The sequence below is a fragment of the Pongo pygmaeus genome, chromosome 6 (genome assembly GCF_028885625.2).
Source record: "Pongo pygmaeus isolate AG05252 chromosome 6, NHGRI_mPonPyg2-v2.0_pri, whole genome shotgun sequence".
Taxonomy (NCBI): domain Eukaryota; kingdom Metazoa; phylum Chordata; class Mammalia; order Primates; family Hominidae; genus Pongo; species Pongo pygmaeus.
In genome coordinates this window covers 116,895,755-117,146,584 of record NC_072379.2, presented here as the reverse complement: position 1 = coordinate 117,146,584, position 250,830 = coordinate 116,895,755, and the positions used below count along the sequence as shown (strand labels likewise).

Sequence of the window (250,830 nt, the reverse complement as noted above, 5' to 3'; positions counted from 1 at the left end):
AACTGTTGTCCAAAGTAACAGAATTGCTACAGAATAAACAAGGAAAACAAATTAATCTAAAGTATTTAGTGCCAACTCTAGTTTGCAATTTACCAGCACAATATTTTGAGACATCTTTATTTTGTCTGGTTTTCTTTTGTTTCCAGTAAATCATAAGCAACTTCTGGAAGTTTGATTAAGAATTATACTTTATCATTATTATAGAAGAAATGTTAGTTTAAAATAATTTACATCTTAATCAGTTTGTGTACTTAATTTAAAACCTCATCAGATGATTTTATTCCTTAAAAAAAAACACAAATTCCTTTTTCCTCTCTCTTAAAAAAACAATTATTTAAATGAGTCTAAAGATTGTTGTTTAAAATTCTGAAGGAGAGTTAAATTGAGGAACTAATCTTAATTTTCTCAAAAAATTAATTTTCTCAAAAAAAGATTATATTTTTTATCACTTCTCTTTTAAACTTTCCAGGTTCCACTCTTGTGAAAATAGTTGCATCTTCTCATAGGAACATATGATGTCTTGTACAATATTTTAAATAAGTTGTCCCACTAAATTATGACTATTTTGTTACCTAAACTGCATCATATACACTATTATTGGTGCCATGTGGGCAAGCATATTGTCTTTTTTCATATTTCTATATCTAATGATTAAGCTATGCCTGAAGTGTAGGCAATGCTCCATATATGTTGTTCAATTAACTGCATTATTAATAGTGCATTTGAGTAACAGCATAGCTTAAAGATTACTTTTGAATGGATCCATGTAAAGTTGGGCTGCATATTCTGATAATAATACACACTTGAAACTGCTCACTTTTGGAGAAGAAACTCAGGTTAAATTTTCAAAATAAACTGTCTTTTGCCAACAGTTCTTTCATTTATTCTCTCTGTATTTGACATACACTCTACCACAACAAATATTTCTACTAGACTAGATCTCCAAAGTATTTTGCTGCTTCTCATCCTAATACCCTCATTTTCCATATTTCTCCCATTTTCTCTACTCCATTTTTATGTACACAATAATTATCTAGTGAAATGTTTCCTTGATAACATACTATTATATCACTAAAGCTGGTCAATCATTTATCTTTAATTGATGTAAAGGGATGCCCAGGGAAAGGATGATGAAGCCATGAACTTTAGGTTTCTAAACTTTTTTCCCTCCACTCAAGATAAGCGTCACAACAATAGTTAATCATCAGGGTATGCTTTCTACATAATAATGCATTACGATTAATCTCAATCTTCACAATAACCGTATTAATAAAACAAGAACTATTTCTTGCAATATCTTGGAAATTAGAAGGAAGAGGTGGAAGGAAACCAAAAGTGAAGTTCCCTTGCCTGCTCTCAATTTTTTTGTGAAACCTGAGTGAAAGGGTCAAAAAAAGACTTTCCTTTCGTAGTGCTGGAGATAGTTTTCTTTAGTGGATAATTCAGAAATGGAGAAATGCAAGATGCAAACAAGGATAATGGACATAAATGGGACATCAGATACAAATCCTCTCTCCAATTCTTATTCAAAGAAGACAATTAATTGGTAAGGATTTTCATCCTTAAAAGCTAACTCTTGCCTTAATATCAGACCAGTTTTTATTAACTTCACCAAATTGGGAATAATCATGTTTTACTTTGTTTAGTTACTCTTGTGTGAATTATCTTGTTTGTGTCTGTGCATGAAGAGAAACAGAGGTAAGAACCAGTATGATAAATGATATGGAGGTAAAAAAAAATTGTTAGTAATTTTGAATCTTTATAGTTTATATTATAAAGAATGTTCAGCTAACAATCCAGAGTCTCAAAGACTATTCCAAGAATTGTCTAGTCCCACAGTCAAGTACTCCATTCCAGGAATATAAATTATATTTATATCTGACTTGCAGACTCCACTCACTCCTCAAGACACATGCTAACACTTCCATGGGGCATTCTAACCATCTCTTCCATTGACAACATTATTCTCTCCACTTTCTAAATCCCATTTAAATTTGCCTCTACCTCTATTATACCTATTAACAAAAATTCTTATAAAGATTTTATTTCATATATACCTTTTCACACTAGCACCTTTTTGAGGGCAAAGTTTATTTCTTAGTTATGGTGGTTTCACTGGTATTTAGTAGCGTATCTGGCACACAGTATTCTCTCAATAATTGACTCAGACTTAATATATTTTTAGCTTTGTTTATTGAAGCAGCTATTTTTACCTAATACTCCACTCTTAAAAAATGGTCTATAATGTCTGAAGTTGACGAGGATTGCTTTTTTTAGGAGTGGAAATGTGTCTGTGCATCCATTTTTAAATTCATCATTTTATAACGTTTGTTATGGTTGTACCTACATGTGACTGATCTTCCCAACTAGTTCATTAGCTTCTGAATGCAACACAAACATACAATAACAAACCCTTGTTCAATGGGGGAAAAGTGACCACATAGTATGATTAGGCACGTGTCTTACATCACTTAGTTTAAACAATACATTGCTACTAGAAACTTGAGATTACAAGCACAGTAAACCTGTGGCTGATTAAAACTTTAACATGTTTTGTTCTGTTTCCAGTAAGGTATCAATTATTCAGAAAGTAAAATTATTTAACTGTCTTGTGCAGAACACACTTTTAGTTAGCGTATTTTTTTATAGAAAAGCTTTCGATGGATGATTTTGTTTTCATAATTCCTAGTGAATACTTAATTGATATTTTAATCTGTACACCATTTTTAGACAAGAGATGGTTGTCAAATGACTTTGGATAACTACCTCAGCAGGTATGACTGTTCTATGTTGACAATTCATATGTTGTGTTTTGGCTCAGTGACTTCATTACTTTTTATTAAAATTGTTTGGACAAAAATTACACCTTTTTAAAAGTATTATAATCTATGCCCAAAAATAATTATTGATAATCATTAAGGGAAGCTAATTAAAGGAAGGTTAATGGGAGGAGGAGAAAGACAGAAGGGAAACAAAAAGAACTCCCCTATAACAATGGTTCCCAATGTGTAGGGTTCAGATGCCAAGGGAGCCATGAGTTTATTTCAACTGGCCTGTTAATACAAGTGATTATCAAGCATTGTCTGTATACTGGTATAACATTTTACATATATGTATAAATGTTAAGTATATCTATGTTTTTATTAATGATGTGCAAGTTATTTTTAACATATTGCAATGCTTCAATTTGTTCTTTTTCATGATATGTTTTCCCGGTATGCAAATGCTAAAAAGCAAAACCACATTTTTATGCATTTTCAGTATGTTTCCTCATACTTAGATATATTAGAAACTCCTGCTTTAAAACAATGATATCAAAAAATGCAGCATATTTGTAAGGGTTTATTTTTCTAGATAAAATCTATGCATCACATTTAATGTTAGATTGGGGATTACAAGTAATGAATTTTATCTCAGTTCTTAAACACCTACTCATAATCTCATACTATGTTGTCCTAGAAAAAAAATATTTTAAAGGAAGATTAAAGCATGAACACCTTCCATTTTCTACATAATGCATTTTTGCAGCTCACTTTGGTTGCTCAAATATTAGGCATTATTTACACTGAGAGGAGGAATTAAGTAACATTTACACCTATGAGGGAAAATAGACTTTTAGAGATCAGGAATCAAACTAGAAAATAAAAATGAGGAAGAAAGTTTGCAACAATATTGATAAAACCAGATTATACCCCTTTATCTGCTATTGTTCACCTTTTGTTTTGCACCCAGACATCAAAGATAAAGTCAATATTTTTCTCTGACCCAGTGTGCTAGTATTTCTATTATCCCAAGAGAGTATTTTAACCATACCCAGAAAGTCTAGAGTTCTGGGGCTATAGCCACTTAGCAAATAAACGAAGTGTCTCATGCAGTTTGTAATTTCAGCTTGTAAGATTGTCAAATGCTTCTGAAGGTAATTACAATGCACACAGTTGCAGTTATTTTAATCACAGTTCAATGACTTTTAACAGGTATGGCTCTTAAAATGCTATAAATACAATTAAATAATCTAAAAAATAGAAGTATCACATTTCTCAGAAATAAAGACCTTATTCTTGAAGTAAAAAGAAGATGCTGAGAAACCCTCTGCCTTGGGGATCTTGATATCCCGTCAGCAAATGACCAGACCCGTATATCCAAGAGTTAAAGCCTAAAGAGTGATTCATCTCTTTCCAAGTTGAGTTTTCCATTGCTTTCTCTCCTTGCAAAAGTCAATTAAGTAATTGTAGTTAGCAAAATCTAAAAGATCAAATATGTTTTGCCATCTCCTTTTATAACTATTTTTAGAAATTTCCAGCTATGATTCATGAATTCTCTATGAATTTTTTTAACTTAGTTCCTTCAGTTAATATTGTTTCAAATGTATCTGTCTTATAGTTGAGATTCCAAGTAAGATTCACACATAAAAGCAATTCTTAATTTCTCAAATTAATCTACGAGTTCAGTGCATTTCTGAATAAAACCCTACCAAGATTTTCCATAGGATTGTAAAAGACATTACAAATTTTAGAACAGAAATTCTAAAATTCATGTGAAAGAGTAAATATAAAAGGACAGCCAAAGACTTAGCGAAAAAGAACAAATAAACATTTACACATGTATAGATCATCAACAGGTGATACATATGCCATTTTAAATAAGTGAGGAAGGACAGTCTATTCAATACATCATGCAGACACTATTTGATGGACTATTTGGAAAAACTAAAATTGGAAAGATATCCAATTTATACTGTCATGTAAAATGAAAAAAAGTTTTATTGCCAAAACAGAAGCACTATAATAGAGAAGGATTTGTCTAGAAGGTTAGAATTGGAAAGATCTTTTCAAAATAAATTTCCAAAAGAAACATGGATGAATGGATGGATAGAAAGATAGATTTACCTACATTAATATTTATGACTTTTATACAATAAAAACTACCTAAGGGAAGTTAAAATGTAAGCAAAAAACAGGAGAATATATTGTAATGTATGTAATAGGCAATAATTTAGTATCTAGAATTTATGACAAATATTTTAAAAATAAAATTCAAGACAAAATGGGCAAAAGTTTTGAAGAAGAAATTAACAGAAGAGAATGTGCAAACACCCAACAGATACATGAAAAATATTTAAACTCACTATTAATCAAGTTAAATCAACAGCAAGTCACAATATTTCATCCATCTGGTAGTATATTAGGCATGCATCTAGACGAGTTCAAATTCCTTCTACTATTTTATTCTTAGTGTCTGATAAACCAATGGCTATTGAGAATTTACACAAAGAAGCTTTTACCATTCAACCACTAGGATCCACAACTACAGACACGCCTGCTGTTTGCTTTCTTCATTGCTTAGCTACAGGTCTTTCCTCTTCCAGATCCACATTAAATGCTTCACTCTATGGCATAGGATGCTGCTTTCTCAGTGGCCACAAAAGGCCAGATGATGGACCTCTAAGTACAAGAGAATTGCCTTCCTGCAGGGTGAATCTTGATGAGTTAAAAAAAAGGAAGTAAGAGAGAAACTTGTAGGTAAAATTTCCCTCCTTTGTCCCATTTGATATGATACTTAAATCCACATGATATTTAAAAGAGTACACCTAGGGTAAGGAAATACCACAATACCTAAAGAGCTAAAACCAACAGCCCTAGGCTTTCATAGTAAGCACAGGCATAAATGTCATCCAAAAAATAAATTGTCAAAAATCAAGCTGCTTAGACCATGAGAAACTCTAATTGAAGTAATAGCGGAGGAGAGTGTTCAAATTATTTCCAGAGCATCCTCATAAAAGGCCCAGGCCGGGGATTGTAAACACAAACACAAACATACAAAACTGAACGTTAATTGTTTTGCTTCATTGCCATGCTTTCCTTCTAAACTCTCACAGTGTTACTAAAAGTACTCTTTGATGTTTTAAGTGATCGATTTCAGTGATTTCAACATTTTGTGACACATCTCAGCAAGATTAATAAATAATCCTAATGAAGGCAGAAGTTCTTTTCTTATAATGATCTGCATTGAAAATAAAATACAATGTTTGTCCATCCAAAATTATTCTTCTTCCTATGGACAATTTCTAGCTATGGCTCAGACTATTTTAATTTATACTAAGGGTGGTGCACCCACGCGTATCTATGATAGTTTCACCCATCTGTCTGTTAAATACACATTTTTTCCTACAGGAATTATCTCATGATCTTTTCTAATTTTTCAGGAGTCAAAAAGCTATAAAAATTCATAATTATATATAAGATACATAATTATATATATGTGTATGTACAAACATATCAAATATATATAATTATATGTATATATAAGTATATACACACATATATAAATTATTATATATATAAATTATTATATATATAAAGTTGTTACTGTTTGATTTTGGTTCTCACCCTATGACAAATTCCTGGTTAAAAATAAAATGTTCAGAGTTGTAAGCATTTGAAAGGTTTTCTGTTACTGCAAGTCAAGTTCATGTTTATCATAAAGTTGTTAATTGGAATAAAGATTTCATCCCTATATCACTTAGCAAACATTTTCATTTACTAACACTTTCATTAAATCCTGAATAAATACCCTTAAGAACAGAAGTCATTATTAGAATATGGCCAATTTACTTGGCTGTTATGGATATAACACTAATTTGTACTTTCATCCCCAAAAAGTTTATGAAAGATTCTTGTAATTGCATTGTTGCAACAGGGATTAAAGGAGTTTGCAGCTTATGTGGGGGCCAGGGCACCGGAATACAGGGAACACAGTAAAGCAATAAGTGATAGTGATTGACTCAGGTAAGCGGTGTGTGTGTGTATGTGTGTGTGTGTGTGTGTGTGTCCTTATCCAATGACCAATATGTTTTCATGAATATTTGCTAGACTACTTTGATATAAAATTTAATGTAAACTAAATCTACTTGGCAAACAGTATCTAGGTTTCTATTTCCACATGTATCTTACCACTCATGGTAGTCTAATGCTCCTTCATCAAAGAAAAGGTCAAAATGAGATCATTTTATCAAGCGTAAAACACTCAAATTTCTTTAGAATTTCCTTAGAACAAATGCAACCACATTTCCAGATAAAGACATAGATGATGATTTTCTCTTTGCATTACATTTTTCTCAGAAAGTTTTTTTTCAGGATTTCAGTAATAAAGGGCCTGCAAATTAGGGGGAAAAAAACAACTTTATGTTATAATCATACACTCTATCCAGATGTGAGTTTCAGTAATTATTAAATATTTAGTCTCCTGGCATTTGTATATATAAAAATAATGTAATATGTGAGACAGTTATGCATAATAACTAAAGTGACCTGTTGAATATCATTAAATTCATTTTCATATAATTATTATTCCAATTTTATCACTGAATTTAGCTAGAGTGAATTAATAGTATGAATTAATATTACTTAGGTCATTTTAATTTATATGTTAATATTAATATTTCTATTATTGCTATTCAGAATGAAAACAAATTAATCCACCTAACATTACCATAATATTTGTTAGGCTGCAAGCCTGCAGAGTTTGCTGATTACATTTTGCTTTTATAAAAATGTCATAAATATAATTAACAAGAGCACTCCATTGATACATTTCATTATCAAGTGATATTGCTACAATGAAAATTCCATGCTAGATGTCTACATGGTGTTGAGTTATATAAATTGCCCCTACTTGCCATCTTCACTGTTAAACTAGTTATTGACATAAGAGGGCATACACTGAGTGATTTCACACTGAGTGAATGAAGCTTTTATTTGTTATCTTAAAACAGCTCTACTACCTTGGCCATAATTGGAGCTTTATGACTCGATGACAAAATTATCAAATCCATTACCAAAATTGCCAAGGAAATGCATAATTTATGCATTATGGGTTTTTTTCTTTCATGTAAGAATTCATTTTTATAACAATATTAGATGCCTCAGGCAAAGCATTTGAAGATAGTCATTGGGCCTCTCTGGCTGCTATATAAGTACTTAACCTTTGGTCTTCTAATTTACTTTACCTCTAGAGGTATATTGGAAATCCAAAAAATGAAACAGTTTGAAATACCTGAATGTTAATGTGAGCAGATTTGTAAAATGAGAAAGAGAATAAAATATTGCCTATGTAAAGAGATTAGGATGCATGAAATCACCATTATAAATGCAGAACAACTTAAATATCTTCTCAAATGTGTCAGTATGGAGACCCACAAGTTTTAAATAGTACATCTCTAATATCCAGAGGGATTTGTAAGACATTTTAGGTACTCATCTGTGAGCAAGTTTGCAAGCAGATTTTGTTTACAAACAAACTTTTCATTTTACTGTCTCATTGAGAATATCAAGTTCCCAAGGAAAAAGTAAAAGCCCCCAGGCCAGGTATTTCAGTGTCTAGTAAGAATAAAACAAAATATACAATTCAATTTTAAAATGTCAAACAAAATACATATTATATTTATGTATCACAGTGTTTTACAAATAAAAACTGGAAATAGTAGTTTGGTAAGACTAGAGTTCAGGTTATGTGTGTATGCATTGGGGAGGAAGGAGGGAGGTGGCAGAATAAATAAAGAGATGAGAAACTTAGGTTCTGGACTTAACATTTTTTATACTGACATTTGAAAAACAGATTAAGAAATGATAAGTGATTCATAAAGGGTCACTAAGCTAACTGGTATCAGGTCTCTGCTGTTTTCATCAATTTCTCTTTAATTTTCCTACATGTGAATTTAAAGTTTTAATAATTGGCATTGATTTGTTGTGCTTTTTGGTAATGATTAATAATGTTATTATTTAGTGGATTTTATTTCAATAGCCATTGATAAGTAGATAATATAATTTGGGATGAAATACAGAAATTCAGCTAACATGCTGTTATTTTCCTTAAGTTAAAATAAAGATTTAGAAAGTCACGAGAGAATATCATTCATATGCTGACATCAAAATAATCTACAGAACTATAACTTTTCTTGAGCCCATCAGGTATATGAGGTCAGGGGTCAACCAGATGAAATGAATTTCAAAGGCAGTAAACCCCTTCAAGGAGTGAGTAGGCACATGAACTATTTCACCTTTGGCATTGCACAAGAAGAGGTGAGAGCCATAAAAGTAGGTAAGATGAAAATAGGTAAAATTAAAATATATTCTTTAAAAATAAGTGTGGGCTAATGTGACTGTTTAGAATTCCTGAGAGCCCTAGGCACATGGGAAGTTCAATTGTGCTTGGAAGCTGTCTTTCAGATAATAGAAGAACCATAGATGACCTAATTACTGGGCATATCACAGTTGACCTTTAGAATACCTGTGATTTCTATATTCAAATAAATAGAGAGCAAGATGGACAATTTTACTAGAGAATTGAAACCTGTAAAAAGGAATCAAAAAGAAATTCTAGAATTTAAAATTGCAAATTGCAAATATTGAAATTAAGATGTCAATAGGTGGATTTAACGGGCACAATAGGCAGAGCAAAAAAGAAGATTAGAGAATTAGAAGAAGGTAGATAAATAGAAAATGCCCAATCAGAATCATGGAATGCTAAGACAATGAAATATGCAGGAAAGATTGCAAAATACAGTTGATATACGTGATAAAATTGCGCGCGCGTGTGTGTGTGTGTGTGCGCACGTGCACACACACGTACCTCAGAGGGGTTAGGGACAGAATGAAAAAGTTTGAGCAACTATCAGGCTGCAATTTTCAAAACTGAAATAAGATATGAACCACAGATAAAACAGATTTATCTTGCTTGGAACTCAGGCAGAAAAAATGTACTCTCTTCCTTTTGCACTTCAGAGTAAAACTAAGGCACATAGACAAGACAGAAAACGCAAGCGGCCAAAGAAAGCATATTACCCTTAAGGGAATAACAGAGTTGTGACTGATTTTATATTATAAGATACAGAAGCCTCAGGAAAATGGAATAACATTTTCAAAATATTGAAAGAAAACACTGGACATACATCCCTATTTATTTCAAAATATTCTTCTAGTTTAAGATGAAATAAAAAAATTTTCAGGCAATCAACAATGAAATAATGCATTACTTTTTTTTCCTGAAGTAAACTAACACTAAAGAGCATTCTTCAGGTTAAAATAAAAGTATTATAAATAAATTATGGTAATGTAGAAAGAGAAGAAGAAAGGACAAAAGGAAAGTCATATATGTAGGTAAATATAAATAAACATTGACTATACAAAAGCAATAATATCAAATCTAGTAGAGTTTAAATATATGTAAATCAAATATGCAAGGCAATAATAATACAAAATTTGGGAAAGTAGGAAAAAGCATTAAAAAGGCTCTGACACAGTGATTTTCTTTTTTTTTTTTTTTTTTTTTTGTTGAGACACAGTCTCACTCTGTAGCCCAGGCTGGAGTACAGTGGTGCAATCTTGGCTCACTGCAACTTCTGCCTCCTGGCTTCAAGCAATTCTCCTGCCTTAGCCTCCCGAGTAGCTGATATTACAGGCACACGCCACCACACCTGGCTAATTTTTGTATTTTTAGTAGAGACGGGATTTCACCATGTTGGTCAGCTGGTCTCGAACTCCTGACCTCGTGATCCACCTGCCTCGGCCTCCCAAAGTGCTAGGATTACAGACGTGAGCCACCGCACCCAACACAGTGACTTTCAATGGAATTGTCAGCATTATGTAAATATTCTATTGTGTCCTGTCCTTTCCAATACGGTAGACACTAGCCATTTGTGCCTATTGAGCACTAGGATAATGACTAAAAAATAGAAAAGAATTAATCACTAAAAACCAATAGAAGATAAGTAAATACCAAAAGGTATTTAGTCCAAAGATGAAATAAATGATACAAAAGGAAACAGCAAACGTAATAATATATCAAATAAATTGCAATAGTCATAAACATTAATAGGTCAATAATTATGTTAAATTTAAAATCATTAATTTCCTCCCTTTAGGGGATCAAATTGCAGAATCTCTTATTTGGCCTAGTACTAAAATGGCTTATTTATATGTAATTTTTCTGAATTTTGTTTAACTTAGAAAACCAGCCTTGGGATTCCAATAATATTGACAATCACAGTAATTGTCTTTTCCTTTAAACACCAATGCTGTATTTTCTGTCATATTTTTATCACTTTATTATTCATATTTCAGTCTCCCTTATATATACATATATACTATATACATACACACACTTGTGTTTTATGCATATCTATATATACATATATGCATCTATATGTATGTTTTATTCTTGATTATGAAGCAGTATTGCCTTTTTGCATGTTGCTTTACTACTACTTTATGCATATTTGTAGAATGAATAAATAGATTCCAATAATGCAATTAGCATCAATGTCTATAGATCAGAATAAAGCAAAATACAGTTATCATTTACACAGTTCAGAATATTAGTGTGGGTTTGAGAACTCACTAGCAATTTTGTTGCTGTTATTTAGAGACATTATAATATCAGTCACATACTTTTCAATTTAATATAGCTAGATAATATTGGTTTCTGATTTTTTTAAGTACATAAAACCCATTATGCTGTATTTTTTCTTAATAATAATTTCTGGCATTATTATAGTGCTTTACAGGCTTCAAAGAGCCTACAAGTATAATGTCTTATGTATTTGTTATCCAACCTCAGTAAGCAAAGAGATACAAATCTCTCCATTTCCTCAATGTCAAAGAGACAATGACATAATTAGGCCTAAAATTCTGATCACCTACTTCTTAATATATTTATTCCTCTCTTTTCTCTAATCAAATTTAGAACTAGAAAACAGAAATTAAAAGTTAAATAATCAGGAACGGGTGCAGTGGCTCATGCCTGTAATTCCAGCACATTAGAGGGCGGAAGCGGGCAGATCGGTTGAGCCCAGGAGTTCGAGACCAGCCTGGATCCACATGATGAAATCCCATCTCTACAAAAACACAAAAATTATCTAGGCTTGGTGGCAGGTGCCTGTAGTCCCAGCTACTCGGGAGGCTAAGGTGGGGGGATCACCTGAGCCCTGGAGGTCAAGGTTGCAGTGAGCCATGATTGCGCCACTGTACTCCAGGCCAGGTGACAGAGTGAGACTTTATCCCAAAGAAACAAATAAGAAGCAGAAAAGGGTTCTACTGGAAAATCAAATAATCTGTTGAATTTTCAGTTAGAATATTAGCTTTAGAGCTGGAGATTTATATGAAAGAGCTGAATGACTGGGTGATGATTCTCTGTCAAAGAAAATTTCTAAATTCAAAGAGTATATTTTACTGATTTAATCTGTTGCATTTTTTTTTAAATAAAGTTGTGGATTTATATCTGATTAAGTCTGTAAGGAATCCATTGGAATAATTCTCCAGCCCCCAGTAGTTTTAGCATTTGGTTCATCTTTCCTCTTGACTATACTAGTCAAGATTAACATTTGTGATTAACATTTCTACAAATTGATACCCAGGTGGTATAGATACAATAAATAAATAAATACATTCCTATACAATATAATAAAAAAAAACCAAGTAAATTATAATGGTCTGTGGTCAGCTGCCACAAAGATATCTTTTAATTTATACACATTCCAATAAACCACAAAGATATTTTAAGAACACAACTGTAAACAAAGTTTTTACAGTTTACTAATTATTAATAAACAGTAGTGTATATGTAACAAATCCATAATTTCCAACTCATCAAAATAAATTATTATGCAATATACAACTGGGAAGCTGAGGCAGGAGAATCACTTGAACCCAGGAGGCAGAGGTTGCAGTGAGTTGAGATCGCACAACTGCACTCCAGCCTGGGCGACAGAGCGACAGAGCTGCAGAGTGAGACTCTGTCACAAAAAAAAAAAAAAAAAAAAAAAAACAAGCAACGGCAACAAAAGCCAAAATCGACAAATGGGATCTAATTAAACTCAAGAGCTTCTGCATAGCAAAAGAAACTACCATCAGAGTGAACAGGCAACCTACAGAATGGGAGAACATTTTCTCAATCTACTCATCTGACAAAGAGCTAATATCCAGAATCTACGATGAACTCCAACAAATTTACAAGAAGAAAACAAACAACCCCATCAAAAAGTGGGCAAAGGATATGAACAGACACTTCTCAAAAGAAGACATTTATGCAGAAAAAAGACACATGAAAAAATGCTCACCATCACTGGCCATCAGAGAAATGCAAATCAAAACCACAATGAGATACCATCCCACACTAGTTAGAATGGCAATCATTAAAAAGTCAGGAAACAACAGGTGCTGGAGAGGATGTGGAGAAATAGGAACACTTTTACACTGTTGGTGGGACAGTAAACTAGTTCAACCATTGTGGAAGTCAGTGTGGTGATTCCTCAGGGATCTAGAACTAGAAATAACATTTGACCCAGCAATCCCATTACTGAGTATATACCCAAAGGATTATAAATCATGCTGCTATAAAGACACATACACACATATGTTTATTGCGGCACTATTCACAATAGCAAAGACTTGGAACCAAGCCAAATGTCCAACAATGATAGACTGGATTAAGAAAATGTGGCACATTTACACCATGGAATACTATGCAGCCATAAAAAATGATGAGTTCATGTCCTTTGTAGGGACATGGATGAAGCTGGAAACCATCATTCTCAGCAAACTATCTCAAGGACAAAAAACCAAACAGCCCATGTTCTCACTCATAGGTGGGAATTGAACAATGGGAACACATGGACACAGAAAGGGGAACATCACACACCGGGGCCTGTTGTCGGGTTGGGGGAGAGGGGAGGGATAGCATTTGGAGACATACCTAATGTTAAATGACAAGTTAATGGGTGCAGCACACCAACATGGCACATGTATACATATGTAACTAACCTGCACGTTGTGCACATGTACCCTAAAACGTAAAGTATAATAAAAATAAATAAATAAATAAATAAATAAAGATGTAGAGGGGGCCACTACATGTTTAGCTAATTTAGGACTCTGAACCATTTAGATACAGTGAGGGCATACATAATGCTGGAGCGGACAAATTAAAATATTTTTACCTACCATGACACAGGAACCATGTTTAACACCAATATCTTCATTCAGCTTCCCTCCTTTCTACGCTCTGGCAGATGTCTGTACCTTTTACAGAGCTGCATCTTGTGTGTCTTGTTGTTGTTTTACTGAATTGACTTTGATATAAAACCAAGATTGTTAGTAAAAAAATAAAACAACAACAACAACAACAAAACATATATATATACACACACACAATCCTTAGGATCTTTTTGGTCATTGAAGGGAAGAAAGGGAAGAAGGAAGAAAGATGAAGGAAAAAGGAAGGGAGGGAGGGAGGAAATTATGGTAGCCTGCATAAAATAAGAATGCTTCTAAATTCACTGTTACTTCTGGTACTTGGATTAACTGTTCATGCTTGCTAAATCCCCAGGCTCAGGCCCAGACCCAGACTTATTTTGATGACCAACATATTGTTCCTGGAACTTTTTAAAATAGAGGGTTTGCCACTATAGCAGGGCCAAGCAAATCACATCTATTGAGTTCACAGACAGGAAGGAAAAATGGAGCTTTGCCCCTTCATGTCCCAGATGAACCCTGTTTTTACAGTCCCATTCCCTCTGATGCTTTACATTAATGATAATTATTTTTGCCATTATTACTTTTAAAATAATTTTCAATCACACATCTGTTCCTCTTGTTCTCTCAAAGAAATAAGCCCAAGGTTTTAAAATTTTAACTTCTAAAGTTCTAAAGTGGTTAAAAAGTTAATTAATTTAATGGGAACATAGTAGTGATTCTGCGGGTTATATTTTCTATTGCATATTAAAACCAGATAGTTAATAGGTCAAGCCTCTTAAAGTTCTAAAAAGGCCAATTTTTGTTAAAGGCAAGACTATATAATTATCATTTTAACACTACAGAAATATAGGAAAAGATTCCTCCACCATCATCAAATTTATATCTCCATTAAAGATGCTAACTTTTCATTTTGTCTTCACGTTTGCAAAATAATTAGGCTTCGCCTTGAGGAGTCAACAATCCAAAGTCTTTAAGAATGGTTCAAACTTCTGTTTATGTAAGTCTTCTGAGCACTTGTCTGATGGAAAGATGTAATACTGTGAAGAACTTAAAAAGATAAATGTAAACAATTTATAACAAGGAAATTTTAACAATTAATTTAAACGTAAACAATCTAAGTTTTGAATCCTGACTGGAAGACTGTATGCACACAAAGACAAATTCTCACTGTTTTAGTATACTCATCTTTAATATTAAGGGAGATTGCATAAGAAGTGTAACTTTATTTTGTAACCTTTTAAAATTATTAGAGCAACCTAAATTCCTACAAATCACCACTTCATGACGCATTTGATTTCATGTTGATTCCTCCCTGCCCCCACTACTTAAGTAGATTTAAACACATATACAACACATACACAACACACACACACACACACACACACACGCATACAGACTTGAAAAAATTAGTTGACTTGTTGCATGTCACACAGCTAACGTGGTGGCCAAGTCTAATCTTGAATCTATATCACCATGTCTTCTAATTTCCTTATATTTCCATCATTCCATAATTTCTCCTCAAAATAATTTTCTCTTAGTGAAATCTTATAAGAAAAATTATAGTAATTTCTACTTTCTTTTGATTCAGTAATTCACAAACCATGTCCCCATTTAACTTGTATGTATAAAGGAGAGTCATATATCTTTTGAGAATAAGTTGGTGTTTTCAAAGATATTAATTTAGATCTAATGTTTTCTCTCTTCAATTTGTGTGTTTTTTCCACCATACTATACCATACACTTTTAATAGTAATGAATAATAAATTGGCAAATAAGCTAACGAATTTTATAAGGCAAAAACACATTTTTCCTTTGTCAATTATTTGAGAAGTTGTCCAAATTTCTGGTGTTAGAATATCTCAAGAAATAGCAATCAATAAGAAAAGAGAAGTATATATCATCAATTAGCCAATATTTTGAAATAGGTGCAAAGCCTTTTCTTTTTATTTTTTTCCTTTTTTTTCTTTCTTTTTTTTTCTTTTTTTTTTTTTTTTTATTGAGATAGGGACAGGATCTTGCTCTGTTACCCAGGTTGGAGTACAATGGTGTGATCATAGTCTCTGCAGCCTCAACCTCCAGGGCTTAAGCAAGTGATCCTCCCACCTCAGCCCCCACAGTAGCTGGGACTACAGGTGCAAGCCACCAGGCCAAGCTAATATTTTTGTATTTTTTACAGAGACAACGTTTTGCCATGTTGCCTGGGCTGGTCTCAAACTCCTGGGCTCAAGTGATCCGCCTACCTCCACCTCCCAAAGTGCTGGGATTACAGGCGTGAGCCACCACATCCGGCTTCAAGTGCATTTTTGATGCATTATAATGATCTTACAATTGATATTGAAACTGATAATTTCTAAATGTGTATTTGATTTATTTGATGACAGCAACAATGAATACATTGCATGTTAAAAAATATCCTAGTAATCTTATAAAATTAGTTCTGATGCAGCCAACTTCCTGCAACCTGTCCAAAAGTAAAATGTAAGTTTGTTCCAGAAGATAGGACAATAAAACCCAAAACACAGAAGGAATTTCATTTGCTTTGGTTACAATATCTGAATATGAATTTATGAAATGTTGTAAGACAATAGCAAATTTTACTCAATTTTCATGGACTTATTTTCTTGTTTCATAGGCTCAAAAATGACCCCCCAAAAGATACCCAAATCTGAATCCCCAGACTCTGCAAATGTTACCTTCTATGGCCTTCTATGGCAAAGAGGACTTGCAGGTGTGATGAATTATTAGTCAAAAAGCAGAAGGGTTCATGAGCATGTTAACCAGAGATCTAGTGGAAAAAGAATAAACTACATAGGACCTCATGAACTGATAACAACCACAGTTTTGTTTGGAATGTTATTGGTATTATTATAACAATCTATTTTCTAGATATATAAGAAAGCCCTTTCTCTACAGTTGTAAGCTTTCTATAACTCACAACAATTTGGAACACTTTGATTTTGTAAACTGAAATTAAATATTTGCAAATGATATCTCATTCTGCCTACCTGACCACACTGATTCTTCTGCTTCCCAGAATTCAGAAATTATAATTTAGTATTTTTCCTTTTCATGGCAATTTACAAATATTGAATAAATCATTTCTTCTTTTTTGTGGTAATTGGAAAAATTGGTGAAGCACTCAAAGCCTGGCCTGGATGGTGTATTTGAGAATGGTGCTTAGTTTATCAGATCATCAACCACTTTTAAGGAACTAAGATTAACTTTATGAAGTGAAAGTGTATAACACTGTCCCTGGAAAACTGGCCTGGCACCTGTCTTACAAGATCTGGCATTACAGATAGCAAAGGAAGGTCACTTTCTAGCAGGTCAGAGACTTTGGGTTATTTCAGCAACCTCAAGAAGATAGGAATTTGCCTAAATTGATAGGTACTGCAGGTGAAATCTGGTCAAGCAGGTTTTTTTCTTTTTTAAACTTTGTTGATGTATAGTTGATATACAAAAATTTGCACATATTTAATGTATACATTTTGTTGCATTTATATTCATGCATACATCCACCACCACAATCAAGACTCTAAACATATCCATAATCGCCAAGATTTCCTTATATTCATTTGTGTTTTGTTTTGCTTGTGATGGGAAAACTTAACACGAAATCTATCCTCAACATATTTTAAAGTGCTAAATACAATACAGCCAAACCACAGTATCCTGAGGGGATTGATTCCAGGACCACCATAGACACCAAAATATAAGAGTGCTTAAGCCCTTTATATAAACAAGCATCATATTTGCATATAACTTATGCACATTCTCCTGTACACAGTCATATGTCACATAATGACATTTCTACTGACCACATATATAACAGTGGTCCCATAAAATTATAATACTGTGTTTTTATTATAACTTTTCTATGTTTAAATATGTTTAGATACACAAATAGCATTGTGCCTACAGTATTCACTACATTAACATGCTGCACAGGTTTGTAGCCTAGTAGCAATAGGCTATACTATCTAGTCTAGGAATGTAGTAGACTATACCATCTAGGTTTGTGTAACCACACTGTTTTCACAGTGATGAAATCACCTAACAATGCATTTCTCAGAATGTATCCTTATCATTAAGCAATGCATGGCTGCATTTCAAATCACCTCTAGATTACTTGTAATACCTCATTCCGTGTAAATGCTATGTAGATAGTTGTCGTACTGTAATTTTCAGGGAATAATAACAAGAAAAATGTTTGCACATGCTCAGCATAGATGTAATTTTTTAAAATATTTTCTGTCAGAGGTTGGTTGAAACAACGGATGTAGAACACATGGATACAGGGGCTGACAGTACTTTAAATCATGTCTAGATTCCTTAAAATACCTAACACAATATAAACACTGTGTAAATAATTGTTATACTGTATTATTTTTATTATATTATTTTTAATTGTTGTATTCTTTTAATTAAAAAAAAATTTTAAATCCATAGTTGATTGAGTCTGTGGATGCAGAACCCACAGATGGGGAGGGCTAACTGTATTGTTAATTATAGGTACTATGTTGTACAACAGATATCTAGATTTTATTCATTTTGTATAACTAAAACTTTATACCCATTAAGCAATGATTCCCCATTTCCCCTTGATATGGTTTGGCTATGTCCCCACCCAAATCTCACGTTGAATCGTAGCTCCCATAATCTTCACGTCTTGGGAGAGACCCAGTGGGAGGTAATTACATCATGAAGGTGGGTTTTCCCATGCTGTTCTCATGATAGTGAATAAGTCTTACCAGATCTGATGGTTTTATAAAGGGCAGTTCCCCTGCACATACTCTCTTCCCTCCTGCCATGTAAGACGTGCCTTTACTTCTCCTTCATCTTCCACCATGATAGTGATGCCTCCCCAGCCATGTGGAACTGTGAGTCCATTAAACCTCTTTTTCTTTATAAATTACCCAGTCTCGGGAATGTCTTTATTAGCAGCATGAAAATGGACCAATACACCCCTTCCCCTCAGCCCCTGACAACCACAATTCTATTCTCTGCTTCTATGAATTTGTTACTTTAGAAACTTCAGCAAGTGGAATAACTGGTTCTGTCATGATAAGTTTAATAAAATCTTTAACTTTATTTTATATCTGTATAGAAGCCATGATTTTATCTTTTTCTGAAAACAATTTATAGCAAATTCATTAATACCCCTGTTGTGCTCAGACATGGAATGAGAGCAGTTCACAGAGTGCTTGGCTTTAGCAGGAGCACAGTGAAGGAACAAGAGTGCCAACAGCAGAGGCCATCAGTCCATTATGCCTCTAGCAGTAAGAGATCTGAGTAGCATATTTTCATGGCCACCAAGCTATATAAATATATTTATGTAAATGAGTTTCTTCCATTATAAAATGCTTAAAATGTGTCATATTTCAAAAACCAAGTTAAAATCCTAATAACCTGTTATTAATCTAAAATAAATGAGAAGTATAACATGAGAATTTATAAGTATTATATACAAAATATCTATTGAGGTATTACTAAATGTATATTATACAAACTAAATAAATGTTATTTCCTTTTAAATAAGTTAGGAGAATGTAAAAACAATGTACATTTTCTGTCTATATCCAGCTTTAAAATAATTAACTATATTTCCTCAAAAATAAAGAGAGATTACAATTATTTCTACAATGGTGGTGTTTCTGTTGACCTATAGACAGTCTGTAACAACATTTTAACAGTTATTATCAGCATGACAATTAATTTTACAGAATATTTTGCCTATTGCTGCCCCATATAACCAATTTCCTACAGCTGAAATCCAAAATGAATTTTTTCTTTACTGATAAAGTGACTGAAAATTTTTAAGAAAAATTAGAGTACGTTTTTATTTTTTAGAAGTGTGGGAGAATGTATTGCCTCTCCTGAGATTCAATTTTAATTCATGGACCAAGATAATATTAACATAATCATGTTAACATAGAAGTATACTTTTCATTTTAAGTCCTTTGTATATATCAGAAATATGCATCTGAAAGAGACATTTTATCAGTAAAATATCAACTTTTAAAAGAACTATCGTATTTTTAAGAGATTGAGAAAAGTAATGATATAGAAATATACAAAAATGGTCCATAGCTAGACAAATCATTCTGTTTTAATAATTGATTCAGCCTGATCATTACATCATTTAAAGAGAAATATAAGCAGTTTACAATGGGAATTCCACTTAAACCTATGTCATGCCTTAAGCCTATGGCACGGCTTCCAGATATTTTCTTCCATTAGGAATAAGTATGAAAGCCAAATAAAATAGCAGAAAAAAACTTTTTGTAAGCATTAACAATTGTACTATAGCTATGCTGAAAACAATAATCTAAACCCCTACCATATAGTATATACAAATATCTATTCCAGATAAATTACAGAACTCAATGGGAAGGATTTAAAAAGCTTCTGGAAACTTTCATAGTTAAATACCCTCATGAGTTTGTGATATGCAAAGATTTCCTAGTACATAGAAAGCAATAATTATAAAATAAATAACCCATAAATTGGATTTTGCTAAAATTAAAGACTTCTGTTTATTATAACCATTGAAAGACTAAAAGACAAGCCACAACTGGAAGAAGAAATTTGCTTTAACTATATCTGACTAAGGATTCATATCCTATGTATGTAAAGGATTCTTACAAATCAGTAAGAAAAAGACAAAGAATACAATTTTTAAAATGATCAAAGGACTGGAATGGGCACTTTATAAAAGAGGATGCTCTATGCATAATAGACAGGAATGAAAACGTGCAAATCTTCAGTAGTCTTTAGCAAAATGCAAGTTAAAATTATGTGTAACCTTCAATTACAAATTCAGAAAAACACCTATATTAAAAACACTGATAAAACCAAGCACTGTCAAGGATGTGCAACTATCATGTACTGTTGGTGGGTGGGTAAATTTCTGCAGCTTTGGAAAATTCTTTTCATATTTACTATGTACTAAAAATGTGAACAGAATTGTTCTTAGCAGTGCCTTTTTGGAATAGTTACCAACTGGAGAGCCCAAATATTCATCAACTGTAGAATGTTGTCATATTTGCATATAAGGAATACTTTACTGCAATGAGAGGGAATTAATTATTGCTACAGTCAAAAAACATGGATAAGTCTCTAAGACATAATTTAGAAAAATAGATATAAAAATCAAAACAATCGAACTCAACGGAGATATAGAGTAGAAGAATGGTTACAGAGACTGGGAGGGTAATAGGAAGGTGGGGAGGAGGTGGGCATGGTTAATAGGTACAAAAAACATACAAAGAATGAATAAGACCTAGTATTTGATATCACAACAGGGTGACTACAGTCACAATTTAATTGTACGTTTTATAGTCACAATTTAATTGTACATTTTAAAATAACTAAAATAGCATGATTGGATTGTTTGTAACACAAAGGATAAATACTTGAGGGGATGGATACCCCATTTTACATGATGTGATTATTATGCATTGCATGCCTGTATCAAAACATCTTATGTACCCTGTAAATAGATACACCTACTATGTACCCACAAAAATTAAAACTAAAAAACTGTGAAGATATACACAAAAGGTTGTCTGGAATATGATTTCAATTCATATAATTTTCAAACAGGCAAAGCTAAGTTATGATGGTAGAAGTCAGAATAGTGGCTACAATTGGAGAAGCAATGACTAGAGAAAGGTATAAAGTAGACTTTGGAGTGTTGTAATTTTTATGTCTTGAACTGCATTTTGGCTATTCTGCTGATTTCATAGGACTTTATACTTAACGTGTATGTGCTTTAATGTACATATTTACATTTACATTTTTAAAGATTTCAAAAGTAAGATTGTAAGTATGAATTTAGTGTTTCTATTGGTAAAGTAAATGTGACTTTACTGTAAAAGCTGAAAGCACCTTTTTCTTTAGTAGTCATCCCATCAACATAAACATACAAATTAATAGATTGCCTTATGTTGACTCTACTTCCTAAAAATAATGGGTAATATTTTAATTTAAGACATTAAGATTAAAAAAATCTGTAGAAAAATAAGCTAAGTAGTATCCAGACTAAATCTAGAAACTAATAAATACGGAGCTCTTTTTATTTGAATTTAAAGAATAACTGCTTATGACTCTGTTTTAATATTTAATGATAATTTCACATTTCTTCAATAAAAAGAATAAACAGATTTCAATATATCCTATAATTGAAGGAATATAATATCTCTTAGTTCCTGTTACAAAAGCATATATAAACTACAGATTTCAAGACTATTTCCTTTTATTTTCATCCCATAGATCTTTTAGTAAGGTAATTGCCTATGATATGCATATTTACCAGTTAGAAAGCACATTAACTAAGAGTAGATCCAGTCTCTCAATTGTATACTTTAGATAAAAGATATTTTCATAAGAACAATCTGTTTTTACTCACTGTAATGGTAAATTTTATGAGTCATATTGACTGGAACTTGGGGTGCCCAAATATTTGGTTAAATGTTATTCTGAGTGTGTCTGAGAGGATGATTGTGCATGACGTTAACATTTGAGTACTAGACTGAATAGCAGACTGACCTTCCTAGTAAAGGTGGTCCTCATCCAGTTGATTGAAGACCTAAATAGAAGAAAAAAAACCTGAGGAAGAAGGACTTCCTCCTGTCTGACTACTTGATTTGGGACATTGGTCTTTTTCTGCTTTTTCAAATTGAAAAACTGGCTCTTCTTGGATCTCTGGAGAAACATTGTTATTAGGATCCTTTGAGATAGATAGATAAACTTTTAGAATTTTATATATTCTCATGTAATAAAAGGCTACTTGGTTTTATCATTCATATATATATGAATTTTATATATACATATATATATATATATATATATATATATATATATATATATATGTACTTGGACTTGAATACCATCCTAATAATTGAAGACTTGTTAGGTAATAACCATTACCTATGCAATTCTCCTAGGGTTTTGTCATCAGTCTAAAATGGGATTTATTCCTAAAATATTAACAATCTCATTGCTTCTCTCCTTATCAAATGACACTGTATTTAACAGTTTGATTTCTACTAGTGAATGTAGCCGTAAAGTCATCTCCAAAATTTTTCAAAACTCTTTGGAAAGTCACCAATATTTTTTCCATGTTCCTCATACATTATGTACAGTAAGTTCTTACCTAACATCATTAATAAGTCCTGAAAAGTATAACTTGGAGTGAAACAACATGTAACAAATCTAATTTTAGCCTAGGCTAATTGATGTAAACAAGAGTTAAGTTCCTAGAGTGTATTTCACAAACTATCACTAAAATTATAAATAAAGATTCAAAACACTTACAATATTAAACATTGAAATAAATGTATGCTATACATAGATTTAAGAAAGATTAATGAAAACATGTAAGATAATTATTTAACCAATTTTCGGTGAATGGGTGTGTGATGGTAGTCATCGTAGTGGCAGGTTAAATTAAGGAAAGAGTGTCTGCAGAGTGAAAATTGTAATGAGCACCTCTTACCATCAAGCAGCTCAAAAACAACAGTAACAAATATAGTGGGCTCACTGAGTACTTTAATACTGCATCACTTATTGTCATGCATTTGTATGATTATTGTAGACTACACATTTTTATTTGATAATCATTTGTATTCATTTATTCACTTGATTTCAACCCATTTATTCCAATTCAGGGTTGCTGGTAGCAAGAGACTATACTGGCAGCTCCATGTGTCCATCTGAGGACATGCTCACACATACACTCACACTCACTCAGACTGGGACAATTTAGATACACCAATTAACATGCATAGCTTTGGGAGGTGGGAGGAAACTGAAGTACCCAGAGAAAACCCACTCAGACACGGGAGAACATGCAAACCACACAAACAGTGGTCATGGCCACTCTATTAGTCCATTTTCACATTGCTATGAAGAAATATCCAGCCGAGTGCAGTGGCTCACGTCTGTAATCCCAGCTCTTTGGGAGGCTGAGGCAGGTGGATCAGCTGAGATCAGGAGTTCGAGACCAGCCTGGCCAACATGGTGAAACCCCATCTCTACTAAAAATACACACACACACACACACACACAAATAGCCCGGCATAGTGGTGGATGCCTGTAATCCCAGCTATTTGGAAGGTTGAGGCAGGAGAATTGCTTGAACCCGGGAGGTGGAGGTTGCAGTGAGTTCAGATCGCACCATTGCACTCCAACCTGGGCAACAAGAGTGAAATTCCATCTCAAAAAAACGAAAGAAAGAAAGAAATACCCAAGACTGGGTAACTTATAAAGGAAAGGGGTTTAATTGAGTCACCATTCCATATAGCTGGGGAGGCCTCAGGAAACTTACAATCATGGCAGAAGGCAAAGTGGAAGCAGGCACCTTCTTCACAAGGTGGCAGGAGGGAAGTGAGAAGAGGGTAGGGGAAACTTTCATTTATAAAGTCATCAGACCTCATGAGAACTCACTTACTATCATGAGAACAGCGTGGGAGAAAACACCCCCCATGATCCAATCACTTCTCTCCCCCGACCAGTGGGGATTACAATTCAAGATGAGATTTCGCTGGGGATACAGAGCCAAACCATATCAGCCACTGTCGATTTTTTTCTCACCAATATTATAACAAAACAAATGAAAGTATGTTATTTGAGGACATGCTGTAACTTATTAATGTTCCAGATTGTGTTTATTTTCTTGAGAAAAGACCATATAAAAAGAAGGACTTTAAAAATTTGTTTAAAAAAAGCTTTGTGTTACCAGTTTGAAATAAGACCCAAAATGTGGCTGTCAGCAATGTAGATATTTTCTTCTAGAAAAAATCATGAGCCATTACTTTTTACTAGTACCCAGTCCATAAATGAGCACAACATTAATTACTATCACCCTTAATAGTTAAGGTGTGATAAAAGGGCATGACAGCAAAGGACCAAAGCATGAAACTCCACATGGCAAAAAGTCACTGGATGCCTAATGGTCTAATGGAAAAGAAGATGGAGAACAACCAAAATCAAATTTCCCCTGCTTTACATTTGTCTTATGAGTAGAAGGATGTGATATTTAGTACATTATATCCTTGAAATGTACTAAACAATTATAATAGCAATAACAATGACATGCTGGATAAAGGCATGATTATCAATGGTTTCTAATGTTGAAAGATGATGTTATAATACTACTATAAAGTAGTATTGAAAAAAATAAATCAACCCTGAAACTAAATTTTAAATCTACCAGTTTGCAGGAAATACAAAGAACATTATGTGACATAAAAGGGATCCAATCAAGCAAACTCAAACAACACTCCAACATTCAATGCAGCATTCATTATTCACAATAGCCAAGACATGGAATCAACCTAAGCGCCCATGAAAACATGAATGGGTAAAGAAAACATAGTATATATACACAATGGAATACTATTCAGCCATGAAAAGAATGAAATCCTGTCATTTGTGCAACATGGATGACATGGAGAACATTATATTAAGTGAAATAAGCCAGGCAAATACTGCATGATCTCACACATGTGTGGAAACAAACAAAAAAAAAAGTGTTGATCTCATAGAAGTAGAGAGAAGAATGGTAGTTACCAAAGGCTTGTTCTGGGGAGAGGTTGGAAAAAGGATACAAAAGTTCAGTTAGACAGGAAGAATAAGTTCAAGAGACCTATTGTACAACATGGTAACTATAATACATAATGTATTGTATTCTTAAAAAATGCTAAGAAAGTGGGTGTAAAGTGTTCTCACCATAAAAATGATATGTGAGGTAATGCATATGTGAATAAGCTAGATTTAGTTATTTCATAATGTATACGTACTTCAAAACATCATGTTGTACACTGTAAATATATACAATTTATGTCAATACAAAAAATTAAATTTAATTTAAAAAAAAAACAGTGGCACAAGAGATTTTCTGGGAAGTAGCCTCTGAAATGGTATTTAGTGGGCCAAATGTGTATTAAAGAATCCCCTTGAGATCCATACCTATGGAAGAGAGAGAAAGCAAGCAGGGTTGGTCAGAATGGTAAGTTATGTGCTATGAGGCATGCCAGACAACCCTAAAGAGAGTTCCTAAGCTGAAGCTGCTTGTCAGAGTTGTCCTTGTCGAGCCAAATGGCTAGGCTATTCTAACCTCCCTTCAGTCACTGGAGGTGGGTTGTTCTGAGGAGGTGATCTTGGCTGAAGCAGCTCTCGACAGTGGAGCAATCCCTGAAGAACCAGACAGTCAAAGGCTGTCTACTGACAGCACTCGCAGCAGCTGGGGCAAGTCTTTCCTGGAGGGTGAACTCGGAAGACATATGACGATGTCCACAAGGAAAAAAAAAAATAGGCTCAAACAAGAGGCTATTTATAATATTGGTTGTATGTCCCAAGAAATTATGATACTTTGTTCTAAATAAATATTTTTAAAATTATTTTTATTGTCAATACATCAGATTGTGGTAAGTATCTGAGTTGTTTTGGGGTTTTTACATGTTTGGTCCTGAAAGAGGAAGATTTGTTTTTGTTTTTCCCCTAATACAAACCCCTTTCCTATATATGCCAAGGTGAGGTTAATATAATTGCATTCTGGGACCATAAAATTTTCACAGCAAAGCATTTAAATACTCTCAAAATATTCTGGCATTATTTTTTAACTGAATTTTAATGACTTAGGAATGAATACATATAAATGAATTATCTCAAACATGCTATATTATTTTGTTATCTTATTAAAATGTATCTGCAAATTTTACATTGGAAATACACTTTTATGTTGTTAATGAATATTGTAAATTGGCCTAAGGCAATTTGATCATTCAAAAGTAAGACTATTTTTTGGTAAATATATTTTTCTTCCAATAGAGAAGATTGGGACTATCTGCCTTTAGAAGCAGCCAAACAGAAAAACAAATACAGCATGCTGTCATTTACAAGTGGGAGCAAAATGATGAGAACACATGAAAGGCAGCAAAATGATGAGAACACATGAACACATAGAGGGGAAAATCACACCCTGGGGCCTACAGGACAGTGGAGGGTGGGAGGGAGAGAATCAGGATAAACAATTAATGGGCACTAGGCTTAATACCTAGGTAATGAAATAATCTGTACACAAACCCCCATGACACATTTACCTATGTAACAAACCTATACATATACCCCTGAACTTAAAATAAAAGTTAAAAAAAATCAGTAACCAAAATCTGTGGCCACCCCAGATTTGGAGTTGTTACCAGGTAAACTGTTTCAACAGCTGCCAGTCCCAGATAGATTCTTAACATACCTGTAATCCTGTTTGCAGAATTTATTAGGTCGGTGCAAAATTAATTGTGGTTTTATGGCAAACCCGCAATTACTTTTGCACCAACATAACACCTTAACTATGACCAGAAACAGTGATTTTTAAGTCAATTAATGTCTTTGAAAGTAATTTAAAAATTTATAATATTTAACGGGCAGTGAAATACTAATTTTTCTTACAAAATTCAATATTCTGAAACTATTAGTATAAAAGCAGTAGTAATGTGAGACAATCTAGAAGATTCTATTCAAGATAAATTTATTGCAAAGAATGGAATTCTATGTTATAATTGGATCCCAGGTACATCAAAGTGTGTATATTATTGAGTAGATTATTTGTTAAGAAATCTGAAAAGATTAATGTGAAAAAGTGATAATTGATATTCACAACATATCACACTGTAAATGCTGAATTCCAGATAACATGAATAAAAAGAGGAAAATATTTTTAAATGATGAGAAAGCTATTATGAGGAAAGACAACTCTTTATATGGCAACATCAGAAATGTCAACAAGATGAAATAGGATGTTGCATCAAGCCACTAAGAAAATAGACATAGGCCAGGGATAATGAAGTACACGGCACATATTGTTAGGAAGAGTTTTCTAAATGGTGATTTCCCTGCCACCATTTTAACTCAAAAAACACCTCTTAGCATCCTGCTTGTGTTTGCCTCCTATTTAGGGGTCTCAAACAGGACTAACTCAAATATGTATAACCACATACAAGACTTTTCAAGGCTTCTACTTGAACAAACAACTAAACCATCCTTCACAAGGCAGGAGAATTCCTCTCCCATTTTCTTTGATCCCTGATTGTTTATAGAGATGCAGCTTCAGCAAGGTTTCAGCACTAGAAAAATATTTTGGCTTCATCTGGGAATTTGATTCTACTTAAAAACAGGCAGTTGCCCTCATATTGTCACCCCTGCCCTACATGCACAGTCTACCCCTTCAAGTGTGAAGAATGATCTATTTAAGAGACAGGGAAAAAAGAAAAATAGATGTTGTGCAGTTCTGCCTGCAATTTTAATCTAAAGAAGACTCAAGAAGTCTAAAGAACAAATTGGTAACTTTGAAAAATGCTAAAAGCAACAAAAAGTGCTTTGCAGATATAGAAGTAATAAGATGAAAAAAGGAAGAATGGGGCAAATGGTTGGGGAACATGTTGTATATTAGATTTTTCGGAATCCACTATTTGTTTCTGAGACTTCCTGAGGCTACCCTTAGAGATATACAAAATTAAAAAATATTTATCAACATTTATATATCCCTCTTTGTAAAATTTGAACATTTTCTTTCACCGTTTGAGTTTTAACAAAACTGATGTCTAGACTAGCACAATAATACCTTATGACTCCCTTATTCTATCTCTTTTAATTTTTCACAAGTGCAGTTTGTATTATATTTTAGAAACTCTCTCTATTCTCTAAAATAAAACAAAACAAAAAAAACCCAACGTAATTTTTATCCCTGTCACTTTATAGGTAAGCTGTTTTCCCTATCCCCTCTGCTTTCTTTCAAAATTTTCTCTCCGCCCCTTTTTGTTTGTTTGTTTGAATAGGATATGCTCAGGTATAGATTTTGGAGTTTTTTTGTTGTTTTTTGGGGGTTTTTTTTGGTTTGTTTGTTTTTGAGACGGAGTCTCGCTCTGCCACCCAGGCTGGAGTGCAGTGGCGCGATCTCGGCTCACTGCAAGCTCTGCCTCCTGGGTTCACACCATTCTCCTGCCTCAGACTCCCGAGTAGCTGGGACCACAAGCGCCCGCCACCACGCCCAGCTAATTTTTTGTATTTTTAGTAGAGACGGGGTTTCACCGTGTTAGCCAAGATGCTCACGATCTCCTGACCTCGTGATCTGGCCACCTCAGCCTCCCAGAGTGCTGGGATTACAGTCGTGAGCCACCACACCCGGCCTAGATTTTGTTTTTTATTTATTACTTGATTATCTCTAAGCTTCCTGGATCTGTTGTTTAGTGTCTTTCATTAATTTAGGAAAATTCTTAGCCATTAAAACCTCAAATATTTCTTCTGTTCCTTCCTCATTTTCTTCCCTATGTTACATCTTTCTAATTGTCACATCCACCCAGTTCTTAAAATGATCTGTTTAGTGGGTGTTTTCTCTATTATTTTTTCTCTTTGCGTTTTAGTTTAGGAAGTTTCTATTGACATATCTTCAAGCTCACTTATTCTTTCCTTGGTTGTATACAGTCCACTGCTGAGCCCAGCAAAGGCATTCCTCATTTTTGTTACAATGTTTTTGATTTCTAGCATTTTCTTTGATTCTTCATAGAATTTCCATCTCTCTGCTTACATTACCTGTTTGTTCTTGCATGTTGTCCACCAAGATTTTCAATAACCTTCTCTTGCTCCAGTTTGCAGGGAATTGTTTTGTTTGGTAACCTCAATTCTCTCGTGAATCAAGAAAAGTTGTTGGTTTTCAGGGTTTTTTTTTTAGCTTTTTTCTTGCTGTAAGGATAGGAGTAATGAGACTGGTTCAAGACCAGATTTTTAATTGCATTAGTTAATGCAATTAATGCTCATTAATTGGAACGGATACTGCATAATCATCCATTTTACACTGCTATGGTTTGAATGTTTGTGTCCCCTCCAAAATTCATGTTGAAACGTAATTCTCAATGCAACAGTGTTAAGACATGGGACCTTCAAGAAGTGATTAGGCCATAAGGGTTCTGGCCTCATAGATGGATTAAAGTCGTTATACAAGGGCTGAGGGAACTAACTGGCTCTTTTGCCCTTCCATTTCTTTCACCATGTGAAGACATGCTGTTTGCTCCCTCTGGAGGGTGCAGCACTCAGGTGCCATCTTAGAGCAGAGATGGGGCCCTCACCAAACAACAAACACTAAACCTGCTGGCACCTTGATATTGAACTTCCCAGCCTTCATAACTGTCAGAAATAAATTTCCATTCTTTATAAATTACCCAGTCTCCAGTATTTTATTTTAATGGCACAAACGAAGGCAGGCATTTAATTCACATATAATCGTATGTTATACATGAATATATTCTGTCTGAGGTCTGATACCTCAAGGACAGTTCCCATTTCTTATATGTTTTTGTGCTCCTTCAAGCTCTAACATGTGGATGTGCATATGTTAGCTGCTCAGTTAGCATGGTTGCTGAATTATTTAATAAAATAGGACACAAATCCTCAAATCTAAAATATATTATGCCTCAATAATGTGACCTTGAGTTTAGTTACTGTTCTTCACTCATAAAATACTCCCAATGTTTTGGTCACCTGAGGCCACATCATTTCTCTATTTTCTTGAAGAATAGTAACTAGATATATTCATGGATACATTTTTCTTTTTTTTTTTTTTTCATTTTTCTTTTTAAATGGAGTCTTGCTCTGTCACCAAGGTTGGAGTCCAGTGGTGCTAACTTGGCTCACTGCCTCCCAGGTTCAAGTGATTCTCCTGCCTCAGCCTCCTGAGTAGCTGGGATTACAGGCACGCACCACCATGCCCAGCTAATTATTGTATTTTTAGTATAGACAGGGTTTCACCATGTTGGCCAGGCTAGTCTCAAACTCCTGACCTCAAGTGATCTGCCTACCTTGGCCTCCCAAATTGGTGGGATTACAGGCGTGAGCCACTGTGCCCAGCTGACATTTTTCTAATATATAGAGAATAACTGCTAATATTTATTAGTTACTGATTATTTGTCAGGCCCTCTTCTAAGTGTTTCATATATATTTGCTCATTAATTGTCACAACAACCCTGTGAGGTAGGTATTGCTATAATTATTACGGATTGAGAAACTCAGTAACTTGCCAAATATCAAGCTGCATACCCAGAGATCTGGCTTCAGAGCCTAATATCTTGACTACCTTATTATGCTGCCTTCTGATTCAATGTATCCTGATACAGTTGACTATATCAAATACACATCTAGTATGGTCCTCTCAAAAAGGAATCATCTTTTCTACTGCTAAAATATCCTGAATGAGATCTTGCTGCATACTGTCCCACAACAGCAGTCTCTTCTAATAACAACCTGAAAACCCTACCAGCAGGTCAACCCTTGCTCTCTTCTCTTGTAACTGTGCTCTGCTGCTTCCACATAGGATCCTAAATCCTTCAGCTGAGGTCATGCCAATGTCACTAAATGAAAAAACACTGACCACTTAGAGGAAGTAATTTGTTATCATGACTGTAAATTCGTGCTTCTCCAACTCATATTCAGTCAAACTCCATTATTACTTAAACTAAAGGATGTTTAACTATTAGCAAGGCCTGGAATCATGGCTGCCACAGATTGCCTGTGCAGTGAGATGTCAGAGAGGGAAATAGTCACTCCAGATTTCTCTATGTACTCTACAGCCATGACACTCAAAGTGGGCTCTGGACACCAGTAGCATAAGTGTTACCTGGAATCTTACTATAAATGAAAAACTTCAGACCCCCCAAGACCTACTGAATCTTCATTTTACCGATATCTCAAGTAATTTGAATGCTTTGAGAAGCACTGTTCTACTGACTATACCTGAAGGAGATCTTCAGTGGTCCCTTGCAGCATGGAACACATCCAACATTAGCTTCAAGTAAATGGGTTAGGTTATAAGGGTTGTCACCAAAATTTTGGACCATGTACCACAATCAGCATAATTTTTTAGCATAAATGACTGGTTTCTGAAGATTTCTCATAAATTAGATATATATGTTATTATAATATTTTGTACATTATAGAAATATGCACTAAGTAGAAATGGAAAAGAATGAGATAAAGATAAAATAATAAATACCATTTTAATATTTTAAATAGTTTTATTTAATAATTTTAATGGGACTAAAATATTTTGCCTTCACTAAAATAATGAATAATTATATTTAAATATTTGTATTATATGCATTTATAATTATAGGATAATATGTGTGATAAATATAAGTAAATATTCTGAACTTTCAAAATTACTTGTTTAAAATTGTGATGCAGCCATTGAAAAGTATGATTCTAAATTCAGGTTATTTCTACACTTAATGACTATTATATCTGAGAAATATAAGTTAAAAATATACAACAGATACAATATGCAAGATATATTTGTGGAAAGAATAATGTATGATGATAATAGGTATAAATCCCTATATTTCAAAGCATCTTAACCACTTATGTTGAACGGTTATTGTAAAATTGATTAGGGCCGGGTGCAGTGGCTCATGCCTGTAACCCCAGCACTTTAGGGTGACTGGCTTGAGGCCAGGAGTTTGAAACCAGCCCGGCAAACATGGCATAACCCCTGTCTCTACTAAAAATACAAAAATCAGCCGGGCGTGGTGGTACACGCCTGTAATCCCAGCTACCCAGGAGGCTGAGGTAGGAGAAAAATCACTTGAACTCAGGAGGCGGAGGTTGCAGTGACCTGAGATCACGCCACTGCACTCCAGCCTGGGTGACAGAGTGAGACTCTGTCTCAAAATAAATACATAACTAAAAAATTGATTGTTAGTATTTTTAGACTACACTCTGGCTAACGAAAAACACTGCTTGGAAGAAAAGTGTGCCATCTGCCCTTTTATTTTTATTTATTTGTTTTTGCATTATTAGTACTACCCTCAGTGTGAGGTCTTTTTATATGAAATCTTTGAAATCATTTGTTGATTTTATATATCAATAAATCCATCTACTAGAACATCTGTAAACTGTAATATATGCAAGATATTGAAATCAAGTGAACAAATGTGGGTTTTACCCCTGTCTCCAGGCTGGGGAGCTTCCACCCTTTTATTTCAACTTACCTCATAGTGTGAGATATGTATTCACCTGTAATATGCATGCAGTGGGTTTGACAGTGTCCCTCATACATTTTATAGTAGTGAGATTTAGTTTACTTCTTAAGTTATTTTAAATAAATATAAATGGAAGCTCTGATAGATTATTTTACCTTTCAATACCCATCACATTTTTAAGACACTAGGTTGAATCTCCAAATGCTAGAAGGAAAGAAAGGCAAAGAGAACTGAGCCAAACCAATGTTGCGTGGGCTAATGGGTCAATCTTCATAAAGCAGCAGGAATGTGGAGCATCTGAAGTGAAGAAATACAGCAAGGAATGTAGCCAAGGGTCAAAACTCAAGGTCAATGAGTTTGCAAAAAGTCCTCTCCTATTTCAACTGGGAAGAAATCCCCTTGGAAACAAGATTGGTAAGAATGAGAATTAAAGCAGGACCTAGGCAAGAGTTGGAAGCACAGACAGGAAGAATGAAAAAATACCCAGGACCTAAGAAATACATGAAGAAGTCCAGCAGCTTGGGCTCCTCATAAGTGCAAATGGAGGAGATCTCATGTGATATTATCAGTGAAATATATCTCTAACTCCTCAGGCAGGAGGCAAATAAATAAATGCTTTCTATCTCTGTATTGGCAGCAAGACTCAAACCCATTGATAGATAATGAGAGTTCACGGAACATGTATGGAATAAGACTACTGTGTCCTATTACCCTTCTAGAAGCCTCAAACTTCATTAAGGAGAATAGACAAACATACAGTGAAAGGGAAATAACAAACATGTTGCTATACCATAATATTTACAACTCATCAACCATCTACCACATACCACATACCAGGAAGAGTGATAGCTGCTTTACAACACAATCAAATATGGAGCAACTCAATGAGATATATGTTACTATCCTTATATTATAGAAAAGCAGAACCCAGAGAGGTTAAGCAACCTGCTCAAGGCCATATCCACACACCCAAATTGGCAAACCTGATACATAAATCTAATATGCAAATCATGTCCTTGTTCATAAATATCAAGTAGTTACACGAGTGACTGACAACAAAATTTCCCACCAAAAAAAAAAAGGAGAATAGAAAGAAAATGCTTAGGAATTGTGATCTGTGAGAGCATTTTTTTGTATTACTGAAAAATGTGATTATTATGTGTTAAGTAAGAAGAAGAAACACCCTAATCTATATGTGCAGAATCTTCACTGGTCTTTTCTGATCTTGCTTTTTGTGGAACACATATTGCCAGCACAGATGATGTACTGAACAGACAGAAGCTGGTGGTCAATTTTGGGTTTACTACGAACCCCTGGATTCAATGGCTCTACATTTCTTTATTTCCTAGTGTGTACAGGGATAAAATTAATGGTGTAGGACTAATGCTAGCATAAATTTCTAGTCACTACTTGGCTACTTGCAAGCTGGTCGTCACTATATATTGGGTTTGCTCACCCCAACTCCCTTTCCTATTATCCACCAGCAACTATTTCTTTATGACTTTGGGTTTTATGAGAGAAACACAGCAAACTGTTAACAAATTCATGGAGTTTTCTTCTACACTCCAGATGGTTGATGTGTGCCAGGTTTGAGAAATCCAGTAAATCAATGGATGCATGCTGCTATATGTCCTCAATCTTTCCCCTACAGAATGACCTTGAGGTTTTTATGTAAAAACTGGTCATAATTTACAAGGTACTCAATCAAAGAGAAAGAAGTTTTTATCCTACCAATTAGAGTTTATGCTTTTGAAACTGTAAAATAAACAAAACTAAATTAGGAGAGAAATATCTCTAGAATTAAAAAAAAAAATTTAGCTAGTGCTTGTCCCTGGTGTAGTAGCGGTGTTTTAGTGCAATAGCATCACCCAGCTAGATTTTTTAAAAACTAGTTTCAATAGTATTGATACAGAAGGGAAGTGCTGGGAAGGGAAGGGCATGTTCCTTTTAAATGCTACAGAAGGCAGAAAGGGAAGTGTGGGGTAGAGGAGGGCGTGGTCCCTGGCTAGGGCTCCACCCCCGGGCCTGTGCCCATGGACCTAGGTGAGGACAAGGGTTTTTGTTTTCCTGCCCGAATGTTGTATTTCCCAAGACCTCCTCTGGCCTGCCGTGCCCCGATCCTGTGCCTATAAAATCCCCAAGACCCTTGCATGCCGACACACAAGCTGCTGGACGTCAAGAGGAAAACACAAGCAGCTATATGTCCAGAGGAACACGACAGCATAGGAGCACACCTGCACGCTGGCAGGCCATCAACTGGCAAACCAACACAGAGTTTGACTGGGGCAGAGGAGAGCCTGGGCCGCTGAGCGGCCCAACTCCAGGGGAAAACCTTCCTACTCCATCCCCTTCTGGCTTCCCCCATCTGCTGAGAGCTACCTCCATTGACTAAAACCTTGCACTCATTCTCCAAGCCCAGGTGTGAACTGATTCTTCCGGTACACCAAGGCAAGAACCTGGGATACAGAAAGCCCTCTGTCCTTGTGACAAGATAGATGGTCTAATTGAGCTAGTTAACACAAGCCGCCTATAGACGGCAAAACTAAAAGAGAACACGGTAGCATATGCCCACTGGGGCTTCAGGAGCTGTAAACATTCACCCCTAGACACTGCCATGGGGTCAGAGCCCCACAGCCTGCCCATTTGCATGTTCCGCTAGAGGTCTGAGAAGCGGGAAACTGAAGAAGCAAGCCACACCCCCATCGCACATCCTTCGAGGGGGACAAGGGAACTTTTTTTTTTTTAATTATACTTTAAGTTTTAGGGTACATGTGCACAATATGCAGGTTTGCTACATATGTATACATGTGCCATGTTGGTGTGCTGCACCCATTAACTCGTCATTTAGCATTAGGTATATCTCCTAATGCTATCCCTCCCCTCTCCCCTCACCCCACAACAGTCCCCGGTGTGTGATGTTCCCCTTCCTGTGTCCATGTGTTCTCATTGTTCAATTCCCACCTGTGAGTGAGAACATGTGCTGTTTGGTTTTTTGCCCTTGCGATAGTTTGCTGAGAATGATGGTTTCCAGCTTTATCCATGTCCCTACAAAGGACATGAACTCATCATTTGTTATGGCTGCATAGTATTCCATGGTATATATGTGCCACATTTTCTTAATCCAGTCTATCACTGTTGGACATTTGGGTTGGTTCCAAGTCTTTGCTATTGTGAATAGTGCCGCAATAAACATACGTGTGCATGTGTCTTTATAGCAGCATGATTTATATTCCTTTGGGTATATACCCAGTAATGGGATGGCTGGGTCAAATGGTATTTCTAGTTCTAGATCCCTGAGGATTCGCCACACGGACTTCCATAATGGTTGAACTAGTTTACAGTCCCACCAACAGTGTAAAAGTGTTCCTATTTCTCCACATCCTCTCCAGCACCTGTTGTTTCCTGACTTTTTAATGATGGCCATTCTAACTGGTGTGAGATGGTATCTCATTGTGGTTTTGATTTGCATTTCTCTGATGGCCAGTGATGGTGAGCATTTTTTCATGTGTTTTTTGGCTGCATAAATGTCTTATTTTGAGAAGTGTCTGTTCATATCCTTCGTCCACTTTTTGATGGGGTTGTTTTTTTTTTCTTGTAAATTTGTTTGAGTTCATTGTAGATTCTGGATATTAGCCCTTTGTCAGATGAGCAGGTTGCAAAAATTTTCTCCCAATCTGTAGGTTGCCTGTTCACTCTGATGGTAGTTTCTTTTGCTGTGCAGAAGCTCTTGAGTTTAATTAGATCCCATTTGTCAATTTTGGCTTTTGTTGCCATTGCTTTTGGTGTTTTAGACGTGAAGTCCTTACCCACGCCTATGTCCTGAATGGTATTGCCTAGGTTTTCTTCTAGGGTTTTTATGGTTTTAGGTCTAACATGTAAGTCTTTAATCCATCTTGAATTAATTTTTGTATAAGGTGTAAGGAAGGGATCCAGTTTCAGCTTTCTACATATGGCTAGCCAGTTTTTCCAGCACCATTTATTAAATAGGGAATCCTTTCCCCATTGCTTGTTTTGTCAGGTTTGTCAAATATCAGATAGTTGTAGATATGTGGCATTATTTCTGAGAGCTCTGTTCTGTTCCTTTGGTCTGTATCTCTGTTTTGGTACCAGTACCATGCTGTTTTGGTTACTGTAGCCTTGTAGTATAGTTTGAAGTCAGGTAGCATGATGCCTCCAGCTTTGTTCTTTTGGCTTAGGATTGACTTGGCCATGTGGGCCCTTTTTTAAGGAGAACTACAAACCACTGCTCAATGAAATAAAAGAGGATACAAACAAATGGAAGAACACTCCATGCTCATGGGTAGGAGGAATCAATATCGTGAAAATGGCCATACTTCCCAAGGCAATTTATAGATTCAGTGCCATCCCCATGAAGCTACCAATGACTTTCTTCACAGAATTGGAAAAAACTACTTTAAAGTTCATATGGAACCAAAAAAGAGACAAGGGAACTTTTCCTGTTTCAGTATTATTTTCAAAGACATATTTGAAGGCATTCCAGATCTGTGAGATATTTACTCTAGTTTTAAAACTGCACTTTATGCAAATGAGAGTACTTTTAGGAGAAGTAAAGAAAAAAATCTGAAAATGAATTATAATAAATAATAATATTTTTTATATTTTTTTCTTCAACTTATTTTAAGTTCTGAGGTACATGTGCAGGTTTGTTACATAGTTAAACATGTGCGATGGTGGTTTGTTGTACAGATCAACCCATCATCTAGGTATTATGCAGAGCATCCATTAGCTATTCTCCCTGATATTCTTGATATTCTCCTTGCCCCTGCCCCTGCCCCTGCCCCTGCCTTGCCCTGACAGGCCCTAGTGAGTGTTGTTCCCCACCATGTGTCACATGCATTTGCATCATTCAGCTACAATTATAAGTGAGAACATTCAGTGTTTGGTTTTCTGTTCCTGCAATAGTTTGCTGATGATAATGCCTTCCAGCTCCATCCATGTCCCTGAAAATAACATGATCTCATTCCTTTTTATGGCTCCATAGTATTCCATAGTATATATGTACCACATTTTCTTTATATAATCTATCACTGATGGACATTTGGGTTGATTCTAAATGTCTAAATATCTGAATGTTTAAATGTAGGAAGTTCATTAAAAAGTCAAAGTAAGTCTCAGAGAAATCATTGTTTCTTTTTTTTTTTTTTCCTTTAAAGGAGTCATTTCTGAAATAAAATTTTTATAAAGAACAGTAAGAAGTAAGAAGGAGGGAAAGTTTGGGCACTGAAAAAAAAAAAGTGAGAATGAGTTAAGATAGGGACAAATTTCCGTCTCTGACGGATGATGTCATCCGTCAGAATGACATCATCCATGCATCACTTTCTTTTATCTACCAACATGGTGGAAAAGATTGAAACTGTTTTCTCTTTTTCTCCCTTTCTTACCAGTCAATGAATTTATTGCTATAAATACGAACCCAGTCATTTGCAGATCCTTTGGAATTTGGGAAAAGGAATCTGAGCAAGTGTGTTTGTAATATTGAGAACTTTATTTTATTTTATTGAGGCAGAGTCTCACTCTGTTGCCCAGGCTGGAATGCAGTGGCACCTTCTCAGCTCACTGCAAACTTTGCCTTCTGGGTTCAAGGGATTCTCCTGCCTCGACCTCCTAAGTACCTGGGATTACAGATGTGCACCACCACATCCGGCTAATTTTTGTATTTTTAGTAGAGACTGGGTTTCGCCTTGTTGGCCAGGCTGATCTCAAACTCCTGACCTCAAGTGATCCATCTGCCTCAGCATCCCAAAGTGCTGGGATTATAGGAGTGAGCCACTGCGCCCAGCCAATATTGAGAATTTTAAAAAGCAATACAGTCAACATAATTTAGTTTTGGTAAGAAAAGATCAGAAATACTATGTATTTCTTTTAAAAGAATACCATACAATTTATCAACTACATTATGAGTAAAATAAAAAATTATTTGAAATGAGTACTGCATGAATAAATTACATTTTCTAAGGAAAAAAAAAAAAAAAAAAAAAAGAAGTAAGAAGGGACTATACAGACCTTCCAGAATATATACCTTATTTTTATAGAATGTATATGCTGTGATCCCTGAATAATAATGCTCTTTAAAAAGACATGGTCTTGACTGTACTCCATGCTTCTTTAGATTCCTCCCACCACAACCTTGAATTTCTAAGTAGGGCAGTGGATAACACTCCAGTTAGTAGGTCTAAACATGAAAATATTTTAGTATGTGATAGGTGGTCACTGCTATCTACTGATCTTTTGGAAACAGCCTGATAGCTGTATGTTTTATGAACAACATTTACAATACAGGCTGCTCCTTTAATCTCTGAGACCATGGTGTGATGCAGTTTCACCAGTTTGGGACTTTTCCTGGACCATTATAAACATCAGGCCGGGCGCAGTGTCTCATGCCTGTAATCCCAGCAATTTGGGAGGCCGAGGTGGGCGGATCACTTGAGGTGAGGAGTTCAAGGCCAGACTGACTAACATGGTGAAACCCTCCCTCTACTGAAAATACAAAAAAGAATTAGCAAGGTGTGGTGACACGCGCCTGTAATCCCAGCTACTCAGGAGGCTGAGGCAAGAGAATCGCTTGAACCCGGGGGTGGAGTTTGCAGTGAGGTGAGATCACACCACCGCACTCCAGCCTGGGTGACAGAGCAAGACTCCGTCTCAAAAAAAATTAAAAAATAAAAAGAACATCAAAATTGATATATTCAACAGGCACATTTTTATATCTTTATTGTAAAACCTCTTTATTGTAAAAACTCTTATTCTTTATAACACCATAGCTAAATCCTTGCATAATATGCCCACTAGCTTTAGTAAGAGGGCAAAGGAAAATAAATGTGGATAAAGACGGTGTTAAAATAAAATATTCCACAGTATTATCCAGAGATTATTTAGGATAATATGTAGTGTATTAGTCCATTTTCACACTGCTATAAAGATACTACCTGAGACTGGGTAATTCATTTAAAAAAAGAGCTTTAACTTACTCACAGTTCCACATGGCTGGGAAGTCCTCAGGAAACTTACAGTCATGGCAGAAGGTGAAGGGGAAGCAGGTACCTTCTTCACAAGGCAGCAGGAGAGAGAGAGAGCACAGGTGAAACAGCCACTTTTAAAACCATCAGATCTCATGAGAATTCCCTCACTAGCACAAGAACAGCATGGGGGAACCGCCCTCATGATCCAATCGCCTCCCACCAGGTCCCTCCCTCGACACTTGGGGATTACAATTTGAAATGAGATTTGGGTGGGGACACAGAGCCAAACCATATCATATAGTCTGCAAGGAAATTATCTTGTTGTTTATCCATACTCTTGTATTCCCTGATTCTCATTACGCTTTTCTATACATCACCCTGGAAGACTTCCTCTCTTACACTTCATACAAAAGACAAAAGGGGTGGATTCATGGATCAATAGCTTGACAGATCAATTGATGGATAAATGAGCATGTATACATACATATACATAAGTGATATTTATTGTTACTCTGTATTATGTAAATAAAATGTTATATTATCTGGGAAAGTGAATTAAATACATCCAAATGCCTTTTAATTTTCTGTTAAAAACCTAAACATTTGCACAAATAATTCATAAAATTCAGCTGTGTAAACTAGATATAGAGAGTATTTAGCTGACAAATTTAAAAGCCTGTCTAACAAATACAGCACCTGAAATGATCATGATACATCATTCTACCAATTAGGGGAAAATCTCCCATTGTTGAAGCTTGTAGAATGAATTCCTCTTCTCAGCAATTCAAATGACAAGTGGTGCATATTTACAGGCAAGCCCATAGAAGTCTTACAGGTGAAAAGATGAACTTACCCTTTACATTCTTGAAACCAAAAAAATGAAAGTCTGTTTGTTTTGCAATTAAAAATACAAATCTGTATTTAGTGTCCACCTCTAAAATGTGCATATTTTTATCTTAAGTACCTAAATATTTAAATATATATTGCATCTTAAGAGATTCTGTCTGAGCTGGTTATTAAATACAGTTCACTATGAGATTTAGTCATCTAGAAATAACTTTAATATAAAGGCTACACCCTAAGGAGAAAATACCACAACTAGAAAATTTATTTGGAAAGCAAATAAATTGAATCCATATTATTAAAACCTAATCTCAAAGACACCAAAGTTTCATTAACACTTGTCATCCATATTAAGACAATTTTAAAAGATAAAGAACTGCATATATTTTAGCTCTGTATACAACACACAAATATTTCATTCAAGTGAAAACAAATCCTGATTGAGAACTGTAAAATATCTTAAAATCTCTTTAAAGGGTCTTTGTTTTAAAAAAATAAGTGAATTTCAGTCTTGTAGAATATTAACTTTTAAATATATTATAAATCTGAAAGAAGAGATTGTTATTTACTACTGGAGCTACTGAGACTTCTAGTAACCAAATTTTATAATGTTATTTGCAACAAAGTATTATAAATTTTCTACTCACTCTAAAGTGTTTATTGATGTGCCAGAAATCCTTAATATGAGGATTTTTAAAAATCTATGTGTTAAATATCCATAGGATTATTGGAAAATTTTGGTTAATGTATAGCTGGAATTTTTAAGCTTATTAAAATTATTTTTGTGTACATTTCATAATCAAAATGTTCTTGACGTCTACAAAGTTTGTTAAATGAATACATGTGATTAACAAAACATTAAAGCATGAAACATGATATTTGATGAATTAAATATACATAGAAATTGCAAATAAAGTCCATTGACTTTTGGCCAATCAAGGCAGAATCTCTTTCTGCAACATAAATATTAGCAATGGAAATGAAGAAAACAAAATTTATGATTGGCTAACTGTTCTTTCTTCTGTGCATATTATTATATATGTATAATTATATATATATATATTTAGTGAGTTTAAAAATAGATAGATGGATGACAGACATTTAACTCATCACAAACAAGATAAAGTATGTTTTCATCATCCTAAAAAGTCTCCTCTTTCCATTTTCTAGGCAATCAACTCAACCATACCTTTAGCTTCTTTCAAGTATTGATGTTTTTTCTGTCACTATGGCATTACTTTTGTAAGAATGTTATATAAGTGCATTTACACAGCATGAAGCCATTTAGGGCTGTCCTTTTTTACTTAGCTACTTTACTTTTTCTTTATTTAGGCTTTGAGATTTACTTATGTTTTTGAATATGTGGGAAGGGTGTTCCTTTATATTACTTACTAGCGTTCCACTATAAAGATGGACCATGTATTGTTTGTCTATTCACCAGCCGATAGATATTTGGGTTACTTGTAAGTTCCGGCTATTTTGATTCAAGGCAATATTAACATTCACATATAGGTTTTGTGTGGACAAATGTTTTCACTGATCTTAGTATTCTGTTTCTGCATAACAAATTAGTACTCGCAACACACATTTATTATTTCAAATTAATGCCATGATTCTGGGTCAAGAGTCTGGTACATTTTAATAAAATCTTCTGCTCAGCATCCCAGTAAGCTACAATCAAGATGCAGGCAGGTCAGGGCTGTAACATTATCTGAGATTTGGGGTCCTCTTCCTGTCTCATTGGTTGTTGGCAGAATTTAGTTCCTTGAATTGTAGAATTGAAGACCTCACCTGCTGGATGTCACCAGAGGCCCCTGTCCACTCCTAGAGGTCACTCACATCTTCTTGCCACATGACCCCTTTCAGGATACAGCTGTTTGCTTCTTTGCAGCAGCAAGAGAATGTTTCTCTCATGTGGAATTTCTAACTTCAGAGCAAGTCTTATATCATACAATGTAGTCAGGGAAATTACTATCCCATTACTCTGGCCACATAGTGTAATCTAATTAAGGGAGGGAACATGTCATTATATCCTCTGGTCTCCCCCACAGGCAAGCTGTAGCATTTTGAAGAAAACAAACCAACAAAAAACTCATACATGCATTGTTTTTCCCCAGAAGCAATGGATGCTAACTGACATTGGAGCTTCATAAAAGAGATCAGGGACACAATAGCTCATCCTTCTCAGATTCTTCCTCACCAACCACTTGTTTATGTATTTGGAAAATGAAAATTTAAAAAAAAATAATGTAAACTACAGGAAGTAAAGCTCAAAGACATTTTATTTTATGGTAGTAGAGACCAAAGGTAGACTAGTTTCTACCTTTTAGAGATTCTTGGGGTGGGAAAATATCAGAGATGTCACTGAGAAGAAAGTATTCAAAACTAAATTACGAAAGAAATTAGGTTTGCATGTTTATCAAAAGCAGACATGGCTTAAATGTAAACGATTGATCAACACTCACTAAAATCAACAAGTAAACCTTATGATGCTCTAAGTAGGCCTCATATACTAGAGAATAATTAAAAAGGCAAGTTAATATTTAAAATAATACATTAGAAAAGACTACACAGTCTCTCAGACATTAAATTTCCTCAAGTTTTTCTTTAAATGTACCAAGTTTTCAAGATTTTCTTGACAAATAAAATGAGATTGGATTTTATGTGAATTGGCATTAATTTTTAAGTGATATATTGTGGGTGCATATAAATTTCAGAATACTTTAGTCACATGCATTCATCTATAACAATAGAGTAATTGGTAATACATGCCTTGTATATGTGGGATTTGAGGATGACAGTTGAATATGGTTAACTCATGATTAAAGTGAATCGAAAGAAAAATATTTAAAAGAAGAGTATGTATTTAAAAGTAAAAACCTATAACTTGAGAATTTTGGAAATGTGGGGATTTGGAAATAAATGTAAGACACCTTATTAAATTGTGTTTTTTAGCATCTTAGTGACTGGTCCAAAATCTTGGTTTTTTGCCTGCCACCATTTCAAGGCCCTCATCTATTCTCAAAAACTGTAGGAATCCCCTAATTCCTAAGAATATGTTATATGATTAGTCACTTTACCTGGTGCTTACCTCAAGCAATAAAGTGTGATGCAATATTTAACGTCTGTGTAACCCAGATCAGTTGAGACTTACCTACCATTTGGAAACTTAAGAAAATGTAATTTAAGACTACAGATATATTACCTTGAGCAAATCTGCACTCTCTGAACAAGTTCTACCAATCTCCATACTAACTTCTAGCAAGTTTTAAGATTGTCTGTCTGCCTTGTCTCGGCTCTTGTGTTTAAATTAAGATCTTGATTCGCCTCCTTGAAAGGCACCATGTTAACCCTTTTGCTGATTTCATTAAAAGAGCTGGTCATATGAATCTACCCAGGCCCAGGCTCACACCTGTAATCTCAACACTTAGGGAGGCTGAGGAAGGAAGCTTACTTGAGCCCAGGAATTCAGTATGAGCCTGGGCAACATGGTGAGACCCCCCATCTCTACAAAAAATTTTAAAAATAGGCAGGCATGATGGTGCACCTGTGGTTCCATCTACTCAGGAGGCTGAGGCTGAAGACCTGCTTGAGCCCAGGAGGTCGTGGCTGCAATGAGACATGTTTGTACCACAGCACTCTAGCCTGAGTGATGGAGCAAAACACTGTCTCAGAAAGAAAAAAAAAAAAAAGAATCAGTTCATTTGGTAATTTCACTGAAGTATGAATGTTTCACAGGGAAATTAGGTTCCAGACTATAGAGCCCTCTGCCATCTCATTGGTTTCAATACCACACTCTGTTGCCATCTGAAGAAACTGCATCCTCCCTTTACTGGCACAATCCCCAAGAGATACAGCCCCCTTCCTTCCTTCCTTCCTTTCTATATCTTTATCTCTCTCTCTCTGCCTCTCTCTCTCTCTCTCTCTCTCTCACACACACACACACACACACAGAGAGAGAATGTGCTGTGCTCCTCTGTCTTCCTTCCTTCCTCATGCATTCCTCACCTTGTCAGTGATTCTACCATATGAGAACATTACCTATTCGCAAAAGTCAGAATCATTTTCTCGGATGAACATCTAATCTGCTTTTTAAAAGGTTCTGTGGGAAATAAAATCTTCAATATCCAACTTTACACTTTAAACGGTTTTTGCTAGCAACTTTTCCTCTCTTAATAAGTTACAATAAATGTTGATTCTGGTTTGTGACAGATGGTTCATCTCTAAGAGCCCACAACAGTGAGTTAGACGTTTAAAATAAACTTGTAAAAAACAGGCACCAGGAAAAATGCATCCAGACCTTGTTCCACAAAGTCCTTTCCTAGACTGTCATATAAGTATGCATTTGTATGTGAATGAAGCAAAAATAATTTTGATCTATCATAAATGAGACTCTCTGCAGGAGTCCCCACCAAAGAATATGTCTGTCCCTGCATGCAATCTCAATTGCTACTGAATCTAATTCAGGACCCGTTTGTGATATTTTATTACATAGCTAGACATTTTGTACCTGCTAAAATTGGCATATCCTTTTCAGAGCACTCCTTAAATTGTTACTAAATGAAAAGAATAAACTTAGGTATTATGTTAATTAATCAATTTTCAAAAGAATACCGGATGTTTTCCACAATGTTAATGCTACTTGTTATCTCTGATTACTGTTGTAGTTCACCAACATCTCATTTGGTTTTTAATCCATCTCAGATCTAATATGGGTCACTTGGGGCAAAGTTGACTAAAGACAGGTAGTTTACAGTAAAGTGCTGGAGGAGTCAAAAAGGTACAGAAACTGTGGTTTGTTTTTTACCCTACACAATAAGTTCTCAATCAGAAATTAACTTTACATTACAAAAACAATGACTTGTGTTTTGTTTCATGTGTGTTTTAATATATTTATTTTCTCTAGGAAGAGTTACCTTAGAGCTCTCAGCACATTGAATCAATCGTCTTTGGCACATTGAGTAATCCACATATAACTTATGAGCTGAAGACTGTTAAAGGGAAGAAGAGCAGTATGTGCAGCATAAAAATCAGGCAGACATTGAATTAAGAGTCTAAATATGATATCATCTTACATATTACACATGCTGTGTCCTTGGAATAAAAAGAAAAGGGCAGAGTTTATTTAATGTTTCACTTGGTTTCATTAAAATTTCTCTTGCTCAAGTAACACAAGAAGAAAAAAGCCAAACACCACATGTTCTCATTCATAAGTGGGAGTTGAACAACGAGAACACATGGACACAGGGAGGGGAACATCACACACCAGGGCCTGTCAGGGGGTGGGGGGCTGGGGTAGGGATAGCATTAGGAGAAATAGGAGTTGATGAGTGCAGGAAACCAACATGGCACATGTATACCTATGTAACAAACTTGCACGTTGTGCACATGCACCCCAGAACTTAAAGTATAATAATAAATTTTTTTAAATTTTCTCTTGCTCAACAAATATAATTCTGGAATATAGTATGGCAATGAGTCAGCCCACTGATTATTTCATGTGCTCTCTTATACTTCCAAATCTTTTTGCATTTAGGTGAGGTCATGTGACGAGTTCTGGCCAATGAAATCACACATGTCTTTTCCAGAAGACTGGTCATTAAATACTTCCAGAGCAAAGTACTTAATTACCAGTGCAAGACTGTCTTGTGTCTCTTCACCTATTGCATGAATGGGAAAGGCTACATCTTCCAGACAGTTCACATAGAAGGTGATGGAGCCTCTGTCAGTGAGGGTCCCTGACTGAGGATCCAAATCCCCACAAAATCCCAGCTACTAATTTGCACTGTATGTGCTTCATGGGCCAACAAAAAGAACTTGTTAAGTTAAGCCACTTAGATTTTAGAATTAATTGATTACTTCAACATATGGTAACAACACTGCAAAAATAATGAAATAATTATAAGAACAATACAAAGAAGAAAGAGTTATTGTCCTTATTCATCCCTCCCCAATAGAAATATAGCTAAGAAAGAAGAGCAAGCAGACATTGTTTTGTTTACATGGCCTATGAACACAACATTGGTGATGAAAGTCAGAAATAACACCTATAAAGGATATTTACATACATACGCATTCTCACAACTACACATATATTCAAACATATCCTAAGTAGTCTATATTCTGTTGGATTTAAGAAAGAACTGTTGAAAATTAATATATACCACATTTGCAAGCCTCTTTTTCTCAGTAAATGAAATCCTTAGTTAGTCACTAAAGCCAACCTGTCCTTGAAGAGGTTCCATTTAGCTGCCTATCTTCAACATCATTTGACAGATGTGATTAATTAAAAGATATTGAGAACTGTTATTAAACTCAAAATATATAGGTAAACATCCAGAGAACACTTTCCAGATGGTCTTTTGGGAGTCTAACATAAATTTTTCATGAAAAAAAATTTGCTCTGTCATCAATCAACTAATCCTGACTACAATAAGTGCATTCTTCCCATCTCAATTGTTTTATTAATTATTTGCTGCCATGTCCCCAAATTATTTTAGTAGATGTTATTTTTCAAAGTTGACATGATTTGTGATTGAAAAAGGCAGTTTATAATATTCTATAGCCACTGCATTAAAACACCTATTGCCTTTGGGGGCATGCAGTGTCCCCAAATCCATATATCAGAAGAATAAATGAATGACTGTAAGAAAGGAGAAATAATATATCTAAAAATGCTGATGCTTTAAAAACAAAATCCTTCACTAGGCATGGTGGCTCACAGCTGCAAATCCCAGCACTGATACTGAAGCAGGAAAATTGCTTGAGCCCAGGAGTTCAGGATCAGCCTGGACAACATAGTGGGACCTCATCTCTAAAAAATAATAATAAAATTAGCCGGGTGTGGTGGCACACACCTATAATCCCAGCTACTCACAAATGCTGAGGTGGGAGGATCACTTGGGCCCAGGGGGTCAAGGCTGCAATGAGCCATGATCACACCACTGCACCCTAGCCTTGGTGATAGAGTAAGACCTTCTCAAAAATTAATTAATTAATTAAAATAAAAATCCTTATACTAATCTATAATGCAAAGCATACAATGGCACAGTTGGTTGGTGGAGAGGAGGTCATTTGAAGTGATCTGGGTCAAGAATAAGCCTGCCTTTACCTAGTACTTTGTGATTAGGAACTCAGCAAGTTTAATCATTCCTTTCAGGTAGCTGTTAGAAGCTGAGTTTTCTAAAGTGTGAAGAAAGCACGTCTTCAATAAGATGAGTAAAAACTAATGTACCCAGAGAAACTCAGAGGAGTGAGACATTGAGGAAACTCTTCTAGAATTTGGAGTTTCTCGTTCCACTATTACTGAGGCCTTGGATTTCAGTATCGTGCAACTGACATTTTAACGGGATCATCCACCACTTAAGACCTAATGGCTAGAAATTTTTAAAGATATCTAGCTAACGGGCTTAAATCCTAATTCCACTATTTGTGAACAATTCAAAAAACCTCCCAAGATTTCCATTAATCACTCAAGGTTCAACACATGGAGGGCAGGACATCAGAGTGGCTTCAACTTATTTTCACGTTCATCTCTGGTGCCTTAATTCTGCTGATAATTCTATTCTATTTTTATTTTATTTATATATTATATATATATACTTTTTTTTTTTTTTTTTTGAGATGAAGTCTCATTCTGTTGCCAGGCTGGAGTGCAGTGGCACAATCTCGGCTCACTGCAACCTCCGCCTCTCAGGTTCAAACAATTCCCCTGCCTCAGCCTCTGGGTAGCTGGGACTACAGGCATGCATCACCGCACCCGGCTATTTTTTTGTATTTTAGTAGAGATGGGGTTTCACCATGTTGGCCAGGTTGGTCTTGATCTCCTGACCTCGTGATCTGCCCGCCTCGGCCTCCCAAATTGCTGGGATTATAGGCCTGAGCCACCACACGCGGCCGATATTTCTAACTAATGATGTCCTTCTCTGATTTGTATCAGTCCAATCATGGAATTCAGCTTCAATCTCTTTCCATAATTATTTCAAACAATTAAGCAAACTTCACAACTATAAGAAAATACTCTGACTCCAAAACTAGGTATTTGTGTGTATGACAGATTCTACTGAAGATTTAAAGGAGTCACAATAGGATTTACAATAAAGAAATAGAAACAACATAATTTTTATCATTAAACTTCTGGTAACCCCATTCCAGGATTTTTTTCACTGACCCTGTGGCCCCCACTTAGAATTGCACCTTCCCCCATACTGCTGACTCCTTATCTTCCTCTATCCCATCTCCCTCTTTCATCTTCTTTCCAAAAGAACTATAAATTATCCTCAGAACAGTGCTTTGAAATTCAGCTCAAAGCCCAGATTTGCATTTTTAAATCCATCAAAGAACTCTGTAGAAAAGAAATTAACAGTGTTCACTCTTTTAGACAATGGTTATTTTAAATAGCAATTTTTTCCACCATCACTTCTATAATAAATTTGTCTTTTTGTTTATGCTAGGTCAAGCTTGAGAGTTTCAAACACACAAATAAAGGCACAGTGCATTGAAAAAGACCAATGTGGATTAGTAAAATATATTATTTACATAACTTTTAAGTGAAAATATTTTCAGGTATATGTTGCACACCTGGTGGGGGGAGCAACTTGGTAGTAACATGACTGTTCTATACAATATTTTTATTAAATAATTTTATCTTCAAGAATATAGGGCACTTTCAGCCAGAGGAACACATGGTTGGCAAGCAGAAGTCTTGGGGGAAATGCTTTAATTAACAAGGATAATAAATGTTGAAGTAAATGGAGGTGATATAATTAAATGCTGTGCTTCTAGAAGCCTTTAAGAGTTAGATTTTCTGCAATATTTGTATTAGTCTGTTCACATACTGCTATAACGAACTATCTAAGACTGGGTAATTTATGAAGAAAAAAGGCTTAATTGACTCACAGTTCCGTACAGTAAGCATGCTGTACAGTAAGCATGGCTGGAAGGCCTCAGGAAACTTACAGTCATGGAGGAAGGCACAGAGGAAACAAGCATATCTTACCATGACATTGCAGGAGAGAGAGAGAGAGCAAAGGAGGAAGTATACACACTTTCAAACAACCAGATCTTGTGAGAACTCACTCACCATCATGAGAACAGCAAAGGAAAAGTCCATCCCCATAATTCAATTGCCTCCCACCAAGCCCCTCTCCTGACACGTGAGGATTACAATTTGAGATGAGATTTGAATAGGTACACCAAGCCAAAGGGGGTAAATCTATTTTTTCATAAAGGGTAAATTAAAAAGTGAAATTTAACAGTCCAGTCCTAAATTACCACATTGCCTGAACTACAGTGATCTGGACAGAAAAACATATTCTAGGTGTCTAATTATGAGTATTTCTCCGTGGAAACTTCCTCAAATAAGTAATGTATTTCTCATTTGAAATGTCTATTGTGTTTTTATTTAAAAATACTTAAAATGCTTAATTAATATCTCCTATGTAAGATGTATTAACATCATTCAATCCCTTTATTTGAAACTCTGCGTTCTTCCTGGAATCAAGGATTAAGTGCATGAAAAGGCAAATAAGAGGCTAGAGGAGAACACATACACCTAAAATCAGTAAGATAATGACTTAACCAGTACAAATGGGAATGCATTTTCTTTTAAGGCCCTTTCTCTTGCAGTGTAGCATTGCCAGGTAACTGCCATATGTGTCTATTTTTACCCAGAAGAGGTGAAGAGCACTTTCAGCAAGGGCAACATTTGAAGCTTCCAGTTCTAGATTTACTGTCACAAGCAGAAACAGATTCAAAAATCAACATAAAGAGTAATACTTTATAGGAGCTTTGGCAGAAATGATGATGTTGCCTACAGATCCTCTTTTTAGAAGAGACTCACTGCTCAGCTGTGGAGAGTGTGGTTAGCTGATAACCTCAGCTGTTAGTTCCTTCAAGGTCTGACTTAGCTCCTGAGCCAAGTTTAATCACTTATGTTGGCTCCCAGCCAAAGACTGATTAAAGCTAAGTAAAATGGACTGTAACCAGCTCAGCTTTTCTCCAACATAAATCTTTGCTCCAGAGCTCCCTACCAGGCTGGCAGAGACATTCTTAGTGTTGGATACTACTTTGCTTGCCTCTTTCTTACTTCCTTTTTCTTTCATGGGTTTACCTTCCGGGATACTTTTTTGCATTCCCAATTTTGTTGCAGTATCTGATTTCCAAATAACTTAGGGGGCACAATTTTACCAGGAATGGCCTGAGAAGACAGGCATTAAGATGGGATATGGGACTGTCACTCACTCCTCAGCTAGCAATGTAGACTTCATCCTGAGTGGCAAGTGGAGCATGGACAACCAATTGTTAAAACGTTCACCAGTGGCCACCTGGGAGACTATGCTGGGGTAGGACTGTTCCCTGAATACGGTGAGGATTCAGGGATTTGAACTGTACAGGGGAATTAGTAAATAGAACCATAATGGAATTAAATTATTTTTACTAAGTTCATTGCTTCCCTAAAGATGTATATAAAAGGCTGAGAGAAATTAACAAACAATTAAAAGCTAAGTGTGAGAGCAAGAGAGTTTGTTTGGCAGCTAACAAGAAGTTCACTTCTCATAAAATGGGCAAGCAGAAAAAAATGAAGCTCAAGACCAGTATTTAGTAGTCAGAGATGCTAAACTTCAAAGGCAGTTAAATGTTCAAGGCAGGGCTCTCATGCCAAAGTCAGGTCCATAGTCAAGTAATACTGGGATACTGTCGCGTGGTAGAGGGACAAGGGGAACCCAGTTGATACTGACTCCCTACCATCCTTTGAATCCTCTCAACGTACAGAATGGTCTCACTCTTCCCCATGAAGGACTAGCACTCATCCTATGTGTAAAGACTATACAGAAATTTCTCCCATCCTTCCACACAGAACAACATATTTTCTCAGGAGCTTCCCTAGTCTCCTCACCTGGCCATCAGACCCATTGCCAAGGTTAATGCATCTAAGAAGTGTGGGGGCTAACGAAGGAGGACATAAACTATACCCACAAAGGAGATAAGGCATGCAACAGGCAAATACAGAGGAGCCCAGGAAGTGCTTGTGAAACTGGATCCTGAATGTACTCAAAGAGGTGGGACTGTAAATTGAATAAGTAGGAATTTATTGACTTGGAGACACCCTCTCTAAATACAGGATTGAACATCCTCGCACAAAAAAGGAGATGATATTAATACAAATTTGTTGCTTGGATTTCTATTAGAAGCCTGGAAAAAGTCATGACCCAGGGTGAGTGAGATTGAAGTGCCTGAGCTGCTGTGGCAGATGCTAAACGAAGGGATTAAAAGGCTCAGGGATTTAGGACTCCTTGAGTAGTTATTGACATGGTTTGGCTCTGTGTCCCCACCCAAATCTCATCTTGTAGCTCCCATAATTCCCACCTGTTGTGGAAAGGACCCAGTGGGAGATGACTGAATTATGGGAGCAGGTCTTTCCCATGCTGTTCTCGTGATAGTGAATGGGTCTCACGAGATCTGATGGTTTTAAAAATGGGATTTCCCCTACACAAGCTCTCTTTTTGCCTGCTGCCATCCCACCCACATGAGACATGACTTGCTCCTCCTTGCCTTCTGCCATGATTGTGAGGCCTTCCCAGCCATGTGGAACTGTAAGTCCAAAAACATCTTTCTTTTGTAAATAACCCAGCCTCGGGTATGGCTTTATCAGCAGCATGAAAATGTTATGTGAGGCCACAAGATTCTCCAAAAAAAAATCTTTCTTGAGAAGGCCTAGAAGACACACTGTTTACCAGGATTATAAGAAATGTGCAGGCCCGAGCATTATTAGCATCACTAAAATGGTCAGGGATGGCTCTGTTATATGGGCCAAGGCTGATGGTAGAGGCTATCACAGAAACTCACTTACTGATAGCAAAGGTAGAAAGCAACAAAAGCAAGGTGGTGTGGCTGAACTAGCAGAAGTCAGGGTTTTATAATTATTTTAACAAGCAACAAAATCAGAGGGCCATAGAGCATTATGAAGATGGTAAATAGAATATGGCACCTCCAAGGACAAAATAGGCAGGCAGTCATCAAGGTGCTGCTTAACATAATATCAAAAGTGAGCAAGACAGAAAGTAGAACAGTGATTACCAGTGGCTGCAGGGAGGAAAGGGAATGGGGAGTTACTGTTTCACGGGTACAGAGTTTCAGTATGAGATGACGAAAAAGTTCTGGAGATGGATATGATGTTGGTTGCAAAAACAGTGTGAATGTACTTAATGCCAGTGAATTGTACACTTAAAAATGATTAAAATAGTAAATTTTATGTTATTTATATTTTGCTACAATAAGTAACATAAAAACAAGTGAGCAAGAATGAATGAGCAAAACGCTGAAAGCAGTCACCTTAATAAAATGTCATAATCACTTGCCAGTTTCTTCGTCTGAGTCAGGTTTCAGGACCAGAACCTATTGACTAAAAGGTCAATAGATTCACTAAAGACGTGAACACATCTCCAGAGGAAGACCCTGCCACGTGATGACAAATACAGTGTAACGATCCTCTGTCTCCCTCAAACAGACCTGTGGCTATTTACCCAAGGAACTGTGCACCTGGAACTGCCCAGATGTTTTGAAAACACGGGGTTTGTGATGTTGTTGATACCTGAAGACATGAAGTGTCATCGTAACCTCCACATTAGAGTGGGAGCATGTGAGAAAAAGGTAACAAATGGAGTCCTAAGCTAAGTCTGGCTTACCTTGTATTAACCAGGTCTGTACACTCACCCAATGGCAATACCCTTAGCCCCTAAATGTATAGTTGAGATTGACACACTTGTCAATTAAAGAAACCCCAGGACTAGGTACTTGATCTACGAAGTAAGAGCAATAACAGTGGGGGCATTATGTGTATGTTTCTGAATATATATATATATATGTATCAAACTATTCCCCATAAGTATGTACAACTGCAATATGGTAATTAAAAAAATAAATTTAAGAAAAGAGACCATGTATAGAGAAGCTTGATAGGTCTGCTAAAAGCTTTCACCTCTGCATATTGGGTCTCATGTACCTGAATAACCAGCTATTGGGGACAAAGATAGTGGGGACAGCCAAGTGGAAGCCTATGATACAGGCCCCAACTCTCTGCAAAGATAAGATATCAAAACCAGTATTATATACTGGGATGAATTATGGAGACTAGTGCCACTTTTAAAAGTTTATCAAATGTGTAAGTGGTGGTTCATACAATATACCATTTAATTCATCAATATGGCCCCCACAATAGCTAGACGGATCCTCGAGAATGACTATAGGCTATCTCAAGTTCAAATAGCATCCTTGTCACAGCTGTCTTGCCAGGTGTGAAGTTCCACTAGAATGGATTAATTTTGATTCAGGTATATGAAATGTAGGCATTGATTTTACAAATTTTGTTCTTTCCTATCCAGTCAGAAAAGAGGACCAGAAACCAAATTCACATGCAACAGACAACAATACACACATACCGTTTTGGTTCAGGACTAGGCTAACTCTCCTACATTTCATCATAATCTACTATCAAGAGATCTGGGCCATCTGAACATTCCACGTAATATCACATTGATTATTTCAACATAAAATGACTGGGTAAGGTGAGCAACTGTTGGCTAGAACACTGGAAGATGTGATGAAACACACATGCTACAGACACTGGAAAATGAAAGTTTTTAAGATTTAGGGAACTGCCTCTTATTTAAAGGGGTCCAGTGGTCATGGGCACTGAGACATTGGTTCTCTGAAGTAAGGGACAGATTGGTGAATTTTGCATACTTTAGTACAAAGAAGGATTCACAGTGTCTGGTTCTTTGGGTTTTGGAGGGAACCCATTCATTCCATACCGAAGAATAGTTTTGGGACCATATGTTAGATGACAAAAAGCAGTTATCAGTTTTGAGTGGGGCCTAGAACAGCTCTGGAATTATCTGCTCAGTATTCCCCTCTCTGGTACTCTGTCTTCCAAACTTTAGCCACCTTGGCCTCCCCACACTGTCTGCTCCATCTTCTCAACTGGTATCTGCCAGGCTTTGCCTGGGTTGCCCCTTGCTTTACTACAGCTTGAAAACTCCCTCAAGGCCATAAGCTTGGGTAATTATGATTCATCTTGATTGCTACTGTTACTCTAGGATCACTGTCCTTGTGTGTGCGTATGATAGTACAGTGGCACAATCACGTCTCACTGAAGCCTCCACCTCCTGGGCTCAGACCATCCTCCTGCCTCAGCCCCCCTAGTAGCTGGGACTACGGGCACAAGCCACCACACCCAGCTAATATTTTTTTTTATAGAAATGAGGGTCTCACTATGTTGCTCAGGCTGGTCTTGAACTCCTGGCCTCAGGCAATCATCCCACCTCGGCCTTCCAGAGTGCTGGGATTACAGTTGTGAATCACTGTGCCCAGCCATTTTATATTTTTTTGTTATTTTTGGTGACCCGGTAAATCCAGCCCCTGTTAGTTCATCTTGATCAGAAGCAGATGTCTTCTCACGTCTTTAGAAATACCAATTTCTCATTAAGATGGAACTTGTAGATTTTCTGTTATCTCTTTGTTAAAGTATCTCTCTAAATATTACTTCCTATTTACATTGTCCAATTAAAAATCTCCCCAAGCATAGAGAGATAGTTTCATGATTCCCTATATTCAAACTGTCCTCTTTAAATATTAACTGGATTTTGAGGCTTTACTGCCCAATGCCCATGGGTGGCATAGGAAAGGTTACTTGTGGAATTATTTGCAGTGGGCCTATCTTATTTTAAAGGCAGGAAAGGTACTTCCCCAAAAGAATATTTATAAATATGTTCTCTAAACCAGAGTAGTAATAATTCCAAAGCTTCTGGCTCAGTGTATAAATCAAATACGAAAATCCATGATAACTTTTGAGACCTTTCCTGTGGGACTTAATTTAAGCTTTTTAATAAATCTGGATTTAACCAACTACCATTTAGGTTTAATTCAATTAAATAACTGTGTATGTATACTTTATTATGTATAAAGACCCACAGTGCCATGAGAAAGAGCGGGCAGAACCAACCCTTGATGTGCTAACATCATTACTATAGGGTAACTTAAGACAACTTCTATACAACATAGCATGGTAAATCCATAAATGATGATTCCAATAAACTGTCACTGAGGATTAAAGTAGCTCTCATGAACAGTTGTAAAATTCTAAACGTGCCTTGTAGAGTTTCAGTTAAAGATAACAGGACAAAGCTGTCAAGAAAGTGGAACCAAAATTAACAAAGATTCAAATGTGAGAATATGTTTGAGAAATTCAGAGGAAGATGGATACAGATAATTCAAGCTGCCTAGAGTGTAGTCTAAATGAATGGAAGTAAACTGGAAAAATGGAAGACAAATACTCTTTGTTGAAGGCTTTTATTATAAAGCAGAGGAGTTTCTACCTAATCACAGGAAGGAGATTCTGAAAGATTTTGAATTCGAGAATAACTATCAGCAAAATTTTTAAAAACTGCAGAGGGGTGAGCATAAAATGATAACTTAGAGAATTGAGACATTAAAAGGATATGTAAGAGACATAAAAAGCAGAAAAATGAGGACAAAGCACAGATATTTTTACAGAACATTTTACATAATATGCTGCTTTCAAAAAGTAAATAAAATTCTAAGGTACAAGAAAGAGCCTCATTATAGGAAAAAGATGTGAAGGAAAGGTAAGAGTGGTAGCTGATCTCCGAGTGCTCTCAGTTACAGAAAAAATGGTAAATCTTTAGAATACAAACTACAAATGTTTAATACTCTTAAAATTGCTCAACTTCAGAAACAAATTAAAATAATAAATAGGAGAACTTTCAAACGTCAAAATATGATAAGACTGAAAATTTTCAGTGATGCACTTGGGCGATATATACCAAGGGGATTAAATTGTTCAAATCCATTGTCCTAGTAATTTCCCTTCAAAGAATCTCTTCTAATGAAATAAAAACTCAGAAAAATGTCTATGTGAAGGCAATAAATGTTTTATTATTTGAATGCTTAAAGCACTAACAATAGTTTTAATTTCTCAAGCATACGAAAATGATACTTTAAACCATGAATAAACTCATTCTTAACCTTTACCCCTAAGCCCCAGGGAATTCATCCTCACAGTCCCACGCATGTAACCATATTTCAATAAGTTTTATAATCTATACCACTCACATGCTACAATGGGAAGATAGTCCCTTTCCACCAGATTACATGATATGAAACATAAAGACTCTAGCACCACAGAGATCTCAACACAAATACATACACGAGACATACAGAAGAGAAAATGACATAGAAGAAAAAAGGGATGAATACAAAAGTGTGATTACAAGGAAGGTTTCTTTGGTAATAAGTGAAAAAAACCTGCAAATTAAGATCTGCCCATGTGATTTCAACAGGCCTCTGCTTTAAGAAAGGTGAAGACAATACAAAAATAAACTAAATGTGAACTAACCTCAAAAAGGGTGCTAGCGAAAGCACAAAAAATGTATCTGTGAAAATATGTTGATTATATATGCTAATTGCTAGTACATATTTAATGTACTAACAACTAGTACACGTAGTCAACAACTAGCAAGTTCCACAGAACACATCAACATCACTACACTCTACTCATAACCTCCCATCCACAAACAAATCATATGGCATCTGTTTAAAAAAATCAAAGAGCAATGTTTTAAGCAATTTTTTTGCAATTACTTTAAAGATTCTTTCATATTATGCTTTGCCTAGTAATACTACATGAATCAACTTTAAATGAATTGCCATATGTTATAAAGTCACTGACTTACAGTTTAGTACTACATTTGGCATGCAACTCAAATTTATGTCTATATATGGGAAAATAGACTTCCTTACAAACTATTTTTTGAGATATAGGTACCGAATAAAATTTGGTAGAAAAAAGTGTTCTTTTCTTTTTCTTAGAATAACAGATAGAATTTTGAGTTTACTTAGTATTTGTAGTATCAAAGATCCCCATAAGCCTATCTACAATTTAAGTTGCAGTCTCTATTATGTTACTGAAGTTAGTTAAGAAGAAAAATCAATATTTACTGTTGAATTTACTACTAGAAGCATTATTTGGATTAATATTCCATATGTAATACTGTCTGTATTAGGAAAAAATAAACATAAACATACATATATATAGTGTGTGTATGTGTGTGTATAGAAATTTTAAAACACTTCTCTCTAATTATGGATCTAAAACTAGAAGGATCTTTAGGACATTATCTTAGTTCAGAATTTGCTTTCAGGCCAGGAGACAAGTGACTGTTTCAGAGCCACAAAGCTAGAAAGTACACAGGAAAATTTGAGGTTGTTTCTTTTTCCCTAATACAACATTATTTCTACTACATCATGATATCTCCCACAAGTAAGAAGAGACTTAATATTAGCTTGTTTAGTTTCATTGAATAGATATTTTACATTCTTAACGGAAATTCAATAAATTAGGTCTAGAAAGAGAGAAGATAAGGATAATATCTTAGTATTTATTATTTTTATTATAATTTCTTCCATTATAAAAACATGTTCATGCTCTCAAAAGACATTTGTGGCAATACATAATATATTTATTTTAAAGATAGCACATGGAAATGTATTCAGTGGAAACTATGGGTAAACACTATACTACACATTGACTATATTTACTAGCAGTTAGTGTACATAGTTAACATTAGTACAGCTCAGAGGAGACATTCTCCAAAACTGCATTATCAATAATGCCAGCTGATGCTAATAATAATTAGGCACTAAAGAAGAAGTTTGGATTAAACAACTAAATTTACAGATACCATTTACCAATGCTGTTTTGTTCTATTAGTAGTTCTGAAACTGAACTTCAAATGTGACATCCAGAAAACAATGAAAGTAGATACATAAGGATATTTTTCATCAAGGCATTATCTTAGTTGGTGTACAATGAATATAACCTATTTCTATATATTTAATACATTTTCATTTATATTATTTTTAATGTGTCAAAAACAACCCAATATAATTTTTGAATTTTAGATTCCATCATATTAATACATTTGAAGTTTTCATTGTGGTTTTTATTTTTTTTATTTAGCCATTTGGGGATATTTATTTTGCTGTGCCTTATTTATTTTTATATACCTTAATATTCTATTCTGAACTAATCATAGCAGTGTGTATATATTCATGTATACAGTGTGTTATTAGTAAAGCTTGTATAAAACTTTATCATGTCTTGCCAAGTATTTATCCTACTACATTGTTGATGAACAAGCATTGTTAACTATTTTAAACTATTTCAAGAAATTCTCTAAATCTAAAGTATCTTGTCAACTGATTTTAAAAATTACAAACAAATTTAATGTGTATCACCATTGACGTTACTTTTTAAACTGAAGTCGCTAATTTGTAATCATGTTTAATCTAATGAATTTTAGATTATCCCAAGCACTTACTTTTCCTTCTTACAAAATAGCAATATAATTCAATAGAGAGCAGCATAGAACAAGTCCTGGATTCTTTCATAGACCCCTGTGGGAGAGACATTTCTTTTTCTCAAATTAATAATTCCCAGAAATTGGTGATCTCAAGAAGTGCTTCCGTTTATGTAGATGTTTAACAGTAGAGATATACCTCTTCAAATGCATATATAAAAAGATAAAAAGGCCGGGCGCGGTGGCTCACGTCTGTAATCCCAGCACTTAGGGAGGCCGAGGCGGGCAGATCACGAGGTCAGCAGATCTAGACCATCCTGGCTAACACCGTGAAACCCCGTCTCTACTAAAAATACAAAAAATTAGCCGGGCGTGGCGGCGGGCGCCTGTAGTCCCAGCTACTCAGGAGGCTGAGGCAGGAGAATGGCGTGAACCCAGGAGGCGGAGCTTGCAGTGAGCCGAGATCACGCCACTGCCCTCCAGCCTGGGCGACAGAGCGACACTCTGTCTCAAAAAAAACAACAACAACAACAAAAAAAACAAGATAAAAAGCCACCATTGATCTCCAGTGCATAATGCATCTCAAAGTTTAGTGTAAACATGAGTCACCTGGGTATCCAGTTAAACTGCAGATTCTGACTCAGTAGGCTGGGGTGAGTGTGAAAGTGTGCCGAATGAGCTCCCAGGAGACGGTGATGCTGCCGCTCTATGGGCCATGCTTTCAGTAGCAAGAAGTAAAACACATTTCCCTCCTTCTTTTCTTTAGCCTTTTCTCATCTCAAGTGAGTTTCAAAAGCCCTACAAATGCATTTCTAACATTATTCAGTTAGAAATCAAAATGCAGTTTATTAGGGAAAATTAATAGTCCTTCCTTCTAGTGTTATTTTATTTTAAATACATTTGAAATCATACCATTATACCATATTTCATGTTAGGATAGGTTAAATAGGCTGTGCTTGGCCACCTTGCAATTTAATCACCATTTACAGCCTTACCTCTTTGGGACTATAAATTCTAAAATCAAAACAACTGATTTAATAATGAACTCTTGAAACAATGTTCATTTATGAATTTGAATTTTACTGTATTTTATAAACTCAAATAAGCAATAACACCCCAAATGAACCAAGGAAACAGTATGACAGGCAAGGTAAAATACTATGATATATAGTAAGTATTTAAATATATAGTCCATGAATGTATTAAACATAATTTATTCATATAATACAGAGCAATTATGGAAAATAATAAAAAGGAAATTGAGTTATAAAGGGAAATATTGTCAGAGTTTATAAAATACAATTTATATAGCAATTGGAATATATCACATTGCTAACGCATATTCTTAAAATGTTTACCTTAGTCAAATATATGTATTAATCCAATGTTTATTGAATACCTCCAATCTAGATAATACAAATAAGTATTAAAAATAAGTAAGGCACATTCCAAGATCTCTGTAATAAGTCTAATTAAAATTTTAACAAACAATATCAATGCAATGTGAATGGTGTCATTAGATCAGAATGACCAACACAGATGTGAGGAATTCTGCTTCCTAAAATCAGAGAGGGCTTTATTGTGGAGGTAGAACTGCCAGAAATCTAGAAGGACAAGGGGTTTCTTTAACTGAAAAGGGAAACAATATTTTCAAGAGCACAGAGAGTGAAAATAGCTTTTCATGTTTAGGAATTAGCAACTAGGTCAGTGAGATCTCATCTCTGGGCATCTGGAGTGGGCTGTGCTGGAGGACAGGACAGAGATGGGAAGGTAGATAATTGCCACAACCAGAAAGAATCTATGCCAGGTTAAGGAGTCTAAACTTACTCCTATAGTCTGAACTATTGGTTTTGACATTGGAAATTTTATCCCCTGGAGTAGACAAAGACTTTCAAAGGACACCCAGACAATATAGTCAAAGCCATATTTACACTTTTCTAAAACTGAGCTGAGAAAGAACCTGTATTAGGGTTCTCTAGAGGGTCAGAACTAATAAGATAGATGTATATGTAAACGGGAGTTTATTAAGGATTATTGACTCACACGATCACAAGGTAAGGTACCACAGTAGTCCATCTGCAAGCTGAGGAGCAAGGAAGCCAGTCCGAGCCTCAAAGCTGAAGAACTTGGAGTCCAATGCTCAAGGGCAGGAAGCACCCAGCACGGGAGAAAGATGGGAGACTAAACCAGTCTAGTCTTTCCATGTTCTTCTGCTTGCTTTTATTCTGGCCTCACTGGCAGCTGATTAGATTGTGCCCACACAGATTGAGGGTGGGTCTGCCTTTCCCAGTCCACTAACTCAAATGTTAGTCTGTTTTGGTAACACCCTCACAGACACACCCAGGAACAATACTTTGCATCTTTAAATCCAATCAATTTAACACTCAATATTAACCATCACAGAACCCATGCTAGTTTTCTTGCTCTCCTCCTTTTTTAAAAAAGAAAGACAACTACCTAGATCTTTCCCTGAATCAAAGACGATGGTTGATATAATTCTTTCAATGTTGAGAAAGTGACTAGTAATTCTAATAGCTGTATAACAAAACTGCTAACAAATTATATGCTTTTCATTTCCTGGATTTAGAGAATCTAATTGAGTGGTGTATGGTAGATGCACCTGACAGCAATAACTTGACTTGCACATACCCTGAGACTGACCCTATGTGGAAGATTCGCCTGAATGTGTGTCCAGAATTCTTTGCTAAGGAATCCGGGAGTGGTCAATCTGAGATTCCTTCCTTATCTATGAGGAACATCTGAGCCCCTGGCCCTTCCCAAAGAACTTGGGCCATACAGGAGATCAGCCCCTTTGTTTTGGGTTAAATGAAGGTTGCCAGGTAAAGGTTGTTACAGGGAGGGTGTTAAGTGAAAATGTCATATGAACTGCATGCCTTTTACAAGCAGTTGCAGTTCTGCCTGTCTTGCCACCACTGGGCCAGCAAGTCTCCTATCCAGCCCACTGCCACTGGGCTTTCTTCCTTCCCTGTATGTAAGCCCTCTGTATATCTCCATGGCTCATTTGCTGGCTCTGGGTATCTTGGTCTGCCTCTTGAATCTGGTGCCACCCCCTTTGGAGTTGATAGGGGTTTAGCACAACACGCTGTCATGCGAAAGATTAACAACATATTTGATAGTAGGTTGCCATGTGATTTTTGGAATGTGACTTTAGTACTCTATGTGGCCCACAATTGAATGATATTGCTCAGAAAATAGAAACAAAATACTTCTTCCATTTCCATCTAGTTATACATTTGAACAAGTTATCCCAGTATTTCCATGCATAAAAAATATAGAAAAGGGATTCTACTAGGCTCTGTCTCCTAGCAGCTTACCTGTAACTATATTAAATAATTGATAAAAGCTGAATAAATGTCTTTAAAAGACACATTGCCAATAACCAAGTAAATATTAATGACTTTTTTTAAAGTTTGAAGACTTTTGCCGTGGTAATAAAGAGCACTGAATGTTTACATGATCACATACTAATTTCAAAAATACAAGTCTGGAGACAATATTAGAATTAAATGGAGAAATTGAAAACATGCTGGCTACAATATTCTTGCAATAATTTGGATCGATTCTACACAGAACTTATTTTTACAAAATTAGATAATAGTTAATTAACTTAAATAACTTGTTTGATTATCTTATGCATCCTAGTAATATGACTTTCTTTGTTTCTGGATCTAATCAACCTTGTGACAGAAATGGCAGCTTAAGGCTGTTTTTCCAAATAGTTGGACAAAAACATGTTAGTAGAAAAACTACTTAAGAGTTTCAAAATATTTCTGTTAAACAGGAAGAAAGTCCAATTGATTTGACCTCTTTTCTCCTTGACTTCGCTTGGCCTGGCTCCCTGACTGAATGATATTCAAATTGTGGCAACGTATACAAAGTTTTTCTTTCTTGAGCTTGACTCAATAAAATGTCCTCATTTTCCCTCTGAGTTTTTGTGTGGAAAAGATTTCATCAAGTTACTGGTATAATAATTTGTCTCTGTAACTTAATATCTACCAATTTATATTTAAAGTATCTGACAAATTATTGGCTTTATGATGCCTATAAAACAGTATTAAGTCATAGTATAAAACTAATGCTAATACAAAGCTGAGATACAGTAAATAAAGTACTACTAGTCTACAAGTAATGAGTAGCTAGATTGCAAGAAAATATAGGTTTGCCATCAATTTCCATGTGTAACTAATTTACAAAATACTGACTTGAAGCAACTGGCTATATTTCAAATATTCTATCAAAGTCAATGAAAAATTATTTGATGGGGTTTGTACCACATATCTGCGTTATTACTCTATGGTTTGTGAGGAAAGTTTTCAAAACAGGTTATTTGTCTATATAAATTCAGCTTCATTTGAAAAAAAAAAAGTTACCCTCAAATGATCATAAACTTGGAGAAATGAATAAACTCAAAATCTGCAGCTAAAGTTTTCTTAACTGAGAATCTTATAAACTCTATTGACATAAACTACAATTTTTAAGCATGACAGAATGTGTAAACTAATTTGCATGAAAAAGATCATAAGTTTCACATATGAGGTAGTCATAATTGTTTCAATACACTCAGTATTGGTTTTCCTGCTAGACATTGTGCTCCTCAGTGCAGTTATCTTCTCAGTAACCTCAGGCGCTCAATAAATGTTGGTTAACTTGAATTGTCAGTTGTCAGAAGACAATGCACCAAAGTGAAGGCCCCAAAAGCAGCCTCTGAAGCAAAAGTGTAGTTCTGACCTTCCCCTGCCCTTCTGTCTCTCAGTTCCATTCTCTCCTGAGTCTAGCCATAGAAACTAGAATCCTCTTCCCCAACTTGGGTCATAGAATTCGGACCCCTTTTTCCCAAAGCCAGCCATAAAACCTAAAAATATGACTCTTAACTGTTCCTCTGCCTTTCTATGTAAAAACTGGCCGTACCCAGTAAGAAGGAATGCATGCTCAGAGAGGCCAAGAAAAATCTAGACAGATAGGCCTTTCTATGTAAAAACTGGCCGTACCCAGTAAGAAGGAATGCATGCTCAGAGAGGCCAAGAAAAATCTAGACAGATAGGCCTTGCTGGGTTTCCCCACTCAGTCTATCGGCATTAAATCATAGCCTTTTTGTGCAATTATATTTCTACATAGCTGTCTGTACTTGGTTGAACCTAAGAAGAAAATGGACAATTTTCCTGATATCTTCAGTCCTCCATGCTAAAGGCTCCCATATCACATGAAACTATGATTACATAAATTTATATACCTTTTCTACTATTAATCTGCCTCTTGTCAGTGTTTGTTTTCAGCAACTTTAGAGTGTGAGGGGGAAGTTTTTCCTTATCCTTGACATAGAGAAGTTAAACACTGTGTGCAGTTGTTCAAAGACACTCAGTCTTTTGACTGGTGCCAATATCAGGACAATGTATAAAACAAGTTGGGGTTATTTATAGTCTAAGTCCATAGAAACAATTCCTCCCACTCCCCGTTGAAATTGACAAGAGGAAGAATGTCCAACTTCGAACTCATATGCCTCAGGTCCTAACCAATAAAGCAGATTAACCTCATTAAAGCACCTAAATATCAATTAAATTGTAAATAAATCTGCTGTAAGAAAATAAGTACCTTAAGTATTTAAATTATACTCTTAACATTATTAAATGCTTTCACACCTTTAATTTTATATGCTCTTAGAGGATTTTAGACCCTCTTGTCTAATTGTGCTTTCCTATACAACATCAACACCTAAACATCCAATCAACTTTCTCTTTTTAGTCATAAATGATCAAAATCAATTAATAGTCACTGAGGACATACTTTGTACTTGGTTGTATGTTAGGTGCTAGGACTCGGTGGCAAGACACAATTCCTACCGGCACAGCATGTACATCATAGCCCCCAGTGCAGATAATAATTAAATAATTAGTTGTTTTAATCACAGTTGTTATAACTGCTATAAAAGACCATTGTTACAATAAGAACGGGCATATGATCTAATCTAGGAATTGTGGAAGACTTTCTTTGGGCATTCCTGGAACTGAAGTTTAAGTTGGTATTTGATGGATGAGAAACTGGCTAGGCAAAGGGTGAGGATAGAAGAGGGTGGTCTCTAAGCAGAGAATAAAATATCTTGTAATAAAATAGTCTCATGTTATGGTTTCCAGAACCAAAAATTTGTTTCAAAAACATATAATAGAACATATAAGTTAAATGATATTTTAACCAACTTGAGAAATATCAGTTATGCCTGAAAAGACTTGAATAATAGTTAAAAATTTGATTTCACAATGAAAAAAACTGCTTGCCAAAATTATTTTACCTTGTCATTAATGTTTATGCACTTATGAATACAAACCTGTCTTCGCTAACTATATGTACTGATTAAGCTTTGTACTCAGGCAGCTGCTATTCACACACAACTTGTACTACTTTCAATGAAGTCCTTTTTATAGAAATTTGTCATTGTTAATCACCAGTGAAAATGATATATACAGAAAGAATAAAGATAATCAGAAATTATTATTTTAATGTTTCAGGGTTTGAAAAGAAATATTTTTAATGGATGTAAAAATAACATAGTTATTGCCATTGAGAAAATGTAATCTCCTTTGAGATCTGTTTTATACCAATGAAAAGAAGACTTTTAGAGAATTTCTAAAACATAGGATTATAAAAATATTATAATCAGGAAATGTTTTATGTAAAAAATTTTAACAGATAAATGGTCATATTAAACCAATTTTTAAAGGAATATTCTGAAATTTGTTTGTATGGTGTGTCAGTTTAATGAGAGTAAGATAAAACTGAAGGGAACAAACAAAAACTGATCTTATTTATAGTCGGTTGTCTTTAGATACCTATGTATCATAAAATATATGATTGAGAATTTTGCAAGTTTTAAGATAACGTATTTATTGTTTTCACTTATTTATATGTATACTTTTATAAGCTCATACATATGATCACATTAAAAATATGTATACAATGTTAAAATATGTACAAAGTATGAAATTTATCGAATTAGATATTTTATTTTAATAACTCAATAAAGATTGGTTTGATTTCTTTTTTAATTAAAATATATCTTTAAGATTTTCCAAAATTCCATAACTTTTCTTATTAACATGGGATAAATGAACCTCTACTTTGTCTCTTTTTTTTAAATTATACTTTAAGTTTTAGGGTGCATGTGCACAACGTGCAGGTTTGTTACATATGTATACATGTGCCATGTTGGTGTGCTGCACCCATTAACTCGTCATTTACATTAGGTATATCTCCTAATGCTATCCCTCCCGCTCCCCCCACCCCACAACAGGCCCCGGTGTGTGATGTTCCCCTCCCTGTGTCCATGTGTTCTCATTGTTCAATTCCCACCTATGAGTGAGAACATGGGCTGTTTGGTTTTTTGTCCTTGCAATAGTTTGCTGAGAATGATGGTTTCCAGCTTCATCCATGTCCCTACAAAGGACATGAACTCATCATTTCTTATGGCTGCATAGTATTTCATGGTGTAAATGTGCCACATTTTCTTAATCCAGTCTATCATTGTTGGACATCTGGCTTGGTTCCAAGTCTTTGCTATTGTGAATAGTGCCGCAATAAACATACATGTGCATGTGTCTTTATAGCAGCATGATTTATAATCCTTTGGGTATATACTCAGTAATGGGTTTACTGGGTCAAATGTTATTTCTAGTTCTAGATCCCTGAGGAATCGCCACACTGACTTCCACAATGGTTGAACTAGTTTACAGTCCCACCAACAGTGTAAAAGTGTTCCTATTTCTCCACATCCTCTCCAGCACCTGTTGTTTCCTGACTTTTTAATGATCGCCATTCTAACTGGCATGAGATGGTATCTCATTGCGGTTTTGATTTGCATTTCTCTGATGGTCAGTGATAACGAGCATTTTCTCATGTGTCTTTTGTCTGCATAAATGTCTTCTTTTGAGAAGTGTCTGTTCATATCCTTCATCCACTTGTTGATGGGGTTGTTTGTTTTTTTATTGTAAATTTGTACTTTGTCTTTTTATATTCTTCAGTGACTCTTGACAAACAGGTACTGCTGAAATTGCAGGTGTCTGATAATCTTGCTCTTTATGTTGTTCCATATAACCTCATATTGACACTAGTATCAGTAAATATGAGATGATAAGTCTATGATGACTAGGCCTGCCCTCTCAAACTTCCTGTTCACTCAAAAGTTCTGTATAAGCAGGCACACAAGGAAATATGTATAAAGTTATAAAAAGGTGAATGTATTACCTTGTTTGATCAGAATTTTCTAACATTTTTACCAATTACCCCAAAAATATAATTAATAGAACACCTTTCTTTCTCAAAAGAGTGCTGAGTTGGATGATAGGTCATACGGTCATCCAATTTATGAGCTGAGGTGCAGGGATAATTATGCAACTAACTAATATGCCAACCACATCCAGCTTAAAAAAGGATAAAAGGAAGAAAGTCCAAAGATCTATTTTGCGGATGTATACCTTAAACATGATATATCCTTTAATGGAACTGACCCTATCTATAATCACATTAAATGTAATTGGTCTAAATACCCCAATTAAAAGGTAGAGATTGTCATGTTGGACAAAAAAAAAAAAGAAAAAAAAACCACCAACTATATGTTGCTTATAAGAAACCCAATTTAAATATAAAAATAAAAATGGCTAAAAATAAGAGTATAAAAAATATATACTCTGCTACCAATAACTACAAATCTGGACTGGCTATATGGCTATATTAATATTAGAGAAAGTAAATTTTATAACAAAAATATTAAGAGGCTCATTTCATAACAACAAGCAGGTTATTAAAATGACATAATAATTCTAGACATTTATATACCTCATAACAGAGCTTCAAAATACATACAGCACAAACTGATAGGCTGCAAGGAAAAAACACACAAATCATCCAATATAGCTAGAGATTTCAATAACCCATGTCAATAACTGATAGAACAATGGAATCTCAGTAAGAATATAAATAATACGAACAATTCTAACCATCAATTTTTATCTAATTTATGTTTATAAAATACTCTATCCAACAGAAGCAGACTATACATTCTTCACAAGTATACGCAGGAACATATTCTTGTCCATAAAACAAGTCACAATAATTGAAAAGGATTTAAGTCATACAGTGTATAATTTCTGAACACAGTGGAATTAAATTAGGAATAAATAAGAAGAATCTATCAGGAAAATCTACAAACATTTGAAAACTGAAAGAACACAATTCTAAGTAACACATGGGTCAAAGAAGAAATTAAATGAAAAATTAAAAAGTATTTTGATCTTAATGAAAATGAAAATAAAATATATAACAATTTATGGGATGTCACTAAAGTAGAAATTAAAAGAAAATGCACAACATTAAATATCTAGTGAGATATTTAGTGAGAAAAGAAGAAAAACTTCAAAATCACGGGCTCATCTCCCACAGTAAGAATGCAATCACAATCAAAGATCCAGCAGGATTTGTTTTTTGTCTTGTTTGGGTTTTTCTTGGTAGATATTAAGAAGCTGATTCTGAAATTGATAAAGAAATGCAAATGATTTGGAATATACAAAATAACTTAGAAAAAGATAAAGTTGGAAAAATATACTATGTTATTTCAAGACATTACAAAAATACAGTTATTAACACAGTGTAACATTGACATCAAGATAGACAAACGGATCAACAGAACAAAGTAGGGTCCAGATATAGCCTCCAAATATACAAGCAAGTAATTTTTTACAAAGGTGCAAAGGTGATTCAGTGAAGAAAGAAGAATTTTACCAAGAAATGGTGCAGAAACAATTGGTTACCCACGCAAAAACATATGAACCGGGATCCAAAACTTAAACCATATAAAAAAGTAATTCAAAATGTGTCATATATACAAATATAAAACCTAAAACTCTACAATTTCTATATGAAAACATAGAACAAATTATTTTTCCTTTGGATTAGGCCAAGATTTCTTAGCCATTACACCAAAAGCACAATATATAAAAGAAAAAATTAATAATATAAACTTCAAAAATAAAAACTTCTACTCTTTAAAACACACTCTAAGGAACATGAAAAGGTAAACCTCAGAATGGGAAAATATTTATAAATTATATAACCCATAAAGTATATCTACCTAGAGCATATGTGTTAAAAAAATCAAAACTCAATAATAAGAAAGCAAACTGTGGGGGCTTGGCCCCCTAAAGTTTTGCTGAAAAATCACTGACATGAGGCATATTGATTAGTAGGAGGAAAGGCACACAAATTTATTTAACGTGTATACATGAGAGCCTTCAAGATGATGACCCAACCCACCAGTAAGGTACAGAAACTTATATACTATTTTGAAGTTATAGAAAGTTATAGAAAGAATGCAGGCTCAGAGTATGGCCCAAAACAGGTTATTTTGATATATTAGGTTTAGTGGCAAGACAGGAAAGCAAGAAAATTCCTTGTGGGCCTCAAGATCTTTACCCTAAAATAGTTCTGCTGAATTTCACACTGGCAATGTAAGTTGATAGCTTATCTTCACAAGTGCAGGACAAAGGACAGAACTCAAAGTCATTCCTCTGCTCACCTGAGAAAAATGGATACCTGATTGATTCTTCTGCCTTATTGTTTATGTAGAAATGCAGATTCACTAAGCCAGACTAAGCCATAAGAGACTATTACCTTACCCCCTTCTCATATATAAATTGTGTATTCAGTGAAAGGCTGATCAAAGACAAAAGAATGCAACCATTTGTCTTTTATCTACCTATCACCTGGAAGCACCCCCCAACCCTTGCCCCCGCTTCGAGTTGTCCCGCCTTTCCAGACTGAACCAATGTACATCTTACACATATTGATTGATGTCTCATGTCTCCCTACAATGTATAAAAGCAACCTGTATCCCAGCCACCTTGGGCATATGTCATCAGGCCCTCCTGAGGCTGTGTCATGGATGCATCCTTAACCTCGGCAAAATAAGCTTCATAAATTGTTTGAGACTTGTATCAGATACTTTTAGCTCATACTTACTAGATGTGAAAAGTTACATTTCTTCACAAGAAAAAAAAAGGATCCACTAACACTATGGGAATTACAAGTGATGAAGGAAATTAATAGCCACAGCAGTTCTCACATTATCATTATCCCCAACCTAAATTAGATAGAGTTTTTTGATCTCCATTGGTATCCATGCAGTTTATTATTATTTACAAACCTAGTAACCTCTGAACTTTTCATACATAAATATTTTTCCTTTACTTCTTTTTTAGGCTAGACCATTTATTAAATTGCAAAATGAAACAGCTCATTTGGTTAAAGCATATATTATGCTCCTGACTTAAAACAAATTGAGCTTTTAATGTAGACACTAATCTTAACATGCAGCATAAATAACTGAAGGGTAGAAAGTGGAATGAAACAAAATGCTTAATTTACACAATATTACATAATGCATTGCTAAGGTAACCTTTGGCTTATACTTTTCGGAAGATAGAACAAAGTGCATTAGTGCCATCTCCTGGCTAGTATAATGATCCTGAAGATGTGTAAATTTTGAGGAAGTCCCTTAACTTAATAAGTAGTTCATATTTACTAAAATGATAAAGAGAGGGGCGAGAAGTATATAGATTTTTCCTTTAATGGTAATATTTCTTAAACAGAGTGATTATGAAGATTAAATATTTCTATACCAACCTATTATTTTTTGTTTTTACTTTTTAGTACCTTGCCTCAACTTATATCATGAAATGTTGTAGTTTTAATATATTTATGTAATGTATATTTATATAAATATTAATTATAATTATATAACATGTATTTACATATTTATATGTTATAAATATAGTTTATATTTTGTAAATAAGAATATATGCTGAACTTATAGGGACATATAAAAATTATATCATGTTATATTAACTTCCTAATTAAATGAGTAAGGATTCATGCTTCATGAAAACCTCTCATGTAATTTATAAAAGTAATTAAGTAGAATGGGAGGGAAAGCTATTAGAATCATGAGCTGAGGGTCTGACATTCCCAGACCTGCATTTTCTGTTCTTGTTTAAGGAAATGTTTTCCAGTAGAAGATCTTTAATGGTTTTATTTATTTATTTATTATGCCTGATTTTTATCAAAAAGATTATTGCTGTAAGCTCCACAGTCCCACATACTCAAATTTGCCTATTTCTTCATATTTTTAATTCAATAGAGACGTTATGCGAAGTGCATTTTATTATTTTTCCATTTAAAGTTGTGGATGCTTTTTACTGCTTTCTCTTTAAATTACTAATAATTTACATACATTTCATAAAATGATAACAAACATATACTCAATAAAATATTGTTGCCTAAATTACTAATTAGGAATTGCTAAAATTGAATAAGTCAAAGGACTAGAAAATCTTCAGTGAATGTAATCACTGTTCATGAATGTAAAAAGGTTTTCCTTTTTGTTCAAAGATGTACCCACAACACCTAAAACAGTATCTGATATATAGTAAGTGTTCAGTGTATATTTATTGACTTCTTAATAAAAGAGATAATTGGACATGAAAATTTTCTAATAAATAATAAAATTAATATACGGTTAGGTCTGGAAGTTTTGTTTGAACTATATTATTTCTTACATCAGAATATATTAAATAGAATGCACACATACAAAAACATACATACAATTCATAAGCTACATTAATTTACAAATAAGCTCTTAAAGTTCTATGTTTGGTCATCTTCTTTTCTGTCTACCCGCTTCCTCTTAGAAATTGTGTTCATCCTCAACATTTTAAACAGCTCCTCTATGTAGATGACTCCAAAATCTCCACCTACAGCCACGCGCCCTCTTCTATGCTCTAGACCCAAAGCACATTTTTCAAACTTCCTACTAGATATGCCTGTATATATACCTAGTATATCTGCTAAGCGTACTTGTTCTACAAACACTTCAACCTGATTATAACATCAAGCCATCATTCCAGCTAATAAAACTTGAAATTCTGTTAAACTTCATATACATGTCTCCCACTTCAGACACCATACAAAGACATACACACACAGACACACACACACACACACCCCACTTTCCATTCTTGCTGTCATATGCCCAGTTAAAATATTGATTAATTTTCACCTAGCCACATTCAGTAATCAGCCACATGGCTATGAAGACTTTGGTGTCTCCTCACTGCATCGCCTTCTAATTCCTACTGCCATTTTGATCATCCTAGAGCAGTGTTGCCTCAAAGTATCTTAAGCAAAATACTAGTTCACTGTGTTAGGTGAACAAAAGTCTCTGGCCAAATAAGTTATGGAAAAACTAGACTTTTTTTTAAAGTTAAAATTTATATATTTACTGCAGAGGCTAAAATATACTAATGTGAATGTGAGCCTTCAGTAAGAGAAAATACCATGCAGTTTTTCCCTCTCTTACTTGGACTTTAAACTTTTTAAAGTGAAATCATCTCTTGTACCAATGCTCCATAGAAGATGCTTTGGAAAGTGCTGCTATATAGCATCATTGTAAGAACTTCTCCTCTCTGTTCAAAAACGTAATGGCAAAGAGAGTATACTCCAGAAATTTGCTGTTCAGTAAGCCAACTACTAAGCAAGGTGTGGCTATTTAAATTTAAATAATCAATAGTCACTAGTCACATTTCAAGTGCTCAGCAGCCACATGGGGCTAGTGGCTGCCATAACAGACAACACAGATACAGATCATTTCCATCATCACAGAAAGTTCTACTGGACAGTGTTGCTCCAGAGAAAGACTGAGTTCAACTATTTAGTAGTTGTTTGACATAGGACAAGATTCTAAACTATTCAGGATCTCTGTTTCCTTATCTATGCACTAAGGATAATTATAGAATCAACTCACAGAGCTAATTGTGTAGAAAAAGAAACTTTGTACACTGTTTGTGAGAATGTAGATTGGGACAGCCATTACAGAAAATAGTACAGAGGTTCATAAAGAAATTGAAGATGGAACTACCACATGACTCAGCAATCCCTCTTCTGAGTGCATACTCAAAGGAAATGAAATTTCTAACTCACAAGGATACCTGCACTCCCATTTTCACTGCAGAATTATTCAAAATAGCCAAGATATGTGTGATACAATTTGGCTGTGTCCCCACCAAAATCTCAACTTGAATCCTATGTGTTGTGGGAGGGACCTGGTGGGAGGTAATTGAATCATGGGTGTGGGTCTTTCCCATGCTGTTCTTGTGATAGTGAATAAGTCTCACAAGATCTGATGGTTTTAAAAACAGGAGTTTCCCTACACAAGATCTCTCTTTGCCTGCCGCCATCCATGTAAGACATTAACCTGCTCCTCCTTGCCTTCCACCATAATTGTGAGGCCCCCCCAGCCATGTGGAACTACAAGTTCATTTAACCTCTTTTTCTTCCCAGTCTTGGGTATGTCTTTATCAGCAGCACGAAAATTGACTAATACAATATGGAAACAACCTAAGTGTCTGTCAACAGATGAACTGATAAACTGCAGTGCATGTATACAATAAGGTATTATTCAGCCTCAAAAAATAATTGAGAATTAGACTTGTCAATTGCCACAACATTAATAAGCCTGAAAGATATGCTAAATAAAATAAGCCAGACACAGAAAGAAAAGTATTGCATGATCTCTCTTATATGTAGAATCTAAAAAAAGACAAAAGCATTCAAGTATACAGAGATAGATAACAAAGCAGTGGTTACCAGGGGTGGAACAGGAAATGGAGAGATACAGTTCAGTGGATACAAAGTAGCAGATATGTAGGAGAAACAAGTCTAGAGATCTAATGTACAACATGAGGACTATAGATAATATAATTTCACTGTACATGGGATTCATACTAAATGAAAATTTAGCTGCTCTTGCCACAAAAAAAACACAAAAGATGAGTAAGTATGTGAGATGATGGGTATGTTGATTTGCTATACTACAGTAACTTTTTACTATCCACATATATCCCATAACATCATATTGTATGCCTTAAATATACACAATAAATTCATTTACTATAATAAAAAAAGAAATGAACTAATACGTGTGAGGTACTTAGAATACGACCTGACATAGAGTAATAATTCAGTAGATGTTAAGCAATAGCATTCATTAGTATTATTAAAATCGTTCTTCATCACCTAGTGGGTAAAAATCAAACTTTTAAATCTGCTATTCAAATCCTTTTTTGATCTGTCCCACTTGTCTTTTAGCCTTTCTTTCTGCTATTTCATTATATTCAGCTTAGCTTCTAATCAAAATCTCACATCCAATAAATATCTCATAAATAGTAGGCTCTGTACCTTTGATAAAATTGTCTCCTTTGCTGGTAATGCCCCCTTTATCTCCTATCATCGCCACATCTAGATTCTGCTCAAGTCAAGATCAAATTTTACCTTCACTGCAAACCAAGAAAGGAACTGTCATGTCCCTTACTCTGATGGCTTGCCCTCTGAATCTGTTTTTGGAAAACCCAATCTTATTTAACAGTTATGTGTATGTATACCTTATATCTTTTACATAAATTGTCCTATACACCATAGCATATCTTATACACTGTGAAGATAATCAGTAAACATGTTCTAAATAAATCATATTTTAACATAAAGACATTGGCTTTGCAGAGTTCAGCCCCTCACTCTATTAAGTGACATATGCTATTTGCAATTGTACCTTCTATGATATTTACTATCTTTATATGAGTTTTAAATTTACTCTTTAATGTACATGTGAATGCTAAGGAGAAAATTTGTTTTTCTAATAAGAAAAAAGAAAAGGAGCTCAGAGCAAGTTATTGGATCAACAGAATATTAAAATCCAATAAACCGTGTTAATATAAACACATATTTTACTTTCAGAAAGTGTTTTGAACCCCCATCTTCAAATGATTGTTTCTAACAAATTTTATTCTGAGATAGAAATAAAAGTAAAAACAGTATTCTTGTTTGATATAAATTATCACTGAAATTTGGGTATACTTTCTGCCTGTTTTAAATGCTGGTCATCAAGTGATAGAGGGAAAATGACAAGAACATTTTCATTCTGAATGAGCATAGAATGTAATTTCATGAATGTAAAACACTTTAAAAAAATTTAAAAAGTCAATACACTAATTAAAAGTGCAGTTGGGCATGAGTAATCCAGATAGCTAGCAATATTTATAGATGCAATCTTTGCATTGGACAAGCCAAATAATATACCCAATGTACCAGAACTTTTTTATTGTTAAAGATTGATTAATAGGAATTTTCATCTCCTTTTAGAATGCATTCAACATTTGTGAATGGAAAGAAATAATCAGTTTCCAAGAGGGCTTTAAAATCTCTTAAGGATGAACATCCCACTATAACTTTACTATGACAGTGATAGGTAGTAAGAGCTCAATTCTTGATATAAAGATGTTAATAATGGTAATAATTCATAATGTAGGTATGTTTCTACTGTTTAAATCAGCTCTTTGTTTTACATATTTTGTTGCCAGAAAGTTGAACAGTTTAAAACCATTTAGAATTTTCATCTCCATATATATTAAATTCAGAAGGAAAATGGCTAATTAAAATTGATTAAAGATGTGCTCTAGATATGATATCAAAAAAAGATTAGAGAGACAGAGACAGATGCATTTATCTGAATAAGTAAGATAAATAATTTCATATGCAAATTTGTCATTGCCTCAAACTATCATTTACTACTTAATGCAAAGTAGTTTAATCAAAAGCCATCCTTTGCTTTTCTCCTATCCCATCAAAGTTTTTACTCTTCTTGGGCAAACACCTCAGTTAGTTGTTGAAATTAAAAACAACAACAACAACAACAAACCCATGTTTTTATGTATTGAGCTGAAATGTATATTAAGTCCTACCTTAAATAAAATTGCAAAGTGAAACTTGGCACCCTTCAAATTTTCTAATGCTAAATGACTCTCCTCCATCAGAAACACCAGCATCACACTGAACACAATTTAAACTCTGTGTTTGAACTTTAAAGAAGGAAGAAAAACTTCTAATATTCCACTGAGTACTTAATTTGGGTGGGCTTAATTTAAAAGATTTAGAAAAAATATATATTTAGCCAACTTTATGAGACATATAAAAGGAGAGAGATGTGTAACTATAATATATATAAGAAATATTACTTTATGGCTATGCATATTTTAATATGACTTCCAGAATCCATTTTTATAACTTTAATCTTTACAATTACTCCTGTATATAATTTGGAGTAAAAAAATGTGCCTGATGTGGTTCTGTTGGGACATACATCAACTCTTTTTTTAATAAAAAGAAATTATTATAATTAAACTTTACTAATTTTCTCTTCCACAAAGTTGATATATATTCTGAGACTGTACTCAATTATATAGATTACAAAGTATTTCTCTGAGGAAAATAACTGCATATTTGTTTTCCTTGCAGAGTTTAATTTTTAGAAAAACATCACTTACACAACAGTAAGTGATGCCAGAGGTTACATAACCCAGAAAAATGATAGTAAATGCCAGATACCATAGGATTTGGGGAGACGGAGTTGGCTGAAATACACATAGCAGACCTCCAGGGAGAAAAGAGCTATGCAGAAAAAGAGCTCCAGACATCTGCATAGGCATCCTCCTCATTATTTGCTGAGTAATGACAGGGCATACATACAGTTAAACTCCCAAAGTGGGGCAAAGAAAAACAGATGAGTCTTAAACTCAACAATTTCCACACATTATATCTCCAACTGCCCAGTATGGAGAGTCTTCAGTCATTCTCCAAGACATTCAAACATTCAGCGGAATCCCCAGAATGATCAAAGACTATAAATATGTAGAGGCTGGGGGCTGGGAAGGTATATGCATACATATAAATACACATTTTATCATAGCACATATTCATGATATATATGTGTATATATTATGTATATCTATATGTAAACATTTTATATACATATATACAGAAAGAGAAAGAACGAATAAGCAGTTATCTATTTAATAATCCAACCTCCAAAAAAAATTATTCTCTAGGTTACTGAAATTCTTCCTAAGCTGCTATTTATTCAATCACTGTTGTGTTTATAGGATTTTTTTCCTTTCAAATGAAAACAGTCCTGGTAAGTATAATTAAGCCATTAACACCTTGGCCTAGATGAGTTTCTGAGATCACAGAAGAAAGGCCTTTATGAGACGCTGAATAGAGGTAAGTATTTTACCCTGACAATCAGGGAGGACCAAGTCTCCTGGTTCCAGACTATCTATCTATCCAAAGGCATAGTTTTAGCTCTGCAAATGTGATTAGATTACACTCTCTACTAATGAAGAGAGTTTAAGAATTGCAATGTGCCACATAATCAATTGCTAATTTCTAAATGGAGTTTTAACAGCATGTGGTCATTAAGTTTTTATAATCCTTAAATTAGTTGAAAAGTGAACAAGTCAGTTCATGACCATTTTTTATGTCTACATGCCAATCAGCCAGACAAATGAATTTTGAAACAGAACTAACCATTTTTTGGTTTCCTACTAATCAGGATATCATATCTCATCCCATCTAGTATAATCAACCTGCCTTCCTTCATATCTGAGACTGTTTTCTGTGAATCAGTTTTTGTACGCCAAAAAACTCATAAACGCCCCCTCCAAAATTTTAAAAGGACATTATACAAAGAAAAAAATTACTCAGCATTGCTTGAAAAGTCCAAAACTATTTAAAATTGAATAATTTAATAAACAATATTATTTACTGAGTGTGTGCTAGGTGTATGGCACAATTCTGACTTGCCTGATTCACATACAAACCTATAAGGAAGGCACTATTATTTTAATACACACTTTGTCAACCAGGAAACTGTGATGAGGCAATTTTAAATAACATTAACTAAGGTTATTTTTGTATTTAATAGCCAAGTAGATACAGTCATTCTATCTAAATTTCCCAGTGTTTGAACTATTATTTTAACAGAAAAACCCTCTCAAAATATAAACTGATAACTGTTAATACTGTAAGAAGTTGAAATAGTAATTATCCCACAGCTAATCAAATTTGAAAGTAGAGACGGCAGCACGGTGGGTTTTTTCAATCTGCTTGCTAAAAATCAAGTCCAGGCTCATTTTATCCTTTAGGAAACCTACAATCCATGGTGTCCATCAACACTGTCAAAACAAACTTTCCCAGCAGAGTAACGAAACTCTGATCAATTCTATCAGCTCTTCATCACTCACGAAGGAATGCTTTCACAAGTGTAGTCTGATCTCTGCCCCAACAGTAAGAATATCAGACCATATTTATGCCAGAAGATCTTTAAATAATTTTGATAAGAAACATTTTCACCAACTGCAGTCTGATCTCTAATCTTTGGCACATTTCCCTATAGATAAATATCAGCATAATGTTGAAAAAAATAATTTTGCAAACAATTTAGTAATTTCTACCTATTGAAAGTTCTAATCTATTTGAAAAATGATCCAATGGATTGTACTTTTAAAAGGGCTAAGAATGCAGCATTTATGGATACTGTAGATAATTTGTTTTCGTGTTTGTCTTTTATATTCTTCAAACTCTGGGATCATTATCTGTTTGCCTCAACATTGCAGAACAGTGAGCTAATTCAACATAGACCAAAATTAGAAGTGCTACTATACAAAAATTGCAGTTTCAAATTTAAACAAATATAAAACATTTTGAGCAACACCTATGTGGCAACTTCAATTCTGTATGCTCTTTGGTGCTTTACCTAGGTTTTTGGTTTTGTTTCGTAAATACTGATAGCCCCAGATTGCAGACCATTTCTCTTAAGGAAGCTCAAGATAATCTACAGTACAATAAAACTTACATATAAAGAAAGTTTCTGGATATTACCATGAAACTTTTTTATAATTGGATTTTAGCTGCTATTTAAATTATTTGGTATAAACTCTTCTCTTACTAGAATGAAAATTGGACAGTTATTATCTGTAATTCTTAGTCACTCAGGTTCCAGGACAGGACTCAGGCTGATTCAGAAAAGCCAATAACTCTGCTCTCATGGCAAACACTGTTCAATTCTGAGGAAAATTATTCTCCTTATCACTTGACCGTGTATCTTCAAAACAAAAGACAACTGAGTTTAAACGCCACAAAGGTTTAAAAATCGTGCTATTGCTAACACAGGTGATTAGAACTGTTGAGAAGATTTGAGTGTTGAAACGTTTAGGAAAGAGGAAAAACGAATTTGTTAACGTCAAATCCGTCCTCACAAAAAGCATCAATGAAATGAATTCTTGCATGGGATATTTTCTAATAGTGCCAAGTGTCCATTTTCTTGCTTCTCATTTTGTTTCGGAAAATTGTTTGGGTTACCACATTCTCAGGAAACAATTGTGTTTCTAGAGATAGTCACAAATTACGGCAGTATTTGCAACATTTGTACATGGCAGCTGGGAAATATTTTGCAATTTAAACAATTCATATTACTATTTAAGTTGTATATATGTATGTCTAAAGGAACATGCATGGATCTATATGTTTTAGTCTTGATGGGCATTGAATGAGCCTTCCCAATGCTCCACATCCTTGTCAATAATTGTGAGTCTTTTGAATTTTAGCCATTTTGGTAACGGCTTAATTTCAAAAACGTATACCTTTCCTTTTAATGGTAAAAGGAAAGGTATAAAATAAGAATTTGGCCTTAAATATGGAAGGATTCATGGCACAAAAAGAATGTTTCCAAATTTAAGACAAAATTAGTCTGAATTTGTTACTAGATGAAATTGTCTTAACAATAGCTAGAGCTCTGATATTCATTGGAGCAACTCAAAGACAGAATACGATATTTTATGGTTCTACTTGAAGATGAAAAAATCTTTAGTGAATATCAAATTTGACCTCATAACAACTTGCAGACACACAAAAAGAATGTCAACTACCCATTGTGTCTAGGAAGTAACTAACTCTTCAATAAATGGTGCTGGGAAAACTGGATACCTGTATAAGTCCATGCTCACACTGCTAATAAAGACATATTCAAGACCGGTTAATTTATAAAGAAAAGAGGTTTAATCGACTCACAGTTTCACATGGCTAGGGAGGCCTCAGGAAACGTATAACCATGGCAGAAAGGGAAGCAAACACATCCTTCTTCACATGGTGGCAGGAAGGAGAAGTGCAGAGCAACAGGGGAAAAAGCCCCTTATAAAACCATCAGATCTCATGAGAACTCACTCACTATCACAAGAACAGCATGAGGGTAACCCCCCCATGACTAAATTACCTTCCACCAGGCCCCACCCATAGCACATGGGGATTATACGAACTACAATTCAAGATGAGATTTAGGTGGGGACACAGTCAAACCATATCAATATCCATTTGCAGAAGAATGAAACTAGTACACTATATCTCAATATATACAAAAATCAAATCAAAATGGATCAAAGACATAAATCTAAGACCTCAAACTATGAAACTACAAGAGGAAAACATTGGGGAAAATCTCCAGGACATTGGTCTGGGCAAAAGCATCGTGATCAATACCCCACAAGCACAGGCAACCAAAGCAAAAGACAAATAGGATCACATCAAGTTAAAGAGTTTCTTCAGAGCAAAGAAAATAATAAACAAAGTGAAGAGAAAACCCACAGAATGGGAGAAAATATTTGCAAACTACCCATCTGACAAAGGACTAATAACCAGACTATATAAGGAACTCAAACAACTCTATAGGAAAAAAAATCTAATAATCTGATTTAAAAAAATTGGCAAAAATTTGAATAGACATTTCTCAAAAAAGACATATAAGTGGCAAATAGGCATATGAAAAGGTGCTCATCATCATGGATCATCAGAGAAATGCAAATAAAAACTACACTGAGATATCATCTCACCCCAGTTAAAATGGCTTATATCCAAAAGACAATAACAAATACTGGTAAGAAAGTGGAGGTAAAGGAACCTTCATACACAGTTGGTGGGAATGTAAATTAGTACAACCACTATAGAGAACAATTTGAAGGTTCCTCAAAAAACTAAAAATAGAGCTACCATTTGATGTAGCAATCCCACTGCTGGGTATATACCTATATTATTCTGTTTTCACACTGCTGACAAAGACATACCTGAGACTGGGAAGAAAAAGAGGTTTAATTGGACTTACAGTTTCACATGGATGGCGGGGGGAGCCTCAGAAACATGGCAGGAGGTGAAAGGCACTTCTTACATGTTGGCAGCAAGAAAAAAATGAGGAAAAAGCAAAAGTAGAAACCCCTGATAAACCCATCAGATCTTGTGAGACTTATTCACTATCATGAGAATAGCACGGGAATGACTGGCCCCCATGATTCAATTACCTCCCCCTGAATCCCTCCCACAACACATGAGAATTCTGGGAGATACAATTCAACTTGAGATTCCAGTGGGGACACAGCCAAACCATATCATTTCACCCCTGCCCCCTCCAAATCTCACGTCCTCAAATTTCAAAACAAATCATGCCTTCCCAACAGTCCCCCAAAGTCTCAACTCATTTCAGCATTAACCCAGAAATCCACTGTCCAAAGTCTCATCTGAGACAAGGCAAGTCCCTTCCACCTATGAGCCTGGAAAATCAAAAGCAAGCTATTTACTTCCTAGATACAACGGGGGTATAGGTATTGGGTAAATACAGCCACTCCAAATGGGAGAAGTTGGCCAAAACAAAGGGGTTACAGGACCCATGCAAGTCCAAAATCCAGCACAACAGTCAAATTTTAAAGCTCCAAAATGACCTCCTTTGACTCCATGTCTCATATCCAGGTCATGCCGATGCAAAAGGTGGGCTCCTATGGTCTTGGGCAGCTCCACCCCTGTGGCTTTGCAGGGTACAGTCTCCCTCCCAGCTGCTTTCACAGGCTGGCATTGAGTGTCTGTGGCTTTTCCAGGGGCATGGTGCAAGCTGCCGATGGATCTACCATTCTGGGGTCTGGAGGATGGTGGCCTTCTTCTCACAGCTCCACTAGGCAGTGCCCCAGGAGGGACTCCGTGTGAAGGCTCCAACCCCACATTTCCCTTTCTCACTGCCCTAGCAGAGGTTCTCCATGAGGACCCCAACCCCTTGGCAAACTTCTGCCTGGGCATCCAGGCATTTCCATACATCTTCTGAAATCTAGGAGGAGGTTCCCAAACCTCAATTCTTGACTTCTGTGCACCTGCAGGCTCAACACCACATGGAAGCTGTGAAGGCTTGGGGCTTCCACCTTCTGAAGCCACAGCCCAAGCTGTACATTGGCCCCTTTCAGCCATGGCTGGAGTGGCTGGAACACAGGGTTCCTAGGCTGCACACAGCATGAGGACCCTGAGTCCAGCCCATGAAACCACTTTTTCCTCCGGGCCTCTGGGCCTGTGATGGGAGGGGCTGCTCTGAGGGTCTCTGACATGGGCTGGAGCCATTTTCCCCATGGTCTTGGGGATTAACGTTAGGCTCTTTGCTACTTATGCAAATTTCTGCAGCAGCTTGAACTTCTCCCCAAAAAATGGGTTTTTCTTTTCTATCACATTGTCAGACTGCAAATTTTCCAAACTTTTATGCTGTGTTTCCCTTTTAAAACTAAATGCTTTTAACACACCCAAGTCACATCTTGAATGCTTGGCTGCTTAGGAATCTTTCCCACCAGATACACTAAATCAACTCTCTCAAGTTCAAAGTTACACAAATCTCTAGGGCAGGGGCAAAATGCCACCAGTCTCTGCTAAACATAACAGGAGTCATCTTTGCTCCAGTTCCCAAAAAGTTTCTCATCTCCATCTGAGAACACCTCAGCCTGGACCTTATTGTTAATATCACTATCAGCATTTTTGTCAAAGCCATTCAACAAGTCTCTAGGAAGTTCCAAACTTCCCAAATTTTCCAGTCTTCTTCTGAGCCCTCCAAACTGTTCCAACTGCTGCCTGCTACCCAGTTCCAAAGTCACTTCCACATTTTCGGGTATCTTTTCAGGAACTCCCCACTCTACTGGTACCAATTTACTGTACTAGTCCATTTTCATGCTGCTGATAAAGATATATGTGAGACTGAGAAGAAAAAGAGGTTTAATTGGACTTACATTTCCACATGGCTGGAGAGGCCTCAGAATCATGGAGGGAGGTGAAAGGCACTTCTTACATGGCAGTGGCAAGAGAAAATGAGGAAGAAGCAAAAGCAGATCTCGGGAGACTTATTCCCCATCAGGAGAACAGTATGGGAAAGAGCTGCTCCCATGATTCAATTACCTCCCCCTGGATCCCTCCCACAACATGTGGGAATTCTGGGAGAGACAATTCAAGTTGAGATTTGGGTGGGGGCACAGCAAAACCGTATCAATACCCAAAAGAAAGGAAAGCAGTATATTGAAGAGATATCTGCACTCCCATATTTGTTGCAGCACTGTTCACAATAGCCAAGATTTGGAAGCAACCTAAGTGTCCATCATCAGATAAATGGATAAAGAAAATGTGGTACATATACACAATGGTTTACTATTCAGCCATAAAAAAGGAATGAGATCCTGCCATTTGCAACAACATAGATGCAACTGGAGATCATTATGTTGAGTGAAATAATCCAGGCACAGAAAGACAAACATTGCATATTCTCACTTATTTGTGGGATCTAAAAATTAGAACAATTGAGCTCACTGACACAGAGAGTAGAAGGATGGTTACCATAGGCTGGGAAAGGTAGTGAGGAACTCTGGGGGAGGTGGGTTTATGAGTACTAAATCAAATAGAAAGAATGAATAAGACCCACTATTTGATAGCACAACAGGGTGACTATAGTCAATAATAACTTAACTGTACATTTTTAAATAACTAAAGGAGTGTAATTAGATTGTTTGTAACATGAGGGATAAATGCTTATGGGGATGGATCCCCCATTTTCCATAATGTGATTATTTCACATTGCATGCCTGTATCAAAACATCTCATGTACACCACAAATGCATATACTTACTCTATACTCACAAAAATTAAAAAGAAAATAAAAGAAAAACAGAACTAATAATATCACAAGTTCAATTATACAAAAGGGAAAAAGAGAGAGAATTAAAGGTGAGTGGAGAATTGGACAAAAGGAAAAGAATTCTAGAAGTCCCAGGTAGTAGTTCACAAACTTTAGTGTGCATCAAAATCACTTGGAGGCACTAATTACTGGGCTATATTCCCACATTTCTGAATTAGCACATCAGGGATGGAGCCAAGAATGTTCATTTCCAACAAGTTCTAAGATACTGTTGATGCTTCTGCCCAAGGACCTCATGTAGAAAACCCCATAGGCTTAAGGAAGTGAGCTGTGAGTAGGGGGAAGATGAAGGAGGAAATGGATAACATCAGGAAAATTATAATTGCCCTCCTAAAAAGGCATTACATTAATATTCCATCAAAAAAAACTGATAAAAGGCTGTGATTGGTAACTTACAATACATTGGTAAAGTTTGATTGTTATTACGGTTTTAAGTAAGTAGAATTAAGATGACCATATATCTAGGCTTGTCTGAAAGTCTTAATTTTCTCCAACAGCCCAGCATAACAATTAGTAGCACTCCCTTTCTTTCTTGAGAGTAACCCAATTGAAACAATAAATTATATAGTTACTTTACTTATTCATAAGAATGAAATACAAAATATATGGAAGCTGTAAGGATGCTTCTTCTCTGTCTGCCTGGGCAAGAAATTAGATGAGCTGGTGCAAAGAAGCAACAAAGATCTTTATCTACTTAATGCCCTTTCAAAGGATCTTTGAAAAATACTGAGTAGCAAACACTGCTCAAGATAGAAAGACAGTACTGTATACACCAAGCAGAGAAAAAACAATGAGCACCAGACTTGGAGCCAGGATGATTAATAGCTAGGTATTTCTTAGCCCAGAGAAAAGGTATGCCTTTTGGTGGCTGGGCCTTCTCAGGACACTCTTATAGGCAGAAAATAACTATTAATCTCCAGATATTCTGACTCTGGGCATCTGAGAAAGAGTCAGAAAAGAAGCTTGTTTTTCTACCAACAACTCAGGGAATTCAGATGTATGGCATCCATTGACCATAGTTTGAAGAGCACTTCAATCAACTTCATCAAAGTTTGATGTGTTACTCTCCCCAGTAGAAATGACATTTTAAAAGCTTAACCCAAAGGAATGAATTTATAATAAAAGAAATCCAGAAATCAACTAAATGTATACCAGAAGAGCACACAGGCAGTCCTTTTCTCCACATAGAGAGGCCTATGTTAGGTCCAAGATCTCAATTCCATCCTTCTAGTACCTAAATAGAAGGGCAGGCTGGAAGAAGAAGGTCATCACAGTGGGCAGAACCCGGAATTAGAGCATCTGTAACTACCTCGCCTTCTTCATGAAATTAGAAGTTCTCTAGTACTATCAGTAAATCATGGCTGGAGAATCCTTTAATTACTTCCATAAAATTCCTTAGGTCCCAGAACATCAAGCATTGCAATTTGGGTTGGAGGAGTCCTCCACAGTTGCCATGGGAGATATGATAGCATTTTATAATCTGAAGGCACCTTGAGTGCTATAACCTGAAACTTCCTTTATTCAGTAGAATTTTAATAAAGATTTCTCTGGCTTGATTTCTTTTTTTTTTTCTCTGTAATGTAACACTTGGGCAAGATTCAATTCTGACATCTTAAGGTCTGAATAAATATGCATTTTCCATTGAATTGATGCTATAGCCATGCTAAGTGTATCCTTGACATTGTATCACCTTCTTGGTTATACATTGACATTATAATGTTATTTACTACAAAATTACATTGACAGCATCTTAGGAAAACTGTGTGAGCATTTCAGTTGCAATCAAAGAGAATATTGAAGCACATTTTGACAAAAATGACTTGGAGGGAAAAAATAACACTACCAAATAGTGCTTCAACAAAATCGTCACAGATTTCAGAAAACAATTTAACTATGTGAATGCTAGTTAGCAGTTTATTCCGGATCAATGGCAGATAAGGGACTAAACTTTATTGAGAAAGACTTCCTCAAGAAATATAGAAGAGAATTTTGGCTGTCTCAGGAAGCAAAACAGAATTGAGAACCCTCTGCTTTTATTTTCAAGTACAAGGTAATATGATCACCTCCTCTTCACAGATTTTGCCAGATAACTGTAAAAATTATAATCTACATTATAATGAATATTTTGTAAGTAGGCATCTAGAAACATATATTTTAGTATAGAGGTAAGCCACAGAAGTATAGCATTTTGTTATTTTAATTTTAGAATAGGCTGGCAACCTATTTAATCCCAGAGCTTCATTTTGGACACATTGTTCAGGCTTATATTGTCAATATTTCCTCTTAGATCTGCATGTCTATTTCTCTCACATTACATCCCACTAAGTATTTTGGGCAGTAGAAAGAAAAAAGAAAAAGTAAAATAATAATAACTAGCATTCACAAAATGCCAGCTATACACCAAACACCATACTAACCAAGCACATTACATGTAAAATCTCATTTACTCATGACAAGAACCTTATGAAGAAATACAATTATTATTCACACTCTACAGATAAAGAAACTAACCCCTGCAAAAGACAAACACTTCTCTACAGACACATAGCTAGTAAGCAATGGAGTTGGGATTTGAACAAGTCTGGCTCCAGCAATCACTCCTCTTGGAAAGAAAAGAAATGGAAAAAGTGAGGCCAGAGTGTGTGGATGGTGGAAAGGAGTCAAATACATCTACTAATGCTCCCAGCCCATGCTCATGGTTGCCATTCCTCTTTCCAGTTGGAAATCTAGTGGAAGGGAAAGGTCTCTGACCCAAAGCCACGATGAGTGAAGCCAGAGGGAGATTTACTAGACCTTTATTGAGAGATGTTGCTGAAGTTCATCACCCAAGCGGTGATCTTCAGGGCAAGGAAATCGAGTGATCCTACCAGAAATCTAGTGGACAGTCTGAGGGAGAGCCAAAAAAGCTGGGCAAGAGTCTCTCTGGTCTCTCTGAATAAATATCAGAGACAGCAGCAGCTGGGCTTCAGAGATTGGCTCACAACCAGTAAATTATGCAGATCCATTAATGTTCCATCATTGGTAGCCATATTACCTTAAGAACTTAGGTGAGGGGTGTTTTTAGTTTCAAATTCTTCTTTCTTACTGTTAACTAAAATATTTGTCAAGATCTTCTGTCCATAATGAAATCCTGTCAAGTAGCATCCAAATTCAGTTCTGAACATCATTGACTTCTTTACGAAAAATATCATTTGCTGAGTGACCAAGAAAATGTGAACAGTATTTGACCTGAAACTATTTAGGATAAAAATTATGTAAACTTCTTTCTTAATCAATTATTCAATACTATAATGTAAATTAACTTTTTTGTTGATATGAGTGCATAGTATACCAAAAGAATCACACTCTCAGCTTTGATGTCAAATGATCTCAAAATTTGTTCACTAGAATCTACTTCTAAAAGAATCACTCATCTGCATTATTTTTCAATTATAAACTTAAGAGGGTTCAATAAAACAAGTGATTTTCAAGGGACTTTCAATTAAATGAACTTGCTTAGTTGTGTTCAATTAAGCACTAGACATGGAAGATGGGTGATTTTCAATTTAAGAAAATATGCTACCAATGTGTTGCTTTGAGTCTAGGGGAAAAAGTCATTTCTTAAATAATTAACTTGAATACAGCTATCACTTGAATCCCTGAATCTACTGCTAGAAATAATTACCGGTGAACTAGCTTTATATTTGATAATTTATAATATGGAATGTATATTATTCCATTTCATATATATGTGTGTGTATATATATGTACATTTATACATATATGTGTATGTATACCTACACATATATATGAAAGAAAAGAGAATACACACACACACACCTGTTTTAATGGCTCTAATAGGTTATAACTATATTGACAGAACATTTCAAAAAATATAATAACATGAAAATATGTGGTTAAAGTTCATGGAAAGATCATAGAAAGAACTACAAGTCACTGTCTCAAACTTCCCCTTTCCTTGATTATCTAATTCACATTCTCCATCATTTTTTCAAACTTTTCTTTATCTTTTCTAGTTCTTTAGGTGGTTAACATCTCTTTCCTAAACAGTTTTGTATCTAAATTTTATCGTGTAGTTGGCTTTCATGTATAGGCTATTGAGTTTCTAATATGATAAATAAGGATGATCTTCCCCACACTCTTTCATCTACTTCTTCTGCTAATATTGTTTTGTCACTGCTCTGATTGATCGAGTAAGCAAATTCAAACAAGATATGTAAATCTACATTTCTTATTCTGAAAACCACAACCCCTTGACTTCTCATTTGATAAGCTGATGTTGCCAGCAAGGGTCAGTCAGGTGGAGATTGATAAGTACATAAATTTTCTCCCTATCAAAGAAAAGTGCTAAAATTATATTTCCTACTATATAGGTCCAAGACTATGACTCCTGTGCTCCACAAAAGAGAAAGTTTTAGCATGAAGTTTAAATGGATTATCCTTGTCTTATCTCTTTATCATCTCTGAATTTTTTTCTAAGCTCTCAATCATTCTACATTCTATTAAATCTCCTTTAATCCCTGGAGAACTCTCTACCCAAATCTTCTGATCTCCTAATTGGGTCTGAGTTTCCTGGTACTTATATTAACTCATCTAGTTATTTCCCAGAAAGCTTATAGTCCTTTTCAAGTTTTAAAAATTTTGACAGCTCTTTTAAGGTATAATTGACATGCAATTTTACATGCAATTAGATTTTTATATTTAAATATTTTAGACTTAGAAAAGAGTTGCAAATATAGTGCAGAGTTCCCGTATATCCTTCACCTAGAATCCTCTAACGTTAGCATTTTACATAATCCCATGCAATGATAAAAATTTTAAAATTGACATTGGTACAATACTGTATTACTCAGGGTTCTCCAGAGAAGCAGAACCAATAGGATATGTAGAGTTATGTAAGAGGGGACTTATGGGAAGTGGCTCACATGATTATGGATGCTGACAAGTCTTAGAAAATGCCACCTGCAAGCTGGAGAATCAGAAATGCCAGTGGCATAATTCAGTCTAAATCCAAAATCCTGAGAACCAGGGGAGGCAATGGTGTAATTCTCAGTCCGAGGCAGTAGGTCTGATAAATCTGCTGATGCAGGTCCCAGGGTTCAAAGGCGTAACGACCAGTTCAGCTGTCCATGGGCAGGAGAAGATGGATATCCCAGCTCAAAAAGAGAGAGGATTCACCCTTCCTCTCTGCCTTTGTGTTTTATTTGGACCTTCAATGGTTTGAGAGATGACTGCCCACATCGATGATGGTGGATCTTTACTTGGTATACTGAATCAAATGCTAATCTCTTCCGGAAACAACCCAGAAACGTTTTTACCAGCTATCTGAACATTCCTTAGCCCAGTTTAACCATCACAACTGCATAAAACTACTCAGGTGATGGATGCATTAAAATATCAGAAGCAAAGATTCCTGTACCCATACAGTTATTGAGTTTTTTTTAAATTAACCATCACGAACAGTATTTACTAAATTGCGGATTTTATTTAGATTTCACCAGTTTTCCCATTAACATTCTTTTTCTGTTCCAGTATCCAGAATCCAGCATTGCTTTCAGCTTCCATAGTTCTTTTTTAACCTATTATAGCTCCTAAGGCTTCCTTGTATTTTATAACTTTGACTTATTTAAAGCTTAACTGTCAGGTATTTTGTAAAAAGTTCCTCAGTTTGGGTTTTGTCACATATATATCTATATGTGTGTGCCTCATCATGTATATGCTTCGATTTTAAAATACAGAACCAGTCTTGCATCTATTGGATGAACTGCCCTTGGTTGTATCTCTTTTTTATATTGCTGGATTCTATCTGATAATAGTTTGTTGAAGATTTCTCTGTCTACAATCTAATCTTTTTGATGTATCATTTGATGCCTATCATTAATAGGTTTTTTTTTAAACCCAGCCAGTAGTTCTTCAAATATCATTTTTTCTTGTTCTCTTTCTCTATTTTCCTTCTCAAATTCTAATCATGTATATAGTAGGTCATTTGATACTGTCCAAACTCACTGGAATGCTGTTTGGAGTTTTGGGTTTAGTTTTTTGCTTCTTTCCACATTTTATGTTTGTGTTTGAATAACTTTTTATAGGCCTAATTTCAAGTTCACTGATTCTTTCCTTGTCTGTCTTGATATTCCTAATGAACCTTTAAAAGACTTTCTTCATCTCCTTACTGTTTTACATTTCTAGCATTTCTATTATTTCTTCTAGTTTTCATTTCTCTACTGAAATTAATCACCTGATAATTGACATAACACCATCATTACAGTGTTTAACATATTAATTATAGTTATTTTAAATTTTCTTTAAAATAATCCAAATATCTGTATCACATCTTAGTTCAATTTTTACAGTCATTTTCTTTCTTCTGATGCATTTTTTTTCTTGTTTTTTCATATGCTTTGCAAATTTGTCAGGTATCTTGTGCAGGACAGTAGAGACTGAGGTAACCAACTTTTTATCCCTGAAACTGGGCACATTTTTTCCTCTGCTATCCCTTTAATGCCGGAGCTTCAGGTAATCTAATTAGGAGATGGACTGTTTGAGGTTTGTTTCTGCAATGGTTACCCTCATTGCACACAGTCTTTAAATTTTTCTAGAAATATCTTTTAAAAAGCAGCGTCTGATTTGTTTGGTTTTGTTTTTCAATGTCTGGCTCACCCTCAGCTATTAGTCATCACTCTCTGCTCACCTCAGAGTGTATCATGCAAACTAATTGCTACTTAACACTTCTTAGCCTGGTGGTAAGGAGTTCAAGGTAGTCTTTTTTATTAAGATTAAACTTGTTTTATCCAGGTTCAATGTCCCTTACCTCAATATGTTTGCCCTGTTGGTAATTTAAGTATTTCCCTGCCCCTTCACTAGAGACAGGTTTTTCTAGTTCTCTTCCCCAACTGCAATCTGTTTTCACCAGTGTCTTAATAGCAAAAGTGTTTTATTTTCCCTGTCTCCATAGATTAAGGCTCCTGTCTACAGAGTTCGAAGAAAAGTGCTCTGATAGAGTTTAGTGCCCCTTCCACACAGTATCTACTCTTCCCCACCCAGATTTTTACCATAAGGGAGACTTTTTAAAGTTGTCCAAATCTTTGCTTTGAGTCCCAGCAAGATTCATGGAGTGAAAAAAAAACATGCAATAGGATGAAATGTCCTCTCTCATTAGTACAGCCTTGATTAGCCCCCAGCATTTTACCACTCTTTCTAGTTAAACTCTTCTTTCCTATATCTGGCTATATCTTTCCCAGTAAACCAATGCTCATGGTTTTTCCATCCCTGAAGTCAGGAGTGTCTCTTTAAATTGTCAGGAAGTTGGTTTCTCTGTAATCTCAGCACTCCAAAGTCATAAACTTACTGTTTGTCCATTGGAAGATGATGGTGGTGATGATTAAAAAGATAGTAGGAACACTTTTTTCATCTCTCTATATCCCCAAGTGGAAAACTGATTGTGGTACTTTTTGATTTATAATTGTGTTTGCCAGAGTTCATACTCAGTAACTTAAAGAAAGAAGGGGAGGACTGTATGGTGTGTAAGTATTCCAAATACTTAGATGTCTGAGTATAATTGTGTTCTTTATTCACATTTGATTGCAGTTTTGCTAGGCTTAAAATTCTAAGTTAAAAATTATTTTCCCTCTAAGCTCTGAAAGACTTTCTCAGTTGTCTTCAGCATCTAGTGTTGCTAATGACAAATCTGATCCCATTCCAATATGTATTTCTTTGGTAGTGGCCTTAATTTGGCCTTCTAGAAAATCAATAGTCTTCTATTCATCCTTAGAACTCTGAAATTCAAGAAAAATAGCTTCAGATTTGCATTTTTTTATCCACTGTGCTTAGCATTTCCTCAGTAGTTTCTTCAGTTTTGGGGTGCTTTTTTTCAGAGCTGTAAGTTATAATCCTTGATTTCTTGTTTGTCTTTTTATAAAATTAGTTTATGCTTATGGAGTACAATGTGATGTTTTTATCTATGTGTACATTGTAGAAACATTCTGTCATACTGACATATCCATCACCTAGCCAAATTTTTTTTATGGTGAAAATGTTAAAAATCTATTCTTTTAGCAGTTTTGAAATATACAATACATTCTTATTAACTTTCAGTTAACATGCAGTGCAATCGATTAGTAAAATGTATTCCTCCAGTCTAACTGAAAGTTTGTACTCTTTGATCTACATCCCGCCATCCTCACCCCTCCCTGATTCATTCCTCTACTTTATTATCTGATTCTATGAGTTACTTTTTGGATCCCACATGAGAGAGACAGGAGGCAGCCAAATGCCTACGCAGATAGGGGTGGGTCTGCAGTGAAACCCTACCTCCAAGCTGAAGACAGCTTAAAGCCTGAAAGCCCAGCTACAAATTAAATCCTCAGACCAGATTGAGAAGTTTTCTTCCCTTTTGGCATGCTTTCCTCTGATTGTTCCCCATCCTTCACCTATTTTACGTACACCCACCCTTTCCGAATTGGTTTTCTACACTGCCATGCCCACCTTTGAGTAGTGTCTTCGCTTCAATCTTTTTTGCATACTCACAATCCAGTCAGCACACACTCCCCATTCTAGGTCCATAAGAGGCCCCAGCCACACAGGAAAAGCCTTCCTGCCTTCGGGTAGGGGAACCACCCCCTGTATCCCCTCTCTGCTGAGAGTTTTCCTTTAACTTAATAAATTCTACTCCACTTGCTCTCCAGTGTCCGTGTGCCTATTTCTTCCTGTTCATGAGAAAAGAACTTGGACCTAGCTGAGCTAAGGAGCAGAAAGACTATCACACGTGTAAGTGACAAAATACAGTATTTCTTCTATGCGTAGTTTATTTTACTAAGAATATTACTAAGGAGAGTGTCCTACAGCTCCATCTATGTTCCTGCGAATGACAGTCTTTCCTTCTTTTTTAAGGTTGCATAGTATCCCATTGTGTGTATGTAACACAACATCTTTATTCAGTCATCCATTGATGGATACTAACATTTCTTCCATATCTTGGCTATTGTGAATAATGCAGAAATGAACATGGAGATGTCTTCAACATTTCTATTTCAGTTTTTTTGCATATATACCCAGAAGTCAAATTCTTGGATTATATGGTAATTCAGATTCTCCCTCTCTTGGTAATCTAAGCATAAGCTATAGAAGAACTTAAAGAGCTGATAAGAGGAGCTGAAAATATGCACAGAAAGAAAGGTCATGAAATATCAGTATCATAGTGGGCCACAAGTAAAAATATGATTATGTGTATGTTAAAACTAAGCCAAAACTGAAATAGATAAAAGAAGTTTTTATAATAGAGAGTGAAGCAAATGATTGTAGTAGAAGCAGAAATGAGGAAGAGTATATTCCTCAGTGCAGGAAATGAAAGCTCTCCTACTGATGAACGCTAAAGCTTCTTAGATTTTCTTGGAGCCTCAAGTACTTTCTAGTGTCTATGATCTCTGGTTTATTTCTGTACAACATTCTTGTCCTCATTCTCATATGCAATATAACCACAGTTTTACTATTCAAGATAACCTGGGTCTGTTTCTAGCTACCAAAATAACCTAGCACATTTCCTCAAGTAGACCATAAGCGGTTCAAGTGTCCAATTCTTTGCATGCACCACAACATCTGAGGTTTAAACACCAGAGATTCTTGACGTGTTCATTCAACGGTTCTAGAAACTAGAAAAGAGATGATGCTCCAATCTAGAGATTAGAGAAGTGGTGAGTGTACCTACAATGTTTCCTACTGCTATCAAGTATTAAAGTATTGCTCTTGATATACACACAACAAATTGGAGTTTACTTAAAGCACAAATTGTGACAGGCCATAACTTCTTTAGCTGGTTATCACAGAACCACCATACTCTGAGACCTTCTAAAACATCCCTGTGGTGAGTCAATAGAAGTCTATAAATCTAGTTAAGATGCTTGGATTTGTTCTCCCTCAGAAGACAGTAACACAAGACAAGCTGCAGCCTGAGGTCACCATGCATTTGATTCATGACATTTTTCTTGTTAGGTTATATCTGCTAGGAATGAATAGTCTGAGAATTTCTTACACAAATGTAATGAAAAATATAAAGTGTTCATCCTAGGAAAGGAATGGAAATGATAAATAGAAAAAGAATTTCTACTCTAAGCTTGTGATGTCAAAATGTTTATAATAAAAAATAATTTATATGATGTTTTCTGGTATTTGGCTTAAACATACATGTTTTATCTTTAATATTACTTTAAAATATAACACTAGTGCCAGTGAAGCTGGATTATCTATATATTCAAGTCTATTTTACCTTAGTACATAAATATTTTATTTATTAAAATACTGTTTTGTTATTAATCACAAGTGAAAGCTCCTGAATATAGTCATAAGTGTTGCTTGCTTTTTCAATATTCCATATGTGTAAGAAGAAATTTACATAGACTATTTGCAGTTTCAAAGTAAAAAAACATTTTCTAATGAATATCACATTTTATTAATTTTTAGTTCAATATTCAGGATTGATTTTTAGTTTTCAAAGTGATGAGTGGGTTTTTTTCTTATTATTACAATCCACTAATAATAGAACCCATCTGTTTCTTAAATAATGTTATGTAGGAAATCAACTACCTTTACCTCAAGTATTATTAAGACAAAAATACAATGACTTAATATATACTTATAAAGGTGAATTAATGAAAATTTTCAGCTGGTCCAACAAATTGTTTTAATAGTGACAGCTAGACTATAGTATGTTTTTTTCTCCAAGGACATGGTCTTTACCTTAGACCTTGAAATTGAGAGAAATTCACTATGAATTAAGAACACTTGTCATGAGGAACACAGAAATAGTATTGATTGAATTGTTATATGGTAAACATTTCTATAGGCTTTCTCACAATCTATATAGAGAATTTCTAAAATAATATTGTGACATCTTTCCTTGGAAAAAAAGAAATTGAGTCATATTTAATATCTTTACATTTAGATGTTAGCTTTTGATACTACCAGAGGAAAGTAAAGATAAATCCATACTGCTCCACCAAAAAAAAAAGTGTTGGTTAAGAATATTACTAAGTCTAGACTGCATAAGTAAGATAAAACAGCCAAGTCAATAACAGATCTCTTCTTCTTTAAGAAAAAAATTATTCAGTAAAAGGTTTCACTTCTCACATAACTTTGAGGGAGATGCATTATCTTTCAGATTCATAACACCAAGGGAGCAAGGAGCCTAAATGTAGGAGCCTGGTCGTGAATTGTGACTAGAGCTGTTAGCACACTCTTCCTATTTAGAAGAAACCTAAGACCACAGAAGCCAAGCCATTTGGTCTTCTAATGTTTAGACCCAGAGCGGGAGCAAGTCCTATATTCATGATCCCAAGAAACATCAGTCATATACAAGCCACTCCTATCTGGAGGACAAGCAGACCATGAGGCTATTCTGCTTTTAATAAAGGATGAGAATTGTGTTGAATGAAACGAAGGATTAGTGCAAGTCACTCTCTCTAGAGCATTCAATAAACCTTTCTCCTGCCTTTTTAAAATTAATCCATTTAAGTGAGATAGAGTTGATTAAAATAAGATCTTTCCCAGAACTCTTAAATCTTGCTTCTAATTTCAGGGACTCCATATACCAACAACTTCTGAAACATTATTTACAACTATCTAATATTGATAGTAGCAGGAGACAGAAAAATCCCTAGGCAGATGGGGCAGGTCCACAGTGAAACCACACCTTCAAACCAAGGACAGTTTAAAGCCTGTAGCCAAGCTACAAGTCTCAGATAAACCTATGGACTGGATTGAGAACCTCTCTTCTCATTTGGCATGCTTTCCTCTGATTGATCCCTACACTTCACCTATTTTGCATACACCTCCCCTTCCCTAATTGGTTTTTTAACATTATCATGCCCACATTTGAGTGGTGCCTTTTAGGTTTTTTTGTTTACTCACAAACCAATCACCATGCACTCACCCATTCTGAGCTCATAAAAGCCCCAGACCCAGGCACACTGACAGAGGGACTGCCTGACTTTGGGTGGGGAGGACTACCCACCTTCAAGTGGATGACTACTGTTTTGAGTCCCCTCTACACTGAGAGCTGTTCCATTGCTCAATAAAACTTTTCTCCACCCTTCTCACCCTTTGGTTGTCAGTGTAACCTCATTCCTCTTGGAGGCAGGACAAGAACTTGGAACCCACCAAACATGAGTACAAAAAAGTCTGTAACACTGTGACCCTCTGCCCTCTGCTGGCATGGGGTAGCTGCCCCATGTAACAGGAAGCAGTGGTGGCACTGGACCAGCCCTGGAGCCACAGGCCAGAGTGGGGCAGTGGGACTAAATGAGCTGTAACAGAGGTGGGCTGGGAAACACCGAGCCCAGCTGCAGGCTGAGCATGAGATCCAGGCCAGGGCACAAGCTACACACAGCCTGCATAGCCAAGTGGGCAGGGTACCTCCAGCAGCAAGTTAAGGGCTGAGCAGGGCTCGGGCAGGGATATCACGGGCCACAGAGGTCTCCAGCTGGTGAAGCGGCACCAAAAATATACTGCGTCAATATGGTTAGTACACTGATACAAAAATTGAAATAATTTGCCCAAGATGACACTCAGGAAATGGCAAGAAAGAGGATTGGAACTCTCAGCAGCCTAATTCCAAAGTTCTTGCTCTAACCCCTTGCTGAGTTTTAGTACCACAGCATTAACTATAATTATGTGGAGACAATGTAGAGAGGGAAGAAATTTCTCACCTTCTCCTGCAATTTCAATAGGTTATTTGAATTCTTTGTGGATCCTCCTCTTGACTTCAAAGTATTGGGGTTGATTTGTGTGTTTTACACCTGTATGCACATGCAAACACACACAAACGTGTGTGTGTGTTTCTGTGTATTTAAAAATACATGCCATTTATTGAAACTACTCAGTATGGACACATTCTGTCAGCATTACTTTGAGTTGAGAGCAATTGAGGAATAGAAACAAAGAAAATCTGCTTTTCCTCCCCTCTCTATCAGAAAAAGCAAGAGTATTCTTAATCATTGGAGACAGTTCTAAACTCGTCAGAATAGAGAAAGCACCACTGGAATCTATGTAGCAAACCTTGCTAAAATAACCTTCTTTCATTGGTTTCTACCATATACTTGCCTTCTCACAGCTGCTGTCCCTAAAAACCGGAAGCATTTTTCTTTCCCTTGTAATTCCTCTACAAATGTATTTTTCTTTTGTTAAGATGATTCATATTCCCCAAGTCCTAACCCCTTCTTTGGGTTACTCATCCACTGAGTACCCCCAGTTGCATAATGCCTGCTAATAAGCTTCTTATTAGCTTTTTTTGTTGTTGTTTTTCTCTTGTTAATTCGACTTTTGTCTGTCTAATTTTCAGAGTCCCAGTCAATGAACCCAAGATGAGTAGAGGAAAAACTCCTCAACACTTACACTTCTTTTTGAAGTCCTCTTGAGTCTTAAACAGAAGAGAGGGCTCATATGCATGAGCAAAAGGATTTTTTAAATCTTAGAATAAGGATTTAAAAAAAATAAACATTTCCACTTTCTAATAAACATCCCTCCAAAAACCTTCAAAGTATTAAATCATGGATACATTAGCTATTGCATAGGATAAAAAAGATGAACCCTTTATGATTAATCATTCATCACAATATTAAAAAATTAGATGGTATAAACATGCTCACAAGGTTATGCATTCTAATACTACATACTGAATGCTTTTCCAGAGAAAAGTAAGAAAAGTGAAGCATTAAGCAATAAAAAAAGAAAACTATAAGAGCAGACATGGGAGTATTAATAATAACCAAAGATATATCAATCTTTTAGAAGTCTTGGATAATAGAATTTTATAGTAAACCTCTATCTATATCTAGTAAACAATCTTGGTTTTCAATTTAAAACTCTATGTTTATGCCAACAGAACTGACAAGTCCTACCAAGATTAAAAGAAAATTATTTGTCATTGAAGACCTCTCATCTTACTAAGGAAACAGAACTATTAAAGATAACTTACTAAAAGTTATATTCAGAAACACCATCTATTTAACAATATTGCATTTGGTTAAGAAAAAAATTACAAACTTTGAGATCTTCAAAAATAAAAAATAAGAAAAAAATCGTTTCTTTTGATTCACTTAAAGCTACTTTCTGCCATTCTGCTTTCAGAATTTCAACAAAGGCATAGGCTGGGTGTTCTGGCTTACACCTATAATCCCAACATTTTGGAAGGCCAAGGCAGGGAGATCAGCTGAGTCCAGGAGTTTGAGACCAGTCTGGGCAACATGGCAAGACTCTGTCTTTACAAGAAATTAAAACTTACCCAGATGGCGTGGCGCGCAACTCTAGTCCCAGCTACTTGGGAGGCTGAGGTGGGAGGATTGATTTAACCTAGAAGGTTGAGGCTGCAGTGATCCATGATTGTACCTCTGCACTCATCCTGGGTTACCAGAGTGACACTCTGCCTCAAAATAAATAAATAAATAAACAAAAACATAAACCAAATACATAAATAACATCATCAATATCTGCACACAATAAAATAGTTTTACTATTTAATTATAAATTCAAAAACAGGAATTAAATATTTAAGTACCTTCTAAATGCTGAAGAATGAAAGGCTCCAAGAGCCTGGTACCTATGGAGAAAACAGAAAATGGCTGTCAGAAACAAACTCCAGGAACACTCAACAGAGACTACACTGAAAGTACTAGAAATGTACCTGAACACAGAACTACCCCTAAGAAAACTATATAAAATCAATTAAGAAAAACAAAAAATCTAGCTGGGCTTGTGGCAAAATCAGCAGTAATTATTAAGCCAGCTTGCTCTTTGGCCCACTTTCTTATAGCTAGTTGCTGTTTATTATGTACCCCTTGTCACAGGATATTGTGTCTTTTTGTTTGTTTGTTTGTTTTATAGGTAAAATCTAAAACAAATAAAATAATAAACTTTAAATTTTCCCTTTATATTTTGCATATTAATAAAAGCTGCTTGTCTGAAGGGCCCAGCAAGGAACTGACTCACGGAAGAATGCAATATCCACATTCTGATGATTCTATCCCCCTTTCCTCAACCAATCAACAACCTCAACTTTCCAGCCCCTCACCTTCCACAATCCTCTTAAAGATCCTTGAGCAGCATCCCTTGAGGAGACAGATTTGAGGCTTGAGGATTCCTCCCATCTCCTTGCTTTTTGGTCTTGCTATTATTAAACTCTTTCTTTGCTGCAATCTCCACTGTCTCAGTATATTGATATGTTTCTGCAGAACGGGCATACAAACCTGCCAGTTTTGTAACAAACGTATAATCTGAACCTCTAGCCTATGAAGAAACACTTTTCTTAGCCATTCTACAAAGTCCAGAGTGTGATGTTTTAATATTAATTTAGACGATAAGCTGGCAATCTCGTAAGCATGTAACATCTATTGACTTCCTATTACGAAAGAGGCTCAATGCACAGCTCTGAGGATTCAGACATAAGTATGGAATGAATACTGCCTTATAGGAGGAATTAATCTAGTAGGAAAACAAACTCATGGAAAAGATAATGTTGAAATCATAATGCAAAAGACGCTATAGCAATCATAATTACTGACAATAGAAAATGGCATCATTGTAATTGAAACATTTATTACATGTTTACAATGTACAAGGCACAATGTCAAAGCAATTTATAAGTATTAACTCACTGAATCCTCTATGAGACAAGTACTATTATTATAAATACCTTATTTTACTGATAAGGAATAGGAGGTTGAAGAAGTTAAGGTTATCCAGAACGTAAAGGACAGACTATAGAATCAAACCCAGTCTGAGGCCTGGACTATCAAACATGCTGTTGTTGCCAATGAATAAGAAGTCTATGGATGCCTAGGGCCATGGAAGGGGAGAAAAAAAAATATGCAATTTCTTTTCTCAATTCTCATAAGTTCTTACCTGGGATACCTCTGTAACAAAAGACAGATTCGTGGAAAGGAAAGGTTTACAAATTTATTAATGGGCTTATGGACATGGGAGCCATACTACAAGGTATGAGGCTCAAGGGAGGGGTCAAATAACTGAAGTTTTCATTACACCCTCTGGTTACAGAAAGAATAGCGGCTTGGAAGTCCTGGGGACAGGGAAAGGTGGTATTACAGGTTATGAGAGAGTAAAGGGAAGAAAGTATGTCAAGCAAAGGCTGTCTTGTTATGCACATGAAAATATTTCAGGTAATCTCAGAGCTGTCCTAAAAAGAATAGATGGTAGCTTTTGTAAGGCTTCTCTGTCAGACCTTTAGAAGTGTGAGACTTTGAGTCTCTTTTTTCTGTGAGTTAACCTTTCCTAGATCCAAGGGGGACCTCAGAGAAAGCCTGTTTTCATCTGTTGTTTACTTCATTTCACTAACGTAGATTTCCTCTACAGATGCAAATTTCCCACAAACCAGGTAGCTTTTCAAGGCTATGTTTATGTTTTGCAGCCCCTCTGAATAGCCATATTAAAACATGCCAATGAAGTACATTTTGGGGTAAAATATTCTGGTTTTCTTCACAAGGGTACTTAGAATCAACTGGGGTATGGGAAAGGTTTTCTGGGAAGAGGGTATTCTGGGAAGTAGGAACAGGGAGCAAGAGTGTGGAGGTATGAAGTAGTCCTAGAGATATCTGTCTCATTAATACAGCATGAACTATGAGGTAGCTGGTGAGCTGAGTGAGGTTGGGGGCCCAGATGGATCAGGGGTGGTTTGGATGTTTTACCTTTTTCTTGTAGGCTACAGACAGCCTATAACAAAATTTCTAATAGTGGAGTAAATAATATATTTGCATTAAGAGGGATCTGCTCAGTAGCTATGCGTTAGCAGCATGGGGAACAGTTTGAAGTAGGCAAGACTGGAAGTGCCACAGGTGTTTGAACCAGAGCAACTCCATCTTCAATAGGTGCTGGGTAAAATAAGGCTAAAAACCTACTGGTCAGCATTCCCAGATGGTTAAGACATTCTAAGTTGCAGGATGATGGCACAAGATACAGGCCATAAAGACCTTGCTGATAAAACAGGTTGTAGTAAAGAAGCTGGCTAAAACCCACCAGAACCAAGGAGGCAATGAGAGTTAGCTCTGGACATCCTCACTAATACGCTCCCACCAGCACCATGACAGTTTACAAATGTCATGGCAATGTCAGGAAGTTACCCTATATGATCTAAAAAGGGGAGGAATGAATAATCCACCCCTTGTTTATCATATAATCAAGAAATAACCATAAAAATGGGCAACCAGAGTCTCTGTCTATGGAGTAGCCATTCTTTCATTCCTTTACTTTTCTAATAAACTTGCTTTCACTTTACTCTATGGACTCACCCTGAATCATTTATTATGCAAGATCCAAGAACCCTCCCTTAGGGTCTGCATCCAGACCCCTTTCCAGTCACAGAAGGGTAAGATGAGAGCTGAATAGAACCAACAGCAGAAGGCAGTGTTATTAACTTTGGGTTTTATAGCCTAACACATCATAAGTGCTAAGGCTATGTTAAACTTTCACACTTCTCCTTCAAATAGCCCAGCCCCTAACTGATATGCCATTAGTCTAAATATCATGCATTTCCTCCCTCTCCCCCCAATCAACATAACATAAATCTAGCAAAGGGATTAGATAATTCTTTCAAATAAGCAAAAGATATTAGATATGTCTTTTATCATATTTCCAGACCAAAGAGAAAAGAAGAAAGTTCAGATGCCCAACACCCCAGTCCATTTTCTCAATGCTCGTGCCTGCCTCCCCAGCAAGAAACAAAGCTCCTAAACTCACGGGCACCAGGATGCTGGGGAAATGACTAACACGAAAGGGAGTTGGAAACTTAAAGTGCTAGATAAATATTAATACAAATGATTACATAAAATTCTGCATATTAAATATTTATATTTACCATCTGTTTGATCATTCAAGTTGTTGCTTACAAGATTGGCAGAAAAATGGAAAAACTAATTCTTTAATCAGTACGTGAACACCATAACACAGGCCTTGGAATTAAAAATACAAAAAGGCTGCAGTCAGAGAGTATCCCTTTATTCTTGAAATTCTAAAACTACTTAGATGTTAATAGCATCTCCTGACTCTATTAAAGGTCAAATAAAACTTGTGAAGAAAAGCTCTCTTTTATATATATATTTGTTTCCTTTTATTTATGACAGCAAAGTTTTCATTAGCAACACGAGAATGCATTCTGAAGAGTGGATTCTTTTCACATAGTTTTGTTTTTTAAAGCATCAGCCTTACGTAACTAAATATAATTTTTAAACTTTTGTATATGACACAATAAAAATCATCTAAGCTATTAACTTTTAGAAATATAATTTGACCTAAGTACCAACTGGTTTCTTATTACTTTAAAAGTATATTTTGGCCAAAAAGGTAATTACCACAATTGTGTTATTTTAGATAGTTCTATGGTCTGAATGTTGGTGTTTCCACAAATTCATAGGATGCAACCTAAAACCCAATGCAATAGTATTAAGAGGTGGAGCATTTGGGATATGATTAAGTTATGAGGGCCCCGCTCTCATAAATTTTTGGTACTCCAATAAAAGAGGCTCAAGGTATCTCCCTTGCCCCTTCCACCATGTGAAGTCACAGTTAGAAGGTGCCATGTTATGAGGCAGACAGCAAACCCTCATCAAACACGAAATCTGCTGGAACCTTGATCTTGGACTTCCCTGCCTCTAGAACTGTGAGCAATAATTTTCTGTTCGTTATAAATTACATAGTCTACGGTATTTTCTTATATAGTAGCTCAAGTGGACTAAGAGAGATTTTCTAACGTATATCTATCTTTATTGTTTGTCTTAAATTATTATTCCTGTTTGTCATATATAACTCCTTCCACTAAGATTCTTTAATATTTTTTGTCACTGGATGATAACATGCCAAATAAAATGTGTACTAGTTTAATGTTTTCACGTGGTTAACAAAATAGGTTATGTTTAATGCTTGACACCAAAGTATCCACATATTGATAATTCCCTAGATATATCAGGTTTCTGTGACAAAAAATCCAGTTGATGGGCTATGATTTTTATTTTTTAGTTAAAATATTATTCTATGTCACATATACAACATGTCCACTAGCTCCAAATCAAGGACAGGATAGCCTCAGTGAATAATTATTGATAAATATACTGAATCTGATTTCAGTGAAGCACTAGGTAAAATATTCCTGTCTTCTTTCTGGGTGTTTATTACTCTTTACTGAAATACAACCTGTCAAATCCTAGAAGCAACAGCAGAAAAACAATAGGAATCTCCTCCTCTCTGGGCAGGGCATCTCTGAAAAAAAGGCAGCAGCCCCAGTCAGGGTCTTATAGATAAAACTCCCGTCTCCCTGGGACAGAGCATCTTGGGGAGGGGGCAGCTGTGAGCACAGCTTCAGCAGACTTAAACGTTCCTGCCTGCTGGCTCTGAAGAGAGCAGTGGATCTCCCGGCACAGTGCTCAAGCTCTGCTAAGGGACAGACTGCCTGCTCAAGTGGGTTCCTGACCCCTGTGCCTCCTGATGGGGAGACACCTCCCAGCAGGGGTTGACAGACACCTCATACAGGAGAGTTCCAGCTGGCATCTGGTGGGTGCCCTTCTGGGACGAAGCTTCCAGAGGAAGGAGCAGGCAGCAATCTTTGCTGTTCTGCAGCCTCCACTGGTGATACCCAGGCAAACAGGGTCTGGAGTGGACCTCCAGCAAATTCCAGAAGACCTGCAGAAGAGGGGCTTGACTATTAGAAGGAAAACTAGCAAACAGAAAGCAATAGCATCAACATCAACAAAAAGGATGACCATGCAAAAACCACATCCAAAGGTCACCAACAGCAAAGACCAAAGGTAGACAAATCCATGAAGATGAGGAAAAAACAGTGAAAAAAGGCTGAAAATTCCAAAAACCAGAATGCCTCTTCTCCTCCAAAGGATCACAACTCCTTGCCAGCAAGGGAACAAAACTGGACAGAGAATGAGTTTGATAAATTTACAGAAGTAGACTTCAGAAGGTGGGTAATAACAAACTCCTCCAAGCTAAAGGAGCAAATTCTAACCCAACACAAAGAAGCTAAGAACCTTGATAAAAGGTTACAGAAACTGCTAACTAGAATAACCAGTTTAGAGAAGAACATAAATGACCTGATGGAGCTGAAAAACACAGCACGAGAACTTCATGAAGCATACACAAGTATCAATAGCTGAATTTATCAAGTGGAAGAAAGGATATCAGAGATTGAAGATAAATTTAATGAAATAAAGCATGAAGACAAGATTAGAGAAAAAAGAATGAAAAGGAATGAACAAAGACTCCAAGAAATATGGGACTATGTGAAGAGACCAAACCTACATTTGATTGGTGTACCTGAAAGTGACAGGGAGAATGGAAAGACACAGACTGGCAAATTGGATAAAGAGTCAAGACCCAACAGTGCGCTGTATTCAGGAGACCCATCTCATGTGCAAAGACATACATGGGCTCAAAATAAAGGGATGGAGGAATATTTACCAAACAAATGGAAAGCACAAAAAAGCAGGGGTTGCAATCCTAGTCTCTGATAAAACAGACTTTAAACCAACAAAGATCAAAAGAGACAAAGAAGGCCATTACATAATGGTAAAGGGATCAATGCAACAAGAAAAGCTAACTATCCTAAATATATCTGCACCCAGTATAGGAGCACCCACATTCATAAAGCAAGTTTTTAGAGCCTACAAAGAGACTTAGACTCCCGCACACAATAGTAGTGTGAGACTTTAACACCCCACTATCAATATTAGACAGATCAATGAGACAGAAAATTAACAAGGATAATCCAGGACTTGAACTCAGCTCTGGACCAAGCAGACATAATAGACATCTACAGAACTCTCCACCCCAAATCAACAGAATATACATTCTTCTCAACACATCACACTTATTCTGAAATTGACCACATAATTGGAAGTAAAGCACTCCTCAGCAAATGTAAAGGAACAGAAATCATAACAAACAGTCTCTCAGACCACACTACAATCAAATTAGAACTCAAGATTAAGAAACTCACTCAAAACTGAACAACTACATGGAAACTGAACAACCTACTCCTGAATGACTACTGGGTAAATAACGAAAAGCAGGGAGAAATAAAGATGTTCTTTGAAACAAGTGAGAACAAAGACACAACGTACCAGAATCTCTGGGACATTTTATGAGGACGGCATCATCCTGATACCAAAACCTGGCAGAGACACAACAAAAAAGGAAAATTTCAGGCCAATATCCCGGATGAACATCAATGTGAAAATCCTCAATAAAATACTGGCAAACCAAATCCAGCAGCACACCAAAAGTCTTATCCACAACGACCAAGTCGGCTTCATCCCTGAGATGCAACGCTGGTTCGACATATGCAAATCAATAAACGTAATCTATCACATAAACAGAATCAATGACAAAAGCCACATGATTATCTCAATAGATGCAGAAAAAGCCTTCGACAAAATTCAACAGCCTTTCTCATGCTAAAAATTCTCAATAAACTAGGCCTTGATGGAACATATCTCAAAACAATAAGAGCTGTTTATGAAAAACCCACAGCCAATATCATACTGAATGGGCAAAAACTGGAAGCATTCCCTTTGACAAATGGCACAAGACAAGGCTGCCCTCTCTCACCACTCCTGTTCAACATAGTAGTGGAAGTTCTGGCCAGGGCAATCAGGCAAGAGAAAGAAATAAAGGGTATTCACATAGTAAAAGAGGAAGTCAAATTGTCTCTGTTTGCAGATGACATGATTGTATATTTAGAAAACCCCATCGTGGCTGGGCGTGTGGCTCACATCTGAAATCCCAGCACTTTGGGAGGCCAAGGTGGGCGGATCACGACATCAGGAGATTGAGACCATCCTGCCTAACACGGTGAAACCCCATCTCTACTAAAAATAAAAAAAAATTAGTTGGGCGTGGTGGCGGGCACCTGCAGTCCCAGCTACTCCAGAGGCTGAGACAGGAGAATGGCGTGAACCCAAGAGGTGGAGCTTGCAGTGAGCCAAGATTGTGCCACTGCACTCCAGCCTGGGCAACAGAGTGAGACTCCATCTCAAAAAAAAAAAGAAAGAAAGAAAGGAAAAAGAAAACCCCATCATCTCAACCCAAAATCTCCTTAAGCTGATAAGCAACTTCAGCAAGTCTCAGGATACAAAATCAATGTGCAAAAATCACACACATTCCTACACACCAATAACAGACAAACAGAGAGCCAAATCATGAGGGAACTCCCATTCATAATTGCTACAAAGAGAATAAAATACCTAGGAATACAACTTACAAGGGATGTGGAGGACCTCTTCAAGGAGAACTACAAACCACTGCTCAAGGAAATAATAGAGGACATAAACAAATGGAAAAACATTCCATGCTTATGGATAGGAAGAATCAGTATCATGAAAATGGCCATACTGCCCAAGGTAATTTATAGATTCAATGCTATTACCATCAAGCTACCATTGACTTTCTTCACAGAATTAGAAAAAACTACTTTAAATTTCATATGAAACCAAAAAAGAGCCCATGTAGCCAAGACAATCCTCAGGAAAAAGAACCAAGCTGGACACATCACGCTACCTGACTTCAAACTATACTACAAGCCTACAGTAACCAAAACAGCTTGGTACTGGTTCCAAAACAGATATATAGACCAATGCAACAGAACGGAGGCCTCAGAAATAACACCACACATCTACAACCAACTGATCTTTGACAAACCTGACAAAAACAAGCAATGGGAAAGGATTCCCTATTTAATAAATGGTGTTGCGAAATCTGGCTAGCCATATGCAGAAAACAAACTGAACCCCTTCCTTACAACTTATACAAAAATTAACTCAAGATAGATTAAAGATTTAAATGTAAGACTTAAACCATAAAAACCCTAGAAGAAAACCTAGGCAATACCATTCAGAACATAGGCATGGGCAAAGACTTCATGACTAAAACACCAAAAGCAATGGCAACAAAAGCCAAAATCGACAAATGGGATCTAATTAAACTAAAGAGCTTCTGCACAGCAAAAGAAACTATCATCAGAGTGAACAGGCAACCTACAGAATGGGAGAAAACTTTTGCAATCTATCCATCTTACAAAGGGCTAATATCCAGAATCTACAAGGAACTTAAACAAATTTACAAGAAAAAAACAACCCCATCAAAAAGTGGGCAGAAGATATGAACAGACACTTCTCAAAAGAAGACATTTATGTGGCCAATAAGCATATGAAAAAAAGCTCATCATCACTGATCATCAGAGAAATGCAAATCAAAACCACAATGAGATACCATCTCATGCCAGTTAGAATAGCAATCACTAAAAAGTCAGGAAACAGCAGATCCTGGAGAGGATGTGGAGAAATAGGAACACTTTTACACTGTCGGTGGGAGTGTAAATTAGTTCAACCATTATGGAAGAACAGTGTGGCAATTCCTCAAGGATCTAGAACTAGAAATACCATTTGACCCAGCCATCCCATTACTGGGTATATACCCAAAGGATTATAACTATAAAGACACATGCACACGTGTGTTTATCACAGAGCTGTTCACAATAGCAAAGACATAGAACCAACCCAAATGCCCATCAATGATAGACTGGATAAAGAAAATGTGGCACATATATACCATGGAATACTATGCAGCCATAAAAAAGGATGAGTTCATGTCCTTTGCAGGCACATGGATGAAGCTGGAAACCATCATTCTCAGCAAACTAACACAGGAACAGAAAACCAAACACCGCATGTTCTCACTCGTAAGTGGGATTTGAACAATGAGAACATATGGGCACAAGGAGGGGAACATCACACACCAGGGCTTGTCAGGGGTTGAGGGGTAAGGGGAGGGATAGCATTAAGAGAAATACTGAATGTATATGACGGGTTGATGTGTGCAGCAACCGCCATGGCACATGGATACCTATGTAACAAATTTGCATGTCCTGCACGTGTATCCCAGAACTTAAAGTATAATAAAAATAAAAAATAAAAAAATAAAAGAAAAAGAAAAAGAAAAACAGTAGGAATCAATGACCTGAAGTGTCAGGAAATTACATCTACAACTGTTGAATACTCACCATATGCATCAGCCTGTTAGGACCACAAGACTACATGGAAATTTTAAGTGGGGAAAGCCAGATTTCAGAGCCTAGAAACCACCAAGTATGTTGTTGTGACTCAGAAGACAATGCCCCAAAATGAAGGCCTCAGAAGCAAAATTTTCTCTGACCTTCCCCTGTCCTCCTCTCAGTCCCATGCTCCCTCAAGCCTAGCCATAGAAACTAGAATCCTCTTCCCAAGGTGGGTCATAGAACACAGATCCCTTTTCCACAAAGCCAGCGATAAAAGCTAAAAATATTATTCTAACTTTCCTTCCACCTTCACGTGTACAAACTGACCATAGAAAAATTATCTGATCTGCCTTGTTTTACTATAGTTACAAGAACCCCATTCCAGAGAGGGTTCTACCTCACACCCAGAAGGAAGAAATGCATGCTCAGGGAGGCCAAGAAGAATCTTGCTGGGTTTCCCCAAAGAGTCTATTAGCATTTTTGCTCAATCATATTTCTACTCAGCTGTCTATACTTTGTTAAACCTATATATAAAAATGGACAATTTCCCCTGTATCTTTGAATCTTTATTCTGCAGGCTCCTGTGTCATGTAAAACTATGATCAAATAAATGTATGTGCCTTTATCTGCCTCTTGTCAGTGATTTTCAGCAAACCTTCGAAGGGCAAAAGGGAAGTTTTCTTTTGGCCCTGACAACGGCTTCAGAGTAAATTTGAATCACAAACAAAGCAAGCGAATCCCCATCAAATGCAACAACTGAAAGTCAGCAGAAAGAACTGGGTTATTACCAGGAAGATGAGCAGAAAGGAAATCAGGGAAAGTGATCAAATGTCTTGTAAACTCCCCAAGAACAGGAGTACATGGAGCAACTCTACTAGCAATTTCAAGCAGATGGGAAGGTGAAGAAAATGTCAGACACACTAACAAGAGTAATGCTTATTTAGGATGATTGTTTAACCCAACTGGCAGCACCAGAGGCAGAACATTCAGAGAGCTTGGCCTTTCAATTTCCTGCCCCAGCCTTTTCAGAAAGTTCTTGTCCATGGTTCTCTTAAGTAAATTCATAACAAATTTAACATTTTACTCATGTCTGTATCTAAAAAAGAAAAAATAACAACTCAATAGATAACTTACTGTCATCTTAGCTGAGTAATATAAAAACATAGTAAAACCGACTAATGTAGCAAAAAACACTCACTACAAAGGCTGAAAACATCCTGAAAATTTATTCAAATTTTCAAAAGCATTATTATTTTTTCTGCAGCCCTCATGAAAAACTTTTTTTCATTATCTATGTAAAAACCTTATAAGCATGGTAAAAGAAAATTCAAGCTTATTGTTCCCCTACTAAATGCCAGAAACTGTTCAAGGTTCTTTACATATGTTATCCCATTTAAGTGTTCTTACAACTATGAGGAGCATTTCTCTCACTACATTGAATCTAGGAGGCAATATTTTGCAACAGTTTATGGTGCAAGAGAGACTGGAGGTCATAATTACTGTAGACACTTTTATTTGCTTTAGCAAAGGTAACCTCTTCTCCCCATTACCCAGGAATTAGCAAAGGGTCTTTTTGCCCCGCCCTAGAGATCTGTGGAGCTTTGAACTCGAGGGAGATGATTTACCGTATATGGCAGAAGAAATTTCTAAGCAACAAAGCATTCAAGATGTGACTTAGGTGCTCTTAAAAGCATTCAGTTTTATGTATTAACAAAAATATGATTTTGAATTGGAACTTATGTTTAAGGGGGAAGCAGAACATAAAAGTTTAGAAAATTTGCAGCCAGACAATGCAATAGAAAAGAAAAACCCATTTTCTGAGGAGAAATTCAAGCCAGTTGCAGAAATTTGCATAAGTAATGAGGAGTCAAATGTTAATTTCCAAGACAATGGGAAAAATGTCCCCAGGTCATGTCAGAAAACTTCATAGCAGGTCCTCCCATCACAGGACCAGAGGTTGAGGAAGAAAAAACAGTTTCATGGGCTGTGGCCAGGGCCTTGCTGCTTTGTGCAGTTTTGAGACTTGGTGTCATGCATCCCAGCTGTGGCTAAAAGGGGCCAACATACAGGTCAGGTTTCAGAGGGTGCAAACCCTAACCCTTGACATTTCCACATGGTGTTGAGCCTGCAGGTCAAATTCTGGACACAGAAGTCAAGAATTAAGATTTGGGAACTTCACCTAGATTTCAGAGGATGTAAGGAAATGCCTGAATACTGAGGCAGAAGTTTTCTGCAGGGGTGGAGCCCTCATGGAGAACCTCTGCTAGGGCAGTACAGAAGGAAATGTGAGATCAAAGACCCCAAACAGAATCCACACTGGTGCACTGCCTAGTGGTGCTGTGAGAAGATGGCCACCATCCTCTAGACCCCAGAATGGTAGATCCACCAACAGCTTGCACTGTGCGCCTGGAAAAGATGCAGATACTCAACGCCAGCTCCTGAAAGCAGCCAGGAAAGGGGTTGTATCCTGCAAACCCATAGAGGTGGAACTGCCCAAGGCCAAGGGAGCCCACATTTTGCATCAGCATGACCTGGATGTGAGACATGGAGTCAAAGGAGATCATTTCAGAGCTTTAAGATTTGACTGTCCTGCTGGATTTCAGACTTGCATGGGTCCCATAGCCCCTTTGTTTTGGCCAATTTCACCCATTTGGAATGCGTGTATTTACCAAACGCCTGTACCACCATTGTATCTAGGAAGTAACTAACTTACTTTCGATTTCACAGGATCATAGGCAGAAGGGACTTGCCTTGTCTCACATAAGACTTTGGACTTGGACTTTTGGGTTAATGCTGGAATGAGTTAAGACACTGGGGGACTGTTGGGAGGCATGGCTGATTTTAAAATATGAAAGGGACATGAGATTTTGAAGGGGCCACAGCAGAATGATATGGTTAGGCTTTGTGTCCCTACCCAAATCTCATCTTGAATTGGAATCCCCATAATTCTCACGTGTCAAGGGAGAGATGAAGTGGAGGTAATTGAATCATGGGGGTGGTGTCCCCCATGCTTTTCTCATGATAGTGAGTGAGTTCTCACAAGATCTGATGGTTTTATAAGGGGCTCTTCCCCCTTCACTTGGCACTTCTCCTTTCTGCCACCTTATGAAGAAGGTGCCTTGCTTCCCCTTCACCTTCCATCGTGATTGTAAGTTTCCTGAGGCCTCCCAGCCATGCTGAACTGTGAGTCAATTAAACCTCTTTCCTTTATAAATTATCCAGTCTTGGGTATGTCTTCATTAGCAGTGTGGGAATGGAGTAATACAGAAGGTAACCTCTTCTCCCCATTACCCAGGAATTAGCAAACGTATTAAGGAGAGCACCAGTGGGCTCCTCCAGGTAAGTAGTATGGATGTCACTGTACTCTTTTTGGATTTTAAAATAAAATCAGCCCAAGAAAACTAGAGGACAGGGAGGTAGCAGGGTAATCCAGCCTGATATCATTCAAACATAGTTTACAGTTTATTTCTCCAGCAGCCATTACATATTGGTATGAAAAAATTAGATTCATGAGCCATTTAATTGAAAAAAAATCACTTTAGATAATATACTTTCACTGCATTCCCTTCATCACATTAATTGTCCTCCAAAAAGTGGGGGTTATTCTGTAGATGATGGTTATATTAATGAATTCCAAGTATAATTATGATAAAATCATTTGTTCTAATTTAATACATTTAGAATACATGGTAATTAAAAGAAGAAATGAGTTAAGTTTATCATATCAATATTAAAGAGTTACCAAGAAATTGGTAATAAAAATATAGATATAGCAAATTTTGTTTCTTTTGTTTGTTTGTTTCAAGACTGGGTCTCTCTCTGTCATCGATGCTGGAGTGCAGTGGCAAAATCATAGCTCACTGCAGCCTCAACCTCTCAGGCTTAATCAATCCTCTCATCTTTGCCTCCTGAGTGCCTGGAACTATAGGCACACACCACCATGTCCAGCTAACTTTTGTATTTTTTGTAGAGACAAGGTTTCACCATGTTGCCCAGGTTAGTCTCGAACTCCTGGGCTCAAGTGACCCACCCACCTTGGTTTCCCAAAGTGCTTGAATTACAGGCCAAATTTTGTTTCTTAAAAAACAATTCCAAGCATCGCAGATGTATTGCAAACAACTCATTAGTGTGTGTGCCGGGTGTAGCTGATTGTCTGGGCTGGTGGTTTACTGTATTAATTATACTGGGTTGAAGAGTGTTCCCCAAAATTCAGATCCATTCAGAACCTCAGAATGTGACCTTATTTGTAAATACGGTCTTCACAGATGTAATTAGTTAAGATGAGGTCCTACTAGACTAGGGTGGGCCCTAAGCCAATGAGTCATGTCCTTATACAGAAGAGAGAAATTTGAACACAGAGATACATGGAGAGAATGTCATGTGAAAATAGAAGCAGAAATTAGAGTGATACATCTAGACAACAGAACACCGAAAATTGCTGGCAAACACCAGCAGCTGAGAGTCATGAAACAGATTCTCTCTCAAGGTCTTCAGAAGGAACCAACCTGCCAGCTCTTGATTTCAGACTTCTAGTCTCTAGAACCATGAGAGAATACATTTCTGTTGTTTTAAGCCACACAGTTTGTGGTACTTCGTTACAGAAGTCCTAGGAAGCTAACCAATCATGAATTATTTCCACTTGATATAAAGGACATTTAATAACAACATATTTTATTAAGCTTATTTGTATAACTATAAATTTAGAATGAACTAACTTTCCTTTCTTTGAATAAATTTTGCAATTCAGTGTTTTCATTCATTCAGATCAATGTTCTATCAATTATCCACGTTAGTAAGTAAGGTTCTATTAATATTTTCAGTTTTGAGATATCTTTTTTTTCTAAATAAATGGCACCCTGTTGTTTCAACTCTTGCCTACTGCCTTTCAGATGAATTTTCAGATAATGGAGATCTAGAAATCAAAGCAAGAGACTGTCACTTACTTATCTTTCCAGGACTATTTTATTTCTGGTTTAATTATTATGGAAGTCACCCTTTAAATCCCTGATTCAGTAATCAAATAAGTTTCTCAGAATAACAGATTTTGTACATGGTATTCAGGTCACCTACTCATTACATCTAATTTGATGGCATTGGAGTGGAGTCATTCCCTAATAGTGTTCATTCACTTGCTTTCCCTGTGAAGTTGACTGAATTTAAAAACTGTTGGTCAGGAGCAATTTTTTAGTCAATTCTTTAAGAAGACAAAGAAAAAAAAAGGTTCACTGACTTTTTTTGCTGTTGTTAGTCTTTTTCCCAGAGGGCATCAGTGTAAAGTGGCAATCACACAATTCTTAAAGGCTAAAATAAAAATTGTTTTTAATATTAGCGTTGTCTAGCCAGTACTTTCCACCTTGCTTACAATGCAGCACACATAGAAAAGAACTGCATTCATACAGCACAACAGGGTAACTGGAAAAGGATGTAACTGACCCATTCACAGCACAGTGTTGTACTGTGAATCACCAGATAGGCAGGAAGCTCTGACCAGGCTTTCTATTAAAGTATTGGGAAACATATTGCTTTCTGTGTATGCTTTTTACTGTGGGCTTATTTAAATCTCTCAAATAAGATAACTAAAAGATAATTCCCCTCTTCCTTAAATTCAGCAGCATTTGCTTATTTAATAGCATTATCTGCATACCTATGACATGCATCAAATATAAATATCTTCATATAATTTATTTACCTTTTCTTCTCTTTTAACTCAGCACATATAGGACCTTTTTTACCCTACATTTGATGAAGGGTGAAGTGACAAATCCAATGCAGGACTACAAATCTTGCATAATAGTCATGTAGACTCTAAATCAATCTTGCATTAAAATCATAAATCTTAACGAAGGTGTAGCCATTATAGGAATGATCCAAAACAGTTGTAAGATGTTCATTCCAAGCACTTGTGCTAATAGCTATGTGATATAATTTATCCTGCTCTTCTTATAAGCAAAGTATCATCCTTATATTTCCTTTAGAAAATATTACAAATTAACTCTCCCTCAACCACACCAAGTTTGCATCCCCACAGAGGTCAGATAACTCACTAATTTACCTAATTTATTTATCTTTTCTGACTATATTGACTGGTTCTTATTTTGTCTTCATGACACCATGCTCAAGAGCTAGCAATGGGGGAGAAAAAAGAGGAGGATTTGAAGTATGAAGAGAGGAAGGAGAGATAGATTAGATTCAAGAATAAGATCAAAATTAAACTTGAAATTCCTAATATTCTAAAATATTTCTGAGTTACATATTCCTATTCTTAAGAAAAATATATTCATAACAATCTAGTCTCCTAAAGATAAATTGTTTATATATATATAAATTTAAATGAATACATTCATGAAGAATATATCCATATATAGAATATATTCATGAAGAATACATTGTTAAGAATTTTTTATAATCAAAAACATGTCCTTATGCCTGTCAGTCTTTCCCTCCCTCTGGCCCTTGGTCTTCAGCTGCAGTAGAAACAAAAAGAACATTATTTAGTAAACTGGGGGAGAAGCAAATTGATCATTATTTTAAACGCTGTCATGAAGACAAAATGAAAACCAGTTAACTAAAATTAATATAGTTAAAAGAAACAAGGTCATTTGGCCAACTGGCCACTTGATAAATTGACTTTTGGCTTATTGACCTAGAGCTCATTTCTACATAAACCTGGCTCTTCTAAAGTGACATTAGCCAAACTTTTAATAGAAACTGGCGGGAGCCAGGTTATGCTTCATTTATGTAGATAATGGTCTTCTCATCTGGCCCCTATTATAGCATGTTTTGATATAATCCTCATTTGAGATCCATTTATTCTTGACATCTTTCTCTCTCCACCCAGTTATTGTCTTATCACCTAGATTTTTTTTTCTGTTCATTGAGAACAGATTTACAGAGAGAATCACAATAAATAACCTTCTATCCGAATGATAGATGCAAGAAGCAGATAAAAAGGAGGGTCTGTGGAGCATCCTCAACCCACCAGCACACTGGGAGAATGGCGTAGAGCTAAGGGAAGTTCGTGCCTTGTGCAGTGGGGAGGAGCCTGGCCCCTTCAGCTCAAGAGTGGTGGCTTGGAATTCAGTATGTGAGATGGCAGCCTGCTTGCAGGATCCCCTCTCATTTTGCTGACAGCTTTTGTTCCTTTTTTCCTTTTCACCCAATAAATTCTCTACTCAATCTTCAAGGTGTCCGCATGCCTAATTTTTCCTGATTGTGTGACAAGAACCCAGTTTTAACTGAATGAAGGAGCAAAGTTTTGCATCACAAATAGCCTAATACCTCCAAAGTCCCCAGAGAAATTATATTACACTTAACCTATTTTCTTTGAGGGTGACAAGATCCAACCATCTGACATGTAGATCTTTGTTAACAGAACTAACATTTGTTTGCTTTTGGCATTCATCTGATCTTTGACAAACCTGACAAAAACAAGAAATGGGGAAAGGATTCCCTATTTAATAAATGGTGCTGGGAAAACTGGCTAGCCATATGTAGAAAGCTGAAACTGGATCCTTTCCTTACACCTTATACAAAAATTAGTTCAAGATGGATTAAAGACTTAAATGTTAGACCTAAAACCATAAAAACCCTAGAAGAAAACCTAGGCAATACCATTCAGGACATAGGCATGGGCAAGGACTTCATGACTGAAACACCAAAAGCAATGGCAACAAAAGCCAAAATCGACAAATAGGATCTAATGAAACTAAAGAGCTTCTGCACAGCAAAAGAAACTATCATCAGAGTGAACAGGCAACCTAGAGAATGGGAGAAAATTTTTACAATCTACCCATCTGACAAAGGGCTAATACCCAGAATCTACAAAGAACTTAAACAAATTTATAAGAAAAAATCAAGCAGCCCCATCAAAAAGTGGGCAAAGGATATGAACAGACACTTCTCAAAAGAAGACATTTATGCAGCCAAAAGACACATGAAAAAATGCTCATCATCATTGGCCATCAGAGAAATGCAAATCAAAACCATCTCACACCGGTTAGAATGGCGATCATTAAAAAGTCAGGAAACAACAGGTGCTGGAGAGGATATGGAGAAATAGGAACACTTTTACACTGTTGGTGGGACTGTAAACTAGTTCAACCATTATGGAAGACAGTGTGGCGATTCCTCAAGGATGTAGAACTAGAAACACCATTTGATCCAGCCATCCCATTACTGGGTATATACCCAAAGGATTATAAATCATGCTGCTATACAGACACATGCACACATATGGTTATTGCGGCACTATTCACAATAGCAAAGACTTAGAACCAACCCAAATGTCCATCAATGTTGGACTGGATTAAGAAAAAGTGGCACATATACACCATGGAATACTATGCAGCCATAAGAAAGGATGAGTTCACGTCCTTTGTAGGGACATGGATGAAGCTGGAAACCATCATTCTCAGCAAACTATCGCAAGGACAGAAAACCAAACACTGCATGTTCTCACTCATAGGTGGGAATTGAACAACGAGAACACTTAGACACAGAGTGGGGAACATCACACAACAGGGCCCGTGGTGGGGTGTGGGGGAGGGGGAAGGGATAGCATTAGGAGATATACCTAATGTAAATGTCAAGTTAACAGGTGCAGCACACCAACATGGCACATGTATACATATGTAACAAACCTGCAAATTGTGCACATGTACCCTAGAACTTAAAGTATAATAAAAAAGAAAGAAAAAATAAAAAATAAATAAATAAATAAAAATTGTCCACTTTCATTTCTTATCAAAATATTTAACCAAAAACAAATGCACTATAGCAAATTCCACACTTTTATTTAAGCCTCAAAACTATTTTACTCATAGAAATAAATTGTTCTTTAATTTTTATTTCTTAGCTTTAGGCCTTTGTTTGTATATGTGGGTCATTTTACTATTTTTAATAAGCTTATTGATAAAAATTAGAAAAAAAAGGTTCCTCATAATCAATTTTCTATTCTGTTTACTGAAATTTTGCTTCTTAATGGCCCATTTATTTTCTTATTTTTTTTTAAGTAGAAATGCTGGTCTCAAACTCCTGGGCTCAAGTGATCCTGTCGCCTCAGGCTCCCAAAATGCTGGGATTACAGGCGTGAGTCACTACACCCAGCCTTAATGTCTCAATTGGTTTTTAAGCAAAAATCCTGCTGATTCTTCATTATAACATCCTATTATAGTTTTTTGAGTGGACATATTCACCTTCATTCTCTCATCTCTGACAATCTGATAAATATAATTGCCCTAATGAGAATCTTGTGGTGCAGAAGAATCCTTCCCCAAAGCAGATCCTTATATGCTTAAGTTACATCAATGATAACATGTTTTCTGAGTTCTCTAATTTTATAATAATCAGTTGTATTTCTCTAACATTCCGGGACTCATATTTCAAAAGCAAATTTTAAATTTATATAAAGTATTTACTATCTTTTCTTTTTTTTTTTTTTGAGAAAGAGTCTAACGCTGTGACCCAGGCTAGAGTGCAGTGGGGTGATCATAGCTCACTGCAGCATCGACCTCCCAGGCTAAAGTGGTCCTCCCACCTCAGCCTCCTAAGTAGCTGGGAATACAGACACACAATACCGTGCCCAGATTTTTTTTTTTTTTTTAGAGATGGGGTTCCATACTATGTTGGCCAGGCTGGTCTCAAACTCCTGTCTTGGCCTCCCAAAAGGCTGAGATTAGAAGTGTGAGCCACTGTGTCCAGCCTATATACCATCTTTTAAAAATATATGCATTAAAATGTTTTATAACACATCTCAATTTTCAAATCAAGATGATAAATTGTAAAATGTAATTTCACAGTAGCAGAAAAAAGCAGCAATATCTATTTTAAAAATGAATTCTGCATTTGCACCTAAAATAAATAAATGACATCAATAAAATATGTAAATAAAAGATTTTCTATTAAATATTTCTATTATTCTAGTAAATATAATTTCAACGTACCATTTGATGTGTAGAAATTTTAACATTCGCAATCATAAAGACAAAATAAAAACTGGTTAACCAAAATTAATATACCTAAAAGAAACAAGGTCATCTGGCAAACTGGCCATTTGGAAAATTGGCTCCCACAGTTTTTACGGTGAGGTGCTTGTAAGATTTGAAATATCACCAAAGCAGAATAAATAGCTTCTTTATCTAATCACAACAGGCAGAGCAGCTGTTTATAAAAATGCATTTCAAAATGTTCTACCACCTCTTTCTCAGAATTTTGCAAACTGAAGTAGCATTTTTTGCCTCTTTTTTAACAGACAAAAGTGGCAGTATTTTAAATTTTAATATATTTTTAAATTTAATGCTAAAATAAAATGATATGTTGTTCTTAGTTATATATATTTATAACTTTTATATATAAAACAAGACATTGAATTTTTTTAATACTCATCTTTCATCTAATACCAGAATCGAAAGGGGAAAGGCCAGTACAAAGAGCTATTCTTGGTTCTGGAGCAGAAAAAACTTGGTTCCAACTGTGGAACTATTTCTGAGTCATGTTTTTATTATCTATCCCATAAAAATATTGTACTTATGAATATAAGATGCTGGCATTCCTCTGTCCACAATAACAGAAAGGGAGAACCAAGGAGAGAAATTAGATCAGAATTATGGTTTAAGTGAGGTGTTTATTGAAGACAAGTCTAGGCCTAGAGTAGTAAGACTTGGGACAGGCAATCATTCAAATAAATATTCTTTAAAAATGTACTTGATTTTTATTCATGGGAGCAGTTTTAGTTAATTGAGTACTACCTCACGATAAGTGTGAAAGAAATCCAAGTAGAAGTATGTTAAAAAATAAAGAAAAAGATATTTGATATGATTTCAATCTTCTTAAATTTGTTAAGATTTGTTTTTTGGCCTAACATATGAGCTATAGTGGAGAATGTTGTGCTTGAGAAGAACTTGTGTTCTGTTGCTGCTGGATGAAATGTTCTATGTATGTCTGTTAGTCTTTAACTTTTGACAATTTAATTATAATGTGTGACAGTATGAATCTCTTTGGCGTCATCCTATTTGTTCTCTGGGCTTCCTGAATTTGTATTTCTATTTCCCTCCCCAGGCTTGAGAAGAAGATGGGAAAGTGCAGCTAGGGTATAAAAATGCCTCTTAAAACAAGTTGGACTATGCTAAAGAGCAGAGGAAAGGATAGTAAATGGTGGAAGATGTGTGGCCTGAGCTCTGTTTGTGCTAGCGGTAGTATTATACTAATGCATGAGAGAAAAAAAACAGGCTTTTTCTACCCCATCTTTGCATGCAACTTGAAAGAGAGAAGAATAGAATACTGAAAAGAAAGGCTTGAGGTCCATGATGAGCAACGTGATTAGAAGAGAGAATCCAGCTGATCTAAATGACTTCAAATTCCCAGGGAGAGGTACACCATAATTCAGAGTGCTAAAAGAATTTATCATCAAAATGCCATATTGTTGACACCAATTCTTAAAAACATACAAATACCCAAAGAGGAAATCTGGGAAAATGTTCTTTCAATTGTCCAGAGTCAAAGATGGATTCTGCCAAGACGTGAGCTCAAAATCGATGACATGCAAAATGCTAGCCTAGATCATTGAAAGCAAGGTGTGTAAATGTTTTCAAAAGGAATACAAAATCATCAAACCCCAGCCTGTGGTCACTTAGAATAAATTGTAGATTGTGTAGATTTTACTTTAATTCATTCTTTGATATAGCACTAGACTAGCAAGTCAAAAAACTGGGATACAGGCCGACGAGTTTGATAAACTACACTCCACAGGCAATCAAGTGTTATCAGAATAAAGCCATGCTTATTTGTTTACACTTATTTAAGACAGTATGGTTCTGTTCTGTCTCTCTCTTTCTCTCTCTCTCTCCTCTTTTGGTTATGGACTGAATGTTCATGTCTCCCCCAAATGCATACGTTCAAGCCCTAACCATTAATGTGGCTATATTTGGAAATTGGGCCCCTTAAGAAAGAAATTAAAGTTAAATGAAGTCATATGCATGGTGCTCTGATCCAATAGGATTAGTGTCCTTAAAAGAAGAGACACCAGAGAGCTTGCTCGCTATGTTCCCTCACACTCACAAACAAAGAAAGGCCATGAGGACATAACAAGCAGGTCTACAAGCCAGGAAGAGGCCTCACCAGGAATCTAATGGACTGGCACCTCAATCTGAGACTCCAAAACTGTCAGGAAATACATTTCTGTTTTGTAAGCCAGTCAGTCTGTGGTACCTTGTTGCCATAGCCCAAGCCAACTAATCCATTCTTTCTCAACCAATGAGGAACTGAGGCCTCCAACCAGATTCTCAAGCCCCAGACAAGCATTCAGCTGACTGAACGCCTGGCCAACATTTTGCCTGAAACCTCATGAAAGACCCTGAGCCAGACTACCCCAACTAAACCCCTCCCAGGTTCCTGCCCTTCAGAAACTGTGTGAGAGAAGATTTTTTTGTTTAAGTTAGTAAGTTTAAGTTTTTATTTCTTATGAATCATGTTTATGAACCCCTAAAAATAAATCCAAGACTAGCTCTTTTGTATGTCTACTCTTTCTCCCAAATCACTTGTAAATCTCAAGTTGTTGAGAATAAAAATATTTAGGGACATAAATTTTAAAATGCTTCAAGTCTCTTTTTCCTCCACTTTATCTTCCACGCTGTCAGCAGTTTTTTTTTTTTTTTACAATACAAATTTTGCCCCCATTACATTCCTACTTAAAATCCTCTGATAGCTCTCTATTATCTACGGTTGAAAACCCAGACTTTTCAGAAGCACACACTATATTCCTGCATAGCCTAACTCCACATTTTTCCCATGCATCATTCCTCCTGGCCATAACGTTTCCAGATTCCCGTTTTGCTTGATAATAAGCTCTCTAAGCAAAGGGACATAGTCTCATTCATTATTGTTTTTCCATGGCCCAGTATAGTGCCTGGCATATGGTTGATGCTAAATAAATTTTTCTGCTCAGCCAAAAATGGTCCATCTTGCTTCCTCCAAATGTTTCTCTTGTCTCCATCTACCAAAAAGCTATTATCCAATCATCACATTTGACCTCAGTGTCATCTCTCCTCTTGATTCTTAACCTTATATAAATAGTAAAAGGTGTTCTCTACCTAATATTTACAGCATTTATATCATATTATAACATTTTGTTTACATTCAAGTCTTCCCCAGTGGACCTAGGGTAGTTGTCATCATTCATTTTTCTTGGCCTTAAGGATTGTTGAATCAAACTGAAATCCTTAGCCCTACACCTTGAAGCTTTGGATTCAAAGATTCAAGTCACATTGTTTCCTGAGTCTCCTTATATCGGCCCTCTCGACCTCACTGAGGGAAAACTCTCCAACTTAAATTTCTTATTTTCTCCCTGATTTGGGCTACACTATAAGATTGTGCTTCTCCAGGTGGCATAACTCCTTAGTTTTGACTAGTTACCTTCTGTGGCTCCCCTATAAGATCATAATCCTGACTTAAATATCAACCTAGAGAACACAAGCCCCACTTATATTTTTCACTCACACTATCCCTCCTCCCAGGTTAGAGAGCCACAGAGAGAATCAGAGCCCACTGCCCATTCCCCTGGCTCCCAAGAACTGACCACTGCTTGACTTTCAGCTCACTCACTGTAGTCTACCCACCAAATTTAATATGAGATACCAGTTGTAGCTGCATTAAAACTGAGCCTGTTAGTACCTTGAACAATAGGGATGTCTGGCCTTGTTCTGTGGAGAAGTCAACCATTATAGTCAGGACTGCTTATGTTCAGCTCTAAAGACAAGAAACAAAGCCATTTCCTCTCCTTTTTTCTTTCTATCCACCAACTCTGAGCTGCAAAAAGCACAGAGGATCGATCATGCTTCACACGAAGTTATCTCAAAATTTGGCAAACAAGTCTCAGCGAGGCATTTGACAAAGCCTTTTCTGGCATTATCACACATACAAAAAAGGCAGAGATATAAGTTATATTATATGCAGGAACAATCAAGTGGACAAATATATAGTTAAGTATTCATACCCAAAGGTACGGAACAATGTGCTATGTGTCAATCTGGAGTTTTCTAGTCACATGTCACATAGCTCAGTCTTCAGTCTTTCCCCATTCAATGTTTTAATTCCTACTGAGAATAACATTACAAACTTTATTACTTTTGTTCACATAGCCAAGTCATTGTAAATGCATTAGAGAATAGGATCATGATTCCATAAAATCTCAGAATGTTAAAAAAAAAACCATATATTTTCAAGATAAAATTTAATTAGAAAAATGTAAAATCCTACACTTGGATAAATGTTAATGCATTATTTCAAGTTGGAGACTATGATTTAATGACAGACCTTATGAAAAGAGTAAAGGGTTTTCATTATATACAATTCCCTAATATGTAAACACTTTTGTTTGGCTCATGATTTCATTTGCATAGAAGAGACTCCAGTACATAGCAGGCATTCAAAAAATATTGCTTGAATGAAGGAGTCAGGTACAAGTTCCAGCTACTACAAAAAGCCATTAAAAGCTTAGGCTGCATTAATAGAAATACAAACAATAGAACAAGGGAGGAGACAGTCCTGTTCTGCTCTCTATAGCCAGACCACAGCTATATTAGGTTTATGTCCAGTTCTAAACAGCATACTTTAGAGTGGATGTAAAAAAGCAGATTACCCAGAGGAAAGTTACCAAAGTGACAATGACACTCATTTTGCAGCAGGAATCCCAAAAAACATGACTCCAGGTGAGGCACAGGGTGACCCTCTTTAAATGTACAAAGATCCATTTATGGGGAGGAAGGGTTAGCTTCACATTGGTGCTGCCAGTGGGGAGAACTGACACAACTGACGGGAAGAAAGAATTCAGAACAACATAAAGAAAAGATTTTCTAAAACTAAGACCTATTTAAAGATGCCAGAGATGTCTTAAGAACGAGGGAGTTCCTACATTTGGAAGTGGTAATAGACAGCCACTAGTCAAAAATGTTAGAAGGGGGAATAAGAACATCATGAATTATCAGCCTAGGAAATATTTAAGATACCTCCAATTCCTTGTTCTTTAAATGATTTCAAAATAAGATAATATCAAAGATGAAATAATGTTCTTCTAACTCACAGAAACCATGGAAAAGTAAAGCAAAAAATACAAGTTCATTTATCAGTAAGTCATACGTATCTCAAGAATATGGGCCTGAAGAAATGTGATGAATTAGAACAATATAGTGATATGAATGTACTTGATGTTCAGCTGAAGTTTTCTCTAAATATACTTATAAAGAAATAGACATTTAATATACTTTATTGTAATTATTTATTAATCTACCAATAAAAATGGTAATGAAAATGATAAATTTATAAAATATTTATGTAAAAAGTGACCTTGGCTGTTAAGACATAATTTAACCCAATTTTTTTTGTTTTTGTTTTTGTTTTTGTTTTTTGTTTTTTGTTTTTGAGACAGGGTATTATTGTCACCCCGGCTGGAGTGCAATGGCATGATCACAGCTCAGTGCAGCCTAGACCTCCACCCACCTCAGCCTCCTAAGTAGCTGGGACTACAGGCATGTGCCACCATGCCCTGGTAATTTTTGTATTTTTTGTAGAGACAGGGTTTTGCCATGTTGCCTAGGCTGGCCTTGATCCACCTGCCTCAGCCTCCCAAATTGCTGGAATTACAAGTGCAAGCCACCATGCCCAGCCTAAGCTAATTTGTTATTAAAACTCTCCAAAGCGTCTGTCTAGACTCTGACTAGACACCTACAGCATTGAGATATTTATAACCTCAATCCATTTTGAAATCAGTTATAATTGTTCGAAATTACTTTTTGTTATCATCCACCTATTCATCCTACTCCTGTCCTCCAGAGCTTCACAAAACTAGTCCAAACCTTGCCACACATTACCTTCTTGCAAATTATCACAGATAGCAAGTCCCTAATTCATTCATTCTCCAAGTAAAATATCTTCAATTCTATCATGGCTGTCCCCAGACAGTGGCCCAAAAACACACTCACTGCCTAGCCATATGCACTCCTCAATTTGATTAAAGAACCTGCTGAGGTGAGTTTTCCAGAACAGAACACAATACCCTGGAGAGTTTTTTCCAGGATGAAGTTGAGAAGCTCTGTTCCAGTCTTCACCAAGGATATTCAACTTCTATTGTGGAGATCACAAAAAAACCCTGACATATTGAGTATATTTTCAACTCTAACTAAAATACCTCTCACTAATAATATAAATCATCATATTACCTGGCAGTGATCAACACAAGGAGTCATATTAGCGCAAAAGGTCCCCAACATATTGTTTTTGAAAACATGGGAAGTATAACTGAATCAGTCAATAATGTGTTGGAGGCAAATAATATTATCCCCATTTACGGATGAGACACAGATTGAAGAGCTTACTCAAGGTTACATAGTCAAGAAGAAACAGAAATGAGTCTAGAATTATCTAAATCTATTGTGCTACATTTTTCACTTCACCATGCTTCCTGTATGTTTTTCATGACCTCTATCTATAGCATAATTTGTAACAAATAAAATTATCCATAGAGTAGTATAGAATTAGAGTAAGAAATAAGTCTACTTTTTATGTATTTATTTATTTTTTGAGACAGGGTCTCACTGTTATCATCCAGGCTGTAGGGCAGTGGCACAACACAACTCACTGCAACGTTGACCTCCTGGACCCAAGTGATCTTCCCACCTCAGCCTCCTAAGTAGCTGAGATCACAGGCAGAGCGCCACAACATTCAATTAAATTTTTTGTTTGTTTGTTTCACTTTGTAGCGATAAGTTCTTGCCATGTTGGTCTCTAACTCCTGGGCTCAAAGCAACGGGTTTACAAGCATGAGCCACCATTCCCAGCCAAGAAATAGGTTTACACATATAACTCTATTGCTTGCTTTTTACCCCTCTGCATACATCTTAAAAATATTTGAAGAAAAGATTTGGGGCTTGTTTAGTACTTCCCAAGAACAAGATTCTTCTTATAATATTTAAAAAGGAAATTATAATTAATTCAAGCTGACAGGTGATTTTTCTTAAGCATCTAGAATGATGAGAGTAGCATTTTATGCTAAGGCTTTAACATGATAAACAAAATAAGAATAATTATGTGGTTGAACTAAAAATTATGAACTACCGATTCAAAATTTATTAGCATTGACCTAAAAGCCATTTAAAAGATTGAAAGTGATACCAGCTTTCACCAGCTTTTCAGTTCCTTTCCAGAAGGGAATTGACAGATCCCTTAGAGCCATAAACCTATGTAAGCAGAGAGGATTCAAGTGGGATCCTGCCTGACACAGATTGCGCCTGTTGCCTGGAAAGTAAGAGGAAGGTCCCTGAACTAGAGAACTCAAGGAACTTCATGTGTGTAATTTATACACCACCCAATGGCCCCAAAAGTCCTATTTTCTCATAAGCTTGGAGACATGTAGGTGCATCTGCAATGATTTTTATTCATTTCTGAGATATGTTGTAGGATTATGTCACAAAGTTCACTTGATAGAAAACCATATTCCCTCTGAATTTACTGAGATATCTGGATCTGGTTCTGTTGCAAATTTATAGAGGAAAAAAAGTGCAAATCTGTCATTTCCACATAGTAAGTATCCCCCAAGATGGGGGACTCTAGTCGGGTATGTCAGGGTGACCATCGTGGTTAGGAAAAGATGCTTATTTTATAATACAATTAGCTAGAATAGCTCAACCTCTCACCTTCCCGGCTGATGACACAATCCATGGTCATCTGAAGGTCTGGCATTTTACCTTGTCATATTTTACTGCATTCTCTTTCATTCTGTTCTCAGGAGGCTCATTTGGCCCTATTTGGCCTTGATTCAGACTGCACAACCTGAAAGAAATTTCTCATATAAAATATTTACTTGGCTGTGGAAGAAAATTTTTCCTTATAGTTTTATTCTCTCAAATACAATCGAAGAAGATGCACTCTTGTTCCTGAAGTATTTAATCACTGTTCCTCTAAAGATGGGTGGCTTGCAACAACCACAGCAATTTATTTCCCCCGATTTATTTTGGAATACTTTGAAATCATAAAAAGAGCATTGTATTTAAAATCAGAATGTGTGACCTTGAATCCAGTCTCTGCCACTAGCTTGCTAAAAGTACCTTTACTTCTCTACTCTGAGCCTGGGTTTTGATCTCTTTTGGGTATGAAAACAATACCCATTTTAGAGCTATTGTGATGATAAAATTAGACAAATTACATTAAAACAAGGAGGCATTCATAATGTGTGAATTTTCTACCTAGAGATACAATTTTTGCGAATAAGGCTATTGACTTTGTAAATCCTCAGAATTCCAAACATACTGTGTGTGTTCATCCAAGAAAAATTATTATTCAGGGAAGTAAAAGCCAATATAGTAACAGATAGTGATCTCTATTGAGTATATTGTTTTTATTAGTATTATTTATTTGGCAGATCATAATTGTGTACATTTAAGGTGTACAATGTTATGTTTTGATATATGTATGCAATGCGACATGACTAAATCAAGCTAATTAATATATCCTTCACCTCACTTATCATATTTTGTGGGGAGATATTTGAAATTTACTCAGCCATTTTGAAATACACAATATATGATTATTCACTATAGTCACCTTGCTCTCCAATAGATCTCAAAGCTTAATGCCCATGCCTAAAAAAAAAAACATTGTACCTCTTGACCAGCAACCACTCGACTATTCATTTTGTTGAATATTTTTGCATCTAGGTTCATCAGGTATATCGGCCTATAATTTTCTTTTCTTGTAGTGTCATGGTCTGGTTTTGGTATCAGACCAATGCTGGCCTTGCAAAATGAGTTTTGAAGTATTCCTTCAACTTTAGTTATTTGAAAGAGTTTGGGAAGGATTGGTATTAGTTTTTTTAATGTTGGTAGAATTTAGCAGTGAGGCCTTTAGGTCCAGGGCTTTTCTTTGTTGGGAAATCTTTGATTACTGATTTAATCTCCTCTCTTATTATTGATCTGTTCAGATTTTCCTTGCCTTCATGATTCAGTCTTGGCAGTTGTATGTGTCTAGAAATCTAGCCATTTCCTCTGGGTTATCAAATTTGGAGGCATTTGGTTGTTCAAAATATTCTTTTATGACCACTTGTATTTCTGTTGTAACATTTTCATGTCTCTTTTTCTCACTTCTTTTTCATTTCATTTGTGAGTCATTGTTTTCTTAGTCTAGCTAAAGGTTTGACAATTTTATCTTTTAAAAAATCAAATCTTAGTGTTGTTGATTCTCTTACTCTTTCTGTAGTTTTTATTTATGTATTAGTACATTCTTATGCTGTTATAAAGAAATACCCAAGATTGGGTAATTTATAAAGAAAAGAAGTTTAATTGACTCACAGTTCCACATGGCTGGAGATGCCTCAGGAAACTTACAATCATGGCACAAGGCACCTCTTCATAGGGCAGCAGGAGAGGGAATGAGTGCAAGCAGGGGAAATGTGAGATGCTTATAAAAATCACAACTCATGAGAACTCACTCACTACCATGAGAACAGCATGGAGGAACAACCCCCATGATTCAATTACCTCCCACTGAGTCCCTCCCACACGGGGATTATGGAGATTACAATTCAAGATGAGATTTGGGTGGGGACATAGCCAAACAATGACATTTTGTCCCAGCCCCTCCCAAATCTCATGTTCTCACATTTCAAAACACAATCATGTCTTCCCGACAGTCCTCAAAAGTCTTAACTCATTCCAGCATCAACCCAGAAGTCCAAGTCCAAAGTCTCATCTGAGATAAAGCAAGTCCCTTCTGCCTATGATCCTGTAAAATCAAAAGCAAGTTAGTTACTTCCTAGATACAATGGGGGTACAGGCATTCGGTAAATACACCCATACCGAATGGGAGAAATTGGCCAAAACAAAGGGACTACAGGCAGCAAGGCAGTCAAATCTTAAAGCTCTGAAATCTAGCAGGGCAGTCAAATCTTAAAGCTCTGAAATGATCTCCTTTGACAACATGTCTCATATCCAGGTCATGCTGCTGCAAGAGGTAGGCTCCCATGGTCTTGGGCAGCTCCACCCCTGTGGATTTTCAGGGAAGAGGCCCCCTCCCAGATGCTTTCATGAGCTGGTGTTGAGTTTCTGCAGCTTTTCCAGATGCATGGGACAACCTGTTGGTGGATCTACCATTCTGGGGTCTGGAGGACAAGCGGCCCTCTTCTCACAGCTCCACTAGGCAGTCCCCCAGTGGGGAACTCTATGTGAGGGCTCCAACCCCACATTTCCCTTCCTAACTGCACTAGTAGAGGTTCTCTCTGAGAGCTCCACCCCTGCAGCAGACTTCTGCCTGGATATCCAGGTATTTCCATACGTCCTCTGAAATCTAGGCAGAGGTTCCCAAACCTCAATTCTTGTCTTCTGAGCAACTACAGGAACAACAACACGTGGAAGTTGCCAAGGCTTAGGGCTTGCACCCTCTGAAGCAACAGCTTGAGCTGTACCTTGGGCCCTTTTAGCTACTGTTAGAGCTGAAGCAGCTGGGAAGCAGGTCACCATGCCCTGAGGCTGTATAGAGCAGGGGGGCCCTGGGCCTGGCCCACAAAACCACTTTTCCCCTCCTAGGCCTCCAGGCCTGTGATAGGAGGGGCCGCCGTCAAGTCTCTGACATGTCCTGGAGACTTCTTCCCTATTTTCTTGGTAATTAACATTTGGATCCTCATTACTTATGCAAATTTCTGCAGCAGGCTTGAATTTTTCCCCAGAAAATTTTTCCGTTTTCTATCTCATCATCAGGCTGCGAATTTTCCACTGTTTTATGCTCTACTTTGTCTTGAATGCTTTGCTGCTTAGAAATTTCTCCTGCCAGGTACTCCAAATCATCTCTCTCAAGTTCAGTGTTCCACGGATCTCTAGTGCAGGGGCAAAAGTGCCACCAGTCTCTTTGTCAAAGCATAGCAAGAGTGACCTTTACTCCAGTTCCCAACAAGTTCCTCATCTCCATCTGAGACCACTTCAACCTGGACTTCATTATCCATATCACTATTAGCATTTTAGTCAAAGCCATTCGACAAGTCTCTAGGAAGTTCCAAACTTTCCCACATCTTCCTGTCTTCTGAGCCCTCTAAGTACCTAAGAAGTTCCAACCTCTGCCTGTTACCCAGTTCTAAAGTTGCCTCCACATTTTTGGGAATCTTCTTTTTCTCAAGACAGAATCTTGCTTTTTCACCCAGGCTGGAGTGCAGTGGCTGGATCTTGGCTCATTTCAACCTCTGCCTCCCGGGTTCAGTGATTCTCCTGCCTCAGCCTCCTGAGTAGCTGGGATTACAGGCACATGCCACTGCGCTCAGCTAATTTTTTTGTATTTTTGGTAGAGATGGGGTTTCACCACGTTAGCCAGGCTAGTCTTGAATTCCTGACCTCATGATCTGCCCACCTCGGCCTCCTGAAGTGCTGGGATTACAGGCATGAGCCACCATGCCCAGCCATTTTCCGGTATTCTTCATAGCAGTTCCCCACTCCCTCACTACCAATTTGCTGTATTAGTCTGTACTCACATTGCTATGAAAAAATACCCAAGACAGGGTAATTTATAAGCAAAAGAGGTTTAATTGACTCACAGTTTCACATGGCTGGTGAGGCCTCAGGAAACTTATAATCATGGCAGAAGGCACCTCTTCACAGGGCAACAGGAGAGAGAATGAGTACAAGCAGGGGAAATGCCAGACACTTATAAAACCACCAGGTCTTGTGAGAACTCACTCACTATCACAAGAACAGCATGGGGGAAACTGCCCCCATGATTCAATTACCTCTCAGTGGGTCCCTCCCACAACATGTGGGGATTATGGGGATTGCAATTCAAGATGAGATTCAGCTGGGGACACAGGCAAATCATATCAATTTTATTTATTTATGCTGTAATCTTTGTTATTTCCTATCCTCTAATAACTATGGGCTTATTTTGTTCTTTTTTTAGTTCCTTGAGGTATAATATTAGATTCTATATTAGAAATATCTCCTCTTTTTGATGTAGGCATTTTTTGAGATAAGCTTTTTTTATATAAGCATAAAGTTGAAAATTTTCTCTTTGGACTGTTTTTGCTCCATCTCTTAGCTTTTGTTATGTTGGATTTTCATTTTCATTTATCTCAAGGTATTTTTTTAATTTCCCTTTTTATTTCTTCTCTCATCCATTGGTTGTTAAAGAACATGTTTTATTTTCATATGTTTCAAAATGTTCAAAGATTTCTCTGATTATTGATTTCTAATTTCAGGCCACTGTGATTAAGAAAAGATACATGATATGATTCCAATCTTCTTAAATTTTTAAAGACTTTTTGTGGCCTAACATATGCTCTGTCTTGGAGAATGTCCTATGTACACTTGAGAGGAATATACCAGTTGTGGCTGATGAATGGAATGTTTTGTATATGTCTGTTAGGTCCATTTGATTTAAAGTTTAATTTAAGTTCAATATTTTCTTATGGATTTTCTGTCTAAATGAATTGTCCATTGTTGAAAATGGTGTAGTGAGGTCCCTTACTGTTATTGTATTGCACTTTACTCACCCTTTAAATTACTTAATAACTGCTATATGAATTTAGGTGTTCTAATGTTAAATACATATACAATTACTATATCTCCTTAATAAATTGATCATTTTTTCATTATATAATAACCTACTTTGTCTTTTTTAATATTATTTAACTTTAAGTCAATTTCGTCTGACATAGGTATGGCTACACCTACTCTCTTTTAGTTTCCATTGGTGTGGAATTCCCTTTTCTGTCCCTTCACTTCCAGTCTATATGTGTCCTTACTGATAAGATGAGTCTCTTGTAGGCAGCACATGGTTGGATACTGTATTTTTATCCATTAAGCCACTCTATGTTTTTTGATTGGAGAATTTATCCATGAACATTTAATGAAAGTATTAATAAGTAAGGACTTGCAACTGTCATTTAGTAATTGGTGTTCTGGTTGTTTTTTAGAGCCTTGGTTTCTTTCTTCCTCACTTCCGTCTTCCTTTGTGGTTTTCCTTTGTGGTTTAATGGCTTTCTGTTGTGGTATGATTTGAATCCTGTGGGGTTTTTTTATATTTTGTGCAACTACTATAAGTTTTTGCTTTGTGATTACCATGAGGCTTACATAAACATTTTATGCTTAAAATCAGGCTATTTTAAGCTAATAACAACTTAACTCACAAACAAAAACACTACACTTTCATTCCATCCCCCTACCTTTTTACGTTTTTTTGTCATTTGTATCCCTGGGCAATTAATTACAGATACAATTGTTTTGTCCTTTAACCCTCATAGTTTAGATAAAAATGCTGTACACACTACCTTTATGGTACTAGAGTATTATAAATATGACTACATATTATTATACTATTGATGTTTTTACTTTCATATGTTTTATGTTATTAATTAGGAGCCTCCTGTTTCTGCTTACAGAACTCTGTACAGCAAACCTAGTGAGGATGAACTCTCACAGCTTTTGTTTGTCTAAGAAAATGATTATTTCTCCCTCATTTCTAAAGAACATCTTGGCTGGGGAAAGTATTTTTGCTTGGCAGGTATACTTCCTTCTACATTTTGAATATATTATCTCATTCTCTCTTGCTTTGTAGGTCCTACTGAGAAATCTGCTGGTAGCCATAATGGGATCCTCTTGAATGTAATGTTTCTTATCGCTTGCTGCTTTCAGTATTTTTTTCTTTTCCTTTGATTTTTGTTAATCTGATTATGATGTGCACTCCTCTTTGAGTGCATTCAGCTGGAAATCTCTGCACTTCCTATTTCTGGATATTGTCATCTTTCCCAAAATTTAGGAAATTTTCAACCACTATTTCCTTAATTATGCATTCTAGGTGTTTTTCCCTCTCTCTCTTCTCTTTCAGAACTCTTATTTTATGGAAGTAGGTCTCTTGATGGTATCCCATAATTCCTACAGGCTTTCTTTACTCTCTCATTCTTTTTTCTTCTTCTTCTCTGAATGGATAATTCCAAATGTCCTATCCATGAGTTCACAGATTATTTCTTCTGCCTATTCAAATCTGCTGTTGAAGATCTCTGTTGAGATTTTTAGTCAGGTATTGTATACTTTGTCTCTAGGATTTCTACTTTTTTAATTATTTATATCTACTTTTCAAATTTCTCATATTGTTTAGGAACTGTTTTACAAATTATATTTAATTTTCTATTCATATTTTCTTTTTCTCTCCTAAATTTCTTTGAGAGGATTATTCTAAATTCTCATCAGTCCTTTAATAGGTCTTTTCTTCAGGGTGCATTATTAGAACTTAATTAGTTGCTTTGGGTTGTGTCATATTTTCCTCATTTCTAAATAATCATTTTGTCTTTGTGTTGTTGCCTGTGCATTTGAGGAAACACACATTCTGGCCTTTGCAGGTAGTTTTGTGACAGTGATAAACCTTCACTATCTAGTCTAGCCTTGGACTCTGGGTGTGCCAGCTGGTAGTAACCTTGGCTAGGGAGACCTTGCTGTCAGCCTCTCTGGTTGTGCTGGGCTGTTACCTGTGCTCTGGGATCAAGTGGAACTGTTGGCTGTGCTGTGAAGTCCAGTGAGACCACTGACTAGACTCTGGAGTCAGGCAGAGGGGCTGGATAGGTTCTGCAATTGCCTCTGATCACGTAGTTTGCAGAATGTCTTCTCTGGCTAGATTCTATAGTCAGGCATAGCCATTTGATGGGCTCAGAGGCTGGGTGAGGTCTCTGGAGTCATGGCTCAACCACTCAGGGTGAACAGGGACAGAGGCTATGCTCCACAGTTATTTATTAGAATGGACTTGCCTCCCAGCCTAGTGAGGACAAGCAGAGTACTGAGGCTGAGTGGGGTCACTGCTTGGCCACTTGAATTGGGCAAAATCAAATGTTCCCTTCCACAGGTATTTGCTGACCTACTCTTGCCTCCCAGCCTGGGGAGGACTGAAGGAGAGCACTGGAGCTTGACTGAGTCACTGCTCAGCTGCAAGGCCTAGATGGGGCCAGATGCTCCCTCTGCAGATAATCATCAACCTGCCCTTGACTTCTGACCTGGGGAAGGTTTAAGGAGACCACTGGGATGTGGCTAGCTCACCGCTTGGCTGCTAAGCCTGGGGAGAGCCAGATGCTGCTTCTGTGGATAATCACTGACATGCTCCTGCTTCCTGGTCTGGGTAAGGCTCAAGGAGGGCACTGAGGCTGGGTGGAGAAGCTGATGGGGAACTCAAGCCTGGAAGACCTGTTGATTGTGCTTCCTGCAGAGCAATGCTGTTGGCTGGCTTCTCTGGTGGGGAATCTCTGTTGGCTGAAGTGCAGAGCCGACACCAAGATCCTTTCACTGGCAACTGACAGCCCCGCCCCTGTTTCTTGTTTCCAACCAATATCAGCTTATCTAGCCTGCCAATATCCTCAATGTTTCCAATGGGGCACAGAGTACCTCCTGCGAAGGGTCCCAGAATGGTGTGGAAACTGAATGTCTACCTCCACCTCTCTCTTCCTATTGTAATACCATGAAATTTAGTTGAAAAAATACTCTTAAAGTTCTTGCTTCCTTCCCTCTGCCTCATTTTTTTTTTTGCTTTTAAATCTCATCAGAATTACTTCCTGATGGATATATGATGGTATGAATCAAATTTCTGGTGATGAATTGGCTATATATTTTATTTACTTATTTATTTATATTTAGAGACAGGGTCTCACTCAGTCACCCAGGCTGGAATGCAGTGTCATGATAATAGCTCACTGTAACCACAAACTTCTGAGCTCAAGCAATCCTCCCACCTCCATCTCCTGAGTAGCTGGGACTACAGGCATATGCCACCACACCACCTAATTTTTATTTTTATTTTTGTAGACACAGGGTCTCTACATGTTTCCCAGGCTAGTCTTGAACTTTTGGTTTGAAGTAATCCTCCTGCTATGGATTCCCAAAATGCAGAGATTACAGGTGTGCACCACTGTGTCCAGCCTATATATTTTAAATATAGATATAAAATGTTCTTGATATAAGAGATGTCTGCTTTATCTTTTTTTAATTATACTTTAAGTTTTAGGGTACATGTGCACAACGTGCAGGTTTGTTACATATGTATACATGTGCCATGTTGGTGTGCTGCACCCATTAACTCGTCATTTACATTAGGTATCTCTCCTAATGCGATCCCTCCCCGCTCCCCCAACTCCACAACAGGCCTCGGTGTGTGATGTTCCCCTTCCTGTGTCCATGTGTTCTCATTGTTCAATTTCCACCTATGAGTGAGAACATGCAGTGTTTGGTTTTCTGTTCCTGCGTTAGTTAGTTTGCTGAGAATGATGGTTTCCAGCTTCATCCATGTCCCTACAAAGGACATGAACTCATCATTTTTTATGGCTGCATAGCATTCCATGGTGTATATGTGCCACATTTTCTTAATCCAGTCTATCATTGTTGGACATTTGGCTTGGTTCTAAGTCTTTGCTATTGTGAATAGTGCTGCAGTAAACATACATGTGCATGTGTCTTTATAGCAGCATGATTTATAATCCTTTGGGTATACACCCAGTAATGGGATGGCTGGGTCAAATGGTATTGCTTTATCTTTTTTAAAGAGAAGCAAGGGTTCCTGCAATTATGCCCCCAGGAAAATTGGTGGAGAAAGATTTGGATGACTCTAACTTATTCACTAAATTAAGAAAACTTCTGTTACAACATGTTGGTCACTACTTATAAGGAATGTAGCCATGAGGTTGTTATTAAATATATAAAAATATTTACTTTAGAATCTCTATAACATTGTTAAGAAAGAAAGTCTATTTTCCATGGAAAAACCTAGATTGGGCAATTCTTAAGTCTGGTTGTGTCAATCCTCAGAGAAATCATGGCCCTTAAGAGTGGCCTGCTTAATGGGGCTAAGAAGGGCATTAAAGACCTCATGTGTAAAATTTAAATAATGGAATATTTACTCAGAAATATTTTAGGGCATGCCTGTATTTATAAAATAAATATATTGGCTGTAGAAGGAAAAATGTTCTCATTAATAATAAAACTATCTTGTTCCTGAGGAATAAGTAATAAAGCTACTGAAGATTTTGAGATCTCTAAATAGGCATACAGTGGGTTGAATGCTGCTTACTTGGGTTCAAATTAAAAAGAGAGCAGCTAAAGTTTTCAAAAAGAAACACTTTTTTTATATTGACAAGAAGGATCAAGAGACTAAAACACTAAGGTAATGTGGAATAGAAGTATCTGTGAGGTATGTATCCAGTACAGACTTTGTTGTGTTATTATCCTAGTCTTTTCAGCCACCTGGCTGTCTCGTGAGGTCCCCAGTATATTAAACATGCAGAGATAAACAAAATTACCATTAATCCACTTGAACTGAAGTTTTTCTTCAAATGTGAAGATAATTGCTCACCCTCTTCCCTAAAGAAATTTAGTACAACTTATATTTACTCCAATTGGTAGAATTATATCACTTACCTATCAAATAATATAGAGAAGGCTCTACAAGCTAGTAACACTTGACTTTGACAGATACTCTCTATGTTCATGTTATTTTGGCAGCTATTCACCATGAATAAAGATTTTCCTTATTTCTATTTTTCCTAATGTATGTTATTTTATAATGAATCTCCATTTAGTCTTCCTTCTTATCCAACGCACATGTAATTATATTCAGTTATTTGTTGTCTATATTTACCTCGTGCTATTTTTATTTTAAATTTTAATACTGTTTTAGTCTGTTCTCACACTGCTAATAAAGACATACCCAAGACTGGGTAATTTATAAAGGAAGAAGGTTTAATTGACTCACAGTTCCATATGGCTGCAGAGGCCTCACAATCATGGTGGAAGGTGAATGAGGAGCAAAATCACATCTTACACGGCAGCAGGCAAGAGAGCATGTCCAGGGGAAAACCCCCTTACAAAACCATCAACTCTCATGAGACATATTCACTATCACAAGAATAGCATGGGAAAGATCTGCCCCCATCTTTCAATTAGCTCCCACCAGGTACCTCCCACGACATGTGGGAATTATGGAAGCTACAATTCAAGATGAGATTTGGGTGGCAACACAGCCGAACCATATCAAATCTATATAGCTTTTTCCATTGAACACTGGCAAAATACTCACAATAAAGCATGCCGTCATAGTTCTCTTATATTCAAAGAAACTGAGTTACTTGGTATGATTTACTTTACGTCAACTGTTGTTTGAATTTGAATATTAATTTTGCTATTTCTGTCGACATAGTAATTTTTATACTATATTTTATCTGTATTAAAATCTTTATCAAGGGAATTGATTTGAAACTATTTATGTCCCTATTAAAGCTCTGTTAGGAAAATCAATAAGTGTGGTCCATATCTTTTCTAACCTTTCAAAGACAAATCCAACTCATTTAAAATCCTTCATCAGAAATTGAGTTATTTCAACCAGAGAGCATGATTTCTAGAAGCATGAGAATTTTTTTTCAATTTCCTAAATAGTCTTCCTTGGGGATATGTCAATATGGCAGTTTCATTTCTTATGTGCTACCTCATCTAATTAAACTTAGCACATCATAACAAATGATATGAAATTAGAAAAGTTGTCAAATGTATGGCAATACATTTTCCTCTCTAAATATGTGAAGCTCAGATCTGGGAAATCTATATCTACTTTAAGAATATGCTTTAAATAACAAAAACCAATTTTGTTTGGCAATGGGGTAGGAGATGGCCAAGAACAGAAAAACATTCATTTATAAGTATGCCAAACTTGAGGCTAATGAATCAACCTAGTTGTCTAAATATGGATGACAAGTGACAATTAACAATTTCTTTATATTTGAATACTTCTTGAAACATTTACACTATGCAATTTCCCATGATTTGTCAAAGAACTCTTAATACAACAATAGACTTAGGGGAGACAGAACAGGGCACAATAGTGATATTTTGCAGTTTTCCTTTGGCCTGTCAAGCAGTCAAGCAATTCCTAAGCAGCAGCACAAGGACTTCTGCTAGGCTGGCTTGCAATACTTCCATAAATTTGGCCAGTAAGGAGATCACCACTCCAAAAGGATTTTTTTTTCAATCAATACATAAAAATTGTATACACCAAGTATACAAACTTAGACCCATAGCAGATCTCAAAACAGCCCTGAATCTCAGCCCCAGCCCCTCTCATCTATGATTGAAGAATAGTTCTGCCCAGCCCGGATCATGCTAGGAGACTTCCCTATCTCTGTTTCCATGGCAGGCTTGCCAACATCAGTCCCACAGCATGCCCCAAAACAGCCCTGAATCCAAGTGGATATAAATAGTTTATTACTTATGGCACAGCAAGCAGCATGAGCTTTATGTTTGCTCATGCTGCTTGCTGTGCCCCCACCAGCTTCACAGGGCAACGAAGAGGCAGGCCCAGGTGACTGACTAATGCACACATAAAGAATCTGTGACACAACTAGGGAACACTGAGCTTAGGAAATGTGCAATCTGTCATTCAAGCTCCATCCACTTATGGGGATTTAAGACCAACAACCAATAAATGTAGGTCTACCCAGGGTCTTAAACTGATGCTCCTTCACAAGGTGCCACAAAACCTAAGAAAGACTCATTCTCTTAATGAAGTTTAAAACTTATTTTCTTGCTGCAAGCCTGGTGTGCTTAAGGACAACCCCAAAACAATTTTATTCAAAAAGTTAAAATAAGCTACTGTATAAAAATTATCAAACACATGGTATGTATCTCAGCAGCCTTAGTTTTCTCCTTCATACCACTGTGATTTTTTTCACCGTTTTTCTTATGATAATTTTGTCTTAACAAATTTGACTATACTCCAATTTCCCCTGTAAAACAAAGCAAACAACAAACTCTGGTGAGACTGTCTGAACCCCAGTCCATTTGACTAATGCTTACCTCCTTCCTGTCAGTTCCACAGGCTTAGATTCCAACCTCTGCTCGCTATATTCTTATTATAACTCACATAAATTCCAGGTTTGAAACATCATCATATAGCTAACTATAGCCACTATCTTTTCCTAAGATGCTTCTTACCACCACACAGCCTTGAATCAGTCCCACTATGAGACCATCAGCCAATCCTGAACACAGATTGCAACTCATGCTTCGATGCAATGATTTAGATTCCTGACTATTCTATAGGGAGCTATAACATAAGATTAACAACCTTCTCCAACCTTAACTACACCCTTTTCCTACCTACCTTTTCTCTTCTTGCCAAGTTGTAGCATATCTCAAGTAATGAAGTTTTATTAACTCTAAAGCAATGAGATAAAGGGAAAACACTAATTTTGCCAAATCTCCTACTTGTTTCCTTCATCAATTTAGAGAAAATATCCCTTTCAGGAACTGCTGGTGTAGCATTTATATTTCTTAATAAGCTTCTATTTGATCAGCCTTCCTGCAGATAGCTATAAACATCAGAGAGGGGAATACTTGAAGGCACTGCACAGCGAACAGTCACAAAGAGTCAGCACATAGAAGAAGGAAGTTCACAGGATGAATTTTCTATTGCTGTAACTGCCAGACTAAAGACAAGCAACCACTGGCAGCTGGCCATAAATGCATATTCTTTCTGACTCAAAGAACTGGAAGGCAGAGTTTGGAGAAAAAGACAAAACAAAAAAGCTGGTATAAAGTGAGCGATAACCCAAGAAAAGAGAAAGCAAGAGACTGAGCTGAAAGTCTGAGTAAACTGTTTGACTACTGAAATCTCTTGCTGAATCTTAACCATACATGAGAAGGACAAATTCAGAGTAGGCCAGATATAGAGAACTAATCTGAGATTTGAACTTTGAACTGATGCCAAAAATACAAAGTTTACAGTTTGAGTACATCCAAGTTAATTGCTTGCTTTGAAAAAAATCAACAGACTTTAGAAGAACATAATAGAACTAGAGAATCTGTGATAACACATTCAAAATACCTTGAATATATGCCAAAATTTCTCAATATATGGAGAAACAAGAAAATGAGACTCTTTACAGCAGGTGCCTGGACTAGGGTTGGGCAAGCTAGAACATAAAATTTAGAGGCACTTACTTACAGGCTCCTGCAAGTGTGGGTCAGCACCTGAGAGTAAGGATATCCTTAAAATTTGTGTTCCAGGTGTCTTGTTTGCCTGATGCAAGTTCCAGCCCTAATCAACGGACAGCATTCAGTGATAAACCATGTTGTAATTAGCAGACAAGGATTTTAAAGCAGTTATTACAAGTAGGCTTAGTATCCTAAAGGAAACTAAAATCATAATTTTCGAAAAGGTAGAAAATTTCAGGAGAAAAATAGAAAATGTAAAAAACAACCAAATGGATCTTTTAGAATAGATAACACACATATGAAATAAGCAATTCGTTGGATGGGATTAAGAGCAGAATATTGATGACAGAGGCAAGAATTAGTGAACCCTGAAGACAGATTGATAAAGACTGTTGAATCTGAAGAACAAAAAAGAAATGTGACCCTGCGCTTGCAGGATCCTGTGATTAAGTGCCTCTAAATTTTTATGAGGCACTCAATAAAAGAAGAAAGGGGAGACTTTCTCAGTGAACTCAACACAAATACTAAGGCCTCAGAGGTATGCGTGACCATGACATGTTTGCTGGACACTAATGCCCTTTGCTGGTTCCAAATCTTTTGTGTCTCTTTTCATTGGGATGGGTGTGGGAGGTCTTTAGTGGCTACTTCCCCTGCAAGAGAGTGTCACATAATTTGTGGAGGATGAATAGTTTGAGGAAACATATCTGCCAAAGACTCCAATTTAAGTTTAAAACTATGAGATCATATAAATTATAAGATGGTTCAATGACTTAAACTATAATGTTAGAATATTTTGTTTATAAGATCAAGAAGTGGGGCTTCAATTGTTTAGCAACAGTGATACTACACCAATCAAAAAGGGAGAATATCATCTGCAATTTTTCAAGAAACTTCTATGTGTAAGGCATTCTGCTAGAATCTGTACACTATATTTTATTGAATTTCCCCAAACAAGTTAGGAAATAGATATTTTTACCCCAATTTTACAGACGAAAAATAGTCTCTGTCAGGTAATGTTACTTGCCCAAGTGATAAAGTGTAGATTCAAACACAAGTCTACCTGATGTTTTCCAAACTACAAATGTTTTTTTCCACCAGCCTCCTTTTTATCCTAACAGCTTTTAACTCAAGGTCTTTTTCTTTTTTATTTGCCGTTTTAACTATATATATATATATATAAATATAAAATTATAGGGATATGGACATACAGGTAAGAAGATAAAAATTAGCTTGTTACTCATATTTTTTTAAGTTAAGTGACCTGTAACTTCAGTTGATTATCTGCAACAAAATATTGCAGATAATTGTTTCCTTCGAGCACTAGCATATAGGACGCATTTTACTGTTGAAATGATCTCTGGAGTTTACAAAGCACTAAGTCACATAATAGAATATAATAGTTGTTTATCACATTTCATTGTCTATCACCTCTCATTATTTTTTATTTTATAACATATTGTTTTTCATACACAAGTTATTTGATATCACTAATTATAACACAATTCCACAAGGAGAAATTCTCTTCTCTTTAGAAATGTCTGCTTCACATTATGGTTTCCCAAAGAATATTGGAGTAAAAAGTGCAGGGGCTGAACACAGTTTAATTTCAGAAAACATCTGGAAAATAAATGTGATAACCGGCATTAAATTTCTCAAAGACAGTTCCTTCTGAAAGCCATGTAAGTTTCTTTATTTCTATGCATGCAGCTGCTGCTATCCTTTAAGTATGGTATATATCTTTGTCCTTGGGACAGCACTCAGAAATGGTATTGCCATCTCTCGAAACACTCATAGCCACAATCTGCCACTTGTGCATTTTTCTTTTTTACAACCTGGTTGTCCTTTTTTTCCACCACCTTCATAAATGCCTTCTCATTCACTGCCCTCTCTACAGATTATTTTATGCTTGTTTCCCAGATCCTTTAACATCAACTACCCATATGAGTTCAAAGTGATTTACGATTTAATTCTTTTTCAAATTCCCATTCCCTTCTCTGGTCTCTATCAATATGTTCAGCCTTTAGACAACCAGGAAATCACGTCTCCCTCTTTTCCATATATTTTATGAATAATGGCATTTTGGTTTATCACTTCTGTGACCTGGTTTTCCACATCTAAAGCTCTCCAAATGCCAGGGCTCATGCTCAGATGCTCTTATATTTTAAATGTGTGCAGCAGCCCTATAAAGGCAATGACCTCTTTCTTCCCCTGTTAAAATTTTACATCAAATATCTTACTCCTATTTTTTCATGAATATAATCTAGTTGGCCCATATTTAGGCATCTTTTCAGCTTCCATATTATTTTACATTATTGTTCTAGCCATGTTATAGTGTTCTAATTATTGTTTCATTTCAAAACAAAATGTAATCCTGTCTGGCTTCAGAAAATTACCATTCGGTTTCCCTAACATTCTCTTTTTTGTTTCAGGCAAAATTCAAGAATATATATATATATATATATATATATATATACTATAATTCAAGAATCAACTTTCTATATTCTATATTCTTTCTATATTCTGGATACATGATGATTTGCAAGTATTTTTCCTAGTCTGCAACTTATCCTTGCATTCTTTTAACTGTTCTTTAAGTGTTCTTTCCAGAACAAATGTTTTTAATTTCTACATGTAGATGAATGTTTAAATCAGCACTATTTATAAGTGCCCCCAACTGGAAATACCCCAAATATGCTTTAGTGGGTTAATAAGCAAATGGGTACATCTACGCAAAGGCATTCTACTCAACAATAAAAATGAATGAATTCTAGAACACAACCTGAACCTCAAAGGCATTTTCCTGCATAAAAGAAGTAAGTCCCAAAAGGTTACATACCATATGATTCCACAATACGATAGTCTAGAAGAATACAAACAAACAAACAAACAAAAAGATTGGAACACAGAATAAATCAGTCGTTGCCAGTAGTTAAGAGTAGGGGAGAGGGTCTAGTTAAAAGCGTCAATATGAGGGAGTTCTTTGGCATGTTGCAATTGTTCTGTATCCAGGTGAGATAATGGTAACAAAAATCTATGCATACATTAAAACTTGAAGAACTCTGTGCCAAAAGCAGCGAATACTACTGTATATACATTTTTTAAAAGAGTAAAACAATAAAAGTTAAAATGAAATTAACTTTGATATTACTCACAGGCATTAGGCAATCTTCATTGTGTCTGCATGGTAGTAAATTCCAAGAGAGGAAGCAATGCTGTCTTTACCAGCTAAACCAACAGTACCCAACCTTTTTGGCACCAGGTTCTGAGGAAGGCAATTTTTCCACAGAGGAGGTGGGAGTTGCGGGGGAAAAGGATGAAACTGTTTCACCTTATATCATTAGATTCTTATAAGGAGCTCGCAACTTAGATCCCTCACATGCATGTGCAGTTCACAATAGGGTTCATGCTCCTATGAGAATCTAATACCACTGCTAATCTGACAGGAGGAAGAGCTCAGGCCTTAATGTTGGCTTGCCTGTCACTCACCTCCTGCTGTGTGGCCAGGTTCCTAACAGGCCACAGACCAGTAAAAGACCAGGCCTGGGGGTTGGAGACCCCTGAACTAAACAATTTGTGCATTTTTAATTAAATAAAATATCCTTGCAATTGCAATTATGCTTAATTACCAAAAGTCATTCCAATTGAAAAACAAATGCTCATAAATATCATGATTATATAAAATTCACATTAGAAACAATATTACTATTTGGCCAATTTAGGATGGTATCCACATAAATCATTATTTTTTAAGTCTTTGGCCTTCCGTCAACAGATTTATAGCTTTGTATCTTATACTAACTTCCCTTATTCAGCTTGTTTCATCTGACTTCATTGTTATTTCCCTTGTGCATATTCCCAAATTCAATGATTTTTATTTATGTTATTTCTTTCCACTAAATTATCAACTAATTCAGAGAATAAATAAGGGCTCTTCCTACCTGTCCTTCTTTTGAATAAGGAAGTAAAGTTCCATATGGCCAAACTTTTTATTTAGAAAAAGGTAGAGGGTGTTAATTGAAAAGTAGCACAGAAGATAAGTGATAATTATTTACCCTTAGCAATATGAACCCAACAGTCTAAAGATGGAATACCATATATTTACTTCTTGTGTGCAATACTGGAGAATGGTTATCATGTCTTAGGGATGCTAACACATAGCTTGGTAATTTGGGAAGAAGAAGCATGATTTAACTGGACAGTACTTAACATGACAAAATATGGGGCAGTCACTCTTAGCCCTCCAAGGTGAGAAAAGATTAGGCAGAAGCTACATTCTAATGGACAGTCAATATGTGCAGAAATAGTTTCAGACACCTTCTAAATGGGAAATATTTCACCATATATTTCTGTGAGTTACTAACACATTTTAAATTAAGAAAAATAGGCTGTAAGCAATAGAAGATTATAAGCAAAATAATTATTATGCTCTTTTTCATTTCTACCGGTACAGACAACTTGTACTAAAGAGATCGATGCTGTTTAAATTTCTCTTATGTGCCAAAGAAATGCATGTTAAGTTACAACTCTGGTTGTCTCACTGATGAAAAGATTACTAATGCCTTTTTAGGTACAAACATGTTTAATTATTCTTGTTATAAAATTATATTCCCATACTGAAGTAACTAATCTCTTAATGATGAAGTTCATTATTTCTATAAGGAAATTTGAAGGAAACATATTGATATTTCTAACCTAAAAATAAATAGAAAAGTATCCACACGTGTAAACTTTAATTGATTAATTAAATTGCAAGGAATAGTATAAACTGTGCTCTACTCCAAATAACATGCTCTTAATCAATATTTTTGAAGGTATTAAGAATAGGAAGTAGGGGACTTTTTTTCCCAGACCAGACTACCAGGAATATAAGGTAGAATTAGAGAAGTAAATATTATAACATTTCCTAGTGCTCACTCCCCCAAAAAGGGCTTTCTAAAATCAGAAATATTCAACAAAATAATATATTTGTATTTTTGTGGGGGCTGGGAGAACAGGTCTCACTCTGTCATCCAGGCTGGAGTGCAGTGGTGCAATCATGATGGCTCACTGCAGTCTCAATCTCCTGGGCTCAAGCAATCCTCCCACCTCTGTCTCCTGAGCAGCTGGGATTACAGACACGTGCTACTATGTCCAGCTAATTTATGTATTTTTTGTAGAGATGAGGTTTAAATTTCTCTCATGTGCCAAAGAAACGCATGTTAAGTTACAACTCACTAATGCCTATTTAGGTACAAACATGTTTAATTATTCTGGTTACAAAATTATATTCCTCAAATATAATTTGAACCTCAGCCTCCCAAAAGTGCTGGGATTACAGGTATGAGCTGCCATGCCTGACCAAAACTTGTTTACATAAAGAAGACCTTGTGAAATTTAGAAAAATGCAAGGGTATAATCAGGCTAGAGATGAATCAAAATCTTAGAAATTATAAAGAAATTTTATTAAACATAGACAAGGAATCTCTATTACCACACTTCATAGTGGTAAGAGTTGAGAGAGAGAACTGAGGATCATAGAGCATTGTATGCAGCTAGCCAGCAGGGTTCCCTCTTGAATTACCGGTGTTCAAAGGGGACCAAGCAAAAGCAAGAGATGGAAATCTTATTCAAATAAATAACTGAGTCTTCCAAAACATGGTTTCCAAAAGTTGAGAAAGATATAAATATCCAAGTACAGGAAAGTCTGAGAAAACAAAACAGATTTAACCCAAATAAAACTACCCCAAGGAATATAATAATCAAACTCTCAAAGGTCAAGGACAAAGAGAAGATACTAAAAGCAGTGAGAGATAAGCAAATAACATATAAAGGAGTTCAAATTCAACTGGCAACACACTTCTCAACAGAAATCACACAGGCCAGGAGGGAGTGATACAACATTTTCAAAGTGCTTAAAGAACAAAATTGTAACCCAAGAATAGTGTAACTAGCAAAATTGTCCTTCAGATTTGAATGAAAGATAAAGTTTTCCTCAGACAAATAAAAGCTGAAAAATTCAACACCAGACCCACCTTGCAAAAAATACTAAAGAGAGTTCTTCAATCTGAAAGAAAATAATAACATAAAAGTGCAAAAGAAAACTTTTCAAGATATAAAACCTACTAGTAAAATTAAGTGTATGGACAAATCCAGAATAATCTATTATTAAATTTGTGGTTTGCAATACATGCATAACTCTAATGCGAAGTCCCAAAGACAAATCTATCAAAAACTATAATAGCCACAGCAACCCATTAAGAAATAGGTAATATAAAATATTAAATTGAGACAACTAAAAGTCAAAATGCTGGGGGATGGAGTTAAAGTGTAGAATTTTTATGTGTGTTTTTCTTATATTTATTTCTATTCTTTTATTGGTGATCTAAGATAAGTCATCCCCTCTGCAAAATAACTTGCTATATCTACGATATGTATTTTGTAAGCCTCATGGTAACCAAAGTGCAAAATCCTATAGCAGATCCCCTAAAAAGAAAAAGCAACATACTACCAGAGATAATCACTTAATCACAAAGGAAGACAGTAAGAAAGAAAAAAAGGAAGAGAGAAGCTTCAAAACGATGAGAAAACAAACCACAAAAATGACAATAATAAGCTCTTTCTTATCAATAATAACACTAAATGTAAATGGTCTCAATTCTCCAATTAAAAGGCATAGAGTGGCTGAATGAATAAATAAACCCAAACATATGCTGCTTTCAGGAAACTCACCTCACCTGTAAAGACACATAGACTAAAAATTCAGGGATGAAAAAAGACATTCCATGCAACTGGAAACCAAAAAAAAAAAAAAAAGCAAGAATAGCTATACCTACATCAAATAAAACAGACTATAAATCAAAGGCTGTAAAAAAATTTAAGGGGAAGGACTAGGTTGCAGCTACAACTTGGACAGACAGAGCAGTGTTTGGAGGCTCACACAGTGAATTTTAGCTCCAGAACAACTTCAGGAATAAATCAGCAAACCCAAGAGGACCCACAAACACTCTGAAGGAAGCAGATTGCTCCTGCAGGACCCAGGACACACCCCAAATACTGTGTGGTATCCACGGCTGAGAGACCCATAGATGGTTCACATCACAAGACTCTGTGCAGACAACCCCCAGTACCAGCCTGGAGCCTGGTAGACTTGCTAAGTAGCTAGACCCAGAAGAGAGGCAACAATCACTACAGCTCAGCTCTCAGGAAGTCACGTCCTTTAGGAAAAAGGGGAAAGTACTATATCAAGGGAACACTCCGTGAGACAAAAGAACCTGAACAACAGCCTTCACCCCTAGACTTTCCCTCTGACAGAGCCTACCCAAATGAGAAGGAACCAGAAAACCAACTCTGGTAATATGACAAAACGAGGCTCTTTAACACCCCCCAAAAATCACACTAGCTCACCATCAATTGATCCAAACCAAGAAGAAATCTGATTTGCCTGAAAAACAATTCATGAAGTTAGATATTAAGCTAATCAGGGAGGCACCAGAGAAAGGCAAAGCCAATGCAAGGAAATTCAAAAAAGATACAAGAAGCGAAGGGAGAAATATTCAATGAAATACATAGGATAAATAAAAAACCATCAAAACTTCAGGAAACATTGGACACACTTACAGAAATGCAAAATACTCTGGAAAGTCTCAGCAATAGAATTGAACAAGTAGAAGAAAGAAATTCAGAGCTTGAAGACTAGGTCTTTGAATTAACCCAATCCAACAAAGACAAAGAAAAAAGAATAAGAAAATACGAACAAAGCTTCCAAGAAGTCTGGGATTATGCAAAACGACCAAACCTAAGAATAATTGGTGTTCCTGAGGAAGAAGAGAAATCTAAGTTTGGAAAACATATTTGGGAGAATAACCGAGGAAAACTTCCCCAACCTTGCTAGAGACCTATACATCCAAATACAAGAAGCACAAAGAACACTTGGGAAATTCATTGCAAAAAAGATAATTGCCTAGGCACATTGTCATCAGGTTATCTAAAGTTAAGACAAAGAAAAGAATCTTAAGAGCTGTGAGACAAAAACACCAGGTAACCTACAAAGGAAAACCTATCCAATTAACAGCAGATTTCTCAACAGAAATCCTACAACTAGAAGGGATTAGGGCCCTATCGTCAGCCTCCTCAAACAAAACAATTATCAGCCAAGAATGTTGTATCCTGCGAAACTAAGCATCATATATGAAGGAAAGATACAGTCTTTTTTCAGACAAACAAATGTTGAGAGAATTTGCCACTACCAAGCCACCACTACAAGAACTGCTAAAAGGAGCTTTAAATGTTGAAACAAATCCTGGAAACACATCAAAACATAACCTCTTTAAAGCATAAATCTCACAGGACCTATAAAACAAAAATACAATTAAAAAAAAACAAGATATACAGGCAAAAAATAATCACCATGAATGGAGTAGTACCTCACATCTCAATACTAACATTTAAAGTAAATGACCTAAATGCTGCACTTAAAAGATACAGAATTGCAGAATGGGTAAGAATTCACCAAGAAAACTATCTGCTGCCTTCAAGAGACTCACCTAACACATAAGGACTCACATAAACTTCAGGTAAAGGGGCAGAAAAAGATATTCCATGTAAACGGACACCAAAGGCCAGGAGGAACAGCTATTTGTATATCAGAACAGCTATTTGTATATTTAAAATTTGTATAAAATTTTAAAACAAATTTTAAAGCAACAGAAGTTAAAAAAGACAAAGAGGGACATTATATAATGACAAAGGGCCTGTCCAACAGGAAAATATTCCAATTTTTAGTATATATGCACCTAACACTGGAGCTCCCAAATTTATAAAACAATTACTCAAACGTAAGAAATGAGATAGCAACAGAGTAATAGCGTGGAACTTCAATATTCCACTGATAGCACTACGCAGGTCATCAAGACAGAAATTCAACAAAGAAACAATGGATTTAAACTACATCCTGAAACAAATGAACTTAACAGATGTTTACAAAACATTCTACCCAACAACTGCAGAATATACATTGTATTCATTAGCACATGGAATGTTCTCCAAGATAGACCAATGATAGGCCACAAGACAAGTCTCAATAAATTTAAGAAAATTGAAATTATATCAAGTACTCTCTCAGACCACACTAAAATAAAACTGGAAATCAATTCCAAAAGGAATCTTCAAAACCATGCAAATATACGGAAATTAAATAACCTGCTCCTGAATGACCATTTGGTCAACAATGAAATCAAGATGGAAATTTAAAAATTCTTTGAACTGAACGACAATAGTGAACAACCTATCTAAACCTCTGGAATACAGCAAAGGCAGTGCTAAGAGGAAAGTTCATAGTGGTAAATACCTATATCAAAAAGTCTGAGGGAGCACATATAGACAATCTAACGTCATAACTCAAGGAACTAGAGAAACAAGAACAAACCAAACCCAAACCTAGCAGAAGAAAGGAAATAACCAAGATTGGAGCAGAACTAAATAAAATTGAAACCAAAAAGAAAACACAAAAGATAAATGAAACAAAAAGCTTTTTGTTCTTTGAAAAGATAAATAAAATTGATAGACCAATAGCAAGATTAACCAAGAAAAGAAGAGAAAATCCAAATAAGCTCAATTACAAATGAAACGAGAGATATTACAACTGACACCACAGAAATATAAAACATTATTCAAGGCTACTACGCCTCCGCCCAAAAGCTACTTAAGCTGATAAGCAACTTCAGCAAAGTTTTAGGATACAAGATCAATGTGCAAAATTTGTTAGTGTTCCTATACACCAGCAACAGATAAGCAGAGAGGCAAATCATGAACAAACTCCCATTCACAACTGCTACAAAGAGAATAAAATACCTAGTAATAGAGCCAACAAAAAAGTGAAAGACCTCTTCAAGAAGAACTAGAAACCACTGCTTAAAAAATTCAAAGAAGACAGACACAATTAAATGGTAAAGCATTCCACACTCATGGATAGGAAGAATCAACATTGTGAAAATGGCCATACTGCCCAAAGTATTTTATAGATTCAATGCTATTACCATTAAACTACCATTGACATTCTTCTGAACCAGAAAAAAAGTATTTTAAAATTCATATAGAACCAAAAAAGGGCTCATATAGCCAAGAGAATCCAAAACAAAAAGAACAAAGCTGCAGGCATCACACTACCTGACTTCACATTATACTACAAGGCTGCAGTAACCAAAGCAGCATGGTATCAGTACAAAAACACATTGGCCAATGGAACAGAATAGAGAACCCAAAAATAAGAGCACACAGCTGCAACCATCTGATCTTTGACAAACCTGACAAAAACAAGCAATGGAAAAAGGATTTCCTATTTAATAAATGGTGTTGGGAAAACTGGCTAGCCATATGCAGAAAGTTGAAATTGGACCCCTTCCTTACACCTTATACAAAAATTAACTCAAAATTGATTAAAGACTTATATGTAAAACCCAAAACTCTAAAAACCCTAGAAGAAAACCTAGGCAATACCATTCAGGACATAGGCATGAGCAAAGACTTCACAACGAAAACGACAAAAGCAATGGCAACAAAAGCTAAAATTGACAAATGGAATCAATTAAACTAAAGAGTTTCTGCATCTCAAAAGAAATTATCATCAGAGTGAACAGACAACTTACAAAATGGAAGAAAACTTTTGCAACCTATCCATCTAAAAAAGGTCTAATATCCAGAGTCTACAAGGAACTTAAATAAATTTACAAGAAAAAAAAATCATTAAAAAGTGGGCAAAGGACATGAACAGACACTTCTCAAGAGAAGATATTCACACGGCCAATAATCATATGGAAAACAGCTCAACATCACTGATCATTGCAGAAATGTAAATCAAAACCACAATGAGATACCATCTCATACCAGTCAGAATGGTGATTAGTAAAAAATCAAGAAACAACAAATGCTGGCAAGGATGTGTAGAAAAAGGTACACTTTTGCACTGTTGGTGGGAATATAAATTAGTTCAACCATTCTGGAAGATGGAGTGGCGATTCATCAAAGATCTAGAAGCAGAAATATATTTGACCCAGCAATCCCATTACTGGGTATATACCCAAAGGAACATAAATCATTCTATTATAAAGATACATGTATATGTATGTTCATTGCAGCACTCTTCACAATAGCAAAGACATGAAATCAACCCAAATGTCCATCAGTGATAGACCAGATAAAGAAAATGTGGTAAGTATACACCATCAATATTATGCATTCATAAAAAGGAGTGAGATCATGTCCTTTGCAGGGACATGGGTGGAGCTGGAGGCCATTATCCTCAGCAAACTAGCACAGGAATGGAAAACCAAACACTAAATGTTCTCACTTATAAGTGGGAGCTGAACAATGAGAATACATGGACACATGGTAGGAAACAACACACACTGGGGCCTGTTGGGGGCTACAGGGAAAGGGAGAACATCAGGAAGAATATCTAGTGGAGGCTAGGCTTAATATCTAGGTGATGGGTTGATCTGTGCAGCAAACCACCATGGCACACATTTACCTAGGTAACAAACCTGCACATCCTGCGCCTGTACCCTGGAAATTAAAATAAAAGTTGAAGCAAAGTAAATAAATACATAGTTAAACTCCAGATTAGAAGAATTTATTTGCAAAATAAAAATATGACAAAGGGCTAATATATAGGATATATAAAGAATTCTCATAGCACAATAATGAAAGTAAATACATAAAAAGATAAAATATATAAATAGCTCACAAAAGAAAACATACAAATGGCCAATAAGCAGATGAAAAAGTGATCACTACCATTAGTCATCAGGGAAATACAAGTAGAACCACTATTGGAAGCCTCTACAAGAACAAACCCCTACACGAAAAAAAAAACACAAGAATGGCTAAAATTAAAAATATAGACAATACTAACTGATGGTGAGGATGTGGAACAACTGAAATTTTCATACGTGGTTGGTAGGAGTATAAAAAAGTAAAAACACACAGTTTCTTATTTAAAAATCAAAACAGGCTTGAACAGATACGATCATAGTAGTTTATTCATTATACCTGAAAACTAGAAACTTCTCAGATCTTAATCGGAGAACAGATAAAATGTGGTAGATTCTACAGTGCAATACTATTCAACAAGACAAAGAAAATAAGTATTAACACATACGACATTGATGAATCTCAAAGCAGTATGCGGAGTGAAAGTAGCTTTACCCAAAAGAGTAAATACCACATGATTCAATTTATGTAAAATCCTAGAAAAGGCAAAACTACTCCAGCCAGAAAAAAAAAAAAATTTGGTGGAGAACGGGGATTGAATGGGAAAGCAAATGAAGGAATCCTTCTAGCAAAGTTCTGTATCTTGATAGGGTTTTGGGTTACACAGTTACATGTATTTGTGCGTACTCATCTCATAGTATACTTAAGATTTAGACATTTCATTTTATATAAATCTCACCTTAAAAATATAAATGTAAATATAAAAGTCTAGTTAATATGTGCTCTTAAATATTTGAGAGAAGTTATTTGAGAGGAAATACTGATGTTTGTAACTTACTTACCAGGACATTATTGAATTTAATGTTATATACCCATTCCACTTCCTAATGATATGAAATGCTGCACACTGATTTAAAAATCTACAGTGAAATTGCAGCAGCCCCAAAAGAATGAAGTAAATATACTTATTAATCTTATACTTAATTTATAAACTTTCTTCTCAAGGCTATTTAAGCTATCAAAGGCACTTTGAGGAAAATATCATTGATAGAATGGAGGAAGCTTAAGCTCTGGAAAATGAATCCACTTATAAATCTCCACAACAAGAAAAAAAACTCTAAGATTTATTGGCTGGTAAAAGGAAAAAAAATGCTATCAGGTCCAAAATGAATGTTTACATATATATATATGTATAGTTTTTTCATTCACTATAAAAACTTGACTTTGACACAGAAATGATTGCTCAAAACTCCTTTGAATGAGCTTACATGAGAAATACTCACTTCAGGCTTCATCATCATCATGGCTACCATCAATTATAGCTCATCACACTGACTCTAAAGAGAAAGAGCCTGGCTTGGAACACCAACGCAGCTGGGAAACACTGTGAAGATTTGGCATGCAGAACACAGACATAATTTTTGCTGCTTTCTATCAGAAGAGGTTTTGTAGCAAAAAGTAATGTAATCAATGTACTTAACACAGTTGTCTTAGTTTAGGTTTTCAACCATGCATTCAAATTCTTGACTTAGTATTTTTTTTTTTGAGATACAGAAAATTTTATTGTGGTAATTCAGAGTACCATGATTAGGCATGGAGATAATAAACAAATTAAGGATATAATTGGAGGAAGTGCCACCTTTACATAATGGCTCTGCAAAGATTATATTCAAATAATTATCCTTCATTTGTATGCTGATAAAATAATTAAGATAACAAATATGACCCTAAAACTGTTTTAGAAAATTACTACTATAACAACAACAAAAATCATCCTATTTACAAACAATAATAAAAATTATTATTACTCCTAGTACCACCATTTGTTGAGCACTTATTCTGGGCCACTAATTGCATCCATCAGGCAATATATACTTTATTTCATTTAATCCTCACCTCAGTACTATGACTTAAGAGATACTATCCTCATTATAAAAATGTGGAACAGTCCCTCTGTTTTCTTTTGTGGAACCACATCTCCTCTATTGTTTATCCGTATGGCTCAGGTAGGGACTTAGTATTAATAGCAACAACACAACACACAAACACACACACTTCCCAGAGTACCAAAGCCCTTTAAGTATTCGAATATAAAGCCCTTCCAACATTGCTCATCTCTCCTGAAGTCTGTCTTTACTTTCTCTCTAGTGAAAATAAACCCTCTTCGTGACTGCTTCTGTTTTTCCAAACTCCCACCTTGAAGATTTTATAGTAATATTTTGATCAAACAGGTAATACCTTTACATAAAGAACATTTCGGCCAGGCACGGTGGCTCACGTCTGTAATCTCAGCACTTTGGGGAGGCCAAGACAGGCAGATGACCTGAGGTCAGGAGTTTGAGACCAGCCTGATAAACATGGCGAAACACCGTCTCTACTAAAAATATAAAAATTAGCCAGGAGTGTTGGCACATGCCTGTAATCCCATCTACTCAAGAGGCTGAGGCAGGAGAATCGCTTGAACTCGGGAGGTGGAGGCTGCAGTGAGCCAAGATTGTGCCACTGCACTCCAGCCTAAGCATGTGCCACTGCACTCCAACCTATGCAACAGAGTGAGACTCTGAGAAAGAAAGAAACAGAGAGAGAGAGAGAGACAGAAAGAAAGAAAGAAAGAAAGAAAGAAAGAAAGAAAGAAAGAAAGAAAGAAAGAAAGAAAGAAAGAAAGAAAGAAAGAAAGAGAAAGAAAGAAAGAAAGAAAGAAAGAAAAGAAAGAAAAAGAAAGAAAGGAAACAAGGAAGGAAGGGAGGAAGGGAGGAAGTGAGGAAGGGAGGGAGGGAGGGAGGGGAGGAAGAGGAAGGAAGGAAGGAAGGAAGGAAGGGCATTTCTACTCTGTCTACTCTGAACACTAACTTTCAAAGTAAAAAAAAAAAAATGTCTTTTTCTGTTTTTAAAAATTTCCTGTAGCTTACATACAACTGCCAGCTATGCCAGCTAAGTATTACTCAAAATTTATATTTATTACTCTTTTAACAATAGCTTGAATTTATATATTGATTTCATTTTTAAATTTTTATTTTCTAATGAACAACAAAAAATAAATAAGGCCCCATTACAGAATGGCTTACAAATGTAATATTTAACCTAAATTAATTCTCACAACAGATTATGTCGTTGACAAAACTGAGCCTCAGATAGGTTTGACAACTTAACCAGAGATTTAGAGTTCAAAAATGGCAGGGGATGAATCCAAATCCATTTTTTAAAGAGAAAACCTGGCATTGTTTCTACCACTCATTTGTTCAGAGTTCGGGCTTTTATCCTGTTGAGCTAGGGAGATGAAGCCTGGGAGCCAGACCCAGGTAGTTATGGCAAAGCAGACAGGTGGCTTTCGCCATAGGGTTGTGTGCTGGCAGGCCCCATAAAAGGATGAGAACAAAATATAAAGATATTCAGAGCCAGTATAACCTAGCGGTTCTTAGGAAAGAATAAACTCAACAGCTTTGAATATGTATGAGAATTTATAGTCTTACAGCTAGGAAAAATAACACAAAAGGCTCCAGACTTTTCTTTTTTTAAAACTGATATAGAGGTATTCAATACCTGAAAACAATAGGAAATGATTAGTCTCACCGTGGGTTGTTGGTTCCTCAGGCTTAGAATAGTCCCCAAGAATAAGCTCCAAACTGTGAAAGGGAGGGAAACAAGAAAACATTTGGTGCCTGAGGTATATAAAACAGTAGTCAAAGCTGACAGAGTCAAGAAGGTTGGTATTTCCAAATAATGTAAGTTTTATTAGAAAATGAAGTTATGTATCATTCATATAATATTAGATTTTTCTACACAGCTGAATAATGTGAAAGAAAATTAGAAAAATTAACATTTGACATGCATTAGAATTCACTAAATTTTAGTTAAAACTTCCAGTACAAATTTGAGAGTAAAAGTGTATTCTTATACAATGTATAAATTATATTCAAAAAGATGTAACATTACATTATGAAATCTATGGCATATTTTCATATTTTCCCTCAAAACTAGCAAAATTCCCAGTGTTAATTTTAGAAAAAAGTGTATTCTTTTAATTAATCAATACTTATAAATATAAACCATGATGAGTACTGTGTAAACTAAATTTTGAATGAATTTGAAAAATACAACTGCATTTCCTGATATAAGCATGAATTATCAGTTTGTGAAACTCAGATGCCACCTATTGTTTGGAAAAATAAATACAACTTTTTCTGAGTTCTATTTTTGCTAACTTAAATGTCTCTGGAAAAATATGAATATTGCACCCATAAAACAGTCTGAGCTCTCCAACCATATAGAATAGTTAATTTTCAAGGCCATAAATATTTAAGTAAAGTACCCCTAAATTTATCTTAGGTTGGAAGAAATAAACTATCCTTAAGTACCCATATCTTCAGAGGAGCATGTTTTAGCCTAGTAACTTTTTTCATATGTATATAATTTTTAATTAAAATTTTTTACATTAAATTATAATTTGCATTCAGTCATTAAAAAATACAGAGAAATCCCATTTACTCTTTATCCTGGTTTCACCCATGCAAAATGACTAAAATATCATCATTGATATAGTCAAGATATAGAACATTTTTGTAATCACAAGGATCCCATATGTTGCCTTTTTGTAGCCATCCCTACATCCTTCCTGCCCTGCACTACTTCCTTAACCCTTTGCAACCACTAATCTGTTCCCCATTTCTATAATTTTGTCATTTCAAGAATGTTCTATAGATGGAATCATACAATATAAGAACCTTCGGGCCTTGCTTTTTTCATTAAGTGTAAGTCTCTGGAAATTTACACAGGTCATGGTATGTACCAATAGTTTGTTCTGCTTTATTGCTAAGTAGTATTGTATGATATGGATGTACCACATCCATCTAGGTCATCTGACAACCTAGATGTCCATAAAGGGGTGGAGTAGTATTGTATGATATGGATGTACCACAGTTAAACAAACTTAGGAAAGGATCACTGTTAAACAAACTGTGGCACATCCATATCATACAATACTGCTCCTCCCCTTTAAGGACATTTAGGTTGCTTCTAGATTGTGGATATTACAAATAAAGCTGCTATGAACATTGGTGTACAGTTTTAATTTCCATTTCCCTAATGGCTAATGATGTTGAACATCTTTTCATCTGCTTATTTGCCATATATATATCCTCCTTGGTGATGTGTCTTTTCATTGATTTTGTCCTTTTACTAATTGATTGTTTTTTACTGTTAAGTTTTGAGTGTCCTCAATATAATTTACATACTAGTCTTTTATCAGATATGTAATTTGCAAATATTTTCTCCTATAATAGATTATAGCTTGAATTTTTACTCCCTATAACAGGGTCTTTCACACAGCAAAAATTTCCAATTTTAATGTAGTCTAATTCACTGAATTTTCCTTTAATGGACTATGCCTCTGGTGTCAGGTCTAAGAGCTCTTGCTTAGCCCAAGCCTAAAGATTTTCTCTATGATTGTTTTTCTAAAAGTTTTACATTTTTATGCTTTATATTTAATTCCATGATCCATTTCTAGTTTATTTGCATACAAAGTGAGACTTAGGTCAAAGTTCATTTTTTGGCCTATGGATGTATGATAGCTCCAGCTCTCTTTCTTTGTGATCTGTCCTCTATTGAATTGCTTTTCTGTCTTCATCAAAATTCAAGCATATTTGCGTAGGTCTATTTCTGGGTTCTCTCTTCTGTTTCATTAATTTATGTATCTATCCCTCCATGAATACTACTACACAGACTTGCTTACTAGAGCCATATAATGTCTTTGAATCAGGTAGAATGATTCCTTCCACTTTACTCTTTTTTCAAAATTGTTTTAGCTATTCTAGTTCTTTTGCCTTTTCATATAAATTTTAGAATAATCTTGTCTATATCTACAAAATATCTTGCTGGGATATTGATGAGATTGCATTAAACCTACATATCTACTTGAAAAGAATTGTCATCTTCACCATGCTGAGTCTTCCAATCTACAAATGTATTATGTCTCTCCATTTATTGAGATGTTGTATTCCTCTCATCAGCATTTTGTAATTTTCAGCATATAAGTCCTGTACATGTTTTCATTTACAACTATTTCATAGAAGTGTTTTCTTTATGAAAAAGTATTTTTAATTTTGATGCCCACACGTTCATTGCTAGTATACAGAAATACAATTCATTTTGTATGTTTATCTTGTATCTTGCGACTTTGACAAAGTCACTTATTAATTCTAGTAGCTGGTTTTTGTTTGTTGGTTTAGGTTCATTCGGATTTTATATGTAGACAATTATGTCATCTACAAATCAGAACAATTTTATTTTTTTCTTCACAATTTTTATGCCTTTTATTTTCTTTTCATGCCTTTACTATGCTGTCTAGAAATTATATGACCATGTTGACTAAGTGAAGCCATCTGAATCTGGAGTTCTCTTTGTGAAAAATATTTATCCACATTTCTTTAGTATGTAGGAGTCTATTTAGTTTATATGTTTCTTCACATGTAGCATAAAAATCTTCAAACAATATACTTCCATATATTTTCTTTCCTGCATTGTTCTTTATTTTTATGCATGTTACATCTCTATATTTACATATGTTATAAATTTTTAAAAGGTAAACTTCTTATTTACTCTCACATTTCCCATTTCTACAATCCTATTTATTTATTTATTTATTTATTTTATTTTATTTTTTTTTTTTTGAGACAGAGTTTCACTCTTGTTGCCCAGGCCGGAGTGCAATGGCACGATCTTGGCTCACCGCAACCTCCACCTTCCACCTTCCAGGTTCAAGCGATTCTCCTGCCTCAGCCTCCCAAGTAGTTGGGATTACAGGCATGGACCACATCGCCCGGCTAATTTTGTATTTATAGTAGAGACGGAGTTTCTCCATGTTGGTCAGGCTGGTCTGGAACTCCCGACCTCAGGTGATTCGCCCACCTTTGCCTCCCAAAGTGCTGGGATTACATCCATGAGCCACCGCACCTGGCCTCTACAATCCTTTCTTTGTTCATATCTAACTTTCCATCTCTTGTTATACTCCTGTCTAAAGAACTTCTTTTAACATTTCATGTCTGCTGGAAAGGAGTTATTTCTGCTTTTTGCTGTGTAAAAAAGACTTTCACCTTCCTTTTTTAGGGATATTTTCACTGGGTATATAATTCTAGGGTTTACTTTTCTTTTTTCAATCTGTATTATTAAGATGATGCCCTCTATTGTCTTCTGGATTGCATAGTTTCTAAAAATAACTCTGTTGTAATTTCTTCCTTGGTTACTCTCTAAGTTAACTTTCTTTTTTGTTAGGCTGCCTTCTGCTACACATATAAACCAAGTTGAAAAAATATTTTTGATCTCTAAATTTTCACAAAAGTCAAGTATTCTTAATTATAACCATTCATAAACAGTTTTGATATTCCTGTCATTTCTGATACACAAATCCATTTGAAGTAAATAATTTACCACAGAAAATGTACATAAATATGATATTCACAAAGGTGATGAATTCGTTTTACTTCTCTAAAGAAAATATGCCATTATTTTTAATATTTCTCTGTGTGAGAACATAAAGAATCACTGTACTTCCTGCCTGTTTTCTAAGATATTTCTTTAAATATCAAACAAGTTGCTTTAAAGTGGTAGAAACGGATTCCTTTGGTGGAATTAAGCTTTATTTTCTCACTGACTATACCTCTAAAATTAAGGAAGAACAAATACATTTATTCTTCTGATACATACTTTTGATATTACACATATGAAGCTCAGGATAGTGTATAAGTCAAGATAGATTGTATTTTGCTATGGCTAAAGAAACTTCAGTGGCTTAAAACAACAAAGATTTATTTATGTCCATGCTAGATGTCCACTGCAGGTTGACTGAAGCTCTGCTCTGTGTCATCTACACTCCAAGATCCTGGTCAGAGCAAGTGATCATACCAAACTTCATATCAAGGACATGGCAAGATATTTCTGAAACATACTTCATTCTACTACAGTTAGACATATTACATGTAAACAAAAACTCAAATTTTCAAGTCTGGATCTTCTCACAGGTATTTAATATAGATTGGTCAATTTTGTGAGGTTTGGTATGTTTTTATATGTAATCATTGGACAGTATTACTGTTAAAAGGCTCTTTCACTTGTAGTGTCTGAGATTTGGGAACAATGTAAACAAGACTGAGACAGATTCAGTTAACAGAATATCACAATGTCTTTTTTTAACTTATTCTATCTATCAGCACTTAGGGAGCTTCTATGCCTGACTCAAAGGAGGAAACGTTCACAAAATTTGAAAAGTAAATGTGTATCTATACTACACACCAGCTGCAATTTCCTTATAATTCTATGCCTTCTATTACCATAACAATTCAGGTCCTTTAATATATAGATAGAATCACTATTAAGAGAGAGGCCAAAGGAAAGTGTTGCTATCTTCCTTTTCTGGTGTATTACCCAAACTGTTGTTTTTTTCTCAGGAATTCTTGATATCCCATTATATATAGGAGCAATTAACTGATAAAATTCCAGTGACCCGCTTAACTCCCACCTTCCAAGTTCCTATTCTTATACTTTGTCTTCCTTAAGATCATACTTTGATTTTTTAACTAAATAATAGAAATATTATAATATTTATAATTATGTATTTATAAATTACATATTTATATATTTATATTTGTAATTTATAAATTATAATTTATACATCTATTAAAATATATCTGTAATTTATATATATTATAAATTATATATAAATTATAAATTATAAATATATATTTATAAATATCTAATTTTATATATTTATAAATATTTATTAAAATTATAATAATAGAAATATTCTATTCAGGGCATCAGAAGACCAACATTTCCCATAAGGCTTCAGGGCTTCTGCTGGCATTTGGATTCTTCAACAATCCCAATAGTTTTGAGTCCCAGAGTAGGTGTGGTTCACTTGACTATGAAGGCTTTCAGTGTACAGCCAAGTCTTTTGAATAAAGTTGGATGATCCTTCTAGCAAGTGTGTGCGTATGTGACTAAAAGAAGGGTAGGGTACAGATATCTAAATCTGAAGCAGAAATCAGAAATCCATTGTGACATTCTATCACATCTTAAATTTATCTTACTTAAATAGAAAGGAGAAGCTTCTTACTAACTTTTAAGAAACATAAAAATACACAAGGATGATTCAAAAAACACATGTTCCCCTTCCTTATTGTCTCTGAATGGTCAATCTCCAGAAAGCAGGAAAGAATTCTTACAGTATCATACTTGTAAATAATAGATAATCACTGTAGTCTATTAATCTCATGTGCTTCTAATAAGAAGAAAAATTATACTTGATGTGGGTCGCTCAGTTGCATTTTCTCCAGAATCTCCATTATGTATACCTTCTTCTCAAAATCCAGCATTAATTCCTCAAATATTTTAGTTACATCGACTACATAGATTTTTATACATATAATTTTTACCTTATTTTTTATTTATGCCTGAATTATCAGGGACATAATCAACATTAAACAAACAAAAAGGAATGCAAACTGTCTCCAGATACACTTCTTGTTGACAATTGAGCAGGTTATTTCAAGGATAAAGGCAGACCTATTTTAATGTGGAGATTGGATCAGTAATCAAAAAGCGTCTCAACAAAGAAAAGCCCAGAGCCAGATGGCTTCACTAGTGAATTCTACTAAACATTTAAACAAGAGTTAGTGTCAGCCTTTCTCAAATTCTTCCCCAAAATGAAGACAAAGGAGCACTTGCAAACTCATTAAGCCAGCATTCCCTGATATCAAAGACAAACAACACAAGAAAAGAAAACTACAGGTCAACATGATGTCTGATTAACATAGAGGCAAAAATTCTCCACAAAATACTAGTAAATTTAATTCAGCAGCACATTAAAAGATCGTATATCATATCAAGTGGGATTTATTTCTAGGATGCAAGGGTGGTTCCATATCCAAAAATCAATCAGTATAACCATGCCCATTAACAGAACTAAGAGTAAAACTCCTATGACTCTCATAATAGATACAGAAAAAAGCTTTTGACAAAATTCAACACCATTTCATGATGAAAACTCTCAACAAACTAGAAATATAAGGAAATCACCTAAATATAATAAAAGTCGTATTTGAAAAGCCTGTAGCTTACATCATTCCCACTGGTGAAAAACTGAAAGCTATTCCTGTAAGATCAGGATCAAGGAAAGGATTCCCACTTTCAGCACTTCTATTCAGTCAAGTACTGAAGTCCTTGACGGAGGAATTATACAATAAGAAAGAAAGAAAAGTCATCCAAATCAGAAAGGAGAAAGTAAAATTGTTTGTTTGCAGATGACATAATCTTCTAAATAGAAAACTCTAAAGACTGCAAAGAAACTTTGAATTAATAAGCAAATTCAGTGAAGTTGCAGGATATGAAATCAATATACAAAAAGCAACTACACTTCTATATACCAACAACCAGCTACCTGAAAAATAAATCAGGAAAACAATTCCATTTATAACACCAAAAAGAATAAACTTAGCTAGGGAGGTGAAAGGCTTACTAAAAGCTATAAAACATTGACAAACTCAAAGTTTTATATGTCAGAGTCCTGGCACAGGGTGGTGGGCTGTCTGCTCAGGGTCTCAAATCAAGGTGTCCACAAGCTGCTTTCTCAGCTATTGCTCAGAGTTCTCTTCCAAGCTCATATAGGTGCAGAAAAAAATTCAATAATTTGTATCTGCAGGTTTGAGGTCCCCATTTTCTTGCTAGCTATTGTTCTCAGTTCCTAGAAACTACTCTCAGATCTCGCCACATGGCCCCCTTCATACTCAAAGCCAGCAAGAGAGTTTCCCTCACCTGAGATCTTTCTTATACTTCCATCTCTGACTTTTGTGTCTGAATTCTGGACCTAGATTTAAAGGGCCCATGTGATCAGATCAAGCCCAAACAGGTTAATCTCCCTTTTGCCATTTAAGTAACATAATTACAGGAGTGACACTTCATCATATTTACAATTTCCAAACACACTCAAAAGAAGAATACATAATGGCATAGGTCACAGGGGGTCATTTTACAATTCTGCCTATCACACAAGGCATGGGGAACCACAAAAGCTAAAGCATAATTTCTCAAAGAAGAAGGTAAGGTAAGAGATTTTCAATGTGTTATCTCTCCAGTTAGGTAAAAAATCTTATAGACCATAAGATGTTGTTTATCTTAGTACTGCCATGCATAATACATGCCTGACATGTAACAGAAACTCAGTATTTGTTGAATGGAACACTTGACTTCCCTTTGTGAATACAGACTTCTAAAGCATGCATCGATTAACTTTACTCTCCAGCACCTTCAATTGCCTTAATTGTTCAAGGCAATCAGGTGTCCTAGATTCCACTTGAAGTTCCCTGCTAGTTGAATACACCAGCAAAATCCCAAAAGAAATAGTTCCTAGTAAAAGCAGCATAGCTTCACTCACTATGTCCATGAATTATGAAAACCCTGAATATGAAAAAATGCAAAAGTAGCAAATCAGTCAACACACATTCACATGTAGTGTAGATGCATAAATTGGTCATGTAACATAGACATTCTTTGGTAATATGTGAACAAGTCCTCTGACTTCCAGCCATTCTTTTTGCTAACTCTACTAAATAAAAATAATGAAGTATAAAAATTGTAAATGCTCCAACCACTGAAAGACATGTATAGTTCACTAAACATTTTATTCATTCATTCAACAAATATTCCATTCAATAAATATTTAATTTTAATAGGTGCCTACTAGGTGCTAAGAAATGTAGTAGATATGGGAGAGGATACAAGTTCATTCAAAATAACAATTCTTTTATACACAAATCAGAACTGATTTATAAATCCTTGTGTATTAAAATAGCTTAAAACTTGAAAACTTGGAAAAAAGGTTTTCTCCCTATAAGATATTGTGAAAAGATCAAATTGGAAACTTTATTTTGTAAAACTGAGCAGCATTTAGACTGTCCACTAGATGGCAAATAGTTACACGGGGAAATACCCAATAGAACAAATACTTCATAGAATTATAGATTTTGTGATAAAGAAAAGGCAGGGTTTTTTAACAAATGAAGCAAATGCCAAATAAAATATTCTAAAAGCACCTTAAATCTTAATCTTATCCAGAATAAAATCCTTCGATATTCCTATTACCTTATCATTGCTTATGAATCAAAAACATGGCCAAAAAGAGAAAAAAGACAAGAAATGAAATGTTATATAAAGGAAATCTTTCTTAACTATAGGGATTAAATAAAAGGTGCACAATTATTTTTCAGTCAAATAGGTGTAAATAAGATAAAAATGTGCCATAAGCAACTCTGTAAGTAAAACAGTCTAGATTGTTAAAGACCGTAATCACTTATTAATAATAACTATGTCTAGAAGAGAAATAATCATATGAAGAGGACCTATTCAAATATGTGGTAGTTCAGTGAAGGATAAATATATTATTGGGGGTGGAGCTGATTGCTATAAGAAATCACTGAAAAAATCTGTTGAACCAAAGTCAAATCAACTACAAAGTACGTCATATGCAATAAATGTATATGAATGCGTATTTGTAGTCTTCATATTTTAAGTATTAATGAAGGTAATTAAGAAAAAACAGGAAACAGGAAAGGATAGGCCAGGCATTTTATACTATTGTCCCAAAAGGAAATCAAATGGCTAATAAACATGAAGATGTTCCCCCACTAGTATCCAACTGGTAGACTCTGAAGATTGCTAATACCCAGTACTGCCAGACGAGAAGAGAGGCACAGGCAAGGTTGATGGGTAAGTCAAATTTATTGTCTTAATAAGTATATAAATTGATCCCAAGTTTATATTTTCTAATGCATCAAAAGAAAATGACAAAATAAATGCAGTAAAGAACAGCAAAGAATCAGCAGAATCAAGATAGGATACCGGCCAGCAAGCAGGAGGGCAAGAAACTTATTTATCATATTTAGCATTAGGAGATCACCTCACCCTAGAAGTCCACGGCATCCTCTATGATTGAACACAAATGGCTTCTAAACTTTTGCTAATATTTAAATAAATCTGTGATGTACATCAGTGTATATGAATATTTGCCTTATTTTCTAGTCATTTTCTTAGAATATATTCCAAGATGTGGAATGGCCAGGTCCACTGACAATGATATCCTTTTAACAGTACAGTTGCTGATTTACAGTAGTCTTGAGTTATCCAATACAAAAGAGTTCATCTTTCCAAAAATAGATTCTTCCACAAAAATGTCCTTAGAATTATTTTTGAAATGTTATATCAAAATATTAAAAGTTATCATGTTCAAAAATATAGTGAGTTCTGAGGCAGTGTTGCTAGCTTCTTAGGCAAGCTTTACAGCAAGAGTTTATGTGTTTACTGATTAGATACACTAATGTGGGGAAAATATTTGACTCAGGTTATAAGAGATCCTCTGATCTCTATGTCCACTGCTCCCACATACTGCCTGCCACAATGAACGATCCATATGTGACTTTCAAATGAATAGAACTGACAGCCGTTTTTTGTTAACAATGGTTATAGTCTCATTACAAAAAAAGGATTATTGTGCATCTTGTATCATATGGATCCAGTCGTTTCCATTTAATCTCTTTATTTTTATAGCAGCATAGCCCTATAATAAGGTAATTATTGCTAATTAAGGTACCAAGTTAGAGTGAACATTGTTTTCATCCTGTGAAATGTCTATGTTTCAAAATATTTCATGTATGTGAGGGTGGGGGAGTAAAATCTTAGCCAGATTTTTGAGCCCCTAAGTATCTTCTCAATAACATTTTAGAATTTTCAGCATTTTTAGAAGATATAGTCTCTTTTTTAGTGTAAGTTTTATTTAAGTCCACTTAAAAATACATTGGCATGGTCTAAAGTTTAAACAATTCAACAAACTGAGAGCCAAATCGTGAATGAACTCCCATTCACAATTGCCCCCAAAAGAATAAAATACCTGGGAATATAGCTAACAAGGGAAGTGAATGACCTCTACAAAGAGAACTACAAACCACTGCTCGAAGAAATCAAGGATGACACAAACAAATGGAAAAACATTCCATGCTCACGGATAGGAAGAATCAATATCATGAACATGGCCATACTGCCCAAAGTAATTTATAGATTCAATGCTATTCCCATTAAACTACCATTGGCATTCTTCACAGAATTGGAAAAAACTATTTTAAAATGTATATGGAATCAAAAAAGAGCCCAAATAGCCAAGGCAATCCTAGGCAAAAAGAATGAAGCTGGAGGCATCACACTACCTGCCTTTATACTAATAACTGAAACAGCATGGTACTGGTACAAAAACAGACACACTGACCAATGGAACAGAATGGAGAACCCAGAAATAATACCACACACCTACAACTATCTGATCTTTGACAAACCTGACAAAAAGCAATGAGGAAAAGATTCCCTATTTAATAAATGGTGCTGGGATAACTGGCTAGCCATATGCAGAAAACTGAAACTGGACCCCTTCCTTACATCATATACAAAAATCTACTCAAGATGGATTAAAGACTTAAATGCAAAACCCAAAACTATAAAAACCGTAGAAGAAAACCTAGGCAATACCATTTAGGACTTAGGCATGGACAAAAATTTCATGACGAAGATGCCAAAAGTAATTGCAACAAAAGCAAAAACTGACAAATGGGATCTAATTAAAGACTTCTGTACAGCCCCTCCCCACCAAAAAAAACCCTATCAACAGAGTAAACAGACGATTTACAGAACAGGAGAAAATTTTGCAAACCATGTATCTGACAAAAACCCAATATCTAGCATTTATAAAAAACTTAAACAATTTTATAAGAGAAAAAAAACAACCACATTGAAAAGTAGGCAAAGGACATGAATAGAAACTTCTCAAAAGAAGATATACATGCAGCCAACAATCACATGAAAAAAGCTCAATCAAAACCACAGTGAGATACCATTTCACACCAGTCAGAACGATTATTATTAAAAAGTCAACAAATAACAGATGCTGACAAGGTTGTGGAGAAAAAGGAATTCTTTTACACTGCTGTTAAGAGTATAAATTAGTTCAACCATTGTGGGAGACAGTGTGGTGACTCCTCAAAGACCTAAAGACAGAAATACTATTCAACCCCACAGTCCCATTGCTGGGTATATACCCAAAAGAATATAAATCATTCTACTATAAAGACACATGCATGCATATGTTCATTGCAGTGCTATTCACAATAGCAGACATGGAATCAATCCAAATGCCCATCAATGACAGACTGGATAAAGAAAATGTGATATATATACACCATGGAATACTACGTGGCCATAAAAAAGAACGAGATCATGTCCTTTGCAGTGACATGGATGGAGCTGGAGGCCATAATCTTTAGCAAACTAACCCAGGAACAGAAAACCAAATACTGCATGCCCTCACTTATAAGCAAGAGCTAAATTATGAGAACGCATGAACACACAGAGGGGAACAACACACACTGGGGCCTATCAGATGGCAGATAATGGGAGGGAGAGGATCAGGAAAAATAACTAATGTGTACTAGGCTTTAAGAAATCCCTCAGAAAAAAAAAAAATCCCTCAGAAAAATAAAACAGAAGCCAGAATTGCTAAATATATTCTCTAGAATGTCCAGTCTTTCACCAAAAAAAAAAAATTAGACATGCAACTCTGAGAAAATTTGAGCATCAAATTAAGTTACACAATCCATTGAAATAGGAAACTAGGAATTCAAGTTCATATAAACGAATGGAAAATGTAATGAGGATCAGGATCTTTACATTGTTTCAAAATACCTCTCCACAAGATACATATCATTACAAATAGAAAAAAAAAAAGAGCAACTTTACATTGCAGAAGCCTGGCTGACAATACCACCTTAATCCAGTGATCAAAGTAAACTGCAAATTGAAATGGTGTGCCACAAGGGAGGATGTAACAACACTTCTGAGATAATTTTACCAAACACCCATAACATGGATCCAATCATAAAGAATTACCAAACTCAAAATCAGAACATCCTATCAAACAACTGGCTTATAATTCCTAAAGTGTCAAGGTCATAAAAATGAATGAAATACCAAATATTTATTGAAAAATTAAGGAGAATCAAGAGACATGATAGAGGCAATATTTGATTATTTTGCTATAAAGAACATTATTGGATCATTTGGGAAAATATGAATGAAATCTGAGAAGTATATGTTAGCATTGTATCAATGTTAATCATTCCCCAATTCAGATGGTTATATTGTGATTATGCAGAAGAATGTTCTTGTTCGAGGAAAATACACACAAAAGTCTTAGGGGTGATACAACATAAGGTCACCTACTCACACAATGGTTCAAAAAAAAAACTGTACTGAGAAGACAATTTTTCTCTAAGTTTGAGATTGTTTCAAAATTTAAAATAAAATCAGTAAGTAATCTCCAATCCACTCCACTGCACCTGTGGGTAGCAGAATACTGGCCTGTCAAAGATATCCATATCCTAATGCCCAGAACCTGGGAATATGTTATTTTAAGAGGCAAAAATGATGTAAAGATGTGATTAGATTAAGAGTTTCAAGATGGGAGGGCAGGCTATCACAGATTTTCCAAGTGGACTGAATGTAATCACAAGCATCTTTATAAGTGAAAGGAGGAGGCAGGAAAGTCAGAGAAGATTTGAGGGCAGAAGCAGAGGTCAGAGTGATATAATTGCTGGGGATCAGGAGCCAAGGATTGTGGGCAGCATTTAGATGCTACAAAAGGCAAGGAAACAAACTCTCCCCCAGAGCCTCCAGAAAGGAACACATCCTGCCAACACCTTGTGGTTACCCTCCTAGATCCACTTTTTACTTCTGACCTCCAAAACTGTAAGATAATCCATTCGTGTTTGTTTCAAGTCACTGCATTTGTGGTAGTTTGTTACAGCAACAATAGCAAACTAATAGAACTCCTTAGGAAAGAAATGTCAGGTATTTCTTGTAAAGCAAAAAGTGATTATGTAAACGTATGATTCATTAAATCTCAGTAAAGACTGCAGAATAAAAGCATCATCTATGTAACACATGAAATGGTTTTCCTTGCAGCTGGTAAAAGAATCTTTTGTGGGGAGAGGCTTTATTTCTAGAGAATGAAAGTGGGTAAGCACATCACAAGCGAGATGCACACTGTTGATCTGACAAGCTGACCCCATGATTTCTGTTATCAGTCATCTTTTTGCTGGGGACAATAAACAGCCTCACAGTATCACTGGTTTAAACTCCAAACATTTATTTCTTTCTTTTGAGTACTGGCTGTGGCTCTGCTAAGCCCCGCAGGGTTCCTCTTATCAGCTGGGCTTAATTCAGACATGCCCATGTGTGTCTCATTGGGAGACCAAGGCTGGAGAAGTAGCTGCTATCTAACATGCTCTCCTTGGGGAGGATGGCAAGAGTGCAAGAGGGTGATGGGCTTCTGATAAGAAAAAAAAAGGCAATGTGTCACTTCCACTTACCTTTGAAAAATTAGAAAAATGTGCCCTTTCTTTGCCAGACTTGTGTCAAAGCACATGGTTTAGTCAGCATCACTCCCTTCACGAGGGTACTCTAAATCTGCACGACTTTATGCCATAACAAAGTTGGTTAGGGGAAGAGATCATTCATGAAGAAATGTATTCCTCCTAGCTGTCCACATGAGTGAGAAAAGTAGTCTACTTATATGGTTGCTTAAAGGAAGTGTACATATTTACCTAAAGTTGGGTATGTATTAAATAGTTGTTTTCTGTTGTTAAACTTCTTAAAGGAAAAGTGAATTTGTTCTGTTTTAGATATTACCAGGCACACTGAAAAGTAATTCACAATTTGACAATATTCTAAGAATTGAAATACTTGAGAGAATTCACAAAATTGTTCCTAGAGATATAATAGTAATGGAGAAGCAGAGCTGGCAAAATCAGATCAAATACCTGTGCACTACATCTGCACTACAGCATACCATTTTAGAGTACACATTTTCCCCAAGGAGTAGTCAACACAAATTCTATTATAAAATACACAAAGTTCTTCATCCCACCTAATTTATTTTTTTTCTTTTTTGTGACAAGGTCAGGCTGGAGTACAGTGGCAAAATCACCACCGACTGAGGCCTCAACCTCCTAGGCTCAAGCAATCGTCCCACTTCAGCAGGAGTCTCCTAAGTACGTGAGACTACCAGCATGTGCCACCATGCTTAGCTAATTTTTAAATTTTTTGTAGAGATGGGATGTCATTATGTTGCCCAAGCTGGTCTCAAACTCCTGGGCTCCAGTGATCCTCCTACCTCAGCCACTCAAAGTGTTGGAATTACAGGTGTGAGCCAACGTGCCAAGCCTAATTTCTTATTAGAAGTACTATGTCAAAATTCCACCTACCCTTCAGAACCTGGTTAAAATCTTATCTACCCCACCAATGTTAACCTTGTGGTGACTTCCTCTCTCCTCTGATTCTTGGGTGTTTTGCCTCTGCCTCTGTTATAAACTTTTTATTATGGTTGACTAAGTTTTGATTGGGAGACCTAGAGAAACCCTACTTATTCTACGAGCCCAGCCAAAAAGTTCCTTTTTAGCTGAAATCACCTCTGACCCTCCCTAAACTACGCTAGGTAGTTTACCACTCCCTCCTTTTCTGTTAATGGTGAAGGTACACTACACATGTTCTAACTCTGCTTACATAAAGACTGGGAGTGGGGAAACTAAAAATTTGTGAGCTCATTTAAGGCAGAGTATATAAAAACATCTTTTTCATCTTTGGTCCCCAGCATATAATATAGAATCTACATCAGAGTTCTCAGCCGTGAAACTGTTGACATTTGGGGCCAGACAATTACTTGTTGTGGGGACTGTCCCATGCATGATAGGATATTTAGCAGTATTGATTCTCAGTCTTGACAATCAAAAATCTCAGCAGACATTGCCAAATACCCCCTGGGGTCAAAATTGCTCCCAGTTAAGAATCACTGATTGAAACCATAGCAGAAATTAAATGTTTGTTGACTTGAAGTCAGGAATTGTCTGGTTTTATTTCCCCTCCATTTTAGCTCTTCAATATCACCTAGCACTAGAAATAAGTGAAACAAACATACTTAAATAAAAGAGTGGTTTAAATGAGTTTCAAATTCAAAGAAAATCTTCCTTCTGAGCCATTAAAAGTAGAGCTTACAAGGATGATATACATTCATTCATGAGAGAAATGACATGGCATATTGGTTTATGGTACAAATTCTGGCATGGGACTGGTTAGGTTCAAATCCAGAGAGCATGGGTTTATACACCAGCTCCCAGTGTTCTAGCTCAGTAATCTCAAGCAAGTCATTGAACCATGTTGCACCTCAATGTTCTCATCTTAAAATGAGGATACAAATACTTCCTACCTCACAAGACTGTGCAAAGATCATGAGGTAAGATATGTAAAGTTACTGGAACAGGGCCTGAAAGTATCACTTATTATTCAGCAAATTGAATATCTACTATACACCAGGCATTTAACAAGTAGTAGGGAACAAAAGGTTCAAGCCCTCATGGAGCTTTAATTCCAAAATGCAAGAAGAGAGTAGTGCATTGTAAGTGACAGAATGACAGAGCAGTGACTGAGGTCCCATGAGGAGTTGTCCTAGGCAATAACTAAAGGAAAAAGGGTCTTATAGGGAACTGTTCTGAAGCCAGACCACACTCGATGTGTTTAAGCTATAGCAAAGAGCACAGTGCAAACTGTGAACAATGTATTGTGTTTTCAAGAAGAAAAATGTAAAATTGGAAATTCTCTTTGAGGAAAAAAAACTAAGCAAATTTTAAAATACTACAAAACATGCCAAAAATTTAACAAATGTTTTGTTTGGGTAATGAGACTTTGAGTGATGCATTTTCTTTTTTCTTTTCTATAATACCCAAGTTTTCTGAATATATATTATACTACTGTAGTGTTTCTAAAAAATCAAAAAGGTCTTACCAGTGAAAATACTTGTATATAAAAGATAATTTCGATTTATACAGGATTATTTATAATGTTTTCCTTCATTTTGTAGCTGAAATGTATTTTTATTTTAGTTAAATGTTTTAACACATGCCTAACACAGTTTACTCATTATTATTCCATTCAATATTTTGACACAAATTTTTTTCTGCCTATATATTGAACACAAATTTATCTTTTCAGCTGATGGTTCACAATATAGATGTTTATATTTTAAAATTTCTTCATGTCTTCTAACGTGAAAAAAAAAATCCCATCCAATTAACAAACTTTTCTTCAACTGGGTAGTCAGCAAAAATATCATAATAGTTCACTTAACGGTTCTTTCAAAATACATTTTTCCAATTCAAGGAAGCGGCAAAGAAATTGTAGAAATGGGTTCCATATCTAGGAAACAAATGATATTTATAATGTCTTCACTTATGTCTAAATATTTCCATTTCTACATGTATTTCTTAAATTATATGCCTCATCTACACACAATTATAATTTAGCATTTCTATATCTAATAGTAATTTTTAAATGATTAGGTAGTCCCTTTTGAATTTGACAGAAATATAACTTTTTACGTTCACCATTTTTGCAACATCTTTTCGTAATTTTCTTGACACAATAAATCTATGCTTTAAAACATTAATTAAAATTAACATTTCACTATGAACTGTGAACAAACTTGCCAAAATAAAATGAGTGAGCCTGGTTTTAAATGTCTACCCTCAAGAGGCACTCAAAATGTAGCAAAGATTTTTCTGTAGTTTCTACTGCTTTAGTTCCCTTAAGAAACGAAGTGTAAACCACAGAAATTCTTCACTTCTTAGAGCTACACAGACATTTAAAAGAGAGAGAGAGGTGCAGGAGAAGAGGAAATAAGAGTATACATTAAGAGTAATTCAGAGGGCCAGGCACAGTGGCTCACGCATGTAATTACAACACTTTGGGAGGCCGAGGCTGGCGGATCACCTGAGGTCAGGAGTTCGAGACCAGCCTGGCAAACATGGTGAAACCCCAACTCTACTAAAAATACAAAAATTAGTTGGGCATGGTGGTGGAGCCTGTAATCCCAAATACTTGGGAGGCCGAGGCAGGAAAATCGCTTGAACCCGGGAGGCAGAAATTGCAGTGAGCTGAGATTGCATCACTGCACTCTGGCCTGGGTGACAGAGTGAGACTCCACCTCAAAAACAGAAAAAAAAAGAAAAGGTAATTCAGAGAAATTCTCCCTTAAGTTTATTCACCTGGAATTGATAGGACCAAACATTGTTGTAAGCATTATCACTATAGATTTGTGGGGATGGGGGATGGAGAGTGCTTGAATAGTTGCGAATTTATATGATCTTCTATTGCCTCCACACTCCTTCTATGTCCTTTTTATTTTCTTCTACTTTACACTGGGGGTGAATTGTAGTGCAGGAGTCTGCTTGCTAGTGAGTACAGAAGAGAGTTCTAAAAGTTTTTCTCTCATCCAACAAAACAAGTCAGTGTAAAACATACTTGTCAATAAAAGCTAATTTTTACAGACCTAAATAACTATATATTCTTGAAAATGAATAACAAAATTTTATTTTAGTTGATGCACAGCAAATTCAATTCTTTACAAATATTGTTACTTTCTTTAAAATTTTATATAATTATTTGGTATATCTTATATTAACTACTATCAACAGTGCTTATTTAATGTATTTTTACAATAAAATTAAAATTTTTATGATAGTTTTTCATCTATTAAAATATATATGTGCAAAAATTTTGTTTTTTATAGCTAGACATGAGACAATGCGTTAAAAAATCTTAATCATCAAGCATATTTTTACATTACATCTTTACATTTTCAGCCAACACAGTGTCAGAATATTTTAATCACAAATATTCTTAAGAATAGTTCTTAAAAATATTTGACATTTCAAAATAATACAAAATTTCCATTTTAAAATTAAATGTTACTTAAGAAAGTTGTTTCCTTTCCTAAAAAATTAACAAATAAAAAGCAACAAGAAAAAAATACTAATCCAGTTAGCAATCTTACCTTCCTTTAGTCACATGTAGTGCCAAGAATAAGGTGTCTATTTAGCATGTTTCTTCTTTCCATAGCTCGCAGTGAATTGTGGGTATCTATCCATAAAGGAAATTATGTGTGAATGCCAGCATGCATAGAAATTTAATTCCTAACATATAAGTATCAAATCAAAACCTTAGACACCAGCCAATGCTGCCCCAAGAATGTAACACACTTGAGGACAAGCTTCCTCTTGAGCCAACTCTGTCAACAGACACCACTTTTATTTCATGTACTCGCATTCTCTGGCACCTCTTTTCTTCCTGCTATCACAAATATGATTTTTTTAAAAGCCACTATCAAGATAGCAAAAATGGCTTTAATTTATAGTTGGTGTATTCATTTGCTAGAGGTGCCATAACAAAACACCACAAATGGGGCAGCTTAAACAGAAAACTAATTTTCTCATGGTTCTGTCGTTTGCACATTTATTGAGGTGCCAGTGGGGTAGGCTTTCTCTGAGGTCCTTAAGGGAAAATCTGTCCCAGGCATTTATTTGCCTTTTAGATAACTGTTCTTTAGATTAGTGATCCCCAACCTTTATGGCACCAGGGACTGACGTTGTGGAAGGCAATTTTTCCACAGAAGTGGGGGGACAGGGGTGTTTCAGGATGAAACTGTTCCACCTGATATCATCAAGCACTAGTTAGAGTCTCATAAGGAGACCACAAACTAGATCCTTTGCAAAGTGGTTCACAAGAGGGTTCATGCTCCTATGAGAACCCAATGCCTCTGCTTATCTGACACGAGGCGGAGCTCAGGCGGCATTGCTTGCTGGCCTGCGGTTCACCTCCTGCTGTGCTGCCCGGTTCCTAACAGGCCACAGACCCATGGCCCAGGGGTTAGGGACACCTGCTTTAGGTGACTGCCCTTTAGATGACTGGCCTTTTCATATAAGTCATCCCTCTGAGCATGAGCGCCCCTGTGTCTCTCTGCATGTTCTAACCTCCCCTTTTAATAAGGACCCAGGTTAGAAATTAAATTAGGGCCAACCCTAATGGCCTCACTTTAACTTAATCACCCCTTTAAAGGCTCTATCTCCAAAAATGGTCACATTCACAGGTACTAGGCCACGGCTTTCACGTGTGAATTTTAGGGGGAAATTCAGCCCACAGCTCTCAGGTTTAATAGTAAATTAACAAAGTGAAGACAACTAACTCAGTCAGGGACTGAAACACATCCAGTGATGAATATACTTTTGCTCCATGACAGAAAAGAGCCATATGGCTTCTGAATTTTAATGAGAGAAATGAAGAAATGCATGGGTTATGGCTAACCATAAAATAAATACTTAAATATAATTCCTTCATTTGGAAGTGTTTCACTAATTTTTTGAAACTATGAGGAATATTGTCTATGCTTCCACTTTACTAAGCCATAGAATCTACGTAGATTCTACATAGAGAGCCAACAAATGATGTTATGAAGCAGCACATGCTTAAGTACGTTACATAGGCAACAGCTACTTGAGCAACAAAAGTCACAATTACAGAAAGCTTAGTTCCCAACTGCAAAAAAGGGGCAAATACTGTGAAAGGACGAGGGGAATTAGATTGTAGTTTTGAAGAGTCACTTGCAATTTTTATTAAATGCTGATCATTTCCACATCCTAGAGGTAATTGCTTAATCATAAGAAGTTGCTTTTCTTCCCTTTCACCTCTTTGAAAAAAAAGAAAAAAATGTAATTCTCTTACAATTTTCGACATTGAAAATATGAATCTATTAAGAGGACAAAAACTTCATGGTCAATATGTTTGTATTTTAAAATTAATGATGGAGCTATCTACAAAAAGAATTTTCTGTTCTAAAAGCCATTTGGGGGAGATAAAGGAAGATTGTAAGATTTCCTTCTCATCAAACTATCCAATAATGCCTTCATGAGACTTGCTTACATATATGTAAATAAGTATTTTAAATATACAAGTTTTGTTTTTGACCAATAGATACATTACTAAACAGATACATGCGTCTTCTAGTTTCATATACCTAAGCTTTTTAAGTGACGGAAAAAAATCATACATAAAAGAAACATTAGGGATCCTTTTTGTAGAGTGAAGAATCCTTTTATAGTTTGGATGTTCACCAATAATTTACATGTTTATTTCATTTAAGATTTTATGCATATCATCTGCTTAAACCAAAGTAAAACAAAGTACACATGTTCTGTATTACAAAGATGAAAGTATTATATTTATTCAATTATGGTTCATGCATTTAATAGAATAAAAATTCTTTTGTGTCTAAAGTTAAATTAAGACTAAACATCTGTATGTATATGTGATTATTTTTCTTCCCTCCCACCTATGCTTTTCATATGGAATTAATGATTAAAAAGTATTCCTAAAATGTGAATAAAGCAGTGGAAGAAGAATAATAAAAACTGAAAAAAGTATCTACTTATAATTTTAAATTGCTCTTAAAATAAAATTATAGAGAAAATATCTTGTATGTTATTTAACTTCATTAAGCTATAAATTAAGTTAGCTACAAATTATCTATAAGTTAAATTCATAAGCTATAAATTAAATTTTTGTACATCGTATCTAATTTTCTCATTAACTATTAAAAATCAGAACTTTGTATTCATACGAAAATAGTTTTTCTTTTGGGTGTAAATAGAGTGTACTTTAGAATTCTGAACACTTATCAAACTAAGGTTAGCTAATGAAATGTTAACAATAATATTCAAAACATGAATACAATCCATATATTAATAACATCTAAAGGCAATGAAAGGCTTTGTGTGAATGAATCATCTTTTGTCCAACTCTATCACCTATATGTTTTATTAATGGCTATGTTACAAGTGTCTAAATCCCTGTCCTGGCACACTTCCAATGCTCCTGCCTCTGGTAGTTTATTTGCATATTCAGCCCATCTGTAGCCCTTATATTGATTGAACCCACAAACAGAGAAAATCAAGAATCCCTGCTCAGATTTGTATGTGGTTACCCCTACTGTTGAGCCTATTCCAGCCTTGTACTTTGGGGCTTAGGCTTTGATCCTTATAATCAAACCCCATACAGTTGTTAAAAGACATACAGTATCACTTACACGGTAAAACCATGGAAATAAACATATTCCTCGGCTGTGAATCCACAAATACCTTCGTAATATAATTCCACACCTTGCTGAAGAAGAAGCTTTACTAAACATGCTGGTTCACCACTGACAGCAAGAATAAGGGCTGTTCTGGAGCAAGAGATAGAAATGAATGCCCATGTAAAGATCTTAAACATGCCTAATTTTAAAAATTCAGTCTTCTCAATTTACTACTCAAATGCAGGACCTCTAACAGAAAGAGTCAAGGCAACAATGTAAAAAGTACAGCAGATCTGCTCAAAAAAGTGTGCCAGTCACAGATCATATCATGGAGTCTAAACATGAACAGTACCTAGGAAGCAGCTAGCTCAATCATTTTCAATCTCTTCTTCCTGGAAGCCTAGTGTTTTCAAAAATATGTCTCAAAATCCCATGAAGGAATGTGTCTTGGGACTTTGGGTCCCCTGACCCCATTTAACTACAACAGTTGGTCATCTATGTAAGAGTCTAATGTTAAATTCTAATAATAAATGATAAATAAATAATAATAATAACCAATTAATACCTGGCCCAACTGTTTGATTTTACAAAGGGAAAAATAAATCCTGAAAGTTTAGGTAATCTGTCCAAAGGCATGTGAGCATACATCCTACGGGTCTTATGGTTCTATATTTTCCCAATATCATATATATTGTGTTTTGTGGACACACACACACACACACACACACACACACGTACATACACACACACATAATCCTATTAGGTAGCTCTAGTTATGTGCTATCTTATTTATTAATTATACCTTTGATAGTTATCTGAAGCATTCACATCAGCCCCTTTCTCCAGAAGAAATTTTACCATTTTTGGATCATTGTTAATAACGGCAACTAATAGTGGAGTATACCCATCCTGAAAAAATTATTTAAAAATGATTAAAACATTGTAGCAAATTTTCATGCTCTTTAGATTTAAGTTCAACTTAAAATATGTGTGCATAAGAACTTCTGAATATACACTTTAACTCTTAAAAGATTTTAATACATAAAAGAATGTGATTTCAAAGACCAAGAAAACAAATCAGGGTTGAGCCAGACAAAAAAAATTAAAGTTTCTGCTTTAGGCTTAATTCAAATTGTAGGTAAGAGCAGCCTAGAATAAGTAAGTGATGAGCACCTAGCATTTAATGTAAGCATTGCATACCATCAATTCACATTTCATAATATTGTCACATTCAGATTTCCATTGGGTTTCATTTAAACTTCCAAGGCTGGCACTTATTTTGGCTGTCATGTGGACAAAATATCAGTAAAGTATCAATACGCTTTTTATACGCTTTTTTTTTTTTTTTTTTTGAGACAGAGTCTTGCTCTGTTTCCCAGGCTGGAGTGCAGTGGCGCGATCTTAGCTCACTGCAAGCCCCGCCTCCCGGGTTCACGCCATTCTCCTGCCTCAGCCTCCTGAGCAGCTGGGACTACAGGCGCCCGCCACGACGCCCAGCTAATTTTTTGTATTTTTAGTAGAGACGGGGTTTCACCGCGTTAGCCAGGATGGTCTCGATCTCCTGACCTCGTGATCCACCCGCCTCGACCTCCCAAAGTGCTGGGATTACAGGCGTGAGCCACCACGCCCGGCTCAAAACGCTTTTTAAAAAAATTCATCGGCTATTCATAATGCCTCAATAGAAGAGTTAGATTAATTTTAATATTGTGTCATTTGCTATTTCAACCCTGTTATTATTATTCATGAGTATATCAATAAAATAGAAAAAAGGTGGGTTTTATGATTTTTATCAATACCCAGTTATAAGAGAATTAAATATTCCTCATTTGTTATGGCCTGTTAAACAATTATAGTTGTTAAATATAGTGTTTCTTTGGAGGTCAGGATTACAATCTGCAATAAAATAAAGAAAGACTTTAAGAAAAGAAAAATTTTATCAGTTTTTGATAATCTCTTCTCTTTCTCCCCAATTTTAGTTTGGAAAATTCATGCTTTATATAACATATATTTCAACATAGATGAATTATCTGAAATATGCTCTTCAGTTGCCTTCTAAAATATAGGATTTTTTTCTTTAATAGAAAACTACCTTATTTTTTGCTTCAATATCAGCTTCGTATTCAAGCAGTTTTTCAACTAATGACAAACTTTGACCACAAACAGCATAGTGAAGAGCAGTATTATAACGAATATCCCTCAGATCTGGGTCAGCACCACAGTTTAGAAGAATAGTAGCACAATCCTCATTTTGACACTGTACTGCCTGTTAATGCAACAAGAGTAGATGAGTAACCAATTTATTGCCTGGGATATGATAAATTAATGTTTGATACTATGTTTTAAAACATGAAAAATCAACAAAAGTTAACTAGGAGAACTCAAACACATTCCAATTGAAAAAGAAAAATTATGGCATACCTTAATCAATGGGGATTTGTTTTCACTATCCTGGACATTTATTTTGCATTGTTGCTCAATTAGGAAAAGTACAACATCTGTATGTCCATTAGCACAGGCTAGGTGCAAAGGTGTTCTATGTCAATAAAACAAAACACAAAGTTAGAGATAAGTCTTCGTTTGAGAAGTTACTTGTTTTACCCAAAACAAGCCAGATTGTACATTGGTAAGGTACTTGCTTCATGCACATATTTCTATTTAAACAAATGTACATTAATTACAATTACATTTTATTGAACTTTCAGGGCTGCGCAAGTGTGTTGAAGATTAAATATTAAACTGATTTCACTTCAAGGAAAACTTAACTATAATGAGATGAAAATAGATTTTTAAAAAAATACCAAAATGATGTCTGGGCCTTGGAAAAGATAATAAAGTTAGGTATCACAATAAAATTTAGAAATTATATTTAAAACCTGAAATACATCTAATAGGTAACAGGAGGAAAGTATATTACTTAATCAATGACATGCTATACCTAATTGTGTGTTTTTCTTTATTTACTCAGTGATTAAAGTTGGCATTTGTTTCTGAGAAGTAAAAGGTGAATGCCTAAGTACTCTCTAAGTTGTAGATATTAACCCTATTTTAAGTTAGTACACTAATTTCTACTTCTAAAGAACCCTATTCTAGGTAGCCTACCTGAAACCAGACACACATTCATGAATTATGACAGAAGACTAATTAGATCCATTTAAATTTTTCAGTTTTTAGCCTGAACTGGCCCTCAATAAACATTTATCTACTTCTAAGGTGATATCATTATAACCTTGTTTTTAGACAATTTTATAATACCAAGGCCACATATAAATAATCCATGTTCCAAACAAGAAACTTAAATATATTTTCCTTGTTTCACTTTAGCTCCTCAGAAGTATTCTATGGGTACCTAAATAGACCTGCTATTGACACACAGGAGTAGCAAAAAGGTGAACCTCAAAAATAAGATAACTGCTTAAAAATAACGTAATTTTCAAAAAGATAAACAAAACCTATACACAATAACTTATCATCTCTGGCAATAAACCAAGAAAATATAAAAACAGTTCAAAAAAATTGGAGAAAGCTAAAATTCTAATTAAGTTTAGCTGAATGTAATCTCTGGAAGGCAAGACTGTAATACGACTACAATATAAAAAGCCAAATTTTAACCAATTATATTATTATTTAGCTAAAGAGAGACCACAGTCAGGAAGAGGACAGTCAGCTAACATAACAGAATAAAACCAGAAGTTATCCATAATTAATTAACATACTTCATGGAAAAGACAATCTGAATTTAAGGAACGAACAAAGAAGTACTTTGTTGTAGGACAAAAATGATTCATCAAACAACATGGTCTAAATTATGTTTCCCTCAAAACTATCCACCTTACTTTATTGTGATTCCATCTTTACCAAGCAAATTTCTGATGACTAATTTCTCACTAATCCTGATACGAAGCACTGATTAAGCTTTCTGTTCACATTTATAATTTGGCTTAAGGGTGAAATTCCTTATGTAATAGGAGTTTTCAGAGCCCTCAATACAAACATAACACAGGGCTAAATAGCTTTAAGCCCACCAAAGATAAGCCCTTGCAGTAGATAGCAAATCCTGGCAAACATTTTGATGTGTCTCCTTCATCTGCTATTACACATATCTTGAGAATTTAGTTCCAAGGAACTTTGGTGGTTTCCACCCAATTTTTAGATCTGCCTCTCCCTCCAACTCCAATTTTTTACCTAATTTAAAATAAATACATAAAATTACACACACACACACACACACACACACACACACACACACACACACACACTGCTCTTACTAAGAGAAAGTAAATGGATTCCCAATAGGTCCTCCACAAATGGCTGCTGCACCCTGCTGTATACCTCGCTCTTCCACCAACTGAATCTAAAACCTTCAGTAACAAATCTCATAAAAAAATTTCATGGCTCATATTAAGCTCCAAGAAATTAGGAAATCAGCCACAAATTCAATAAAATAAAATAGCCATGAAAGATTCCACTTTCAAAGGAGGTATTGAACAATACAGCCAGGGGTCATTTATACAAAATTTGAAAACAAGAACTAATCTAGCTTTCAGCATGCAAAAACACTAAAAAGTTCACAATATTCACTCAAACCGTCAATCTTGCAAAGAAGATTTTTACTTAGAATATTTGACATACTTTTAAAGCAGTCATCTTAGTTTAAAAAAAAACCAAAATGTTTTAAAAACATACAGATTTAACATTTACATTCATTTTATTTTAAATTTTAGATTTAAGTGTCCTTAAATTTTAGAGTTCACAACTGGAGCAAGCAGCAAAAAATAAAATTTTGCCATGGCCACTTATCTATATGTTTACACATATAATGTAAATGCTTCGAGGCCAATAGGAATGCTTTTCCACTTAATGTCAAAAACAAAGGCCATTCTATTTTTTGAAAGAGTTGAATGCAAAAAGTATATTTACAGATATCTTAGAGAAACATTATAAAATCAATATTATTCCATTTGTCAAAAATCCTTAACTTTCATGAATACATTATACTCCCAATTTAAGACTTTAGTTTATATTGTTACTTCTTAACTCATGGTACTTAATCTAACCAGAAATCTAAATTCCTGTGAAGCTTAGTACTGGTTTCTAGGTTTTCAGGCTAACCGATGTCATTTTGTTTCATTCAAGTTCTATTTTCTCCCAGACTCACTCTCATATATCGATGGAAAAATTGTCAGCATAGACTGTGGACAGGTGATGAATGATCAGATACCAGAAATCTCAAACTGAACTTTAGCAAAAGGGATGACTCAGATGAGTGTCAAGGCTGAAAGATTACTTTGAAAGCTGAAGTGAAAAGTGTTACCTGCTAGACAGAGTACAGGGCCAGGGCATAGCTGTAGCCTTCAATTGAGTCTCATCATGAGAATGCCCTTTTTAAGTGACATTCTTGGGCTCTTGATAACTTAAGAGTTCAGGGTGAGTGAAGGAGAAGTAACCAAGGAAGCTAACTCACACTAGGTCTTTTATTTTCATCTCTAGGCTGGGCACTTTCGATGTAATCTAGGTTTGAGTAGTATGCTTGAAGGTATTAATTTAGAATTGGGCCTCCACTCACCAAGTTATGTATAGATCTTAAGGGCTTTTTTATTAAAAACCATAAAAGTGATTTTATAGCAGGAGAGATATTAAACATGTCCAATTCATTTTCAAACTTATTAGGCACAGTGCTCTTGAAATAAAAACAAAAATAGAAGCTAACTATGCAGAGCACATTAACAGGGAGCTATTCTGATTTAATAAGATGCCTGCAACAGAGCTTTGCAGATCTTTGTTTAAAAACCACTAATTGAGTAGTAGCTCTAGTTTGAAAGATGAGACTGAAGGTATCTCTGCATCATACAGATGTAGAGAAGGCCTCAAACTCAGATCTTGACTCTCAGAACAATGTTTTTCCTACTAGGCCACTATGGCTTCCTGAACGATCTGCTTATGCTATTTCCCCTGTCCCTTTTTTTCTTTTTTACCAGAAATTCCAATTTTCAGTATCTTTTTTTTACTAGAAAACATATCTAAAAATATTACTTCCATTAGGCCATTAATATGCACATATGCTTACATGAGGTTTCAGAGACCATAAGCACAGTGCTTCCAAAATGAGTCTGTGAAACATTTGATAAAACATTGTAATTTACTTTATTAAAAATTCAAACAAAACAAATAGTTCCCAATGACCATCTCACTCTATCTACTTTCCTCTGCCCACATTTCATCTCTCTCGGAAATAGCAATTTAAGTATATGTCCTTTAATATTTTATCTTTCTCATTTTCAGTATCTCTCTCTACACACACACACACGTTCAAACAGAACTATACAGTTTGAGTTTTTTTCATTCAGGTTTATCAAGGTGTAATTTATAATAAAGTGTACAATTTTATGAATTTTGACTAGTCAATTTACAGTCAATTCTTCGCAGTCAATTCTTTCCCCTCCCCCCATATCTAAAACCACTGGTAACTATTAATTTACATTATGTCACTATCCTTTTTTTTTAGATTCGGGGTGTACATATGCAGGTTTGTTACATGGGTATCTTGCATAATGCTGTGCTTCTGCTGAACTCATTATCCAAATAGTGAACATAGCATCTAATAGGTAGTTTTTCAACTCTCATGCCCATCCCACCATTCCCCCATTTGGAGTCCCTAATGTCTATTATTTCCACCTTTATGTCCATGTGATAGAGATAATTTCATATCCTCTTTGTCAATTTGGATGCCTTTTATTTCTTTTGCCTGATTTTTCTGGCTAGGACTTCCAGTACTATGTTGGATAGGAGTGGTGAGAGCAGACATCTTTGTCTTATTTCAGTTCTTAGGAGGAATGCTTTCAACTTTTCCACATTCAGTATGATGTTGGCTGTGTGTTTGTCATAGATGTTCCTTATTATTTTGAGGTATGTTCCTTTGATGCCTAGTTTGTTGAGGGTTTTTATCATGAAGGGATGTTGGATTTTATCAGTGTTTTTCCTGCAGCTATTGAGATGATCATCTGGTTTTTGCTTTTAATTCTGTTTATGTGGTGAATCACATTTATTGATTTGCATATGTTGAACCATCCTTGTATACCTGGAGTAAAACCCACTTGATTGTGTTGAATTATCTTTTTGATGTGCTGCTGGATTTGGTTTGCTAGTATTTTGTTGATGATTTTTGTTCATCAGGAATACTGGACTGTAGTTTTCTTTTTTTGTTGTTTCCTGTATGCTACAGTGCTTTTACCTTTTCTAGAATTGCATGTAAATGGAGTCATTTGTGTCTGGTTTCTTTCAGTTAGCATGACACTTTCAAGATTCACCCATATTTTTGCATATATCCATAATTCATTGCATTTATTGCTGAATAGTATCTTTAAGTTATCCTATTTATATGTGTATGTATGTATGTATTCATCCTTTCATTCATTTATTTTAAAAATATTAAGCCCTCACTATGGCTAGGCAGGGTTCTAGGTGATGAGGATATATAAGCAAACAAAACATATGCAAATACCTGCTTTTATAAATCATACATGTTAGTAGAAGAGGTAAACAACAAACAATTTAAAAGATAAAGAGTACATCAGACAATACTAAGTTCTAAAGAGAAAAGCAGGGAAGAAGGGTAGGAAATGTCAGTGAGGAGAAAGGGTACAACTGTAGGTAAAGAGTAGCCAGGGAAGGCCTCACTAGTAAGGTAACAGTTGAATAACACCTAAAGGAAGTGAAAGAGCAAGTCATATGACTATCTGAGGGAAAAGCACCCCAGGCAGAGGGACCAGCAAGTCCAAAAACCCTAAAAGCATGTCTTGCATTTCTGTGGAACAGTAAGAAGGCCAGCGTAGCTGGAGGTAAATGAATGAAAGGAGGAGTTGTAGGAGGTAAGATCAGACAAGTAACAGGGTGAAGATGAAGATCATATAGGGTTGTATGAGACACTGGATGGATCTGGCTTTTACCCCTAGTAATATGGGAAGTGATTGGAAGTTATGAAAATAAGGAATAATATCATTTGACATACATCACACAGGATCATTCTGACTGCTGTGTTGAGAATAAGCTGAAAAGGGAAAAGTGTAGTTAAGTGGCCACTGTAGTAATTCTAGTTAAGACATAATGGTGGCTTTGACTATGGTAGTAAGTTACTTATAATGGTGGCAAGAAATGCTTGGATGTTAGATTTATTTTGAAGGAGGAGCCAACAAGATTTGCTGTTTAATCAAATGGACGTGAAGGAATTAGAGGAATCAAAAATATTCTAAAATTTCAGCCTTAAGCAATTGAAAGACAACATTTGGCATTTATTGAAAAAGAAAAGGCAGGTCAGAAGTAGAATAACAGGATCTTAGTTTGGGAATGTTTGAGACCTCAGTTTGAGAAAGCTAAGTAGTGATGTGATGGAGCTAGTGGTTCTTACAAGATAACTCTTAAATTTTCAGGAATTTTGCAAGCCAGTTGATATCACATTGGTAGCTTAAAATTGGCCACAATTTACAAACCGTATGAATCAGGGTTTTCCCTCTTTCCCTCCCCTACCCATTAAGGGCCTGTTATTAAACATTTATTAGCACACCAGTGAATATTATATATCCAAGTATAAATATAGGCAGCCAAGAGGTCTGGTTGGCTGGAGATTAAAAGTTGGAAGGCACTGGAATATATATATTTAAAGCTAATCTCTCTTCACCAGGAGAGTGAAGATAAAAGTAGAGAGAGAATCATTTCTGGTGGAATTCCTTAAGTGTTTACAAGTCAGGAAGATGAAGAGAAACCAGCAAAGGAGTCTCAAAAGAAGTGTCCACAGAATTAGGAGAAATGCCAGATGGCCCCAGTGTTCTGAAAGACAATATTTCAAATACCACTGATATGGCAAATAAAATACTTTGCTGACATGCCAGCAAGGTAAGACTAAAAACTGACCCCTGAATGAAGTCACATTGAAGTTATCGATTACCTTATAAAGTCATTCAGTGGAGTGGTGTAGGATAAAAGCCATCTAGAAGATTGGACAACACTTTTTGTTAAAAAAAAAAAAAAAAGACATAATACTACCAGTAAGCTAAATACAAATCCTTTTCCTAACCGTATAGTTTTCACTTACCCAACTGTGATGAAAGATGATGCTTTTCATACCCTACGACTTGAAAACTCCCAAAAATATTTTAAGGCAGCCACAGATAGTACATATTTACTGTTACTAATGCCAAACACCTAACTTTGTTTCTTAATATGTATTAATTTTCACAGCAAGTGGTTGTTAATGGGTTTGTTTGAAGATATTATGTAATTGAGGAAATTTTTCGTAAGTGATCCACATTAAAAAGATTAACCAGAGTGATGTCAGCAATATGACAGAGTAGGAAACCCTGAATTACCCTTCCTCACAACAAACACACCAATTCAGCAACAGCATAAGGACAAACTCCCTTTGTGAAAACTCAGAAACTAATTGAAAGTCTCCTGCACCCTGAGAGAATACAAAACCAGAGGCACTAGAACTAATAGAGAGATTCAGAACACCCTCTTGCTGAAGATCCTGCCTCCAACACAGTGCCATATGATCAGAAAGAGACCCACTAGCTCCCAGCTTTACCCAAGAGAGCAAAGGGGGTGGCCTGCCAGCACCCCAGCTTCCCCATAAACAATATGAATACATGTTAATTATGACAACAACAAAGTTTGGGGGGAGATAAAATTTAGAATTTTTATATGCTATTGAACTTCAATTGTTAGCAACTTAAAATAAACTGCTGTGAGCTATTTTATGTAAGTCCCAAAGTAACCACAAAAAAAAAATCTGTAGAAGTTACACAAAAAAGAGAGAAAGGAACCAAAGCACATCAATATCAAAGCAAAAAATCAAGAAAATACAAAGGAAGACAGTAAGAAAAAGACAAAGGAACTATAATAGTAACATGAAAGCTAACAAAATAGCAATAGTAAAACTTTCCCTATCTATAAATACTTTAAATGTACATAGATTAAGCTCTGTAATCAAACAGTGGCTGAATAGATAAAACACAAGATGCAACTACAGTTGACCCTTGAACAGCAGGTGTTTGAACTGTGTAGGTTCACTTATACACAGATTTTTTTCAATAGCTATATTAGAAAAATTTTGGAAATTTGCAACAATTTGAAAAAACTTGCAGATGAAACATGTAGCCTAAAAATATTGAAAAATTAAAAAAGGTTACGTATGCCATGAATGCATAAAATATATGTAGATATCAGTCTATTTTATCATTTACTACCAAAAAATACCAGAGACACTATGATCAACCCCTCTTCTTCCTCCTCCTCCATCTACTCAATGTGAAGAAAACAGGACGAAGAACTTTATGATGATCCACTTTAACTTAATAGTAATTATATTTTCTCTTCCTTATAATTTTCCTAATAACATTTTCTTTTCTTTTGCTAACTTTATTGTAAGAATACAGTGGATAATACATATCACATACAAAATATATGTTAACTGTTTATGCTGTTGGTAACACTTCCAATCAATAGTAGGCTATTTATAGTTAAGTTCTGGGGGAGTCAAAGGTTATTAGCAAATTTTTACTTCACAGGGGGTTGGCTCCCCACCCCAACCCCTACGTTGTTCAAGGGTTAAGTGTATATGCTCTCTATGAGAAACTCACTTTAGATTAAAGGAGAATTTGATTAAACAGCGAGTTCAAATGCCTGTTTTGAAGCAGCCATTGTGCTCTCAAGTATGCCACGATAGAGCCTAAAACTACACTTGTTATAAAGCTAACCTGGGTATGAAGCTATCTGGGGAGTCCCTCTGTTTGCCAACTCCAGCTCAACAGCAACTCTGAGTTTGGAGATTCTCAAAAGTCTCTTTTAAATTGTAACCAAAGTAAGGACAGTGGTTTAACAGAGTTCATATAGCTGACTGTGTTGCATCGAGGCCCCGGGGGCTACAAGGGACCTTTGTGACTTGACAAGTTCAATGGTAATGAGTGTGGTTAATGAATAGTACGGCTTATTCATCATATTATCCCAGAATCTGACACGTTTATACAGTTGTAACACATATTTGCAGCATATATTTGGTGAGAAAATGAAATCAGATTTAAGAAAATAGGTGATAAGTAATGAGTAGCAATGAAGGGAGAAAAAAAATCATCCTCTGTCCAAATAAGTTTGTTAAGTATCAATAAACTCAGCAAGCTTCTTTTTCAAAAAATTTAAAAGATACTTGTTTTGATGTTTCCAAGTGTTAAAATCTAACTAACCAATGTTCCAGGGGGTCGTCTCTACTCTTTTCCTATCTCTCCCATTAGCAAAATTGTACATCTTAGTGCCTGGGGACGATCTATTACCAAGAAGCAAAACAGTAAGGTGGGGAAAAGATGGACTGCCAGTGGAGACTAAGCCGGTCAGAGGAGAGGATAGACTCAGGAAGGGTAGAAAATATTCAAGTAAGCAATTTTTTTTTTTTTTTTTGAGACGAGTCTTGCTCTGTCACTCAGGCTGGAATGCAGTGGCCTGATCTCGGCTCACTGCAACCTCCGCCTTCCGGGTTCAAGTGATTCTCCTACCTCAGCCTCCTGAGTAGCTGGGATTACAGGCGCCCGCCACCACGCCCCACTAATTTTTGTATTTTTGGTTAGAGACGGGGTTTCGCCATGTTGGCCAGGCTGGTCTCAAACTCCTGACCTCAGGAGACCCACCCACCTCGGCCTCCCAGAGTGCTGGGATTACAGGCGTGAGCGACCGCGCCCGGCCCAGCATTTTTAAAAAATTAAATAAAAAGCCGAAAGTTGGAGTGGGACCCTCTGCCAATGGTTACCAGACAATCTCTCTTCTTTGGGAAACCCAAAGTGACAATCAGTGTCAAACAGCCCCTACTTGTCTTATTTCTGCTTGAATGACCCAGGCCCCAACCCGTCCTCCCGCGCTGGCTCTTCAGTCTGGTCACCTGTATTTTTTGTCCTGCATATTTACATCATATTTCTTGATCTGAAGGTATTCCTTCAGCTTCTTCAAATCCCCGACTGAAGCAGCTCTGTGAAGTTTCTTTAAATCCTTTTCTCGAAGGTTGTAGCCCTGGCTGCGGGTCTCATTCTTCCTCTTCCAGAAGCTGAAAAGCTTATTCATGGCGGTGCAGGCTGCAGTCTTTCCCTCAGACCAGGATGTTTCTTGGACTCCTAGCCGTCCGCCCTGCCCCTCTGCCCTGGCGAAGAGCCGGCAGCCCTCTCCAGTACCTGACGAAAGTGGAAATGCTGGAAGGGCCTCGCGCAGCCGCCGTTATGGCAGTTACGGTCGTTATGGCTGTTAAGGTCGTTATGGTCCCGTCCTAGGGGCTCGCAGACCTGCATTCTCACCTAGGACTTGGGCCTGACGGCCACACCTGCAGTCTTCCTATTAGATCATGAACCTTGGAATAGAAACTTACCAGCTTTCTTACAAATAGCCTCTTCTTCAAAAGCAGATCTAAGGGCTTGAACTCTTGCAAACTAATACCTACCTTCCTTGTGATGGGGATGGGGAGGGGTGGATCTCTTCCAGTGATCTTCCCTCCAACCTACTCCCAGCCTCTCACCTCCCTGGCCACATGCTACGAATTGTCTTTATAATAACTGCAATTCCTCAATAATCTCAATTTCATACACACTTTTTAATACCATTTCTCATATTCCAGCTCACTTTGGTCACAAAACTCCAAAAGTCCTTTGAAAATCTAATTCACTGAACCTACAGTCCATTAGTCTCATATCCTTTCCCTGGCCTGGACCCCCACACCCTGTGTCCTCACTTCACTACTTAACTAAATTCCACGGTCAATCGTCATAATCACTCCCATGCAGATACCTTCACTAAGTTTTTCCCCATTCCTTTCCTTACCTATCTGTGCCTAAACCAAAACCCTCATTAAATCTAAACTCTTTGCTCTGCCCTAAGCCACGAAATGTGACCAAAGGAAAAAACACAGTCCTGCCATCATCTTTCATTTCCAGTTCAGGAAAATCCACCTCAAATGGTCTGTTATTCTTCCTCTCTCTTCACACCTCCTTGGCTCATGGCCCTTTTTCCTGATCCATTCAGAAAAAGATCCAATCAAAAGAGAAACTGTACCAGCTCCCAAGATATCTACCCACTTACCTGCGCCTTGATTAAAAAAACAAAACAAAAAAAAAAAACTTTACCTCTCTCTTGTTCATATAGATGATATGTTCATGTTCCTAGCAAAGGCCAGCACCATTTTTGCATGTATTAGACCCCATCCTCTCTAGCCTATCCAAAAACATTATTCAGTAAACCCTTCTTCCCTGTTTTCATATGTATCTTTAAAGTTTCCCTCTCTGTTAACCAATTCTTATTAGCTTAAATACATACTAGTATTTGCCTCATCCTAAAAAGAACAAACAGGAAGATTGATCACATCTGCCCCTGAAACCATCACCGCAATTGTTCACTTTTGTGGCAAAATTCCTCAGTAGGATTGTCTAAAATGTTATAATCTCTGCTACAATTTTTCTCCCTCTGTTCTCACTTAAAGCAGTTCCCATCATCATCTTTTTGCTCACATCACTCAATTGACACTACTTTTAAGCCAGATTGACGATGATGTCTATCACATGAAAGCTAATGGTCATTTCTGAGTTTTCATGTAAATACAGCAGCATTTGACACAGCTGACCATTGCTAACTCCTTGAAACACTTTTTATATTTTTTTGGTTTGGCTTCCAAGATATCACGCTTGTCTAGTTTGATTCCTACCTCTTTAAACATTTTTTTCAATCCAATTTGTTGGTTCCTCTTTATCTTCAACTATTGGAGAGCCCCAGAATCAACCCACCAACAGCTTTTTTTATTCTTTATAAATCCTTGGAGGCATTCTCAAATTTTATCTTTTATACCTACATTTTGACAGCCAGCAAATCCTGTCAATTGTAAATACAAAATATATTCAGAATTTTTTTTATTGTATCTATATTCCCTGCTGGGTTATCACAGTCTTATGACTTTAAATGGCATTTATATGCTACTGACACTCAAATTGAGAGTTCCAGTCTGGTTCCTCTCCTGAACTCCCAACTGGTAAATCTACTTGCCTATTCAATACCTGAATTTGGGTTGTTTATATTATAGATTCAATAAACATCTCACCCTTAACATGTCTAAACTGGTCTCCTCACATTCCACTCTCTTACTGTCTTCCCTACTTGAGATTGAGTAACCCTATTCTTCCAGTTGATCAAGGCAAAAGCTTTGATGTCATCCTTGACTTTTCTCTTTCTCAAAGGCCACATCTAATCAGTTAGCAAACCCTGACTGCACTGTTTCCAAAATATAAACAGAATTTGACCACTCCTGTCACTGTATCCCAGACCAACATCATCTGTCTCGTTTGCATTACCTTTCTTTAATATTTTACACTAGAATCCTGACTGATCTTCATGCTTCTGCCCTCATACACTGCCCTTGCCCTGGTCTATTCTCAACCTAGCCACCTGAATTATCCAGTTAACATACTGTCTGATGAAGTTACTTATTTGCAAAAAACTCTCCAATCATTTCTCAAATTCCTAACAGTAAGAGCTAAATTTCTTATACTGATCCACATGGCCCTATGCAATCTGCGACCCCAATCCCATACGCCCTGCCTCCACTTTTACTTTTCTGACCTCAAGTTCTTCTTACCCAAACTCAAATTGCTTCAACCACAGTGATTTATTTATTTCCCAGCACACTGGGCATGTTCCTGTCTCAGGGACCCTGACCTTATTGCTCCCCTTTCCTGGAATGCTGGTCCTGCCACAATAATATAAGCTCTGAGAAGGCAGCCATTTTTGTATGCTTTACTCCAGGCTACTTCTCAACTCTCAGAACAGGGCTTGGCACATTAAGTGCTCAGTAAATGTATGTCAAATGAACGGATAAGTATATGAAAAATAACCTCTGCTTCTATTTGCCTTTTGAATTCTTGGATGCAATTTTGGGCACAGAACTTTTCCTATGCTCAAACTTTTCCTACTATGGAACAAAGCTAAAAACCAGGCTGTAGTATTTAATAAGAAACTTGAGGGTGCCAGATGCAATGAGACTACAGAACTTAATGTAAAACTGGCCCATCAAATATGCCTACTTTCCACGACCCTAGACTCCAGTCCATCTCCATAAGCGCCTCCAGAAGGCAGCGTCCTGGCCATGGGAGAGTGCCAGTTCCTATTCTACCCTTAGGGTCCTCCTGAGAGAAGGAATCTTTAAAGAGCAGTGCATAATACTCAAGTGATCAAAAAAAAAAAGTGATCTGCTGGGTGGGGAAAAAAGTACCAGAACTTCTTCATACCTATTTTTACATCTTCCCTTGAAAATAATTTTATATGCTCTAGAATAGACATGATATATTAGTGTACCAACACACGAACTCATATATTTAGTATGTAAATGAAAAAAATATAATCATGTCCCTCAACAAGGGACTGCATATACAATTATAGGCCCATATGATTGTAACAGAGCTGAAAAATTTCTGTGGCCTGCTGATGTCTTGGATGTCTTGAGGATCCTGACCCTCTGTAGGCCTGGGCTAATGTGCACATTAACAAGAAAGTTTAAAAAGTTTAAAAAAATAAAAATAGAAAAAATCTTGTAGAATGAGGATGTAAAAAAAGAAAATATTTTTGTACGGCTGTACAATGTGTATTTTAAGCTAAGTGTTATTACAAAACAATCAAAACATCAAAAAATTTAAGTTTATAAAGTAAAAAAATGACAGTATGCTAAGGTTAATTTATTACTGAAGAAAGAAAAATGTTTTTCTATAAATTTAGTGTAGCCTAAGTGCACAGTGCTTATAATTCAATCCTTCATTTCCTCTTCCAGGATAAGTCTTTTATTTGGATGATTGCTTTTTAAAAATCCACTATGTTTAGGGCAATATACTGTCTGCCTGACAGAGCAAGTCATCAGAACACAGCAGTCCAACATCCATATGAGGTATATAAAGACATATGGAAGGATTATTTCCCTCAGGAGCTCCCTTCCATCTATTCTATTTGGAAATAGTCTCTCCTATTTCTGCTACCTTAATTTAGTCTCTTTATCTCTTGCCTAGATTAATTCTGTGACCTTTTAAATAGCTTCTGTACCTTCACTTTAAATACCATTCAAACAGTGGTGGGCTGGAGGTGACTCATATCACACCCAGGGTCAGATTGCTAAATATACAAGAACTTTTGGAAGCTTACACTCAGAAATGGGAGTATTTACATAATGAAAACTGGCAGCCAGGCACGGTGGCTCACGCCTGTAATCCCAGCACTTTGGGAGGCCGAGGTGGGCAGATCACGAGGTCAGGAGATCGAGACCATCCTGGCTAACACGGTGAAACCCCATCTCTACTAAAAATAGAAAAAAATTAGCCAGGCGTGGTGGCGGGTGCCTGTAATTCCAGCTACTTGGGAGGCTGAGGCAGGAGAATGGTGTGAACCCAGGAGGCGGAGCTTGCAGTGAGCCGAGATTGTGCCACTGCACTGCAGCCTGGGCAACAGAGCAAGAATCAGTCTCAAAAAATAAAAATAAAAAAAAAAGAAAAGAAAATTGGCAAGAACTACAAATCATCAGGGCTTAATTTCAATATTCATAGTATGCCTATTCCAAGAAGCATTAAAAAACAGACAATATAAATTTTGAAAGAATAATAATTGAAATCAACTGTTGGAGCATCCAAGCAAGATTTGTGAAAAAAAAAGATACTGAATAAAAGTGGCAATGAAGTATGTGTGTTTACAGTGATAAATGGCTGTTTTTCACATTTGTTTATGGTTACTATTTTTGTCTTTTTTCCATCAATTTTCTTACTTCTATAATTAACATTAATACTCATATACAAAATTTTCCTGACAGTTTAGTATAAAGAAACTGTTCTTGGGAAGTACAGGAACAGAAATCTCATATACCTAAAGATTATATCTCTTTTGTTATAATATTAGTAGTTTTTTTGAATTACTTGAAAATGTACAATTCCTTTTTCAAATTAAAGAATGTATTTTTAGTATACCCTGTAGATTCTACAAAGATTAGAATTGAGTCCTACTTAAGAAAATTGAAAATTAAAAATAGCAAAATTGTGAGATATTTCTACACCGAAATTATTACCTTTCTTTCTGGATTTTCTTTAAAAATAGTCCTCCAAGGGCCTTTATCCATTAATTCTTTCATTCATACATACCTCAGAGGTGAATTGAGCCCTATTGTGACATTTACTCCCATTTCTCAGGACCCTTCCAGCTATAAACAATTTTTATCTACTTCTGGTCAGTGTGATTGAAAAATGTGAAAGTATTAGTACTAAATGCCAATTGAAGGTTTCTCTGTTTCTCTTCAAAGTAGAGCATTTCTGAATAAAGGCTATTGTACTAGTCGATCTTTCAAAGCTCCATTTACAATATAATTAAATCCTAGGTGAGTCACTGAAAATATCTGATGTGTGTATATTTTGTGAAATTTTTCCTCTACTGAGTTTAAATGTCACTTGGCTATAATGATAGTTCCCTGATCCACTGACACTTCCATCCTTGCGGATCACTATTTCTTATCTTCTCTATCTACCTATCTCCTACTCTGATGACTTTGTATTTCACTGACGCAGAAAGCCAGCAGAACGCAACTTACAGAGGCTTCCTGGACCACACTGTCCCTCTTGCCTGCACCTTGCCCATCTTCCCTTTTTTCCTCTTACTGTGGATGAAATGCTCCTGCTCCTAAGTAGGCCAACCCTTGGGAAACAGGTCATCACCTCTTAAGTTCTGAAGGATATTGCTCCACTAATTCTCCCTTTTCTGATTTCAATACGATGTTTTCTTTTTCCTTTATTCAATAGATACTATAATTTCTCAATGCTTTATAGCGTGCTTATGCACACACGCACGCGCACACACACACACACACACAGACGCACAGCTGCTGCCTAGATCTCATTTTCTCTTAGCACAAAAATTCCTTAATGGAGTTGTGTGGAATGATTTCTCTAGTTTTTCTCCTCACACTCTTTCTCAAACCTGCTTCCACCAGATGTCTGTTCCTTCTCTTCAGGAAGATAATACCTCTATCCTATAGGACCACCCATCAGAACCTAGAGCCCAGGAGATCTACATTTATGTGAGAGGTACACAGACATATAGAAGGGTTATTGCCTTCTATCACTAATGAGCTGTTTTTTATCTTTTCCCTTTTCCCCTCGTCTCTCATTCCTGTTGCCTTAGTCTAGGCTCTTCTTTGTTCCTTAAACTATTACAAGAGACATCTAAATGATCACTGAGCCGCAACTTTTATGACTACTCTTGCCCATCCTCCACACTGCTGCCAGCATTAACTTTATTAAAAACTTTGGTGAAAACTTTCCAATAGATCTTCACTTCCTACAACTCAAAATATAAACATTAGCCTGATGTAACATAGAGCAATTGCCCCAAGCCCTGTAACACACGGCCTTGAAATAACACAGAAAAGATAGAGCTGGTTTGGAGTATTTTTCAGATAATTTATTGAGCTCTTGATGTCTGCTTATCTTATAGGACCAGGCTGTGCCTAACTGAGAGAAGAAACCTTCTAGATAATTATTAAATAGATACTTATTTCAAAACATGAATCAAATTGTGTCACTCTCCTTGCTTAAAACTCTACGTTGTTTCTTCATGGAGAAAAATGAAAAATTCTTAGCAAGTATATTTAAGCTTCTACATGATCTGTGTTCTGAGTATATCTTTAAACCATTCTCCCTTGCTCATTTGTGCCCATGCCACAAACCATTTGTGATCTCAGGGGTCTCACACATGTTGTTCTCTCTGCCTGGGACACATTTTAGCTTCAGTTTTGTACTATGAGTGTTTTCTCCTCTGTGGTTTAAAAGCGTACATGTAAAAAGCAGCAGCTTTTCCTGGAGAAGGAGAGAATTTTGATTTAGATGATTCCATCCATAACAGCTGGCAGCAGTCAGTCTAAAGTGAGGACTAAAAACGAAATCCTAATCCCTGCAACTGACTGAATGGACCAAGGGGACCCCAGAGAAACCTTAAAAACTGGGCTCCCAGCCATGACAGTACAGGAGGCTCAACATGCCTTATTATACCGCCTCCCTTTTGTGGTGCAGACACAATAACTGATCAGCATTAATGTCAAAATAGAGATCATAAGAATGACATAATGGGTTCTTTGTAGCAATAAGATATCAAATTGGATAAGATATCTAAGCAATAAGATATCTATGTCCTGTTTTTAATTTGGTATCTTTTTGCTACAGAGTCATGCCAGGCAAGGGTTAAGTGACACACCTCTACACCTAAAGAATAAACTCTGTTCTGTCATGAGGTTTTTTTTTTTTTTCTCTAGCAGCTAAACAAGCACTGACCTCAAGATAAGCAATATTCAAACAATTGCATTTCACCAAGCAACAGACACTGAATAACTGACCCCTCTGTTCCACAAGCCATAACCTCTGCTTTGATTGGCCAAGAGACTGATTTCAGTAACTTTCTTCTGATAAGAGATCACTGACCATACACTGGCTCTGGCCAGTTTACAGAGGCTCTGTGCTTGAGTGCCTTTATATCCCTGCTTCACCTTTTGACTTATGGGCCTAACTGTAATGCATTTAAATGCAAAGTGAATACGGAATGCATGTAGCATGCATGTATGCTTATCATTCATGTGACCCCTTTTATGATTATTCACAGCTCTTCCTATAACCTGTTAAATATGTAATCTTTAGCCAACCTGTGCAACATAAAGTTCCTGCCCCAACACTTCCTCCTTCAAAGTGCCTGCTAACAGTCTTTGCTAAAGGCTAGGCTTCCCAGCCTGTCAGAATGGCTGGCCACCTTATAGACTGCAACCTTTTATAAAAAATAAAGTCTCCTTTCTTAATTTATACTTTTGTGATTCTTATGTTGACAAAAGTGATGCTTGGACACTTTGTACCTCAGGTACCCGATCTGATGGTTGACCTGCTCCAAACGCAGATTCTACAATGTGCCCCTCTCCCAATCCCCTGCCAGGTGGAAAATCAGAAACAGAACTCAAATTCAAGATCTCAGGACAAAAAAATTGACACCTCATCCAGTTTTTTTGGTGACCAAAAACAAAGTCTATCCAAACAGGATGCCAGCCTGGTGCATTCACTGGTCTGTGAGACCAGCTTAAATACCAGGCTTATAAAACACTGGATATGTTTTATCTTGTGATTCTCCTTCTCATGACAAACAACACTTTAGATAGCACAATGCAAAATGAAAGTCCAAAAACAGAGCAAGAAGGAACAAAAGAGAATGGCCTGATTTCACCAAAGATGCCAAACAAATGAGACTCAGTAGCAAAATCCAGATACCAAATTAAGAAACCAACAAAATCGAAGAAAAAATAGTAGAGGAACTGAACACACACACATAAAGCATAATGCAGACTTGTGCTGACTTAGTCACATCAGCAAAGACCCAACAAGCCATGAAAAGCAAGGTGCAAGGAGTCTCCACGGGAACCACTGGTTGAAGGATGGGGTCTGCAGTAATAGGTGGTATAGACCAAATCTTGCTGGTGGTCTAGGGAAACTGTTCATATAAAGATAACCCAAATGAGAATAACCAGAACCTATTTATTCAGAGTTTGCATAGCAAGGGAGTCAGCCATCAATACTTGCATCTGACAGAGACTCAAAGGCAAAAAGGAAAATGAAAAAACTTCAATGGTGAAAAAAAGAAAAGGCTTCTGGTGTGCTCTGATTGGGGGTTGTTGGCTGACCAGAAATGGGGCAACTTATGTGATTGGTTTGAGGATCTATTTGGTTTTCTCCGGTTGGTTCTGGTTGGAGTGAGGCAAAATACTGGCAGTCATTGACCATTCTGGGCTGACGGTTGCAGAGGCTGTGGGTCAGAGTTCTACTTTCATACATGGTCTGGCCATTGTCTATTTGTACATTCACTCTCTGACACATATTCTAATATTATATCTTTGCCTCCTGATTTTTAAGTTTTAAATCTTCAGAAAATGTGTCTATTTAATGAGAGTTATTATTAAAGCTTTTAAATTATTTTTTTCTGTCCTGTACAAACATTATAAGAGAAAAATTCTCCATATTGTATGCCTCCTTAATATATTTATTATTTCCATTGATAATCTTAGTAACAGAATGAAAATGATGTAGTAGATTCAAATTCCTACTTAGCCACTTAGAAGCATAATAATTTTCAAGCTTCTTAACTGCTAGGGTTTGAATGCATCTCCTCCAAAGTTTATGCTGAAAATCACTTCCCAACCCAGCAGTATTAAGAGGAGGGGCCTTTTGGAGGTGATTAGGCTATGAAGGCTCTGCCCTCATGGATGAGATTACTGCCTTATAGAAGGTCTGGAGATAACTATCTTGGCCCTTTTAAGTCTTTCCTTCTGTCTGTCATGTTAGGATACAGTATTTGTCCCCTCTAGAGGACACAGTGTTTAAGACATCATCTTGAAAGCGGACACTGGGCTCTCAGCAGACACCAAAACTGCTGGCACCTTGATCTTGGAATTCCCAGCCTCCAGAACTGTAAGAAATAAATTTCTATTGTTTATAAATTATCCAGTCTCAAAGAATTTTGTCATAGCAGCACAAACAGACTAAGACATTAACCATAGCTCCATTTCCTTCGATGTAATATAAAGATGATGTACTGGTCACTTCCCAGGACTGACCTCATAAAGGAGAACCTTTTCTCCTTTACCCTATGTGTATACTACTTCAGCATCCTTGGAACCATGTATCTTTGATATAAATTGCATTCATTGGCTACAAATTTGATTTCTTCAAATCTTTTAAGTGTATCTCTATGATTGAATTCATGACACTCATTTGACATTAGGGTTAAAATTTAAAGGTAAGGTTTTATGGAATGAGACAGAGCCAGAAGAGGAGAGGAGGAGTTATTCTGCTGAATACCTTTTTTTCTTTACATCTAGACTGCGTACTTTTCTTCTTTCTTATAAGTTTCCCTTGGAGACATGCTGCCACTCTCTCTGAAAACACAGCTGGGACATGGGTTGCTGAATGGGCTCTCAATCATTAATCATCCCCTTTACCTTCAAGAAACATATGCGGAAGAGCCCAGAGGGACGTGGGAAGAGAATATGCTCCGGGACTGAGGTAGCTGCTATTAAAGTGGGATAAGGAGACTCTTAAAAAAAAAAAATTGTTAAGTGCAAGATGCCAGGGGAAGCTTACTGGGACGAGACTTTCAGGGTCCTGGCGCCCTGGTCGGCACGGGGCAGATCCTCTGCAAGCCTGCCTGGCCACAGGCACCGCCTTCCTTTGAACGCCTCCCCAGATGCTCTACCTCCAGAACTAGCAAAGAACACTACCGCTACAGCCAGCGTGCTTGGTCTGCGCATGCGCGCTGAGTCTGCGCCCACCAAAAGGACGCGCGCATGGGCAGACCTGCCGTTTACGGAGTTGGCCGTGGCGTCCTTAAGGGCCCGCTTCAGAAGTTGTGGTTTGTAAGCAGCAGGGCTTTGCTGCGGCAGGTCCACGGCGAGACCTGCTTCTTTGACCCAGCGGTAGTGTAAGGGTTCCTGCGAAAAGCAGAGAGGACAGTTGTGCGTCTGGACTTGTCCGGGGTATCCTGAACCCTCTCCCCAGAGAGATGAAACGGTTGGTTCTCCCGTAGAAGAAAGGGACAGTGGCCCCCGGCTCCTCTGGGGCTAGAGGAGAGGCCTCAGGGCTCTGGCTAGAGACGAGGGATGGGAACCGTGCCCCATGACAGAGCTCGGGAAAATCCACCGGGGTGCCGCGAGGGCAGCGTGGCAAAAGTGCAGCACAGTATTTTGCTGGGGATCTATGGGCTCAACCTAGGAGTCAAAAAAGACAGGTAACAGGACGGCGCAGACAGGCCCCGTGGAGCTGAGCCCAGACGGATTCTCGGAGAGACGCGCTCCGACCTCGACTCCACCGCTGCGGAGCTGGTCAAGTCCTCAAGTTCTGAGAGGCCTGTTCTGTCCTTCTAAGGCTCCTTCAGTCAGGGACACCGAAGCACCTAAAACAGTAACTGCACACAGAGTCCAGGCCAAGTGTGCCTGTCAGTCTTTCATGAATCAAATCTTTAAAAACAGCACAAAGGATTGGGGGCGGGTGGGGAACAGGGGGTTCGGGGGACAACACACCTTTATCTGGATCCTTGTCTTTTCACAACTCACCATTATAGGCCACTTGATTGACAACTTTAAAGTGGTTTCATTAAATATAAATAGCAATAGAAATAAAGTATATACACCATCATTTCCATTTTAGTAGACACATTTCTGATGATCAATATTAGCATATTGTAGAAAAGTATGTAATAAGAAACTGCCATAACATATTCACTTATGAATTAAATATATTTTCGATGAAGTCAACATACCTTTTTTGTTTGTTTGTTTTGAGACTGAGCCTCACTCTGTCACCAGGCTGGGGTGCAGTGGTGCGATCTCGTCTCACTGCAACCTCCAACTCCTGGGTTCAAGCGATTCTAGTGCCTCAGCCTCCCGAGTAGCTGGGATTACAGGTATGCGCCATCACACCCAATTAATTTTTGTATTTTAAATAGAGATGGGGTTTCACCATGTTGGCCGGGATGGTCTCGATCTCCTGACCTCGTGATCCACCCGCCTCGGCCTCCCAAAGTGCTGGGATTACAGGCGTGAGCCACGGTGCCCAGCCAATAGACAATTTTTAAAGCAGTTTTAAGTTCACAGCAAAATTGAAAAGAAGATACAAAGATTTTCCATATCCTGCTTGGTCTCACACATGCACAGCCTACCCTATTATCACCCCACCAGAGTTGTACATTTGTTAGTTGATTAACCTACATTGAGACATCACTATCACCCGAAAGTCCATAGTTTACATTAGGGTTCTTCTTGGTCTTGTACATTCTATGGGTTTGGACAAATGTGTAATGATGAGTCCCCCATTATTATAGTGTCATATAGAATAGTTTCACTGCCCTAAAAATTCTCTCTACTTTGCCCTTTAATCTCTCCCTCTCCAACCACTGGCAACCACTGATCTTACTGTCTCCAGGCCTTTGCCTTTTCCCGAATGTCATATACTGTAGTTGAAATCATACATTGTGTAACCTTTCAAACTGGCCTCTTTCACTTAGTAATATGCATTTAAGTTTTCTCCATGTCTGTATTAGGCTGTTCTTGCACTGCTATAAAGAAATACCTGAGACTGGGTTATTTTAAGAAAAGGGGTTTAATTGGCTCACAGTTCTACAGGATTTACAGGGAGCATACCAGCATCTGCTTCTGGGGAGGCCTCAGGAAGCTTCCAGTCACGGCAGAACGTAAAAGGGGAGTAGGCATATCACATGGCAAAAGCAGGAGCGAGAGAGAGAGAAGGGAGGTGCCACCCACTTTTAAACAGCCAGGTCTCATGAGAACTCACTCACTGTCACCAGAATAGCACCAAGAGGATGGTGCTAAACCATTCACGAGAAATCCACCCTCATGATCCAATAACCTCCCACCAGGCCCCACCTCCAGTACTGGGGATTACAGTTCGACATGAGATTTGGGCAGGGACAAATATCCAAACTGTATCACTAGCCATGTTTTCATGGCTTGAGAGCTCATTTCTTTTTAGTAGTCAATAATATTCCATTATCTGGATGTGCCACAGCTTAAGTATACACTCGTGTCAAAGGACGTTTTGGTTGCTTCTAAGTTTTGGCAATTGTGAATAAGGCTGCTATAGAAACCTGTGTGCATGAAATTATAAACCACAAACAATAGACTACCTAATAAGCAATGTTAGGATTTACAACATTTTGTGAAAACTGCAGAACTTTGAAATCATAAAACCTATGTTAAAATAGACAATGGGTTTTATTTGGGATTCTAGAATAGTTTCAGTAATAATGCTCAAGAGCAAATTCTTCTGTTAGACTTCACTATCTCACAAAATAATAGTAAATGTTACCTCGTTAAATCCTTGCAACAACTATTGTAAGTTAAGAAGGACAGATAAGATCCACACCTGATGGAAGACATTGAGCCTAAGAGAAAGTACTTAACCAAGAAAATACAGCTACGTGTAAGAGCCAGGGCAAGAACTACTAAACTCTTTTGACTTCAGGACTCTTTCCATCACATCATGCCACCTCCAGTTAAAGAGTTGTACCAACCTCAATTTAGGATTACTCAGCCATAATTTTTCAATTACATACTAATATAAAACTCATACAGCTCAGAAATTTGAAGTGGATAGATATATACTAATTTTATATAATTATTAATATAGTTATGAGCTGCTATCTCTTCTACCGTCAGAAATGAGTATTATGTAATATGGTTGCTACTTTATATTAATATCAGTATTAAAATAGTAATGTTACTTATCACACTTTTTGTTTACTTAGCAATCACCAAGTAATTTCTCAGGAAAAATAAGAGACCCAAATGTTCTTTTTCTCAGATACAGCAATCTGGTTAAAACTTCTGATAGATTTTCTTTTGGTAGTCCTGCTAAAGAGGAAAGTAAGATTATGAAAGTTTTGACAATGAAAGAGCATTTTAAAAATCATTATGTAAATGTATTAGTTTCTCTTAAAATTCAAGAATTTTGGATTATTTAAGAAGTGATTTGTCAAATTATGAAATAATATCTGAAGCCAGACTTTCTTTTGTAATGGTTGAAGTGAGTATGCTTGGAAGATGGTACAACTTTTGTGCTTTTTGAGGGTTTTTTTTAGTTTTCAATTAACAAATTACAATTACATATATTTATGGGGTACAATGTGATGTTTTGATGCATGTATTTATGTGGAATGCTCAAATCAGGGTAATTAACATATCTGCCACCACAAATATTATCATTTATTTCTGGTGAGAACATTTAAAATCTTCTTTTAGCCATTTTGAAGTATAAAATACATTATTATTAACTATGGTCATCATACTGTGTAAAAGATTACCAGAATTTATTCCTCCTGTCCAACTGAAACTTTATACACTGACCAACATCTCCCCTTTTTCTCTCTACCTCCCAACCACCATGAGCATTTGGTAAGCACCATTCACCCTCTACTTCTGTGAGTTCCAGTTTTTTAGATGCCACTTATATGTGAGATCATACAATATTTGTCCCTTTGTGCCTAGCTTATCTCACTTAGCAAATGCCCTCTAGGTTGTTGCAAATGACATTTAATTTTTTAAACTATTTGTTATATTTATAAATAGTTTAAAATTATGTTTATATTTATAAATTATATTTATATTTCTAAATAGTTTTAAAAATTAATTGCCAGTGTTGTTTCCTGCTTTTTGAAGCCTGGATAGTATTCCGTTGTGTATATATACCACATTTAGGAGAAGCTTTTAAGTTCTAAAGTTCACTATGTTCAAGAAGCCCATATAGTACCGTTATATAAGTAAAAAGCAAATTAAGTATATTTGTTTTTACTTAAATTAAGTAAATTATTGTAAGTACATATATACTTTCAAATAAGTATATTATTTGTTTCTCTATACTTATAACATTGGATTTGTTACAAAATGGATCTACTACTTTTACAAGTGAATTATTACTAATAACCATTAAATATGATATAATGATTTATTCATAATAAAAATGCTTGTCTGTTTAAACTAGGACTGTAAACAAACAGAAGACAATATGAACTACAATAAGAAATGTCAGATTTAAAAAGAAAAAAAGACATGTCAGGTTTAGACAGTGTACACTAATACCAAATTATATTTTCAGTTTACTCTTGTGGATTCTTATAGAAATTAAAAGCATTTTTTTACTGAAAATTACAAGTTATTTTACACATGGTTGTATTAACAGTCTACCAATATCCTTTCCCTTTCATAAGTTGAAAGGAATGATATATGTTGACTCCCATTAGAACAAAATACTTTTATTTCATCTGTTGGCTAATTGTCATGATTTACTAATTTTGTTACAACAAAGATACTTTATTGGCATTAGCCAGAAGATTTGCATTTGTGTAATAAACATACGAAGAGGCCATCGCTGGACTCTACTCAAAGTTTTAATAGATGTACAAAAATGCATCACAAAAACAAAAATATAATACTACAGTGAAAATTGTTTCCCTTTAGATGTGGTGACTTTTGTAGTGCATGACCTGAAAAACTGCATGAGGCCATCATGAGTTTAGTCTACATTTAGTAAAACTTCTATGAGTCAGGCATTTTGCTAGATGCCAGAAATGCAAACATGAAATAGGTGTAGTCCTGATCTTCAAGGTACCCATACAGAACAGTTAGTTTTAATGGTTTTTCAAAAATCTTTTCTAAGGAAAACATTAATTTCATTCATTTATTCATTCGACAAGTAATTATTAAGTATCTTTCAGGGGTACTAGTTTATGCCCTAATATTGGGAAATAAAACATATTTTCTTACCTAAATATACTTTTAAAATTACTTTATATGTTACATATGCTTCTACTTTGAGGGTGATATCTATGGTCCCTTACTTAAATCTTTAATTATATTCAATTTTCAAGGCAGCTAAGTTTTGTTACAATATACCATAAAAGACTGATCAGCAAATAGCTTTTTAAATAGTTTAAAAAATTAAATGCCAATTTAATGGATTGTGGCTATTTGAATTTGTTTGTTTTTTGGCATAGGTCTTGTCATAATGCTTGATAAAGCATGATTATGGAAAGGGTTAGAAAAGTGACATCCTACGATGCTAACTCTTTGAACCACCATGCTGTAAGAAGTAGTCCAGACAGCTTCTCTGCCACCTAAAAGAGAGAATCCCAGGAGATCACCACTTAAAACAAGAATCACAAACCCTTTATTAGAAATAGAGTTCAGGGCTGGGTGTGGTGGCTCACGCCTGTAATCCCAGCAGTTTGGGAGTCCAAGGCAGGTGGATGACCTGAGGTCAGGAGTTCAAGACCAGCCTGGCCAACATGACAAAGCCCCGTCTCTACTAAAAATACAAAAATTAGCTGGGCATGGTGGTGCATGTCTGTAATCCCAGCTACTCAGGAGGCTGAGGCAGGAGAATTGCTTGAACCCCGGAGGCAGAGGTTGCAGTGAGCTGAGATCTCGCCATTGCACTCCAGCCTGGGTGACAAGAACAGGACTCCATCTCAAAAAAAAAAAAAAGGGACAGTTTTGCTTACATGAGATGAACAAACTTTTATCCCGCTGGAGAAAGGGACAACTGATGACACACTCTGGAAGCTTGAACATGTTGATATGAGTTGCATCTCCAGATGGTACCACTCTGGCACATGCCTCCACTTTCTCAGTGGTTCCTCTTCAACTTAATTCATTGAGTATAACCTCCAAGTCGTTCAGAATAGATGAATTCTTAACATGGAACTTTTTCATTTGTTCTTTCCAAGAGAACAGAAATGGCCACGTTTGCAGGATTCAGTCAAAGGATAGATAAAATGGCTAGGGCTAAACAAATGTATTAGCATCTTCCTGAGAAGAAGAATAGGGAGAATAAGTAAGTACATTGGTCTCTCTTGCACATATCTCCCCTGGCAGCTTGAAAGTTTTTGCAAGGGTTGTTATCTCTTACCTGTTTTCTATCATCTGCTAACTTGCAAAATACAGTGCCTCCAGGCCTTACAATGGATGCTTTGTGCTATACTCAATGGTGTCTGCCAATATTCCCTCCTTGGACTAAAGGATTAAAGAGCAAAATAAGTATGCTCTCTGACCCTACTGGAATAAACTCAGAAACATCATGCTATTTAAATTTGTCATTCTCCAATTGTGACACCAATTCTGTTCATGATGATATTTTCTGTTAGTTTGATAGGGTCAGGTTAGGATTATGATAACTGTAATTCACTTTTAGGTATCAAATTTTCATAAATCACATTCTCCCTTGCATATGATGATGTGCCACGTGAGATATTTTAATGCATTAATTGCCTACCAAGAGTATAAAGAATATTCATTCTGAATATTGTTCAATTATGTTCCAAAGGGGTACTTTGTAGCAAAGCCTCAGAACATTATATTCTTAATGTTACTATATATTTGTCTATTGTTTAATTGAATTCCTTATACTTTTTAGTAATGGCTGAGAATTCTGAAGAATAGTCTTTACACTGGTAGAATTTTATGATTCTTTTATTATCTTTTAAATAGGGGAGTTGGGAGAGATGGAACTAATATTTATTCAGTGTTTTACTCTGGGTTAGACACCATATTATGTGCTGAGCGTATCTTCTCTGCATAATTATAATGACTCTGCAAGGTTGCCATGCTGTCATTTTCTTGTTTTTACTAATTACAAAACTATGGTTCAGAGAGATTAATTGGCCCGAGATCCTACAATTAAAAAAAGTGGTTAAACCATAATTTAACTCCAAGCCTGCCAGGCTCCCAAACCCATTCTCTTTCCTCTCCCCATAGTGTTTTTACAGCAATAGTATCAAAATGTGGGATCCAATAAGATCCACTTGAAGAAGTCAGATTTAGTTATGTTTTCACTCCAGTTGAAATTTATTTCTGAGAAGACTGATTAGGCCTAGAGTTTGTTCTAGTTGAAGTAATAATACTTGTTTTCTTCATCAAGTGTTTGAAGGCAGATCTCAGTTAACCATGGCCTCAGGACCATAGATGAGTTGATTGGCTTCTTTATCTTCATGAAACTGACCTAAGCAATACCTACTCTGGCAAGTCTGTTCTTCTAGAAATTACTTTACAATACATATTTTGCAACACAATGTACAATGCAAATATGCTATGCATATGGACTATGTTATGCTAACTAGATTCAGCATCTATTTAGAGAGTGTTTCTAATTGGTTTCTCTACTTGGGAAAATAAGTCGAGGGTAAGGAGTCTTACTGTGAATTTAAATCAAATTAATTGTAGCCTTTTATATCAGTTATGCCTAATAAAATGTTATTTTCTTGAATTAATTAATTACAGCAGTAAACATGAAATCTCCCTGGTACCTCTCAGTTCCAAAGCCTATATATATATATATAAAATAATATATGTAATAATATATAACCTAAAAATTATATATAATATATGTAATATTATATATAAACATATATGTAATATATAAAGCTAATATATATTAGTAATTATACATATATAGAGAGAGAACTCTGTGTATCTAAAGAGAGATAACTTTTTCTCTATCTTCATTACTGGTTCTATACTTCGAATGAACAAAATCTTAGAAATATTGGTTATCTTGTAAGACGAATTTAAATTCTCTTCCCCAGACCAATATTACAAAGGGATTTCACTATACTTCCTAAATATATTCATTAAGAGTATGGTAAAAATTCTTCATCCAAATCCCAGAATGCATGCTCTCCTAAAATAATTCCAGAAGCAGTAGCTCTTGATAACCACAATCTAGAGCTTCCCAACCTCAGGAATTTTTGTTTTATTGTTATTCTTATACCCATTTTGTATCTCCTGCAGTATTAGAAGCAGTTTGAGATCAGGAGTCATATTTGTAGATTTCCTGGAGCACCTAGAATAATGTCTAGCACATAAAAGGCATTAAAATGCAACGTTACAATAATGCAATCTGCATAATATGCCTAGCAATTAGCATTTTTGAATTTCTAAAAGTATGGCATACATTTATAGTCCCTATTGATGTTTATGATGTGTAAGTTCAATTGAGTTATGTTAAAGAACTATAGATAAAAAAGAAGAGCACAGTATGTTCTCTGATATCGTCTCATTGTAAGCTTGTACAGGGAATTTTAGACCATAATTTCTCATTTTTTAACCCATGCCCATGTATCATTAAATATATATTTCAAACCATATATAGAGAGAAGTATCAGATTTTATTAATTTATCTATTTTTGCACCTCTTTCTCTTCCTCTGTCCAGTAATCTACAGCTGTCAGGTAGTAGTAATAAGCATATTAAACTGCATGACAGTTTATAGTTATAAAATTAAGATATTAATATTTATTACAATGTGTTTATAAATAATTGTAAAATAATATACACGAATTTAATTATAAATGTCTATGAAAAAAGTTTCTGATGTGTCTTTTCATAGACTTTACTATTCTTATCTTTTTCTTTTACTTCCTTGGCTTAAGCTCATACCTAATTGGTTTGTCCTGCCACACCTCTGTCTCTACCACTCCTTCCTTCCTCTTTCTCACTCACTTCTCTTGCTCCTCTCTTTCTCTCTCTCTTCTTTTTCTTGATAATTATTACAAGCAAAATGTCCACCTTACAGAATCCATTTATTCAATGTATAACTCTTTCAGTTCATCTCCTTTTTTTCATCTCCATTGTCAGTGTATTTATTTACAGCTTTCTACTTAGTAGCTATGTGTAAGTGTAGACACTCTCCCATTGCCCCCACAGTGTGTGTGTATGCTTTTTTTTTTTTCTTCTTTTTTCTTTTTCTTGGAAGGACCTGAACTTACATAATCATTTTTCTTTAGTTTTTTAAACAAACCAAAGCAACCTGTACCATTTATAATTTCACTTATCTAAATGACCTGCTACTAATAATTTGGGTGGCATGAAACTGGCATTTCAATATATAATGAATTAGATTCATTTCCAAAAACTAATATTTGTCAATAGTACTCTAGATGGTAACCTAATGAATACCCTATACATAGAATAGGGTACCTATTCTATGTATGTATACCCTATACATAGAATAGTCATAAAATAGGGGGAAGGAATGTAACCTTTTGTAGATTATGTACATTTAATCTCATTTAATCCACACCCTAGCCTTATAAAAAGGAGTTAGTAATAGACAGAATGTGGAATTGATCTCAAATATGTCTGACCCCAAACCTGTACTCTTTGAATTAGATCACATAGCAAAGATGAATATTATTGTTATTTGGCCCAATTTGATACTCATTATTCTTAATATTTTTCCAGAACATACCAAAGCCATGTTTAACAAATGAATAACTACCTCTCAGCTGTATAGGAAAATAAGGTATTTGAAATCTGTCAGTTGAGTTCCGTAATAATTTGAAATTTAAATTTTGTATACTTTTTTTTAAATTTTAGATTCAGGGGATACATGTGCATGTTTATTACATGGGTATATTGTGTAAAGGTGGAGATTGGGTTTCTAGTGTACCCATCACTCATGGAGTGAACATTACCCAATAGGTAATTTTTCAACCCTGAGCCTCCTCTTGTACTCCCCCCGTTGTAGTCCCAAGTGTCTATTATTTCCATTTTTGTGTCCATGTGTACACACTGTTTAGCTCCCACTGATAAGTGAGAACATGTGATAGCTGATTTTCTGTTTCCAAGTTAGTTCACTTAGGATAATGGGCTGTAGCTCCATCCATGTTGCTGCAAAGGACATGATTTAATTCTTTTTTATGGCTTCGCAGTATTCCATTATATATATATAATATTATATATTATATATTATATATCATGGAATGAGTGTATATATATACACACACACATATATACACTCTATATATACACACTATACAATATGTAAACAGTAAATGTTATTGTGTATATATACAGAAATGTTACATATGTGTGTGTGTATATATATATGTATATATGAAATATTTCCTTTATCAAATCAACCACTCATGAACACTTAGGTTGGTTCTATGACTTTGCTACTGTGAAGAGTGGAATGATAAGCATACACATGCAGGTGTCTTGTTTATAGTTTCATATGCTTTATTTTTTACTCTAGTAAATGAAAAATATAGCCCCATCAAACCAGAAAATTGAATCTTGCTTGAGGACAATAATTAAAATTCTTCTTAAATCATCAAAGTCCAGGGCTTTCTTCAAATGTAAACTTTTCTTTTTTTAAAAAAGTGTGTCCTTGCTATTTTTACATACCATCCCTTATCCCCATAATTACACATCACCCTTAAAATATGGCAAGAATCTCAGAAAAAAACATGGACATTCTTAGTAGCCTCTGTAAAATAATTTATTTTTAGGTGTAATAATTAACAGCAATATATCTATAGTATTAAAATTTACAAATTGTTATTAGAACTGAACAATTCATAGGTAACCAATAAGGGAGGAAAGGAATTAGAAAGCAACCAAGAAAAACAGCTATAAGAACATGGAGATATTCTTCATATGCAATAATGTGGCAAATTTATTCAAAAAAGCATGATAAATATAAAGGATGAGTATATTATAATATACATGTGCACATATTAAATGTTTGAAATCACAAATTATGATTTATTTTCTTGACTAAACTGTTACCATAGAGTCATAAGAAGGAAGAGAATCTTGATGATTTTTCCCATTAGAGTATACCATGTTAGATCTGGCAGATGACTTTTCACTTTTTATAGTGCTCCAAAAATTGGTACACTTCCCTTTGCCTTTTGGAGACATCACTGACTTTGATATTCAGGGTGGTAAAATCATGATATAAAAATTATTGCCCATTGAAACTCAATTATCCCATTTACTTGATTTTTAGTCCCTTTCTTCATTTTACTTATTTAGATATTAATCTCTACTAAACAACCATTACTCTATTTAAAAAATTTAAGTCTAAAGCTTGAATAATCACAGCTCTATTAATATTGGATATTAGGACCTCCCCTCAATTTTTACTCCTATGTGATATCAGAAATATTAGTATCTTCTTCAAGGGAAATGGGAAAATTATGTGAGTTTTATAAGGGGTTTATATTTCTTTCTTAAATTAGTATTCAGAGTGCCCCATAATTCTGTTCTCATATAAGCATTTCTCCTGTACAATTTAAAATGTGTTTTTTAAGATTAATTTTTTTAATGAGTCTTCTTAGAACATCTTGCTTTGGAGTTTGGGAGTTAAATCCTTTCATTAAATGTTTAAAAAGAATATATATTCTGATGTCTTGGGATAGAACGTTCTATAAATGGCAATTAGGTCAAGATGGATGAAAGTATTGTTCATGTCTTCTATATCCCTACTGATTTAAGGCTACAGTTTTTAAAGACTGATAGGGAGGGACTTCATGCCAGAATCCTGAAGGATAAAGTAAGGTAAAAAAGTGTGTAGAAAGACAGTATAGATCAGTGCTCCTCAAACTTTAATGTGCATATGACTCACCTGGGGAATTTATTAAAATTCATATTCTGCATTTTATATCAGAGATAAAAAAGAATCCTGTTTGGGCATAGAAGTTGTTTTCACCTGCCTCTGAGATACTTGCTTCTATACTAACACAATGGCAGGCATTGTTGGTTGTCCACCCCATCCCCATTCTTCTCTTTTTCCTAACAGCAACGCTTTTTTTATTTGGAGTGGCAAAATGTCACCATAAAAGGAAAAAAAATCCCTCACCTTCCTAGCCTCCCTTGTAGTTAGGGTGACCATATGACAAAGATCTAGCCAATGGCATTCAAGCAGTATATTTTGCCAGTATAGTCTGCTGGTTATAGTTGGGAAAGCATTTATTTTTCCCATGTGATAATCTCACTTTCCTATTTTGTCTTTCTTTATTCTAATTAGATGGAAAATATGAGTCACGAGACGCCACAGGCAAATTATTAGAACAAAAGGATGGCAAACAGAAAATAGTGGCCTGGGTACTGCGTCACTTCTTTGAGTAGGTGCCCCAGTCTGAACTGCCTTCCTTTTCACTTTTCTGTTCTTTTCTCTCGAGATAAATGAACTCCTGCCTGTTAAAACCACTGGCAGTCAGAGTTTCCAGTGCTTATAGCCAAATACCGTTCTAACTGATGTACTCACCAATAATAATCGTTAACTTCCTTTCATATGACACTTCATGGTTTCTTCATCAGCATTATGTGTGAGACAAGCAAAAACAAAAACAAAAAAACTGCCAATGTATCTATTTCAAGACATCCCCAGAATTCTGTTATTAAATAGCATTGATGAGGCAGTCAGCCAGAATGTTTAAGCTGTCCTAAATTACTGCCTCCTCTGTGTCTAGGGAGTCTGCTCTTGGTCTTACAAGTCCAAAAGCAGAATATTACAAATTCACATAGAAGTGATCAGGATCTAGAGACTTGATTTATGCCATGCAGATTCACAGGGCATTTGTTTATAAAATTTGTGCTAGAAGATTACTTGTGAACTAGGGCCAAACCCTTAATTATGACTAGGGAAACCCAGAAGATAAAGTTGCATTAAAAGCCTGCTTGATGGAAACAGAAACATACAAAAGATGGCCTTACAGGGAAAAAGTTAAAGTGTTAACACAAATGTATACATGAAATGACCAATAATTTTATTTTATATTTCAAATAACTAGAATTGTACAGAGTTTAATTTTATAGCTTTAGGACAAGGATAAACTCATTTTTATTTTTGCAGTAAAGGGTATAAATATTGAAAATTATGTAGGTTTAAAACTTTACTATGATATAGACACAGTCTCAAATTAATGAATTTTACTGAGCTTTTTATATCAAACACTGATATTTAATGCAAAATAATAAATATTAAGATTCTTGGTTGTACATTATAAAATGCATCACAGAGCGATTTATTGATGCAAAGGAACCATTTTGGCTCATGTAAGTGAAAAGTCTAGGAGTCACATCTTTAGGCATCGCTGGATCCAGGTGCTGAAATGATGTCATCAGGCCCAAAATGTCTCTTTATTGCTTGATTCTGCTTTCCTGAGTCGGTATCACCTAGGAGACTCTCTCTACATGCTCCATGGCAGCTCCAGGCTCACACATACTTAGTATTAAGATTTTCTCCTCCTCTTTAATATAAAGGAAATTCAGCTAGATGATCTTTACCTTTAGTTCAAAATTCAGTGATATATAAATAACTCGAAATAACTGCTAACAGTTAATTAAACATCTGATTCAGTAAAGATAGTGGTTATTTACAATTGAGTATTGCATATTAAAAAGTTCATTAAAGGTTTATTCTTATAGTTATTTCAAATTTGCCCTTTGCATTTTTAGTAACTGTGAGTGATACAAGCAAAACTACAACCTAGCACAAGTTGAAGTATCACAAATTTCAAGTCAATTGCTACCAAATTACAGAGATTTTAATATAGATACTAATATTAGTGTATATGTGAAAAGTGTTTGCTAATGAGAAATTTAGCCCATTAATTGTCAATCAACAGTCAAGATTTAGAAACCTTTTTTTACAAGAAACAAGTAGAAACTGGGATGGGAGAATAACATTAGCAATCGCAAACCTCAGTTCGTTCCATTAAAATGTTTATTGCCTTGGGAATAGATGCTGTCACAGGAGAAAAAAGTGTAAATTCAAACACTTAAGGAATAAACTCTTATAAAGTACAATGTGCTTTATCAATTAATTAAATTTGAATTCCACGGAATAAAATATAAGTCAACAAATATGACAGTTTATGTTTGTTTATTATGGAATCATTAATAATTTGATAATTAAATGGTCCTAAATGGTTAGCCATGTTCTCCGCATTTAAATAAATAGTATAAACATAAATGAAAATATTAAAGTAATTTCCACTTGATAGAGACCACTTATTTTTAGTTTAGGTAGAGTTCCAACCTAATGGTAATAAGATTCCAGATCCTAAAGATGTCATGTGAATATTGCTCTGAAAAACCAAAATTAAAGCTTTCTTATAGACGCTATGTAGGGCTGAGAGGTTTTTCACTTGTACCAGTGAGAGCTGCATTAATAGTCTTCAAATTCAGCAAGTTCTGCCTCTAGAGAGCGCTAGAGCAGCTACTTATGATTTGTTTCATTACTCTGAAACTATTACTCCCTCCAATGGCTCTACAAAACCAATATAATGTGCACTCAGATACCTAATCCCTCATGGCTACTGCACAATGCTTAGGTTGTTTATATTTGCAAGTCAGAAAAACATGTTGCTTGAAAGGCATTAAGATGCATGGGGTCACTTAAAGCTATTGATTATATTTTCATTATCTGTTGGCACTTAGGGAAGGCATTTCCAGATAATTGTCTTTGGTATGGCTAGTCATTAGTTCTCTAATCTGTAATTTAGACACTGCTGTCAAACTAAAACATCCAGTCCTTTGTTAAGCTCTGTTTTTTATCACTTGCCCTAAGCTATGAGCAAAATGCCTACATTGACAATAACACATTTATTAAATTGCTATATCAACGTATTCACCACTCAGTCCAGCCTAGTGTTGCTGTTAAACTTTCTCTAGATGTCTCTCCTATGGGCTCTCATGTCACCCAATACATATCTTCACCATGTCAGTATTTACTTGCTGGGGAGGTGGCCTTACCCTACACTTGAATTTCTCAAAGCTTGTCTTAAAGACTAGTATCTTGTAAGTCTTTGGTTACATCTAAGTTCCCAGCACTTAGCAGTGTCTGGCATTTGGTAACTCTCATTGTTTGTTGAACAGATAGTTGCAAAGTTAGTTGTTTTCCTTCTGTGGCACCAACCTTAAAAGTTAGAATCACCATTCCAAAATTTCCTTTCCATAAATTTATGTACATTTTTTGAAACTCTGTACTTCCAGCCTTTATCATATCTGAAAATCTGACATGAAAATGTGTCAGCTCAGTTTAATTACTGCAATAGCTTCCTAACTTGAAACAATTTGCCTCCAGTTTCTCCTTCAGGTTACCAATTCTGTTCAATGTATCCAAATTCATGTTCCCTTAAACGTCTTACATTTTTAATCCCCTAAAAACAACTTGCTGCTCTAAGAATAAAGTATTAACTTTGCACTAGTATTGAAGGCCATCTCTTCCCTTCTCACTAATTTTCAATGAAAAATTTATTTAGATAGTGAGTTGGGGGTCCCCAAGATCATACTGAGGTTCATTGATACACTTGGCATCATAGGACTCAGAAAAGCTGCTATGCTCCCAGTTGCAGTTTATTATAGTGAAAGGATATAGATTAAAATCAGTAAATGGAAAAGGTGTGCAGGGTGAAAATCAGGAGAAACCAGGCACAAACTTCAAGATGTCCTCTCCCAGTGGAGCTGCACAGACAGCACCTAGTTCAGCAATGGTGTTTACCAACACATGCAAAGTATTGCTAATGAGCTCTCTTGAGCCTTGGTGTTCAGGGTTTTTATCAGGGTTCAGTCACATAAATAGTCAGTTCCCTCATAACTGACCTTGGCTCCTGAATCTCGTTTCCCAGAGCTTAAACTGTAACAGCAAGGCCTATGGTCTCAGGCATACAAAAGCACTCTTAACGGGTAAGATATCCCAAGGACTCAAGAGGTTTTCTTCCAGGAACTGGTGAAGGACAGGTCCTTTCTTTGCAATAAAAAAGATTTGAGCCTTTACTGTACAGAGAGGTCAGTCTACTCCTTATTACTCAACCACATCTTACTCCTTCCTGCCTTCCTATCTGCCAATTCGAAGTTTTCCTAACCATCTATGGAAATCCTTACTATCCTTAGGGTCCAGCACAAGTCATCCATTTCCGTGAAGATTCTCCTCCAACCTCTCCCATATTACTATGCATAGAGGAAAATGCATCTTTGCCACGCATGGGAAGCTTTTATATATTGCCTTCAAACACCACTTTACCAGGCATGTCATCTCTGTTATTGTTGTCATGCAGTAAATACTCAGGAAATGAAGGATTACTAATGAGTTGTTAAGGTTTATTCTTCTTTCTTTAATGTGGAATTTCACTTGACCTAAAATTATCCTTCCAATCTTCATAGAATATTTGGTTTTAATATACAAAATTAAATATGCAAGCTCTTATCCATTCTTCATTTCAGATCTCTGGCATATTCTCATTTCTCATTTATCTTTTCACACCAAAGACATCTAACCTTTTTATAACTTAATCACTTTGACTTTGGTTCCTCCTTTCTGTACCTTCTCTGCCTCGTATTACTTTTAAAAATTGATCAAATTTTTAATTTTAAAAAATGTGATTAAAAACATCACATTACCTTTGCACAAGGGAAACATACTTTCATTTACAATAAATTTCTAGTCCTGTCCAGAATTTTCTTAGTTTTTTCATGAAAATTATCAGGGAATGCTATCAATTACTTCTTAGTACTTCTCCTAGGCCACAATAAATAATTTGGAGTCCATCATTCAATATCAGGATAATTGTTAACTATCATTAATATTGACAAATCAGTATGTTCTAGGGAGTGCTAACTGCTTATCTTAATCTTGATAGTACAAGGAGGCAGGTACTCATTTTCATAGCAACTAAGACATGGGAAGATTAATATGCTAAACTCTGCAAACTAAGTCTGACTCCAGAGTCTGTGCCTTTCACTGCCATGCTACACTGGACTAGCCCAAGACCCTAATAATTTCCTTTTAAAAATCATACCTCCTATGAGTGTGAATTGAAGTGTCTCTGTAATTAGCAGAATCACAATTAAAATAAAGCTTATCCAAGTCGGAGAGCTACTTTTTAAAATAAAAATTTAAATTTTAAAATAAAAAATTTAACTTTCAACTATCATTGTGATCACTTTCAGGGAATTTATTTTAAAATGTGAAATAAGCCATAGTGCAGCATTTTCTGGCAACTTGTATCAGTTACTGAGTTTTCTAGAGTATGATTTATTACAATCATTTTGTTGATATGAGATGAAACATAAGATAGCTTGTGCATATTTTCATATATCAAACAGAAACACATTAGTTTCCTGCCTGTTCCCCACCCCAACACACACTAGTTTTTAACACAAGACACAATGTATTGTGTCTCTGGAGATGTCTCCCACCCACCCTGACTCCTGGATTCTTTTTAACACATTTCAAATGTAATAACAATTTGGTACCATACTAATTATATGGCATTTGTAAAGCCAGTATATGTGGAAAAAAAAAAAAACCTACATAAAAGCAAAATATATGCAGTGTAATTGAACATTACCCTAAAGAGAAGACAGAAAGTATATCATATCCTTGTAGGGACATTGATGGGAATTTGATACCAGTTGTAGCAATGCTTGATCTGTGCCATTTCTGACAAGTAATACTCTGTAAAATAAAAGGACTTAGGCTGGGTGTGGTGGTTCATGCCTGTAAGTCCAGCACTTTGGGAGGCCAAGGTGGGCAGATCACGAGGTCAGGAGATCAAGACCACCCTGGCCAACATGGTGAAGCCCCGTCTCTACTAAAACACAAACAAATTAGCCAGGTGTGGTGGCGCGTGCCTGTAGTCCCAGCTACTCGGGAGGCTAAGGCAGGGAAATCGCCTGAACTCAGGATGCGGAGGTTGTAGTGAGCCAAGATTGCACCACTGCACTCCAGCCTGGCAAAAGAGCAAGACTTGTCTCAAAAATAAATAAATAAATAAATACATACATAAATAAAAATTAAAGGACTTTAAAAAAAAGAAACATTAAAAAAAGAAGGAAATAAAAAGGCATAACAAAAAACTAACACAAAAATTGAGTTTAAAAAAAACTTAATGCCAAAACCAAGAAGAGGTCTGAAAGGTATCTGGAAGAACAATTCTCAGCTCCTTCATTCCCCAAATGATGCCAGTAGGTAGAAGATGGCATACTGTTAACTAATGAAAGAAATTCTCCTGGTGAAGTCCTATTTCGCCTTTTTCCTTAGAATTATGCCACCTACAGACTTAGCAATCTTAAAAGAAAAAAAAATAGATGGGGAAAATAATTGATTTGAATTATATTGATTTTAAAAAGACTATTTCTAGTTGTTTTGAATGAATCCAGAACCCATAAATTATATTCCAGAATACTGAAAGAATCTGATGAAATAACACAACCTTCGACAGTAAATCTGAGTCAAGATGATTTGGTTGAGGTAGATACAGATAGATAGAAGCTTCACAAGGACAAGAATACTGTTCCCTGGCTTATCCACAGCTTTGAGCACACTGCCTGGCATGTATTAATGGCTTGATAAGTGTCCCTGACAAAATTCCAAAATCTATTTTTTTGAAGTTTGTGGACAGGTAGAAAAGAACGCAATGGCCACTAGGAGGCAGCATCGATTTACGAAAACTAAGCACGTCTCAGTTTCCCACTATACAGAGGAATGAAGATCACATCAAAGCATCTGATCAAATCTCACATCAATAATCCCTATAAACAGGATGGAGCATAAGTACTAGATATCTCACAATTAAATGAATTTGTTGCTAGTTTAATGGGAGCACTATGCTATTTAATGGCTATCAATCTAAACGGAGATAGCTTTACCTTATCAACATTTTTTTCAGTATTACATGTAGACAGAAAGGAATTTTTATCAAATTTGCCCATGACTTAAAACAGAGATTCACAGCCCAAATTTTTTTAAACCCAAAATAAGTAAAATTTAATTTAGTAAAATTAAATCTATATAATGAGGTAATGACTATACAAGTACAGAATGGAGAGGTTCCTCTTTACACGTGAAAGACCTTTTTGAGTTTACACTTTCAAACTCCTTGAGTCAAGAGTATACGCTGACATAGAAACAAATTTTATTGTACATTTGTTAAAATAGTGTAAACTTACACATACTTCCCACATAACCTCAATTCCTCATCTATTCTCTTGTAGAGATATGGTAGTCAGTGGGAAAGACGCTTAAAAAGCTAAGCTGACAAGACCTATATTTGTAACTTTTATACATTGGCCTTTGACTATCTGGAATAGTATTAAATAGCTGTTTACCGTTATGTCCTCAAAATCATACCAAATGTTTAAAATGCAGTCTAATGCTACTTTTTACAACCCAAGAAGATAGCTATTATTATCCTTATCTTGAATAAGATCCTGTGTTTGAATTCAATTCTGTAGGGTTAGAGACTCATCCCAGCACGTGCTAGGTCTTTTAATAATTCCACCACGCTTTCTTTCACTGTTTAGTGACTATTCCTTTTTGCTCCATTACACAGCTGCTGAACCACAACGAGTAGGGCCCAAGAAAATTTTTAAAGCACCTTAGGTAATTGTAATGAAAATGGCCCACAATGCAGGTTTGGGAACTGCGTTAGATCATCTGAATATTTCTCATCAGGCTTCTGATAGATGCTTGATAGCACATTTTGAGACTATACTTTCTGATAACAAGCAGTATTGTATAAAGAGCTGAAAGACCTAGTTGAATTTGAGCACTGTTACTTACTAGTGCTACCTCTTCTCTTATAAGGCACTTGACCCTGCTGAGCCTCAATTTTCCCATATATAAAATGATCATTGTAAGCACTCAGCATCAGGCCCGGCACATGATATGCACTCAATAAATACTACCTACTAATTTTGAAGATGAAGGCCCAGAATATACTAACTATATTGTCAGTTAAGAGTTGCCTTACAACCCTGGCTACTAAATTGTCTGGTTCACATGCCATTATAAAGGGACTTTACTTTCCCATTCCCATGATGAATCTCAGGTTACACGGCTGAGGAAAATGTTGACATCGTTATTCTGTATTTGCATTAAATACCGTTTAAAAGTTGTTTTTATCATACTTATATCTCACATTATTAGCTTAAAAATTCAGAAGGATGTTATAAAGTTGTTAAACACGTTGTTTAAGCAAATATTAGTAAAACTTTCTCTCTTGCTCTTCTGGGATCAAGATTTGTAATATTTAAGCCAAAACTGTCAGCATGTGAGGCCAAGTTACCAAAGTGCTTTGACTTAAAAGCAATGTTATTTTAAACTATTAGTTTAGATAGTATCTTGTCAGTTAAAAAAAAAAGTCCCTTTTGCAGTTAATTGCCCTTTCCAAATAACTTTAATGAAAATATCTTGCCAAGAAACATCTCTTTGATTCATTAAACTGGGTTTAGATTGTGCCTGAGTCACAAAGCACAGAGGTAATTACAGGTTGAAATTGATTTGAGCCTCTTTATAAATAAGAACTGATTATAGAATAAATGTCTCATTAAATATAAAATCTTGACACTGTATATTAATTACGTTACTACTCATGGTTGTGGCTCCCTTACAATTCTCATGCAAAAATAAATACAATTTTAATCGGTCGTGAGAAAAAAGTCCACCACGTGCTTGTATCCAGGAATAAAGAATTACATAGATCATCTGGCATATTATCATCACATCCTCCGTAACTATTCATAAAAACAATAATTCACATTTTGGGAATGCTTTTTCCCACATCAATCAGGAAAATACAGCTTTATAAGGTGTTTCAGATTGCAAGAATACATCACATTAGAAATCCATTATCATGAGGGACAGGACTGGTTTTTATTTACTTGTTTATGTGTAATGTGTTGATATGCCAAATATTTTGAGAAAAGATCTGACTCTGGACTTCATTTGTACTGTTAGAATGCATTTTTCTTAGCAACTGAATGATGTGTATTCTTATTTAATTTTTGGAATTACTTTACCAATTCAAAATGCCATATACTAAAATATTTCATTCACAGTCCCTAAATTTGCCTGTTTGCCTTACCCACTTTCCATCATTTTATTAATAAATTGATTATAAAACATTATACTACAAAAGCCAAATACTTATGAATAGCCAATACTAGCTAACTTCTCTAATTCTCCCAGAGACAGCCCTTAACATCAACCAAATAATTCTAGAGAATAGTGCTTCTCCCCTTACAAGGCTGATTTGAGTGAAGATACTTTCCTCCCCCAAAAAGCTATTATGTTTAATAAGTATGAAGTTTAAAATCTTTTAAAATATGAATGAAACCCACCTCTAAACTCTCTATAAGGATCTATTCCAGAATTTATACAAATTGTTCATTTTTTCTTATTGAGCTTGTATTAAGCCAAGGGTCAGCAACTATGCCTTCAAGCCCAATCCAGCCCCCACCTCCATTTTTATAAATGAAGTTTTACTGGAAGACAGCCACTATTCATTTATGTATTATCTATGGTCATTTGCATGCCACAGTAGCAGAGGTGAGTAGCTGTGACAGAGACCATATGGCCTTCAAAGCCTCAAAGACTTACTATCTGGATCTTCATAGAAAAAGTTTGCCAACTACTATTTTTAAGCACTTTCATAAAAACAAAACAAATAAACTATTTAAATTTGTTTCAATTACAAGGATGTAAATATTTTTCTATGTTCTTCTCATCACAAAGATACACACTTGGGCCTCTACATGAGTTGATCAGAAATTTTATGGACTAGCCTGAATATCTAAACACTACTTACAACATTGTTTCTATCAATTATTTAAAAAACTGAGTTGACGTCTTCTGAAATCAGGTTTATGGATAATGAATTATGGAAAATTGCTGACAATAATAGCTAGCACTACTTCAATATAAACTTAGAGCTTATTTACTCACATTTATAAACTTTAATATTAGAAATTCTCCAATTCTTAAAAATTAAAAATTGAAGACTACATGGAATCAATTTTTTTCAGATAATATACTGTCTGTAAAATTCAACATTAATGTGTTCATATTACTTTCATACCTAACCAATTGGGCATCAAGAGACTTTACCAATCATCTCTGTCAATTCTACCATTCCTAGTCATTCTTAATATTCAAGTTGGAATTTTGGGCCAATCTATTAAAACCTTGTTAGCATTTTTGCTTTTCTCAAGCAAACACATTTTTACCTACCCACACCTCTCAGTGCTAGGGAGCAACTTTTAGAAGCACTAGCAAACTACCACCAGTGGAATCGGATAAATGCCAATGATTCAGATAACTCCAGTAAAGATTTACCTTCCTGTGATTTTCCTAAATATCAGGGAAAGAAAACACATATATCCTGTACTACTGTTACTTGAATGCCTGATTTATATAGCACACTAATTTCTCTTTTCCACTAGTTTCCATAAATACTAAAGTATCAAAAAGTACTATTTTTTTCTAAAAGTTTTCAAAATGCCCATTATATTTTCACACTATTTAATAAAAAAAAGAAACCAAGCTACCAAACTTATATTTAGGCCAAAAAAAAAGGTTTTTTTCAATAAAATGTAGAAATATTTTAATTTACATATTACAAGGAATCAATAAGGAGTCAAAATCCAGTTACACATTCATAAAAATTCCATATATAATCCTCAGAATAATCAGTTTCTGTACAAAGATTTACAGATGTCCAAGTATGTAGTTTTTCCTCAGTGTGCTACAGAATTTAAAGGTTCTGCTCGAATATTCCCCAAATCAAGTGCAGAATCGGTTTCTTCATCGATTTCTCCAATGACTGCACTAAAAAAGTCAGAGTTAAAACAATCACATTTCTGAAATAAATTTACATGTGTTTCAAAAATCTTACTAATCAAATCAAAGCACTGAGTACTATTCTTCCAAAACGTAAAACTGAGAGAGCACAGTAAAAAGAACTAATTAAGGTAAAAAGCAAACAACATTGGCATGAGTCAGTGAACTGCACATTTAAGTCACAAAACTCAAGAAATAATTTGAAGGCACATTATTACAGGAACCAATATTAAAGGACACATTGTACATAGTGATTGTATCATGAATCTTTAAAGGAAACAGACACACAAGGATAGACACAGTAAAAAACCCTCAAACTTCCAAACCATATTTCAATTCAATTCTAGGACTGTATTAAAAATAAATTTCACAAAATCACTCCTAAAATAATTAGCAAGTAAAAGTATCAATCATTTGAGTAACTTTGATGAATTAAATCAATGATATAGATAACAGCTATCAGATTGTTTTCCTAAGCTTTCAGTTAAATCCAAAGCCAGTTCTTCATATACAAAAATAATAGGAACACGTACTTTGGTATCTAACAAATCATTTTTGATGTGATTGGCTCAGGTTAAAGCTAGAAAATTTTTTCTTGTTCAACACTAACATAGTATCTATAACTTTAAATTCATTAATACCATGCTAGATAACCAACCCATAGCCCTCCAACTGGAAATATTCAATATTATCACTCAGATCACAAGATGTCTATGAAATATTATTTTTAAAAAATATTAGTTGGGTTTACATTTGTTTGGTTTTAATGAGAGTAAATTTTTTTTTGAGATAGAGTTTCGCTCTTGTTGCACAGGCTGGAGTGCAGTGGCATGATCTCGACTCACTCCAACCTCCACTTATCAGGTTCAAGCGATTCTCATGCTTCAGCCTCCCGAGTAGCTGGGATTACAGGCACATGCCACCACACCCGGCTAATTTTTGTATTTTTAGTAGAGATAGGGTTTCACCACGTTGGCTAGGCAGGTCTCGAACTCCTGACCCCTGGTAATTCGCCAGCCTCAGCTTCCCAAAGTGCTGGGACTACAGGTGTGAGCCACTGTGCCCGGCCAAATTCTAAAGACGAATACTAGTAATAAGGGATTTGCCAAATTTTGCTTTAAAGTATATAAAGTCTTAAATCATCTAATAAATGAAAAATATCAAACTCTGGCAGAATGAATTAAGTTTTCTCAAACTAAAGGCCTCAATTCCACTCTTAAATATTCTTAAATTTTAAATGATAATATTCAGTATAATTTAAAATCCCTATGGTAAGCAGGGGAATGCTGATACATTTTTAAAAACCAGCTCTCTGGAAAAAAAGCGGGAGCCTGATTTGCAGCGTTTACTAATATCCATTCTGCAAACACTCCCACCATGGCCAATTTCAACCTACTAACAAGACATCAATTAACTAGCTTGTAAAATTCCTTAAAATATAACAATCTGCTTCATGAGCCAGTAGAAGCTGGCTCTAGCACACGACTTTTTTCACTGAAGTTCAAGAAAAAAAAATTGTTTTAAGTAGGAGAAACCTTAAAATCAATTACTATGCACAGCTCCAATATAAACAGTGTTGTTCTGATCCAGAGACCTGGGCCCTATCTGCTCTGCCTCTCTCTCATTACTTACAGCTCACCTTGAACTTCACCTAAAAGTCATCTCTAAAATATTTTATAAACTCTTGATTTTTGATTACAGATCAAATTATTTATTCATCTAAAGGTGATGCTAACATAAACAACTTAAATGAGTAAATTATTCCTGCACTTTTTAAGTTATTCCAGGGGACAGTTAGTCCCCTAGAATTTGTTAATGTATCTAGCTTAAAATTGCGAATGTATCTTTTGCTTCTTTCCAACTATATTTTGATTCAGTGTAGTACTCACTAGAAAATTGATTTGGCATTCTTCTAGCCTCTATAACTATACTAATACTGGCCACATATAACTACTAAAATTAATTACAATTAAATAAAATTTAAAATTCAGTTCCTCTGTCACATCAGCCACTTTTCTTTTTTTTTTCAAGATGGAGTTTCACTCTTTTTGCCCAGGCTGGAGTGCAAAGGCGCGACCTCGGCTCACTGCAACCTCCGTCTACCAAGTTCAAGAAATTCTTCTGCCTCACCCTCCCAAGTAGCTGGGATTACAGGCATGCACCACCACACCAGGCTAATTTTTGTATTTTAAGGAGAGACGGGGTTTCACTATGCTGGCCAGGCTGGTCTTGAACTCCTGGGCTCAGGTGATCCACCCACCTTGGCCTCTCAAAGTGCTGAGATTATAGGCATGAGCCATGGCACGCGAACCACATCAGCCACTTTTCTTTTCTTTTTTAGTTTTTGGGACAGAGTTTTGCTCTTGTTGCCCAGGCTGGAGTACAGTGCTGCGATCTCGGCTCACTGCAACCTCGGCTCACTGCAACCTCTGCCTCCCAGGTGAATTCTCCTGACTCAGCCTCCCGAGTAGCTGGGATTACAGGCTTGCGCCACCACGCCTGGCTAATTTTTATATTTTTAGTAAAGACGCGGTTTCACCATGTTGGCCAAGCTGGTCTCGAACTCCTGACCTCAAGTGACCCACCCGCCTCCGCCTCCCAAAGTGCTGGGATTACATGCTTGAACCACTGTGCCCGGCCTTTTTTTTTTTTGAGATGGTGTCTCAATCTGTCACCCAGGCTGGAGTGCAGTAGCGTGATCTCGGCTCACTCCAACCTCCACCTCCTGGGTTCAAGTGATTCTCCCACTTCAGCCTCCCAAGTAGCTGGAACTACAGGTGCACGCCACCAAGCCTGGCTAATTTTTGTATTTTTAGTAGAGACAGGGTTTTGCCATGTTGGCGAGGCTGGTCTTGAACTCCTGACCTGATCCACTTGCCTCGGACTCCCAAAGTGCTGGGATTACAGGCACCATGCCCAGCCAATTACTCTTAAACTTTTATATCTGTCTGTCCCAAGTAAATTGAGGCCACAGGGACATCTTCAGTGTGTCAATGATACTAAAAATTTAAAAGAAAATGAATAACGAGTAAGTACTTATTTATAAATACACCTATGTTATTGAGCATGAATGAATATTGTTCAAATCAGAGATTTCAAAACATTTTTCAAACTTTGGCCTTGGACTCTAGAAATATGGTCCTCTAAAATTCTGGGTATTTGTAAGAACATTTTAAGAAGCCTCTCTAATGAAGTATTTAATATAAGGCAGAGCCCTTTCTGGACTCTACCCAGGCTACTTAACTAGTAGAAAAATAGGCAAATCTCAGGCAAAAGTTTAATTTGTAGAGAGACAGCTTTGGTTGAAACCTAAAGAAGTGTTGACATAAAATGTATAGATATGCCTTACTTTACGCAAACATAAGAAAAGGTATATTTACGAAAGAAATGAATGCAAGATTCTATTAACTATGTATGGACAATATAGTAGGGTATCTTGGGGAAAACCTCCACAAAGTAAGGCAGTATCATTTATCATTTTAACAGATATATTTTACTTACACGTTGTCACCTCTTACAATGTATAATCCTAGTACCACTTGCTCTACCCCCTGTGAAGAGCTGAATACTCGTTCATGGCTTTCATCCAAAATCAAATTAATGGTCTGGTCAAAACCTTTCAGTGTTCCCTGTAAAGAAAATATTCAGGAGAAAAAGAGAAATATTCTGCTTTACCTGAAAGTGTAAATTTAGCCTCACAGTCATTTTAGTTGCCAGGTATTCCAATACAAGTACCTATACGATGGCAAATAAAATGCCTTTTTTATAACCAACAGTATTTGAGGGTACACAATTTACCTCTTGGTTATTTGGCTGGGGTGGGGGGACCTGCACCACACATCTCACTCATATGCAGAGTTGACGGCAGTTACAAAGGACACCTGTGTACTAATGTGAGTATCTCCAAGTAAGTAGCATAAAAGCTTACGTAGACCAGCAGCTAAAGGTATAAACTAAAACAAAGGAGATTTAAGGGAAAATGATAGGCAAATATACATAAATAAGGAAGAACCATACATACCAACTACAGCAATGTAATAGTATCACTATAGGCTATATGCCAGCACTAGGCAGTGTGCTAAACACACCGTACACATTATCTCAACTCATCTCTACCCTTTGATTTAATACTATAATTAGCCCCATTTCAAAGAAGAAACTGAGGCACAGAATGGTGTGTCTTATGGTCACATGGGTAGTAAGTGGCAGAGCCAGTAGATGAACCACAAAAGTCTAGCTCCTGAGCCAGACCACTAAACCGTAACATCCACAAAAGTCTAGCTCCTGAGCCAGACCACTAAACCATAACATTCTATACTATTATACACAAGTAAATATAATTTGCCATTTTTCAGATTCAAATCAGTCCCATAAATATACTAAAAATTTAACTAGTAGTTACATGTAACACCTAATCAGTACATACTAGTTACCAGTGTTCTGTGTCTCACATGTATTGTTTAATGTGTATCATATGGGTTTATTGTTTAATTCTCCCAGTAAGGTAGATACAAATGTGACTATACTAATTAAAACCAGAGCTTGAAGGAAATAATCAGGGAGAGTTTTATGAAAGCTTAGTATTGAATAAAAGAAGACATGGGTCTAGCATAACAGAGTAACTCACATGGTATTCAAGTTTCTAAAGAAATATCAACTAACATTGGTTTTGATGGTTAAATCTCTCAAGCTCTTAAACTGTTTTATCTTCTGAAAGTCAAAATATATAAAATGAGAATGAAATAAAAAGAGAATGAAATAAAATGAGAATGAAATCTATAACTTGGAAGAGAAACAAAATATGGAGTATTTATTGAACTAGTTAGCAAATGGTTGTTATCATAAACACCCATTCATAACTTCTTGACTTCATTTTACACATTATCCCATCAAATAAATTATGTGTCAAAGAAATACAGAACTACTGAACTTTAGAACTTAAGATGCTCTTTCTATATCACTTTCCTTCTTCTTTAAAATTAAAAATAATTTCCCAGTTTATTATCTACCCTGTTAACAAAAATAAGAAAATTTAAACTTAAGGTTTTCACCAAATTTAAAAAAAATGCAAATATCTATTAATAGCAATAGGCTTCCTGAAGTGTTGAGATTAAAATATGTCTAACTGTCCATATTTGAAAAAATACAATGTGAGGTGCCTAAGCAAACATCATTGCTTCCTTAAGAAAGAAGCCAGGCAACTGGCCTTGGCTTTGATGTCAAACCAAATTTAAATCCCAGTTTGGTTCTGTCACTTGCTACCCTTGCGACTCTGAGAAAGTGAGTCACCTTCTCTGAACTTGTTTCCTAATCTAGAATACAGGGGTACTTATTCTTCACAAGGTTGTATTGTACATTAAATAATGTAACACATATGCACCTGGCACATGATATAAATTTAGTAAATGTCAAAGCTAGAACTTTGACTAATAATAGTCACTAAGGACCCAGTGAAAAAAAAAATCACAAGGCTTAAAAAGAAAAGGAACAAAAGCAAAACTGAAGAATGGAAAAATAAGGGATCAAATTATTTTAAGAAACTAGGTAAGGTTAGAAAATAGAGAAAGTTTAGTAGCCTTAAAATTCTTTTGAAAGCATTCAGAGTATGAATTATAAGTGAAGAAATAATCAAGTACCCAAAAATCTTGAGATGAATTCCTCAGATCAAATTCCAAATACAAGTATCACCATAGGAACGTTTTATCTTAGTTATATGACATGAATTAGCAAGGGAGAAACAACTTCAAGGAACAAGCCAATTTTACATATATATGTATATACATAGAAAGTCAATCATCATAATGTGTCCTACAGAAGACATGTCACACAACCTAAAAACAATATTAAGATTGTATACAAGCCTTAAATGTTGATATCTAGATATTAATAGTATCTAAATCATTAAAAAGTTACTAAGTATATGCAAAATTTCAAAAAATTCTGATTCATGTGGTGCTGAATGGGGAAGGAAATAAAAATGGAAGAAGAAAAGTAAATTTAATAAAGGTCTACAGACCAGGAGCTCTCTGAGGGCAGAATCTATTATTCTAGCTCCTAGAAGCCTTGTAGGTAACACACAATGTTTATTAGTGAGGAAAACGTGGATCGACAGCAAAGTGATAAAGAGCTGAATTATAATAAAATTGCACTACCGGTGTAATGTCCTGTCTAGGCATTAGAGATTAGAGGTTTCACATAAAACTTGCAAGCAATAAACCTACAGGAAAGCAGAGAATGAAAATTCCGAAGACTTACCACAATCATTCTCCCATCTGATGTAATAACGGCAACAGTTCCTGATAACTGAATCAAAGAAAGTGTTTCTTAGGAAATGCAAACTGAAAACAGACTCTGGCAAGGTAATGATTTGAATTTTTAGAAGAAATATGACAACTAGGTAAAAGTATTCAACACAGCCACTAAGTTCACTACATCAAAACGTTAAAAGTTTTTTGGACGCCAAGGCAGGAGGATCACTTGAGGTGAGACTAGCTTGGGCAACACAGCGTTTTTTAGGCTACTCGCCAAGGCAGGAGGATCACTTGAGGTGAGACTAGCTTGGGCAACACAGCGATACCCCCATCTCTATTACCCTGGCCTGGTGACCTATAGTCCCAGCTACTCAGGAGGCAGAGGCAGAGGCAGGAGGATCACTTGAGGTGAGACTAGCTTGGGCAACACAGCGATACCCCCATCTCTATTACCCTGGCCTGGTGACCTATAGTCCCAGCTACTCAGGAGGCAAAGGCAGAGGCAGGAGGATCGCTTGAGGTGAGACTAGCTTGGGCAACACAGCGATACCCCCATCTCTATTACCCTGGCCTGGTGACCTATAGTCCCAGCTACTCAGGAGGCAGAGGCAGAGGCAGGAGGATCGCTTGGGCTCAGGAGTTCAAGGTTGCATTGAGCCATGATCAAGCCACTGCACTCCAGCCTGGGCAACAGAGTGAGACCCTCGACTCAAAAAAAGAAAAAAGAAAAAAAAACTTAAAAAAAGCTTCTGTCTTTGTCTTTGTGATAATTACATGATTAAAAAAGGGAAAAAATAGAAAAAGAAAAGCTCTTTCTGTATGTGATCGGTGTATCCTATCTCAAAATATCCTGGATTTTTGACACTTTTCTACTCGGAATGTTACCAATCTATTTCGGGCAGGATATTTCGTTTCTTAGGCCTGTTTATTTCTAAAATGAAAATTGGATGAGTACTAAATTAATCGATGTTGGACGATCTTCCAGCATGTTAAAAAACTGTCTTCCAGGACAGGCTTCTGTAATTCAAAAGTAAAGAAACTATATAAGCAGCGTCACAGGGTACCAATAACGCATCATTAAAAGCATTTGGTATTTAATTTTTGTCACCCAGTTTGTACCTGAGCTTAACGTAGTGTTTTTGTCCTGAGACTTTAAAACGGTAACACTTGTAAAGTCTATTTTAAGACTTCCCATGGGGTTGTTACTTGCTCCTCACTATAATCCATTACAACAGCAAGCATTTTTTTCATTCTACCAACAAGTTGGGACTTCAAGTGGCAAAGGGACAGAAACAGTCTGCGAACCATCGTTAAACTTTTTGCTATCCTCGAACGAGCAAATCATGTGAATAAAACAAGTACACAGATTTGCAAAACTGTTGTCGCCGCCAGGACGACTGTTCATCTTATTCACAAACTTTACCACTTATGCCATAGGGAAATAGTAAGGAACTTCAACACTTATGCCATGGGGAAATAGGAAATCAAGGGCGTATATTAGAATAATCACAGTGGGTTTTTATTTGGCTTTTACAGGCAAAATGGAAAGGACCCCTGGCCCCGCAGCAGCAGCAAGGCTCGAGGCGCCGCCGGCGAACTCTGGGTCGTTCCGGGGCCCTCATCTCCTCGCCCGCCCCCAGGATCCCGCCGCGGCCGGGCCTCCCAACCTCCCACCGATCCCCGACCGGCGGCCTCTCCGCGACCCCGGCTCACGCCCGAGGCGGCCAGCTTGAGGATACGGTTGATGTAGTTCTCCAAAGCGGACGTCATGCTGTTCGGCCCGGCAGTTCCGGCTAACGCAGCGGTGCCGGCAACAAGCAGAACTGAAAGGGCGCGCCAGAACCCGGCAGCGGCTCGCGCCTGCGGCCCGCAGCAAATATCGTGAGAGTTGCTGCTCCGCAGCCCTGCGAGTCGGAAATTGGGACAAACTGGCCAACCAAACAGAAGCCGCACAGCGGTTACGAGAGAGTGCGCGTGCGCAGTATGTTTTCGCTGTAATTCTAGGCCGTGTTCCGGAAACCGCGTAAGACAAAAGCGAACGAGAGGCGGAAAAAAGGAAGACGCTTCCTGAAGGTGGGGTATGAGACAAGTTGGGGGAGACTGGGTTTCCAATCCAAGTAAAAGGCAGTGTGGTGGAAGTTAACAAGAGAAAATGTTGAGACGAGGTACAGCAGGCAGGAAGAAACGAAATAAGGTGTTTTTATTAGGAGTGAAGGAGAGAGACGAGTGCTAGTTGTGTGAAATGCAGGTGCGGGTAGTTGAATCCCTAGTTTTCTGCAGCAGAAGCCGAAAATAACACTAAAAATAAGTTCAGTTGTCCGGGACAGAGTTGCGCACGTTATAACCACACGGTGTATGCCTCTTAAGAACTCAACAGTGAAATACACTTTCGTATGTTCTGCTTTTGTCTCTAAAAGTGTTCCAAAATGGAGGTGTTTTTACTTTTTAAAGAAACTAAGTGCAAATAGGCAAAGGTGTGTGACCATCCCTTAGAAAACGAATGTCCACGCTTCTGCCACGCCAGGATGGTCTACCTTTCTCCAGGGTGAAATTAGTAAGTAAAAGGCTGCCGCAGCACCGAGAAAGGACTGATGCAGGAAGGCACCAAACTTGATTCTAATCTTGGCTCTGCTAACAAATTGGTGCCATTGCACAGGTCACTTCAATTCTTCTGGGCCTCAGTTTCCTTAGATAGTGCCATAGGTATCATTTCAGATATTTCTCAATGTGATACTGTTCCCACTTTATTTACTGTTGCCCTAACTTGAGAGAGCTTGAAGTTAGAAAGAGATTTATACACAAAACACCAGCAGGAGCGATTTCCCTTTTTTGCAAACTATCTTTATAATTTCAGTTAAACATGTATTTTCTTAAGAATTGTGGCTTTGGAATAACTCTTGCAATGTCAGCAGTTTTCCTCGGAAAAGGAAGCATTTCTTAATTAGAGCATACCTACAAGATACTCCCAAATAGTTAATATTTTATATTCTGAAACTTATTCCGATCTGTTTGAAATCAAATGTAGTCAGGAATTAGATTGTGAATGTCTCATATTCTCAGGGTAACAAATGAAAGTGTCTTCCACAAATGAAAGAACAAAGATAATTGTGTGATTTGCAAATGTCAGGTGTTGAACCAAAACCCAAAGACTAATTAATGATTAACGACGTGTTAGGAGTTTTGTTAAAAAAAGAAATTGCTGGGCGTGTTGGTGTGTTCCTGTAATCCCAGCTACTCTGGAGGCTGAGGCAGGAGAATTGCTTCAACCCGGGAGGCGGAGGTTACAGTGAGCTGAGATCACGCCATTCCACTCCAGCCTGGGCGACAAGAGCGAAACTCCATCTCAAAAACAAAAAAAAAACTAACCTCTGTGTGATCTTATAAAAATGAGGCCGGGTGCAGTGGCTCACACCTGTAATCCCAGCACTTTGGGAGGCCGAAGCAGGCGGATCACAAGGTCAAGACATCAACACCATCCTGGCCAACATGGTGAAACCCCGTCTCTACTAAAATACAAAAATTAGCCGGCGTGGTGGCGGGCGCCTGTAGTCCCAGATACTAGGGAGGCTGAGGCAGGAGAACACTAGAACCTGGGAGGTGAAGGCTGCGGTGAGTCGAGATCGTGCCACTACGCTCCAGCCTGGGCAACAGAGCGATACTCCATCTCAAAAAAAAAAAAAAGAATACTCCCTACGGCTTTTCATCCCTTAGAGTGTGCTTTTGTAAGTCTACGGCCCTGTGTAGTTGTCATTAAATTAATATGCCAGATAAATAACAGATGAGCAGTGTTTATGGAGCATCACAAAATCTCTTTGGCTGGAAACTTTTTTAAATGTGTCTTAAAAGAGCTATATTTTCTGTAGTCTGTAAGGATCACAGATGTAGCGAGAAAGCCTATGGATAAATAAAAGTCCGTTTATTAAGACAAAATGAATTACATTTGGATGCAGACATCACATACGTGATTTATCTATATTAGCCATGTACCCTTGGGAGTGCATGAATGTAGAGAGCTTAGCATCTCATAAAGGAGAATTACATTAAAGCTCCAACAAGGGAAAACTGATACATATAAACCATATAAACATCTGACTACTAAAAAATTAAGAGTCAACAGTGAAACTTGCCCCTTAAGTCAAAATCTCTCAAAGTAATGCTCATTTAAATGACATTATATCACTGATAAAGTATCAACCAACGTATGCTTGTAATAGATAATTTTATTCCATTACTTCTGAATCTAAATCTTGAGCAGAAGACATTAACCTAAAGGATCAGACTTCTAGTAGAATCCGAGGAAACTGAATTTGCCCTTCTCTGAATAGTTTATGGAAAACTATCACAATAGCAATTTTTTAAAATAAAATAATATTTTTAACCTTATGTGATGAGAACTTTTATTTCCTTTTATGCGTTTATGCTTTACTTCCCTACAAGTTGCAAAGCTGTTAACCAATCAGTAGTATATATTGAATAGACCTAACTAGAGTTCTCCTAGGCAGAAAAGGACATAAGTAGATCATGCGTCTCTACTTACAAGGAAATTCCTGAATAGTTACAGACCTTTACTTATAAAAATGAAATAATTATTGCATGAAAAAAATGAATATTCCAAATTACAAATAAAGGTAATTGATAGTCTTCATTTAACACTGTAAATTACAAAGTGCTTTACTTTTTTCATTTAGGGTGATAAAGACAGGTAGATTTAACTCCATTACTTAAGGGATGGAAAAGATCAAATATAAGTGATTTGTTAATTGAGAAGCAGTTTAGGATCATTATTAAGAACACTGACTCATGAACTGCCTGAATTTTTATTTGTGTGACTTTGAGCATACTTAACCTTCTGTGCCTGTTTCCCCATCTGTAAAATGGGGAAAACTACACAAAACTACATGTAATTGTTGAGGAACTAAAAGTAATATTTGAAGAGCCTGATATATAATGAGTACTCACTGTTATTCAAGGACACAGACTATACCATAAATAACTTTTTTTTTTTTTTTAAGTCCCAAAGCTTATTCCAATATGGTGTTTTGTTCATGGCCATTTTTTATGATTGGAGAGATTCAGCTGTGCACATTTCAAGTGCTTAAGGAAGGGAAAGATGGATATGAGTTCAAATCTTAGAAGGTTTTACAAAACAGGTAAGACTTAAATCAGTGCTTGAGAAGAAGTGCAAATACACTTTAGGAAAATGACCTGACATTAATTTTTTTTTTTTTTTTTTTTTTTTTTTTTGAGATGGAGTCTCGTTTTGTTACCCAGGCTGGAGCACAGTGGTGCGATCTCGGCTCACTGCAACCTCTGCCTCCCGGGTTCAAGCGATTCTCCTGCCTCAGCCTCCCGAGTAGCTGGGATTACAGACATGCACCACCACGCCTGGCTAATTTTTGTATTTTTAGTAGAGACAGGGTTTCACCATGTTGGCCAGGCTGGTCTCAAAATCCCAACCTCAGGTGATCCGCCAACGTCGGCCTCCCAAAGTGCTGGGATTACAGGCGTGAATCATCACGCTTGGTCCTGACATTAATATTTAGCGGAGGTAAAAACTGAAGATAAAAAGGCCAGCAGGAGTTCAGGTATGCGTTTCTGATTTGTGGCAGTAAGAATGGAGAGGCATATTCTGTGCTCACAGAGGTTAATAAGTAATAAAAGAATGGAGAGGCAGAAAAAAATGTGATTTGAAGACAGAGCTTAAGAAAGGTGATGAGGCCAAACCCAGTGGCTCACATGTGTAATTTCAGCGCTATGGGAGCCTGAGGTAGGAAGATTGCTTGAGTCCAGGAGTTTGAGGCTAGCCTGGGCAAAATGGCAAAACCCTATCTCCACCAAAAAAAAAAAAAAAATTAGCTGAGCGTGGTGTCATGCACATGTAGTGCCAGCTACTTGGGAGGTTGAGGCAGGAAGATAGCTTGAGCCAGGGAGGTTGAGGCTGCAGAGAGCCATGTTGGAGCTACTGCCCTCCAGCTTGAGCAATAGAGTGAAACCCTATCTAAAAATGAAAAAGAAATGAGGCAGACAGCAAATCCTAGGTGGCATAGTAATGGCGGTTGGTGAATCAGGTTAGCAAGATTAGGGAGACACAGGAAAAGGCAAGACTGCTTGTTAACAAAGTAGATGGGGCCAATCTGTAGAACTGTGTAAACATGATACACTTTGTTCACTAGCCAATGGCGAGGCCACAGAACATACTGGTGATACTTACACGGGCATATACTTTACCTTAAAGATCTGGAGAACCAGTATATCTCAGGAGGCCCTCTGTTTCACCTCATAAAGGGCAGTATATGTTAATAAAATACTTGTGTATGCTTTTATGCATTCTTTATGATATTTTTGAAATTGATTTTTAATATTAAAATTTTTAGACCAGGTGCAGTGGCTCACACCTGTATTCCCAGCACTTTGGGAGGCCAAGGTGGGCAGATTGCTTGAGCCCAGGAGGTCAAGACCAACCTGGGAAACATGGGGAAAACCCATCTCTACTAAAAATACAAAAATTAGCTGCGCATGGTGGCCCACACCTGTATTCACAGCTACTTGAGAGTCTGCAGTGGGAGGATCACTTAAGCCCAGTGAGCTGTGATCGTGCTGCTGCACTCCAGCCTGGGCGACAGACTGAGACTGGTCTCAAAAAAAAGAGAAAAAAAATTTTTTTTTTTTTTACCAGCCATTTTTTACTCCCCAAATCCTGCTCTCCCTTTACATTATTTTTATTTTGGAAACTGGGCTGCTATAACAAAATATATTAGATTTGGTAATTTATAAACAACAGAAATTTATTTTTTACAGTTCTGGAGGCTGAGAAATCCAAGATCAAAGCAACAGTAGATTCTGTGTCTGATGAGGGCCTGTTCCTTGTAGATGACACTTTCTTGCTGCATCCTCACATGGCAGAAGGGGGCAAGGCAGCTCCGTTCAACCTCTTCAGTAAGGGCACTAATCCTGTTCATGAGGGCAAAGTCCTTATGACTTACTTCCCAAAAGACCCCATCTCTTAATGCTATCATATTGGATATTAGGTTCCAACACATGAATTTTGGAGGACACCAGTATCCAGACCACAGCAGAAGCCAAAAAATGACAAAACATTCTGGCTATAATATGCTGTGTATAATACATTCCTGAAAATCTTCACATTTTAAGAAAATGGCTCACTTAAAATAAGAGCCTAAGGAAAAAATAAGTCTGGGAAAGCCCTTTCAAACTCTGAAAAACTGAGCAGTGGTTCCCAAACTTTGCTACTTACTGATATGATCTTTAAAAACTGATAGCTGGCTCCCACACTCAAGACATTCTGAATTAAATGGAATGAGGTTCAGCTGGGCCTCAGTATTCTAAAACATCCATAGTTAACTAATACACAGCAAAGTCTGGCAACCACTGAACTGTAGTGTTAACAGACAATAACAACCGAAATGAAAATAGTGGTTCATTTAGAAGGATGTGTAAAGCTCCTAACAAATAAAGCAATGTTATATTAACTTAAATAGTTTTACCTTTTTAAAAAAGTTGAAGGTTGCTTAAGGAATGACAGTTTACAGAAGGGTAGACACTGATGAGTGATGGGAACAAGGGCCGGAGATCATCAAAAGTAGCAGATGGAGAAGGAGTTGCAAACTTTGCAGGAAATGTAGAGTTGCCAGAGATGGATGGCTCTGACTCATTTCTGAGGTCGCTTTTGCCCAAAGATGTGAGGGAGCTGCAAAATAAGCACTATCAAAATGAAGCATATGGCTGAACCAAGCCCAGGGAAGAATGGGGTCCCACACCGTGAAAGGTCATCATTTGAGTGCTATATTCCCCCAGGCCTGGTTCAATCACAAAACTAAGTGCAATACTTGTACTTCAGCTATTGTGTCTTTGTACTACAAAGCATTAAAGTGCTGTGAAAAATTATGTATGAACCAACTCACTTTCCTTATTATTCTAACATTACTCTCCTATTTAACAATCTCATGTGACCTCATGTGTACTATAAAAAACAGTACTCGGCTGGGTGTAGTGGCTCATGCCTTTCACCCCAGCACTTTGGGAGGCCAAGGCAGGAAGATAACTTGAGCTCAGGAGTTCCAGACCAGCCTGGGCAATGTGGTGAAATCCTGTCTCTACAAGAAATTAGCCAGGCATGATGATGCGCACCTGTAGTCCCAGCTACTCAGGAGGCTGAAATGGGAGGATTCCTTGAGACCAGGAGGCAAAGATTGCAGTAAGCCAAGATCTTCTTACTGCACTCCAGCCTAGGTAACAGAGCTAGACCCTGTCTCAAAAATAAAAAATAAAAAAGACAGTACTGTAGCATAACAGACTATGTTAGTATTCCACTGAGAATCTGGAGTTTAAATAACGTCATCCTGCCCGTTTTACTTATCTCCTTCTGTGGTTCATACTGTCATTTAGCAGCAAGTAATTCTTTAGGTAAGCAGTTCTTCCACCTCTGACTTTGCCCTAGAAGAGTACTTGAATTCGTACCCTTCAGCTTTATTTAAATAGCGCATACAGCATATGACTAATCCAAATGGAGCACCCACAGCTGATCATTTTTCAATATCTTTTTTTAAAAAATAAATTACCATGTATGTGTTATCACTATAGTGAACCAGATTAGGGAACTGTAAGCTGAGTACATTTGCTTTCTTTTTTATTGTTTTGCTTGGCTTTTAAAAATTGTCTTTAGCAGCTTGGATTGCAATACAGGTAAAATTATACTGTCATTTCCATTGAATTTTTGCATGCCAAAATTGGAAAATAATATTGATATCAGAAATTACTTAGGTCACTAGGATCTTCAGTCTGAATTCATTCCTTAATGTTATAATCCACACAGAAGGAATAGATTGATTTGGACTTCTTGCAGACATTGTATGGCAAGGTAGAGCAAAGCTAATTTATTGATTTTTTTTTTTTTTGGAGAAAAATACTGAGGTTAAGCAATGAGAGATGAATAATGTAAGAAGGTATAGAAATGTAAATGGAATAGTGAGAGTGAAGTATAAGAGTTACATTGACAAAAGCTAAACATAAATAACCTTGAGTGACCAATGGAAAGCAAATGCCTGAAATTACATTAAAACACATGGGGAGCGAATAAGGGTTGAAAATTACTTATTGGGTACAATGCTCACTACTCAGGTGATGGGTGCACTAAAAGCCCAGATTTCATATATGCATGTAAGAAAGCTGCACTTGTACCCTCTAAATATTAAAAAAAAAATTTAAATTAAAAACATGGGGCAGAAAAAATATCAAGGCTTTCCCTTATTTTTGATAAATTCTCGTTATATAAGTTTTGTTTCATTTTTGTAACAAATCAGAATGACTCTCCCACCTCCATCCTTTTTCTTTCAGACTATGGATCACAAATATTTACAGCTAAAAGGGAACCTAAGAATTTTCGAATTTACATTCTGTGTCATATGGATTAGGAAACTGAATCCCAAATAAGTTCAGTGACTCTTTTAGGGTTATATAGTAGAACCTACAATCAAGGCCTCCTGGATTCTAGTTCAGTGCTTCTTACAATAGTTAATAATAAAAGTAACTGTTCTACTCAAAGGACAAAATTTTGAGTTTATATGTACATATGATCAGCGCATATCCATGGATACATCATTGCTATTGTATGTAGAGTTTTTCAGAAATCAGAAGGAATATATATACCTTTGAGTCCGAATACTCAAAGGCAGGTTGACATTTTTCAGATGTCACTACCAATGGGAAGAATAGGAAAGGCAACTAGGATATTGTGGAAGGTAGAATAATCTCTCCTACCCCCCCAACCCCCAAAGATGTCCACATCCTAATCCCTGGGAACTGTGATTGTTACTTTACATGTCAAACAGCACTTTTCAAATGTGATTGAAGGTAAGGACCTTGAGATGGTGAGGTTATTCTGGATTACTCAGCTGGCCCCCTCTAATCATGAGTCCTTAAATGCGGAAGAGGGAATCAGAAGAGTGGGCCTGAGAGATGTGACGTGAAAAGACTTGTTCTGCTGTTGATGGGCTTTGAAGTTGGAGGAAGAGGGCCATGAGCCAAGAAATGTGGTTATCTTTAGAAGCTGAGAACAGCTCTTAGTTTATAGCCAGCAAGAAAACAGGGACCTTGGTCCTACAACAGCAAGAAACTGAATTCTGCCAAAATCTAAGTGAGCAGGAAATGGATTCTTCCCTACAGCCTACTTCTGGAGGCATACATTCTACTAACACCTTGATTTAAGTCCAGTCAGACCCATATCAGACTTACAGAACTGTAAGTTGATAAAGTTTTGTTGTTTTAAGCCACTAAGTTTGTGGCGATTTGTTATGGAAGGAATACAAAGTGATACAGATATGCAACCTCTTAATTTATTGTCTTCCTGGATAAAAGTAAAGTGTCTATACTGTACATAGGAGGTTTTGAACATTTTTTATTCATTCTAAACGACTTAAGTACTATTGCTCATGACCATCTTTTTCTGTGGCACAAAGTCTTTCTAAATTCTAAACTTCTGCCCAGAATTTCCTCTGTGGTGACATTAAGTAAAAGGTGAGTTTCTTCAAAGTATTATTTAATACATTTGTGTGTTTTTCTTATTATACTGTCATTCTTATAAAGTGGATGCTCCACTGTCATGACAAGTCGGAGTGGTACATGTTCAGTCTTTACATAAATTTTAAGTCATCTTCGTCAAGTACCTACTGTGTTCCACACCTCTGTTACTCCAGTGGTTTCTGCTGGTTTTTTCTCTAAGTTTTGTCTCTTGCCCGAACTCGTTTTGTTGGTAATTAACAGAGCCGGTCTTTAAACTTAGACAGTCAAGCTCCAATGTACTGCACTGCCATTGAGATTGTTGCCCAAGAAAAATTCACAGTAGTGTCAAGAAATAAAGAACATATATAGACAAAGGATCACTTAAGGTTATTCAGATTTGAATAGTTGTGACTGTTTCTTCAGATTCCTGGGCCTAACTCTTTACAAAGAGGAAGAGACAGATTCAACACTTTTCTGCCTCTGTGGCATTTTTTCCATTTCTTCAGTATTAAGTATCTGTACTATTACTGTTTTCTATAACAGGGGTTGGCAAACTACAAACCTTGGGGAAATCATTCTGTTAGTAAATGTTATTGGCACACAACCACAATCATTAATTTGTATATCATCTATGGCTGCTTTGAGGCTACAACAGCAGAGTTGAGTAATTGCAACAGACGCCCGCAAGACCTAAAATATTTATTATCAGGCTCTTTACAGAAAGTTTGCAGACCGCTGTTTTCTGATGTCAACAAATGAGATTTCCAGAGCTTTTATATTACCAATTTATCATTCTGACCGGCCTCATGTATTCTCATAATGCCCATTTTTGACTAGCTTTGAGATATGATTCTTCCATTTTTCTGAACTTGACCTCTTGCACTGAGAATAAAGCACTGAGAGAAACAGACATAACAAAACCTCAGAGGACTTCAGAGAAAGTCTGTATTGTTTCCTCCCTACCTACCATTCTACCTATTGTTTTTACAATTTCTGTCAAGAATATGCAGGAAAATAAATGAAAAATAACAACAAAAAGAATATGCAGGAACTTTTCCAAGTCTTTACCCCATGTGATAATAACTCACATAATGGAATTTTTCATGCATGTGGCATGATCAAAAATAATGGTCTGCATTTTAACGTATGCACCAGAAACTAAACTGAAAATCACCAACATGTCAAAATGATGCAGTGAATTGAAACAAAATCTCACCAGAGAGATTTTTTGAAAACAAGATAATTCTTATTAAAGACAGCTATTTGTTGGGGACATTAGTCATTGCTTTTTGGCTGCTTAACCTCAGTACTGTCTTTTTATTTCTTGAGAGTTCCCTATTTTACAAGTTTTGGTGATAGAGCTCAGTGTATCAGCCACCTTTTTTCTGATGTTTCTTGGAGTGAAAGAGGCCTAGGCTCTGCTTATGACTACCACAGATATTGAATTGAGGGCGGGTGCTGCAAAGCAGCAAATCCTGTAGAGAAACGACTCTGATGATCATACCAGTTGTAGCAAGAGCAAATTCATAAAGGAGCATGCCATTGATGCCTGTGGTGACATCCAGGGCACAGTGAGCAGTGCCACTGTGTATTGGGTCAGAAGCTTCAGTTTGATTGTTTGACAGTGGTGTTCAGAGGGTCCTGGCTTACCCAGCTTTACTCTGCATTTGGGACCTGCCACCCAGCTACCTAACCTCTGAATATTATTCTCCTTTTTAAAAGGATATTGAGTAGCTCACATAATTGTAAGACAATTATGAGCTATTTTTGCTCATATGGCTTCTAAATTTTAACTAAAAAAAATTTAAACCAAGACCCTTTTATGCATGTTTACTTTAAAATGCTAAATTTTTATGTACTAAGTTTATTAATTGCAAAGAATGGAACTTCTAGCACATAGTGTTTTGTTTATATGCTTTAAATATATCTTCATTAAAATTTTGTAGCTGCAAATTTAAGTCATATTTATGGTAGAGCCCATATCCTTATCAAACCCATTAGCTGACTTTATTTTTCTATTTAAGTAAATATGTTACCCTGCATCCTGTGAGTGCTGTTGGAGAGTCAGTCTACCATGAGCCCTGAAAAATCACTGCACATTCTTTCCGGGGATGCTGCTGGTGCAAAGCCCTGACTACTCCTTACCTAGGCAAGTTTTATGTCTCTTATAGGTATATTAGTATATAATAATATCCATTTCCCATTTCTCTCAAAATGACTTCACTGTGCTCCAGTGTACTTTCAGTTTTTGATATGTGCATCTCCGTGTTTGAAGGCATTTTCTGCACCCCTGTTCGTGTGTGGCAGGCTAGGAATTCTGGGGAATTAACACTCCCTCAGGGAGCAGTCTTCAGTCAGTGACTGAGTTTATAAATAACAGCCTCTTCATCAACAAGGTGGGATAATCCAGGTGCTATATCTGCTCATTCAACAGTAGCTGGCTTAATTGTGCACATTTTATTGACTCACTTCCTTTCCTTATAACCCTTCTCCACTGCCTTACTGGTTTTCCCTAAATAATCTACTTGCACTTAAATTCTTGCCCCAGGATCTGCTTTTGGGAGAACTCAAACTAAGATAGAGATCAGAAGTACTCTTCCTTTAAAAAGGTCTGTTTCTTGAGTTAGGAGCAGGAGTCTAGTCCCAGTCCTTGTCATCATTTGACTTCACCTGATTCTCTTTTATGTGAAGCAAAGGACAGGGTAGGGTTTCTCCCCATCTTCACACATCTGCACAAGCCTCCCTAAATATTCCTGAGTGGGCAGTCTTTGCTACCACCAAAGTTGGTCTAAAGTGGATTGTTTACTCAAAAACAAAATTCCTGTCTTTAGTAGACCATAGACTGTCTGCTGCACCAGACTTCAACTTGGCCCAATTATGTAGCAAGAAATGATACAAAGAAGTAACTTAGTTATCTGATTGTGGCACAGCTAACATTTATTTCATGGTGTTAGGACAGACTCTTGACTGCCGATTGCCACTTACCTCATCAAGCTAGAAATGGAAAAAGTAGAGTGAGCCCACATTTCAGAGCTGCTCTGACCTACTGATTCATTCCTCTGGGAGGGTGAGATCCCCACGCTCTGAGAGAACCTCCCGCTTGTTGCAGCCACGAATCTGTATTCTAATCTCATGTATATCATTTGCCTTGCTTGCGTACTGGTTCAAAGCAAGCCAAGGAGAGAGCACTGTTAGGTGAATGTGAGATGCCATTCTCACCCGTCCTCCAGCAATAACAACCTCTCTCTGTGGACTGGCATGGGTGGTCACCACCAAATAAACCTGAACATCCTGCAAGCATATTGGGCTCTTCAAGCAAACATTTGACAAATTTGATCTCACCTTCCTCCCCAACACCACAGTGATCTAGTTGTGGCTTTCAAGAAGCCTGAGCCAAACTCGCAGTGTGGTGATGTTAGTTAGTCATGGAGATGAAGGTATAAGCTACCCATGCCTTTTCCCTGGAGTAATTGGGCATGGGCTGGTGAACTTGCAAGGGCCTGGAGTTTATGGAATTTCACTCTTACCAATTTGGTAAAAAATAAAATTAAAAAGTATGTTTCCACAGAGCATCGTGGTGTGAGCCTGTGATCTCAGCTACTTGGGAGACTGAAATGAGAGATCACTTGAGTGCAGAAATTCGAGGCTATAGTGAGCTGTGATCACACTATTCCACTCTAGCCTGGGTGAGAGTGAATCCCTGTCTCCAAAGTAAATAATTAAAAGTGTGTTTTCATTTCTTATCTCAGAGAATCTTTGTGAAAATAGCTCTTCTTGCTTCTGTCGTAGCTAGCCCTTCTTTGCCTTCCCCAGAGTTTAGACGGAAGACCAGAAGACCCTGAGTGAAGAAAAAGATCTTCTTTGTAGTCTCTTTTCATTCCATACAAATGGATGACTATAAACACATTAGGCATTACCAGTCGATTTGCAGCAATCGACACAACTTTACCTTAAATTTTCCTCCCCCAGCATGCCTCTCCAAAGAAACTTACACAGAAAACCTCAGTAACGATAGCTGTTGCACTGGGCTTTAACCTTTTCTACTCACTCATTTAGAAATCTTTACTGAAAGTTTCACATGTTAAAAAATAGAACAATTATTTTCATAGAGAATATTGGAAATAAGTAAGACACATTTTCTTAAGACTTTTACCTTTTTCATGGAGTGTGTGTGTGTGTGTATACATACATGTCTGTTTGTATGTATATAACATTAACCACCATAGGAAAGCAGAAAGAAAATATGCAGTGGTGTGTATTGCCACACAGATACTGCTGGGAACAGTATCTCTCTTTGCACAGAAACTTTTCAGTTTCTCTGTGGGTGGTGTCTCTTGCCCCTTTCAGTTCCCAAGATAATTGGGTATCAAGAGGTCACTACTAGACAGAGAGCCTTATTTCCTGACCATCGTCAATTCTATAAACGATGGAGCAAAGTGCCAGATACTGAGACAATCATTGGCTCTCTGAAGCTAAATAAGATACTGTTCCTGCTTTTGAGGAGTTTAGGTTGTAATGATATCTTTTCTAAAATAAATAGAACTAGCTGAGGTGGTTCTCCCTGTATTGAGTTTGGGTTGGCAGGCAAGGAAATGGAGTTAGGCACAGTTGGCTCAACTTTCAATGGGTGCAAAATCTTAGATGAAAATGAGAATTGGAAGGATCCTGTTTTAGCATTAGTGAATTATTCCTTGTATCCAATAAGTAAAGTGATGGACAAAGGTCTGTCTGGGACTAATTAGGAGAGACAAAATAAATCCAATTTAGAAGGCTGATACAAAATTTCTAGATAGGTTTACGAATCAGTTGAATCAATGAATGTCTCCTCCTTCCTGAGATAGTGGAATAACTTGCCAACATTGATTTAGAGAGTTTATTGATGTCTCTTGGTCATTTCACTTCTTGACTGGCTCCCCTAATAGGCCATACCCTCCACTCAAGGCTCTGCAGTGGATTCTCATCTGCTGAGGGGCAGGTTCAAGCCCATGCTCAGGATGCCTCGATTATTTCATCCCGAATCATAACTCCCTAGTCTACCCCATTTGTTCAGAATTCTAGGAGAGCTACTCTACCCACATCGGACTCCAGGTGAATAAGAAATAAATGTTGTATAACAACAAATTTGGGAGTTTTAAAAAATAACAGTTAACTCTACACTAAGATTTTTTTTTTCATTTTGTAAATGAGGTTTAAATTCGAGTGAAGGTTGTAAATCATACATAATTTCTGTTTAAGTTTATTAGTGAAGTAATTCTGAGGCAGTTTCATGAGTGCAATTAACAAATATTTTATCCAGGAGAAGTTTTCCTGGAAGAACAGAAATACATTGGAAAGTTTTCAGAATATTTTATAAATATTTTGTGAAAGTTAGGTTGAAAACTTGAAGAAAGAGGGTATTGAATCCTAGTAAAAATCAGAGATCCCTGATTCTGCCATCCTCAGTATTTGGCCTCCATAGTCATTGAACAGAAGGAAGAGAGGACTTTGGAATCATATGAAGTAAAAGGCCTTGGTGTGGTTTTCGTCACTTTGGTCTACATCCCATCTTTTAGTACTGAATCACAATTCCCCAACTGAACTAATGAGAGGCCAATAAATACAGTCCACCTGTACACTCAGAAAGATGTGTGGAATTGGTAGACATCTAGCCGATTTGTTCTATGTTGTGTTAATAGAAATCATCTAGAACGAATGCTCTTGTAAAAAGGATACAGTGGTTAAAGGGTTTTGTTATAAAGAACTTTCTTAAGACCACACAAATAATGGCAAAACTAAACCAGAACTCAGACCTCCAGACCACAATACTTCCTCCAGTGTTCCAAATTACCTTCCTACATTGGCTGGGAGGCTTTTGGAAGGGACAAAAAACCTGAACCAAAGTGGATTATGAAAGAAAAAACTTGGAGAGTATGAGTTCATGTAACTGAATTGTGTACACACCGCTCTAATTTTAGGCTTTATAAAAGGGAGACTTAATTCATCAGTTCGTGTTGCCATCTGGACACTGAGTCCATTTTGATTCTTGTAGCTCTGTCTTCCTGCAGATGCTGGACTAGTTTTCATACTAGATCCCCTCATGGCAGCATTAAGGAACTTCACATTCTTCTCACACTGTTCATGGAAAGTTCCTGGAACTCCCACAGCAGCAAGGAAACTTCGCTTTTAGGAGTCCTTAGCACATCTGTAATGTTTTATTGGCCAAAATGTGATACATCTCCATTTCTGGATTAATCACTGTGGTCAAGTGCAAGATGCTTTGCAGGACTCAACCTGGGGATGAGGTCTGTCCACTCCATCCACATAGTCACTTTATACTGAGGCTGGGTAAGTACTCCTAAGGAAATCAGGTTTGTTTTGGTTGGAAAAAAAAATGGAAATGGATGCTGAGGTAACAGCCAACAAATATCTACTATTTTCTAAGATGTGTTTGAAACTAATGCAAAAAAGCTCTGAGATTAAGATATGTATGTAGCTCATCACTTTAATTGTATTTCCTGTATATAATATTTATGGTACCTAAACTGTTACTAAGATGTTTATTATTTTATTTAAAATTTGGTTGAGGTTTTCTATATCATCCTAAACCTAAGTTTGGAAATAAAGATTTAATGCTATATGACAGGTACAATTGCTATCCTTTAGTGAAAAGTCCTAAAAATCTTATGGTTGAGAATACAATATTTACTTTCTGGAATCTCTGCTCACAAACTTTCTGGACAAAGAGCATTATCCACAATCACTGCTAACTAAAAGGATAGAGAAACTTTTCTTAGGCTTTCCTCCAGGATTGTCTGTGCTTAATCAGCTCCCCTATATATTCTCAAATAGCCTCTGAAAATATACCCTTTGTCCCTTTTTCAACAAATCCCATAATTCTTTATTTTTTCTTCCTCATAGTTACTTTCAGACATTTACAATGTCTTAAGAGTGTTATACAAATTGAATAGAATGAATTGTGCAAAATAACGATATGTTGTAGGTCCAAAAGAACTGTATCTTTTTATGTCTGAGAAAAAGTTTTAAAATCAGCACCTACACAGCAATAAATGGTTTAATGATAGCCCTTTAAGTGCACCGTCAGAGCTCTTTTACAGAATTTTGTGAAAGACATACTAGATAATTTCCATGGAAATTGGTCTCATTTAAATGATACTATCCTAAGGAACATTTCATATAAACAACTCATATTTTCTTTAAGTTTATTTTAAAGGTTGAGCTGACAGTCACATCAGGATTTGATAAGTCAGAGCAGTGCTGATGTTATTACAAGGTAATACTTTTACAATCATCAGCAACAGGATAGGACTGCAGAACTGTAACAGACTTTGCATGAAAAAGTACAAAATAATATGTTTGAGCAGTTGTGATAATAAATGATGGCATATCAGTGTACAGGTAGTAGTGAAACAAATAAATTATTAAAGAATATTATTTTTAAATATATTAAAGAATATAAAGAATATAACATCCTTATTGTGCCTATCTTTTTGGTTTTTTTACTTTTGTCAAATAAACTGGGTTGGTAATTGATGGTAGCAATATAAGGTGTCCTTTAAAAAATATAGGTAAAGAAATAAGTTTACCTGAAGAAAAGTAGAATAAACAATGAAATTATAGTTGTCCTCAGAAATGGTAAAAGTCATCATTACAAATGAAATGTTGTCATCTATATGGAGTGATCGTAGATGTCCTCAAAGAACTTTGAAAGCTAAGCAATAACATCTGTAATGCATTCAGTGCAGAGAAAAGCAGAACATTTTAAAGAGATGTGTCTGTTCCTAGGCAGAAAGGTATTAACAGTGGTAAGGAATAGATATGTACTTCAAAAGGAAATTTAGAAATAAAGGTGCAGAAGAAGCAAATTTGTAACAGCATGCCTTCACCTGAAGAGAGAATGCTCTGTTAGGCCGATTCAAGAATCCACTCGACAGGAATATAGCTATTTCAAAGACTGTCACATCAAAGCCAGATGTCATTACACATTCCAATAAGTAACTCCTTATCCTGCTTCCTTGCTTCACAAATACCCTGGGGATAATTGGGCTCACTGGTCAGGGCTCACTATGTCTAGACTGCTTGGCAATCAAACTCCTTATTGTAAATAAATAAAATGGCTTAAATATCAGACCCTGATGAGCTTTGTTAGTATGAATCACCTTCCCAAATATACTAAATGTGTTCACATTGATGAAATTAAGTTTCTAAGTCTGAGAGGCTAAAAGGACAGATCCTGGACTGGATGGCTGCATCAAGATACATACCACTTTGTGGGGATACATCTGGGTGAGCAGTACACCTAGAAAATCCCTACGTCTCATGACTTCGGTTTTCTCAACTTTTGCAAGACTACTGTTCATGTTATGTGATATGAACCAAGCTCTTAATGTTATTTTTGTGTCATATTAACATATGAGATAGGGAGATAATCCCTTAATGAAAAAATATATTTATTTTGCTGCTATAAGAACTTGAAGTTTTGCAAAGGAAAAAAAAATGAGTTATTTGAGTACCTACCTGGCCTGAAATTGAAACATCACATAAATTAAATATTTCTCATTTAAACTACTGTATATCTTTCTCTTCTCTTTCCTTCTTCATTGCCAGCCTTTTTGAATGAGCCATTTGCTGCCTCCACTCCTTCAGTGCCAAGTATCTCCTCTCCACCCCCTACCATCTGGCTCCCACCCCCATTATTCTGCTGAAACTGTCTTAAAGGTTTTTGACTGATAATAGATAGCTTCTTAATCATTATTTTACTTGACGTGTCTGCAAAGTTGGATAGTGTGTTCTATGCTCTTCTTTTGAGAACATACCTCCTTCCTTTCCTGATGTCCAGAACCTGTCTTTTCTTAATTTTTCTCCTGACAATTTGTACCTTTCTCTCAGTGCCTTCTACTGGCAGCTTTTTAAAAAAGAAATATAATGTGGCAGATCAAGCTAGGGCCCCCTTCACGTGTTAGTTTTCATAGGCAATACATAAATGAATGGTTGTAGATATATTCCAATAGAAGTTTATTTACAAAACTGTCAATGGACCAGATGTGGCCCAAAGGCCATAGTTTGCTGACCTCTGCTCTACAATGTAAATTAGATCATGTATCTCCCTATTAAAGCCTTTCTATTTCCTACAGAGGACAGTGTTCACCATCCTTTAAAATCTGGCATCATCCTTAATTTACCACTTAAGGTCAGTGCCTTAATCTCTGAGATTCTAATCTGTATTCTAACTTGTTCCTAATAACTCTATTATTATCATATCATGTAGTTGATACAAAAGCTTAAGATAAATATAACCTCTTTTGACAAATCATTAAGAGAAAATTTAACACTCTAATTGGCAAAATAGACAAAGGGTATGAATAAGCATTTTACACTAAAAAAAGAGAAATGCCCAAGAAGTATTTGCAAAAAAGTTTAACTTCATTAATGAATAAATGAATATAAATTAAAATGATACATCTTTGCTTATAAAATTGGCAATTTAAACCATGATAGCATCCAGAGTTGGTTACTATATATATTAATGCTATACAAAGAGTCCCCAACTTACAATGGTTCAACTTACAATTTTTCAACTGTAACATGGGTTTATTGGGACATAACTTTATGATAAGCAGAGGAGCATCTATAGAGGAGGTGCTTTTGATAGAAATAGAGGATATGTTTATTCAGAACTTCTAGGGGAAAATTTTATAACAAATATTGAAAGCCTTGTCCCAGCAATTCCATTTTTAGGGATTGCTCATGTAGAAATTATTTTGAAAGTATGTAATGATTTAGCTGCAGGGATAATTACTGCAATCCTACTTAAAAATACCAGAATACGGCTGGGTGCAGTGGCTCACGCCTGTAATCTCAGCAATTTGGGAGGCCGCAGTGGGAGGATCACAAGGTAAGGAGATTGAGACCAGCTTGGTCAACATGGTGAAACCCCGTCTGTACTAAAAATACAAAAATTAGCCAGGCATGGTGGTGCACGCCTGTAATCCCAGCTACTCGGGCGACTGAGGCAGGAGAATCTCTTGAAACCAGAAGGCGAAGATTGTGCCACTGCACTCCAGCCTGGGCAAAAGAGCGAAACTCCATCTCAAAAAAAAATGAAATAAAATACCAGAATCCTTAAAATAACAAAGGTCCCACAAGAGAGGATCGATTAAAGAGTACAAGTGTTAAAATTTCTGTAGAAGACCAAGTAGGATTTATTCCAGAAATGCAAGTCTAATGTAACATTTGAAAATCAGGCAACCTAATTTACCACATAAACAGAATAAAGGAACATTTTCTACCTAAGGTTGCTAACAAGGCAGAGATACCTGCTGACATGATGCCTGCTGTGCTGGAGTTCCTAGTAGGTTTTTCTTTCCTTTCTTTCTTTTTTTTTTTTTTTTTATTTTTGAAACAGAGCTTCACTCTGTTGCCCAGGCTGTAGTGCAGTGTCAGGATCTTGGCTGACTGCAACATCCGCCTCCCAGGTTAAGTGATTCTCTTGCCTCATCCTCTTGAATGGGTGGGATTACAGGCGCACGCCACCACACCCAGCTAATTTTTGTATCTTAAGTAGAGACCGGGTTTCTGCATGTTGGTGAGGCTGGTCTCGAACTTGTGACCTCAACTGATATGCCCGCCTTGGCCTCCCGAAGTGCTGAGATTACAGACGTGAGCAACACACCTGGCCTGGAGTTCCTAGTTAGTGTTATAAGGCAGAATAAAGAAATAAAAAACATAATGATTGTAAATAAAGGAGTAAAAATATCATTGTTCAACAGTTTCATGACTGTGTATGTAGGAAATTCAAAGAAAACCATAAACTACCAGAACTAATAAATGCATTTAGCACTGAACACAAGTTTTAATATACAAAAATCAATTTTGTTTTTAATATACTATCAACAAAAATTTCAAAATAAAATTTAAAAGCAATTCAGTTACCATTTTTAGTAATACACCAATAAAATTTTCTTAGTTTGACAAAAATAAATCAGAAATGTAAGATACTAACAATGAGAGTAACTGGGTCAGGAGTATACCAGAACTCTATACTATCATTCTAACATTTCTGTAAATCTAAAATGTTTCCAAATTACAAAGTTTATTTAAAGCGGAAACCCAGAACCAACAAACAAACAAAGAAAAAAGCAATACCAATGACAGTAGCCACAAAACCCCTCAAATACCTAGGAAAAATTTAACAAAATATATGCAAGACCTCTAAATTTAAAACTACAAAACATTGCAGAGAGAAACCAAAGAAGACCAAAACAAATGGAATAGTATAGTAATGTACTGGAAGATTCCATATTGTTAAGATATCAGTACACTCTAAATTAATCTGTAGATTCAGTGTAATTCATTTGAAAGTCACAGCAGATTTTTTATTGGAATTGACACACAAATTCTAAAATGGAATTATATAGAAGTGCAAAAGATGTTAGATAGCTGACAATCTAAAAAAAAAAAACAGGTTGGAAAATTTATTCTACCTTTATTTTTCTTGAGGTATAATTGATATACAACAAACTATACATCATTAATGTATACAATTTGATGAATTTGGAAATATGCATACACCTGTGACATCATCACTACAATCAAGGTGATAGACATATCTGTCACTTCAAAAGTTTCCGGGTGGTGGTTTTTCCTTTGTTTGTTTTTTGTGAGTGTATAGTAAGAATACCGAACATGAAATCTACCGCAAACAAATTTTGAAGCGCACAATACAGTATTCTTAATTAGAGGCATTATATTGTACAGCAAATTTCTAGAATTTATTCATCTTGCATAACTGAAATTTTATACTCATCAAACAACTCTCCATTTTTCCCATTGCCTAGCCCTGGCAACCACCATTTTCTATGAGTTTGACTATTTTAGATACCTCATATAAGTGGAATCATATAGTATTTGTTCTTCTGTGATTTGCTCATTTTACTAATGCCAATTCTTCTTAAACTCTTCTAAAAACTAGAAGAGAGAACAATCCCAAACTCATTTTATCAGCCAGTATCACCCTAATTTTAAAGCCTAACACATCACAAGAAGAGGAAACTACAGGCCAATATCCTTGATGAACATAGATGCCAAAATCCTCAATAAAATACTAGCAAGCAGAATTCAGCAGCACATTAAAAGGATCATAAACCATAATCAAGTGGGATTTATCCCTGGCATACGAGAATTGTTTAACATACAAAAAAATCCATCAATATGATACACATTAACAGGATGAAAGAAAAAACCACATGGTCATCTCAATAGATGCAGAATAAGCATTTGACAAAATTCAACATTCTATCATGATTTAAAAAACTCTCAACAAAATGAGTATAGAAGAAATGAACCTCAACACAATAAGGATATATATAAAAACCCACAATCGGCCAGGTGCGGTGGGTCATGCCTGCAATCCCAGCACTTTGGGAGGCAAAGGCATGGGGATCACTTTTGGTCAGGAGTTTGAGACCAGCCTGACCAACATGGAGAAAGCCCACCTCTACTAAAAATACAAAAATTAGCCAGGTGTGGTGATGCACACCTGTAATCTCAGCTACTAGGGAGGCTGAGGCAGGAGAATTACTTGAGCTGGGGAGGCGGAGGTTGCAGTGAGCTGAGACCATGCCGTTGCAGTCCAGCCTAGGCTACAGAGTGAGACTCCATCTCAAAAAAAAACAAAAAACAAACAAACAAAAATACCCTCAACATCATAAACAATGGAGAAACACTGAAAGCTTTTCTTCTAAGATCCAGAATAGGGCAAGGAAGTCCACTCTTATCATTTGTATTCAACATAATACTTCAAGTCCTAGCCAGAGCAGTCAGGCAAGAAAAAGAAAGAAAAGGCATACAAATCAGAAGAGAAAATTATGTTTGCAGATGACATAATCATAGAAAACCCCAAAGACCCCACAAGGAAAACTGTTAAAACTAAAAAATAATTCAGCAAGATTGCAGAATACAAAATTAACATACAAAAATCAGTGATATTTCTATAAATCAACAGTGATCTGAAAGGTTGAAAGAAAACAATTCCATTTACATCACCAAGAAA

At 36.1% G+C, this 250,830-nt stretch overlaps 2 protein-coding genes and 1 long non-coding RNA gene across 11 annotated transcripts; 1 reads left to right on the top strand and 2 right to left on the bottom strand.

The window, feature by feature from the left end:
• Window positions 1–68,620: 68,620 nt before the first annotated feature.
• On the bottom strand, window positions 68,621–192,485 carry ANKRD7 (ankyrin repeat domain 7). Of its 7 annotated transcripts, XR_008503575.2 has the most exons (10): window positions 187,896–192,485; window positions 178,397–178,511; window positions 178,068–178,241; window positions 176,781–176,887; window positions 175,991–176,128; window positions 172,907–172,992; window positions 154,510–154,562; window positions 98,777–98,818; window positions 98,504–98,641; window positions 68,621–68,788 (listed from the first exon to the last, which is right to left on the bottom strand). XR_008503575.2 is itself a non-coding variant. In XM_054494433.2 (8 exons), exons 1-7 carry the CDS (start codon window positions 188,072–188,074, stop codon window positions 172,948–172,950), a joined length of 840 nt encoding a protein of 279 aa, XP_054350408.1. In that variant the 5' UTR covers window positions 188,075–192,485; the 3' UTR covers window positions 168,021–171,270; window positions 172,907–172,947. The 7 variants fall into 7 exon arrangements, 6 of the variants coding, with proteins under 6 accessions (XP_054350408.1, XP_054350412.1, XP_054350410.1 ...); XM_054494433.2 differs by lacking the exons at window positions 68,621–68,788; window positions 98,504–98,641; window positions 98,777–98,818; window positions 154,510–154,562 and adding exons at window positions 168,021–171,270; window positions 174,514–174,595; XM_054494437.2 differs by lacking the exons at window positions 68,621–68,788; window positions 98,504–98,641; window positions 98,777–98,818; window positions 154,510–154,562 and adding exons at window positions 168,021–171,270; window positions 174,514–174,595 and having other exon boundaries at window positions 187,922–188,179.
• Window positions 192,486–217,287: 24,802 nt separating this feature from the next.
• LSM8 (LSM8 homolog, U6 small nuclear RNA associated) lies at window positions 217,288–229,133 on the bottom strand. Of its 3 annotated transcripts, XM_063667793.1 has the most exons (5): window positions 228,932–229,048; window positions 228,220–228,281; window positions 227,269–227,316; window positions 224,515–224,642; window positions 217,288–221,001 (listed from the first exon to the last, which is right to left on the bottom strand). In XM_063667793.1, exons 1-5 carry the CDS (start codon window positions 229,032–229,034, stop codon window positions 220,911–220,913), a joined length of 432 nt encoding a protein of 143 aa, XP_063523863.1. In that variant the 5' UTR covers window positions 229,035–229,048; the 3' UTR covers window positions 217,288–220,910. The 3 variants fall into 3 exon arrangements, with proteins under 3 accessions (XP_063523863.1, XP_054329888.1, XP_054350416.1); XM_054473913.2 differs by lacking the exon at window positions 228,220–228,281 and having other exon boundaries at window positions 228,978–229,101; XM_054494441.2 differs by lacking the exon at window positions 228,220–228,281 and having other exon boundaries at window positions 218,554–221,001; window positions 227,269–227,309; window positions 229,004–229,133.
• LOC134739885 (uncharacterized) lies at window positions 223,360–245,157 on the top strand. The gene is made up of 3 exons (XR_010126976.1): window positions 223,360–227,495; window positions 227,561–229,337; window positions 236,619–245,157. It is a non-coding gene; the product is annotated as an uncharacterized LOC134739885 (long non-coding RNA).
• Window positions 245,158–250,830: the final 5,673 nt, after the last annotated feature.

Bases quoted from the DNA above. Each gene is read 5' to 3' on its own strand.
- ANKRD7 (XM_054494433.2), bottom strand. From the start codon at position 188,074: ATGAATAAGCTTTTCAGCTTCTGGAAGAGGAAGAATGAGACCCGCAGC. The intron at 174,596-175,990 runs GTAAGTGATACT...TTTTTTTCAAAG, and splicing joins TATTTCCATGGTTTTACCGT to AGGTGAAAGGGAAGAAAAGC. The intron at 172,993-174,513 runs GCAAGTGACTCT...CTTTATGGATAG, and splicing joins ATCAGCATTTAATAAAAATT to ATACCCACAATTCACTGCGA.
- LSM8 (XM_063667793.1), bottom strand. From the start codon at position 229,034: ATGACGTCCGCTTTGGAGAACTACATCAACCGTATCCTCAAGCTGGCC. The intron at 228,282-228,931 runs GTTGGGAGGCCC...TTTGAATTACAG, and splicing joins CGGTCGGGGATCGGTGGGAG to AAGCCTGTCCTGGAAGACAG. The intron at 227,317-228,219 runs GTACTCATCCAA...TCTTTGATTCAG, and splicing joins GTCCAACATCGATTAATTTA to TTATCAGGAACTGTTGCCGT.